The sequence below is a fragment of the Schistocerca americana genome, chromosome 11 (genome assembly GCF_021461395.2).
Source record: "Schistocerca americana isolate TAMUIC-IGC-003095 chromosome 11, iqSchAmer2.1, whole genome shotgun sequence".
Taxonomy (NCBI): Eukaryota; Metazoa; Arthropoda; class Insecta; order Orthoptera; family Acrididae; genus Schistocerca; species Schistocerca americana.
Genome location: NC_060129.1, coordinates 1780159 through 2068516, shown reverse-complemented (window position 1 = coordinate 2068516; position 288358 = coordinate 1780159).

Genomic DNA, 288358 nt, shown 5'->3' with positions numbered 1-288358 from the left:
ATCTGAAACTGGAGTCACAGGAAAGGTTCAAATTTTTGAAAGTGAGAGTGTCTGTCCTCTTGTACTTGAGTCGCCATTGTGCCTTTTGTATTAAATTCGGATCCAATTTCTGTGTTTCATCGTCAATAAGAAGGTCCAAGGGATACAGTAAACCTGAAGTGAAGCATCGAAATCTTAAACTGGACTCACAGGTGGGGTTCTAATCATAGAAAGTTAGAGTGTCATTACTCTTGTAGTTAAGTCGGCATTGTGCCTTTTGTATTAAATTCGGATGCAAACTCTGTGTTTCATCGTCAATAAGAAGGTGCAAGGTATACAGTAAACCTGGAGTGAAGCATCGTAATTTAAAACCGGACTCACAGGAGAGGTTCAAATCATAGAAAGTTAGAATGTTTGTCCTCTTTTACTTAAGTCGGTAATGTGCCTTTTGTATTAATTTCCGATGCAATTTCTATGTTTCATCGTCAATAAGAAGATGCAAGGTATACAGTAAACCTGGAGTGAAGCATCGGAATTTAAAACCGGACTCACAGGAGAGGTTCAAAACATAGAAAGAGAGAGTGTCAGTCCTCTTGTACTTAAGTCGTCATTGTGCTATTTGTATTAAATTCGGATGCAATTCCTGTGTTTCAATGTCAATAAGATGGTCCAAGGGATACCGTAAACCTGAAGTGAAACATCGGAATCTAAAACTGGACTCACAGGAGAGGTTCAAATCATAGAAAGAGAGAGTTTCAGTCCTCTTGTACTTAAGTCGCCATTGTGCCTATTGTATTAAATTCGGATGCAATTTCTGTGTTTCATCGTCATTAAGAAGGTCCAAGGGATACAGTAAACCTGAAGTGAAGCATTGGATTCTTAAACTGGACTCACAGGAGAGTTTCAAATCATAGAAAGTTAGTGTGTCAGTCCTCTTGTACTTAAGTCGCCATTGTACCTTTTGTATTAAATTCAGATGCAAACTCTGTGTTTCATCGTCAATAAGAAGGTCCAATGGATACAGTAAACCTAAAGTGCAGCATCGTAATCTAGAACTGGACTCACAGGAGAGGTTCAAATCATAGAAAGTTATCGTGTCAGTCCTCTTTTACTTAAGTCGGCATTGTGCCTTTTGTATTAAATTCGGATGCAAACTCTGTGTTTCATCGTCAATAAGAAGGTCCAAGGGATACAGTAAACCTGAAGTGAAGCATCGGAATCTAAAACTGGACTCACAGGAGAGGTTCAAATCATAGAAAGTTATAGTGTCAGTTCTGTTGTACATAAGTCGGCATTGTGATTTTTTAATTTAATTCCGATGCAATTTTTGTGTTTCATTGTCAATAAGTAGGTCTAATTGATACAGTACAAATGAAGTTAAGCATCGGAATCTAAAACTGGACTCACAGGAGAGGTTCAAATCATTGAAAGTTAGAGTGTCAGTCCTCTTGTACTTAAGTCGGCATTGTGCCTTTTGAATTAATTTCCGATGCAATTTCTGTGTTTCATCGTCAATAACAAGGTGCAAGGTATACAGTAAACCTGAAGTGAAGCTTCGGACTCTGAAACTAGACTCACAGGAGAGGTTCAAATCATTGAAAGTGAGAGTGTCAGTCCTCTTGTACTTAAGTCGCCATTGTGCCTTTTGTATTATATTCGGATCCAATTTCTGTATCTCATCGTCAATAAGAAGGTCAAAGGGATACAGTAATCCTGAAGTGAAGCATCGGAATCTAAAACTGGACTCACAGGAGGGGTTCAAATCATAGAAAGTTAGAGTGTCATTACTCCTGTACTTAAGTCGGCATTGTGCCTTTTGCATTAAATTCGGATGCAAACTCTGTGTTTCATCGTCAATAAGAACGTCCAAGGGATACAGTAAACCTGAAGTGGAGAATCGGAATCTAAAACTGGACTCACAGGAGAGGTTCAAATCATAGATAGTGAGAGCGTCAGTCCTCTTGTACTTAAGTCGGCATTGTGCCATTTGTATTAAATTCGGGTGCAATTTCTGTGTTTCATCGTCAATAAGAAGGTCCAAGGGATACAGTAAACCTGAAGTGAAGCATCGGATTCTTAAACTGGACTCACAGGAGAGGTTCAAATGATAGAGAATTAGTGTGTCAGTCCTCTTGTACTTAAGTCGGCATTGTACCTTTTGTATTAAATTCGAATGCAAACTCTGTGTTTCATCGTCAATAAGAAGGTCCCAGGGATACAGTAAACCTAAAATGAAGCATCGGATTCTTAAACTGGACTCACAGGAGAGGTTCAAATCATAGAAATTTTGTGTGTCAGTCCTCTTGTACTTAAGTCGGCATTGTACATTTTGTATTAAATTCGGATGCAAACTCTGTGTTTCATCGTCAATAAGAAGGTCCAAGGGATACAGTAAACCTAAAGTGCAGCATCGTAATCTAAAACTGGACTCACAGGAGAGGTTCAAATCATAGAAAGTTATAGTGTCAGTCCTCTTTTACTTAAGTCGGCATTGTGCCTTTTGCATTAAATTCGGATGCAAACTCTGTGTTTCATCGTCAATAAGAAGGTCCAAGGGATACAGTAAACCTGAAGTGGAGCATCGGAATCTGAAACTGGAGTCACAGGAAAGGTTCAAATTTTTGTAAGTGAGAGTGTCTGTCCTCTTGTACTTGAGTCGCCATTGTGCCTTTTGTATTAAATTCGGATCCAATTTCTGTATCTCATCGTCAATAAGAAGGTCAAAGGGATACAGTAATCCTGAAGTGAAGCATCGGAATCTAAAACTGGACTCACAGGAGGGGTTCAAATCATAGAAAGTTAGAGTGTCATTACTCTTGTACTTAAGTCGGCATTGTGCCTTTTGTATTAAATTCGGATGCAAACTCTGTGTTTCATCGTCAATAAGAAGGTCCAAGGGATACAGTAAACCTGAAGTGAAGCATCGAAATCTTAAACTGGACTCACAGGTGGGGTTCAAATCATAGAAAGTTAGAGTGTCATTACTCTTGTAGTTAAGTCGGCATTGTGCCTTTTGTATTCAATTCGGATGCAAACTCTGTGTTTCATCGTCAATAAGAAGGTGCAAGGTATACAGTAAACCTGGAGTGAAGCATCGTAATTTAAAACCGGACTCACAGGAGAGGTTCAAATCATAGAAAGTTAGAGTGTTTGTCCTCTTTTACTTAAGTCGGTAATGTGCCTTTTGTATTAATTTCCGATGCAATTTCTATGTTTCATCGTCAATAAGAAGATGCAAGGTATACAGTAAACCTGGAGTGAACCATCGGAATTTAAAACCGGACTCACAGGAGAGGTTCAAAACATAGAAAGAGAGAGTGTCAGTCCTCTTGTACTTAAGTCGTCATTGTGCTATTTGTATTAAATTCGGATGCAATTCCTGTGTTTCAATGTCAATAAGAAGGTCCAAGGGATACAGTAAACCTGAAGTGAAACATCGGAATCTAAAACTGGACTCACAGGAGAGGTTCCAATCATAGAAAGAGAGAGTTTCAGTCCTCTTGTACTTAAGTCGCCATTGTGCCTATTGTATTAAATTCGGATGCAATTTCTGTGTTTCATCGTCATTAAGAAGGTCCAAGGGATACAGTAAACCTGAAGTGAAGCATTGGATTCTTAAACTGGACTCACAGGAGAGTTTCAAATCATAGAAAGTTAGTGTGTCAGTCCTCTTGTACTTAAGTCGCCATTGTACCTTTTGTATTAAATTCAGATGCAAACTCTGTGTTTCATCGTCAATAAGAAGGTCCAATGGATACAGTAAACCTAAAGTGCAGCATCGTAATCTAGAACTGGACTCACAGGAGAGGTTCAAATCATAGAAAGTTATCGTGTCAGTCCTCTTTTACTTAAGTCGGCATTGTGCCTTTTGTATTAAATTCGGATGCAAACTCTGTGTTTCATCGTCAATAAGAAGGTCCAAGGGATACAGTAAACCTGAAGTGATGCATCGGAATCTAACACTGGACTCACAGAAGAGTTTCAAATCATAGAAAGTGAGAGTGTCAGTCCTCTTGTACTTAAGTCGCCATTGTGTTTTTTGTATTAAATTCGGATGCAATTTCTGTGTTACATCGTCAATAAGAAGGTCCTAGGGATACAGTAAACGTGTAGTGAAGCATCGGAATCTAAAACTGGACTCACAGGAGAGGTTCAAATCAGAGAAAGTTAGAGTGTCAGTCCTCTTGTACTTAAGTCGGCATTGTGCCTTTTGAATTAATTTCCGATGCAATTTCTGTGTTTCATCGTCAATAACAAAGTGCAAAGTATACAGTAAACCTGAAGTGAAGCTTCGGACTCTGAAACTAGACTCACAGGAGAGGTTCAAATCATTGAAAGTGAGAGTGTCAGTCCTCTTGTACTTAAGTCGCCATTGTGCCTTTTGTATTAAATTCGGATCCAATTTCTGTATCTCATCGTCAATAAGAAGGTCAAAGGGATACAGTAATCCTGAAGTGAAGCATCGGAATCTAAAACTGGACTCACAGGAGGGGTTCAAATCATAGAAAGTTAGAGTGTCATTACTCTTGTACTTAAGTCGGCATTGTGCCTTTTGGATTAAATTCGGATGCAAACTCTGTGTTTCATCGTCAATAAGAACGTCCAAGGGATACAGTAAACCTGAAGTGGAGCATCGGAATCTAAAACTGGACTCACAGGAGAGGTTCAAATCATAGATAGTGAGAGCGTCAGTCCTCTTGTACTTAAGTCGGCATTGTGCCATTTGTATTAAATTCGGGTGCAATTTCTGTGTTTCATCGTCAATAAGAAGGTCCAAGGGATACAGTAAACCTGAAGTGAAGCATCGGATTCTTAAACTGGACTCACAGGAGAGGTTCAAATCATAGAAAATTAGTGTGTCAGTCCTCTTGTACTGAAGTCGGCATTGTACCTTTTGTATTAAATTCGAATGCAAACTCTGTGTTTCATCGTCAATAAGAAGGTCCCAGGGATACAGTAAAATTAAAATGAAGCATCGGATTCTTAAACTGGACTCACAGGAGAGGTTCATATCATAGAAATTTAGTGTGTCAGTCCTCTTGTACTTAAGTCGGCATTGTACATTTTGTATTAAATTCGGATGCAAACTCTGTGTTTCATCGTCAATAAGAAGGTCCAAGGGATACAGTAAACGTAAAGTGCAGCATCGTAATCTAAAACTGGACTCACAGGAGAGGTTCAAATCATAGAAAGTTATAGTGTCAGTCCTCTTTTACTTAAGTCGGCATTGTGCCTTTTGTATTAAATTCGGATGCAAACTCTGTGTTTCATCGTCAATAAGAAGGTCCAAGGGATACAGTAAACCTGAAGTGAAGCATCGGAATCTAAAACTGGACTCACAGGAGAGGTTCAAATAATAGAAAGTTATAGTGTCAGTCCTCTTGTACTTAAGTCGGCATTGTGATTTTTGAATTTAATTCCGATGCAATTTCTGTGTTTCATTGTCAATAAGTAGGTCTAATTGATACAGTACAACTGAAGTTAAGCATCGGAATCTAAAACTGGACTCACAGGAGAGGTTCAAATCATAGAAAGTGTGAGTGTCAGTCCTCTTGTACTTAAGTCGGCATTGTGCCATTTGTATTAAATTTGGATACAATTTCTGTGTTTCATCGTCAATAAGAAGATCCAAGGTATACAGTAAACCTAAAGTGAAGCATCGGAATCTAAAACTGGACTCACAGGAGAGGTTCAAATCATGGAAAGTGAGGGTGTCAGTCCTCTTGTACTTAAGTCGGAATTGTGGCATTTGTATTAAATTCGGATGCAATTTCTGTGTTTCATCGTCAATAAGAAGGTCCAAGGGATACAGTAAACCTGAAGTGATGCATCGGAATCTAACACTGGACTCACAGAAGAGTTTCAAATCATAGAAAGTGAGAGTGTCAGTCCTCTTGTACTTAAGTCGCCATTGTGTTTTTTGTATTAAATTCGGATGCAATTTCTGTGTTACATCGTCAATAAGAAGGTCCTAGGGATACAGTAAACGTGTAGTGAAGCATCGGAATCTAAAACTGGACTCACAGGAGAGGTTCAAATCAGAGAAAGTTAGAGTGTCAGTCCTCTTGTACTTAAGTCGGCATTGAACCTTTTGTATTAAATTCGGATGCAAACACTGTGTTTCATCGTCAACAAGAAGGTCCAAGGGATACAGTAAACCTGAAGTGAAGCTTCGGAATCTAAAACTGGACTCACAGGAGAGGTTCTAATCATAGAAAGTGAGAGTGTCAGTCCTCTTGTAATTAAGTCGGCAATGTGCCTTTTGAATTTAATTCCGATGCAATTTCTGTGTTTCATCGTCAATAAGAAGGTCCAAGGGATACAGTAAACCTGAAGTGGAGCATCGGAATCTGAAACTGGACTCACAGGAAAGGTTCAAATCTTTGAAAGTGAGAGTGTCTGTCCTCTTGTACTTGAGTCGCCATTGTGCCTTTTGTATTAAATTCGGATCCAATTTCTGTGTTTCATCGTCAATAAGAAGGTCCAAGGGATACAGTAAACCTGAAGTGAAGCATCGAAATCTTAAACTGGGCTCACAGGTGGGGTTCAAATCATAGAAAGTTAGAGTGTCATTACCCTTGTACTTCAGTCGGCATTGTGCCTTTTGTATTAAATTCGGATGCAAACTCTGTGTTTCATCGTCAATAAGAAGGTGCAAGGTATACAGTAAACCTGGAGTGAAGCATCGTAATTTAAAACCGGACTCACAGGAGAGGTTCAAATCATAGAAAGTTAGAGTGTTTGTCCTCTTTTACTTAAGTCGGTAATGTGCCTTTTGTATTAATTTCCGATGCAATTTCTATGTTTCATCGTCAATAAGAAGATGCAAGGTATACAGTAAACCTGGAGTGAAGCATCGGAATTTAAAACCGGACTCACAGGAGAGGTTCAAAACATAGAAAGAGAGAGTGTCAGTCCTCTTGTACTTAAGTCGTCATTGTGCTATTTGTATTAAATTCGGATGCAATTCCTGTGTTTCAATGTCAATAAGAAGGTCCAAGGGATACAGTAAACCTGAAGTGAAACATCGGAATCTAAAACTGGACTCACAGGAGAGGTTCAAATCATAGAAAGAGAGAGTTTCAGTCCTCTTGTACTTAAGTCGCCATTGTGCCTATTGTATTAAATTCGGACGCAATTTCTGTGTTTCATCGTCATTAAGAAGGTCCAAGGGATACAGTAAACTTGAAGTGAAGCATTGGATTCTTAAACTGGACTCACAGGAGAGTTTCAAATCATAGAAAGTTAGTGTGTCAGTCCTCTTGTACTTAAGTCGCCATTGTACCTTTTGTATTAAATTCAGATGCAAACTCTGTGTTTCATCGTCAGTAAGAAGGTCCAATGGATACAGTAAACCTAAAGTGCAGCATCGTAATCTAGAACTGGACTCACAGGAGAGGTTCAAATGATAGAAAGTTATTGTGTCAGTCCTCTTTTACTTAAGTCGGCATTGTGCCTTTTGTATTTAATTCGGATGCAAACTCTGTGTTTCATCGTCAATAAGAAGCTCCAAGGGATACAGTAAACCTGAAGTGAAGCATCGGAATCTAAAACTGGACTCACAGGAGAGGTTCAAATCATAGAAAGTTATAGTGTCAGTCCTCTTGTACTTAAGTCGGCATTGTGATGTTTGAATTTAATTCCGATGCAATTTCTGTGTTTCATTGTCAATAAGTAGGTCTAATTGATACAGTATAAATGAAGTTAAGCATCGGAATCTAAAACTGGACTCACAGGAGAGGTTCAAATCATTGAAAGTTAGAGTGTCAGTCCTCTTGTACTTAAGTCGGCATTGTGCCTTTTGAATTAATTTCCGATGCAATTTCTGTGTTTCATCGTCAATAACAAGGTGCAAGGTATACAGTAAACCTGAAGTGAAGCTTCGGACTCTGAAACTAGACTCACAGGAGAGGTTCAAATCATTGAAAGTGAGAGTGTCAGTCCTCTTGTACTTAAGTCGCCATTATGCCTTTTGTATTAAATTCGGATCCAATTTCTGTATCTCATCGTCAATAAGAAGGTCCAAGGGATACAGTAATCCTGAAGTGAAGCATCGGAATCTAAAACTGGACTCACAGGAGGGGTTCAAATCATAGAAAGTTAGAGTGTCATTACTCTTGTACTTAAGTCGGCATTGTGCCTTTTGGATTAAATTCGGATGCAAACTCTGTGTTTCATCGTCAATAAGAACGTCCAAGGGATACAGTAAACCTGAAGTGGAGCATCGGAATCTAAAACTGGACTCACAGGAGAGGTTCAAATCATAGATAGTGAGAGCGTCAGTCCTCTTGTACTTAAGTCGGCATTGTGCCATTTGTATTAAATTCGGGTGCAATTTCTGTGTTTCATCGTCAATAAGAAGGTCCAAGGGATACAGTAAACCTGAAGTGAAGCATCGGATTCTTAAACTGGACTCACAGGAGAGGTTCAAATCATAGAAAATTAGTGTGTCAGTCCTCTTGTACTGAAGTCGGCATTGTACCTTTTGTATTAAATTCGAATGCAAACTCTGTGTTTCATCGTCAATAAGAAGGTCCCAGGGATACATTAAAATTAAAATGAAGCATCGGATTCTTAAACTGGACTCACAGGAGAGGTTCATATCATAGAAATTTAGTGTGTCAGTCCTCTTGTACTTAAGTCGGCATTGTACATTTTGTATTAAATTCGGATGCAAACTCTGTGTTTCATCGTCAATAAGAAGGTCCAAGGGATACAGTAAACGTAAAGTGCAGCATCGTAATCTAAAACTGGACTCACAGGAGAGGTTCAAATCATAGAAAGTTATAGTGTCAGTCCTCTTTTACTTAAGTCGGCATTGTGCCTTTTGTATTAAATTCGGATGCAAACTCTGTGTTTCATCGTCAATAAGAAGGTCCAAGGGATACAGTAAACCTGAAGTGAAGCATCGGAATCTAAAACTGGACTCACAGGAGAGGTTCAAATAATAGAAAGTTATAGTGTCAGTCCTCTTGTACTTAAGTCGGCATTGTGATTTTTGAATTTAATTCCGATGCAATTTCTGTGTTTCATTGTCAATAAGTAGGTCTAATTGATACAGTACAACTGAAGTTAAGCATCGGAATCTAAAACTGGACTCACAGGAGAGGTTCAAATCATAGAAAGTGTGAGTGTCAGTCCTCTTGTACTTAAGTCGGCATTGTGCCATTTGTATTAAATTTGGATACAATTTCTGTGTTTCATCGTCAATAAGAAGATCCAAGGTATACAGTAAACCTAAAGTGAAGCATCGGAATCTAAAACTGGACTCACAGGAGAGGTTCAAATCATGGAAAGTGAGGGTGTCAGTCCTCTTGTACTTAAGTCGGAATTGTGGCATTTGTATTAAATTCGGATGCAATTTCTGTGTTTCATCGTCAATAAGAAGGTCCAAGGGATACAGTAAACCTGAAGTGATGCATCGGAATCTAACACTGGACTCACAGAAGAGTTTCAAATCATAGAAAGTGAGAGTGTCAGTCCTCTTGTACTTAAGTCGCCATTGTGTTTTTTGTATTAAATTCGGATGCAATTTCTGTGTTACATCGTCAATAAGAAGGTCCTAGGGATACAGTAAACGTGTAGTGAAGCATCGGAATCTAAAACTGGACTCACAGGAGAGGTTCAAATCAGAGAAAGTTAGAGTGTCAGTCCTCTTGTACTTAAGTCGGCATTGAACCTTTTGTATTAAATTCGGATGCAAACACTGTGTTTCATCGTCAACAAGAAGGTCCAAGGGATATAGTAAACCTGAAGTGAAGCTTCGGAATCTAAAACTGGACTCACAGGAGAGGTTCTAATCATAGAAAGTGAGAGTGTCAGTCCTCTTGTAATTAAGTCGGCAATGTGCCTTTTGAATTTAATTCCGATGCAATTTCTGTGTTTCATCGTCAATAAGTAGGTCCAAGGGATACAGTAAACCTGAAGTGGAGCATCGGAATCTGAAACTGGACTCACAGGAAAGGTTCAAATCTTTGAAAGTGAGAGTGTCTGTCCTCTTGTACTTGAGTCGCCATTGTGCCTTTTGTATTAAATTCGGATCCAATTTCTGTGTTTCATCGTCAATAAGAAGGTCCAAGGGATACAGTAAACCTGAAGTGAAGCATCGAAATCTTAAACTGGGCTCACAGGTGGGGTTCAAATCATAGAAAGTTAGAGTGTCATTACTCTTGTACTTAAGTCGGCATTGTGCCTTTTGTATTAAATTCGGATGCAAACTCTGTGTTTCATCGTCAATAAGAAGGTGCAAGGTATACAGTAAACCTGGAGTGAAGCATCGTAATTTAAAACCGGACTCACAGGAGAGGTTCAAATCATAGAAAGTTAGAGTGTTTGTCCTCTTATACTTAAGTCGGTAATGTGCCTTTTGTATTAATTTCCGATGCAATTTCTATGTTTCATCGTCAATAAGAAGATGCAAGGTATACAGTAAACCTGGAGTGAAGCATCGGAATTTAAAACCGGACTCACAGGAGAGGTTCAAAACATAGAAAGAGAGAGTGTCAGTCCTCTTGTACTTAAGTCGTCATTGTGCTATTTGTATTAAATTCGGATGCAATTCCTGTGTTTCAATGTCAATAAGAAGGTCCAAGGGATACAGTAAACCTGAAGTGAAACATCGGAATCTAAAACTGGACTCACAGGAGAGGTTCAAATCATAGAAAGAGAGAGTTTCAGTCCTCTTGTACTTAAGTCGCCATTGTGCCTATTGTATTAAATTCGGACGCAATTTCTGTGTTTCATCGTCATTAAGAAGGTCCAAGGGATACAGTAAACTTGAAGTGAAGCATTGGATTCTTAAACTGGACTCACAGGAGAGTTTCAAATCATAGAAAGTTAGTGTGTCAGTCCTCTTGTACTTAAGTCGCCATTGTACCTTTTGTATTAAATTCAGATGCAAACTCTGTGTTTCATCGTCAGTAAGAAGGTCCAATGGATACAGTAAACCTAAAGTGCAGCATCGTAATCTAGAACTGGACTCACAGGAGAGGTTCAAATGATAGAAAGTTATCGTGTCAGTCCTCTTTTACTTAAGTCGGCATTGTGCCTTTTGTATTTAATTCGGATGCAAACTCTGTGTTTCATCGTCAATAAGAAGCTCCAAGGGATACAGTAAACCTGAAGTGAAGCATCGGAATCTAAAACTGGACTCACAGGAGAGGTTCAAATCATAGAAAGTTATAGTGTCAGTCCTCTTGTACTTAAGTCGGCATTGTGATGTTTGAATTTAATTCCGATGCAATTTCTGTGTTTCATTGTCAATAAGTAGGTCTAATTGATACAGTATAAATGAAGTTAAGCATCGGAATCTAAAACTGGACTCACAGGAGAGGTTCAAATCATTGAAAGTTAGAGTGTCAGTCCTCTTGTACTTAAGTCGGCATTGTGCCTTTTGAATTAATTTCCGATGCAATTTCTGTGTTTCATCGTCAATAACAAGGTGCAAGGTATACAGTAAACCTGAAGTGAAGCTTCGGACTCTGAAACTAGACTCACAGGAGAGGTTCAAATCATTGAAAGTGAGAGTGTCAGTCCTCTTGTACTTAAGTCGCCATTATGCCTTTTGTATTAAATTCGGATCCAATTTCTGTATCTCATCGTCAATAAGAAGGTCCAAGGGATACAGTAATCCTGAAGTGAAGCATCGGAATCTAAAACTGGACTCACAGGAGGGGTTCAAATCATAGAAAGTTAGAGTGTCATTACTCTTGTACTTAAGTCGGCATTGTGCCTTTTGGATTAAATTCGGATGCAAACTCTGTGTTTCATCGTCAATAAGAACGTAAAAGGGATACAGTAAACCTGAAGTGGAGCATCGGAATCTAAAACTGGACTCACAGGAGAGGTTCAAATCATAGATAGTGAGAGCGTCAGTCCTCTTGTACTTAAGTCGGCATTGTGCCATTTATATTAAATTCGGGTGCAATTTCTGTGTTTCATCGTCAATAAGAAGGTCCAAGGGATACAGTAAACCTGAAGTGAAGCATCGGATTCTTAAACTGGACTCACAGGAGTGGTTCAAATCATAGAAAATTAGTGTGTCAGTCCTCTTGTACTTAAGTCGGCATTGTACCTTTTGTATTAAATTCGAATGCAAACTCTGTGTTTCATCGTCAATAAGAAGGTCCAAGGGATACAGTAAACCTAAAATGAAGCATCGGATTCTTAAACTGGACTCACAGGAGAGGTTCAAATCATAGAAATTTAGTGTGTCAGTCCTCTTGTACTTAAGTCGGCATTGTACATTTTGTATTAAATTCGGATGCAAACTCTGTGTTTCATCGTCAATAAGAAGGTCCAAGGGATACAGTAAACCTAAAGTGCAGCATCGTAATCTAAAACTGGACTCACAGGAGAGGTTCAAATCATAGAAAGTTATAGTGTCAGTCCTCTTTTACTTAAGTCGGCATTGTGCCTTTTGTATTAAATTCGGATGCAAACTCTGTGTTTCATCGTCAATAAGAAGGTCCTAGGGATACAGTAAACCTGAAGTGAAGCATCGGAATCTAAAACTGGACTCACAGGAGAGGTTCAAATAATAGAAAGTTATAGTGTCAGTCCTCTTGTACTTAAGTCGGCATTATGATTTTTGAATTTAATTCCGATGCAATTTCTGTGTTTCATTGTCAATAAGTAGGTCTAATTGATACAGTACACCTGAGGTTAAGCATCGGAATCTAAAACTGGACTCACAGGAGAGGTTCAAATCATAGAAAGTGAGAGTGTCAGTCCCCTTTTACTTAAGTCGGCATTGTGAGTTTCGAATTTAATTCTGATGCAATTTCTGTGTTTCATCGTCAATAAGAAGGTCCAAGGGATACAGTAAACCTGAAGTGAAGCATCGGAATCTAAAACTGGACTCACAGGAGAGGTTCAAATCATAGAAAGTGCGAGTGTCAGTCCTCTTTTACTTAAGTTGGCATTGTGAGTTTCGAATTTAATTCCGATGCAATTTCTGTGTTTCATCGTCAATAACAAGGTGCAAGGTATACAGTAAACCTGAAGTGAAGCATCGGACTCTGAAACTGGACTCACAGGAGAGGTTCAAATCATTGAAAGTGAGAGTGTCAGTCCTCTTGTACTTAAGTCGCCATTGTGCCTTTTGTATTAAATTCGGATCCAATTTCTGTGTCTCATCGTCAATAAGAAGGTCCAAGGGATACAGTAATCCTGAAGTGAAGCATCGGAATCTAAAACTGGACTCACAGGAGGGGTTCAAATCATAGAAAGTTAGAGTGTCATTACTCTTGTACTTAAGTCGGCATTGTGCCTTTTGGATTAAATTCGGATGCAAACTCTGTGTTTCATCGTCAACAAGAACGTCCAAGGGATCCAGTAAACCTGAAGTGGAGCATCGGAATCTAAAACTGGACTCACAGGAGAGGTTCAAATCATAGATAGTGAGACCGTCAGTCCTCTTGTACTTAAGTCGGCATTGTGCCATTTGTATTAAATTCGGGTGCAATTTCTGTGTTTCGTCGTCAATAAGAAGGTCCAAGGGATACAGTAAACCTGAAGTGAAGCATCGGATTCTTAAACTGGACTCATAGGAGAGGTTCAAATCATAGAAAGTTAGTGTGTCAGTCCTCTTGTACTTAAGTCAGCATTGTACCTTTTGTATTAAATTCGGATGCAAACTCTGTGTTTCATCGTCAATAAGAAGGTCCGAGGGATACAGTAAACCTAAAATGAAGCATCGGATTCTTAAACTGGACTCACAGGAGAGGTTCAAATCATAGAAATTTAGTGTGTCAGTCCTCTTGTACTTAAGTCGGCATTGTAGCTTTTGTATTAAATTCGGATGCTAACTCTGTGTTTTATCGTCGATAAGAAGGTCCTAGGGATACAGTAAACCTGAAGTGAAGCATCGGAATCTAAAACTGGACTCACAGGAGAGGTTCAAATCATAGAAAGTGAGAGTGTCAGTCCTCTGGTACTTATGTCGGCATTGTGCCTTTTGAATTTAATTCCGATGCAATTTCTGTGTTTCATCGTCAATAAGAAGGTCCAAGGGATACAGTAAACCTGAGGTGAAGGATCGGAATCTAAAACTGGACTCACAGGAGAGGTTCTAATCATAGAAAGTGAAGGTATCAGTCCTCTTGTACTTAAGTCGGCATTGTGCCATTTGTATTAAATTCAGGTGCAATGTCAGCGTTTCATCGTCAATAAGAAGGTCCAAGGGATACAGTAAACCTGAAGTGGAGCATCCGAATCTAAAACTGGACTCACAGGAAATGTTCAAATGATAGAAACTGAGGGTGTCAGTCCTCTTGTACTTAAGTCGTCTTTGTGGCATTTGTATTACATTCGGATGCAAGTTCTGTGTTTCATCGTCAGTAAGACGGTCCAAGGGATACAGTAAATCTGAAGTGAAGCAACGGAATCTAATACTGGACTCACAGGAGAGGTTCAAATCAGAGAAAGTTAGAGTGTCACTCCTCTTGTACTTGAGTCGGTATTGTGCCTTTTGTAATAAATTCGGGTGGAATTTCTGTGCTTCATCGTCAATAAAAAAGTCCAAAGGATACAGTAACCTGAAGCGAGTATCGGAATCTAGAACTGCACTCACAGGAGAGGTTCAAATCATCGATAGTTGGAATGTCAGTCCTCCTGTACTTTAGTCGGCATTGTGCCGTTTGTATTAAATTCGGATGCAATTTCTGTGTTTCATCGTCAATAAGAAGGTGCAAGGTATACAGTAAACCTGAAGTGAAGCATCGGAATCTAAAACTGGACTCACAGGAGAGGTTCAAATCATAGAAAGTGAGAGTGTCGGTCTTCTTGTACTTAAGTCGGTATTGTACCTTTTGTATTAAATTCGGATCCGAACTCTGTGTTTCTTCGTCAGTAAGAAGGTCCAAGGGATACAGCAAACCGGAAGTGAAGCATCCGAATCTAAAACTGGACTCACAGAAGTGGTTCAAATCATAGAAAGTGAGAGTGTCAGTCCTGTTGTACTTAAGCCGGCATTGAGCATTTTGAATTTATTTCCGATGCAATTTCTGTGTTTCATCGTCAATAAGAAGGTCCAAGGGATACAGTAAACCTTAAGTGAAGCATCGGAACCTAAAACTGCACTCACTGGAGAGGTTTAAATCATAGAAAGTTAGAGTTTCAGTCCTCTTTTACTTAGGTCGGCATTGTGCATTTTGTATTAAATTCCGTTGCAATTTCTGTGTTTCATCGTCAATCAGAAGGTGCAAGGTATACAGTAAACCTGAAGTGAAACATCGGAATCTAAAACTGGACTCACAGGAGAGGTTCAAATCATAGAAAGTTAGAATGTCGGTCCTCTTGTACTTAAGTCGGCATTGTGCCTTTTGTATTAAATTCGGATCCAATTTCTGTGTTTCATCGTCAATAAGAAGGTCCAAGGGATACAGTAAACCTGAAGTGAAGCATCGGAATCTAAAACTGGACTCACAGGAGAGGTTCAAATCATAAAAAGTGAGAGTGTCAGTCCTCTTGTACTTAAGTCGCCATTGTGTTTTTTGTATTAAATTCGGATGCAATTTCTGTGTTACATCGTCAATAAGAAGGTCCTAGGGATACAGTAAACGTGTAGTGAAGCATCGGAATCTAAAACTGGACTCACAGGAGAGGTTCAAATCAGAGAAAGTTAGAGTGTCAGTCCTCTTGTACTTAAGTCGGCATTGAACCTTTTGTATTAAATTCGGATGCAAACACTGTGTTTCATCGTCAACAAGAAGGTCCAAAGGATACAGTAAACCTGAAGTGAAGCTTCGGAATCTAAAACTGGACTCACAGGAGAGGTTCTAATCATAGAAAGTGAGAGTGTCAGTCCTCTTGTAATTAAGTCGGCAATGTGCCTTTTGAATTTAATTCCGATGCAATTTCTGTGTTTCATCGTCAATAAGAAGGTCCAAGGGATACAGTAAACCTGAAGTGGAGCATCGGAATCTGAAACTGGACTCACAGGAAAGGTTCAAATCTTTGAAAGTGAGAGTGTCTGTCCTCTTGTACTTGAGTCGCCATTGTGCCTTTTGTATTAAATTCGGATCCAATTTCTGTGTTTCATCGTCAATAAGAAGGTCCAAGGGATACAGTAAACCTGAAGTGAAGCATCGAAATCTTAAACTGGGCTCACAGGTGGGGTTCAAATCATAGAAAGTTAGAGTGTCATTACTCTTGTACTTAAGTCGGCATTGTGCCTTTTGTATTAAATTCGGATGCAAACTCTGTGTTTCATCGTCAATAAGAAGGTGCAAGGTATACAGTAAACCTGGAGTGAAGCATCGTAATTTAAAACCGGACTCACAGGAGAGGTTCAAATCATAGAAAGTTAGAGTGTTTGTCCTCTTTTACTTAAGTCGGTAATGTGCCTTTTGTATTAATTTCCGATGCAATTTCTATGTTTCATCGTCAATAAGAAGATGCAAGGTATACAGTAAACCTGGAGTGAAGCATCGGAATTTAAAACCGGACTCACAGGAGAGGTTCAAAACATAGAAGGAGAGAGTGTCAGTCCTCTTGTACTTAAGTCGTCATTGTGCTATTTGTATTAAATTCGGATGCAATTCCTGTGTTTCAATGTCAATAAGAAGGTCCAAGGGATACAGTAAACCTGAAGTGAAACATCCGAATCTAAAACTGGACTCACAGGAGAGGTTCAAATCATAGAAAGAGAGAGTTTCAGTCCTCTTGTACTTAAGTCGCCATTGTGCCTATTGTATTAAATTCGGATGCAATTTCTGTGTTTCATCGTCATTAAGAAGGTCCAAGGGATACAGTAAACTTGAAGTGAAGCATTGGATTCTTAAACTGGACTCACAGGAGAGTTTCAAATCATAGAAAGTTAGTGTGTCAGTCCTCTTGTACTTAAGTCGCCATTGTACCTTTTGTATTAAATTCAGATGCAAACTCTGTGTTTCATCGTCAATAAGAAGGTCCAATGGATACAGTAAACCTAAAGTGCAGCATCGTAATCTAGAACTGGACTCACAGGAGAGGTTCAAATGATAGAAAGTTATCGTGTCAGTCCTCTTTTACTTAAGTCGGCATTGTGCCTTTTGTATTTAATTCGGATGCAAACTCTGTGTTTCATCGTCAATAAGAAGCTCCAAGGGATACAGTAAACCTGAAGTGAAGCATCGGAATCTAAAACTGGACTCACAGGAGAGGTTCAAATCATAGAAAGTTATAGTGTCAGTCCTCTTGTACTTAAGTCGGCATTGTGATTTTTGAATTTATATCCGATGCAATTTCTGTGTTTCATTGTCAATAAGTAGGTCTAATTGATACAGTATAAATGAAGTTAAGCATCGGAATCTAAAACTGGACTCACAGGAGAGGTTCAAATCATTGAAAGTTAGAGTGTCAGTCCTCTTGTACTTAAGTCGGCATTGTGCCTTTTGAATTAATTTCCGATGCAATTTCTGTGTTTCATCGTCAATAACAAGGTGCAAGGTATACAGTAAACCTGAAGTGAAGCTTCGGACTCTGAAACTAGACTCACAGGAGAGGTTCAAATCATTGAAAGTGAGAGTGTCAGTCCTCTTGTACTTAAGTCGCCATTGTGCCTTTTGTATTAAATTCGGATCCAATTTCTGTATCTCATCGTCAATAAGAAGGTCCAAGGGATACAGTAATCCTGAAGTGAAGCATCGGAATCTAAAACTGGACTCACAGGAGGGGTTCAAATCATAGAAAGTTAGAGTGTCATTACTCTTGTACTTAAGTCGGCATTGTGCCTTTTGGATTAAATTCGGATGCAAACTCTGTGTTTCATCGTTAATAAGAACGTAAAAGGGATACAGTAAACCTGAAGTGGAGCATCGGAATCTAAAACTGGACTCACAGGAGAGGTTCAAATCATAGATAGTGAGAGCGTCAGTCCTCTTGTACTTAAGTCGGCATTGTGCCATTTATATTAAATTCGGGTGCAATTTCTGTGTTTCATCGTCAATAAGAAGGTCCAAGGGATACAGTAAACCTGAAGTGAAGCATCGGATTCTTAAACTGGACTCACAGGAGTGGTTCAAATCATAGAAAATTAGTGTGTCAGTCCTCTTGTACTTAAGTCGGCATTGTACCTTTTGTATTAAATTCGAATGCAAACTCTGTGTTTCATCGTCAATAAGAAGGTCCAAGGGATACAGTAAACCTAAAATGAAGCATCGGATTCTTAAACTGGACTCACAGGAGAGGTTCAAATCATAGAAATTTAGTGTGTCAGTCCTCTTGTACTTAAGTCGGCATTGTACATTTTGTATTAAATTCGGATGCAAACTCTGTGTTTCATCGTCAATAAGAAGGTCCAAGGGATACAGTAAACCTAAAGTGCAGCATCGTAATCTAAAACTGGACTCACAGGAGAGGTTCAAATCATAGAAAGTTATAGTGTCAGTCCTCTTTTACTTAAGTCGGCATTGTGCCTTTTGTATTAAATTCGGATGCAAACTCTGTGTTTCATCGTCAATAAGAAGGTCCTAGGGATACAGTAAACCTGAAGTGAAGCATCGGAATCTAAAACTGGACTCACAGGAGAGGTTCAAATAATAGAAAGTGAGAGTGTCAGTCCCCTTTTACTTAAGTCGGCATTGTGAGTTTCGAATTTAATTCTGATGCAATTTCTGTGATTCATCGTCAATAAGAAGGTCCAAGGGATACAGTAAACCTGAAGTGAAGCATCGGAATCTAAAACTGGACTCACAGGAGAGGTTCAAATCATAGAAAGTGCGAGTGTCAGTCCTCTTTTACTTAAGTTGGCATTGTGAGTTTCGAATTTAATTCCGATGCAATTTCTGTGTTTCATCGTCAATAACAAGGTGCAAGGTATACAGTAAACCTGAAGTGAAGCATCGGACTCTGAAACTGGACTCACAGGAGAGGTTCAAATCATTGAAAGTGAGAGTGTCAGTCCTCTTGTACTTAAGTCGCCATTGTGCCTTTTGTATTAAATTCGGATCCAATTTCTGTGTCTCATCGTCAATAAGAAGGTCCAAGGGATACAGTAATCCTGAAGTGAAGCATCGGAATCTAAAACTGGACTCACAGGAGGGGTTCAAATCATAGAAAGTTAGAGTGTCATTACTCTTGTACTTAAGTCGGCATTGTGCCTTTTGGATTAAATTCGGATGCAAACTCTGTGTTTCATCGTCAACAAGAACGTCCAAGGGATCCAGTAAACCTGAAGTGGAGCATCGGAATCTAAAACTGGACTCACAGGAGAGGTTCAAATCATAGATAGTGAGACCGTCAGTCCTCTTGTACTTAAGTCGGCATTGTGCCATTTGTATTAAATTCGGGGGCAATTTCTGTGTTTCGTCGTCAATAAGAAGGTCCAAGGGATACAGTAAACCTGAAGTGAAGCATCGGATTCTTAAACTGGACTCATAGGAGAGGTTCAAATCATAGAAAGTTAGTGTGTCAGTCCTCTTGTACTTAAGTCAGCATTGTACCTTTTGTATTAAATTCGGATGCAAACTCTGTGTTTCATCGTCAATAAGAAGGTCCGAGGGATACAGTAAACCTAAAATGAAGCATCGGATTCTTAAACTGGACTCACAGGAGAGGTTCAAATCATAGAAATTTAGTGTGTCAGTCCTCTTGTACTTAAGTCGGCATTGTAGCTTTTGTATTAAATTCGGATGCTAACTCTGTGTTTCATCGTCGATAAGAAGGTCCTAGGGATACAGTAAACCTGAAGTGAAGCATCGGAATCTAAAACTGGACTCACAGGAGAGGTTCAAATCATAGAAAGTGAGAGTGTCAGTCCTCTGGTACTTATGTCGGCATTGTGCCTTTTGAATTTAATTCCGATGCAATTTCTGTGTTTCATCGTCAATAAGAAGGTCCAAAGGATACAGTAAACCTGAGGTGAAGGATCGGAATCTAAAACTGGACTCACAGGAGAGGTTCTAATCATAGAAAGTGAAGGTATCAGTCCTCTTGTACTTAAGTCGGCATTGTGCCATTTGTATTAAATTCAGGTGCAATGTCAGTGTTTCATCGTCAATAAGAAGGTCCAAGGGATACAGTAAACCTGAAGTGGAGCATCCGAATCTAAAACTGGACTCACAGGAAATGTTCAAATGATAGAAACTGAGGGTGTCAGTCCTCTTGTACTTAAGTCGTCTTTGTGGCATTTGTATTACATTCGGATGCAATTTCTGTGTTTCATCGTCAGTAAGACGGTCCAAGGGATACAGTAAATCTGAAGTGAAGCAACGGAATCTAATACTGGACTCACAGGAGAGGTTCAAATCAGAGAAAGTTAGAGTGTCACTCCTCTTGTACTTGAGTCGGTATTGTGCCTTTTGTAATAAATTCGGGTGGAATTTCTGTGCTTCATCGTCAATAAAAAAGTCCAAAGGATACAGTAACCTGAAGCGAGTATCGGAATCTAGAACTGCACTCACAGGAGAGGTTCAAATCATCGATAGTTGGAATGTCAGTCCTCCTGTACTTTAGTCGGCATTGTGCCGTTTGTATTAAATTCGGATGCAATTTCTGTGTTTCATCGTCAATAAGAAGGTGCAAGGTATACAGTAAACCTGAAGTAAAGCATCGGAATCTAAAACTGGACTCACAGGAGAGGTTCAAATCATAGAAAGTGAGAGTGTCGGTCTTCTTGTACTTAAGTCGGTATTGTACCTTTTGTATTAAATTCGGATCCGAACTCTGTGTTTCTTCGTCAGTAAGAAGGTCCAAGGGATACAGCAAACCGGAAGTGAAGCATCCGAATCTAAAACTGGACTCACAGAAGTGGTTCAAATCATAGAAAGTGAGAGTGTCAGTCCTGTTGTACTTAAGCCGGCATTGAGCATTTTGAATTTATTTCCGATGCAATTTCTGTGTTTCATCGACAATAAGAAGGTGCAAGGTATACAGTAAACCTGAAGTGAAGCATCGGAATCTAAAACTGGACTCACAGGAGAGGTTCAAAACATAGAAAGTGAGAGTGTCGGTCTTCTTGTACTTAAGTCGGTATTGTACCTTTTGTATTAAATTCGGATCCAAACTCTGTGTTTCTTCGTCAGTAAGAAGGTTCAAGGGATACAGTAAACATGAAGTGAAGCATCGGAATCTAAAACTGGACTCACTGGAGAGATTCATATCATAGAAAGTTAAAGTGTCACTCCTCTTGTACTTAAGTCGGTATTGTGCCTTTTGTATTAAATTCGGAAGCAATTTCTGTGTTTCATCGTCAATAAGAAGGTCCAAGGGATACAGTAAACCTTAAGTGAAGCATCGGAACCTAAAACTGCACTCACTGGAGAGGTTTAAATCATAGAAAGTTAGAGTTTCAGTCCTCTTTTACTTAGGTCGGCATTGTGCATTTTGTATTAAATTCCGTTGCAATTTCTGTGTTTCATCGTCAATCAGAAGGTGCAAGGTATACAGTAAACCTGAAGTGAAACATCGGAATCTAAAACTGGACTCACAGGAGAGGTTCAAATCATAAAAAGTGAGAGTGTCAGTTCTCTTGGACTTAAGTCGCCATTGTGAATTTTGTATTAAATTCCGTTGCAATTTCTGTGTTTCATCGTCAATCAGAAGGTGCAAGGTATACAGTAAACCTGAAGTGAAACATCGGAATCTAAAACTGGACTCACAGGAGAGGTTCAAAACATAGAAAGTGAGAGTGTCGGTCTTCTTGTACTTAAGTCGGTATTGTACCTTTTGTATTAAATTCGGATCCAAACTCTGTGTTTCTTCGTCAGTAAGAAGGTTCAAGGGATACAGTAAACATGAAGTGAAGCATCGGAATCTAAAACTGGACTCACTGGAGAGATTCAAATCATAGAAAGTTAGAATGTCGGTCCTCTTGTACTTAAGTCGGCATTGTGCCTTTTGTATTAAATTCGGATCCAATTTCTGTGTTTCATCGTCAATAAGAAGGTCCAAGGGATACAGTAAACCTGAAGTGAAGCATCGGAATCTAAAACTGGACTCACAGGAGAGGTTCAAATCATAAAAAGTGAGAGTGTCAGTTCTCTTGGACTTAAGTCGCCATTGTGAATTTTGTATTAATTTCGGAAACAATTTCTGTGTTTCATCGTCAATAAGATGGTCCAAGGGATACAGTAAACCTGAAGTGAAGCATCGGATTCTTAAACTGGACTCACAGGAGAGGTTCAAATCATAGAAAGTTAGTGTGTCAGTCTTCTTCTACTTAAGTCGGCATTGTACCTTTTGTATTAAATTTGGATGCAAAATCTGTGTTTCATCGTCAATAAGAAGGACCAAGGAATACAGTAAACCTAAAGTGCAGCATAGTAATCTAAAACTGGACTCACAGGAGAGGTTCAAATCATAGAAAGTTATAGTGTCAGTCCTCTTTTACTTAAGTCGGCATTGTGCCTTTTGTATTAAATTCGGATGCAAACTCTGTGTTTCATCGTCAATAAGAAGGTCCAAGGGATACAGTAAACCTGGAGTGAAGCATGGGAATCTAAAACTGGACTCACAGGACAGGTTCAAATCATAAAAAGTTATAGTGTCAGTCATCTTGTACTTAAGTCGGCACTGTGATTATTGACTTTAATTCCGATGCAATTTCTGTGCTTCATTGTCAATAAGTAGGTGTATGTGATACAGTAAACCTGAAGTTAAGCATCGGAATCTAAAACTGGCCTCACAGGAGAGGTTCAAATCATAGAAAGTGAGAGTGTGAGTCCTCTTTTACTTAAGTCGGCATTGTGTGTTTCGAATATAATTCCGATGCAATTTCTGTGTTTCATCGTCAATAAGAAGGTCCAAGGGATACAGTAAACCTGAAGTGAAGCATCGGAATCTGAAACTGGACTCACAGGAAAGGTTCAAATCATAGAAAGTGCGAGTGTCAGTCCTCTTTTACTTAAGTCGGCATTGTGAGTTTCGAATTTAATTCCGATGCAATTTCTGTGTTTCATCGTCAATAAGAAGGTCCAAGGGATACAGTAAACGTGAAGTAAAGCATCGGAATCTAAAACTGGACTCACAGGAGAGGTTCAAATCATAGAAAGTTATAGTGTCAGTCCTCTTGTACTTAAGTCGGCATTGTGCCTTTTGAATTTAATTCCGATGCAATTTCTGTGTTTCATCGTCAATAACAAGGTGCAAGGTATACAGTGAACCTGAAGTGAAGCATCGGAATCTAAAACTGGACTCACAGGAGGGGTTCAAATCATAGAAAGTTAGAGTGTCATTACTCTTGTACTTATGTCGGCATTGTAACTTTTGTATTAAATTCGGATGCAAACTCTGTGTTTCATCGTCAACAAGAATGTCCAAGGGATACAGTAAACCTGAAGTGAAGCATCCGAATCTAAAACTGGACTAACAGGAAATCTTCAAATCCTAGAAAGTGAGGGCGCCAGTCCTCTTGTACTTAAGTCGGCTTTGTGGCATTTGTATTAAATTCGGATGCAATTTCTGTGTTTCATCGTCAATAAGAATGTCCAAGGGATACAGTATATCTGAAGTGAAGCATCGGAATCTAAAACTGGACTCACAGGAGAGGTTCAAATCATAGAAAGTTAGAGTGTCACTCCTCTTGTACTTGAGTCGGTATTGTGCCTTTTGTATTAAATTCGGGTGCAATTTCTGTGTTTCATCGTCAATAAAAAGGTCCAAGGGATACAGTAACCTGAAGCGAGCATCGGAATCTAGAACTGTACTCAAAGGAGAGGTTCAAATCATAAATATTTAGAATGTCAGTCCTCCTATACTTTAGTCGGCATTGTGCCTTTTGTATTAAATTCGGATTCAATTTCTGTGTTTCATCGTCAATAAGAAGGTGCAAGTTATACAGTAAACCTGAAGTGAAGCATCGGAATCTAAAACTGGGCTGACAGGAGAGATTCGAATCATAGAGAGTGAGAGTGTCAGTCCTCTTGCAATTAAGTCGGCATTGTGGCATTTGTATTATATTCGGGTGCAATTTCTGTGTTTCATCGTCAATAAGAAGGTCCAAGGGATACAGTAAACCTGAAGTGAAGCATCGGAATCTAAAACTGGACTCACAGGATAGGTTCAAATCATAGAAAGTGAGAGTGTCGGTCCTCTTGTACTTAAGTCGGCATTGTACTTTTGTATTAAATTCGGTTGCAAACTCTGTGTTTCTTCGTCAGGAAGAAGGTACAAGGGATACAGCAAACCTGAAGTGAAGCATCCGAATCTAAAACTGGACTCACAGGAGTGGTTCAAATCATAGATAGTGACAGTGTCAGTCCTGTTGTACTTAAGCCAGCATTGAGCATTTTGAATTTATTTCCGATGCAATTTCTGTGTTTCATCGACAATAAGAAGGTGCAAGGTATACAGTAAACCTGAAGTGAAGCATAGGAATCTAAAACTGGACTCATAGGAGAGGTTCAAATAATAGAAAGTGAGAGTGTCACTCCTCTTCTACTTAGGTCGGCATTGTGCCTTTTGAATTACATTCTGATGCAATTTCTGTGTTTCATCGACAATAAGTAGTTCCAAGGGATACAGTAAACATGAAGTGAAGCATCGGAATCTAAAACTGGACTCACAGGAGAGATTCATGTCATAGAAAGTTAAAGTGTCACTCCCCTTGTACTTAAGTCGGTATTGTGCCTTTTGTATTAAATTCGGATCCAATTTCTGTGTTTCATCGTCAATAACAAGGTCCAAGGGTTACAGTAAACCTTAAGTGAAGCATCGGAATCTAAAACTGGACTCACTGGAGAGGTTTAAATCATAGAAAGTTAGAGTGTCAGTCCTCTTTTACTTAGGTCGGCATTGTGCACTTTGTATTAAATTCCGTTGCAATTTCTGTGTTTCATCGTCAATCAGAAGGTGCAAGGTATACAGTAAACCTGAAGTGAGGCATCGAAATATAAAACTGGACTCACAGGAGAGGTACAAATCATAGAAAGTTAGAATGTCAGTCCTCTTGTACTTAAGTCGGCATTGTGCCTTTTGTATTAAATTCGGATCCAATTTCTGTGTTTCATCGTCAATAAGAAGGTCCAAGGGATACAGTAAACCTGAAGTGAAGCATCGGAATCTAAAACTGGACTCACAGGAGGGGTTTAAATCATAGAAAGTTAGAGTGTCAGTCCTCTTGTACTTATTTCGGCATTGTGCCGTTTGTATTAAATTCGGATGCAAACTCTGTGTTTCATCGTCAATAAGAAGGTCCAAGGGATACAGTAAACCTGAAGTGAAGCATCGGAATCTAAAACTGGACTCACAGGAGAGGTTCAAATCATAGAAAGTGAGAGTGTCAGTCCTCATGTACTTAAGTCGGCATTGTAACTTTTGTATTAAATTCGGATGCAAACTCTGTGTTTCATCGTCAATAAGAAGGTCCAAGGGATACAGTAAACCTAAAGTGCAGCATCGCAATCTAAAACTGGACTCACAGGAGAGGTTTAAATCATAGAAAGTTATAGTGACAGTCCTCTTTTACTTAAGTCAGCATTGTGCCTTTTGTATTAAATTCGGATGCAAACTCTGTGTTTCATCGTCAATAAGAAGGTCCAAGGGATAGAGTAAACCTGAAGTGAAGCATCGGAATCTAAAACTGGACTCACAGGAGAGGTTCAAATCATAGAAAGTGAGAGTGTCAGTCCTCTTTTACTTAAGTCATCATTGTTAGTTTGGAATTTAATTCCGATGCAATTTCTGTGTTTCATCGTCAATAAGAAGGTCCAAGGGATACAGTAAACCTGAAGTGAAGCATCGGAATCTAAAACTGGACTCACAGGAGAGGTTCAAATCATAGAAAGTGCGAGTGTCAGTCCTATTTTACTTAAATCGGCATTGTGAGTTTCGAATTTAATTCCGATGCAATTTCTGTGTTTCATCGCCAATAAGAAGGTCCAAGGGATACAGTAAACCTGAAGTGAAGCATCGGAATCTAAAACTGGACTCACCGGAGAGGTTCAAATCATAGAAAGTGAGAGTAACAGTCCACTTGTACTTGAGTCGGCATTGTGCCTTTTGAATTTAATTCCGATGCAATTTCTGTGTTTCATCGTCAATAACAAGGTGCAAGGTATACAGTAAACCTGAAGTGAACCATCGAAATCTGAAACTGGACTCACAGGAGAGGTTCAAATCATTGATAGTGAGAGTGTCAGTCCTCTTGTACTTAAGTCGCCATTGTGCCTTTTGTATTAAATTCGGATCCAATTTCTGTGTCTCATCGTCAATAAGAGGGCCAAGGGATACAGTAAACCTGAAGTGAAGCATCGGAATCTAAAACTGGACTCACAGGAGAGGTTCAAATCATAGAGAGTGAGAGTGTCGGTCCTCTTGTACTTAAGAAGACATTGTGCCATTTGTATTGAATTCGGATGCAATTTCTGTGTTTCATCGTCAATAAGAAGGTCCAAGGGATACAGAAAACCTGAAGTGAAGCATCGGAATCGAAAACTGGACTCACAGGAGAGGTTCAAATCATAGAAAGTTAGAGTGTTTGTCCTCTTTTACTTAAGTTGGCATTGTGCCTTTTGTATTAAATTCCGATGCAAATTCTATGTTCATCATCAACAAGAAGGTGCAAGGTATACAGTAAACCTGGAGTGAAGCATCGGAATTTAAAACCGGACTATCAGGAGAGGTTCAAATCATAGAAAGAGAGAGTGTCAGTCCTCTTGTACTTAAGTCGGCATTGTGCCTTTTGTATTAAATTCGGACGCAATTTATGTGTTTTATCGTCAATAAGAAGGTCCATGGGAAACAGTAAACCTGAAGTGAAGCATCAGAATCTAAAACCGGACTCACAGGAGAGGTTCAAATCATAGAAAGTTAGTGTGTCAGTCCTCTTGTACTTAAGTCGGCATTGTACCTTTTGTATTAAATTTGGATGCAAACTCTGTGTTTCGTCGTCAATAAAATGGTCCAAGGGATACAGTAAACCTTAAGTGAAGCATCGGAATCTAAAACTGGACACACTGGAGAGGTTCAAATCATAGAAAGTTAGAGTGTCAGTCCTCTTTTACTTAGGTCGGCATTGTGCCTTTTGTATTAAATTTCGATGCAATTTCTGTGTTTCATCGTCAATCAGAAGGTGCAAGGTATACAGTAAACCTGAATTGAAGCATCAGAATCTAAAACTGGACTCACAGGAGAGGTTCAAATCATAGAAAGTTAGAGTGTTTGTCCTCTTTTACTTAAGTTGGCATTGTGCCATTTGTATTACATTCGGATGCAATATCTGTGTTTCATCGTCAATAAGAAAGTCCAAGGGATACAGTAAACCTGCGGTGAAGCATCGGAATCTAAAACTGGACTCACAGGAGAGGTTCAAATCATAGAAAGTTAGAATGTCAGTCCTCTTGTACTTAAGTCGGCATTGTGCCTTTTGTATTAAATTCGGATGCAATTTCTGTGTTTCATCGTCAATAAGAAGGTGCAAGGTATACAGTAAACCTGAAGTGAAGCATCAGAATCTTATACTGGACTCACAGGAGAGGTTCAAATTATAGAAAGTTAGAGTGTCAGTCCTCTTATACTTAAGTCGGCATTGTGCCATTTGTATTAAATTCGGATAAAATTTCTGTATTTCATCGTCAATAAGATGGTCAAAGGTATACAGTAAACCTGAAGTGAAGCATCGGAATCTAAGACTGGACTCACAGGAGAGATTCATATCATAGAAAGTTAAAGTGTCACTCCTCTTGCACTTAAGTCGGTATTGTGCCTTTTGTATTAAATTCGGATCCAATTTCTGTGTTTCATCGTCAATAAGAAGGTCCAAGGGTTACAGTAAAACTTAAGTGAAGCATCGGAATCTAAAACTGGACTCACTGGAGAGGTTTAAATCATAGAAAGTTAGAGTGTCAGTCCTCTTTTACTTAGGTCGGCATTGTGCATTTTGTATTAAATTCCGTTGCAATTTCTGTGTTTCATCGTCAATCAGAAGGTGCAAGGTATACAGTAAACCTGGAGTGAAGCATCGGAATCTAAAACTGGACTCACAGGAGAGGTACAAATCATAGAAAGTTAGAATGTCAGTCCTCTTGTACTTAAGTCGGCATTGTGCCTTTTGTATTAAATTCGGATCCAATTTCTGTGTTTCATCGTCAATAAGAAGGTCCAAGGGATACAGTAAACCTGACGTGAAGCATCGGAATCTAAAACTGGACTCACAGGAGGGGTTCAAATCATAGAAAGTTAGAGTGTCAGTCCTCTTGTACTTATTTCGGCATTGTGCCGTTTGTATTAAATTCGGATGCAAACTCTGTGTTTCATCGTCAATAAGAAGGTCCAAGGGATACTGTAAACCTGAAGTGAAGCATCGGATTCTAAAACTGGACTCACAGGAGAGGTTCAAATCATAGAAAGTGAGAGTGTCAGTCCTCATGTACTTAAGTCCGCATTGTAACTTTTGTATTAAATTTGGATGCAAACTCTGTGTTTCATCGTTAATAAGAAGGTCCAAGGGATACAGTAAACCTAAAGTGCAGCATCGTAATCTAAAACTGGACTCACAGGAGAGGTTTAAATCATAGAAAGTTATAGTGTCAGTCCTCTTTTCCTTAAGTCGGCATTGTGCCTTTTGTATTATATTCGGATGCAAACACTGTGTTTCATCGTCAATAAGAAGGTCCAAGGGATAGAGTAAACCTGAAGTGAAGCATTGGAATCTAAAACTGGACTCACAGGAGAGGTTCAAATCATAGAAAGTGAGAGTGTCAGTCCTCTTTTACTTAAGTCATCATTGTGAGTTTGGAATTTAATTCCGATGCAATTTCTGTGTTTCATCGTCAATAAGAAGGTCCAAGGGATACAGTAAACCTGAAGTGAAGCATCGGAATCTAAAACTGGACTCACAGGAGAGGTTCAAATCATAGAAAGTGCGAGTGTCAGTCCTATTTTACTTAAATCGGCATTGTGAGTTTCGAATTTAATTCCGATGCAATTTCTGTGTTTCATCGTCAATAAGAAGGTCCAAGGGATACAGTAAACCTGAAGTGAAGCATCGGAATCTAAAACTGGACTGACAGGAGAGGTTCAAATCATAGAAAGTGAGAGTGTCAGTCCACTTGTACTTGAGTCGGCATTGTGCCTTTTGTATTAAATTCGGATCCAATTTCTGTGTCTCATCGTCAATAAGAAGGTCTAAGGGATACAGTAAACCTGGAGTGAAGCATCGGAATCTAAAACTGGACTCACAGGAGAGGTTCAAATCATAGAAAGTGACAGTGTCAGCCCTCTTGTAGTTAAGTCGGCATTGTGCCTTTTGAATTTAATTCCGATGCTATTTCTGTGTTTCATCGTCAATAAGAAGTTGCAAGGTATACAGTAAACCTGAAGTGAAACATCGGAATCTGAAACTGGACTCACAGGAGAGGTTCAAATCATTGAAAGTGAGAGTGTCAGTCCTCTTGTACTTAAGTCGCCATTGTGCCTTTTGGATTAAATTCGGATCCAATTTCTGTGTTTCGTCGTCAATAACGAGGTTCAAGGGATACAGTAAACCTGAAGTGAAGCATCGGAATCTAAAACTGGACTCACAGGAGGGGCTCAAATCATAGAAAGTTAGAGTGTCAGTCCTCTTGTACTTAAGTCGGCATTGAGCCTTTTGTATTAAATTCGGATGCAAACTCTGTGTTTCATCGTCAATAAGAAGGTCCAAGGGATACAGTAAACCTGAAGTGAAGCATCGGAATCTATAACTGGACTCACAGGAGAGGTTCAAATCATAGAAAGTGAGAGTGTCAGTCCTCTTGTACTTAAGTCGGCATCGTGCCATTTGTATTATATTCGGGTGAAATTTCTGTGTTTCATCATCAATAAGAAGGTCCAAGGGATACAGTAAACCTGAAGTGAAGCATCGAAATCGAAAACTGGACTCACAGGAAGGTTCAAATCATAGAAAGTGACAGTGTCAGTCCTCTTGTAGTTAAGTCGGCATTGTGGCAATTGTATTAAATTCGGATGCAATTTCTGTGTTTCATCGTCAATAAGAAGTTCCAAGAGATATAGTAAACTTGAAGTGATGCATCGGAATCTAAAACTGGACTCACAGGAGAGGTTCAAATCATAGAGAGTGAAAGTGTTGGTCCTCTTGTACTTAAGTTGACATTGTGCCATTTGTATTAAAATCGGATACAATTTATGTGTTTCATCGTCAATAAGAATGTCCAAGGGACACAGTAAACCTGAAGAGAAGCATCGGAATCTAAAACTGGACTCACAGGAGAGGTTCAAATCATAGAAAGTGAGAGTGTCAGTCCTCTTTTACTTAAGTCGGCATTGGGCGTTTTGAATTAAATTCCGATGCAATTTCTGTGTTTCATCTTCAATAAGAAGGTCCAAGGGATACAGTAAACCTGAAGTGAAACATCGGAATCTAAAACTGGACTCTTAGGAGAGGTTCAAATCATAGAAAGTGAGAGTGTCAGTCCTCTTGTACTTTAGTCGGCATTGTGTCATTTGTATTAAATTCGGGTGCAATTTCTGTGTTTCATCGTCAATAAGAAGGTCCAAGGGATACAGTAAACCTGAAGTGAAGCATCGGAATCTAAAACTGGACTCACAGGAAAGGTTCAAATCATAGAAAGTGAGAGTGTCACTCCTCTTGCACTTGAGTCGGTATTGTGCTTTTGTATTAAATTGGGGAGCAATTTCTGTGTTTCATCGTCAATAAGAATGTCCAAGGGATACAGTAGACCTGAAGTGAAGCGTCGGAATCTAAAACTGGATTCACAGGAGAGGTTCAAATCATAGAAAGTGAGAGTGTCAGTCCCCTTTTACTTAAGTCAGCATTGTGCGTTTTGAATTTAATTCCGATGCAATTTCTGTGTTTCATCTTCAATAGGAAGGTCCAAGGGATACAATAAACCTGAAGTGATGCATCGGAATCTACAACTGGACTTAAAGGAGAGGTTCAAATCATAGAAACTTAGAGTGTCACTCCTCTTGTACTTGAGTCGGTATAGTGCTTTTGTATTAAATTGGGGAGCAATTTCTGTGTTTCATCGTCAATAAGAATGTCCAAGGGATACAGTAGACCTGAAGTGAAGCGTCGGAATCTAAAACTGGATTCACAGGAGAGGTTCAAATCTTAGAAAGTTAGAATGTCAGTCCTCTTGTACTTAAGTCGGCATTGTGCCTTTTGTATTAAATTCGGATGCAATTTCTGTGTCTCATCGTCAATAAGAAGGAGCAAGGTATACAGTAAACCTGAAGTGAAGCATCGGAATCTAAAACTGGACTCACAGGAGAGGTTCAAATCATAGAAAATGAGAGTGTCAGTCCTCTTGTATTTAAGTTGGCATTGTGGCATTTGTATTTAATTAGGATGGAATTTCTGTGTTTCTTCGTCAATAAGAAGGTCCATGGGATACAGTAAACCAGACGTGAAGCATCGGAAACTAAAACTGGACTCACAGGAGAGGTTAAATCATAGAAAGTTAGAATGTCAGTCCTCTTGTACTTAAGTCGGCATTGTGGCTTTTGTATTAAATTCGGATGCAATTTCTGTGTTTCATCGTCAATAAGAAGGTGTAAGGTATATTGTATACCTGAAGTGAAGCATCGGAATCTAAAACTGGACTCACAGGAGAGGTTCAAATCATAGAAAGTGAGAGTGTCAGTCCTCTTGTACGTAAGTCGACATTGTGCCATTTGTATTAAATTCGGATGCAATTTCTGTGTTTCATCGTCAATAAAAAGGTCCAAGGGATACAGTAAACCTGAAGTGAAGCATCGGGATCTAAAACTGGACTCATAGGAGAGGTTCACATCATAGAAACTGAGAGTGTCAGTAGTCTTGTACTTAAGTCGCCATTGTGCCTTTTGTATTAAATTCGGATGCGATTTCTGTGTTTCATCGTCAATAAGAAGGTTCAAGGGATACAGTAAACCTTAAGTGAAGCTTCGGAATCTCAAACTGGACTCACAGGAGAGGTTCAAATCATAGAAAGTGAGAGTGTCTGTCCTCTTCTACTTAGGTCGGCATTGTGCCTTTTGAATTAAATTCCGATGCAATTTCTGTGTTTCATCGTCAATAAGAAGGTCCAAAGGATATAGTAAACCTGAAGTGAAGCATCGGAACCTAAAACTGAACTCACAGGAGAGATTCAAATCATAGAAAGCTAGAGTGTCACTACTCTTGTACTTAAGTCCGTATTGTGCCTTTTGTATTAAATTCGGATGCAATTTCTGTGTTTCATCGTCAATAAGAAGGTCCAAGGGATACAGTAAACCTTAAGTAAAGCATCGGAATCTAAAACTGGACTCACAGGAGAGGTTCAAATCATAGAAAGTTAGAGTGTCAGTCCTCTTGTACTTAAGTCGGCATTGTGCCTTTTGTATTAATTTTGGATGCAAACTCTGTGTTTCATCGTCAATAAGAAGGTCCAAGGGATACAGTAAACCTGAAGTGAAGCACCGGAATCTAAAACTGGACTCACAGGAGAGGTTCAAATCATAGAAAGTTAGAGTGTCAATCCTCTTGTACTTAACTCTGCATTGTGATTTTTGAATTTAATTCCGATGCAATTTCTGTGTTTCATCGTCAATAAGAAGGTCCAAGGGATACAGTAAACCTGGAATGAAGCATTGGAATCTAAGACTGGACTCACAGGAGAGGTTCAAATCATAGAGAATGAGAGTGTCAGTCCTCTGATACTTAAGTCGGCATTGTGCGTTTTGAATTTAATTCTGATGCAAATTCTGTGTTTCATCGTCAATAAGAAGGTCCAAGGGATACAGTAAACCTTAAGTGAAGCATCGGAATCTAAAACTGGACTCGCAGGAGAGGTTCAAATAATAGAATGTTAGAGTGTCAGTCCTCTTTTACTTAAGTCGGCATTGTGATTTTTGTATTAAATTCGGATGCAATATCTGTGTTTCATCGTCAATAAGAAGGTCCAAGGGATACAGTAAACCTGAAGTGAAGCATCGGAAACTAAAACTGGACCCACAGGAGAGGTTCAAATCATAGAAAGTTTGAATGTCAGTCCTCTTGTACTTAAGTCGGCATTGTGCCTTTTGTATTAAATTCGGATGCAATTTCTGTGTTTCATCGTCAATAAGAAGGTCCAAGGTATACTGTAAACCTGAAGTGAAGCATCGGAATCTAAAACTGGACTCACAGGAGCGGTTCAAATCATAGAAAGTGAGAGTATCAGACCTCTTGTACGTAAGTCGACATTGTGCCATTTGTATTAAATTCGGATGCAATTTCTGTGTTTCATCGTCAATAAGAAGGTCCAAGGGATACAGTAAACCTGAAGTGAAGCATCGGAATCTAAAAGTGGACTCACAGGAGAGGTTCAAATTATAGAAAGTTAGAGTGTTAGTCCTCTTTTATTTAAGTCGGCACTGTGGCTTTTGCATTAAATTCCGATGCAAATTCTATGTTTCACCGTCAATAAGAAGGTGCAAGGTATACAGTAAACCTGAATTGAAGCATCGGAATTTAAAACCGGACTCACAGGAGAGGTCCAAATCATAGAAAGAGAGAGTGTCAGTCCTCTTGTACTTAAGTTGGCATTGTGCCATTTGTATTAAATTCGGATGCAATTCCTGTGCTTCATAGTCAATAAGAAGGTCCAAGGAATACAGTAAACCTGAAGTGAAGCATCGTGATCTATAACTGGACTCATAGGAGAGGTTCAAATCATAGAAAGTGAGAGTGGCAGTCCTCTTGTAGTTAAGTCGGTATTGTGCATTTTGAATTTAATTCCGATGCAATTTCTGTGTTTCATCGTCAATAACAAGGTGCAAGGTACGCAGTAAACCTGAAGTGAAGTATCGGAATCTGAAACTGGACTCACAGGAGAGTTTCACATCATAGAAAGTGAGAGTGTCAGTAGTCTTGTACTTAAGTCGCCATTGTGCCTTTTGTATTAAATTCGGATGCAATTTCTTTGTTTCATCGTCAATAAGAAGGTCCAAGGGATACAGTAAACCTGAAGTGAAGATTCGGAATCTCAAACTGGACTCACAGGAGAGGTTCAAATCATAGAATGTTAGAGTGTCAGTCCTTTTGTACTTAAGTCGGCATTGTGACTTTTGTATTAAATTCGGATGCAAACTCTGTGTTTCATCGTCAATTAGAAGGTCCAAGGGTTAAAGTAAACCTGAAGTGATGCATCGGAATCTGAAACTGGACTCACAGGAGAGGTTCAAATCATAGAAAGTTAGAGTGTCAGTCCTCTATTACTTAAGTCGGCATTGTGCCATTTGTATTAAATTCGGGTGCAATTTCTGTGTTTCATCGTCAATAAGAAGGTCCAAGGGATACAGTAAACCTGAAGTGAAGCATCGGAATCTAAGACTGGACTCACAGGAGAGGTTCAAATCATAGAAAGTGAGAGTGTCTGTCCTCTTCTACTTAGGTCGGCATTGTGCCTTTTGAATTTAATTCCGATGCAATTTCTGTGTTTCATCGTCAATAAGAAGGTCCAAAGGATATAGTAAACCTGAAGTGAAGCATCGGAATCTAAAACTGAACTCACAGGAGAGATTCAAATCATAGAAAGCTAGAGTGTCACTCCTCTTGTACTTAAGTCGGTATTGTGCCTTTTGTATTAAATTCGGATGCAATTTCTGTGTTTCATCGTCAGTAAGAAGGACCAAGGGATACAGTAAACCTTAAGTAATGCATCGGAATCTAAAACTGGACTCACAGGAGAGGTTCAAATCATAGAAAGTTAGAGTGTCAGTCCTCTTGTACTTAAGTCGGCATTGTGCCTTTTGTATTAATTTTGGATGCAAACTCTGTGTTTCATCGTCAATAAGAAGGTCCAAGGGATACAGTAAACCTGGAATGAAGCATTGGAATCTAAGACTGGACTCACAGGAGAGGTTCAAATCATAGAGAATGAGAGTGTCAGCCCTCTTTTACTTAAGTCGGCATTGTGCGTTTTGAATTTAATTCTGATGCAAATTCTGTGTTTCATCGTCAATAAGAAGGTCCAAGGGATACAGTAAACCTTAAGTGAAGCATCGGAATCTAAAACTGGACTCGCAGGAGAGGTTCAAATAATATAATGTTAGAGTGTCAGTCCTCTTTTACTTAAGTCGGCATTGTGATTTTTGTATTAAATTCGGATGCAATATCTGTGTTTCATCGTCAATAAGAAGGTCCAAGGGATACAGTAAACCAGAAGTGAAGCATCGGAAACTAAAACTGGACCCACAGGAGAGGTTCAAATCATAGAAAGTTAGAATGTCAGTCCTCTTGTACTTAAGTCGGCATTGTGCCTTTTGTATTAAATTCGGATGCAATTTCTGTGTTTCATCGTCAATAAGAAGGTCCAAGGTATACTGTAAACCTGAAGTGAAGCATCGGAATCTAAAACTGGACTCACAGGAGCGGTTCAAATCATAGAAAGTGAGAGTATCAGACCTCTTGTACGTAAGTCGACATTGTGCCATTTGTATTAAATTCGGATGCAATTTCTGTGTTTCATCGTCAATAAGAAGGTCCAAGGGATACAGTAAACCTGAAGTGAAGCATCGGAATCTAAAACTGGACTCACAGGAGAGATTCAAATCATAGAAAGTTAGAGTGTTAGTCCTCTTTTATTTAAGTCGGTATTGTGTCTTTTGCATTAAATTCCGATGCAATTTCTATGTTTCACCGTCAATAAGAAGGTGCAAGGTATACAGTAAACCTGAAGTGAAGCATCGGAATTTAAAACTGGACTCACAGGAGAGGTTCAAATCATAGAAAGAGAGAGTGTCAGTCCTCTTGTACTTAAGTTGGCATTGTGCCATTTGTATTAAGTTCGGATGCAATTCCTGTGCTTCATAGTCAATAAGAAGGTCCAAGGAATACAGTAAACCTGAAGTGAAACATCGGAATCTAAAACTGGACTCACAGGAGAGGTTCAAATCATAGAAAGTAAGAGTGTCAGTCCTCTTGTACTTAAGTCGGCATTGTACCTTTTGTATTAAATTTGGATGCAAACTCTGTGTTTCATCGTCAATAAAAAGGTCCAAGGGATACAGTAAACCTGAAGTGAAGCATCGGGATCTATAACTGGACTCATGGGAGAGGTTCAAATCATAGAAAGTGAGAGTGGCAGTCCTCTTGTAGGTAAGTCGGTATTGTGCATTTTGAATTTAATTCCGATGCAATTTCTGTGTTTCATCGTCAATAACAAGGTTCAAGGTACGCAGTAAACCTGAAGTGAAGTATCGGAATCTGAAACTGGACTCACAGGAGAGGTTCACATCATAGAAAGTGAGAGTGTCAGTAGTCTTGTACTTAAGTCGCCATTGTGCCTTTTGTATTAAATTCGGATGCAATTTCTGTGTTTCATCGTCAGTAAGAAGGTCCAAGGGATACAGTAAACCTGAAGTGAAGATTCGGAATCTCAAACTGGACTCACAGGAGAGGTTCAAATCATAGAATGTTAGAGTGTCAGTCCTTTTGTACTTAAGTCGGCATTGTGACTTTTGTATTAAATTCGGATGCAAACTCTGTGTTTCATCGTCAATTAGAAGGTCCAAGGGATACAGTAAACCTGAAGTGATGCATCGGAATCTGAAACTGGACTCACAGGAGAGGTTCAAATCATAGAAAGTTAGAGAGTCAGTCCTCTTGTACTTAAGTCGCCATTGTGCCTTTTGTATTAAATTCGGATGCAATTTCTGTGTTTCATCGTCAATAAGAAGGTTCAAGGGATACAGTAAACCTGAAGTGAAGCTTCGGAATCTCAAACTGGACTCACAGGAGAGGTTCAAATCATAGAAAGTGAGAGTGTCTGTCCTCTTCTACTTAGGTCGGCATTGTGCCTTTTGAATTTAATTCCGATGCAATTTCTGTGTTTCATCGTCAATAAGAAGGTCCAAAGGATATAGTAAACCTGAAGTGAAGCATCGGAACCTAAAACTGAACTCACAGGAGAGATTCAATTCATAGAAAGCTAGAGTGTCACTACTCTTGTACTTAAGTCCGTATTGTGCCTTTTGTATTAAATTCGGATACAATATCTGTGTTTCATCGTCAATAAGAAGGTCCACGGGATACAGTAAACCTGAAGTGAAGCATCGGAAACTAAAACTGGACTTACAGGACAGGTTCAAATCATAGAAAGTTAGAATGTCAGTCCTCTTGTACTTAAGTCGGCATTGTGCGTTTTCTATTAAATTCGGATGCAATTTCTGTGTTTCATCGTCAATAAGAAGGTGCAAGGTATACTGTAAACCTGAAGTGAAGCATCGGAATCTAAAACTGGACTCACAGGAGCGGTTCAAATCATAGAAAGTGAGAGTGTCAGTCCTCTTGTACTTAAGTCGACATTGTGCCATTTGTATTAAATTCGAATGCAATTTCTGTGTTTCATCGAAAATAAGAAGGTCCAAGGGATACAGTAAACCTGAAGTGAAGCATCGGAATCTAAAACTGGACTCACAGGAGAGGTTCAAATTATAGAAAGTTAGAGTGTTAGTCCTCTTTTATTTAAGTCGGCATTGTGGCTTTTGCATTAAATTCCGATGCAATTTCTATGTTTCACCGTCAATAAGAAGGTGCAAGGTATACAGTAAACCTGAAGTGAAGCATCGGAATTTAAAACCGGACTCACGGGAGAGGTTCAAATCATAGAAAGAGAGAGTGTCAGTCCTCTTGTACTTAAGTTGGCATTGTGCCATTTGTATTAAATTCGGATGCAATTCCTGTGCTTCATAGTCAATAAGAAGGTCCAAGGAATACAGTAAACCTGAAGTGAAGCATCGTGACCTATAACTGGACTCATAGGAGAGGTTCAAATCATAGAAAGTGAGAGTGGCAGTCCTCTTGTAGTTAAGTCGCTATTGTGCATTTTGAATTTAATTCCGATGCAATTTCTGTGTTTCATCGTCAATAACAAGGTGCAAGGTACGCAGTAAACCTGAAGTGAAGTATCGGAATCTGAAACTGGACTCACAGGAGAGTTTCACATCATATAAAGTGAGAGTGTCAGTAGCCTTGTACTTAAGTCGCCATTGTGCCTTTTGTATTAAATTCGGATGCAATTTCTGTGTTTCATCGTCAATAAGACGGTCCAAGGGATACAGTAAACCTGAAGTGAAGATTCGGAATCTCAAACTGGACTCACAGGAGAGGTTCAAATCATAGAAGGTTAGAGTGTCAGTCCTTTTGTACTTAAGTCGGCATTGTGACTTTTGTATTAAATTCGGATGCAAACTCTCTGTTTCATCGTCAATTAGAAGGTCCAAGGGATACAATAAACCTGAAGTGATGCATCGGAATCTGAAACTGGACTCACAGGAGAGGTTCAAATCATAGAAAGTTAGAGTGTCAGTCCTCCACTACTTAAGTCGGCATTGTGCCATTTGTATTAAATTCGGGTGCAATTTCTGTGTTTCATCGTCAATAAGAAGGTCCAAGGGATACAGTAAACCTGAAGTGAAGCATCGGAATCTGAGACTGGACTCACAGGAGAGGTTCAAATCATAGAAAGTGAGAGTGTCTGTCCTCTTCTACTTAGGTCGGCATTGTGCCTTTTGAATTTATTTCCGATGCAATTTCTGTGTTTCATCGTCAATAAGAAGGTCCAAAGGATATAGTAAACCTGAAGTGAAGCATCGGAATCTAAAACTGAACTCACAGGAGAGATTCAATTCATAGAAAGCTAGAGTGTCACTCCTCTTGTACTTAAGTCGGTATTGTGCCTTTTGTATTAAATTCGGATGCAATTTCTGTGTTTCATCGTCAATAAGAAGGACCAAGGGATACAGTAAACCTTAAGTAATGCATCGGAATCTAAAACTGGACTCACGGGAGTGGTTCAAATCATAGAAAGTTAGAGTGTCAGTCCTCTTGTACTTAAGTCGGCATTGTGAATTTTGTATTAATTTTGGATGCAAACTCTGTGTTTCATCGTCAATAAGAAGGTCCAAGGGATACAGTAAACCTGGAATGAAGCATTGGAATTTAAGACTGGACTCACAGGAGAGGTTCAAATCATAGAGAATGAGAGTGTCAGTCCTCTTTTACTTAAGACGGCATTGTGCGTTTTGAATTTAATTCCGATGCAAATTCTGTGTTTCATCGTCAATAAGAAGGTCCAAGGGATACAGTAAACCTTAAGTGAAGCATCGGAATCTAAAAGTGGACACGCAGGAGAGGTTCAAATAATAGAATGTTAGAGTGTCAGTCCTCTTTTACTTAAGTCGGCATTGTGCCTTTTGTATTAAATTCGGATGCAATATCTGTGTTTCATCGTCAATAAGAAGGTCCAAGGGATACAGTAAACCTGAAGTGAAGCATCGGAAACTAAAACTGGACTCACAGGAGAGGTTCAAATCATAGAAAGTTAGCATGTCAGTCCTCTTGTACTTAAGTCGGCATTGTGCCTTTTGTATTAAATTCGGATGCAATTTCTGTGTTTCATCGTCAATAAGAAGGTCCAAGGTATACTGTAAACCTGAAGTGAAGCATCGGAATCTAAAACTGGACTCACAGGAGCGGTTCAAATCATAGAAAGTGAGAGTATCAGACCTCTTGTACGTAAGTCGACATTGTGCCATTTGTATTAAATTCGGATGCAATTTCTGTGTTTCATCGTCAATAAGAAGGTCCAAGGGATACAGTAAACCTGAAGTGAAGCATCGGAATCTAAAACTGGACTCACAGGAGAGATTCAAATCATAGAAAGTTAGAGTGTTAGTCCTCTTTTATTTAAGTCGGCATTGTGGCTTTTGCATTAAAGTCCGATGCAATTTCTATGTTTCACCGTCAATAAGAAGGTGCAAGGTATACCGTAAACCTGAAGTGAAGCATCGGAATTTAAAACCGGACTCACAGGAGAGGTTCAAATCATAGAAAGAGAGAGTGTCAGTCCTTTTGTACTTAAGTCGGCATTGTGACTTTTGTATTAAATTCGGATGCAAACTCTGTGTTTCATCGTCAATTAGAAGGTCCAAGGGATACAGTAAACCTGAAGTGATGCATCGGAATCTGAAACTGGACTCACAGGAAAGGTTCAAATCATAGAAAGTTAGAGTGTCAGTCCTCTTGTACTTAAGTCGGCATTGTGCCATTTGTATTAAATTCGGGTGCAATTTCTGTGTTTCATCGTCAATAAGAAGGTCCAAGGGATACAGTAAACCTGAAGTGAAGCATCGGAATCTAAGACTGGACTCACAGGAGAGGTTCAAATCATATAAAGTGAGAGTGTCTGTCCTCTTCTACTTAGGTCGGCATTGTGCCTTTTGAATTTAATTCCGATGCAATTTCTGTGTTTCATCGTCAATAAGAAGGTCCAAAGGATATAGTAAACCTGAAGTGAAGCATCGGAATCTAAAACTGAACTCACAGGAGAGATTCAAATCATAGAAAGCTAGAGTGTCACTCCTCTTGTACTTAAGTCTGTATTGTGCCTTTTGTATTAAATTCGGGTGCAATTTCTGTGTTTCATCGTCAATAAGAAGGACCAAGGGATACAGTAAACCTTAAGTAAAGCATCGGAATCTAAAACTGGACTCACAGGAGAGGTTCAAATCATAGAAAGTAAGAGTGTCAGTCCTCTTGTACTTAAGTCGGCATTGTACCTTTTTTTGTATTAAATTTGGATGCAAACTCTGTGTTTCATCGTCAATAAAAAGGTCCAAGGGATACAGTAAACCTGAAGTGAAGCATCGGGATCTATAACTGGACTCATGGGAGAGGTTCAAATCATAGAAAGTGAGAGTGGCAGTCCTCTTGTAGTTAAGTCGGTATTGTGCATTTTGAATTTAATTCCGATGCAATTTCTGTGTTTCATCGTCAATAACAAGGTTCAAGGTACGCAGTAAACCTGAAGTGAAGTATCGGAATCTGAAACAGGACTCACAGGAGAGGTTCACATCACAGAAAGTGAGAGTGTCAGTAGTCTTGTACTTAAGTCGCCATTGTGCCTTTTGTATTAAATTCGGATGCAATTTCTGTGTTTCATCGTCAATAAGAAGGTCCAAGGGATACAGTAAACCTGAAGTGAAGATTCGGAATCTCAAACTGGACTTACAGGAGAGGTTCAAATCATAGAATGTTAGAGTGTCAGTCCTTTTGTACTTAAGTCGGCATTGTGACTTTTGTATTAAATTCGGATGCAAACTCTGTGTTTCATCGTCAATTAGAAGGTCCAAGGGATACAGTAAACCTGAAGTGATGCATCGGAATTTAAAACCGGACTCACGGGAGAGGTTCAAATCATAGAAAGAGAGAGTGTCAGTCCTCTTGTACTTAAGTTGGCATTGTGCCATTTGTATTAAATTCGGATGCAATTCCTGTGCTTCATAGTCAATAAGAAGGTCCAAGGAATACAGTAAACCTGAAGTGAAGCATCGTGATCTATAACTGGACTCATAGGAGAGGTTCAAATCATAGAAAGTGAGAGTGGCAGTCCTCTTGTAGTTAAGTCGGTATTGTGCTATTGAATTTAATTCCGATGCAATTTCTGTGTTTCATCGTCAATAACAAGGTGCAAGGTACGCAGTAAACCTGAAGTGAAGTATCGGAATCTGAAACTGGACTCACAGGAGAGTTTCACATCATATAAAGTGAGAGTGTCAGTAGTCTTGTACTTAAGTCGCCATTGTGCCTTTTGTATTAAATTCGGATGCAATTTCTGTGTTTCATCGTCAATAAGACGGTCCAAGGGATACAGTAAACCTGAAGTGAAGATTCGGAATCTCAAACTGGACTCACAGGAGAGGTTCAAATCATAGAAGGTTAGAGTGTCAGTCCTTTTGTACTTAAGTCGGCATTGTGACTTTTGTATTAAATTCGGATGCAAACTCTCTGTTTCATCGTCAATTAGAAGGTCCAAAGGATACAATAAACCTGAAGTGATGCATCGGAATCTGAAACTGGACTCACAGGAGAGGTTCAAATCATAGAAAGTTAGAGTGTCAGTCCTCCACTACTTAAGTCGGCATTGTGCCATTTGTATTAAATTCGGGTGCAATTTCTGTGTTTCATCGTCAATAAGAAGGTCCAAGGGATACAGTAAACCTGAAGTGAAGCGTCGGAATCTAAGACTGGACTCACAGGAGAGGTTCAAATCATAGAAAGTGAGAGTGTCAGTCCTCTTTTACTTAAGACGGCATTGTGCGTTTTGAATTTAATTCCGATGCAAATTCTGTGTTTCATCGTCAATAAGAAGGTCCAAGGGATACAGTAAACCTTAAGTGAAGCATCGGAATCTAAAAGTGGACACGCAGGAGAGGTTCAAATAATAGAATGTTAGAGTGTCAGTCCTCTTTTACTTAAGTCGGCATTGTGCCTTTTGTATTAAATTCGGATGCAATATCTGTGTTTCATCGTCAATAAGAAGGTCCAAGGGATACAGTAAACCTGAAGTGAAGCATCGGAAACTAAAACTGGACTCACAGGAGAGGTTCAAATCATAGAAAGTTAGAATGTCAGTCCTCTTGTACTTAAGTCGGCATTGTGCCTTTTGTATTAAATTCGGATGCAATTTCTGTGTTTCATCGTCAATAAGAAGGTCCAAGGTATACTGTAAACCTGAAGTGAAGCATCGGAATCTAAAACTGGACTCACAGGAGCGGTTCAAATCATAGAAAGTGAGAGTATCAGACCTCTTGTACGTAAGTCGACATTGTGCCATTTGTATTAAATTCGGATGCAATTTCTGTGTTTCATCGTCAATAAGAAGGTCCAAGGGATACAGTAAACCTGAAGTGAAGCATCGGAATCTAAAACTGGACTCACAGGAGAGATTCAAATCATAGAAAGTTAGAGTGTTAGTCCTCTTTTATTTAAGTCGGCATTGTGGCTTTTGCATTAAATTCCGATGCAATTTCTATGTTTCACCGTCAGTAAGAAGGTGCAAGGTATACCGTAAACCTGAAGTGAAGCATCGGAATTTAAAACCGGACTCACAGGAGAGCTTCAAATCATAGAAAGAGAGAGTGTCAGTCCTTTTGTACTTAAGTCGGCATTGTGACTTTTGTATTAAATTCGGATGCAAACTCTGTGTTTCATCGTCAATTAGAAGGTCCAAGGGATACAGTAAACCTGAAGTGATGCATCGGAATCTGAAACTGGACTCACAGGAAAGGTTCAAATCATAGAAAGTTAGAGTGTCAGTCCTCTTGTACTTAAGTCGGCATTGTGCCATTTGTATTAAATTCGGGTGCAATTTCTGTGTCTCATCGTCAATAAGAAGGTCCAAGGGATACAGTAAACCTGAAGTGAAGCATCGGAATCTAAGACTGGACTCACAGGAGAGGTTCAAATCATAGAAAGTGAGAGTGTCTGTCCTCTTCTACTTAGGTCGGCATTGTGCCTTTTGAATTTAATTCCGATGCAATTTCTGTGTTTCATCGTCAATAAGAAGGTCCAAAGGATATAGTAAACCTGAAGTGAAGCATCGGAATCTAAAACTGAACTCACAGGAGAGATTCAAATCATACAAAGCTAGAGTGTCACTCCTCTTGTACTTAAGTCGGTATTGTGCCTTTTGTATTAAATTCGGATGCAATTTCTGTGTTTCATCGTCAATAAGAAGGACCAAGGGATACAGTAAACCTTAAGTAAAGCATCGGAATCTAAACCTGGACTCACAGGAGAGGTTCAAATCATAGAAAGTAAGAGTGTCAGTCCTCTTGTACTTAAGTCGGCATTGTACCTTTTGTATTAAATTTGGATGCAAACTCTGTGTTTCATCGTCAATAAAAAGGTCCAAGGGATACAGTAAACCTGAAGTGAAGCATCGGGATCTATAACTGGACTCATGGGAGAGGTTCAAATCATAGAAAGTGAGAGTGGCAGTCCTCTTGTAGTTAAGTCGGTATTGTGCATTTTGAATTTAATTCCGATGCAATTTCTGTGTTTCATCGTCAAAAACAAGGTTCAAGGTACGCAGTAAACCTGAAGTGAAGTATCGGAATCTGAAACTGGACTCACAGGAGAGGTTCACATCACAGAAAGTGAGAGTGTCAGTAGTCTTGTACTTAAGTCGCCATTGTGCCTTTTGTATTAAATTCGGATGCAATTTCTGTGTTTCATCGTCAATAAGAAGGTCCAAGGGATACAGTAAACCTGAAGTGAAGATTCGGAATCTCAAACTGGACTCACAGGAGAGGTTCAAATCATAGAATGTTAGAGTGTCAGTCCTTTTGTACTTAAGTCGGCATTGTGACTTTTGTATTAAATTCGGATGCAAACTCTGTGTTTCATCGTCAATTAGAAGGTCCAAGGGATACAGTAAACCTGAAGTGATGCATCGGAATCTGAAACTGGACTCACAGGAGAGGTTCAAATCATAGAAAGTTAGAGTGTCAGTCCTCTTGTACTTAAGTCGGCATTGTGCCATTTGTATTAAATTCGGGTGCAATTTCTGTGTTTCATCGTCAATAAGAAGGTCCAAGGGATACAGTAAACCTGAAGTGAAGCATCGGAATCTAAGACTGGACTCACAGGAGAGGTTCAAATCATAGAAAGTGAGAGTGTCTGTCCTCTTCTACTTAGGTCGGCATTGTGCCTTTTGAATTTAATTCCGATGCAATTTCTGTGTTTCATCGTCAATAAGAAGGTCCAAAGGATATAGTAAACCTGAAGTGAAGCATCGGAATCTAAAACTGAACTCACAGGAGAGATTCAAATCATAGAAAGCTAGAGTGTCACTCCTCTTGTACTTAAGTCGGTATTGTGCCTTTTGTATTACATTCGGATGCAATTTCTGTGTTTCATCGTCAATAAGAAGGACCAAGGGATACAGTAAACCTTAAGTAAAGCATCGGAATCTAAAACTGGACTCACAGGAGAGGTTCAAATCATAGAAAGTTAGAGTGTCAGTCCTCATGTACTTAAGTCGGCATTGTGCCTTTTGTATTAATTTTGGATGCAAACTCTGTGATTCATCGTCAATAAGAAGGTCCAAGGGATGCAGTAAACCTGATATGAAGCATTGGAATCTAAGACTGGACTCACAGGAGAGGTTCAAATCATAGAGAATGAGAGTGTCAGTCCTCTTTTACTTAAGACGGCATTGTGCGTTTTGAATTTAATTCCGATCCAAATTCTGTGTTTCATCGTCAATAAGAAGGTCCAAGGGATACAGTAAACCTTAAGTGAAGCATCGGAATCTAAAAGTGGACACGCAGGAGAGGTTCAAATAATAGAATGTTAGAGTGTCAGTCCTCTTTTACTTAAGTCGGCATTGTGCCTTTTGTATTAAATTCGGATGTAATATCTGTGTTTCATCGTCAATAAGAAGGTCCAAGGGATACAGTAAACCTGAAGTGAAGCATCGGAAACTAAAACTGGACTCACAGGAGAGGTTCAAATCATAGAAAGTTAGAATGTCAGTCCTCTTGTACTTACGTCGGCATTGTGCCTTTTGTATTAAATTCGGATGCAATTTCTGTGTTTCATCGTCAATAAGAAGGTCCAAGGTATACTGTAAACCTGAAGTGAAGCATCGGAATCTAAAACTGGACTCACAGGAGCGGTTCAAATCATAGAAAGTGAGAGTATCAGACCTCTTGTACGTAAGTCGACATTGTGCCATTTGTATTAAATTCGGATGCAATTTCTGTGTTTCATCGTCAATAAGAAGGTCCAAGGGATACAGTAAACCTGAAGTGAAGCATCGGAATCTAAAACTGGACTCACAGGAGAGATTCAAATCATAGAAAGTTAGAGTGTTAGTCCTCTTTTATTTAAGTCGGCATTGTGGCTTTTGCATTAGATTCCGATGCAATTTCTATGTTTCACCGTCAGTAAGAAGGTGCAAGGTATACCGTAAACCTGAAGTGAAGCATCAGAATTTAAAACCGGACTCACAGGAGAGGTTCAAATCATAGAAAGAGAGAGTGTCAGTCCTTTTGTACTTAAGTCGGCATTGTGACTTTTGTATTAAATTCGGATGCAAACTCTGTGTTTCATCGTCAATTAGAAGGTCCAAGGGATACAGTAAACCTGAAGTGATGCATCGGAATCTGAAACTGGACTCACAGGAGAGGTTCAAATCATAGAAAGTTAGAGTGTCAGTCCTCTTGTACTTAAGTCGGCATTGTGCCATTTGTATTAAATTCGGGTGCAATTTCTGTGTTTCATCGTCAATAAGAAGGTCCAAGGGATACAGTAAACCTGAAGTGAAGCATCGGAATCTAAGACTGGACTCACAGGAGAGGTTCAAATCATAGAAAGTGAGAGTGTCTGTCCTCTTCTACTTAGGTCGGCATTGTGCCTTTTGAATTTAATTCCGATGCAATTTCTGTGTTTCATCGTCAATAAGAAGGTCCAAAGGATATAGTAAACCTGAAGTGGAGCATCGGAATCTAAAACTGAACTCACAGGAGAGATTCAAATCATAGAAAGCTAGAGTGTCACTCCTCTTGTACTTAAGTCGGTATTGTGCCTTTTGTATTAAATTCGGATGCAATTTCTGTGTTTCATCGTCAATAAGAAGGACCAAGGGATACAGTAAACCTTAAGTAAAGCATCGGAATCTAAAACTGGACTCACAGGAGAGGTTCAAATCATAGAAAGTTAGAGTGTCAGTCCTCATGTACTTAAGTCGGCATTGTGCCTTTTGTATTAATTTTGGATGCAAACTCTGTGATTCATCGTCAATAAGAAGGTCCAAGGGATGCAGTAAACCTGATATGAAGCATTGGAATCTAAGACTGGACTCACAGGAGAGGTTCAAATCATAGAGAATGAGAGTGTCAGTCCTCTTTTACTTAAGTCGGCATTGTGCGTTTTGAATTTAATTCCGATGCAAATTCTGTGTTTCATCGTCAATAAGAGGTTCCAAGGGATACAGTAAACCTTAAGTGAAGCATCGGAATCTAAAACTGGACTCGCAGGAGAGGTTCAAATCATAGAATGTTAGAGTGTCAGTCCTCTTTTACTTAAGTCGGCATTGTGCCTTTTGTATTAAATTCGGATGCAATATCTGTGTTTCATCGTCAATAAGAAGGCCCAAGGGATACAGTAAACCTGAAGTGAAGCATCGGAAACTAAAACTGGACTCACAGGAGAGGTTCAAATCATAGAAAGTTAGAATGTCAGTCCTCTTGTACTTAAGTCGGCATTGTGCCTTTTGTATTAAATTCGGATGCAATTTCTGTGTTTCGTCGTCAATAAGAAGGTGCAAGGTATACTGTAAACCTGAAGTGAAGCATCGGAATCTAAAACTGGACTCACAGGAGCGGCTCAAATCATAGAAAGTGAGAGTGTCAGTCCTCTTGTAATTAAGTCGGCATTATGCCATTTGTATTTAATTCCGATGCAATTCTGTGTTTCATCGTCAATAAGAAGGTCCAAAGGATATAGTAAACCTGAAGTGAAGCATCGGAATCTAAAACTGAACTCACAGGAGAGATTCAAATCATAGAAAGCTAGAGTGTCACTCCTCTTGTACTTAAGTCGGTATTGTGCCTTTTGTATTAAATTCGGATGCAATTTCTGTGTTTCATCGTCAATAAGAAGGTCCAAGGTATACTGTAAACCTGAAGTTAAGCATCGGAATCTAAAACTGGACTCACAGGAGCGGTTCAAATCATAGAAAGTGAGAGTATCAGACCTCTTGTACGTAAGTCGACATTGTGCCATTTGTATTAAATTCGGATGCAAATTCTGTGTTTCATCGTCAATAAGAAGGTCCAAGGGATACAGTAAACCTTAAGTGAAGCATCGGAATCTAAAAGTGGACACGCAGGAGAGGTTCAAATAATAGAATGTTAGTGTGTCAGTCCTCTTTTACTTAAGTCGGCATTGTGCCTTTTGTATTAAATTCGGATGCAATATCTGTGTTTCATCGTCAATAAGAAGGTCCAAGGGATACAGTAAACCTGAAGTGAAGCATCGGAAACTAAAACTGGACTCACAGGAGAGGTTCAAATCATAGAAAGTTAGAATGTCTGTCCTCTTGTACTTAAGTCGGCATTGTGCCTTTTGTTTTAAATTCGGATGCAATTTCTGTGTTTCATCGTCAATAAGAAGGTCCAAGGTATACTGTAAACCTGAAGTGAAGCATCGGAATCTAAAACTGGACTCACAGGAGCGGTTCAAATCATAGAAAGTGAGAGTATCAGACCTCTTGTACGTAAGTCGACATTGTGCCATTTTTATTAAATTCGGATGCAATTTCTGTGTTTCATCGTCAATAAGAAGGTCCAAGGGATACAGTAAACCTGAAGTGAATCATCGGAATCTAAAACTAGACTCACAGGAGAGATTCAAATCATAGAAAGTTAGAGTGTTAGTCCTCTTTTATTTAAGTCGGCATTGTGGCTTTTGCATTAAATTCCGATGCAATTTCTATGTTTCACCGTCAATAAGAAGGTGCAAGGTATACAGTAAACCTGAAGTGAAGCATCGGAATTTAAAACCGGACTCACAGGAGAGGTTCAAATCATAGAAAGAGAGAGTGTCAGTCCTCTTGTACTTAAGTTGGCATTGTGCCATTTGTATTAAATTCGGATGCAATTCCTGTGCTTCATAGTCAATAAGAAGGTCCAAGGAATACAGTACACCTGAAGTGAAACATCGGAATCTAAAACTGGACTCACAGGAGAGGTTCAAATCATAGAAAGTAAGAGTGTCAGTCCTCTTGTACTTAAGTCGGCAATGTACCTTTTGTATTAAATTTGGATGCAAACTCTGTGTTTCATCGTCAATAAAAAGGTCCAAGGGATACAGTAAACCTGAAGTGAAGCATCGGGATCTATAACTGGACTCATGGGAGAGGTTCAAATCATAGAAAGTGAGAGTGGCAGTCCTCTTGTAGTTAAGTCGGTATTGTGCATTTTGAATTTAATTCCGATGCAATTTCTGTGTTTCATCGTCAATAACAAGGTTCAAGGTACGCAGTAAACCTGAAGTGAAGTATCGGAATCTGAAACTGGACTCACAGGAGAGGTTCACATCATAGAAAGTGAGAGTGTCAGTAGTCTTGTACTTAAGTCGCCATTGTTCCTTTTGTATTAAATTCGGATGCAATTTCTGTGTTTCTTCGTCAATAAGAAGGTCCAAGGGATACAGTAAACCTGAAGTGAAGATTCGGAATCTCAAACTGGACTCACAGGAGAGTTTCAAATCATAGAATGTTAGAGTGTCAGTCCTTTTGTACTTAAGTCGGCATTGTGACTTTTGTATTAAATTCGGATGCAAACTCTGTGTTTCATCGTCAATTAGAAGGTCCAAGGGATACAGTAAACCTGAAGTGATGCATCGGAATCTGAAACTGGACTCACAGGAGAGGTTCAAATCATAGAAAGTTAGAGTGTCAGTCCTCTTGTACTTAAGTCGGCATTGTGCCATTTGTATTAAATTCGGGTGCAATTTCTGTGTTTCATCGTCAATAAGAAGGTCCAAGGGATACAGTAAACCTGAAGTGAAGCATCGGAATCTAAGACTGGACTCACAGGAGAGGTTCAAATCATAGAAAGTGAGAGTGTCTGTCCTCTTCTACTTAGGTCGGCATTGTGCCTTTTGAATTTAATTCCGATGCAATTTCTGTGTTTCATCGTCAATAAGAAGGTCCAAAGGATATAGTAAACCTGAAGTGAAGCATCGGAATCTAAAACTGAACTCACAGGAGAGATTCAAATCATAGAAAGCTAGAGTGTCACTCCTCTTGTACTTAAGTCGGTATTGTGCCTTTTGTATTAAATTCGGATGCAATTTCTGTGTTTCATCGTCAATAAGAAGGACCAAGGGATACAGTAAACCTTAAGTAAAGCATCGGAATCTAAAACTGGACTCACAGGAGAGGTTCAAATCATAGAAAGTTAGAATGTCAGTCCTCATGTACTTAAGTCGGCATTGTGCCTTTTGTATTAATTTTGGATGCAAACTCTGTGATTCATCGTCAATAAGAAGGTCCAAGGGATGCAGTAAACCTGGAATGAAGCATTGGAATCTAAGACTGGACTCACAGGAGAGGTTCAAATCATAGAGAATGAGAGTGTCAGTCCTCTTTTACTTAAGTCGGCATTGTGCGATTTGAATTTAATTCCGATGCAAATTCTGTGTTTCATCGTCAATAAGAAGGTCCAAGGAATACAGTAAACCTTAAGTGAAGCATCGGAATCTAAAACTGGACTCGCAGGAGAGGTTCAAATCATAGAATGTTAGAGTGTCAGTCCTCTTTTACTTAAGTCGGCATTGTGCCTTTTGTATTAAATTCGGATGCAATATCTGTGTTTCATCGTCAATAAGAAGGTCCAAGGGATACAGTAAACCTGAAGTGAAGCATCGGAAACTAAAACTGGACTCACAGGAGAGGTTCAAATCATACAAAGTTATAATGTCAGTCCTCTTGTACTTAAGTCGGCATTGTGCCTTTTGTATTAAATTCGGATGCAATTTCTGTGTTTCATCGTCAATAAGAAGGTGCAAGGTATACTGTAAACCTGAAGTGAAGCATCGGAATCTAAAACTGGACTCACAGGAGCGGTTCAAATCATAGAAAGTGAGAGTGTCAGTCCTCTTGTACTTAAGTCGACATTGTGCCATTTGTATTATATTCGGATGCAATTTCTGTGTTTCATCGTCAATAAGAAGGTCCAAGGGATACAGTAAACCTGAAGTGAAGCATCGGAATTTAAAACTGGACTCACAGGAGAGATTCAAATCATAGAAAGTTAGAGTGTTAGTCCACTTTTATTTAACTCGGCATTGTGGCTTTTGCATTAAATTCCGATGCAATTTCTATGTCTCATCGTCAATAAGAAGGTGCAAGGTATACAGTAAACCTGAAGTGAAGCATCGGAATTTAAAACCGGACTCACAGGAGAGGTTCAAATCATAGAAAGAGAGAGTGTCAGTCCTCTTGTACTTAAGTTGGCATTGTGCCATTTGTATTAAATTCGGATGCAATTCCTGTGCTTCATAGTCAATAAGAAGGTCCAAGGAATACAGTAAACCTGAAGTGAAACATCGGAATCTAAAACTGGACTCACAGGAGAGGTTCAAATCATAGAAAGTAAGAGTGTCAGTCCTCTTGTACTTAAGTCGGCATTGTACCTTTTGTATTAAATTTGGATGCAAACTCTGTGTTTCATCGTCAATAAAGAGGTCCAAGGGATACAGTAAACCTGAAGTGAAGCATCGGGATCTATAACTGGACTCATGGGAGAGGTTCAAATCATAGAAAGTGAGAGTGGCAGTCCTCTTGTAGTTAAGTCGGTATTGTGCATTTTGAATTTAATTCCGATGCAATTTCTGTGTTTCATCGTCAATAACAAGGTTCAAGGTACGCAGTAAACCTGAAGTGAAGTATCGGACTCTGAAACTGGACTCACAGGAGAGGTTCACATCATAGAAAGTGAGAGTGTCAGTAGTCTTGTACTTAAGTCGCCATTGTGCCTTTTGTATTAAATTCGGATGCAATTTCTGTGTTTCATCGTCAATAAGAAGGTCCAAGGGATACAGTAAACCTGAAGTGAAGATTCGGAATCTCAAACTGGACTCACAGGAGAGGTTCAAATCATAGAATGTTAGAGTGTCAGTCCTTTTGTACTTAAGTCGGCATTGTGCCATTGGTATTAAATTCGGGTGCAATTTCTGTGTTTCATCGTCAATAAGAAGGTCCAAGGGATACAGTAAACCTGAAGTGAAGCATCGGAAACTAAAACTGGACTCACAGGAGCGGTTCAAATCATAGAAAGTTAGAATGTCAGTCCTCTTGTACTTAAGTCGGCATTGTGCCTTTGTATTAAATTCGGATGCAATTTCTGTGTTTCATCGTCAATAAGAAGGTGCAAGGTATACTGTAAACCTGAAGTGAAGCATCGGAATCTAAAACTGGACTCACAGGAGCGGTTCAAATCATAGAAAGTGAGAGTGTCAGTCCTCTTGTACTTAAGTCGACATTGTGCCATTTGTATTAAATTCGGATGCAATTTCTGTGTTTCATCGTCAATAAGAAGGTCCAAGGGATACAGTAAACCTGAAGTGAAGCATCGGAATCTAAAACTGGACTAACCGGAGAGATTCAAATCATAGAAAGTTAGAGTGTTAGTCCACTTTTATTTAACTCGGCATTGTGGCTTTTGCATTAAATTCCGATGCAATTTCTATGTCTCATCGTCAATAAGAAGGTGCAAGGTATACAGTAAACCTGAAGAGAAGCATCGGAATTTAAAACCGGACTCACAGGAGAGGTTCCAATCATAGAAAGAGAGTGTGTCAGTCCTCTTGTACTTAAGTTGGCATTGTGCCATTTGTATTAAATTCGGATGCAATTCCTGTGTTTCATAGTCAATAAGAAGGTCCAAGGAATACAGTACACCTGAAGTGAAACATCGGAATCTAAAACTGGACACACAGGAGAGGGTCACATCATAGAAAGTGAGAGTGTCAGTAGTCTTGTACATAAGTCACCATTGTGCCTTTTGTATTAAATTCGGATGCAATTTCTGTGTTTCATCGTCAATAAGAAGGTACAAGGGATACTGTAAACCTGAAGTGAAGCTTCGGAATCTCAAACTGGACTCACAGGAGCGGTTCAATTCATAGAAAGTGAGAGTGTCAGTCCTCTTGTACTTAAGTCGACATTGTGCCATTTGTATTAAATTCGGATGCAATTTCTGTGTTTCATCGTCAATAAGAAGGTCCAAGGGATACAGTAAATCTGAAGTGAAGCATCGGAATCTAAAACTGGACTCACAGGAGAGATTCAAATCATAGAAAGTTAGAGTGTTAGTCCTCTTTTATTTAAGTCGGCATTGTGGCTTTTGCATTAAATTCCAATGCAATTTCTATGTCTCATCGTCAATAAGAAGGTGCAAGGTATACAGTAAACCTGAAGTGAAGCATCGGAATTTAAAACCGGACTCACAGGAGAGGTTCAAATCATAGAAAGAGAGAGTGTCAGTCCTCTTGTACTTAAGTTGACATTGTGCCATTTGTATTAAATTCGGATGCAACTCCTGTGTTTCATAGTCAATAAGAAGGTCCAAGGAATACAGTACACCTGAAGTGAAACATCGGAATCTAAAACTGGACTCACAGGAGAGGTTCAAATCATAGAAAGTGAGAGTGTCAGTCCTCTTGTACTTAAGTCGGCATTGTGCCATTTGTATTAAATTCGGGTGCAATTTCTGTGTTTCATCGCCAATAAGAAGGTCCAAGGGATACAGTAAACCTGAAGTGAAGCATCGGAATCTAAAACTGGACTCACAGGAGAGGTTCAAATCATAGAAAGTGAGAGTGTCAGTCCTCTTGTACTTAAGTCGACATTGTGCCATTTGTATTAAATTCGGATGCAATTTCTGTGTTTCATCGTCAATAAGAAAGTCCAAGGGATACAGTAAACCTGAAGTGAAGCATCGGAATCTAAAACTGGGCTCACAGGAGAGATTCAAATCATAGAAAGTTAGAGTGTTAGTCCTCACTTATTTAACTCGGCATTGTGGCTTTTGCATTAAATTCCGATCCAATTTCTATGTCTCATCGTCAATAAGAAGGTGCAAGGTATACAGTAAACCTGAAGTGAAGCATCGTAATTTAAAACCGGACTCACAGGAGAGGTTCAAATCTTAGAAAGAGAGCGTGTCAGTCCTCTTGTACTTAAGTTGACATTGTGCCATTTGTATTAAATTCGGATGCAATTCCTGTGTTTCATAGTCAATAAGAAGGTCCAAGGAATACAGTACACCTGAAGTGTAACATCGGAATCTAAAACTGGACACACAGGAGAGGGTCACATCATAGAAAGTGAGAGTGTCAGTAGTCTTGTACATAAGTCACCATTGTGCCTTTTGTATTAAATTCGGATGCAATTTCTGTGTTTCATCGTCAATAAGAAGGTCCAAGGGATACTGTAAACCTGAAGTGAAGCTTCGGAATCTCAAACTGGACTCACAGGAGCGGTTCAATTCATAGAAAGTGAGAGTGTCAGTCCTCTTGTACTTAAGTCGACATTGTGCCATTTGTATTAAATTCGGATGCAATTTCTGTGTTTCATCGTCAATAAGAAGGTCCAAGGGATACAGTAAACCTGAAATGAAGCATCGGAATCTAAAACTGGACTCACAGGAGAGATTCAAATCATAGAAAGTTAGAGTGTTAGTCCTCTTTCATTTAAGTCGGCATTGTGGCTTTTGCATTAAATTCCGATGCAATTTCTATGTCTCATCGTCAATAAGAAGGTGCAAGGTATACAGTAAACCTGAAGTGAAGCATCGGAATTTAAAACCGGACTCACAAGAGAGGTTCAAATCATAGAAAGAGAGAGTGTCAGTCCTCTTGTACTTAAGTTGACATTGTGCCATTTGTATTAAATTCGGATGCAACTCCTGTGTTTCATAGTCAATAAGAAGGTCCAAGGAATACAGTACACCTGAAGTGAAACATCGGAATCTAAAACTGGACTCACAGGAGAGGTTCAAATCATAGAAAGTGAGAGTGTCAGTCCTCTTGTACTTAAGTCGGCATTGTGCCATTTGTATTAAATTCGGGTGCAATCTCTGTGTTTCATCGCCAATAAGAGGGTCCAAGGGATACAGTAAACCTGAAGTGAAGCATCGGAATCTAAAACTGGACTCACAGGAGAGGTTCAAATCATAGAAAGTGAGAGTGTCAGTCCTCTTGTACTTAAGTCGACATTGTGCCATTTGTATTAAATTCGGATGCAATTTCTGTGTTTCATCGTCAATAAGAAAGTCCAAGGGATACAGTAAACCTGAAGTGAAGCATCGGAATCTAAATCTGGACTCACAGGAGAGATTCAAATCATAGAAAGTTAGAGTGTTAGTCCTCTTTTATTTAAGTCGGCATTGTGGCTTTTGCATTAAATTCCGATGCAATTTCTATGTCTCATCGTAAATAAGAAGGTGCAAGGTATACAGTAAACCTGAAGTGAAGCATCGGAATTTAAAACCGGACTCACAGGAGAGGTTCAAATCATAGAAAGAGAGTGTCACTCCTCTTGTACTTAAGTCGGTATTGTGCCTTTTGTATTAAATTCGGATGCAATTTCTGTGTTTCATCGTCAATAAGAAGGTCCAAGGGATACAGTAAAGCTTAAGTAAAGCATCGGAATCTAAAACTGGACTCACAGGAGAGGTTCAAATCATAGAAAGTTAGAGTGTCAGTCCTCTTTTACTTAAGTCGGCATTGTGCCGTTTGTATTAATTTCGGATGCAAAATCTGTGTTTCATCGCCAATAAGAAGGTCCAAGGGATACAGTAAACCTGAAGTGAAGCATCGGAATCTAATACTGGACTCACAGGAGAGGTTCAAATTATAGAAAGTTAGAGTGTCATTCCTCTTGTACTTAACACTGCATTGTGATTTTTGAATTTATTTCTGATGCAATTTCTGTGTTTCATCGTCAATAAGAAGGTCCAAGGGATACAGTAAACCTGGAATGAAGCATTGGAATCTAAGACTGGACTCACAGGAGAGGTTCAAATCATAGAACATGAGAGTGTCAGTCCTCTTTTACTTAAGTCGGCATTGTGCGTTTTGAATTTAATTCCGATGCAATTTCTATGTTTCATCGTCAATAAGAAAGTGCAAGGTACACAGTAAACCTGAAGTGAAGCATCGGAATTTAAAACTGGACTCACAGGAGAGGTTCAAATCATAGAAAGAGAGAGTGTCAGTCCTCTTGTACTTAAGTTGGCATTGTGCCATTTGTATTAAATTCGGATGCCATTCCTGTGTTTCATAGTCAATAAGAAGGTCAAAGGAATACAGTAAACCTGAAGAGAAACATCGGAATCTAAAACTGGACTCACAGGAGAGGTTCATATCATAGAAAGTTAGAGTGTCAGTCCTCTTGTACTTAAGTCGGCATTTTGCCTTTTGTATTAATTTCGGATGCAAAGTCTGTGTTTCATCGTCAATAAGAAGGTCCAAGGGATACAGTAAACCTGAAGTGAAGCATCGGAATCTAAAACTGGACTCACAGGAGAGGTTCAAATCATAGAAAGTTAGAATGTCAGTCCTCTTGTACTTAAGTTGACATTGTGCCATTTGTATTAAATTCCGATGCAATTTCTGTGTTTCATCGTCAATAAGAAGGTCCAAGCGATACAGTAAAGCTTAAGTAAAGCATCGGAATCTAAAACTGGACTCACAGGAGAGGTTCAAATCATAGAAAGTTAGAGTGTCAGTCCTCTTTTACTTAAGTCGGCATTGTGTCTTTTGTATTTAATTCGGATGCAATTTCTGTGTTTCATCGGCAATAAGAAGGTCCAAGCGATACAGTAAAGCTTAAGTAAAGCATCGGAATCTAAAACTGGACTCACAGGAGAGGTTCAAATCATAGAAAGTTAGAGTGTCAGTCCTCTTTTACTTAAGTCGGCATTGTGTCTTTTGTATTAGATTCGGACGCAATTTCTGTGTTTCATCGTCAATAAGAAGGTCCAAGGGATACAGTAAACCTTAAGTAAAGCATCGGAATCTAAAACTGGACTCACAGGAGAGGTTCAAATCATAGAAAGTTAGAGTGTCAGTCCTGTTGTAGTTAAGTCGGTATTGTGCATTTTGAATTTAATTCCGATGCAATTTCTGTGTTTCATCGTCAATAAGAAGGTCCAAAGGATATAGTGAACCTGAAGTGAAGCATCGGAATCTAAAACTGGACTCACAGGAGAGATTCAAATCATAGAAAGTTAGAGTGTTAGTCCTCTTTTATTTAAGTCGGCATTGTGGCTTTTGCATTAAATTCCGATGCAATTTCTATGTCTCATCGTCAATAAGAAGATGCAAGGTATACAGTAAACCTGAAGTGAAGCATCGGAATTTAAAACCGGACTCACAGGAGAGGTTCAAATCATAGAAAGAGAGAGTGTCAGTCCTCTTGTACTTAAGTTGACATTGTGCCATTTGTATTAAATTCCGATGCAATTTCTGTGTTTCATCGTCAATAAGAAGGTCCAAGGGATACAGTAAACCTGGAATGAAGCATTGGAATCTAAGACTGGACTCACAGGAGAGGTTCAAATCATAGAAAATGAGAGTGTCAGTCCTCTTTTACTTAAGTCGGCATTGTGCGTTTTGAATTTAATTCCGATGCAATTTCTATGTTTCATCGTCAATAAGAAAGTGCAAGGTATACAGTAAACCTGAAGTGAAGCATCGGAATTTAAAACCGGACTCACAGGAGAGATTCAAATCATAGAAAGAGAGAGTGTCAGTCCTCTTGTACTTAAGTTGGCATTGCGCCATTTGTATTAAATTCGGATGCAATTCCTGTGTTTCATAGTCAATAAGAAGGTCAAAGGAATACAGTAAACCTGAAGAGAAACATCGGAATCTAAAACTGGACTCACAGGAGAGGTTCATATCATAGAAAGTTAGAGTGTCAGTCCTCTTGTACTTCAGTCGGCATTTTGCCTTTTGTATTAATTTCGGATGCAAAGTCTGTGTTTCATCGTCAATAAGAAGGTCCAAGGGATACAGTAAACCTGAAGTGAAGCATCGGAATCTAAAACTGGACTCACAGGAGAGGTTCAAATCATAGAAAGTTAGAATGTCAGTCCTCTTGTACTTAAGTCGGCATTGTGCCTTTTGTATTTAATTCGGATGCAATTTCTGTGTTTCATCGTCAATAAGAAGGTCCAAGGGATACAGTAAACCTGAAGTGAAGCATCGGAATCTAAAACTGGACTCACAGGAGAGGTTCAAATCATAGAAAGTTAGAGTGTTAGTCCTCTTTTATTTAAGTCGGCATTGTGGATTTTGCATTAAATTCCGATGCAATTTCTATGTCTCATCGTCAATAAGAAGGTGCAAGGTATACAGTAAACCTGAAGTGAAGCATCGGAATTTAAAACCGGACACACAGGAGAGGTTCAAATCATAGAAAGTGAGAGTGTCTGTCCTCTTCTACTTAGGTCTGCATTGTGCCTTTTGAATTTAATTCCGATGCAATTTCTGTGTTTCATCGTCAATAAGAAGGCCCAAAGGATATAGTTAACCTGAAGTGAAGTATCGGAATCTGAAACTGGACTCACAGGAGAGGTTGAAATCATAGAAAGTGAGAGTGTCTGTCCTCTTCTACTTAGGTCGGCATTGTGCCTTTTGAATTTAATTCAGATGCAATTTCTGTGTTTCATCGTCAATAAGAAGGTCCAAAGGATATAGTAAACCTGAAGTGAAGCATCGGAATTTAAAACCGGACTCACAGGAGAGGTTCAAATCATAGAAAGAGAGAGTGTCACTCCTCTTGTACTTAAGTCGGTATTGTGCCTTTTGTATTAAATTCGGATGCAATTTCTGTGTTTCATCGTCAATAAGAAGGTCCAAGCGATACAGTAAAGCTTAAGTAAAGCATCGGAATCTAAAACTGGACTCACAGGAGAGGTTCAAATCATAGAAAGTTAGAGTGTCAGTCCTCTTTTACTTAAGTCGGCATTGTGTCTTTTGTATTAGATTCGGATGCAATTTCTGTGTTTCATCGTCAATAAGAAGGTCCAAGGGATACAGTAAACCTTAAGTAAAGCATCGGAATCTAAAACTGGACTCACAGGAGAGGTTCAAATCATAGAAAGTTAGAGTGTCAGTCCTGTTGTAGTTAAGTCGGTATTGTGCATTTTGAATTTAATTCCGATGCAATTTCTGTGTTTCATCGTCAATAAGAAGGTCCAAAGGATATAGCGAACCTGAAGTGAAGCATCGGAATCTAAAACTGGACTCACAGGAGAGATTCAAATCATAGAAAGTTAGAGTGTTAGTCCTCTTTTATTTAAGTCGGCATTGTGGCTTTTGCATTAAATTCCGATGCAATTTCTATGTCTCATCGTCAATAAGAATGTGCAAGGTATACAGTAAACCTGAAGTGAAGCATCGGAATTTAAAACCGGACTCACAGGAGAGGTTCAAATCATAGAAAGAGAGAGTGTCAGTCCTCTTGTACTTAAGTTGACATTGTGCCATTTGTATTAAATTCGGATGCAACTCCTGTGTTTCATAGTCAATAAGAAGGTCCAAGGAATACAGTACACCTGAAGTGAAACATCGGAATCTAAAACTGGACTCACAGGAGAGGTTCAAATCATAGAAAGTGAGAGTGTCAGTCCTCTTGTACTTAAGTCGGCATTGTGCCATTTGTATTAAATTTGGGTGCAATTTCTGTGTTTCATCGCCAATAAGAAGGTCCAAGGGATACAGTAAACCTGAAGTGAAGCATCGGAATCTAAAACTGGACTCACAGGAGAGGTTCAAATCATAGAAAGTGAGAGTCTCAGTCCTCTTGTACTTAAGTTGACATTGTGCCATTTGTATTAAATTCGGATGCAATTTCTGTGTTTCATCGTCAATAAGAAGGTGCAAGGTATACAGTAAACCTGAAGTGAAGCATCGGAATTTAAAACCGGACTCACAGGAGAGGTTCAAATCATAGAAAGAGAGTGTCACTCCTCTTGTACTTAAGTCGGTATTGTGCCTTTTGTATTAAATTCGGATGCAATTTCTGTGTTTCAACGTCAATAAGAAGGTCCAAGGGATACAGTAAAGCTTAAGTAAAGCATCGGAATCTAAAACTGGACTCACAGGAGAGGTTCAAATCATAGAAAGTTAGAGTGTCAGTCCTCTTTTACTTAAGTCGGCATTGTGCCGTTTGTATTAATTTCGGATGCAAAATCTGTGTTTCATCGTCAATAAGAAGGTCCAAGGGATACAGTAAACCTGAAGTGAAGCATCGGAATCTAATACTGGACTCACAGGAGAGGTTAAATTATAGAAAGTTAGAGTGTCATTCCTCTTGTACTTAACACTGCATTGTGATTTTTGAATTTAATTCCGATGCAATTTCTGTGTTTCATCGTCAATAAGAAGGTACCAGGGATACAGTAAACCTGGAATGAAGCATTGGAATCTAAGACTGGACTCACAGGAGAGGTTCAAATCATAGAAAATGAGAGTGTCAGTCCTCTTTTACTTAAGTCGGCATTGTGCGTTTTGAATTTAATTCCGATGCAATTTCTATGTCTCATCGTCAATAAGAAAGTGCAAGGTATACAGTAAACCTGAAGTGAAGCATCGGAATTTAAAACCGGACTCACAGGAGAGGTTCAAATCATAGAAAGAGAGAGTGTCAGTCCTCTTGTACTTAAGTTGGCATTGTGCCATTTGTATTAAATTCGGATGCAATTCCTGTGTTTCATAGTCAATAAGAAGGTCAAAGGAATACAGTAAACCTGAAGAGAAACATCGGAATCTAAAACTGGACTCACAGGAGAGGTACATATCATAGAAAGTTAGAGTGTCAGTCCTCTTGTACTTAAGTCGGCATTTTGCCTTTTGTATTAATTTCGGATGCAAAGTCTGTGTTTCATCGTCAATAAGAAGGTCCAAGGGATACAGTAAACCTGAAGTGAAGCATCGGAATCTAAAACTGGACTCACAGGAGAGGTTCAAATCATAGAAAGTTAGAATGTCAGTCCTCTTGTACTTAAGTCGGCATTGTGTCTTTTGTATTAGATTCGGATGCAATTTCTGTGTTTCATCGTCAATAAGAAGGTCCAAGGGATACAGTAAACCTTAAGTAAAGCATCGGAATCTAAAACTGGACTCACAGGAGAGGTTCAAATCATAGAAAGTTAGAGTGTCAGTCCTGTTGTAGTTAAGTCGGTATTGTGCATTTTGAATTTAATTCCGATGCAATTTCTGTGTTTCATCGTCTATAAGAAGGTCCAAAGGATATAGTGAACCTGAAGTGAAGCATCGGAATCTAAAACTGGACTCACAGGAGAGATTCAAATCATAGAAAGTTAGAGTGTTAGTCCTCTTTTATTTAAGTCGGCATTGTGGCTTTTGCATTAAATTCCGATGCAATTTCTATGTCTCATCGTCAATAAGAAGGTGCAAGGTATACAGTAAACCTGAAGTGAAGCATCGGAATTTAAAACCGGACTCACAGGAGAGGTTCAAATCATAGAAAGAGAGAGTGTCAGTCCTCTTGTACTTAAGTTGACATTGTGCCATTTGTATTAAATTCCGATGCAACTCCTGTATTTCATAGTCAATAAGAAGGTCCAAGGAATACAGTACACCTGAAGTGAAACATCGGAATCTAAAACTGGACTCACAGGAGAGGTTCAAATCATAGAAAGTGAGAGTGTCAGTCCTCTTGTACTTAAGTCGGCATTGTGCTATTTGTATTAAATTCGGGTGCAATTTCTGTGTTTCATCGCCAATAAGAAGGTCCAAGGGATACAGTAAACCTGAAGTGAAGCATCGGAATCTAAAACTGGACTCACAGGAGAGGTTCAAATCATAGAAAGTGAGAGTGTCAGTCCTCTTGTACTTAAGTTGACATTGTGCCATTTGTATTAAATTCGGATGCAGTTTCTGTGTTTCATCGTCAATAAGAAGGTGCAAGGTATACAGTAAATCTGAAGTGAAGCATCGGAATTTAAAACCGGACTCACAGGAGAGGTTCAAATCATAGAAAGAGAGTGTCACTCCTCTTGTACTTAAGTCGGTATTGTGCCTTTTGTATTAAATTCGGATGCAATTTCTGTGTTTCATCGTCAATAAGAAGGTCCAAGGGATACAGTAAAGCTTAAGTAAAGCATCGGAATCTAAAACTGGACTCACAGGAGAGGTTCAAATCATAGAATGTTAGAGTGTCAGTCCTCTTTTACTTAAGTCGGCATTGTGCCGTTTGTATTAATTTCAGATGCAAAACCTGTGTTTCATCGTCAATAAGAAGGTCCAAGGGATACAGTAAACCTGAAGTGAAGCATCGGAATCTAATACTGGACTCACAGGAGAGGTTCAAATTATAGAAAGTTAGAGTGTCATTCCTCTTGTACTTAACACTGCATTGTGATTTTTGAATTTAATTCCGATGCAATTTCTGTGTTTCATCGTCAATAAGAAGGTCAAAGGGATACAGTAAACCTGGAATGAAGCATTGGTATCTAAGACTGGACTCACAGGAGAGGTTCAAATCATAGAAAATGAGAGTGTCAGTCCTCTTTTACTTAAGTCGGCATTGTGCGTTTTGAATTTAATTCCGATGCAATTTCTATGTTTCATCGTCAATAAGAAAGTGCAAGGTATACAGTAAACCTGAAGTGAAGCATCGGAATTTAAAACCGGACTCACAGGAGAGGTTCAAATCATAGAAAGAGAGAGTGTCAGTCCTCTTGTACTTAAGTTGGCATTGTGCCATTTGTATTAAATTCGGATGCAATTCCTGTGTTTCATAGTCAATAAGAAGGTCAAAGGAATACAGTAAACCTGAAGAGAAACATCGGAATCTAAAACTGGACTCACAGGAGAGGTACATATCATAGAAAGTTAGAGTGTCAGTCCTCTTGTACTTAAGTCGGCATTTTGCCTTTTGTATTAATTTCGGATGCAAAGTCTGTGTTTCATCGTCAATAAGAAGGTCCAAGGGATACAGTAAACCTGAAGTGAAGCATCGGAATCTAAAACTGGACTCACAGGAGAGGTTCAAATCATAGAGAGTTAGAATGTCAGTCCTCTTGTACTTAAGTTGGCATAGTGCCTTTTGTATTAAATTCGGATGCAATTTCTGTGTTTCATCGTCAATAAGAAGGTCCAAGGGATACAGTAAACCTGAAGTGAAGCATCGGAATCTAAAACTGGACTCACAGGAGAGGTTCTAATCATAGAAAGTTAGAGTGTTAGTCCTCTTTTATTTAAGTCGGCATTGTGGATTTTGCATTAAATTCCGATGCAATTTCTATGTCTCATCGTCAACAAGAAGGTGCAAGGTATACAGTAAACCTGAAGTGAAGCATCGGAATTTAAAACCGGACACACAGGAGAGGTTCAAATCATAGAAAGTGAGAGTGTCTGTCCTCTTCTACTTAGGTCTGCTTTGTGCATTTTGAATTTAATTCCGATGCAATTTCTGTGTTTCATCGTCAATAAGAAGGCCCAAAGGATATAGTAAACCTGAAGTGAAGTATCGGAATCTGAAACTGGACTCACAGGAGAGGTTGAAATCATAGAAAGTGAGAGTGTCTGTCCTCTTCTACATAGGTCGGCATTGTGCCTTTTGAATTTAATTCCGATGCAATTTCTGTGTTTCATCGTCAATAAGAAGGTCCAAAGGATATAGTAGACCTGAAGTGAAGCATCGGAATTTAAAACCGGACTCACAGGATAGGTTCAAATCATAGAAAGAGAGAGTGTCACTCCTCTTGTACTTAAGTCGGTATTGTGCCTTTTGTATTAAATTCGGATGCAATTTCTGTGTTTCATCGTCAATAAGAAGGTCCAAGGGATACAGTAAAGCTCAAGTAAAGCATCGGAATCTAAAACTGGACTCACAGGAGAGGTTCAAATCATAGAAAGTTAGAGTGTCAGTCCTCTTTTACTTATGTCGGCATTGTGTCTTTTGTATTAGATTCGAATGCAATTTCTGTGTTTCATCGTCAATAAGAAGGTTCAAGGGATACAGTAAACCTTAAGTAAAGCATCGGAATCTAAAACTGGACTCACAGGAGAGGTTCAAATCATAGAAAGTTAGAGTGTCAGCCCTGTTGTACTTAAGTCGGTATTGTGCAATTTGAATTTAATTCCGATGCAATTTCTGTGTTTCATCGTCAATAAGAAGGTCCAAAGGATATAGTGAACCTGAAGTGAAGCATCGGAATCTAAAACTGGACTCACAGGAGAGGTTCAAATCATAGAAAATTAGAGTGTCATTCCTCTTGTACTTAACTCTGCATAGTGATTTTTGAATATAATTCCGATGCAATTTCTGTGTTTCATCGTCAATAAGAAGGTCCAAGGGATACAGTAAACCTGAAGTGAAGCATCGGGATCTATTACTGGACTCATAGGAGAGGTTCAAATCATAGAAAGTGAGAGTGGCAGTCCTGTTGTAGTTAAGTCGGTATTGTGCATTTTGAATTTAATTCCGATGCAATTTCTGTGTTTCATCGTCAATAACAAGGTGCAAGGTACTCAATAAACCTGAAGTGAAGTATCGGAATCTGAAACTGGACTCACAGGAGAGGTTCACATCATAGAAAGTGAGAGTGTCAGTAGTCTTGTACTTAAGTCGCCATTGTGCCTTTTGTATTAAATTCGGATGCAATTTCTGTGTTTCATCGTCAATAAGAAGGTCCAAGGGATACAGTAAACCTGAAGTGAAGCTTCGGAATCTCAAACTGGACTCACAGGAGAGGTTCAAATCATAGAAAGTTGGAGAGTCAGTCCTTTTGTACTTAAGTCGGCATTGTGACTTTTGTATTCAATTCGGATGCCAACTCTGTGTTTCATCGTCAATTAGAAGGTCCTAGGGATACAGTAAACCTGAACTGATGCATCGGAATCTGAAACTGGACTCACAGGAGAGGTTCAAATCATAGAAAGTGAGAGTGTCTGTCCTCTTGTACTTACGTCGGCATTGTGCCTTTTCTATTAAATTTGGATGCAATTTCTGTGTTTCTTCGTCAATAAGAAGGTACAAGGTATACTGTAAACCTGAAGTGAAGCATCGGAATCTAAAACTGGACTCACAGGAGAGGTTCAAATCATAGAAAGAGAGAGTGTCAGTCCTCTTGTACTTATAATGGCATTGTGCCATTTGTATTAAATTCGGATGCAATTCCTGTGTATCATAGTCAATAAGAAGGTCCAAGGAATACAGTAAACCTGAAGTGAAACATCGGAATCTAAAACTGGACTCACAGGAGAGGTTCACATCATAGAAAGTGAGAGTGTCATTAGTCTTGTACTTATGTCGCCATTGTGCCTTTTGTATTAAATACGGATGCAATTTCTGTGTTTCATCGTCAATAAGAAGGTCCAAGGGATACAGTAAACCTGAAGTGAAGCTTCGGAATCTCAAACTGGACTCACAGGAGAGGTTCAAATCATAGAAAGTTAGAATGTCAGTCCTCTTGTACTTAAGTCGGCATTGTGTCTTTTGTATTAGATTCGGATGCAATTTCTGTGTTTCATCGTCAATAAGAAGGTCCAAGGGATACAGTAAACCTTAAGTAAAGCATCGGAATCTAAAAGTGGACTCACAGGAGAGGTTCAAATCATAGAAAGTTAGAGTGTCAGTCCTGTTGTAGTTAAGTCGGTATTGTGCATTTTGAATTTAATTCCGATGCAATTTCTGTGTTTCATCGTCAATAAGAAGGTCCAAAGGATATAGTGAACCTGAAGTGAAGCATCGGAATCTAAAACTGGACTCACAGGAGAGATTCAAATCATAGAAAGTTAGAGTGTTAGTCCTCTTTTATTTAAGTCGGCATTGTGGCTTTTGCATTAAATTCCGATGCAATTTCTATGTCTCATCGTCAATAAGAAGGTGCAAGGTATACAGTAAACCTGAAGTGAAGCATCGGAATTTAAAACCGGACTCACAGGAGAGGTTCAAATCATAGAAAGAGAGAGTGTCAGTCCTCTTGTACTTAAGTTGACATTGTGCCATTTGTATTAAATTCCGATGCAACTCCTGTATTTCATAGTCAATAAGAAGGTCCAAGGAATACAGTACACCTGAAGTGAAACATCGGAATCTAAAACTGGACTCACAGGAGAGGTTCAAATCATAGAAAGTGAGAGTGTCAGTCCTCTTGTACTTAAGTCGGCATTGTGCTATTTGTATTAAATTCGGGTGCAATTTCTGTGTTTCATCGCCAATAAGAAGGTCCAAGGGATACAGTAAACCTGAAGTGAAGCATCGGAATCTAAAACTGGACTCACAGGAGAGGTTCAAATCATAGAAAGTGAGAGTGTCAGTCCTCTTGTACTTAAGTTGACATTGTGCCATTTGTATTAAATTCGGATGCAGTTTCTGTGTTTCATCGTCAATAAGAAGGTTCAAGGTATACAGTAAATCTGAAGTGAAGCATCGGAATTTAAAACCGGACTCACAGGAGAGGTTCAAATCATAGAAAGAGAGTGTCACTCCTCTTGTACTTAAGTCGGTATTGTGCCTTTTGTATTAAATTCGGATGCAATTTCTGTGTTTCATCGTCAATAAGAAGGTCCAAGGGATACAGTAAAGCTTAAGTAAAGCATCGGAATCTAAAACTGGACTCACAGGAGAGGTTCAAATCATAGAATGTTAGAGTGTCAGTCCTCTTTTACTTAAGTCGGCATTGTGCCGTTTGTATTAATTTCAGATGCAAAACCTGTGTTTCATCGTCAATAAGAAGGTCCAAGGGATACAGTAAACCTGAAGTGAAGCATCGGAATCTAATACTGGACTCACAGGAGAGGTTCAAATTATAGAAAGTTAGAGTGTCATTCCTCTTGTACTTAACACTGCATTGTGATTTTTGAATTTAATTCCGATGCAATTTCTGTGTTTCATCGTCAATAAGAAGGTCAAAGGGATACAGTAAACCTGGAATGAAGCATTGGTATCTAAGACTGGACTCACAGGAGAGGTTCAAATCATAGAAAATGAGAGTGTCAGTCCTCTTTTACTTAAGTCGGCATTGTGCGTTTTGAATTTAATTCCGATGCAATTTCTATGTTTCATCGTCAATAAGAAAGTGCAAGGTATACAGTAAACCTGAAGTGAAGCATCGGAATTTAAAACCGGACTCACAGGAGAGGTTCAAATCATAGAAAGAGAGAGTGTCAGTCCTCTTGTACTTAAGTTGGCATTGTGCCATTTGTATTAAATTCGGATGCAATTCCTGTGTTTCATAGTCAATAAGAAGGTCAAAGGAATACAGTAAACCTGAAGAGAAACATCGGAATCTAAATCTGGACTCACAGGAGAGGTACATATCATAGAAAGTTAGAGTGTCAGTCCTCTTGTACTTAAGTCGGCATTTTGCCTTTTGTATTAATTTCGGATGCAAAGTCTGTGTTTCATCGTCAATAAGAAGGTCCAAGGGATACAGTAAACCTGAAGTGAAGCATCGGAATCTAAAACTGGACTCACAGGAGAGGTTCAAATCATAGAGAGTTAGAATGTCAGTCCTCTTGTACTTAAGTTGGCATAGTGCCTTTTGTATTAAATTCGGATGCAATTTCTGTGTTTCATCGTCAATAAGAAGGTCCAAGGGATACAGTAAACCTGAAGTGAAGCATCGGAATCTAAAACTGGACTCACAGGAGAGGTTCTAATCATAGAAAGTTAGAGTGTTAGTCCTCTTTTATTTAAGTCGGCATTGTGGATTTTGCATTAAATTCCGATGCAATTTCTATGTCTCATCGTCAACAAGAAGGTGCAAGGTATACAGTAAACCTGAAGTGAAGCATCGGAATTTAAAACCGGACTCACAGGAGAGGTTCAAATCATAGAAAGTGAGAGTGTCTGTCCTCTTCTACTTAGGTCTGCTTTGTGCATTTTGAATTTAATTCCGATGCAATTTCTGTGTTTCATCGTCAATAAGAAGGCCCAAAGGATATAGTAAACCTGAAGTGAAGTATCGGAATCTGAAACTGGACTCACAGGAGAGGTTGAAATCATAGAAAGTGAGAGTGTCTGTCCTCTTCTACATAGGTCGGCATTGTGCCTTTTGAATTTAATTCCGATGCAATTTCTGTGTTTCATCGTCAATAAGAAGGTCCAAAGGATATAGTAGACCTGAAGTGAAGCATCGGAATTTAAAACCGGACTCACAGGATAGGTTCAAATCATAGAAAGAGAGAGTGTCACTCCTCTTGTACTTAAGTCGGTATTGTGCCTTTTGTATTAAATTCGGATGCAATTTCTGTGTTTCATCGTCAATAAGAAGGTCCAAGGGATACAGTAAAGCTCAAGTAAAGCATCGGAATCTAAAACTGGACTCACAGGAGAGGTTCAAATCATAGAAAGTTAGAGTGTCAGTCCTCTTTTACTTATGTCGGCATTGTGTCTTTTGTATTAGATTCGAATGCAATTTCTGTGTTTCATCGTCAATAAGAAGGTTCAAGGGATACAGTAAACCTTAAGTAAAGCATCGGAATCTAAAACTGGACTCACAGGAGAGGTTCAAATCATAGAAAGTTAGAGTGTCAGCCCTGTTGTACTTAAGTCGGTATTGTGCAATTTGAATTTAATTCCGATGCAATTTCTGTGTTTCATCGTCAATAAGAAGGTCCAAAGGATATAGTGAACCTGAAGTGAAGCATCGGAATCTAAAACTGGACTCACAGGAGAGGTTCAAATCATAGAAAATTAGAGTGTCATTCCTCTTGTACTTAACTCTGCATAGTGATTTTTGAATATAATTCCGATGCAATTTCTGTGTTTCATCGTCAATAAGAAGGTCCAAGGGATACAGTAAACCTGAAGTGAAGCATCGGGATCTATTACTGGACTCATAGGAGAGGTTCAAATCATAGAAAGTGAGAGTGGCAGTCCTGTTGTAGTTAAGTCGGTATTGTGCATTTTGAATTTAATTCCGATGCAATTTCTGTGTTTCATCGTCAATAACAAGGTGCAAGGTACTCAATAAACCTGAAGTGAAGTATCGGAATCTGAAACTGGACTCACAGGAGAGGTTCACATCATAGAAAGTGAGAGTGTCAGTAGTCTTGTACTTAAGTCGCCATTGTGCCTTTTGTATTAAATTCGGATGCAATTTCTGTGTTTCATCGTCAATAAGAAGGTCCAAGGGATACAGTAAACCTGAAGTGAAGCTTCGGAATCTCAAACTGGACTCACAGGAGAGGTTCAAATCATAGAAAGTTAGAGAGTCAGTCCTTTTGTACTTAAGTCGGCATTGTGACTTTTGTATTCAATTCGGATGCCAACTCTGTGTTTCATCGTCAATTAGAAGGTCCTAGGGATACAGTAAACCTGAACTGATGCATCGGAATCTGAAACTGGACTCACAGGAGAGGTTCAAATCATAGAAAGTGAGAGTGTCTGTCCTCTTGTACTTACGTCGGCATTGTGCCTTTTCTATTAAATTTGGATGCAATTTCTGTGTTTCTTCGTCAATAAGAAGGTACAAGGTATACTGTAAACCTGAAGTGAAGCATCGGAATCTAAAACTGGACTCACAGGAGAGGTTCAAATCATAGAAAGAGAGAGTGTCAGTCCTCTTGTACTTATAATGGCATTGTGCCATTTGTATTAAATTCGGATGCAATTCCTGTGTATCATAGTCAATAAGAAGGTCCAAGGAATACAGTAAACCTGAAGTGAAACATCGGAATCTAAAACTGGACTCACAGGAGAGGTTCACATCATAGAAAGTGAGAGTGTCATTAGTCTTGTACTTATGTCGCCATTGTGCCTTTTGTATTAAATACGGATGCAATTTCTGTGTTTCATCGTCAATAAGAAGGTCCAAGGGATACAGTAAACCTGAAGTGAAGCTTCGGAATCTCAAACTGGACTCACAGGAGAGGTTCAAATCATAGAAAGTTAGAGTGTCAGTCCTTTTGTACTTAAGTCGGCATTGTGACTTTTGTATTAATTTCGGATACAAACTCTGTGTTTCATCGTCAATTACAAGGTCCAAGGGATACAGTAAACCTGAAGTGATGCATTGGAATCTGAAACTGGACTCACAGGAGAGGTTCAAATCATAGAAAGTGAGAGTGTCAGTCCTCTTGTACTTAAGTCGGCATTGTGCCATTTTTATTAAATTCGGGTGCAATTTCTGTGTTTCATCGTCAATATGAAGGTCCAAGGGATACAGTAAACCTGAAGTGAAGCATCGGAACCTAAAACTGGACTCACAGGAGAGGTTCAAATCATAGAAGGTGAGAGTGTCTGTCCTCTTCTACTTAGGTCGGCATTGTGCCTTTTGAATTTAATTCCGATGCAATTTCTGTGTTTCATCGTCAATAAGAAGGTCCAAAAGATATAGTAAACCTGAAGTGAAGCATCGGAATCTAAAACTGAAGTCACAGGAGAGATTCAAATCATTGTAAGCTAGAGTCTCACTCCTCATGTACTTAAGTCGGTATTGTGCCTTTTGTATTAAATTCGGATGCAATTTCTGTGTTTCATCGTCAATAAGAAGGTCCAAGGGATACAGTAAAGCTTAAGTAAAGCATCGGAATCTAAAACTGGACTCACATGAGAGGTTCAAATCATAGAAAGTTAGAGTGTCAGTCCTCTTTTACTTAAGTCGGCATTGTGCCTTTTGTATTAATTTCGGATGCAAAATCTGTGTTTCATCGTCAATAAGAAGGTCCAAGGGATACAGTAAACCTGAAGTGAAGCATCGGAATCTAAAACTGGACTCACAGGAGAGGTTCAAATCGTAGAAAGTTAGAGTGTCATTCCTCTTGTACTTAACTCTGCATTGTGATTTTTGAATTTAATTCCGATGCAATATCTGTGTTTCATCGTCAATAAGAAGGTCCAAGGGATACAGTAAACCTGGAATGAAGCATTGGAATCTAAGACTGGACTCACAGGAGAGGTTCAAATCATAGAAAATGAGAGTGTCAGTCCTCTTTTACTTAAGTCGGCATTCTGCGTTTTGAATTTAATTCCGATGCAATTTCTATGTTTCATCGTCAATAAGAAGGTGCAAGGTATACAGTAAACCTGAAGTGAGGCATCGGAATTTAAAACCGGACTCACAGGAGTGGTTCAAATCATAGAAAGAGAGAGTGTCAGTCCTCTTGTACTTAAGTTGGCATTGTGCCATTTGCATTGAATTCGGATGCAATTCCTGTGTTTCATAGTCAATAAGAAGGTCCAAGGAATACAGTAAACATGAAGTGAAACATCGGAATCTAAAACTGGACTCACAGGAGAGGTTCAAATCATAGAAAGTGAGAGTGTCAGTCCTCTTGTACTTAAGTCGACATTGTGCCATTTGTTTTAAATTTGGATGCAATTTCTGTGTTTCATCGTCAATAAGAAGGTCCAAGGGATACAGTAAACCTGAAGTGAAGCATCCGAATCTAAAACTGTACTCACAGGAGAGGTCCAAATCATAGAAAGTTAGAGTGTTAGTCCTCTTTTATTTAAGTCGGCATTGTGGCTTTTGTATTAAATTCCGATGCAATTTCTATGTTTCATCGTCAATAAGAAGGTGCAAGGTATACAGTAAACCTGAAGTGAAGCATCGGAATTTAAAACCGGACTCACAGGAGATGTTCAAATCATAGAAAGAGAGAGTGTCAGTCCTCTTGTACTTAAGTTGGCATTGTGCCATTTGTATTAAATTCGGATGCAATTCCTGTGTTTCATAGTCAATAAGAAGGACCAAGGAATACAGTAAACCTGAAGTGAAACATCGGAATCTAAAACTGGACTCACAGGAGAGGTTCAAATCATAGAAAGTTAGAGTGTTAGTCCTCTTGTACTTAAGTCGGCATTGTGCCTTTTGTATTAATTTCGGAATCAAACTCTGTGTTTCATCGTCAATAAGAAGGTCCAAGGGATACACTAAACCTGAAGTGAAGCATCGGAGTCTAAAACTCGACTCACAGGAGAGTTTCAAATCATAGAAAGTTAGAAGGTTAGACCTCTTTTATTTAAGTCGCCATTGTGGCTTTTGCATTAAATTCCGATGCAATTTCTATGTTTCATCGTCAATAAGAAGGTGCAAGGTATACAGTAAACCTGAAGTGAAGCATCCGAATTTAAAACCGGACTCACAGGAGAGGTTCAAATCATAGAAAGTTAGAATGTCAGTCCTCTTGCACTTAAGTCGGCATTGTTGCATTTGTATTAAATTCGGATGAAATTTCTGTGTTTCATCGTCAATAAGAAGGTCCAAGGGATACAGTTAAACTGAAGTAAAGCATCGGAATCTAAAACTGGACTCACAGAAGAGGTTCAGATCATGGAAAGTGAGAGTGTCAGTCCTCTTGTACTTAAGTCGCCATTGTGATTTTTGTATTAAATTCGGATGCAATTCCTGTGTTTCATAGTCAATAAGAAGGTCCAAGGGATACAGTAAACCTGAGGTGATGCATCGGAATCTGAAACTGGACTCACAGCAGAGGTTCAAATCATAGAAAGTTAGAATGTCAGTCCTCTTGCACTTAAGTCGGCATTGTTGCATTTGTATTAAATTCGGATGAAATTTCTGTGTTTCATCGTCAATAAGAAGGTCCAAGGGATACAGTTAAACTGAAGTAAAGCATCGGAATCTAAAACTGGACTCACAGAAGAGGTTCAGATCATGGAAAGTGAGAGTGTCAGTCCTCTTGTACTTAGGTCGCCATTGTGATTTTTGTATTAAATTCGGATGCAATTTCTGTGTTTCATCGTCAATAAGCAGATCCAAGGGATACAGTAAACCTGAAGTGAAGTTTCGGAATCTAAAACTGGACTCACAGGAGAGGTTCAAATCATAGAAAGTGAGAGTGTCAGTCCTCTTCTACTTAAGTCGGCATTGTGCCTTTTGAATTTAATTCCGATGCAATTTCTGTGTTTCATCGTCATTAAGAAGGTCCAAGGGATACAGTAACCCTGAAGTGAAGCATCGGAGTCTAAAACTAGACTCACAGGAGAGATTCAAATCATTGAAAGTTAGAGTGTCACTCCTCTTGTACTTGAGTCGGTATTGTGCCTTTTGTATTAAATTCGGATGCAATTCCTGTGTTTCATAGTCAATAAGAAGGTCCAAGGAATACAGTAAACCTGAAGTGAAACATCGGAATCTGAAACTGGACTCACAGGAGAGGTTCAAATCATAGAAAGTTAGAGTGTCAGTCCTCTTGTACCTAAGTCGGCATTTTGCCTTTTGTATTAATTTCGGATGCAAAGTCTGTGTTACATCGTCAATAAGAAGGTCCAAGGGATACAGTAAACCTAAAGTGAAGCATCGGAATCTGAAACTGGACTAGCAGGAGAGGTTCAAATCATAGAAAGTTAGAGTGTCATTCCTCTTGTACTAAACTCTGCATAGTGATTTTTGAATTTAATTCCGAAGCAATTTCTGTGTTTCATCGTCAATAAGAAGGTCCAAGGGATACAGTAAAACTGGAATGAAGCATTGGAATCAAAGACTGGACTCACAGGAGTGGTTGAAATCATAGAAAATGAGAGTGTCAGTCCTCTTTTACTTAAGTCGGCATTGTGCGTTTTGAATTTAATTGCGATGCAATTTCTATGTTTCATCGTCAATAAGAAGGTGCAAGGTATACAGTAAACCTAAAGTGAAGCATCGGAATTTAAAACCGGACTCACAGGAGAGGTTCAAATCATAGAAAGAGAGAGTGTCAGTCCTCTTGTACTTAAGTTGGCATTTTGCCATTTCTATTAAATTCGGATGCAATTCCTGTGTTTCATAGTCAATAAGAAGGTCCAAGGAATACAGTAAACCTGAAGTGAAACATCGGAATCTAAAACTGGACTCACAGGAGGGGTTCAAATCATAGAAAGTGAGATTGTCAGTCCTCTTGTACTTAAGTCGACATTGTGCCATTTGTTTTAAATTCGGATGCAATTTCTGTGTTTCATCGTCAATAAGAAGGTCCAAGGGATACAGTAAACCTGAAGTGAAGCATCCGAATCTAAAACTGTACTCACAGGAGAGGTTCAAATCATAGAAAGTTTGAGTGTTAGTCCTCTTTTATTTAAGTCGGCATTGTGGCTTTTGCATTAAATTCCGACGCAATTTCTATGTTTCATCGTCAATAAGAAGGTGCAACGTATACAGTAAACCTGAAGTGAAGCATCGGAATTTAAAACCGGACTCACAGGAGAGTTTCAAATCATAGAAAGAGAGAGTGTCAGTCCTCTTGTACTTAAGTTGGCATTGTGCCATTTGTATTAAATTCGGATGCAATTCCTGTGTTTCATAGTCAATAAGAAGGACCAAGGAATACAGTAAACCTGAAGTGAAACATCGGAATCTAAAACTGGACTCACAGGAGAGGTTCAAATCATAGAAAGTTAGAGTGTCAGTCCTCTTGTACTTAAGTCGGCATTTTGCCTTTTGTATTAATTTCGGATGCAAAGTCTGTGTTTCATCGTCAATAAGAAGGTCCAAGGGATACAGTAAACCTGAAGTGAAGCATCGGAATCTGAAACTGGACTAGCAGGAGAGGTTCAAATCATAGAAAGTTAGAGTGTCATTCCTCTTGTACTAAACTCTGCATAGTGATTTTTGAATTTAATTCCGGTGCAATTTCTGTGTTTCATCGTCAATAAGAAGGTCCAAGGGATACAGTAAACCTGGAATGAACCATTGGAATCTAAGACTGGACTCACAGGAGAGGTTCAAATCATAGAAAATGAGAGTGTCAGTCCTCTTTTACTTAAGTCGGCATTGTGCGTTTTGAATTTAATTCCGATGCAATTTCTATGTTTCATCGTCAATAAGAAGGTGCAAGGTATACAGTAAACCTGATGTGAAGCATCGGAATTTAAAACCGGACTCACAGGAGAGGTTCAAATCATAGAAAGAGAGAGTGTCAGTCCTCTTGTACTTAAGTCGGCATTGTGCCTTTTGTATTAATTTCGGAATCAAACTCTGTGTTTCATCGTCAATAAGAAGGTCCAAGGGATACACTAAACCTGAAGTGAAGCATCGGAAACTAAAACTGGACTCACAGGAGAGTTTCAAATCATAGAAAGTTAGAAGGTTAGTCCTCTTTTATTTAAGTCGCCATTGTGGCTTTTGCATTAAATTCCGATGCAATTTCTATGTTTCATCGTCAATAAGAGATGCAAGGTATACAGTAAACCTGAAGTGAAGCATCAGAATTTAAAACCAGACTCACAGGAGAGGTTCAAATCATAGAAAGAGAGATGGTCAGTCCTCTTGTACTTAAGTTGGCATTGTGCCATTTGTATTAAATTCGGATGGAATTCCTGTGTTTCATAGTCAATAAGAAGGTCCAAGGAATACAGTAAACCTGAAGTGAAACATCGGAATCTAAAACTGGACTCACAGGAGAGGTTCAAATCATATAAAGTAAGAGTGTCAGTTCTCTTGTACTTAAGTCGGCATTGCACCTTTTGTATTAAATTTGGATGCAAACTCTGTGTTTCATCGTCAATTAGATGGTCCAAGGGATACAGTAAACCTGAAGTGATGCATCGGAATCTGAAACTGGACTCACAGGAGAGGTTGAAATCATAGAAAGTGAGAGTGTCTGTCCTCTTCTACTTAGGTCGGCATTGTGTCTTTTGAATTTAATTCCGATGCAATTTCTGTGTTTCATCGTCAATAAGAAGGTCCAAAGGATATAGTAAACATGAAGTGAAGCATCAGAATTTAAAACCGGACTCACAGGAGAGGTTCAAATCATAGAAAGAGAGAGTGTCACTCCTCTTGTACTTAAGTCGGTATTGTGCCTTTTGTATTAAATTCGGATGCAATTTCTGTGTTTCATCGTCAATAAGAAGGTCCAAGGGATACAGTAAAGCTTAAGTAAAGCATCGGAATCTAAAACTGGACTCACAGAGGAGGTTCAAATCATAGAAAGTTAGAGTGTCAGTCCTCTTTTACTTAAGTCGGCATTGTGTCTTTTGTATTAGATTCGGATGCAATTTCTGTGTTTCATCGTCAATAAGAAGGTCCAAGGGATACAGTAAACCTTAAGTAAAGCATCGGAATCTAAAACTGGACTCACAGGAGAGCTTCAAATCATAGAAAGTTAGAGTGTCAGTCCTGTTATAGTTAAGTCGGTATTGTGCATTTTGAATTTAATTCCGATGCAATTTCTGTGTTTCATCGTCAATAAGAAGGTCCAAAGGATATAGTGAACCTGAAGTGAAGCATCGGAATCTACAACTGGACTCACAGGAGAGGTTCAAATCATAGAAAATTAGAGTGTCATTCCTATTGTACTTAACTCTGCATAGTGATTTTTGAATTTAATTCCGATGTAATTTCTGTGTTTCATCGTCAATAAGAAGGTGCTAGGTATACAGTAAACCTGAAGTGAAGCATCGGGATCTATAACTGGACTCATATTAGAGGTTCAAATCATAGAAAGTGAGAGTGGCAGTCCTGTTGTAGTTAAGTCGGTATTGTGCATTTTGAATTTAATTCCGATGCAATTTCCGTGTTTCATCGTCAATAACAAGGTGCAAGGTACTCAGTAAACCTGAAGTGAAGTATCGGAATCTGAAACTGGACTCACAGGAGAGGTTCACATCATAGAAAGTGAGAGTGTCAGTAGTCTTGTACTTAAGTCGCCATTGTGCCTTTTGTATTAATTTCGGATGCAATTTCTGTGTTTCATCGTCAATAAGAAGGTCCAAGGGATACAGTAAACCTGAAGTGAAGCTTCGGAATCTCAAACTGGACTCACAGGAGAGGTTCAAATCATAGAAAGTTAGAGAGTCAGTCCTTTTGTACTTAAGTCGGCATTGTGACTTTTGTATTCAATTCGGATGCAAACTCTGTGTTTCATCGTCAATTAGAAGGTCCTAGGGATACAGTAAACCTGAAGTGATGCATCGGAATCTGAAACTGGACTCACAGGAGAGGTTCAAATCATAGAAAGTGAGAGTGTCTGTCCTCTTGTACTTAAGTCGGCATTGTGCCTTTTCTATTAAATTCGGATGCAATTTCTGTGTTTCTTCGTCAATAAGAAGGTGCAAGGTATACTGTAAACCTGAAGTGAAGCATCGGAATCTAAAACTGGACTCACAGGAGCGGTTCAAATCATAGAAAGTGAGAGTGTCAGCCTTCTTGTACTTAAGTCGACATTGTGCCATGTTTCATCGTCAATAAGAAGGTCCAAGGGATACAGTAAACCTAAAGTGAAGCATCGGAATCTAAAACTGGACTCACAGGAGACGTTCAAATCATAGAAAGTTAGAGTGTTAGTCCTCTTTTATTTAAGTCGGCATTGTGGTTTTGCATTAAATTCCGATGCAATTTCTATGTCTCATCGTCAATAAGAAGGTGCAAGGTATACAGTAAACCTGAAGTGAAGCATCGGAATTTAAAACCGGACTCACAGGAGAGGTTCAAATCATAGAAAGAGAGAGTGTCAGTCCTCTTGTACTTAAGTTGGCATTGTGCCATTTGTATTAAATTCGGATGCAATTCCTGTGTATCATAGTCAATAAGAAGGTCCAAGGAATACAGTACACCTGAAGTGAAACATCGGAATCTAAAACTGGACTCACAGGAGAGGTTCACATCATAGAAAGTGAGAGTGTCATTAGTCTTGTACTTATGTCGCCATTGTGCCTTTTGTATTAAATTCGGATGCAATTTCTGTGTTTAATCGTCAATAAGAAGGTCCAAGGGATACAGTAAACCTGAAGTGAAGCTTCGGAATCTCAAACTGGACTCACAGGAGAGGTTCAAATCATAGAAAGTTAGAGTGCCAGTCCTCTTGTACTTAAGTCGGCATTGTGACTTTTGTATTAAATTCGGATGCAAACTCTGTGTTTCATCGTCAATTAGAAGGTCCAAGGGATACAGTAAACCTGAAGTGATGCATTTGAATCTGAAACTGGACTCACAGGAGAGGTTCAAATCATAGAAAGTGAGAGTGTCAGTCCTCTTGTACTTAAGTCGGCATGGTGCCATTTGTATTAAATTCGGGTGCAATTTCTGTGTTTCATCGTCAATAAGAAGGTCCAAGGGATACAGTAAACCTGAAGTGAAGCATCGGAATCTAAAACTGGACTCACAGGGGAGGTTCAAATCATAGAAGGTGAGAGTGTCTGTCCTCTTCTACTTAGGTCGGCATTGTGCCTTTTGAATTTAATTCCGATGCAATTTCTGTGTTTCATCGTCAATAAGAAGGTCCAAAAGATATAGTAAACCTGAAGTGAAGCACCGGAATCTAAAACTGAAGTCACAGGAGAGATTCAAATCATAGAAACCTAGAGTCTCACTCCTCTTGTACTTAAGTCGGTATTGTGCCTTTTGTATTAAATTCGGATGCAATTTCTGTGTTTCATCGTCAATAAGAAGGTCCAAGGGATACAGTAAAGCTTAAGTAAAGCATCGGAATCTAAAACTGGACTCACAGGAGAGGTTCAAATCATAGAAAGTTAGAGTGTCAGTCCTCTATTACTTAAGCCGGCATTGTGCCTTTTGTATTAATTTCGGATGCAAAATCTGTGTTTCATCGTCAATAAGAAGGTCCAAGGGATACAGCAAACCTGAAGTGAAGCATCGGAATCTAAAACTGGACTCACAGGAGAGGTTCAAATCGTAGAAAGTTAGAGTGTCATTCCTCTTGTACTTAACTCTGCATTGTGATTTTTGAATTTAATTCCGATGCAATTTCTGTGTTTCATCGTCAATAAGAAGGTCCAAGGGATACAGTAAACCTGAAGTGAAACATCGGAATCTAAAACTGGACTCACAGGAGAGGTTGAAATCATAGAAAGTGAGAGTGTCTGTCCTCTTCTACTTAGGTCGGCATTGTGTCTTTTGAATTTAATTCCGATGCAATTTCTGTGTTTCATCGTCAATAAGAAGGTCCAAAGGATATAGTAAACATGAAGTGAAGCATCAGAATTTAAAACCGGACTCACAGGAGAGGTTCAAATCATAGAAAGAGAGAGTGTCACTCCTCTTGTACTTAAGTCGGTATTGTGCCTTTTGTATTAAATTCGGATGCAATTTCTGTGTTTCATCGTCAATAAGAAGGTCCAAGGGATACAGTAAAGCTTAAGTAAAGCATCGGAATCTAAAACTGGACTCACAGAGGAGGTTCAAATCATAGAAAGTTAGAGTGTCAGTCCTCTTTTACTTAAGTCGGCATTGTGTCTTTTGTATTAGATTCGGATGCAATTTCTGTGTTTCATCGTCAATAAGAAGGTCCAAGGGATACAGTAAACCTTAAGTAAAGCATCGGAATCTAAAACTGGACTCACAGGAGAGCTTCAAATCATAGAAAGTTAGAGTGTCAGTCCTGTTATAGTTAAGTCGGTATTGTGCATTTTGAATTTAATTCCGATGCAATTTCTGTGTTTCATCGTCAATAAGAAGGTCCAAAGGATATAGTGAACCTGAAGTGAAGCATCGGAATCTACAACTGGACTCACAGGAGAGGTTCAAATCATAGAAAATTAGAGTGTCATTCCTATTGTACTTAACTCTGCATAGTGATTTTTGAATTTAATTCCGATGTAATTTCTGTGTTTCATCGTCAATAAGAAGGTGCTAGGTATACAGTAAACCTGAAGTGAAGCATCGGGATCTATAACTGGACTCATAGGAGAGGTTCAAATCATAGAAAGTGAGAGTGGCAGTCCTGTTGTAGTTAAGTCGGTATTGTGCATTTTGAATTTAATTCCGATGCAATTTCCGTGTTTCATCGTCAATAACAAGGTGCAAGGTACTCAGTAAACCTGAAGTGAAGTATCGGAATCTGAAACTGGACTCACAGGAGAGGTTCACATCATAGAAAGTGAGAGTGTCAGTAGTCTTGTACTTAAGTCGCCATTGTGCCTTTTGTATTAATTTCGGATGCAATTTCTGTGTTTCATCGTCAATAAGAAGGTCCAAGGGATACAGTAAACCTGAAGTGAAGCTTCGGAATCTCAAACTGGACTCACAGGAGAGGTTCAAATCATAGAAAGTTAGAGAGTCAGTCCTTTTGTACTTAAGTCGGCATTGTGACTTTTGTATTCAATTCGGATGCAAACTCTGTGTTTCATCGTCAATTAGAAGGTCCTAGGGATACAGTAAACCTGAAGTGATGCATCGGAATCTGAAACTGGACTCACAGGAGAGGTTCAAATCATAGAAAGTGAGAGTGTCTGTCCTCTTGTACTTAAGTCGGCATTGTGCCTTTTCTATTAAATTCGGATGCAATTTCTGTGTTTCTTCGTCAATAAGAAGGTGCAAGGTATACTGTAAACCTGAAGTGAAGCATCGGAATCTAAAACTGGACTCACAGGAGCGGTTCAAATCATAGAAAGTGAGAGTGTCAGCCTTCTTGTACTTAAGTCGACATTGTGCCATGTTTCATCGTCAATAAGAAGGTCCAAGGGATACAGTAAACCTAAAGTGAAGCATCGGAATCTAAAACTGGACTCACAGGAGACGTTCAAATCATAGAAAGTTAGAGTGTTAGTCCTCTTTTATTTAAGTCGGCATTGTGGTTTTGCATTAAATTCCGATGCAATTTCTATGTCTCATCGTCAATAAGAAGGTGCAAGGTATACAGTAAACCTGAAGTGAAGCATCGGAATTTAAAACCGGACTCACAGGAGAGGTTCAAATCATAGAAAGAGAGAGTGTCAGTCCTCTTGTACTTAAGTTGGCATTGTGCCATTTGTATTAAATTCGGATGCAATTCCTGTGTATCATAGTCAATAAGAAGGTCCAAGGAATACAGTACACCTGAAGTGAAACATCGGAATCTAAAACTGGACTCACAGGAGAGGTTCACATCATAGAAAGTGAGAGTGTCATTAGTCTTGTACTTATGTCGCCATTGTGCCTTTTGTATTAAATTCGGATGCAATTTCTGTGTTTAATCGTCAATAAGAAGGTCCAAGGGATACAGTAAACCTGAAGTGAAGCTTCGGAATCTCAAACTGGACTCACAGGAGAGGTTCAAATCATAGAAAGTTAGAGTGCCAGTCCTCTTGTACTTAAGTCGGCATTGTGACTTTTGTATTAAATTCGGATGCAAACTCTGTGTTTCATCGTCAATTAGAAGGTCCAAGGGATACAGTAAACCTGAAGTGATGCATTTGAATCTGAAACTGGACTCACAGGAGAGGTTCAAATCATAGAAAGTGAGAGTGTCAGTCCTCTTGTACTTAAGTCGGCATGGTGCCATTTGCATTAAATTCGGGTGCAATTTCTGTGTTTCATCGTCAATAAGAAGGTCCAAGGGATACAGTAAACCTGAAGTGAAGCATCGGAATCTAAAACTGGACTCACAGGGGAGGTTCAAATCATAGAAGGTGAGAGTGTCTGTCCTCTTCTACTTAGGTCGGCATTGTGCCTTTTGAATTTAATTCCGATGCAATTTCTGTGTTTCATCGTCAATAAGAAGGTCTAAAAGATATAGTAAACCTGAAGTGAAGCATCGGAATCTAAAACTGAAGTCACAGGAGAGATTCAAATCATAGAAACCTAGAGTCTCACTCCTCTTGTACTTAAGTCGGTATTGTGCCTTTTGTATTAAATTCGGATGCAATTTCTGTGTTTCATCGTCAATAAGAAGGTCCAAGGGATACAGTAAAGCTTAAGTAAAGCATCGGAATCTAAAACTGGACTCACAGGAGAGGTTCAAATCATAGAAAGTTAGAGTGTCAGTCCTCTATTACTTAAGCCGGCATTGTGCCTTTTGTATTAATTTCGGATGCAAAATCTGTGTTTCATCGTCAATAAGAAGGTCCAAGGGATACAGCAAACCTGAAGTGAAGCATCGGAATCTAAAACTGGACTCACAGGAGAGGTTCAAATCGTAGAAAGTTAGAGTGTCATTCCTCTTGTACTTAACTCTGCATTGTGATTTTTGAATTTAATTCCGATGCAATTTCTGTGTTTCATCGTCAATAAGAAGGTCCAAGGGATACAGTAAACCTGAAGTGAAACATCGGAATCTAAAACTGGACTCACAGGAGAGGTTGAAATCATAGAAAGTGAGAGTGTCTGTCCTCTTCTACTTAGGTCGGCATTGTGTCTTTTGAATTTAATTCCGATGCAATTTCTGTGTTTCATCGTCAATAAGAAGGTCCAAAGGATATAGTAAACATGAAGTGAAGCATCAGAATTTAAAACCGGACTCACAGGAGAGGTTCAAATCATAGAAAGAGAGAGTGTCACTCCTCTTGTACTTAAGTCGGTATTGTGCCTTTTGTATTAAATTCGGATGCAATTTCTGTGTTTCATCGTCAATAAGAAGGTCCAAGGGATACAGTAAAGCTTAAGTAAAGCATCGGAATCTAAAACTGGACTCACAGAGGAGGTTCAAATCATAGAAAGTTAGAGTGTCAGTCCTCTTTTACTTAAGTCGGCATTGTGTCTTTTGTATTAGATTCGGATGCAATTTCTGTGTTTCATCGTCAATAAGAAGGTCCAAGGGATACAGTAAACCTTAAGTAAAGCATCGGAATCTAAAACTGGACTCACAGGAGAGCTTCAAATCATAGAAAGTTAGAGTGTCAGTCCTGTTATAGTTAAGTCGGTATTGTGCATTTTGAATTTAATTCCGATGCAATTTCTGTGTTTCATCGTCAATAAGAAGGTCCAAAGGATATAGTGAACCTGAAGTGAAGCATCGGAATCTACAACTGGACTCACAGGAGAGGTTCAAATCATAGAAAATTAGAGTGTCATTCCTATTGTACTTAACTCTGCATAGTGATTTTTGAATTTAATTCCGATGTAATTTCTGTGTTTCATCGTCAATAAGAAGGTGCTAGGTATACAGTAAACCTGAAGTGAAGCATCGGGATCTATAACTGGACTCATAGGAGAGGTTCAAATCATAGAAAGTGAGAGTGGCAGTCCTGTTGTAGTTAAGTCGGTATTGTGCATTTTGAATTTAATTCCGATGCAATTTCCGTGTTTCATCGTCAATAACAAGGTGCAAGGTACTCAGTAAACCTGAAGTGAAGTATCGGAATCTGAAACTGGACTCACAGGAGAGGTTCACATCATAGAAAGTGAGAGTGTCAGTAGTCTTGTACTTAAGTCGCCATTGTGCCTTTTGTATTAATTTCGGATGCAATTTCTGTGTTTCATCGTCAATAAGAAGGTCCAAGGGATACAGTAAACCTCAAGTGAAGCTTCGGAATCTCAAACTGGACTCACAGGAGAGGTTCAAATCATAGAAAGTTAGAGAGTCAGTCCTTTTGTACTTAAGTCGGCATTGTGACTGTTGTATTCAATTCGGATGCAAACTCTGTGTTTCATCGTCAATTAGAAGGTCCTAGGGATACAGTAAACCTGAAGTGATGCATCGGAATCTGAAACTGGACTCACAGGAGAGGTTCAAATCATAGAAAGTGAGAGTGTCTGTCCTCTTGTACTTAAGTCGGCATTGTGCCTATTCTATTAAATTCGGATGCAATTTCTGTGTTTCTTCGTCAATAAGAAGGTGCATGGTATACTGTAAACCTGAAGTGAAGCATCGGAATCTAAAACTGGACTCACAGGAGCGGTTCAAATCATAGAAAGTGAGAGTGTCAGCCTTCTTGTACTTAAGTCGACATTGTGCCATGTTTCATCGTCAATAAGAAGGTCCAAGGGATACAGTAAACCTAAAGTGAAGCATCGGAATCTAAAACTGGACTCACAGGAGACGTTCAAATCATAGAAAGTTAGAGTGTTAGTCCTCTTTTATTTAAGTCGGCATTGTGGTTTTGCATTAAATTCCGATGCAATTTCTATGTCTCATCGTCAATAAGAAGGTGCAAGGTATACAGTAAACCTGAAGTGAAGCGTCGGAATTTAAAACCGGACTCACAGGAGAGGTTCAAATCATAGAAAGAGAGAGTGTCAGTCCTCTTGTACTTAAGTTGGCATTGTGCCATTTGTATTAAATTCGGATGCAATTCCTGTGTATCATAGTCAATAAGAAGGTCCAAGGAATACAGTACACCTGAAGTGAAACATCGGAATCTAAAACTGGACTCACAGGAGAGGTTCACATCATAGAAAGTGAGAGTGTCATTAGTCTTGTACTTATGTCGCCATTGTGCCTTTTGTATTAAATTCGGATGCAATTTCTGTGTTTAATCGTCAATAAGAAGGTCCAAGGGATACAGTAAACCTGAAGTGAAGCTTCGGAATCTCAAACTGGACTCACAGGAGAGGTTCAAATCATAGAAAGTTAGAGTGCCAGTCCTCTTGTACTTAAGTCGGCATTGTGACTTTTGTATTAAATTCGGATGCAAACTCTGTGTTTCATCGTCAATTAGAAGGTCCAAGGGATACAGTAAACCTGAAGTGATGCATTTGAATCTGAAACTGGACTCACAGGAGAGGTTCAAATCATAGAAAGTGAGAGTGTCAGTCCTCTTGTACTTAAGTCGGCATGGTGCCATTTGTATTAAATTCGGGTGCAATTTCTGTGTTTCATCGTCAATAAGAAGGTCCAAGGGATACAGTAAACCTGAAGTGAAGCATCGGAATCTAAAACTGGACTCACAGGGGAGGTTCAAATCATAGAAGGTGAGAGTGTCTGTCCTCTTCTACTTAGGTCGGCATTGTGCCTTTTGAATTTAATTCCGATGCAATTTCTGTGTTTCATCGTCAATAAGAAGGTCCAAAAGATATAGTAAACCTGAAGTGAAGCATCGGAATCTAAAACTGAAGTCACAGGAGAGATTCAAATCATAGAAACCTAGAGTCTCACTCCTCTTGTACTTAAGTCGGTATTGTGCCTTTTGTATTAAATTCGGATGCAATTTCTGTGTTTCATCGTCAATAAGAAGGTCCAAGGGATACAGTAAACCTGGAATGAACCATTGGAATCTAAGACCGGACTCACAGGAGAGGTTCAAATCATAGAAAATGAGAGTGTCAGTCCTCTTTTACTTAAGTCGGCATTGTGCGTTTTGAATTTAATTCCGATGCAATATCTATGTTTCATCGTCAATAAGAAGGTGCAAGGTATACAGTAAACCTGAAGTGAAGCATCGGAATTTAAAACCGGACTCACAGGAGAGGTTCAAATCATAGAAAGAGAGAGAGTCAGTCCTCTTGTACTTAAGTTGGCATTGTGCCATTTGTATTAAATTCGGATGCAATTCCTGTGTTTCATAGTCAATAAGAAGGTCCAAGGAATACAGTAAACCTGAAGTGAAACATCGGAATCTAAAACTGGACTCACAGGAGAGGTTCAAATCATAGAAAGTTAGAGAGTCAGTCCTCTTGTACTTAAGTCGGCATTGTGCCTTTTGTATTAATTTCGGAATCAAACTCTGTGTTTCATCGTCAATAAGAAGGTCCAAGGGATACACTAAACCTGAAGTGAGGCATCGGAATCTAAAACTCGACTCACAGGAGAGTTTCAAATCATAGAAAGTTAGAAGGTTAGACCTCTTTTATTTAAGTCGCCATTGTGGCTTTTGCATTAAATTCCGATGCAATTTCTACGTTTCATCGTCAATAAGAAGGTGCAAGGTATACAGTAAACCTGAAGTGAAGCATCGGAATTTAAAACCGGACTCACAGGAGAGGTTCAAATCATAGAAAGAGAGAGGGTCAGTCCTCTTGTACTTAAGTTGGCATTGTGCCATTTGTATTAAATTCGGATGCAATTCCTGTGTTTCATAGTCAATAAGAAGGTCCAAGGAATACAGTAAACCTGAAGTGAAACATCGGAATCTAAAACTGGACTCACAGGAGAGGTTCAAATCATATAAAGTAAGAGTGTCAGTTCTCTTGTACTTAAGTCGGCATTGTACCTTTTGTATTAAATTTGGATGCAAACTCTGTGTTTCATCGTCAATTAGAAGGTCCAAGGGATACAGTAAACCTGAAGTGATGCATCGGAATCTGAAACTGGACTCACAGGAGAGGTTCAAATCATAGAAAGTTAGAATGTCAGTCCTCTTGTACTTAAGTCAGCATTGTTGCATTTGTATTAAATTCGGATGAAATTTCTGTGTTTCATCGTCAGTAAGAAGGTCCAAGGGATACAGTTAAACTGAAGTAAAGCATCGGAATCTAAAACAGGACTCACAGAAGAGGTTCAGATCATAGAAAGTGAGAGTGTCAGTCCTCTTGTACTTAAGTCGCCATTGTGATTTTTGTATTAAATTCCGATGCAATTTCTATGTCTCATCGTCAATAAGAAGGTGCAAGGTATACAGTAAACCTGAAGTGAAGCATCGGAATTTAAAACCGGACTCACAGGAGAGGTTCAAATCATAGAAAGAGAGAGTGTCAGTCCTCTTGTACTTAAGTTGGCATAGTGCCATTTGTATTAAATTCGGATGCAATTCCTGTGTATCATAGTCAATAAGAAGGTCCAAGGAATACAGTACACCTGAAGTGAAACATCGGAATCTAAAACTGGAGTCACAGGAGAGGTTCACATCATAGAAAGTGAGAGTGTCATTAGTCTTGTACTTATGTCGCCATTGTGCCTTTTGTATTAAATTCGGATGCAATTTCTGTGTTTCATCGTCAATAAGAAGGTCCAAGGGATACAGTAAACCTGAAGTGAAGCTTCGGAATCTCTAACTGGACTCACAGGAGAGGTTCAAATCATAGAAAGTTAGAGTGTCAGTCCTTTTGTACTTAAGTCGGCATTGTGACTTTTGTATTAAATTCGGATGCAAACTCTGTGTTTCATCGTCAATTAGAAGGTCCAAGGGATACAGTAAACCTGAAGTGATGCATTTGAATCTGAAACTGGACTCACAGGAGAGGTTCAAATCATAGAAAGTGAGAGTGTCAGTCCTCTTGTACTTAAGTCGGCATGGTGCCATTTGTATTAAATTCGGGTGCAATTTCTGTGTTTCATCGTCAATAAGAAGGTCCAAGGGATACAGTAAACCTGAAGTGAAGCATCGGAATCTAAAACTGGACTCACAGGGGAGGTTCAAATCATAGAAGGTGAGAGTGTCTGTCCTCTTCTACTTAGGTCGGCATTGTGCCTTTTGAATTTAATTCCGATGCAATTTCTGTGTTTCATCGTCAATAAGAAGGTCCAAAAGATATAGTAAACCTGAAGTGAAGCATCGGAATCTAAAACTGAAGTCACAGGAGAGATTCAAATCATAGAAAGCTAGAGTCTCACTCCTCTTGTACTTAAGTCGGTATTGTGCCTTTTGTATTAAATTCGGATGCAATTTCTGTGTTTCATCGTCAATAAGAAGGTCCAAGGGATACAGTAAAGCTTAAGTAAAGCATCGGAATCTAAAACTGGACTCACAGGAGAGGTTCAAATCATAGAAAGTTAGAGTGTCAGTCCTCTATTACTTAAGCCGGCATTGTGCCTTTTGTATTAATTTCGGATGCAAAATCTGTGTTTCATCGTCAATAAGAAGGTCCAAGGGATACAGTAAACCTGAAGTGAAGCATCGGAATCTAAAACTGGACTCACAGGAGAGGTTCAAATCGTAGAAAGTTAGAGTGTCATTCCTCTTGTACTTAACTCTGCATAGTGATTTTTGAATTTAATTCCGATGCAATTTCTCTGTTTCATCGTCAATAAGAAGGTCCAAGGGATACAGTAAACCTGGAATGAACCATTGGAATCTAAGACTGGCCTCACAGGAGAGGTTCAAATCATAGAAAATGAGAGTGTCAGTCCTCTTTTACTTAAGTCGGCATTGTGCGTTTTGAATTTAATTCCGATGCAATTTCTATGTTTCATCGTCAATAAGAAGGTGCAAGGTATACAGTAAACCTGAAGTGAAGCATCGGAATTTAAAACCGGACTCACAGGAGAGGTTCAAATCATAGAAAGAGAGAGTGTCAGTCCTCTTGTACTTAAGTTGGCATTGTGCCATTTGTATTAAATTCGGATGCAATTCCTGTGTTTCATAGTCAATAAGAAGGTCGAAGGAATACAGTAAACCTGAAGTGAAACATCGGAATCTAAAACTGGACTCACAGGAGAGGTTCAAGTCATAGAAAGTTAGAATGTCAGTCCTCTTGTACTTAAGTCGGCATTGTGCCTTTTGTATTAAATTCGGATGCAATATCTGTGTTTCATCGTCAATAAGATGGTGCAAGGTATACTGTAAACCTGAAGTGAAGCATCGGAATCTAAAACTGGACTCACAGGAGAGGTTCAAATCATAGAAAGTGAGAGTGTCAGTCCTCTTGTACTTAAGTCGACATTGTGCCATTTGTTTTAAATTCGGATGCAATTTCTGTGTTTCATCGTCATTAAGAAGGTCCAAGGGATACAGTAAACCTGAAGTGAAGCATCCGAACCTAAAACTGTACTCACAGGAGAGGTTCAAATCATAGAAAGTTAGAGTGTTAGTCCTCTTTTATTTAAGTCGGCATTGTGGCTTTTGCATTAAATTCCGATGCAAATTCTCTGTTTCATCGTCAATAAGAAGGTGCAAGGTATACAGTAAACCAGAAGTGAAGCATCGGAATTTAAAACGGACTCACAGGAGAGGTTCAAATCATAGAAAGAGAGATGGTCAGTCCTCTTGTACTTAAGTTGGCATTGTGCCATTTGTATTAAATTCGGATGCAATTCCTGTGTTTCATAGTCAATAAGAAGGTCCAAGGAATACAGTAAACCTGAAGTTAAACATCGGAATCTAAACTGGACTCACAGGAGAGGTTCAAATCATATAAAGTAAGAGTGTCAGTTCTCTTGTACTTAAGTCGGCATTGTACCTTTTGTATTAAATTTGGATGCCAACTCTGTGTTTCACCGTCAATTAGAAGGTCCAAGGGATACAGTAAACCTGAAGTGAAGTTTCGGAATCCAAAACTGGACTCACAGGAGAGGTTCAAATCATAGAATGTGAGATTGTCAGTCGTCTTCTACTTAAGTCGGCATTGTGCCTTTTGAATTTAATTCCGATGCAATTTCTGTGTTTCATCGTCATTAAGAAGGTCCAAGGGATACAGTAACCCTGAAGTGAAGCATCGGAGTCTAAAACTAGACTCACAGGAGAGATTCAAATCATTGAAAGTTAGAGTGTCACTCCTCTTGTACTTGAGTCGGTATTGTGCCTTTTGTATTAAATTCGGATGCAATTCCTGTGTTTCATAGTCAATAAGAAGGTCCAGGGAATACAGTAAACCTGAAGTGAAACATCGGAATCTAAGACTGGACTCACAGGAGTGGTTCAAATCATAGAAAATGAGAGTGTCAGTCCTCTTTTACTTAAGTCGGCATTGTGCGTTTTGAATTTAATTCCGATGCAATGTCTATGTTTCATCGTCAATAAGAAGGTGCAAGGTATACAGTAAACCTGAAGTGAAGCATCGGAATTTAAAACCGGACTCACAGGAGAGGTTCAAATCATAGAAAGAGAGAGTGTCAGTCCTCTTGTACTTAAGTTGGCATTGTGCCATTTGTATTAAATTCGGATGCAATTTCTGTGTTTCATAGTCAATAAGAAGTTCCAAGGAATACAGTAAACCTGAAGTGAAACATCGGAATCCAAAACTGGACTCACAGGAGAGGTTCAAATCATAGAAAGTTAGAATGTCAGTCCTCTTGTACTTAAGTCGGCATTGTGCCTTTTGTATTAAATTCGGATGCAATTTCTGTGTTTCATCGTCAATAAGAAGGTGCACGGTATACTGTAAACCTGAAGTGAAGCATCGGAATCTAAAACTGGACTCACAGGAGAGGTTCAAATCATAGAAAGTGAGATTGTCAGTCCTCTTGTACTTAAGTCGACATTGTGCCATTTGTTTTAAATTCGGATGCAATTTCTGTGTTTCATCGTCAATAAGAAGGTCCAAGGGATACAGTAAACCTGAAGTGAAGCATCCGAATCTAAAACTGTACTCACAGGAGAGGTTCAAATCATAGAAAGTTAGAGTGTTAGTCCTCTTTTATTTAAGTCGACATTGTGGCTTTTGCATTAAATTCCGATGCAATTTCTATGTTTCATCGTCAATAAGAAGGTGCAAGGTATACAGTAAACCTGAAGTGAAGCATCGGAATTTAAAACCGGACTCACAGGAGAAATTCAAATCATAGAAAGAGAGAGTGTCAGTCCTCTTGTACTTAAGTTGGCATTGTGCCATTTGTATTAAATTCGGATGCAATTCCTGTGTTTCATAGGCAATAAGAAGGACCAAGGAATACAGTAAACCTGAAGTGAAACATCGGAATCTAAAACTGGACACACAGGAGAGGTTCAAATCATAGAAAGTTAGAGTGTCAGTCCTCTTGTACTTAAGTCGGCATTGTGCCTTTTGTATTAATTTCGGAATCAAACTCTGTGTTTCATCGTTAATAAGAAGGTCCAAGGGATACACTAAACCTGAAGTGAAGCATCGGAATCTAAAACTGGACTCACAGGAGAGTTTCAAATCATAGAAAGTTAGAAGGTTAGTCCTCTTTTATTTAAGTCGCCATTGTGGCTTTTGCATTAAATTCCGATGCAATTTCTATGTTTCATCGTCAATAAGAAGGTGCAAGGTATACAGTAAACCTGAAGTGTAGCATCGGAATTTAAAACCGGACTCACAGGAGAGGTTCAAATCATAGAAAGAGAGAGGGTCTGTCCCCTTGTACTTATTTGGCATTATGCCATTTGTATTAAATTCGGATGCAATTCCTGTGTTTCATAGTCAATAAGAAGGTCCAAGGAATCTAGTAAACCTGAAGTGAAACATCGGAATCTAAAACTGGACTCACAGGAGAGGTTCAAATCATATAAAGTAAGAGTGTCAGTTCTCTTATACTTAAGTCGGCATTGTACCTTTTGTATTAAATTTGGATGCAAACTCTGTGTTTCATCGTCAATTAGAAGGTCCAAGGGATACAGTAAACCTGAAGTGATGCATCGGAATCTGAAACTGGACTCACAGGAGAGGTTCAAATCATAGAAAGTTAGAATGTCAGTCCTCTTGTACTTAAGTCGGCATTGTTGCATTTGTATTAAATTCGGATGAAATTTCTGTGTTTCATCGTCAATAAGAAGGTCCAAGGGATACAGTTAAACTGAAGTAAAGCATCGGAATCTAAAACTGGACTCACAGAAGAGGTTCAGATCATAGAAAGTGAGAGTGTCAGTCCTCTTGTACTTAAGTCGCCATTGTGATTTTTGTATTAAATTCGGATGCAATTTCTGTGTTTCATCGTCAATAAGAAGATCCAAGGGATACAGTAAACCTGAAGTGAAGTTTCGGAATCTAAAACTGGACTCACAGGAGAGGTTCAAATCATAGAATGTGAGAGTGTCAGTCCTCTTATACTTAAGTCGGCATTGTGCCTTTTGAATTTAATTCCGATGCAATTTCTGTGTTTCATCGTCATTAAGAAGGTCCAAGGGATACAGTAACCCTGAAGTGAAGCATCGGAGTCTAAAACTAGACTCACAGGAGAGATTCAAATCATTGAAAGTTAGAGTGTCACTCCTCTTGTACTTGAGTCGGTATTGTGCCTTTTGTATTAAATTCGGATGCAATTTATGTGTTTCATCGTCAATAAGAAAGTCCAAGGGGTACAGTAAACCTTAAGTGAAGCATCGGAATCTAAAACTGCACTCGCAGGAGAGGTTCTAATCATAGAATGCTAGAGTGTCAGTCCTCTTTTACTTAAGTCGGCATTGGGCCTTTTGTATTAAATTCTGATGCAATTTCTGTGTTTCATCGTCAATGAGAAGGTCCAAGGGATACAGTAAACCTGAAGTGAAGCATCCGAATCTAAAACTGTACTCACAGGAGAGGTTCAAATCATAGAAAGTTAGAGTGTTAGTCCTCTTTTATTTAAGTCGGCATTGTGGCGTTTGCATTAAATTCCGATGCAATTTCTATGTTTCATCGTCAATAAGAAGGTGCAACGTATACAGTAAACCTGAAGTGAAGCATCGGAATTTAAAACCGGACTCACAGGAGAGGTTCAAATCATAGAAAGAGAGAGTGTCAGTCCTCTTGTACTTAAGTTGGCATTGTGCTATTTGTATTAAATTCGGATGCAATTCCTGTGTTTCATAGTCAATAACAAGGTCCAAGGAATACAGTAAACCTGAAGTGAAACATCGGAATCTAAAACTGGACTCACAAGAGAGGTTCAAATCATAGAAAGTTAGAGTGTCAGTCCTCTTGTACTTAAGTCGGCATTGTGCCTTTTGTATTAATTTCGGAATCAAACTCTGTGTTTCATCGTCAATAAGAAGGTCCAAGGGATACACTAAACCTGGAGTGAAGCATCTGAATCTAAAACTGGACTCACAGGAGAGGTTCAAATCATAGAACGTTAGAAGGTTAGTCCTCTTGTACTTAAGTTGGCATTGTGCCATTTGTATTAAATTCGGATGCAATTCCTGTGTTTCATAGTCAATAAGAAGGTCCAAGGAATACAGTAAACCTGAAGTGAAACATCGGAATCTAAAACTGGACTCACAGGAGAGGTTCAAATCATATAAAGTAAGAGTGTCAGTCCTCTTGTACTTAAGTCGGCATTGTACCTTTTGTATTAAATTTGGATGCAAACTCTGTGCTTCATCGTCAATTAGAAGGTCCAAGGGATACAGTAAACCTGAAGTGATGCATCGGAATCTGAAACTGGACTCACAGGAGAGTTTCAATTCATAGAAAGTTAGAATGTCAGTCCTCTTGTACTTAAGTCGGCATTGTTGCATTTGTATTAAATTCGGATGAAATTTCTTTGTTTCATCGTCAATAAGAAGGTCCAAGGGATACAGTAAAACTGAAGTGATGCATCGGAATCTAAAACTGGACTCACAGAAGAGCTTCAGATCATAGAAAGTGAGAGTGTCAGTCCTCTTGTACTTAAGTCGCCATTGTGATTTTTGTATTAAATTCGGATGCAATTTCTGTGTTTCATCGTCAATAAGAAGATCCAAGGGATACAGTATACCTGAGGTGAAGCATCGGAATCAAAAACTGGACTCACAGGAGAGGTTCAAATCATAGAAAGTGGAAGTGTCAGTCCTCTTCTACTTAAGTCGGCATTGTGTCTTTTGAATTTAATTCCGATGCAATTTCTGTGTTTCATCGTCATTAAGAAGGTCCAAGGGATACAGTAACCTTGAAGTGAAGCATCGGAGTCTAAAACTAGACTCACAGGAGAGATTCAAATCATTGAAAGTTAGAGTGTCACTCCTCTTGTACTTGAGTCGGTATTGTGCCTTTTGTATTAAATTCGAATGCAATTTATGTGTTTCATTGTCAATAAGAAGGTCCAAGGGGTACAGTAAACCTTAAGTGAAGCATCGGAATCTAAAACTGCACTCGCAGGAGAGGTTCTAATCATAGAATGTTAGAGTGTCAGTCCTCTTTTACTTAAGTCGGCATTGTGCCTTTTGTATTAAACTCTGATGCAATTTCTGTGTTTCATCGTCAATGAGAAGGTCCAAGGGATACAGTAAACCTGAAGTGAAGCATCCGACTCTAAAACTGTACTCACAGGAGAGGTTCAAATCATAGAAAGTTAGAGTGTTAGTCCTCTTTTATTTAAGTCGGCATTGTGGCGTTTGCATTAAATTCCGATGCAATTTCTATGTTTCATCGTCAATAAGAAGGTGCAACGGATACAGTAAACCTGAAGTGAAGCATCGGAATTTAAAACCGGACTCACAGGAGAGGTTCAAATCATAGAAAGTTAGAATGTCAGTCCTCTTGTACTTAAGTCGGCATTGTTGCATTTGTATTAAATTCGGATGAAATTTCTGTGTTTCATCGTCAATAAGAAGGTCCAAGGGATACAGTTAAACTGAAGTAAAGCATCGGAATCTAAAACTGGACTCTCAGAAGAGGTTCAGATCATAGAAAGTGAGAGTGTCAGTCCTCTTGTACTTAAGTCGCCATTGTGATTTTTGTATTAAATTCGGACGCAATTTCTGTGTTTCATCGTCAATAAGAAGGTCCAAGGGATACAGTAAACCTGAAGTGAAGCATCGGAATCTAAAACTGGACTCACAGGAGATGTTCAAATCATAGAAAGTGAGAGTGTCAGTCCTCTTCTACTTATCGGCATTGTGCCTTTTGAATTTAATTCCGTTGCAATTTCTGTTTCATCGTCAATAATAAGGTCCAAGGTATACAGTAAACCTGAAGTGAAGCATCGGAATTTAAAACCGGACTCACAGGAGAGGTCCAAATCATAGAAAGAGAGAGTGTCAGTCCTCTTGTACTTAAGTTGGCATTGTGCCATTTGTATTAAATTCGGATGCAATTCCTGTGTTTCATAGTCAATAAGAAGGTCCAAGGAATACAGTAAAACTGAAGTGAAACATCGGAATCAAAAACTGGACTCACAGGAGAGGTTCAAATCATAGGATGTAAGAGTGTCAGTCCTCTTGTACTTAAGTCGGCATTGTACCTTTTGTAATAAATTTGGATGGAAACTCTGTGTTTCATCGTCAATAAGGAGGTGCAAGGGAAACAGTAAACCTGAAGTGAAGCATCGGGATCTAAAACTGGACTCATAGGAGAGGTTCAAATCATAGAAAGTGAGAGTGGCAGTCCTCTTGTAGTTAAGTCGGTATTGTGCATTTTGAATTTAATTCCGATGCAATTTCTGTGTTTCATCGTCAATAAGAAGGTCCAAGGGATTCAGTAAACCTGGAATGAAGCATTGGAATCTAAGTTTGGACTCACAGGAGAGGTTCAAATCATAGAAAATGAGAGTGTCAGTCCTCTTTTACTTAAGTCGGCATTGTGCGTTTAGAATTTAATTCCGATGCAAATTCTGTGTTTCATCGTCAATAAGAAGGTCAAAGGGATACAGGAAACCTGAAGTGAAGCATCGGAATCAAAAACTGGACTCACAGGAAAGGTTCAAATCATAGAAAGTGAGAGTGTCAGTCCTCTTGTACTTAAGTCGGCATTGTGGCAATTGTATTGAATTCGGATGCAATTTCTGTGTTTCATCGTCAATAAGAATGTCCAAGGGATACAATAAACCTGAAGTGAAGCATCGGAATCTAAAACTGGACTCACAGGAGAGGTTCAAATCACAGAAAGTTAGAGTGTCAGTCCTCTTTTACTTAAGTCGGCATTGTGCCTTTTGTATTAAATTCCGATGCAATTTCTATGTTTCATCGTCAATAAAAAGGTGCAAGGTATACAGAAAACCTGAAGTGAAGCATCGGAATCTAAAACTGGACTCACAGGAGAGGTTCAAATCATAGAAAGCGAGAGTGTCAGTCCTCTTCTACTTATCGGCATTGTGCCTTTTGAATTTAATTCCGATGCAATTTCTGTTTCATCGCCAATAAGAAGGTCCAAGGGAAACAGTAAACCTGAAGTGAAGCATCGGATTCTAAGACTGGACTCACAGGAGAGATTCAAATCATTGAAAGATAGAGTGTCACTCCTCTTGTACTTGAGTCGGTATTGTGCCTTTTGTATTAAATTCGGATGCAATTTCTGTGTTTCATCATCAATAAGAAGGTCCAAGGGATACAGTAAACCCTAGGTAAAGCATCGGAATCTAAAACTGGACTCACAGGAGATGTTCAAATCATAGAAAGTTAGAGTGTCATTCCTCTTGTACTTAACTCTGCATTGTGCGTTTTGAATTTAATTCCGATGCAAATTCTGTGTTTCATCGTCAATAAGAAGTTCCAAGGGAAACAGTAAACCTGAAGTGAAGCATCAGAATCAAAAACTGGACCCACAGGAGAGATTCAAATCATAGAACGTCAGAGTGTCAGTCATCTTTTACTTAAGTCGGCATTGTGCCTTTTGTATTAAATTCCGATGCAATTTCTGTGTTTCATCGTCAATAAGGAGGTCCGAGGGATACAGTAAACCTAAAGTGAAGCATCAGAATCTGAAACTGGACTCACAGGAGAGGTTCAAATCATAGAAAGGGAGAGTGTCAGTCCTCTTGTACTTATGTCGGCATTGTGGCATTTGTACCAAATTCGTATGCATTTTCTGTGTTTCATCGTCAATAAGAAGGTCCGCGGGATACACTAAACTTGAAGTGAAGCATCGGAATCTAAAACTGGACTCACAGGAGAGGTTCAAATCATAGAAAGTGAGAGTGTCAGTTCTCTTCTACTTAGGTCGGCATTGTGCCTTTTGAATTTAATTCCGATGCAATTTCTGTGTTTCATCATCAATAGGAAGGTCCAAAGGATACAGTTAAATTGAAGTGAAGCATCGGAATCAAAAACTGGACTCACAGGAGAGATTCAAATCATAGAAATATAGAGTGTCTCTCCTCTTGTACCTAATTCGGTATTGTGCCTTTTGTATTAAATTCGGATGCAATTTCTGTGTTTCATCGTCAATAAGAAGGTTCAAGGGGTACAGTAAACCTGAAGTGAAGCATCGGAATCATAAACTTGACTCACTGGAAAGGTTCGAATCGTTGAAAGTGAGAGTGTCAGTCCTCTTGTACTTAAGTCGGCATTGTGGCATTTGTATTAAATTTGGAGGCAATTTCTGTGTTTCATCGTCAATAAGAAGGTCCAAGGGATACAATAAACCTAAAGTGAAGCATCGGAATCTAAAACTGGACTCACAGGACAGGTTGAAATCATAGAAAGTTAGAGTGTCACTCCCCTTGTACTTGAGTCGGTATTGTGCCTTTTGTATTAAATTCGGGTGCAATTTCTGTGTGTCATCGTCAATAAGAAGGTCTAAGGGATACAGTAAACCTGAAGTGGTGCCTCGGAATCTAAAACTGGACTCACAGGAGAGGTTCAAATCATAGGAAGTTAGAGTGTCAGTCCTCTTTTACTTAAGTCGGCATTGTGCCTTTTCAATTCAATTCCGATGCTATTTCTGTATTTCATTGTCAATAAGAAGGTCCAAGGGATACAGTAAACCTGAAGTGAAGCATTGAAATCTAAAACTGGACTCAGAGGAGAGGTTCTAATCATAGAAAGTTAGAATGTCATTCCTCTTGTACTTAAGTCGGCATTGTGCCATTTGTATTACATTCGGATGCAATTTCTGTGTTTCATCGTCAAACGAAGGTGCAAGGTATACAGTAAACCTGAAGTGAAGCATCGGAATCTAAAACTGGACTCGCAGGAGAGGTTCAAATCATAAAATGTGAGAGTGTCAGTCCTCTTGTACTGATGTCGCCATTGTGCCTTTTGTATTAAATTCGGATGCTATTTCTGTGTTTCATCGTCAATAAGAAGGTCCAAGGGATACAGTAAACCTGAAGTGAAGCATCGGAATCCAAACTGGACTCACAGGACAGGTTCAAATCATAGAAAATTAGAGTGTCAGTCCTCTTGTATTTAAGTCGGCATTGTGCCTTTTGTATTAAATTCGGATGCAAACTCTGTGTTTCATCGTCAATAAGAAGGTGCAAGGTATACAGTAAACCTGAAGTGAAGCATCGGAATCTAAAACTGGACTCACAGGAGAGGTTCAAATCATAGAAAGTGAGAGTGTCAGTCCTCTTGTACTGATGTCGCCATTGTGCCTTTTGTATTAAATTCGGATGCTATTTCTGTGTTTCATCGTCAATAAGAAGGTCCGAGGGATACACTAAACTTGAAGTGAAGCATCGGAATCTAAAACTGGACTCACAGGAGAGCTTCAAATCATAGAAAGTGAGAGTGTCAGTTCTCTTCTACTTAGGTCGGCATTGTGCCTTTTGAATTTAATTCCGATGCAATTTCTGTGTTTCATCATCAATAGGAAGGTCCAAAGGATACAGTTAAATTGAAGTGAAGCATCGGAATCAAAAACTGGACTCACAGGAGAGATTCAAATCATAGAAAGATAGAGTGTCTCTCCTCTTGTACCTAATTCGGTATTGTGCCTTTTGTATTAAATTCGGATGCAATTTCTGTGTTTCATCGTCAATAAGAAGGTCCAAGGGATACAGTAAACCTTAAGTAAACCATCGCAATCTAAAACTGGACTCACAGGAGAGGTTCAAATCATAGAAAGTGAGAGTGTCCGTCCTCTTGTACTTAAGTCGGCATTGTGCCATATGTATTAAATTCGGGTGCAATTTCTGGGTTTCATCGTCAATAAGAAGGTCCAAGGGGTACAGTAAACCTTAAGTGAAGCATCGGAATCATAAACTTGACTCACTGGAAAGGTTCGAATCGTTGAAAGTGAGAGTGTCAGTCCTCTTGTACTTAAGTCGGCATTGTGGCATTTGTATTAAATTTGGAGGCAATTTCTGTGTTTCATCGTCAATAAGAAGGTCCAAGGGATACAACAAACCTAAAGTGAAGCATCGGAATCTAAAACTGGACTCACAGGACAGGTTGAAATCATAGAAAGTTAGAGTGTCACTCCCCTTGTACTTGAGTCGGTATTGTGCCTTTTTTATTAAATTCGGGTGCAATTTCTGTGTGTCATCGTCAATAAGAAGGTCTAAGGGATACAGTAAACCTGAAGTGGTGCCTCGGAATCTAAAACTGGACTCACAGGAGAGGTTCAAATCATAGGAAGTTAGAGTGTCAGTCCTCTTTTACTTAAGTCGGCATTGTGCCTTGTCAATTCAAGTCCGATGCTATTTCTGTATTTCATTGTCAATAAGAAGGTCCAAGGGATACAGTAAACCTGAAGTGAAGCATTGGAATCTAAAACTGGACTCACAGGAGAGGTTCTAATCATAGAAAGTTAGAATGTCATTCCTCTTGTACTTAAGTCGGCATTGTGCCATTTGTATTACATTCGGATGCAATTTCTGTGTTTCATCGTCAAACGAAGGTGCAAGGTATACAGTAAACCTGTAGTGAAGCATCGGAATCTAAAACTGGACTCGCAGGAGAGGTTCAAATCATAAAAAGTGAGAGTGGCAGTCCTCTTGTACTGATGTCGCCATTGTGCCTTTTGTATTAAATTCGGATGCTATTTCTGTGTTTCATCGTCAATAAGAAGGTCCAAGGGATACAGTAAACCTGAAGTGAAGCATCGGAATCCAAAACTGGACTCACAGGACAGGTTCAAATCATAGAAAATTAGAGTGTCAGTCCTCTTGTATTTAAGTCGGCATTGTGCCTTTTGTATTAAATTCGGATGCAAACTCTGTGTTTCATCGTCAATAAGAAGGTGCAAGGTATACAGTAAACCTGAAGTGAAGCATCGGAATCTAAAACTGGACTCACAGGAGAGGTTCAAATCATAGAAAGTTAGAGTGTCAGTCATCTTTTACTTAAGTCGGCATTGTGCCTTTTGAATTTAATTCCGATGCTATTTCTGTGTTTCATTGTCAATAAGAAGGTCCAAGCAATACAGTAAACCTGATGTGAAGCATCGGAATCTAAAACAGGACTCACAGGAGAGGTTCTCATCATAGAAAGTTAGAATGTCAGTCCTCTTGTACTTAAGTCGGCATTGTGCCTTTTGTATTAAATTCGGATGCAAATTCTGTCTTTCATCGTCAATAAGAAGTTGCAAGGTATATAGTAAACCTGAAGTGAAGCATCGGAATCTAAAACTGGACTCACAGGAAAGGTTCAAATCATAGAAAGGGAGAGTGTCAGTCCTCTTGTACTTATGTCGGCATTGTGGCATTTGTATCAAATTCGGATGCATTTTCTGTGTTTCATCGTCAATAAGAAGGTCCAAGGGATACATCAAACCTGAAGTGAAGCATCGGAATCTAAAACTGGACTCCCTGGAGAGGTTCAAATCATAGAAAGTGAGAGTGTCAGTTCTCTTCTACTTAGGTCGGCATTGTGACATTTGAATTTAATTCCGATGCAATTTCTGTGTTTCATCGTCAATAAGAAGTTCCAAAGGATACAGTAAAACTGAAGTGAAGCATCGGAATCTAAAACTGGACTCACAGGAGAGATTCAAATCATAGAAAGGTAGAGTGTCTCTATTCTTGTACCTAATTCGGTATTGTGCCTTTTGTATTAAATTCGGATGCAATTTCTGTGTTTCATCGTCAATATGAAGGACCAAGGGATACAGTAAACCTGAAGTGAAGCATCGGAATCTAAAATTGGACTCACAGAAGAAGTTCAAATCATAGAAAGTTAGAGTGTCAGTCCTCTTGTAGTTAAGTCGGCATTGTGATTTTTGAATTTAATTCCGTTGCAATTTCTGTGTTTCATCGTCAATAAGAAGTTCCAAAGGATACAGTAAACCTGAAGTGAAGCATCGGAATCCAAAACTGGACTCACAGGACAGGTTCAAATCATAGAAAATTAGAGTGTCAGTCCTCTTGTATTTAAGTCGGCATTGTGCCTTTTGTATTAAATTCGGATGCAAACTCTGTGTTTCATCGTCAATAAGAAGGTGCAAGGTATACAGTAAACCTGAAGTGAAGCATCGGAATCTAAAACTGGACTCACAGGAGAGGTTCAAATCATAGAAAGTGAGAGTGTCAGTCCTCTTGTACTTAAGTCGACATTGTGCCATTTGTATTAAATTCGGATGCAATTTCTGTGTTTCATCGTCAATAAGAAAGTCCAAGGGGTACAGTAAACCTTAAGTGAAGCATCGGAATCTAAAACTGGACTCACAGGAGAGGTTCAAATCATAGAAAGTGAGAGTGTCAGTCCTCTTTTACTTAAGTCGGCATTGTGCATTTTGAATTTAATTCCGTTGCTATTTCTGTGTTTCATTGTCAATAAGAAGGTCCAACGGATACAGTAAACCTGAAGTGAAGCATCGGAAACTAAAACAGGACTCACAGGAGAGGTTCTAATCATAGAAAGTTAGAATGTCAGTCCTCTTGTACTTAAGTCGGCATTGTGCCTTTTGTATTAAATTCGGATGCAATTTCTGTGTTTCATCGTCAATAAGAAGGTGCAAGGTATACAGTAAACCAGAAGTGAAGCATCGGAATCTATAACTGGTCTCACAGGAAAGGTTAAAATCATAGAAATGGAGAGTGTCAGTCCTCTTGTACTTATGTCGGCATTGTGGCATTTGTACCAAATTCGGATGCATTTTCTGTGTTTCATCGTCAATAAGAAGGTCCGAGGGATACACTAAACTTGAAGTGAAGCATCGGAATCTAAAACTGGACTCACAGGAGAGGTTCAAATCATAGAAAGTGAGAGTGTCAATTCTCTTCTACTTAGGTCGGCATTGTGCCTTTTGAATTTAATTCCGATGCAATTTCTGTGTTTCATCATCAATAGGAAGGTCCAAAGGATACAGTTAAATTGAAGTGAAGCATCGGAATCAAAAACTGGACTCACAGGAGAGATTCAAATCATAGAAAGATAGAGTGTCTCTCCTCTTGTACCTAATTCGGTATTGTGCCTTTTGTATTAAATTCGGATGCAATTTCTGTGTTTCATCGTCAATAAGAAGGTCCAAGGGATACAGTAAACCTTAAGTAAATCATCGCAATCTAAAACTGGACTCACAGGAGAGGTTCAAATCATAGAAAGTGAGAGTGTCAGTCCTCTTGTACTTAAGTCGGCATTGTGCCATATGTATTAAATTCGGGTGCAATTTCTGGGTTTCATCGTCAATAAGAAGGTCCAAGGGGTACAGTAAACCTGAAGTGAAGCATCGGAATCATAAACTTGACTCACTGGAAAGGTTCGAATCGTTGAAAGTGAGAGTGTCAGTCCTCTTGTACTTAAGTCGGCATTGTGGCATTTGTATTAAATTTGGAGGCAATTTCTGTGTTTCATCGTCAATAAGAAGGTCCAAGGGATACAACAAACCTAAAGTGAAGCATCGGAATCTAAAACTGGACTCACAGGACAGGTTGAAATCATAGAAAGTTAGAGTGTCACTCCCCTTGTACTTGAGTCGGTATTGTGCCTTTTGTATTAAATTCGGGTGCAATTTCTGCGTGTCATCGTCAATAAGAAGGTCTAAGGGATACAGTAAACCTGAAGTGGTGCCTCGGAATCTAAAACTGGACTCACAGGGGAGGTTCAAATCATAGGAAGTTAGAGTGTCAGTCCTCTTTTACTTAAGTCGGCATTGTGCCTTGTCAATTCAATTCCGATGCTATTTCTGTATTTCATTGTCAATAAGAAGGTCCAAGGGATACAGTAAACCTGAAGTGAAGCATTGGAATCTGAAACTGGACTCACAGGAGAGGTTCTAATCATAGAAAGTTAGAATGTCATTCCTCTTGTACTTAAGTCGGCATTGTGCCATTTGTATTACATTCGGATGCAATTTCTGTGTTTCATCGTCAAACGAAGGTGCAAGGTATACAGTAAACCTGAAGTGAAGCATCGGAATCTAAAACTGGACTCGCAGGAGAGGTTCAAATCATAAAAAGTGAGAGTGGCAGTCCTCTTGTACTGATGTCGCCATTGTGCCTTTTGTATTAAATTCGGATGCTATTTCTGTGTTTCATCGTCAATAAGAAGGTCCAAGGGATACAGTAAACCTGAAGTGAAGCATCGGAATCCAAAACTGGACTCACAGGGCAGGTTCAAATCATAGAAAATTAGAGTGTCAGTCCTCTTGTATTTAAGTCGGCATTGTGCCTTTTGTATTAAATTCGGATGCAAACTCTGTGTTTCATCGTCAATAAGAAGGTGCAAGGTATACAGTAAACCTGAAGTGAAGCATCGGAATCTAAAACTGGACTCACAGGAGAGGTTCAAATCATAGAAAGTTAGAGTGTCAGTCATCTTTTACTTAAGTCGGCATTGTGCCTTTTGAATTTAATTCCGATGCTATTTCTGTGTTTCATTGTCAATAAGAAGGTCCAAGCAATACAGTAAACCTGATGTGAAGCATCGGAATCTAAAACAGGACTCACAGGAGAGGTTCTCATCATAGAAAGTTAGAATGTCAGTCCTCTTGTACTTAAGTCGGCATTGTGCCTTTTGTATTAAATTCGGATGCAAATTCTGTCTTTCATCGTCAATAAGAAGTTGCAAGGTATATAGTAAACCTGAAGTGAAGCATCGGAATCTAAAACTGGACTCACAGGAAAGGTTCAAATCATAGAAAGGGAGAGTGTCAGTCCTCTTGTACTTATGTCGGCATTGTGGCATTTGTATCAAATTCGGATGCATTTTCTGTGTTTCATCGTCAATAAGAAGGTCCAAGGGATACATCAAACCTGAAGTGAAGCATCGGAATCTAAAACTGGACTCCCTGGAGAGGTTCAAATCATAGAAAGTGAGAGTGTCAGTTCTCTTCTACTTAGGTCGGCATTGTGCCATTTGAATTTAATTCCGATGCAATTTCTGTGTTTCATCGTCAATAAGAAGTTCCAAAGGAGACAGTAAAACTGAAGTGAAGCATCGGAATCTAAAACTGGACTCACAGGAGAGATTCAAATCATAGAAAGGTAGAGTGTCTCTATTCTTGTACCTAATTCGGTATTGTGCCTTTTGTATTAAATTCGGATGCAATTTCTGTGTTTCATCGTCAATATGAAGGACCAAGGGATACAGTAAACCTGAAGTGAAGCATCGGAATCTAAAACTGGACTCACAGAAGAAGTTCAAATCATAGAAAGTTAGAGTGTCAGTCCTCTTGTAGTTAAGTCGGCATTGTGATTTTTGAATTTAATTCCGTTGCAATTTCTGTGTTTCATCGTCAATAAGAAAGTCCAAGGGATACAGTAAACCTGGAGTGAAGCATCGGAATCTAACACTGGACTCACAGGAGAGGTTCAAATCATAGAAAGTGAGAGCGTCAGTCCTCTTTTACTTAAGTCGGCATTGTGCGTTTTGAATTTAATTCCGATGCAATTTCTGTGTTTCATCGTCAATAAGAAGGTCTAAGGGATACAGTAATCCTGAAGTGAAGCATCGGAATATAAAACTGGACTCACAGGAGAGGTTCAAATCATAGAATGTGAGAGTGTCAGTCCTCTTCTACTTAAGTCGGCATTGTGCCATTTGTATTAAATTCGGGTGCAATTTCTGGGTTTCATCGTCAATAAGAAGGTCCAAGGGGTACAGTAAACCTGAAGTGAAGCATCGGAATCAAAAACTTGACTCACTGGAAAGGTTCAAATCATAGAAAGTGAGAGTGTCAGTCCTCTTGTACTTAAGTCCGCATTGTGGCATTTGTATTAAATTTGAATGCAATTTCTGTGTTTCATCGTCAATAAGAAGGTCCAAGGGATACAGTAACCCTGAAGTGAAGCATCGGAATCCAAAACCGGACTCACAGGAGAGGTTCAAATCATAGAAAGTTAGAGTGTCAGTCCTCTTGTATTTAAGTCGGCATTGTGCCTTTTGTATTAAATTCGGATGCAAACTCTGTGTTTCATCGTCAATAAGAAGGTGCAAGGTATACAGTAAACCTGAAGTGAATCATCGGAATCAAAAACTGGACTCGCAGGAGAGGTTCAAATCATAAAAAGTAAGAGTGTCAGTCCTCTTCTACTTAAGTCGCCATTGTGCCTTTTGTATTAAATTCGGATGCTATTTCTGTGTTTCATCGTCAATAAGAAGGTCCAAGGGATACAGTAAACCTGAAGTGAAGCATCGGAATACAAAACTGGACTCACAGGAGAGGTTCAAATCATAGAAAGTTAGAGTGTCAGTCCTCTTGTATTTAAGTCTGCATTGTGCCTTTTGTATTAAAATCGGATGCAAACTCTGTGTTTCATCGTCAATAAGAAGGTCCAAGGGATACAGTAAACCTGAAGTGAGGCATCGGAATCTAAAACTGGACTCACATAAGAAGTTCAAATCATAGAAAGTTAGAGTGTCAGTCCTCTTGTAGTTCAGTCGGCATTGCGATTTTTGAATTTAATTCCGTTGCAATTTCTGTGTTTCATCGTCAATACGAAGGTCCAAAGGATACAGTTAAATTGAAGTGAAGCATCGGAATCATAAACTGGACTCACAGGAGAGATTCAAATCATAGAAAGATAGAGTGTCTCTCCTCTTGTACCTAATTCGGTATTGTGCCTTTTGTATTAAATTCGGATGCAATTTCTGTGTTTCATCGTCAATAAGAAAGTCCAAGGGATACAGTAATCCTGAAGTGAAGCATCGGAATCTAAACCTGGACTCAGAGGAGAGGTTCAAATCATAGAATGTGAGAGTGTCAGTCCTCTTGTACTTAAGTCGGCATTGTGACATTTGTATTAAATTCGGGTGCAATTTCTGGGTTTCATCGTCAATAAGAAGGTCCAAGGGATACAGTAAACCTAAAGTGAAGCATCGGAATCTAAAACTGGACTCACAGGAGGGGTTGAGATCATAGAAAGTTAGAGTGTCACTCCTCTTGTACTTGAGTCGGTATTGTGCCTTTTGTATTAAATTCGGGTGCAATTTCTGTGTGTCATCGTCAATAAGAAGGTCCAAGGGATACAGTAAACCTGAAGTGAAGCATCGGACTCTAAAACTGGGCTCACAGGAGTGGTTCTAATCATAGAAAGTTAGAATGTCAGTCCTCTTGTACTTAAGGCGGCATTGTGCCTTTTGTATTAACTTCGGATACAATTTCTGTGTTTCATCGTCAATAAGAAGGTGCAAGGTAAACAGTAAACCTGAAGTGAAGCATCGGAATCTAAAACTGGACTCACAGGAAAGGTTCAAATCATAGAAAGGGAGAGTGTCAGTCCTCTTTACTTATGTCGGCATTGTGGCATTTGTATCAAATTCGGATGCATTTACTGTGTTTCATCGTCAATAAGAAGGTCCAAGGGATACACTAAACTTGAAGTGAAGCATCGGAATCCAAAACTGGACTCACAGGAGAGGTTCAAATCATAGAAAGTGAGAGTGTCAGTTCTCTTCTACTTAGGTCGGCATTGTGCCTTTTGAATTTAATTCCGATGCAATTTCTGTGTTTCATCATCAATAGGAAGGTCCAAAGGATACAGTTAAATTGAAGTGAAGCATCGGAATCAAAAACTGGACTCACAGGAGAGATTCAAATCATAGAAAGATAGAGTGTCTCTCCTCTTGTACCTAATTCGGTATTGTGCCTTTTGTATTAAATTCGGATGCAATTTCTGTGTTTCATCGTCAATAAGAAGGTCCAAGGGATACAGTAAACCTTAAGTAAATCATCGCAATCTAAAACTGGACTCACAGGAGAGGTTCAAATCATAGAAAGTGAGAGTGTCAGTCCTCTTGTACTTAAGTCGGCATTGTGCCATATGTATTAAATTCGGGTGCAATTTCTGGGTTTCATCGTCAATAAGAAGGTCCAAGGGGTACAGTAAACCTGAAGTGAAGCATCGGAATCATAAACTTGACTCACTGGAAAGGTTCGAATCGTTGAAAGTGAGAGTGTCAGTCCTCTTGTACTTAAGTCGGCATTGTGGCATTTGTATTAAATTTGGAGGCAATTTCTGTGTTTCATCGTCAATAAGAAGGTCCAAGGGATACAACAAACCTAAAGTGAAGCATCGGAATCTAAAACTGGACTCACAGGACAGGTTGAAATCATAGAAAGTTAGAGTGTCACTCCCCTTGTACTTGAGTCGGTATTGTGCCTTTTGTATTAAATTCGGGTGCAATTTCTGTGTGTCATCGTCAATAAGAAGGTCTAAGGGATACAGTAAACCTGAAGTGGTGCCTCGGAATCTAAAACTGGACTCACAGGAGAGGTTCAAATCATAGGAAGTTAGAGTGTCAGTCCACTTTTACTTAAGTCGGCATTGTGCCTTGTCAATTCAATTCCGATGCTATTTCTGTATTTCATTGTCAATAAGAAGGTCCAAGGGATACAGTAAACCTGAAGTGAAGCATTGGAATCTAAAACTGGACTCACAGGAGAGGTTCTAATCATAGAAAGTTAGAATGTCATTCCTCTTGTACTTAAGTCGGCATTGTGCCATTTGTATTACATTCGGATGCAATTTCTGTGTTTCATCGTCAAACGAAGGTGCAAGGTATACAGTAAACCTGAAGTGAAGCATCGGAATCTAAAACTGGACTCGCAGGAGAGGTTCAAATCATAAAAAGTGAGAGTGGCAGTCCTCTTGTACTGATGTCGCCATTGTGCCTTTTGTATTAAATTCGGATGCTATTTCTGTGTTTCATCGTCAATAAGAAGGTCCAAGGGATACAGTAAACCTGAAGTGAAGCATCGGAATCCAAAACTGGACTCACAGGACAGGTTCAAATCATAGAAAATTAGAGTGTCAGTCCTCTTGTATTTAAGTCGGCATTGTGCCTTTTTTATTAAATTCGGATGCAAACTCTGTGTTTCATCGTCAATAAGAAGGTGCAAGGTATACAGTAAACCTGAAGTGAAGCATCGGAATCTAAAACTGGACTCACAGGAGAGGTTCAAATCATAGAAAGTTAGAGTGTCAGTCATCTTTTACTTAAGTCGGCATTGTGCCTTTTGAATTTAATTCCGATGCTATTTCTGTGTTTCATTGTCAATAAGAAGGTCCAAGCAATACAGTAAACCTGATGTGAAGCATCGGAATCTAAAACAGGACTCACAGGAGAGGTTCTCATCATAGAAAGTTAGAATGTCAGTCCTCTTGTACTTAAGTCGGCATTGTGCCTTTTGTATTAAATTCGGATGCAAATTCTGTCTTTCATCGTCAATAAGAAGTTGCAAGGTATATAGTAAACCTGAAGTGAAGCATCGGAATCTAAAACTGGACACACAGGAAAAGTTCAAATCATAGAGAGGGAGAGTGTCAGTCCTCTTGTACTTATGTCGGCATTGTGGCATTTGTATCAAATTCGGATGCATTTTCTGTGTTTCATCGTCAATAAGAAGGTCCAAGGGATACATCATACGTGAAGTGAAGCATCGGAATCTAAAACTGGACTCCCTGGAGAGGTTCAAATCATAGAAAGTGAGAGTGTCAGTTCTCTTCTACTTAGGTCGGCATTGTGCCATTTGAATTTAATTCCGATGCAATTTCTGTGTTTCATCGTCAATAAGAAGTTCCAAAGGATACAGTAAAACTGAAGTGAAGCATCGGAATCTAAAACTGGACTCACAGGAGAGATTCAAATTATAGAAAGGTAGAGTGTCTCTATTCTTGTACCTAATTCGGTATTGTGCCTTTTGTATTAAATTCGGATGCAATTTCTGTGTTTCATCGTCAATATGAAGGACCAAGGGATACAGTAAACCTGAAGTGAAGCATCGGAATCTAAAACTGGACTCACAGAAGAAGTTCAAATCATAGAAAGTTAGAGTGTCAGTCCTCTTGTAGTTAAGTCGGCATTGTGATTTTTGAATTTAATTCCGTTGCAATTTCTGTGTTTCATCGTCAATAAGAAAGTCCAAGGGATACAGTAAACCTGGAGTGAAGCATCGGAATCTAACACTTGACTCACAGGAGAGGTTCAAATCATAGAAAGTGAGAGCGTCAGTCCTCTTTTACTTAAGTCGGCATTGTGCGTTTTGAATTTAATTCCGATGTAATTTCTGTGTTTCATCGTCAATAAGAAGGTCTAAGGGATACAGTAATCCTGAAGTGAAGCATCGGAATATAAAACAGGACTCACAGGAGAGGTTCAAATCATAGAATGTGAGAGTGTCAGTCCTCTTCTACTTAAGTCGGCATTGTGCCATTTGTATTAAATTCGGGTGCAATTTCTGGGTTTCATCGTCAATAAGAAGGTCCAAGGGGTACAGTAAACCTGAAGTGAAGCATCGGTATCTAAAACTGGACTCACTGGAAAGGTTCAAATCATAGAAAGTGAGAGTGTCAGTCCTCTTGTACTTAAGTCCGCATTGTGGCATTTGTATTAAATTTGAATGCAATTTCTGTTTTCATCGTCAATAAGAAGGTCCAAGGGATACAGTAATACTGAAGTGAAGCATCGGAATCCAAAACCGGACTCACAGGAGAGGTTCAAATCATAGAAAGTTAGAGTGTCAGTCCTCTTGTATTTAAGTCGGCATTGTGCCTTTTGTATTAAATTCGGATGCAAACTCTGTGTTTCATCGTCAATAAGAAGGTGCAAGGTATACAGTAAACCTGAAGTGAATCATCGGAATCAAAAACTGGACTCGCAGGAGAGGTTCAAATCATAAAAAGTAAGAGTGTCAGTCCTCTTCTACTTAAGTCGCCATTGTGCCTTTTGTATTAAATTCGGATGCTATTTCTGTGTTTCATCGTCAATAAGAAGGTCCAAGGGATACAGTAAACCTGAAGTGAAGCATCGGAATCCAAAACTGGACTCACAGGAGAGGTTCAAATCATAGAAAGTTAGAGTGTCAGTCCTCTTGTATTTAAGTCTGCATTGTGCCTTTTGTATTAAAATCGGATGCAAACTCTGTGTTTCATCGTCAATAAGAAGGTCCAAGGGATACAGTAAACCTGAAGTGAGGCATCGGATTCTAAAACTGGACTCACATAAGAAGTTCAAATCATAGAAAGTTAGAGTGTCAGTCCTCTTGTAGTTCAGTCGGCATTGCGATTTTTGAATTTAATTCCGTTGCAATTTCTGTGTTTCATCGTCAATAAGAAGGTACAAGGGATACAGTAAACCTGGAGTGAAGCATCGGAATCTAAGACTGGACTCACAGGAGAGGTTCAAATCATAGAAAGTGAGAGAGTCAGTCCTCTTTTACTTAAGTCGGCATTGTGCGTTTTGAATTTAATTCCGATGCAATTTCTGTGTTTCATCGTCAATAAGAAAGTCCAAGGGATACAGTAATCCTGAAGTGAAGCATCGGAATCTAAACCTGGACTCACAGGAGAGGTTCAAATCATAGAATGTGAGAGTGTCAGTCCTCTTGTACTTAAGTCGGCATTGTGCCATTTGTATTAAATTCGGGTGCAATTTCTGGGTTTCATCGTCAATAAGAAGGTCCAAGGGATACATCAAACCTAAAGTGAAGCATCGGAATCTAAAACTGGACTCACAGGAGAGGTTCAAATCATAGAAAGTGAGAGTGTCACTCCTCTTGTACTTGAGTCGGTATTGTGCCTTTTGTATTAAATTCGGGTGCAATTTCTGTGTGTCATCGTCAATAAGAAGGTCCAAGGGATACAGTAAACCTGAAGTGAAGCATCGGAATCTAAAACTGGACTCACAGGAAAGGTTCAAATCATAGAAAGGGAGAGTGTCAGTCCTCTTTACTTATGTCGGCATTGTGACATTTGTATCAAATTCGGATGCATTTACTGTGTTTCATCGTCAATAAGAAGGTCCAAGGGATACATTAAACCTGAAGTGAAGCATCGGAATCTAAAACTGGACTCACAGGAGAGGTTCAAATCATAGACAGTGAGAGTGTCAGTTCTCGTCTACTTAGGTCGGCATTGTGCATTTTGAATTTAATTCCGTTGCAATTTCTGTGTTTCATCGTCAATAAGAAGGTACAAGGGATACAGTAGACCTGGAGTGAAGTATCGGAATCAAAGACTGGACTCACAGGAGAGGTACAAATCATAGAAAGTGAGAGTGTCAGTCCTCTTTTACTTAAGTCGGCATTGTGCGTTTTGAATTTAATTCCGATGCAATTTCTGTGTTTCATCGTCAGTAAGAAAGGCCAAGGGATACAGTAATCCTGAAGTGAAGCATCGGAATCTAAAACTGGACTCACAGGAGAGGTTCAAATCATAGAATGTGAGAGTGTCAGTCCTCTTGTACTTAAGTCGGCATTGTGCCATTTGTATTAAATTCGGGTGCAATTTCTGGGTTTCCTCGTCAATAAGAAGGTCCAAGGGATACATTAAACCTGAAGTGAAGCATCGGAATCTAAAACTGGACTCACAGGAGAGGTTCAAATCATAGAAAGTGAGAGTGTCAGCTCTCGTCTACTTAGGTCGGCATTGTGCCTTTTGAATTTAATTCCGATGCAATTTCTCTGTTTCATCGTCAATAAGAAGGTCCAAAGGATACACTAAAACTGAAGTGAAGCATCGGAACCTAAAACTGTACTCACAGGAGAGATTCAAATCATAGAAAGTTAGAGTTCTCTCCTCTTGTACCTAATTCGGTATTGTGCCTTTTGTATTAAATTTGGATGCAATTTCTGTGTTTTATCGTCAATAAGAAGGTCCAAGGGATACAGTAAACCTTAAGTAAATCATCGGAATCTAAAACTGGACTCACAGGAGAGGTTCAAATCATAGAAAGTTAGAGTGTCAGTCCTCTTGTACTTAAGTCGGCATTGTGCCTTTTGTATTAATTTCGGATGCAAACTCTGTGTTTCATCGTCAATAAGAAGGTACAAGGGATACAGAAAACCTGAAGTGAAGCATCGGAATCTAAAACTGGACTCACAGAAGAAGTTCAAATCATAGAAAGTTAGAGTGTCAGTCCTCTTGTAGTTAAGTCGGCATTGTGATTTTTGAATTTAATTCCGATGCAATTTCTGTGTTTCATCGTCAATAAGAAGGTCCAAGGGATACAGTAAACCTGGAGTGAAGCATCGGAATCTAAGAGTGGACTCACAGGAGAGGTTCAAATCATAGAAAGTGAGAGTGTCAGTCCTCTTTTACTTAAGTCGGCATTGTGCGTTTTGAATTTAATTCCGATGCAATTTCTGTGTTTCATCGTCAATAAGATGGTCCAAGGGATACAGTATACCTGAAGTGAAGCATCGGCATATAAAACTGCACTCACAGAAGAGGTTCAAATCATAGAAAGTGAGAGTGTCAGTCCTCTTATACTTAAGTCGGCATTGTGCCATTTATATTAAATTCGGGTGCAATTTCTGGGTTTCATCGTCAATAAGAAGGTCAAAGGGGTACAGTAAACCTGAAGTGAAGCATCGGAATCAAAAACTTGACTCACAGGAAAGGTTCAAATCATAGAAAGTGAGAGTGTCAGTCCTCTTGTACTTAAGTCGCCATTGTGGCATTTGTATTAAATTTGGATGCAATTTCTGTGTTTCATCGTCAATAAGAAGGTCCAAGGGATACAGTAAACCTGAAGTGAAGCATTGGAATCTAAAACTGGACTCACAGGAGAGGTTCTAATCATAAAAAGTTAGAATGTCATTCCTCTTGTACTTAAGTCGGTATTGTGCCTTTTGTATTACATTCGGATGCAATTTCTGTGTTTCATCGTCAATACGAAGGTGCAAGGTATACAGTAAACCTGAAGTGAAGCATCGGAATCTAAAACTGGACTCGCAGGAGAGGTTCAAATCATAAAAAGTGAGAGTGTTAGTCCTCTTGTACTTAAGGCGACATTATGCCATTTGTATTAAATTCGGATGCAATTTCTGTGATTCATCGTCAATAAGAAGGTCCAAGGGATACAGTAAACCTGAAGTGAAGCATCGGAATCTAAAACTGGACTCACAGGAGCGGTTCAAATCATAGAAAGTTAGAGTGTCAGTCCTCTTTTACTTAAGTCGGCATTGTGCCTTTTGAATTTAATTCCGATGCTATTTCTGTGTTTCATTGTCAATAAGAAAGTCCAAGGAATACAGTAAACCTGAAGTGAAGCATCGGAATCTAAAACAGGACTCACAGGAGAGGTTCTAATCATAGAAAGTTAGAAAGTCAGTCCTCTTGTACTTAAGTCGGCATTGTGCCTTTTGTATTAAATTCGGATGCAATTGCTGTGTTTCATCGTCAATAAGAAGGTCCAAGGAATACATCAAACCTGAAGTGAAGCATCGGAATCTAAAACTGGACTCACTGGAGAGGTTCAAATCATAGAAAGTGAGAGTGTCAGTTCTCTTCTACTTAGGTCGGCATTGTGCCATTTGAATTTAATTCCGATGCAATTTCTGTGTTTCATCGTCAATAAGAAGGTCCAAAGGATACACTAAAACTGAAGTGAAGCATCGGAATCTAAAACTGTACTCACAGGAGAGATTCAAATCATAGAAAGTTAGAGTTCTCTCCTCTTGTACCTAATTCGGTATTGTGCCTTTTGTATTAAATTTGGATGCAATTTCTGTGTTTTATCGTCAATAAGAAGGTCCAAGGGATACAGTAAACCTTAAGTAAATAATCGGAATCTAAAACTGGACTCACAGGAGAGGTTCAAATCATAGATAGTTAGAGTGTCAGTCCTCTTGTACTTAAGTCGGCATTGTGCCTTTTGTATTAATTTCGGATGCAAACTCTGTGTTTCATCGTCAATAAGAAGGTACAAGGGATACAGAAAACCTGAAGTGAAGCATCGGAATCTAAAACTGGACTCACAGAAGAAGTTCAAATCATAGAAAGTTAGAGTGTCAGTCCTCTTGTAGTTAAGTCGGCATTGTGATTTTTGAATTTAATTCCGATGTAATTTCTGTGTTTCATCGTCAATAAGAAGGTCCAAGGGATACAGTAAACCTGGAGTGAAGCATCGGAATCTAAGACTGGACTCACAGGAGACGTTCAAACCATAGAAAGTGAGAGTGTCAGTCCTCTTTTACTTAAGTCGGCATTGTGCGTTTTGAATTTAATTCCGATGCAATTTCTGTGTTTCATCGTCAATAAGATGGTCCAAGGGATACAGTACACCTAAAGTGAAGCATCGGCATATAAAACTGCACTCACAGAAGAGGTTCAAATCATAAAAAGTGAGAGTGTCAGTCCTCTTGTACTTAAGTCGCCATTGTGGCATTTGTATTACATTTGGATGCAATTTCTGTGTTTCATCGTCAATAAGAAGGTCCAAGGGATACAGTAAACCTGAAGTGAAGCATTGGAATCTAAAACTGGACTCACAGGAGAGGTTATAATCATAAAAAGTTAGAATGTCATTCCTCTTGTACTTAAGTCGGTATTGTGCCTTTTGTATTACATTCGGATGCAATTTCTGTGTTTCATCGTCAATACGAAGGTGCAAGGTATACAGTAAACCTGAAGTGAAGCATCGGAATCTAAAACTGGACTCGCAGGAGAGGTTCAAATCATAAAAAGTGAGAGTGTCAGTCCTCTTGTACTTAAGTCGACACTATGCCATTTGTCTTAAATTCGGATGCAATTTCTGTGTTTCATCGTCAATAAGAAGGTACAAGGGATACAGAAAACCTGAAGTGAAGCATCGGAATCTAAAACTGGACTCACAGAAGAAGTTCAAATCATAGAAAGTTAGAGTGTCAGTCCTCTTGTAGTTAAGTCGGCATTGTGATTTTTGAATTTAATTCCGATGCAATTTCTGTGTTTCATCGTCAATAAGAAGGTCCAAGGGATACAGTAAACCTGGAGTGAAGCATCGGAATCTAAGAGTGGACTCACAGGAGAGGTTCAAATCATAGAAAGTGAGAGTGTCAGTCCTCTTTTACTTAAGTCGGCATTGTGCGTTTTGAATTTAATTCCGATGCAATTTCTGTGTTTCATCGTCAATAAGATGGTCCAAGGGATACAGTATACCTGAAGTGAAGCATCGGCATATAAAACTGCACTCACAGAAGAGGTTCAAATCATAGAAAGTGAGAGTGTCAGTCCTCTTATACTTAAGTCGGCATTGTGCCATTTATATTAAATTCGGGTGCAATTTCTGGGTTTCATCGTCAATAAGAAGGTCAAAGGGGTACAGTAAACCTGAAGTGAAGCATCGGAATCAAAAACTTGACTCACAGGAAAGGTTCAAATCATAGAAAGTGAGAGTGTCAGTCCTCTTGTACTTAAGTCGCCATTGTGGCATTTGTATTAAATTTGGATGCAATTTCTGTGTTTCATCGTCAATAAGAAGGTCCAAGGGATACAGTAAACCTGAAGTGAAGCATTGGAATCTAAAACTGGACTCACAGGAGAGGTTCTAATCATAAAAAGTTAGAATGTCATTCCTCTTGTACTTAAGTCGGTATTGTGCCTTTTGTATTACATTCGGATGCAATTTCTGTGTTTCATCGTCAATACGAAGGTGCAAGGTATACAGTAAACCTGAAGTGAAGCATCGGAATCTAAAACTGGACTCGCAGGAGAGGTTCAAATCATAAAAAGTGAGAGTGTTAGTCCTCTTGTACTTAAGGCGACATTATGCCATTTGTATTAAATTCGGATGCAATTTCTGTGATTCATCGTCAATAAGAAGGTCCAAGGGATACAGTAAACCTGAAGTGAAGCATCGGAATCTAAAACTGGATTCACAGGAGCGGTTCAAATCATAGAAAGTTAGAGTGTCAGTCCTCTTTTACTTAAGTCGGCATTGTGCCTTTTGAATTTAATTCCGATGCTATTTCTGTGTTTCATTGTCAATAAGAAAGTCCAAGGAATACAGTAAACCTGAAGTGAAGCATCGGAATCTAAAACAGGACTCACAGGAGAGGTTCTAATCATAGAAAGTTAGAAAGTCAGTCCTCTTGTACTTAAGTCGGCATTGTGCCTTTTGTATTAAATTCGGATGCAATTGCTGTGTTTCATCGTCAATAAGAAGGTCCAAGGAATACATCAAACCTGAAGTGAAGCATCGGAATCTAAAACTGGACTCACTGGAGAGGTTCAAATCATAGAAAGTGAGAGTGTCAGTTCTCTTCTACTTAGGTCGGCATTGTGCCATTTGAATTTAATTCCGATGCAATTTCTGTGTTTCATCGTCAATAAGAAGGTCCAAAGGATACACTAAAACTGAAGTGAAGCATCGGAATCTAAAACTGTACTCACAGGAGAGATTCAAATCATAGAAAGTTAGAGTTCTCTCCTCTTGTACCTAATTCGGTATTGTGCCTTTTGTATTAAATTTGGATGCAATTTCTGTGTTTTATCGTCAATAAGAAGGTCCAAGGGATACAGTAAACCTTAAGTAAATAATCGGAATCTAAAACTGGACTCACAGGAGAGGTTCAAATCATAGATAGTTAGAGTGTCAGTCCTCTTGTACTTAAGTCGGCATTGTGCCTTTTGTATTAATTTCGGATGCAAACTCTGTGTTTCATCGTCAATAAGAAGGTACAAGGGATACAGAAAACCTGAAGTGAAGCATCGGAATCTAAAACTGGACTCACAGAAGAAGTTCAAATCATAGAAAGTTAGAGTGTCAGTCCTCTTGTAGTTAAGTCGGCATTGTGATTTTTGAATTTAATTCCGATGTAATTTCTGTGTTTCATCGTCAATAAGAAGGTCCAAGGGATACAGTAAACCTGGAGTGAAGCATCGGAATCTAAGACTGGACTCACAGGAGACGTTCAAACCATAGAAAGTGAGAGTGTCAGTCCTCTTTTACTTAAGTCGGCATTGTGCGTTTTGAATTTAATTCCGATGCAATTTCTGTGTTTCATCGTCAATAAGATGGTCCAAGGGATACAGTACACCTGAAGTGAAGCATCGGCATATAAAACTGCACTCACAGAAGAGGTTCAAATCATAAAAAGTGAGAGTGTCAGTCCTCTTGTACTTAAGTCGCCATTGTGGCATTTGTATTACATTTGGATGCAATTTCTGTGTTTCATCGTCAATAAGAAGGTCCAAGGGATACAGTAAACCTGAAGTGAAGCATTGGAATCTAAAACTGGACTCACAGGAGAGGTTATAATCATAAAAAGTTAGAATGTCATTCCTCTTGTACTTAAGTCGGTATTGTGCCTTTTGTATTACATTCGGATGCAATTTCTGTGTTTCATCGTCAATACGAAGGTGCAAGGTATACAGTAAACCTGAAGTGAAGCATCGGAATCTAAAACTGGACTCGCAGGAGAGGTTCAAATCATAAAAAGTGAGAGTGTCAGTCCTCTTGTACTTAAGTCGACACTATGCCATTTGTCTTAAATTCGGATGCAATTTCTGTGATTCATCGTCAATAAGAAGGTCCAAGGGATACAGTAAACCTGAAGTGAAGCATCGGAATCTAAAACTGGACTCACAGGAGAGGTTCAAATCATAGAAAGTTAGAGTGTCAATCCTCTTTTACTTAAGTCGGCATTGTGCCTTTTGAATTTAATTCCGATGCTATTTCTGTGTTTCATTGTCAATAAGAAGGTCCAAGGAATACAGTAAACCTGAAGTGAAGCATCGGAATCTAAAACAGGACTCACAGGAGAGGTTCTAATCATAGAAAGTTAGAAAGTCAGTCCTCTTGTACTTAAGTCGGCATTGTGCCTTTTGTATTAAATTCGGATGCAATTTCTGTGTTTCATCGTCAATAAGAAGGTCCAAGGAATACATCAAACCTGAAGTGAAGCATCGGAATCTAAAACTGGACTCACTGGAGAGGTTCAAATCATAGAAAGTGAGAGTGTCAGTTCTCTTCTACTTAGGTCGGCATTGTGCCATTTGAATTTAATTCCGATGCAATTTCAGTGTTTCATCGTCAATAAGAAGTTCCAAAGGATACAGTAAAACTGAAGTGAAGAATCGGAATCTAAAACTGGGCTCACAGGAGAGATTCAAATCATAGAAAGTTAGAGTGTCTCTATTCTTGTACCTTATTCGGTATTGTGCCTTTTGTATTAAATTCGGATGCAATTACTGTGTTTCATCGTCAATGAGAAGGTCCAAGGGATACAGTAAACCTGAAGTGAAGCATCGGAATCTAAAACTGGACTCACAGGAGAGGTTCAAATCATAGAAAGTTAGAGTGTCAGTCCGCTTTTACTTAAGTCGGCATTGTGCCTTTTGAATTTAATTCCGATGCTAATTCTGTGTTTCATTGTCAATAAGAAGGTCCAAGGAATACAGTAAACCTGAAGTGAAGCATCGGAAACTAAAACAGGACTCACAGGAGAGGTTCTAATCATAGAAAGTTAGAATGTCAGTCCTCTTGTGCTTAAGTCGGCATTGTGCCTTTTGTATTAAATTCGGATGCAATTTCTGTGTTTCATCGTCAATAAGAAGGTGCAAGGTATATAGTAAACCTGAAGTGAAGCATCGGAATCTAAAACTGGACTCACAGGTAGGTTCAAATCATAGAAAGGGAGAGTGTCAGTCCTCTTGTACTTATGTCGGCATTGTGGCATTTGTATCAAATTCGGATGCATTTTCTGTGTTTCATCGTCAATAAGAAGGTCCAAGGAATACATCAAACCTGAAGTGAAGCATCGGAATCAAAAACTGGACTCACTGGAGAGGTTCAAATCATAGAAAGTGAGAGTGTCAGTTCTCTTCTACTTAGGTCGGCATTGTGCCATTTGAATTTAATTCCGATGCAATTTCTGTGTTTCATCGTCAATAAGAAGTTCCAAGGGATACAGTAAACCTGAAGTAAATCATCGGAATCTAAAACAGGACTCACAGGATAGGTTCTAATCATAGAAAGTTAGAATGTCATTCCTCTTGTAGTTAAGTCGGCATTCTGATTTTTGAATTTAATTCCTTTGCAATTTCTGTGTTTCATCGTCAATAAGAAGGTCCAAGGGATACAGTAAACCAGGAGTGAAGCATCGGAATCTAAGACTGGACTCACAGGAGAGGTTCAAATCATAGAAAGTGAGAGTGTCAGTCCTCTTTTACTTAAGTCGGCATTGTGCGTTTTGAATTTAATTCCGATGCAATTTCTGTGTTTCATCGTCAATAAAAAGGTCCAAGGGATACAGTAATCCTGAAGTGAAGCATCGGAATCTAAAACTGGACTCACAGGAGAGGTTCAAATCATAGAATGTGAGAGTGTCAGTCCTCTTCTACTTAAGTTGGCATTGTGCCATTTGTATTAAATTCGGAGGAATTTCTGGGTTTCATCGTCAATAAGAAGGTCCAAGGGGTACAGTAAACCTGAGGTGAAGCATCGGAATAAAAAACTTGACTCACTGGAAAGGTTCAAATCATAGAAAGTGAGAGTGTCAGTCCTCTTGTACTTAAGTCGCCATTGTGCCTTTTGTATTAAATTCGGATCCTATTTCTGTGTTTCATCGTCAATAAGAAGGTCCAAGGGATACAGTAAACCTGAAGTGAAGCATCGGAATCCAAAACTGGACTCACAAGAGAGGTTCAAATCATAGAAAGTTAGAGTGTCAGTCCTCTTGTATTTAAGTCGGCATTGTGCCTTTTGTATTAAATTCGGATGCAAACTCTGTGTTCCATCGTCAATAAGGAGGTGCAAGGTATACAGTAAACCTGAAGTGAATCATCGGAATCAAAAACTGGACTCACAGGAGAGGTTCAAATCATAGAAAGTGAGAGTGTCAGTCCTCTTGTACTTAAGTCGACATTGTGCCATTTGTATTAAATTCGGATGCAATTTCTGTGTTTCATCGTCAATAAGGAGGTCCAAAGGTTACAGTAAACCTGAAGTGAAGCATCGGAATCTAAAACTGGACTCACAGGAGAGGGTCAAATCATAGAAAGTTAGAGTGTCAGTCCTCTTTTACTTAAGTCGGCATTGTGCCTTTTGAATTTAATTCCGTTGCTATTTCTGTGTTTCATTGTCAATAAGATGGTCCAAGGAATACAGTAAACCTGAAGTGAAGCATCGGAATCTAAAACAGGACTCACAGGAGAGGTTCTAATCATAGAAAGTTAGAATGTCAGTCCTCTTGTACTTAAGTCGGCATTGTGCCTTTTGTATTAAATTCGGATGCAATATCTGTGTTTCATCGTCAATAAGAAAGTGCAAGGTATACAGTAAACCTGAAGTGAAGCATCGGAATCTAAAACTGGACTCACAGGAAAGGTTCAAATCATAGAAAGGGAGAGTGTCAGTCCTCTTGTACTTATGTCGGCATTGTGGCATTTGTATCAAATTTGGATGCATTTTCTGTGTTTCATCGTCAATAAGAAGGTCCAGGGGATACATCAAACCTGAAGTGAAGCATCGGAATCTAAAACTGGACTCACAGGAGAGGTTCAAATCATAGAAAGTGAGAGTGTCAGTTCTCTTCTACTTAGGTCGGCATTGTGCCATTTGAATTTAATTCCGATGCAATTTCTGTGTTTCATCGTCAATAAGAAGGTCCAAAGGATACAGTAAAACTGAAGTGAAGCATGGGAATCTAAAACTGGACTCACAGGAGAGATTCAAATCATAGAAAGTTAGAGTGTCTCTCCTCATGTACCTAATTCGGTATTGTGCCTTTTGTATTAAATTCGGATGCAATTTCTGTGTTTCATCGTCAATAAGAAAGTCCAAGGGATACAGTAAACCTTAAGTAAATCATCGGAATCTAAAACTGGACTCACAGGAGAGGTTCAAATCATAGAAAGTTAGAGTGTCAGTCCTCTTGTACTTAAGTCGGCATTGTGCCTTTTGTATTAATTTCGGATGCAAACTCTGTGTTTCATCGTCAATAAGAAGGTCCAAGGGATACAGTAAACCTGAAGTGAGGCATCGGAATCTAAAACTGGACTCACAGAAGAAGTTCAAATCATTGAAAGTTAGAGTGTCAGTCCTCTTGTAGTTAAGTCGGCATTGTGATATTTTAATTTAATTCCGTTGCAATTTCTGTGTTTCATCGTCAATAAGAAGGTACAAGGGATACAGTAAACCTGGAGTGAAGCATCGGAATCTAAGACTGGACTCACAGGAGAGGTTCAAATCATAGAAAGTGAGAGTCTCAGTCCTCTTTTACTTAAGTCGGCATTGTGCGTTTTGAATTTAATTCCGATGCAATTTCTGTGTTTCATCGTCAATAAGAACGTCCAAGGGATACAGTAATCCTGAAGTGAAGCATCGGAATCTAAATCTGGACTCACAGGAGAGGCTCAAATCATAGAATGTGAGAGTGTTAGTCCTCTTGTACTTAAGTCGATATTGTGCCATTTGTATTAAATTCAGGTGCAATTTCTGGGTTTCATCGTCAATAAGAAGGTCCAAGGGATCCAATAAACCTAAAGTGAAGCATCGGAATCTAAAACTGGACTCACAGGAGAGGTTGAGATCATAGAAAGTAAGAGTGTCACTCCTGTTGTACTTGAGTCGGTATTGTGCCTTTTGTATTAAATTCGGGTGCAATTTCTGTGTGTTATCGTCAATAAGAAGGTCCAAGGGATACAGTAAACCTGAAGTGAAGCATCGGACTCTAAAACTGGACTCACAGGAGAGGTTCAAATCATAGAAAGTTAGAATTTCAGCCCTCTTGTACTTAAGTCGCCATTGTGCCTTTTGTATTAAATTCGGATGCAAACTCTGTGTTTCATCGTCAATCAGAAGGTCCAAGGGATACAGTAAACCTGAAGTGAAGCATGGAAATCCAAAACTGGACTCACAGGAGAGGTTCAAATCATAGAAAGTTAGAGTTCTCTCCTCTGGTACCTAATTCGGTATTGTGCCTTTTGTATTAAATTTGGATGCAATTTCTGTGTTTTATCGTCAATAAGAAGGTCCAAGGGATACAGTAAACCTTAAGTAAATAATCGGAATCTAAAACTGGACTCACAGGAGAGGTTCAAATCATAGAAAGTTAGAGTGTCAGTCCTCTTGTACTTAAGTCGGCATTGTGCCTTTTGTATTAATTTTGGATGCAAACTCTGTGTTTCATCGTCAATAAGAAGGTACAAGGGATACAGAAAACCTGAAGTGAAGCATCAGAATCTAAAACTGGACTCACAGAAGAAGTTCAAATCATAGAAAGTTAGAGTGTCAGTCCTCTTGTAGTTAAGTCGGCATTGTGATTTTTGAATTTAATTCCGATGTAATTTCTGTGTTTCATCGTCAATAAGAAGGTCCAAGGGATACAGTAAACCTGGAGTGAAGCTTCGGAATCTAAGACTGGACTCACCGGAGACGTTCAAACCATAGAAAGTGAGAGTGTCAGTCCTCTTTTACTTTAGTCGGCATTGTGCGTTTTGAATTTAATTCCGATGCAATTTCTGTGTTTCATCGTCAATAAGATGGTCCAAGGGATACAGTACACCTGAAGTGAAGCATCGGCATATAAAACTGCACTCACAGAAGAGGTTCAAATCATAGAAAGTGAGAGTGTCAGTCCTCTTGTACTTAAGTCGGCATTGTGCCATTTGTATTAAATTCAGGTGCAATTTCTGGGTTTCATCGTCAATAAGAAGGTCCAAGGGATCCAATAAACCTAAAGTGAAGCATCGGAATCTAAAACTGGACTCACAGGAGAGGTTGAGATCATAGAAAGTAAGAGTGTCACTCCTCTTGTACTTGAGTCGGTATTGTGCCTTTTGTATTAAATTCGGGTGCAATTTCTGTGTGTCATCGTCAATAAGAAGGTCCCAGGGATACAGTAAACCTGAAGTGAAGCATCGGACTCTAAAACTGGACTCACAGGATCGGTTCAAATCATAGAAAGTTAGAATTTCAGCCCTCTTGTACTTAAGTCGCCATTGTGCCTTTTGTATTAAATTCGGATGCAATTTCTGTGTTTCATCGTGAATCAGAAGGTCCAAGGGATACAGTAAACCTAAAGTGAAGCATTTAAATCCAAAACTGGACTCACAGGAGAGGTTCAAATCATAGAAAGTGAGAGTGTCAGTCCTCTCGTACTGAAGTCACCATTGTGCTTTTTGAATTAAATTCGGATGCAAACTCTGTGTTTCATCGTCAATCAGAAGGTCCAAGGGATACAGTAAACCTGAAGTGAAGCATGGAAATCCAAAACTGGACTCACAGGAGAGGTTCAAATCATAGAAAGTTAGAGTGTCAGTCCTCTTGTATTTAAAACGGCATTGTGCCTTTTGTATTACATTCGGATGCAAACTCTGTGTTTCATCGTCAATAAGAAGGTCCAAGGAATACATCAAACCTGAAGTGAAGCATCGGAATCTAAAACTGGACTCACTGGAGAGGTTCAAATCATAGAAAGTGAGAGTGTCAGTTCTCTTCTACTTAGGTCGGCATTGTGCCATTTGAATTTAATTCCGATGCAATTTCAGTGTTTCATCGTCTATAAGAAGTTCCAAAGGATACAGTAAAACTGAAGTGAAGAATCGGAATCTAAAACTGGGCTCACAGGAGAGATTCAAATCATAGAAAGTTAGAGTGTCTCTATTCTTGTACCTAATTCGGTATTGTGCCTTTTGTATTAAATTCGGATGCAATTACTGTGTTTCATCGTCAATGAGAAGGTCCAAGGGATACAGTAAACCTGAAGTGAAGCATCGGAATCTAAAACTGGACTCACAGGAGAGGTTCAAATCATAGAAAGTTAGAGTGTCAGTCCGCTTTTACTTAAGTCGGCATTGTGCCTTTTGAATTTAATTCCGATGCTAATTCTGTGTTTCATTGTCAATAAGAAGGTCCAAGGAATACAGTAAACCTGAAGTGAAGCATCGGAAACTAAAACAGGACTCACAGGAGAGGTTCTAATCATAGAAAGTTAGAATGTCAGTCCTCTTGTGCTTAAGTCGGCATTGTGCCTTTTGTATTAAATTCGGATGCAATTTCTGTGTTTCATCGTCAATAAGAAGGTGCAAGGTATATAGTAAACCTGAAGTGAAGCATCGGAATCTAAAACTGGACTCACAGGAAAGGTTCAAATCATAGAAAGGGAGAGTGTCAGTCCTCCTGTACTTATGTCGGCATTGTGGCATTTGTATCAAATTCGGATGCATTTTCTGTGTTTCATCGTCAATAAGAAGGTCCAAGGAATACATCAAACCTGAAGTGAAGCATCGGAATCTAAAACTGGACTCACTGGAGAGGTTCAAATCATAGAAAGTGAGAGTGTCAGTTCTCTTCTACTTAGGTCGGCATTGTGCCATTTGAATTTAATTCCGATGCAATTTCTGTGTTTCATCGTCAATAAGAAGTTCCAAAGGATACAGTAAAACTGAAGTGAAGCATCGGAATCTAAAACTGGACTCACAGGAGAGATTCAAATCATAGAAAGGTAGAGTGTCTCTATTCTTGCACCTAATTCGGTATTGTGCATTTTGTATTAAATTCGGATGCAATTTCTGTGTTTCATCGTCAATAAGAAGGTCCAAGGGATACAGTAAACCTGAAGTAAATCATCGGAATCTAAAACAGGACTCACAGGATAGGTTCTAATCATAGAAAGTTAGAATGTCATTCCTCTTGTAGTTAAGTCGGCATTCTGATTTTTGAATTTAATTCCGGTGCAATTTCTGTGTTTCATCGTCAATAAGAAGGTCCAAGGGATACAGTAAACCAGGAGTGAAGCATCGGAATCTAAGACTGGACTCACAGGAGAGGTTCAAATCGTAGGAAGGGAGAGTGTCAGTCCTCTTTTACTTAAGTCGGCATTGTGCGTTTTGAATTTAATTCCGATGCAATTTCTGTGTTTCATCGTCAATAAGAAGGTCCAAGGGATACAGTAATCCTGAAGTGAAGCATCGAATCTAAAACTGGACTCACAGGAGAGGTTCAAATCATAGAATGTGAGAGTGTCAGTCCTCTTCTACTTAAGTTGGCATTGTGCCATTTGTATTAAATTCGGGTGCAATTTCTGGGTTTCATCGTCAATAAGAAGGTCCAAGGGGTACAGTAAACCTGAGGTGAAGCATCGGAATAAAAAACTTGACTCACTGGAAAGGTTCAAATCATAGAAAGTGAGAGTGTCAGTCCTCTTGTACTTAAGTCGCCATTGTGCCTTTTGTATTAAATTCGGATGCTATTTCTGTGTTTCATCGTCAATAAGAAGGTCCAAGGGATACAGTAAACCTGAAGTGAAGCATCGGAATCCAAAACTGGACTCACAAGAGAGGTTCAAATCATAGAAAGTTAGAGTGTCAGTCCTCTTGTATTTAAGTCGGCATTGTGCCTTTTGTATTAAATTCCGATGCAAACTCTGTGTTCCATCGTCAATAAGGAGGTGCAAGGTATACAGTAAACCTGAAGTGAATCATCGGAATCAAAAACTGGACTCACAGGAGAGGTTCAAATCATAGAAAGTGAGAGTGTCAGTCCTCTTGTACTTAAGTCGACATTGTGCCATTTGTATTAAATTCGGATGCAATTTCTGTGTTTCATCGTCAATAAGAAGGTCCAAAGGCTACAGTAAACCTGAAGTGAAGCATCGGAATCTAAAACTGGACTCACAGGAGAGGGTCAAATCATAGAAAGTTAGAGTGTCAGTCCTCTTTCACTTAAGTCGGCATTGTGCCTTTTGAATTTAATTCCGTTGCTATTTCTGTGTTTCATTGTCAATAAGATGGTCCAAGGAATACAGTAAACCTGAAGTGAAGCATCGGAATCTAAAACAGGACTCACAGGAGAGGTTCTAATCATAGAAAGTTAGAATGTCAGTCCTCTTGTACTTAAGTCGGCATTGTGCCTTTTGTATTAAATTCGGATGCAATATCTGTGTTTCATCGTCAATAAGAAAGTGCAAGGTATACAGTAAACCTGAAGTGAAGCATCGGAATCTAAAACTGGACTCACAGGAAAGGTTCAAATCATAGAAAGGGAGAGTGTCAGTCCTCTTGTACTTATGTCGGCATTGTGGCATTTGTATCAAATTTGGATGCATTTTCTGTGTTTCATCGTCAATAAGAAGGTCCAAGGGATACATCAAACCTGAAGTGAAGCATCGGAATCTAAAACTGGACTCACAGGAGAGGTTCAAATCATAGAAAGTGAGAGTGTCAGTTCTCTTCTACTTAGGTCGGCATTGTGCCATTTGAATTTAATTCCGATGCAATTTCTGTGTTTCATCGTCAATAAGAAGGTCCAAAGGATACAGTAAAACTGAAGTGAAGCATGGGAATCTAAAACTGGACTCACAGGAGAGATTCAAATCATAGAAAGTTAGAGTGTCTCTCCTCATGTACCTAATTCGGTATTGTGCCTTTTGTATTAAATTCGGATGCAATTTCTGTGTTTCATCGTCAATAAGAAGGTCCAAGGGATACAGTAAACCTTAAGTAAATCATCGGAATCTAAAACTGGACTCACAGGAGAGGTTCAAATCATAGAAAGTTAGAGTGTCAGTCCTCTTGTACTTAAGTCGGCATTGTGCCTTATGTATTAATTTCGGATGCAAACTCTGTGTTTCATCGTCAATAAGAAGGTCCAAGGGATACAGTAAACCTGAAGTGAGGCATCGGAATCTAAAACTGGACTCACAGAAGAAGTTCAAATCATTGAAAGTTAGAGTGTCAGTCCTCTTGTAGTTAAGTCGGCATTGTGATTTTTTAATTTAATTCCGTTGCAATTTCTGTGTTTCATCGTAAATAAGAAGGTACAAGCGATACAGTAAACCTGGAGTGAAGCATCGGAATCTAAGACTGGACTCACAGGAGAGGTTCAAATCATAGAAAGTGAGAGTGTCAGTCCTCTTTTACTTAAGTCGGCATTGTGCGTTTTGAATTTAATTCCGATGCAATTTCTGTGTTTCATCGTCAATAAGAAAGTCCAAGGGATACAGTAATCCTGAAGTGAAGCATCGGAATCTAAATCTGGACTCACAGGAGAGGTTCAAATCATAGAATGTGAGAGTGTCAGTCCTCTTGTACTTAAGTCGGCATTGTGCCATTTGTATTAAATTCAGGTGCAATTTCTGGGTTTCATCGTCAATAAGAAGGTCCAAGGGATCCAATAAACCTAAAGTGAAGCATCGGAATCTAAAACTGGACTCACAGGAGAGGTTGAGATCATAGAAAGTAAGAGTGTCACTCCTCTTGTACTTGAGTCGGTATTGTGCCTTTTGTATTAAATTCGGGTGCAATTTCTGTGTGTCATCGTCAATAAGAAGGTCCAAGGGATACAGTAAACCTGAAGTGAAGCATCGGACTCTAAAACTGGACTCACAGGAGAGGTTCAAATCATAGAAAGTTAGAATTTCAGCCCTCTTGTACTTAAGTCGCCATTGTGCCTTTTGTATTAAATTCGGATGAAATTTCTGTGTTTCATCGTCAATCAGAAGGTCCAAGGGATACAGTAAACCTAAAGTGAAGCATTTAAATCCAAAACTGGACTCACAGGAGAGGTTCAAATCATAGAAAGTGAGAGTGTCAGTCCTCTCGTACTGAAGTCACCATTGTGCCTTTTGTATTAATTTCGGATGCAAACTCTGTGTTTCATCGTCAATCAGAAGGTCCAAGGGATACAGTAAACCTGAAGTGAAGCATGGAAATCCAAAACTGGACTCACAGGAGAGGTTCAAATCATAGAAAGTTAGAGTTCTCTCCTCTTGTACCTAATTCGGTATTGTGCCTTTTGTATTAAATTTGGATGCAATTTCTGTGTTTTATCGTCAATAAGAAGGTCCAAGGGATACAGTAAACCTTAAGTAAATAATCGGAATCTAAAACTGGACTCACAGGAGAGGTTCAAATCATAGAAAGTTAGAGTGTCAGTCCTCTTGTACTTAAGTCGGCATTGTGCCTTTTGTATTAATTTCGGATGCAAACTCTGTGTTTCATCGTCAATAAGAAGGTACAAGGGATACAGAAAACCTGAAGTGAAGCATCGGAATCTAAAACTGGACTCACAGAAGAAGTTCAAATCATAGAAAGTTAGAGTGTCAGTCCTCTTGTAGTTAAGTCGGCATTGTGATTTTTGAATTTAATTCCGATGTAATTTCTGTGTTTCATCGTCAATAAGAAGGTCCAAGGGATACAGTAAACCTGGAGTGAAGCATCGGAATCTAAGACTGGACTCACAGGAGACGTTCAAACCATAGAAAGTGAGAGTGTCAGTCCTCTTTTACTTAAGTCGGCATTGTGCGTTTTGAATTTAATTCCGATGCAATTTCTGTGTTTCATCGTCAATAAGATGGTCCAAGGGATACAGTACACCTGAAGTGAAGCATCGGCATATAAAACTGCACTAACAGAAGAGGTTCAAATCATAGAAAGTGAGAGTGTCAGTCCTCTTGTACTTAAGTCGGCATTGTGCCATTTGTATTAAATTCAGGTGCAATTTCTGGGTTTCATCGTCAATAAGAAGGTCCCAGGGATACAGTAAACCTGAAGTGAAGCATCGGACTCTAAAACTGGACTCACAGGAGAGGTTCAAATCATAGAAAGTTAGAATTTCAGCCCTCTTGTACTTAAGTCGCCATTGTGCCTTTTGTATTAAATTCGGATGCTATTTCTGTGTTTCATCGTCAATCAGAAGGTCCAAGGGATACAGTAAACCTAAAGTGAAGCATTTAAATCCAAAACTGGACTCACAGGAGGGGTTCAAATCATAGAAAGTGAGAGTGTCAGTCCTCTCGTACTGAAGTCACCATTGTGCTATTTGTATTAAATTCGGATGCAAACTCTGTGTTTCATCGTCAATCAGAAGGTCCAAGGGATACAGTAAACCTGAAGTGAAGCATGGAAATCCAAAACTGGACTCACAGGAGAGGTTCAAATCATAGAAAGTTAGAGTGTCAGTCCTCTTGTATTTAAGTCGGCATTGTGCCTTTTGTATTAAATTCGGATGCAAACTCTGTGTTTCATCGTCAATAAGAAGGCGCAAGGTATACAGTAAACCTGAAGTGAAGCATCGGACTCTAAAACTGGACTCACAGGAGAGGTTCAAATCATAGAAAGTTAGAATGTCAGCCCTCTTGTACTTAAGTCGCCATTGTGCCTTTTGTATTAAATTCGGATGCAATTTCTGTGTTTCATCGTCAATCAGAAGGTCCAAGGGATACAGTAAACCTGAAGTGAAGCATGGAAATCCAAAACTGGACTCACAGGAGAGGTTCAAATCATAGAAAGTTAGAATGTCAGCCCTCTTGTACTTAAGTCGCCATTGTGCCTTTTGTATTAAATTCGGATGCAATTTCTGTGTTTCATCGTCAATCAGAAGGTCCAAGGGATACAGTAAACCTGAAGTGAAGCATGGAAATCCAAAACTAGACTCACAGGAGAGGTTCAAATCATAGAAAGTTAGAGTGTCAGTCCTCTTGTATTTAAGTCGGCATTGTGCCTTTTGTATTAAATTCGGATGCAAACTCTGTGTTTCATCGTCAATAAGAAGGTGCAAGGTATACAGTAAACCTGAAGTGAAGCATCGGAATCTAAAACTGGACTCACTGGAGAGGTTCAAATCATAGAAAGTGAGAGTGTCAGTGCTCTTGTACTTAAGTCGCCATTGTGCCTTTTGTATTAAATTCGGATGAAATTTCTGTGTTTCATCGTCAATCAGAAGGTCCAAGGGATACAGTAAACCTGAAGTGAAGCATCGAAATCCAAAACTGGACTCACAGGAGACGTTCAAATCATAGAAAGTTAGAGTGTCAGTCCTCTTGTATTTAAGTCGGCATTGTGCCTTTTGTATTAAATTCGGATGCAAACTCTGTGTTTCATCGTCAATAAGAAGGTGCAAGGTATACAGTAAACCTGAAGTGAAGCATCGGAATCTAAAACAGGACTCACAGGAGAGGTTCTAATCATAGAAAGTTAGAATGTCAGTCCTCTTGTACTTAAGTCGGCATTGTGCCTTTTGTATTAAATTCGGATGCAATATCTGTGTTTCATCGTCAATAAGAAGGTGCAAGGTATACAGTAAACCTGAAGTGAAGCATCGGAATCTAAAACTGGACTCACAGGAAAGGTTCAAATCATAGAAAGGGAGAGTGTCAGTCCTCTTGTACTTATGTCGGCATTGTGGCATTTGTATCAAATTTGGATGCATTTCCTGTGTTTCAACGTCAATAAGAAGGTCCAAGGGATACATCAAACCTGAAGTGAAGCATCGGAATCTAAAACTGGACTCACAGGAGAGGTTCAAATCATAGAAAGTGAGAGTGTCAGTTCTCTTCTACTTAGGTCGGCATTGTGCCATTTGAATTTAATTCCGATGCAATTTCTGTGTTTCATCGTCAATAAGAAGGTCCAAGGGATACAGTAAACCTGAAGTGAGGCATCGGAATCTAAAACTGGACTCACAGCAGAAGTTCAAATCATTGAAAGTTAGAGTGTCAGTCCTCTTGTAGTTAAGTCGGCATTGTGATTTTTTAATTTAATTCCGTTGCAATTTCTGTGTTTCATCGTCAATAAGAAGGTACAAGGGATACAGTAAACCTGGAGTGAAGCATCGGAATCTAAGACTGGACTCACAGGAGAGGTTCAAATCATAGAAAGTGTGAGTGTCAGTCCTCTTTTACTTAAGTCGGCATTGTGCGTTTTGAATTTAATTCCGATGCAATTTCTGTGTTTCATCGTAAATAAGAAAGTCCAAGGGATACAGTAATCCTGAAGTGAAGCATCGGAATCTAAATCTGGACTCACAGGAGTGGTTCAAATCATAGAATGTGAGAGTGTCAGTCCTCTTGTACTTAAGTCGGCATTGTGCCATTTGTATTAAATTCAGGTGCAATTTCTGGGTTTCATCGTCGATAAGAAGGTCCAAGGGATCCAATAAACCTAAAGTGAAGCATCGGAATCTAAAACTGGACTCACAGGAGAGGTTGAGATCATAGAAAGTAAGAGTGTCACTCCTCTTGTACTTGAGTCGGTATTGTGCCTTTTGTATTAAATTCGGGTGCAATTTCTGTGTGTCATCGTCAATAAGAAGGTCCAAGGGATACAGTAAACCTGAAGTGAAGCATCGGACTCTAAAACTGGACTCACAGGAGAGGTTCAAATCATAGAAAGTTAGAATTTCAGCCCTCTTGTACTTAAGTCGCCATTGTGCCTTTTGTATTAAATTCGGATGCAATTTCTGTGTTTCATCGTCGATCAGAAGGTCCAAGGGATACAGTAAACCTAAAGTGAAGCATTTAAATCCAAAACTGGACTCACAGGAGAGGTTCAAATCATAGAAATAGAGAGTGTCAGTCCTCTCGTACTGAAGTCACCATTGTGCCTTTTGTATTAAATTCGGATGCTAACTCTGTGTTTCATCGTCAATCAGAAGGTCCAAGGGATACAGTAAACCTGAAGTGAAGCATCGGAATCCAAAACTGGACTCACAGGAGAGGTTCAAATCATAGAAAGTTAGAGTGTCAGTCCTCTTGTATTTAAGTCGGCATTGTGCCTTTTGTATTAAATTCGGATGCAAACTCTGTGTTTCATCGTCAATAAGAAGGCGCAAGGTATACAGTAAACCTGAAGTGAAGCATCGGACTCTAAAACTGGACTCACAGGAGAGGTTCAAATCATAGAAAGTTAGAATGTCAGCCCTCTTGTACCTAAGTCGCCATTGTGCCTTTTGTATTAAATTCGGATGCAATTTCTGTGTTTCATCGTCAATCAGAAGGTCCAAGGGATACAGTAAACCTGAAGTGAAGCATGGAAATCCAAAACTGGACTCACAGGAGAGGTTCAAATCATAGAAAGCTAGAATGTCAGCCCTCTTGTACTTAAGTCGCCATTGTGCCTTTTGTATTAAATTCGGATGCAATTTCTGTGTTTCTTCGTCAATCAGAAGGTCCAAGGGATACAGTAAACCTGAAGTGAAGCATGGAAATCCAAAACTGGACTCACAGGAGAGGTTCAAATCATAGAAAGTTAGAGTGTCAGTCCTCTTGTATTTAAGTCGGCATTGTGCCTTTTGTATTAAATTCGGATGCAAACTCTGTGTTTCATCGTCAATAAGAGGGTGCAAGGTATACAGTAAACCTGAAGTGAAGCATCGGAATCTAAAACTGCACTCACTGGAGAGGTTCAAATCATAGAAAGTGAGAGTGTCAGTGCTCTTGTACTTAAGTCGCCATTGTGCCTTTTGTATTAAATTCGGATGCAATTTCTGTGTTTCATCGTCAATCAGAAGGTCCAAGGGATACAGTAAACCTGAAGTGAAGCATCGAAATCCAAAACTGGAATCACAGGAGACGTTCAAATCATAGAAAGTTAGAGTGTCAGTCCTCTTGTATTTAAGTCAGCATTGTGCCTTTTGTATTAAATTCGGATGCAAACTCTGTGTTTCATCGTCAATAAGAAGGTGCAAGGTATACAGTAAACCTGAAGTGAAGCATCGGAATCTAAAACTGGACTCACAGGATAGGTTCAAATCATAGAAAGTGAGAGTGTCAGTCCTCTTGTACTTAAGTCGACATTGTGCCATTTGTATTAAATTCGGATGCAATTTCTGTGTTTCATCGTCAATAAGAAGGTCCAAGGGATACAGTAAACCTGAAGTGAAGCGTCGGAATCTAAAACTGGACTCACAGGATAGGTTCAAATCATAGAAAGTTAGAGTGTCAGTCCTCTTTTACTTAAGTCGGCATTGTGCCTTTTGAATTTAATTCCGATTCTATTTCTGTGTTTCATTGTCAATAAGAAGGCCAAGGGATACAGTAAACCTGAAGTGAAGCGTCGGAATCTAAAACAGGACTCACAGGAGTGGTTCTAATCATAGAAAGTTAGAATGTCAGTCCTCTTGTACTTAAGGCGGCATTGTGCCTTTTGTATTAACTTCGGATACAATTTCTGTGTTTCATCGTCAATAAGAAGGTGCAAGGTATACAGTAAACCTGAAGTGAAGCATCGGAATCTAAAACTGGACTCACAGGAAAGGTTCAAGTCATAGAAAGGGAGAGTGTCAGTCCTCTTGTACTTATGTCGGCATTGTGGCATTTGTATCAAATTCGGATGCATTTTCTGTGTTTCATCGTCAATAAGAAGGTCCAAGGTATACATTAAACCTGAAGTGAAGCATCGGAATCTAAAACTGGACTCACAGGAGAGGTTCAAATCATAGAAAGTGAGAGTGTCAGTCCTCTTGTACTTAAGTCGGCATTGTGCCATTTATATTACATTCGGGTGCCATTTCTGGGTTTCATCGTCAATAAGAAGGTCCAAGGGATACAATAAACCTGAAGTGAAGCATCGGAATCTTAAACGGGACTCACAGGAGAGGATCAAATCATAGAAAGTTAGAGTTACCTGAGTCGGTATTGTGCCTTTTGTATTGAATTCGGGTGCAATTTCTGTGTGTCGTCGTCAATAAGAAGGTCCAAGGGATACAGTAAACCTGAAGTGAAGCATCGGACTCTAAAACTGGACTCACAGGAGAGGTTCAAATCATAGAAACTGAGAGTGTCAGTCCTCTTGTACTTAAGTTGACATTGTGCCATTTGTATTAAATTTGGATGCAATTTCTGTGTTTCATCGTCAATAAGAAGGTCCAAGGGATACAGTAAACCTGAGGTGAAGCAACGGAATCTAAAAACTGGACTCACAGGAGAGGTTCAAATCATAGAAAGTTAGAGTGTCAGTCCTCTTTTACTTAAGTCGGCATTGTGCCTTTTGAATTTAATTCGGATGCTATTTCTGTGTTTCATTGTCAATAGGAAGGTCCAAGGGATACAGTAAACCTGAAGTTAAGCATCGGAATCTAAAACAGGACTCACAGGTAAGGATCTAATCATAGAAAGTTAGAATGTCAGTCCTCTTGTACTTCAGTCGGCATTGTGCCTTTTCTATTAAATTCGGATGCAATTTCTGTGTTTCATCGTAAATAAGAAGGAGCAAGGTATACAGTAAACCTAAAGTGAAGCATCGGAATCTAAAACTGGACTCACAGGAAAGGTTCAAATCATAGAAAGGGAGTGTGTCAGTCCTCTTGTACTTATGTCGGCATTGTGGCATTTGTATCAAATTTGGATGCATTTTCTGTGTTTCATCGTCAATAAGAAGGTCCAAGGTATACATTAAACCTGAAGTGAAGCATCGGAATCTAAAACTGGACTCACTGGAGAGGTTCAAATCATAGAAAGTGAGAGTGTCAGTTCTCTTCTACTTAGGTCGGCATAGTGCTTTTGAATTTAATTACGATGCAATTTCTGTGTTTCATCGTCAATAAGAAGGTCCAAGGGATACAGTAAACCTTAAGTAAATCACGGAATCTAAAACTGTACTCACAGGAGAGGTTCAAATCATAGAAAATTAGAGTGTCAGTCCTCTTGTACTTAAGTCGGCATTGGCATTTTGTATTATTTTCGGATGCAAACTCTGTGTTTCATCGTCAATAAGAACGTCCAAGGGATACAGTAAACCTGAAGTGAAGCATCGGAATCTAAAACTGGACTCACAGAAGAAGTTCAAATCATAGAAAGTTAGAACGTCAGTCCTCTTGTAGTTAAGTCGGCATTGTAATTTTTGAATTTAATTCCGATGCAATTTCTGTGTTTCATCGTCAATAAGAAGGTCCAAGGGATACAGTAAACCTGGAGTGAAGCATCGGAATCTAAGACTGGACTCACAGGAGAGGTTCAAATCATAGAAAGTGAGAGTGTCAGTCCCCTTTTACTTAAGTCGGCATTGTGCGTTTTGAATTTAATTCCGATGCAATTTCTGTGTTTCATCGTCAATAAGAAGGTGCAAGGTATACAGCAAACCTAAAGAGAAGCATCGGAATCTAAAACTGGACTCACTGGAGAGGTTCAAATCATAGAAAGTGAGAGTGTCAGTCCTCTTGTACTTAAGTCGGCATTGTGGCATTTGTATTAAATTCGGATGCAATTTCTGTGTTTCATCGTCAATAAGAAGGTCCAAGGGATACAGTAAACCCGAAGTGAAGCATCGGAATCCAAAACTGGACTCACTGGAGAGGTTCAAATCATAGAAAGTTAGAGTGTCAGTCCTCTTGTATTTAAGTCGGCATTGTGCCTTTTGTATTAAATTCGGATGCCAACTCTGTTTCATCGTCAATAAGAAAGTGCAAGGTATACAGTAAGCCTGAAGTGAAGCATCGGAATCTAAAACTGGACTCACAGGAGAGGTTCAAATCATAGAAAGTGAGAGTGTCAGTCCTCTTGTACTTAAAACGACATTGTGCCATTTGTATTAAATTCGGATGCAATATCTGTGTTTCATCGTCAATAAGAAGGTCCAAGGGATACAGTAAACCTGATGTGAAGCATCGGATTCTAAAAACTGGACTCACAGGAGAGGTTCAAATCATAGAAAGTGAGAGTGTCAGTTCTCTTCTACTTAGGTCGGCATTGTGCGTTTTGGATTTAATTCCGATGCAATTTCTGTGTTTCATCGTCAATAAGAAGGTCCAAACGATACAGTAAAACTGAAGTGAAGCATCGGAATCTAAAACTGGACTCACATGAGAGATTCAAATCATAGAAAGTTAGAGTGTCTCTCCTCTTGTACCTATTCGGTATTGTGCCTTTTGTATTAAATTCGGATGCAATTTCTGTGTTTCATCGTCAATAAGAAGGTCCAAGGGATACAGTAAACCTTAAGTAAATCACGGAATCTAAAACTGTACTCACAGGAGAGGTTCAAATCATAGAAAATTAGAGTGTCAGTCCTCTTGTACTTAAGTCGGCATTGGCATTTTGTATTATTTTCGGATGCAAACTCTGTGTTTCATCGTCAATAAGAACGTCCAAGGGATACAGTAAACCTGAAGTGAAGCATCGGAATCTAAAACTGGACTCACAGAAGAAGTTCAAATCATAGAAAGTTAGAACGTCAGTCCTCTTGTAGTTAAGTCGGCATTGTAATTTTTGAATTTAATTCCGATGCAATTTCTGTGTTTCATCGTCAATAAGAAGGTCCAAGGGATACAGTAAACCTGGAGTGAAGCATCGGAATCTAAGACTGGACTCACAGGAGAGGTTCAAATCATAGAAAGTGAGAGTGTCAGTCCCCTTTTACTTAAGTCGGCATTGTGCGTTTTGAATTTAATTCCGATGCAATTTCTGTGTTTCATCGTCAATAAGAAGGTGCAAGGTATACAGCAAACCTAAAGAGAAGCATCGGAATCTAAAACTGGACTCACTGGAGAGGTTCAAATCATAGAAAGTGAGAGTGTCAGTCCTCTTGTACTTAAGTCGGCATTGTGGCATTTGTATTAAATTCGGATGCAATTTCTGTGTTTCATCGTCAATAAGAAGGTCCAAGGGATACAGTAAACCCGAAGTGAAGCATCGGAATCCAAAACTGGACTCACTGGAGAGGTTCAAATCATAGAAAGTTAGAGTGTCAGTCCTCTTGTATTTAAGTCGGCATTGTGCCTTTTGTATTAAATTCGGATGCCAACTCTGTTTCATCGTCAATAAGAAAGTGCAAGGTATACAGTAAACCTGAAGTGAAGCATCGGAATCTAAAACTGGACTCACAGGAGAGGTTCAAATCATATAAAGTGAGAGTGTCAGTCCTCTTGTACTTAAAACGACATTGTGCCATTTGTATTAAATTCGGATGCAATATCTGTGTTTCATCGTCAATAAGAAGGTCCAAGGGATACAGTAAACCTGATGTGAAGCATCGGATTCTAAAAACTGGACTCACAGGAGAGGTTCAAATCATAGAAAGTGAGAGTGTCAGTTCTCTTCTACTTAGGTCGGCATTGTGCCTTTTGGATTTAATTCCGATGCAATTTCTGTGTTTCATCGTCAATAAGAAGGTCCAAACGATACAGTAAAACTGAAGTGAAGCATCGGAATCTAAAACTGGACTCACATGAGAGATTCAAATCATAGAAAGTTAGAGTGTCTCTCCTCTTGTACCTATTCGGTATTGTGCCTTTTGTATTAAATTCGGATGCAATTTCTGTGTTTCATCGTCAATAAGAAGGTCCAAGGGATACAGTAAACCTGAAGTGAAGCATCGGAATCAAAAACTGGACGCACAGGTGAGGTTCAAATCATAGAGAGTGAGACTGTCAGTCCTCTTGTACTTTAGTCGCCATTGTGATTTTTGTATTATATTTGGATCAAATTTCTGTGTTTCATGGTCAATAAGAAAGTCCAAGGGATACAGTAAACCTGAAGTGAAGCATCGGAATCAAAAAATGGACTCACAGGAGAGATTCAAATCATAGAAAGTTAGAGTGTCAGTCTTCTTGTACATAAGTCGGCATTGTGCCATTTATATTAAATTCGGGTGCCATTTCTGGGTTTCATCGTCAATAAGAAGGTCCAAGGGATACAATAAACCTGAAGTGAAGCATCGGAATCTTAAACGGGACTCACAGGAGAGGATCAAATCATAGAAAGTTAGAGTTACCTGAGTCGGTATTGTGCCTTTTGTATTGAATTCGGGTGCAATTTCTGTGTGTCGTCGTCAATAAGAAGGTCCAAGGGATACAGTAAACCTGAAGTGAAGCATCGGACTCTAAAACTGGACTCACAGGAGAGGTTCAAATCATAGAAACTGAGAGTGTCAGTCCTCTTGTACTTAAGTTGACATTGTGCCATTTGTATTAAATTTGGATGCAATTTCTGTGTTTCATCGTCAATAAGAAGGTCCAAGGGATACAGTAAACCTGAGGTGAAGCAACGGAATCTAAAAACTGGACTCACAGGAGAGGTTCAAATCATAGAAAGTTAGAGTGTCAGTCCTCTTTTACTTAAGTCGGCATTGTGCCTTTTGAATTTAATTCGGATGCTATTTCTGTGTTTCATTGTCAATAGGAAGGTCCAAGGGATACAGTAAACCTGAAGTTAAGCATCGGAATCTAAAACAGGACTCACAGGTAAGGATCTAATCATAGAAAGTTAGAATGTCAGTCCTCTTGTACTTCAGTCGGCATTGTGCCTTTTCTATTAAATTCGGATGCAATTTCTGTGTTTCATCGTAAATAAGAAGGAGCAAGGTATACAGTAAACCTAAAGTGAAGCATCGGAATCTAAAACTGGACTCACAGGAAAGGTTCAAATCATAGAAAGGGAGTGTGTCAGTCCTCTTGTACTTATGTCGGCATTGTGGCATTTGTATCAAATTTGGATGCATTTTCTGTGTTTCATCGTCAATAAGAAGGTCCAAGGTATACATTAAACCTGAAGTGAAGCATCGGAATCTAAAACTGGACTCACTGGAGAGGTTCAAATCATAGAAAGTGAGAGTGTCAGTTCTCTTCTACTTAGGTCGGCATTGTGCTTTTGAATTTAATTACGATGCAATTTCTGTGTTTCATCGTCAATAAGAAGGTCCAAGGGATACAGTAAACCTTAAGTAAATCACGGAATCTAAAACTGTACTCACAGGAGAGGTTCAAATCATAGAAAATTAGAGTGTCAGTCCTCTTGTACTTAAGTCGGCATTGGCATTTTGTATTATTTTCGGATGCAAACTCTGTGTTTCATCGTCAATAAGAACGTCCAAGGGATACAGTAAACCTGAAGTGAAGCATCGGAATCTAAAACTGGACTCACAGAAGAAGTTCAAATCATAGAAAGTTAGAACGTCAGTCCTCTTGTAGTTAAGTCGGCATTGTAATTTTTGAATTTAATTCCGATGCAATTTCTGTGTTTCATCGTCAATAAGAAGGTCCAAGGGATACAGTAAACCTGGAGTGAAGCATCGGAATCTAAGACTGGACTCACAGGAGAGGTTCAAATCATAGAAAGTGAGAGTGTCAGTCCCCTTTTACTTAAGTCGGCATTGTGCGTTTTGAATTTAATTCCGATGCAATTTCTGTGTTTCATCGTCAATAAGAAGGTGCAAGGTATACAGCAAACCTAAAGAGAAGCATCGGAATCTAAAACTGGACTCACTGGAGAGGTTCAAATCATAGAAAGTGAGAGTGTCAGTCCTCTTGTACTTAAGTCGGCATTGTGGCATTTGTATTAAATTCGGATGCAATTTCTGTGTTTCATCGTCAATAAGAAGGTCCAAGGGATACAGTAAACCCGAAGTGAAGCATCGGAATCCAAAACTGGACTCACTGGAGAGGTTCAAATCATAGAAAGTTAGAGTGTCAGTCCTCTTGTATTTAAGTCGGCATTGTGCCTTTTGTATTAAATTCGGATGCCAACTCTGTTTCATCGTCAATAAGAAAGTGCAAGGTATACAGTAAACCTGAAGTGAAGCATCGGAATCTAAAACTGGACTCACAGGAGAGGTTCAAATCATAGAAAGTGAGAGTGTCAGTCCTCTTGTACTTAAAACGACATTGTGCCATTTGTATTAAATTCGGATGCAATATCTGTGTTTCATCGTCAATAAGAAGGTCCAAGGGATACAGTAAACCTGATGTGAAGCATCGGATTCTAAAAACTGGACTCACAGGAGAGGTTCAAATCATAGAAAGTGAGAGTGTCAGTTCTCTTCTACTTAGGTCGGCATTGTGCCTTTTGGATTTAATTCCGATGCAATTTCTGTGTTTCATCGTCAATAAGAAGGTCCAAACGATACAGTAAAACTGAAGTGAAGCATCGGAATCTAAAACTGGACTCACATGAGAGATTCAAATCATAGAAAGTTAGAGTGTCTCTCCTCTTGTACCTATTCGGTATTGTGCCTTTTGTATTAAATTCGGATGCAATTTCTGTGTTTCATCGTCAATAAGAAGGTCCAAGGGATACAGTAAACCTGAAGTGAAGCATCGGAATCAAAAACTGGACGCACAGGTGAGGTTCAAATCATAGAGAGTGAGACTGTCAGTCCTCTTGTACTTTAGTCGCCATTGTGATTTTTGTATTATATTTGGATCAAATTTCTGTGTTTCATGGTCAATAAGAAAGTCCAAGGGATACAGTAAACCTGAAGTGAAGCATCGGAATCAAAAAATGGACTCACAGGAGAGATTCAAATCATAGAAAGTTAGAGTGTCAGTCTTCTTGTACTTAAGTCGGCATTGTGCCATTTATATTAAATTCGGGTGCCATTTCTGGGTTTCATCGTCAATAAGAAGGTCCAAGGGATACAATAAACCTTAAGTAAATCACGGAATCTAAAACTGTACTCACAGGAGAGGTTCAAATCATAGAAAATTAGAGTGTCAGTCCTCTTGTACTTAAGTCGGCATTGGCATTTTGTATTATTTTCGGATGCAAACTCTGTGTTTCATCGTCAATAAGAACGTCCAAGGGATACAGTAAACCTGAAGTGAAGCATCGGAATCTAAAACTGGACTCACAGAAGAAGTTCAAATCATAGAAAGTTAGAACGTCAGTCCTCTTGTAGTTAAGTCGGCATTGTAATTTTTGAATTTAATTCCGATGCAATTTCTGTGTTTCATCGTCAATAAGAAGGTCCAAGGGATACAGTAAACCTGGAGTGAAGCATCGGAATCTAAGACTGGACTCACAGGAGAGGTTCAAATCATAGAAAGTGAGAGTGTCAGTCCCCTTTTACTTAAGTCGGCATTGTGCGTTTTGAATTTAATTCCGATGCAATTTCTGTGTTTCATCGTCAATAAGAAGGTGCAAGGTATACAGCAAACCTAAAGAGAAGCATCGGAATCTAAAACTGGACTCACTGGAGAGGTTCAAATCATAGAAAGTGAGAGTGTCAGTCCTCTTGTACTTAAGTCGGCATTGTGGCATTTGTATTAAATTCGGATGCAATTTCTGTGTTTCATCGTCAATAAGAAGGTCCAAGGCATACAGTAAACCCGAAGTGAAGCATCGGAATCCAAAACTGGACTCACTGGAGAGGTTCAAATCATAGAAAGTTAGAGTGTCAGTCCTCTTGTATTTAAGTCGGCATTGTGCCTTTTGTATTAAATTCGGATGCCAACTCTGTTTCATCGTCAATAAGAAAGTGCAAGGTATACAGTAAACCTGAAGTGAAGCATCGGAATCTAAAACTGGACTCACAGGAGAGGTTCAAATCATAGAAAGTGAGAGTGTCAGTCCTCTTGTACTTAAAACGACATTGTGCCATTTGTATTAAATTCGGATGCAATATCTGTGTTTCATCGTCAATAAGAAGGTCCAAGGGATACAGTAAACCTGATGTGAAGCATCGGATTCTAAAAACTGGACTCACAGGAGAGGTTCAAATCATAGAAAGTGAGAGTGTCAGTTCTCTTCTACTTAGGTCGGCATTGTGCCTTTTGGATTTAATTCCGATGCAATTTCTGTGTTTCATCGTCAATAAGAAGGTCCAAACGATACAGTAAAACTGAAGTGAAGCATCGGAATCTAAAACTGGACTCACATGAGAGATTCAAATCATAGAAAGTTAGAGTGTCTCTCCTCTTGTACCTATTCGGTATTGTGCCATTTGTATTAAATTCGGATGCAATTTCTGTGTTTCATCGTCAATTAGAAGGTCCAAGGGATACAGTAAACCTGAAGTGAAGCATCGAAATCCAAAACTGGACTCACAGGAGACGTTCAAATCATAGAAAGTTAGAGTGTCAGTCCTCTTGTATTTAAGTCGGCATTGTGCCTTTTGTATTAAATTCGGATACAAACTCTGTGTTTCATCGTCAATAAGAAGGTGCAAGGTATACAGTAAACCTGAAGTGAAGCATCGGAATCTAAAACTGGACTCACAGGAGAGGTTCAAATCATAGAAAGTGAGAGTGTCAGTCCTCTTGTACTTAAGTCGACATTGTGCCATTTGTATTAAATTCGGATGCAATTTCTGTGTTTCATCGTCAATAAGAAGGTCCAAGGGATACAGTAAACCTGAAGTGAAGCGTCGGAATCTAAAACTGGACTCACAGGATAGGTTCAAATCACAGAAAGTTAGAGTGTCAGTCCTCTTTTACTTAAGTCGGCATTGTGCCTTTTGAATTTAATTCCGATTCTATTTCTGTGTTTCATTGTCAATAAGAAGGCCAAGGGATACAGTAAACCTGAAGTGAAGCGTCGGAATCTAAAACAGGACTCACAGGAGTGGTTCTAATCATAGAAATTAAGAATGTCAGTCCTCTTGTACTTAAGGCGGCATTGTGCCTTTTGTATCAACTTCGGATACAATTTCTGTGTTTCATCGTCAATAAGTAGGTGCAAGGTATACAGTAAACCTGAAGTGAAGCATCGGAATCTAAAACTGGACTCACAGGAAAGGTTCAAGTCATAGAAAGGGAGAGTGTCAGTCCTCTTGTACTTATGTCGGCATTGTGGCATTTGTATCAAATTCGGATGCATTTTCTGTGTTTCATCGTCAATAAGAAGGTCCAAGGTATACATTAAACCTGAAGTGAAGCATCGGAATCTAAAACTGGACTCACAGGAGAGGTTCAAATCATAGAAAGTGAGAGTGTCAGTCCTCTTGTACTTAAGTCGGCATTGTGCCATTTATATTAAATTCGGGTGCCATTTCTGGGTTTCATCGTCAATAAGAAGGTCCAAGGGATACAATAAACCTGAAGTGAAGCATCGGAATCTTAAACGGGACTCACAGGAGAGGATCAAATCATAGAAAGTTAGAGTTACCTGAGTCGGTATTGTGCCTTTTGTATTGAATTCGGGTGCAATTTCTGTGTGTCGTCGTCAATAAGAAGGTCCAAGGGATACAGTAAACCTGAAGTGAAGCATCGGACTCTAAAACTGGACTCACAGGAGAGGTTCAAATCATAGAAACTGAGAGTGTCAGTCCTCTTGTACTTAAGTCGACATTGTGGCATTTGTATTAAATTTGGATGCAATTTCTGTGTTTCATCGTCAATAAGAAGGTCCAAGGGATACAGTAAACCTGAGGGAAGCAACGGAATCTAAAAACTGGACTCACAGGAGAGGTTCAAATCATAGAAAGTTAGAGTGTCAGTCCTCTTTTACTTAAGTCGGCATTGTGCCTTTTGAATTTAATTCGGATGCTATTTCTGTGTTTCATTGTCAATAGGAAGGTCCAAGGGATACAGTAAACCTGAAGTGAAGCATCGGAATCTAAAACAGGACTCACAGGTAAGGATCTAATCATAGAAAGTTAGAATGTCAGTCCTCTTGTACTTCAGTCGGCATTGTGCCTTTTCTATTAAATTCGGATGCAATTTCTGTGTTTCATCGTAAATAAGAAGGAGCAAGGTATACAGTAAACCTGAAGTGAAGCATCGGAATCTAAAACTGGACTCACAGGAAAGGTTCAAATCATAGAAAGGGAGTGTGTCAGTCCTCTTGTACTTATGTCGGCATTGTGGCATTTGTATCAAATTTGGATGCATTTTCTGTGTTTCATCGTCAATAAGAAGGTCCAAGGGATACATTAAACCTGAAGTGAAGCATCGGAATCTAAAACTGGACTCACTGGAGAGGTTCAAATCATGGAAAGTGAGAGTGTCAGTTCTCTTCTACTTAGGTCGGCATTGTGCTTTTGAATTTAATTACGATGCAATTTCTGTGTTTCATCGTCAATAAGAAGGTCCAAATGATACAGTAAAACTGAAGTGAAGCATCGGAATCTAAGACTGGACTCACAGGAGAGGTTCAAATCATAGGAAGTGAGAGTGTCAGTCCCCTTTTACTTAAGTCGGCATTGGCATTTTGTATTATTTTCGGATGCAAACTCTGTGTTTCATCGTCAATAAGAACGTCCAAGGGATACAGTAAACCTGAAGTGAAGCATCGGAATCTAAAACTGGACTCACAGAAGAAGTTCAAATCATAGAAAGTTAGAACGTCAGTCCTCTTGTAGTTAAGTCGGCATTGTAATTTTTGAATTTCATTCCGATGCAATTTCTGTGTTTCATCGTCAACAAGAAGGTCCAAGGGATACAGTAAACCTGGAGTGAAGCATCGGAATCTAAGACTGGACTCACAGGAGAGGTTCAAATCATAGAAAGTGAGAGTGTCAGTCCCCTTTTACTTAAGTCGGCATTGTGCGTTTTGAATTTAATTCCGATGCAATTTCTGTGTTTCATCGTCAATAAGAAGTTCCAAGGGTTACAGTAAACCTGAAGTGAAGCATCGGAATCTAAAACTGGACTCACAGGAGAGGTACCAATCATAGAAAGTGAGAGTGTCAGTCCTCTTGTACTTAAGTCGGCATTGTGCCTATTGTATTGAATTCGGGTGCAATTTCTGTGTTTCATCGTCAATAAGAAGGTGCAAGGTATACAGTAAACCTAAAGAGAAGCATCGGAATCTAAAACTGGACTCACTGGAGAGGTTCAAATCATAGAAAGTGAGAGTGTCAGTCCTCTTGTACTTAAGTCGGCATTGTGGCATTTGTATTAAATTCGGATGCAATTTCTGTGTTTCATCGTCAATAAGAAGGTCCAAGGGATACAGTAAACCCGAAGTGAAGCATCGGAATCCAAAACTGGACTCACTGGAGAGGTTCAAATCATAGAAAGTTAGAGTGTCAGTCCTCTTGTATTTAAGTCGGCATTGTGCCTTTTGTATTAAATTCGGATGCAAACTCTGTTTCATCGTCAATAAGAAAGTGCAAGGTATACAGTAAACCTGAAGTGAAGCATCGGAATCTAAAACTGGACTCACAGGAGAGGTTCAAATCACAGAAAGTGAGAGTGTCAGTCCTCTTGTACTTAAAACGACATTGTGCCATTTGTATTAAATTCGGATGCAATATCTGTGTTTCATCGTCAATAAGAAGGTCCAAGGGATACAGTAAACCTGATGTGAAGCATCGGAATCTAAAAACTGGACTCACAGGAGAGGTTCAAATCATAGAAAGTGAGAGTGTCAGTTCTCTTCTACTTAGGTCGGCATTGTGCCTTTTGGATTTAATTCCGATGCAATTTCTGTGTTTCATCGTCAATAAGAAGGTCCAAACGATACAGTAAAACTGAAGTGAAGCATCGGAATCTAAAACTGGACTCACATGAGAGATTCAAATCATAGAGAGTTAGAGTGTCTCTCCTCTTGTACCTATTCGGTATTGTGCCTTTTGTATTAAATTCGGATGCAATTTCTGTGTTTCATCGTCAATAAGAAGGTCCAAGGGGTACAGTTAACCTGGAGTGAAGCATTGGAATCTAAAACTGGACTCACAGGAGAGGTTTAAATCATAGAAAGTTAGAGTGTCACTCCTCTTGTACTTGAGTCGGTATTGTGCATTTTGTATTAAATTCGGGTGCAATTTCTGTGTGTCATCGTCAATAAGAAGGTCCAAGGGATACAGTAAACCTGAAGTGAAGCATCGAACTCTAAAACTGGATTCACAGGAGAGGTTCAAATCATAGAAAGTTATAATGTCAGTCCTCTTGTACTTAAGTCGGCATTGTGCCATTTGTATTGAATTCGGATGCAATTTCTGTGTTTCATCGTCAATAAGAAGGTGCAAGGTATACAGTAAACCTGAAGAGAAGCATCGGAATCTAAAACTGGACTCACTGGAGAGGTTCAAATCATAGAAAGTGAGAGTGTCAGTCCTCTTGTACTTAAGTCGGCATTGTGGCATTTGTATTAAATTCGGATGCAATTTCTGTGTTTCATCGTCAATAAGAAGGTCCAAGGGATACAGTAAACCTGAAGTGAAGCATCGGAATCAAAAACTGGACGCACAGGTGAGGTTCAAATCATAGAGAGTGAGAGTGTCAGTCCTCTTGTACTTTAGTCGCCATTGTGATTTTTGTATTATATTTGGATCAAATTTCTGTGTTTCATGGTCAATAAGAAAGTCCAAGGGATACAGTAAACCTGAAGTGAAGCATCGGAATCAAAAAATGGACTCACAGGAGAGATTCAAATCATAGAAAGTTAGAGTGTCAGTCTTCTTGTACTTAAGTCGGCATTGTGCCATTTGTATTAAATTCGGGTGCAATTTCTGGGTTTCATCGTCAATGGGAAGGTCCAAGGGGTACAGTAAACCTGAAGTGAAGCATCGGAATCTAAAACTGGACTCACAGGAGAGGTTCAAATAATAGAAAGTGAGAGTGTCAGTCCTCTTGTACTTAAGTCGGCATTGTGGCATTTGTATTAAATTTGGATGCAATTTCTGTGTTTCATCGTCAATAAGAAGGTCCAAGGGATACAATAAACCTGAAGTGAAGCATCGTAATCTAAAACTGGACCCACAGGAGAGGTTCAAATCATAGAAAGTTAGAGTGTCACTCCTGTTGTACTTGAGTCTGTATTGTGTTTTTGTATTAAATTCGGGAGCAATTTCTGTGTGTCATCGTCAATAAGAAGGTCCAAGGGATACAGTAAACCTGAAGTGAAGCATCGGACTTTAAAACTGGACCCACAGGAGAGGTTCAAATCATAGAAAGTTAGAATGTCAGTCCTCTTGTACTTAAGTCGGCATTGTGCCTTTTGTATTAAATTCGGATGCAATTTCTGTGTTTCATCGTCAATAAGAAGGTGCAAGGTATCCAGTAAACCTTAAGAGAAGCATCGGAATCTAAAACTGGACTCACTGGAGAGGTTCAAATCAAAGAAATTGAGAGTGTCGGTCCTCTTGTACTTTAGTCGCCATTGTGATTTTTGTATTATATTCGGATCCAATTTCTGTGTTTCATCGTCAGTAAGAAGGTCCAAGGGATACAGTAAACCTGAAGTGAAGCATCGGAATCAAAAACTGGACTCTCAGGAGAGATTCAAATCATAGAAAGATAGAGTGTCAGTCCTCTTGTACTTAAGTCGGCATTGTGCCTTTTGTATTAATTTCGGATGCAAACTCTGTGTTTCATCGTCAATAAGAAGGTGCAAGGTATACAGTAAACCTGAAGTGAAGCATCGGACTCTAAAACTGGACTCACAGGAGAGGTTCAAATCATAGAAAGTTAGAATGTCAGCCCTCTTGTACTTAAGTCGCCATTGTGCCTTTTGTATTAAATTCGGATGCAATTTCTGTGTTTCATCGTCAATCAGAAGGTCCAAGGGATACAGTAAACCTGAAGTGAAGCATGGAAATCCAAAACTGGACTCACAGGAGAGGTTCAAATCATAGAAAGTTAGAATGTCAGCCCTCTTGTACTTAAATCGCCATTGTGCCTTTTGTATTAAATTCGGATGCAATTTCTGTGTTTCATCGTCAATCAGAAGGTCCAAGGGATACAGTAAACCTGAAGTGAAGCATGGAAATCCAAAACTGGACTCACAGGAGAGGTTCAAATCATAGAAAGTTAGAGTGTCAGTCCTCTTGTATTTAAGTCGGCATTGTGCCTTTTGTATTAAATTCGGATCCAAACTCTGTGTTTCATCGTCAATAAGAAGGTGCAAGGTATACAGTAAACCTGAAGTGAAGCATCGGAATCTAAAACTGGACTCACTGGAGAGGTTCAAATCATAGAAAGTGAGAGTGTCAGTCCACTTTTACTTAAGTCGCCATTGTGCCTTTTGTATTAAATTCGGATGCAATTTCTGTGTTTCATCGTCAATCAGAAGGTCCAAGGGATACAGTAAACCTGAAGTGAAGCATCGAAATCCAAAACTGGACTCACAGGAGACGTTCAAATCATAGAAAGTTAGAGTGTCAGTCCTCTTGTGTTTAAGTCGGCATTGTGCCTTTTGTATTAAATTCGGATGCAAACTCTGTGTTTCATCGTCAATAAGAAGGTGCAAGGTATACAGTAAGCCTTAAGTGAAGCATCGGAATCTAAAACTGGACTCACAGGAGAGATTCAAATCATAGAAAGTGAGAGTGTCAGTCCTCTTGTACTTAAGTCGACATTGTGCCATTTGTATTAAATTCGGATGCAATTTCTGTGTTTCATCGTCAATAAGAAGGTCCAAGGGATACGGTAAACCTGAAGTGAAGCGTCGGAATCTAAAACTGGACTCACAGGATAGGTTCAAATCATAGAAAGTTAGAGAGTCAGTCCTCTTTTACTTAAGTCGGCATTGTGCCTTTTGAATTTAATTCCGATTCTATTTCTGTGTTTCATTGTCAATAAGAAGGCCAAGGGATACAGTAAACCTGAAGTGAAGCGTCGGAATCTAAAACAGGACTCACAGGAGTGGTTCTAATCATAGAAAGTTAGAATGTTAGTCCTCTTGTACTTAAGGCGGCATTGTGCCTTTTGTATTAACTTCGGATACAATTTCTGTGTTTCATCGTCAATAAGAAGGTGCAAGGTTTACAGTAAACCTGAAGTGAAGCATCGGAATCTAAAACTGGACTCACAGGAAAGGTTCAAGTCATAGAAAGGGAGAGTGTCAGTCCTCTTGTACTTATGTCGGCATTGTGCCATTTGTATCAAATTCGGATGCATTTTCTGTGTTTCATCGTCAATAAGAAGGTCCAAGGTATACATTAAACCTGAAGTGAAGCATCGGAATCTAAAACTGGACTCACAGGAGAGGTTCAAATCATAGAAAGTGAGAGTGTCAGTCCTCTTGTACTTAAGTCGGCATTGTGCCATTTATATTAAATTCGGGTGCAATTTCTGGGTTTCATCGTCAATAAGAAGGTCCAAGGGATACAATAAACCTGAAGTGAAGCATCGGAATCTTAAACGGGACTCACAGGAGAGGATCAAATCATAGAAAGTTAGAGTTACCTGAGTCGGTATTGTGCCTTTTGTATTGAATTCGGGTGCAATTTCTGTGTGTCGTCGTCAATAAGAAGGTCCAAGGGATACAGTAAACCTGAAGTGAAGCATCGGACTCTAAAACTGGACTCACAGGAGAGGTTCAAATCATAGAAACTGAGAGTGTCAGTCCTCTTGTACTTAAGTCGACATGTGCCATTTGTATTAAATTTGGATGCAATTTCTGTGTTTCATCGTCAATAAGAAGGTCCAAGGGATACAGTAAACCTGAAGTGAAGCAACGGAATCTAAAAACTGGACTCACAGGAGAGGTTCAAATCATAGAAAGTTAGAGTGTCAGTCCTCTTTTACTTAAGTCGGCATTGTGCCTCTTGAATTTAATTCGGATGCTATTTCTGTGTTTCATTGTCAATAGGAAGGTCCAAGGGATACAGTAAACCTGAAGTGAAGCATCGGAATCTAAAACAGGACTCACAGGTAAGGATCTAATCATAGAAAGTTAGAATGTCAGTCCTCTTGTACTTAAGTCGGCATTGTGCCTTTTCTATTAAATTCGGATGCAATTTCTGTGTTTCATCGTAAATAAGAAGGAGCAAGGTATACAGTAAACCTGAAGTGAAGCATCGGAATCTAAAACTGGACTCACAGGAAAGGTTCAAATCATAGAAAGGGAGTGTGTCAGTCCTCTTGTACTTATGTCGGCATTGTGGCATTTGTATCAAATTTGGACGCATTTTCTGTGTTTCATCGTCAATAAGAAGGTCCAAGGGATACATTAAACCTGAAGTGAAGCATCGGAATCTAAAACTGGACTCACTGGAGAGGTTCAAATCATAGAAAGTGAGAGTGTCAGTTCTCTTCTACTTAGGTCGGCATTGTGCTTTTGAATTTAATTACGATGCAATTTCTGTGTTTCATCGTCAATAAGAAGGTCCAAAGGATACAGTAAAACTGAAGTGAAGCATCGGAATCTAAAACTGGACTCACAGGAGAGATTCAAATCATAGAAAGTTGGAGTGTCTCTCCTCTTGTACCTAATTCGGTATTGTGCCTTTTGTATTAAATTCGGATGCAATTTCAGTGTTTCATCGTCAATAAGAAGGTCCAAGGGATACAGTGAACCTTAAGTAAATCATCGGAATCTAAAACTGTACTCACAGGACAGGTTCAAATCATAGAAAATTAGAGTGTCAGTCCTCTTGTACTTAAGTCGTCATTGGCATTTTGTATTATTTTCGGATGCAAACTCTGTGTTTCATCGTCAATAAGAACGTCCAAGGGATACAGTAAACCTGAAGTGAAGCATCGGAATCTAAAACTGGACTCACAGAAGAAGTTCAAATCATAGAAAGTTAGAACGTCAGTCCTCTTGTAGTTAAGTCGGCATTGTAATTTTTGAATTTAATTCCGATGCAATTTCTGTGTTTCATCGTCAACAAGAAGGTCCAAGGGATACAGTAAACCTGGAGTGAAGCATCGGAATCTAAGACTGGACTCACAGGAGAGGTTCAAATCATAGAAAGTGAGAGTGTCAGTCCCCTTTTACTTAAGTCGGCATTGTGCGTTTTGAATTTAATTCCGATGCAATTTCTGTGTTTCATCGTCAATAAGAAGTTCCAAGGGTTACAGTAAACCTGAAGTGAAGCATCGGAATCTAAAACTGGACTCACAGGAGAGGTACCAATCATAGAAAGTGAGAGTGTCAGTCCTCTTGTACTTAAGTCGGCATTGTGCCTATTGTATTGAATTCGGGTGCAATTTCTGTGTTTCATCGTCAATAAGAAGGTGCAAGGTATACAGTAAACCTAAAGAGAAGCATCGGAATCTAAAACTGGACTCACTGGAGAGGTTCAAATCATAGAAAGTGAGAGTGTCAGTCCTCTTGTACTTAAGTCGGCATTGTGGCATTTGTATTAAATTCGGATGCAATTTCTGTGTTTCATCGTCAATAAGAAGGTCCAAGGGATACAGTAAACCCGAAGTGAAGCATCGGAATCCAAAACTGGACTCACTGGAGAGGTTCAAATCATAGAAAGTTAGAGTGTCAGTCCTCTTGTATTTAAGTCGGCATTGTGCCTTTTGTATTAAATTCGGATGCAAACTCTGTTTCATCGTCAATAAGAAAGTGCAAGGTATACAGTAAACCTGAAGTGAAGCATCGGAATCTAAAACTGGACTCACAGGAGAGGTTAAAATCACAGAAAGTGAGAGTGTCAGTCCTCTTGTACTTAAAACGACATTGTGCCATTTGTATTAAATTCGGATGCAATATCTGTGTTTCATCGTCAATAAGAAGGTCCAAGGGATACAGTAAACCTGATGTGAAGCATCGGAATCTAAAAACTGGACTCACAGGAGAGGTCCAAATCATAGAAAGTGAGAGTGTCAGTTCTCTTCTACTTAGGTCGGCATTGTGCCTTTTGGATATAATTCCGATGCAATTTCTGTGTTTCATCGTCAATAAGAAGGTCCAAACGATACAGTAAAACTGAAGTGAAGCATCGGAATCTAAAACTGGACTCACATGAGAGATTCAAATCATAGAGAGTTAGAGTGTCTCTCCTCTTGTACCTATTCGGTATTGTGCCTTTTGTATTAAATTCGGATGCAATTTCTGTGTTTCATCGTCAATAAGAAGGTCCAAGGGGTACAGTTAACCTGGAGTGAAGCATTGGAATCTAAAACTGGACTCACAGGAGAGGTTTAAATCATAGAAAGTTAGAGTGTCACTCCTCTTGTACTTGAGTCGGTATTGTGCATTTTGTATTAAATTCGGGTGCAATTTCTGTGTGTCATCGTCAATAAGAAGGTCCAAGGGATACAGTAAACCTGAAGTGAAGCATCGGAATCAAAAACTGGACGCACAGGTGAGGTTCAAATCATAGAGAGTGAGAGTGTCAGTCCTCTTGTACTTTAGTCGCCATTGTGATTTTTGTATTATATTTGGATCAAATTTCTGTGTTTCATGGTCAATAAGAAAGTCCAAGGGATACAGTAAACCTGAAGTGAAGCATCGGAATCAAAAAATGGACTCACAGGAGAGATTCAAATCATAGAAAGTTAGAGTGTCAGTCTTCTTGTACTTAAGTCGGCATTGTGCCATTTGTATTAAATTCGGGTGCAATTTCTGGGTTTCATCGTCAATGGGAAGGTCCAAGGGGTACAGTAAACCTGAAGTGAAGCATCGGAATCTAAAACTGGACTCACAGGAGAGGTTCAAATAATAGAAAGTGAGAGTGTCAGTCCTCTTGTACTTAAGTCGGCATTGTGGCATTTGTATTAAATTTGGATGCAATTTCTGTGTTTCATCGTCAATAAGAAGGTCCAAGGGATACAATAAACCTGAAGTGAAGCATCGGAATCTACAACTGGACTCACAGGAGAGGTTCAAATCATAGAAAGTTAGAGTGTCACTCCTGTTGTACTTGAGTCTGTATTGTGTTTTTGTATTAAATTCGGGAGCAATTTCTGTGTGTCATCGTCAATAAGAAGGTCCAAGGGATACAGTAAACCTGAAGTGAAGCATCGGACTTTAAAACTGGACCCACAGGAGAGGTTCAAATCATAGAAAGTTAGAATGTCAGTCCTCTTGTACTTAAGTCGGCATTGTGCCTTTTGTATTAAATTCGGATGCAATTTCTGTGTTTCATCGTCAATAAGAAGGTGCAAGGTATCCAGTAAACCTGAAGAGAAGCATCGGAATCTAAAACTGGACTCACTGGAGAGGTTCAAATCAAAGAAATTGAGAGTGTCGGTCCTCTTGTACTTTAGTCGCCATTGTGATTTTTGTATTATATTCGGATCCAATTTCTGTGTTTCATCGTCAATAAGAAGGTCCAAGGGATACAGTAAACCTGAAGTGAAGCATCGGAATCAAAAACTGGACTCTCAGGAGAGATTCAAATCATAGAAAGATAGAGTGTCAGTCCTCTTGTACTTAAGTCGGCATTGTGCCATTTGTATTAAATTCGGGTGCAATTTCTGGGTTTCATCGTCAATAAGAAGTCCAAGGGGTGCAGTAAACCTGAAGTGAAGCATCGGAATCAAAAACTTGACTCACAGGAAAGGTTCAAATCATAGAAAGTGAGAGTGTCAGTCCTCTTGTACTTAAGTCGGCATTGTGGCATTTGTATTAAATTTGGATGCACTTTCTGTGTTTCATCGTCAATAAGAAGGTCCAAGGGATACAATAAACCTGAAGTGAAACATCGGAATCTAAAACTGGACTCACAGGAGAGGTTGAAATCATAGAAAGTTAAAGTGTCACTCCTCTTGTACTTGAGTCAGTATTGAGCCTTTTGTATTAAATTCGGGTGCAATTTCTGTGTGTCATCGTCAATAAGAAGGTCCAAGGGATACAGTATATCTGAAGTGAAGCATCGGACTCTAAAACTGGACTCGCAGGAGAGGTTCAAATCATAGATAGTTAGAATGTCAGTCTACTTGTACTTAAGCCGGCATTGTGCCTTTTGTACTGAATTCGGATGCAATTTCTGTGTTTCATCGTCAATAAGAAGGTGCAAGGTATACAGTGAACCTGAAGAGAAGCATCGGAATCTAAAACTGTACTCACTGGAGAGGTTCAAATCATAGAAAGTGAGAGTGTCATTCATCTTGTACTTAAGTCGGCATTGTGGCATTTGTATTAAATTCTAATGCAATTTCTGTGTTTCATCGTAAATAAGAACGTTAAAGGTATACAGTAAACCTGAAGTGAAGCATCGGAATCCAAAACTGGACTCACAGGAGAGGTTCAAATCATAGAAAGTTAGAGTGTCAGTCCTCTTGTATTTAAGTCGGCATTGTGCCTTTTGTATTATATTCGGATGCAAACTCTGTGTTTCATCGTCAATAAGAAAGTGCAAGGTATACAGTAAACCTGAAGTGAAGCATCGGAATCTAAAACTGGACTCACAGGAGAGGTTGAAATCATAGAAAGTGAGAGTGTCAGTCCTCTTGTACTTAAGTCGACATTGTGCCATTTGTATTAAATTCGGATGCAATTTCTGTGTTTCATCGTCAATGAGAAGGTCCAGGGGATACAGTAAACCTGAAGTGAAGCATCGGAATCTAAAACTGGACTCACAGGACAGGTTCAAATCATAGAAAATTAGAGTGTCAGTCCTCTTGTACTTAAGTCGTCATTGGCATTTTGTATTATTTTCGGATGCAAACTCTGTGTTTCATCGTCAATAAGAACGTCCAAGGGATACAGTAAACCTGAAGTGAAGCATCGGAATCTAAAACTGGACTCACAGAAGAAGTTCAAATCATAGAAAGTTAGAACGTCAGTCCTCTTGTAGTTAAGTCGGCATTGTAATTTTTGAATTCAATTCCGATGCAATTTCTGTGTTTCATCGTCAACAAGAAGGTCCAAGGGATACAGTAAACCTGGAGTGAAGCATCGGAATCTAAGACTGGACTCACAGGAGAGGTTCAAATCATAGAAACTGAGAGTGTCAGTCCCCTTTTACTTAAGTCGGCATTGTGCGTTTTGAATTTAATTCCGATGCAATTTCTGTGTTTCATCGTCAATAAGAAGTTCCAAGGGTTACAGTAAACCTGAAGTGAAGCATCGGAATCTAAAACTGGACTCACAGGAGAGGTACCAATCATAGAAAGTGAGAGTGTCAGTCCTCTTGTACTTAAGTCGGCATTGTGCCTATTGTATTGAATTCGGGTGCAATTTCTGTGTTTCATCGTCAATAAGAAGGTGCAAGGTATACAGTAAACCTAAAGAGAAGCATCGGAATCTAAAACTGGACTCACTGGAGAGGTTCAAATCATAGAAAGTGAGAGTGTCAGTCCTCTTGTACTTAAGTCGGCATTGTGGCATTTGTATTAAATTCGGATGCAATTTCTGTGTTTCATCGTCAATAAGAAGGTCCAAGGGATACAGTAAACCCGAAGTGAAGCATCGGAATCCAAAACTGGACTCACTGGAGAGGTTCAAATCATAGAAAGTTAGAGTGTCAGTCCTCTTGTATTTAAGTCGGCATTGTGCCTTTTGTATTAAATTCGGATGCAAACTCTGTTTCATCGTCAATAAGAAAGTGCAAGGTATACAGTAAACCTGAAGTGAAGCATCGGAATCTAAAACTGGACTCACAGGAGAGGTTCAAATCACAGAAAGTGAGAGTGTCAGTCCTCTTGTACTTAAAACGACATTGTGCCATTTGTATTAAATTCGGATGCAATATCTGTGTTTCATCGTCAATAAGAAGGTCCAAACGATACAGTAAAACTGAAGTGAAGCATCGGAATCTAAAACTGGACTCACATGAGAGATTCAAATCATAGAGAGTTAGAGTGTCTCTCCTCTTGTACCTATTCGGTATTGTGCCTTTTGTATTAAATTCGGATGCAATTTCTGTGTTTCATCGTCAATAAGAAGGTCCAAGGGGTACAGTTAACCTGGAGTGAAGCATTGGAATCTAAAACTGGACTCACAGGAGTGGTTTAAATCATAGAAAGTTAGAGTGTCACTCCTCTTGTACTTGAGTCGGTATTGTGCATTTTGTATTAAATTCGGGTGCAATTTCTGTGTGTCATCGTCAATAAGAAGGTCCAAGGGATACAGTAAACCTGAAGTGAAGCATCGGAATCAAAAACTGGACGCACAGGTGAGGTTCAAATCATAGAGAGTGAGAGTGTCAGTCCTCTTGTACTTTAGTCCCCATTGTGATTTTTGTATTATATTTGGATCAAATTTCTGTGTTTCATGGTCAATAAGAAAGTCCAAGGGATACAGTAAACCTGAAGTGAAGCATCGGAATCAAAAAATGGACTCACAGGAGAGATTCAAATCATAGAAAGTTAGAGTGTCAGTCTTCTTGTACTTAAGTCGGCATTGTGCCATTTGTATTAAATTCGGGTGCAATTTCTGGGTTTCATCGTCAATGGGAAGGTCCAAGGGGTACAGTAAACCTGAAGTGAAGCATCGGAATCTAAAACTGGACTCACAGGAGAGGTTCAAATAATAGAAAGTGAGAGTGTCAGTCCTCTTGTACTTAAGTCGGCATTGTGGCATTTGTATTAAATTTGGATGCAATTTCTGTGTTTCATCGTCAATAAGAAGGTCCAAGGGATACAATAAACCTGAAGTGAAGCATCGGAATCTAAAACTGGACTCACAGGAGAGGTTCAAATCATAGAAAGTTAGAGTGTCACTCCTGTTGTACTTGAGTCTGTATTGTGTTTTTGTATTAAATTCGGGGGCAATTTCTGTGTGTCATCGTCAATAAGAAGGTCCAAGGGATACAGTAAACCTGAAGTGAAGCATCGGACTTTAAAACTGGACCCACAGGAGAGGTTCAAATCATAGAAAGTTAGAATGTCAGTCCTCTTGTACTTAAGTCGGCATTGTGCCTTTTGTATTAAATTCGGATGCAATTTCTGTGTTTCATCGTCAATAAGAAGGTGCAAGGTATCCAGTAAACCTGAAGAGAAGCATCGGAATCTAAAACTGGACTCACTGGAGAGGTTCAAATCAAAGAAATTGAGAGTGTCGGTCCTCTTGTACTTTAGTCGCCATTGTGATTTTTGTATTATATTCGGATCCAATTTCTGTGTTTCATCGTCAATAAGAAGGTCCAAGGGATACAGTAAACCTGAAGTGAAGCATCGGAATCAAAAACTGGACTCTCAGGAGAGATTCAAATCATAGAAAGATAGAGTGTCAGTCCTCTTGTACTTAAGTCGGCATTGTGCCATTTGTATTAAATTCGGGTGCAATTTCTGGGTTTCATCGTCAATAAGAAGTCCAAGGGGTGCAGTAAACCTGAAGTGAAGCATCGGAATCAAAAACTTGACTCACAGGAAAGGTTCAAATCATAGAAAGTGAGAGTGTCAGTCCTCTTGTACTTAAGTCGGCATTGTGGCATTTGTATTAAATTTGGATGCACTTTCTGTGTTTCATCGTCAATAAGAAGGTCCAAGGGATACAATAAACCTGAAGTGAAACATCGGAATCTAAAACTGGACTCACAGGAGAGGTTCAAATCATAGAAAGTTAAAGTGTCACTCCTCTTGTACTTGAGTCAGTATTGAGCCTTTTGTATTAAATTCGGGTGCAATTTCTGTGTGTCATCGTCAATAAGAAGGTCCAAGGGATACAGTATATCTGAAGTGAAGCATCGGACTCTAAAACTGGACTCGCAGGAGAGGTTCAAATCATAGATAGTTAGAATGTCAGTCTACTTGTACTTAAGCCGGCATTGTGCCTTTTGTACTGAATTCGGATGCAATTTCTGTGTTTCATCGTCAATAAGAAGGTGCAAGGTATACAGTGAACCTGAAGAGAAGCATCGGAATCTAAAACTGTACTCACTGGAGAGGTTCAAATCATAGAAAGTGAGAGTGTCATTCATCTTGTACTTAAGTCGGCATTGTGGCATTTGTATTAAATTCTAATGCAATTTCTGTGTTTCATCGTAAATAAGAACGTTAAAGGTATACAGTAAACCTGAAGTGAAGCATCGGAATCCAAAACTGGACTCACAGGAGAGGTTCAAATCATAGAAAGTTAGAGTGTCAGTCCTCTTGTATTTAAGTCGGCATTGTGCCTTTTGTATTATATTCGGATGCAAACTCTGTGTTTCATCGTCAATAAGAAAGTGCAAGGTATACAGTAAACCTGAAGTGAAGCATCGGAATCTAAAACTGGACTCACAGGAGAGGTTGAAATCATAGAAAGTGAGAGTGTCAGTCCTCTTGTACTTAAGTCGACATTGTGCCATTTGTATTAAATTCGGATGCAATTTCTGTGTTTCATCGTCAATGAGAAGGTCCAGGGGATACAGTAAACCTGAAGTGAAGCATCGGAATCTAAAACTGGACTCACAGGAGAGGTTCAAATCATAGAAAGTTAGAGTGTCAGTCCTCTTTTACTTACGTCGGCATTGTGCCTTTTGAATTTAATTCCGATGCTATTTCTGTGTTTCATTGTCAATAAGAAGGTCCAAGGGTTACAGTAAACCTGAAGTGAAGCATCGGAATCTAAAACAGAACTCACAGGAGAGGTTCTAATCGTAGAAAGTTAGAATGTCAGTCCTCTTGTACTTAAGTCGGCATTGTGCATTTTGTATTAAATTCGGATGCAATTTCTGTGTTTCATCGTCAATAAGAAGGTGCAAGGTGTACAGTAAACCCTTAAGTGAAGCATAGGAATCTAAAACTGGAATCACAGGAAAGGTTCAAATCATAGAAAGGGAGAGTTTCAGTCCTCTTGTACTTATGTCGGCATTGTGGCATTTGTATCAAATTCGGATGCATTTTCTGTGTTTCATCGTCAATAAGAAGGTCCAAGGGATACAGCAAACCTGAAGTGAAGCATCGGAATCTAAAACTGGACTCACAGGAGAGGTCCAAATCATAGAAAGTGAGAGTGTCAGTTCTCCTCTACTTAGGTCGGCATTGTGCCTTTTGGATCTTAACCGGATGCAATTTCTGTGTTTCATCGTCAATAAGAAGGTCCCAACGATACAGTAAAACTGAAGTGAAGCATCGGAATCTAAAACTGGACTCACTGGAGAGGTTCAAATCATAGAAAGTGAGAGTGTCAGTCCTCTTGTACTTAAGGCGGCATTGTGGCATTTGTATTAAATTCGGATGCAATTTCTGTGTTTCATCGTCAATAAGAAGGTCCAAGGGATACAGTAAACCTGAAGTGAAGCATCGGAATCAAAAACTGGACGCACAGGTGAGGTTCAAATCATAGAGAGTGAGAGTGTCAGTCCTCTTGTACTTTAGTCGCCATTGTGATTTTTGTATTATATTTGGATCAAATTTCTGTGTTTCATCGTCAATAAGAAGGTCCAAGGGATACAGTAAACCATAAGTGAAGCATTGGAATCTAAAACTGGACTCACAGGAGAGGTTCTAAACATAGAGAGTTAGAATGTCATTCCTCTTGTACTTAAGACGGCATTGTGCCTTTTGTATTACATTCGGATGCAATTTCTGTGTTTCATAGTCAATAAGAAGGTGCAAGGTATACAGTAAACCTGAAGTGAAGCTTCGGAATCTAAAACTGGACTCGCATTAGAGGTTCAAATCATAAATAGTAAGAGTGTCATTCCTCTTGTACTTAAGTCGCCATTGTGCCTTTTGTATTAAATTCGGATGCTATTTCTGTGTTTCATCGTCAATAAGAAGGTCCAAGGGATACAGTAAACCTGAAGTGAAGCATCGGATTCCAAAACTGGACTCACAAGAGAGGTTCAAATCATAGAAAGTTAGAGTGTCAGTCCTCTTGTATTTAAGTCGGCATTGTGCCTTTTGTATTAAATTCGGATGCAAACTCTGTGTTCCATCGTCAATAAGAAGGTGCAAGGTATACAGTAAACCTGAAGTGTATCATCGGAATCAAAAACTGGACTCACAGGAGAGGTTCAAATCATAGAAAGTGAGAGTGTCAGTCCTCTTGTACTTAAGTCGACATTGTGCCATTTGTATTAAATTCGGATGCAATTTCTGTGTTTCATCGTCAATAAGAAGGTCCAAAGGTTACAGTAAACCTGAAGTGAAGCATCGGAATCTAAAACTGGACTCACAGGAGAGGGTCAAATCATACAAAGTTAGAGTGTCAGTCCTCTTTTACTTAAGTCGGCATTGTGCCTTTTGAATTTAATTCCGTTGCTATTTCTGTGTTTCATTGTCAATAAGATGGTCCAAGGAATACAGTAAACCTGAAGTGAAGCATCGGAATCTAAAACAGGACTCACAGGAGAGGTTCTAATCATAGAAAGTTAGGATGTCAGTCCTCTTGTACTTAAGTCGGCATTTGGCCTTTTGTATTAAATTCGGATGCAATATCTGTGTTTCATCGTCAATAAGAAGGTGCAAGGTATACAGTAAACCTGAAGTGAAGCATCGGAATCTAAAACTGGACTCACAGGAAAGGTTCAAATCATAGAAAGGGAGAGTGTCAGTCCTCTTGTACTTATGTCGGCATTGTGGCATTTGTATCAAATTTGGATGCATTTTCTGTGTTTCATCGTCAATAAGAAGGTCCAAGGGATACATCAAACCTGAAGTGAAGCATCGGAATCTAAAACTGGACTCACAGGAGAGGTTCAAATCATAGAAAGTGAGAGTGTCAGTTCTCTTCTACTTAGGTCGGCATTGTGCCATTTGAATTTAATTCCGATGCAATTTCTGTGTTTCATCGTCAATAAGAAGGTCCAAGGGATACAGTAAACCTGAAGTGAGGCATCGGAATCTAAAACTGGACTCACAGAAGAAGTTCAAATCATTGAAAGTTAGAGTGTCAGTCCTCTTGTAGTTAAGTCGGCATTGTGATTTTTTAATTTAATTCCGTTGCAATTTCTGTGTTTCATCGTCAATAAGAAGGTACAAGGGATACAGTAAACCTGGAGTGAAGCATCGGAATCTAAGACTGGACTCACAGGAGAGGTTCAAATCATAGAAAGTGAGAATGTCAGTCCTCTTTTACTTAAGTCGGCATTGTGCGTTTTGAATTTAATTCCGATGCAATTTCTGTGTTTCATCGTCAATAAGAAAGTCCAAGGGATACAGTAATCCTGAAGTGAAGCATCGGAATCTAAATCTGGACTCACAGGAGAGGTTCAAATCATAGAATGTGAGAGTGTCAGTCCTCTTGTACTTAAGTCGGCATTGTGCCATTTGTATTAAATTCAGGTGCAATTTCTGGGTTTCATCGTCAATAAGAAGGTCCAAGGGATCCAATAAACCTAAAGTGAAGCATCGGAATCTAAAACTGGACTCACAGGAGAGGTTGAGATCTTAGAAAGTAATAGTGTCACTCCTCTTGTACTTGAGTCGGTATTGTGCCTTTTGTATTAAATTCGGGTGCAATTTCTGTGTGTCATCGTCAATAAGAAGGACCAAGGGATACAGTAAACCTGAAGTGAAGCATCGGACTCTAAAACTGGACTCACAGGAGAGGTTCAAATCATAGAAAGTGAGAGTGTCAGTCCTCTTGTACTTAAGTCGACATTGTGCCATTTGTATTAAATTCGGATGCAATTTCTGTGTTTCATCGTCAATAAGAAGGTCCAAAGGTTACAGTAAACCTGAAGTGAAGCATCGGAATCTAAAACTGGACTCACAGGAGAGGGTCAAATCATACAAAGTTAGAGTGTCAGTCCTCTTTTACTTAAGTCGGCATTGTGCCTTTTGAATTTAATTCCGTTGCTATTTCTGTGTTTCATTGTCAATAAGATGGTCCAAGGAATACAGTAAACCTGAAGTGAAGCATCGGAATCTAAAACAGGACTCACAGGAGAGGTTCTAATCATAGAAAGTTAGGATGTCAGTCCTCTTGTACTTAAGTCGGCATTGTGCCATTTGTATTAAATTCGGATGCAATATCTGTGTTTCATCGTCAATAAGAAGGTGCAAGGTATACAGTAAACTTGAAGTGAAGCATCGGAATCTAAAACTGGACTCACAGGAAAGGTTCAAATCATAGAAAGGGAGAGTGTCAGTCCTCTTGTACTTATGTCGGCATTGTGGCATTTGTATCAAATTTGGATGCATTTTCTGTGTTTCATCGTCAATAAGAAGGTCCAAGGGATACATCAAACCTGAAGTGAAGCATCGGAATCTAAAACTGGACTCACAGGAGAGGTTCAAATCATAGAAAGTGAGAGTGTCAGTTCTCTTCTACTTAGGTCGGCATTGTGCCATTTGAATTTAATTCCGATGCAATTTCTGTGTTTCACCGTCAATAAGAAGGTCCAAGGGATACAGTAAACCTGAAGTGAGGCATCGGAATCTAAAACTGGACTCACAGAAGAAGTTCAAATCATTGAAAGTTAGAGTGTCAGTCCTCTTGTAGTTAAGTCGGCATTGTGATTTTTTAATTTAATTCCGTTGCAATTTCTGTGTTTCATCGTCAATAAGAAGGTACAAGGGATACAGTAAACCTGGAGTGAAGCATCGGAATCTAAGACTGGACTCACAGGAGAGGTTCAAATCATAGAAAGTGAGAATGTCAGTCCTCTTTTACTTAAGTCGGCATTGTGCGTTTTGAATTTAATTCCGATGCAATTTCTGTGTTTCATCGTCAATAAGAAAGTATAAGGGATACAGTAATCCTGAAGTGAAGCATCGGAATCTAAATCTGGACTCACAGGAGAGGTTCAAATCATAGAATGTGAGAGTGTCAGTCCTCTTGTACTTAAGTCGGCATTGTGAAATTTGTATTAAATTCAGGTGCAATTTCTGGGTTTCATCGTCAATAAGAAGGTCCAAGGGATCCAATAAACCTAAAGTGAAGCATCGGAATCTAAAACTGGACTCACAGGAGAGGTTGAGATCATAGAAAGTAATAGTGTCACTCCTCTTGTACTTGAGTCGGTATTGTGCCTTTTGTATTAAATTCGGGTGCAATTTCTGTGTGTCATCGTCAATAAGAAGGACCAAGGGATACAGTAAACCTGAAGTGAAGCATCGGACTCTAAAACTGGACTCACAGGAGAGGTTCAAATCATAGAAAGTTAGAATTTCAGCCCTCTTGTACTTAAGTCGCCATTGTGCCTTTTGTATTAAATTCGGATGCAATTTCTGTGTTACATCGTCAATCAGAAGGTCCAAGGGATACAGTAAACCTAAAGTGAAGCATTTAAATCCAAAACTGGACTCACAGGAGAGGTTCAAATCATAGACAGTGAGAGTGTCAGTCCTCTCGTACTGAAGTCACCATTGTGCCTTTTGTATTAAATTCGGATGCAAACTCTGTGTTTCATCGTCAATCAGAAGGTCCAAGGGATACAGTAAACCTGAAGTGAAGCATGGAAATCCAAAACTGGACTCAGAGGAGAGGTTCAAATCATAGAAAGTTAGAGTGTCAGTCCTCTTGTATTTAAGTCGGCATTGTGCCTTTTGTATTAAATTCGGATGCAAACTCTGTGTTTCATCGTCAATAAGAAGGCGCAAGGTATACAGTAAACCTGAAGTGAAGCATCGGACTCTAAAACTGGACTCACAGGAGAGGTTCAAATCATAGAAAGTTAGAATGTCAGCCCTCTTGTACTTAAGTCGCCATTGTGCCTTTTGTATTAAATTCGGATGCAATTTCTGTGTTTCATCGTCAATCAGAAGGTCCAAGGGATACAGTAAACCTGAAGTGAAGCATGGAAATCCAAAAGTGGACTCACAGGAGAGGTTCAAATCATAGAAAGTTAGAATGTCAGCCCTCTTGTACTTAAGTCGCCATTGTGCCTTTTGTATTAAATTCGGATGCAATTTCTGTGTTTCATCGTCAATCAGAAGGTCCAAGGGATAGAGTAAACCTGAAGTGAAGCATGGAAATCCAAAACTGGACTCACAGGAGAGGTTCAAATCATAGAAAGTTAGTGTGTCAGTCCTCTTGTATTTAAGTCGGCATTGTGCCTTTTGTATTAAATTCGGATGCAAACTCTGTGTTTCATCGTCAATAAGAAGGTGCAAGGTATACAGTTAACCTGAAGTGAAGCATCGGAATCTAAAACTGGACTCACTGGAGAGGTTCAAATCATAGAAAGTGAGAGTGTCAGTGCTCTTGTACTTAAGTCGCCATTGTGCCTTTTGTATTAAATTCGGATGCAATTTCTGTGTTTCATCGTCAATCAGAAGGTCCAAGTGATACAGTAAACCTGAAGTGGAGCATCGAAATCCAAAACTGGACTCACAGGAGACGTTCAAATCATAGAAAGTTAGAGTGTCAGTCCTCTTGTATTTAAGTCGGCATTGTGCCTTTTGTATTAAATTCGGATGCAAACTCTGTGTTTCATCGTCAATAAGAAGGTGCAAGGTATACAGTAAACCTGAAGTGAAGCATCGGAATCTAAAACTGGACTCACAGGAGAGGTTCAAATCATAGAAAGTGAGAGTGTCAGTCCTCTTGTACTTAAGTCGACATTGTGCCATTTGTATTAAATTCGGATGCAATTTCTGAGTTTCATCGTCAATAAGAAGGTCCAAGGGATACAGTAAATCTGAAGTGAAGCGTCGGAATCTAAAACTGGACTCACAGGATAGGTTCAAATCATAGAAAGTTAGAGTGTCAGTCCTCTTTTACTTAAGTCGGCATTGTGCCTTTTGAATTTAATTCCGATTCTATTTCTGTGTTTCATTCTCAATAAGAAGGCCAAGGGATACAGTAAACCTGAAGTGAAGCATCGGAATCTAAAACAGGACTCACAGGAGTGGTTCTAATCATAGAAAGTTAGAATGTCAGTACTCTTGTACTTAAGGCGGCATTGTGCCTTTTGTATTAACTTCGGATACAATTTCTGTGTTTCATCGTCAATAAGAAGGTGCAAGGTATACAGTAAACCTGAAGTGAAGCATCGGAATCTAAAACTGGACTCACAGGAGAGGTTCAAATCATAGAAAGTGAGAGTGTCAGTCCTCTTGTACTTAAGTCGACATTGTGCCATTTGTATTAAATTCGGATGCAATTTCTGTGTTTCATCGTCAATAAGAAGGTCCAAGTGATACAGTAAACTTGAAGTGAAGCGTCGGAATCTAAAACTGGACTCACAGGAGAGGTTCAAATCATAGAAAGTTAGAGTGTCAGTCCTCTTGTACTTAAGTCGGCATTGTGCCTTTTGTATTAATTTCGGATGCAAACTCTGTGTTTCATCGTCAATAAGAAGGTGCAAGGTATACAGTAAACCTGAAGTGAAGCATCGGACTCTAAAACTGGACTCACAGGAGAGGTTCAAATCATAGAAAGTTAGAATGTCAGCCCTCTTGTACTTAAGTCGCCATTGTGCCTTTTGTATTAAATTCGGATGCAATTTCTGTGTTTCATCGTCAATCAGAAGGTCCAAGGGATACAGTAAACCTGAAGTGAAGCATGGCAATCCAAAACTGGACACACAGGAGAGGTTCAAATCATAGAAAGTTAGAATGTCAGCCCTCTTGTACTTATGTCGCCATTGTGCCTTTTGTATTAAATTCGGATGCAATTTCTGTGTTTCATCGTCAATCAGAAGGTCCAAGGGATACAGTAAACCTGAAGTGAAGCATGGCAATCCAAAACTGGACTCACAGGAGAGGTTCAAATCATAGAAAGTTAGAGTGTCAGTCCTCTTGTGTTTAAGTCGGCATTGTGCCTTTTGTATAAAATTCGGATGCAAACTCTGTGTTTCATCGTCAATAAGAAGGTGCAAGGTATGCAGTAAACCTGAAGTGAAGCATCGGAATCTAAAACTGGACTCACTGGAGAGGTTCAAATCATAGAAAGTGAGAGTGTCAGTGCACTTGTACTTAAGTCGCCATTGTGCCTTTTGTATTAAATTCGGATGCAATTTCTGTGTTTCATCGTCAATCAGAAGGTCCAAGTGATACAGTAAACCTGAAGTGGAGCATCGAAATCCAAAACTGGACTCACAGGAGACGTTCAAATCATAGAAAGTTAGAGTGTCAGTCCTCTTGTATTTAAGTCGGCATTGTGCCTTTTGTATTAAATTCGGATGCAAACTCTGTGTTTCATCGTCAATAAGAAGGTGCAAAGTATACAGTAAACCTGAAGTGAAGCATCGGAATCTAAAACTGGACTCACAGGAGAGGTTCAAATCATAGAAAGTGAGAGTGTCAGTCCTCTTGTACTTAAGTCGACATTGTGCCATTTGTATTAAATTCGGATGCAATTTCTGTGTTTCATCGTCAATAAGAAGGTCCAAGGGATACAGTAAACCTGAAGTGAAGCGTCGGAATCTAAAACTGGACTCACAGGATAGGTTCAAATCATAGAAAGTTAGAGTGTCAGTCCTCTTTTACTTAAGTCGGCATTGTGCCTTTTGAATTTAATTCCGATTCTATTTCTGTGTTTCATTGTCAATAAGAAGGCCAAGGGATACAGTAAACCCGAAGTGAAGCATCGGAATCTAAAACAGGACTCACAGGAGTGGTTCTAATCATAGAAAGTTAGAATGTCAGTACTCTTGTACTTAAGGCGGCATTGTGCCTTTTGTATTAACTTCGGATACAATTTCTGTGTTTCATCGTCAATAAGAAGGTGCAAGGTATACAGTAAACCTGAAGTGAAGCATCGGAATCTAAAACTGGACTCACAGGAGAGGTTCAAATCATAGAAAGTGAGAGTGTCAGTCCTCTTGTACTTAAGTCGACATTGTGCCATTTGTATTAAATTCGGATGCAATTTCTGTGTTTCATCGTCAATAAGAAGGTCCAAGTGATACAGTAAACCTGAAGTGAAGCGTCGGAATCTAAAACTGGACTCACAGGAGAGGTTCAAATCATAGAAAGTTAGAGTGTCAGTCCTCTTGTACTTAAGTCGGCATTGTGCCTTTTGTATTAATTTCGGATGCAAACTCTGTGTTTCATCGTCAATAAGAAGGTGCAAGGTATACAGTAAACCTGAAGTGAAGCATCGGACTCTAAAACTTGACTCACAGGAGAGGTTCAAATCATAGAAAGTTAGAATGTCAGCCCTCTTGTACTTAAGTCGCCATTGTGCCTTTTGTATTAAATTCGGATGCAATTTCTGTGTTTCATCGTCAATCAGAAGGTCCAAGGGATACAGTAAACCTGAAGTGAAGCATGGAAATCCAAAACTGGACTCACAGGAGAGGTTCAAATCATAGAAAGTTAGAATGTCAGCCCTCTTGTACTTATGTCGCCATTGTGCCTTTTGTATTAAATTCGGATGCAATTTCTGTGTTTCATCGTCAATCAGAAGGTCCAAGGGATACAGTAAACCTGAAGTGAAGCATGGAAATCCAAAACTGGACTCACAGGAGAGGTTCAAATCATAGAAAGTTAGAGTGTCAGTCCTCTTGTATTTAAGTCGGCATTGTGCATTTTGTATTAAATTCGGATACGAACTCTGTGTTTCATCGTCAATAAGAAGGTGCAAGGTATACAGTAAACCTGAAGTGAAGCATCGGAATCTAAAACTGGACTCACTGGAGAGGTTCAAATCATAGAAAGTGAGAGTGTCAGTGCTCTTGTACTTAAGTCGCCATTGTGCCTTTTGTATTAAATTCGGATGCAATTTCTGTGTTTCATCGTCAATCAGAAGGTCCAAGTGATACAGTAAACCTGAAGTGGAGCATCGAAATCCAAAACTGGACTCACAGGAGACGTTCAAATCATAGAAAGTTAGAGTGTCAGTCCTCGTGTATTTAAGTCGGCATTGTGCCTTTTGTATTAAATTCGGATGCAAACTCTGTGTTTCATCGTCAATAAGAAGGTGCGAGGTATACAGTAAACCTGAAGTGAAGCATCGGAATCTAAAACTGGACTCACAGGAGAGGTTGAAATCATAGAAAGTGAGAGTGTCAGTCCTGTTGTACTTAAGTCGACATTGTGCCATTTGTATTAAATTCGGATGCAATTTCTGTGTTTCATCGTCAATAGGAAGGTCCAAGGGATACGGTAAACCTGAAGTGAAGCGTCGGAATCTAAAACTGGACTCACAGGATAGGTTCAAATCATAGAAAGTTAGAGTGTCAGTCCTCTTTTACTTAAGTCGGCATTGTGCCTTTTGAATTTAATTCCGATTCTATTTCTGTGTTTCATTGTCAATAAGAAGGCCAAGGGATACAGTAAACCTGAAGTGAAGCGTCGGAATCTAAAACAGGACTCACAGGAGTGGTTCTAATCATAGAAAGTTAGAATGTCAGTCCTCTTGTACTTAAGGCGGCATTGTGCCTTTTGTATTAACTTCGGATACAATTTCTGTGTTTCATCGTCAATAAGAAGGTGCAAGGTATACAGTAAACCTGAAGTGAAGCATCGAAATCTAAAACTGGACCCACAGGAAAGGTTCAAGTCATAGAAAGGGAGAGTGTCAGTCCTCTTGTACTTATGTCGGCATTGTGGCATTTGTATCAAATTCGGATGCATTTTCTGTGTTTCATCGTCAATAAGAAGGTCCAAGGTATACATTAAACCTGAAGTGAAGCATCGGAATCTAAAACTGGACTCACAGGAGAGGTTCAAATCATAGAAAGTGAGAGTGTCAGTCCTCTTGTACTTAAGTCGGCATTGTGCCATTTATATTAAATTCGGGTGCAATTTCTGGGTTTCATCGTCAATAAGAAGGTCCAAGGGATACAATAAACCTGAAGTGAAGCATCGGAATCTTAAACGGGACTCACAGGAGAGGATCAAATCATAGAAAGTTAGAGTTACCTGAGTCGGTATTGTGCCTTTTGTATTGAATTCGGGTGCAATTTCTGTGTGTCGTCGTCAATAAGAAGGTCCAAGGGATACAGTAAACCTGTAGTGAAGCATCGGACTCTAAAACTGGACTCACAGGAGAGGTTCAAATCATAGAAACTGAGAGTGTCAGTCCTCTTGTACTTAAGTCGACATTGTGCCATTTGTATTAAATTTGGATGCAATTTCTGTGTTTCATCGTCAATAAGAAGGTCCAAGGGATACAGTAAACCTGAAGTGAAGGAACGGAATCTAAAAACTGGACTCACAGGAGAGGTTCAAATCATAGAAAGTTAGAGTGCCAGTCCTCTTTTACTTAAGTCGGCATTGTGCCTTTTGAATTTAATTCGGATGCTATTTCTGTGTTTCATTGTCAATAGGAAGGTCCAAGGGATACAGTAAACCTGAAGTGAAGCATCGGAACTAAAACAGGACTCACAGGTAAGGATCTAATCATAGAAAGTTAGAATGTCAGTCCTCTTGTACTTAAGTCGGCATTGTGCCTTTTCTATTAAATTCGGATGCAATTTCTGTGTTTCATCGTAAATAAGAAGGAGCAAGGTATACAGTAAACCTGAAGTGAACCCCGGAATCTAAAACTGGACTCACAGGAATGGTTCAAATCATAGAAAGGGAGTGTGTCAGTCCTCTTGTACTTATGTCGGCATTGTGGCATTTGTATCAAATTTGGATGCATTTTCTGTGTTTCATCGTCAATAAGAAGGTCCAAGGGATACATTAAACCTGAAGTGAAGCATCGGAATCTAAAACTGGACTCACTGGAGAGGTTCAATTCATAGAAAGTGAGAGTGTCAGTTCTCTTCTACTTAGGTCGGCATTGTGCTTTTGAATTTAATTACGATGCAATTTCTGTGTTTCATCGTCAATAAGAAGGTCCAAAGGATACAGTAAAACTGAAGCGAAGCATCGGAATCTAAAACTGGACTCACAGGAGAGATTCAAATCATAGAAAGTTGGAGTGTCTCTCCTCTTGTACCTAATTCGGTATTGTGCCTTTGGTAATTAATTCAGATGCAATTTCAGTGTTTCATCGTCAATAAGAAGGTCCAAGGGATACAGTAAACCTTAAGTAAATCATCGGAATCTAAAACTGTACTCACAGGAGAGGTTCAAATCATAGAAAATTAGAGTGTCAGTCCTCTTGTACTTAAGTCGGCATTGGCATTTTGTATTATTTTCGGATGCAAACACTGTGTTTCATCGTCAATAAGAACGTCCAAGGGATACAGTAAACCTGAAGTGAAGCATCGGAATCTAAAACTGGACTCACAGAAGAAGTTCAAATCATAGAAAGTTAGAACGTCAGTCCTCTTGTAGTTAAGTCGGCATTGTAATTTTTGAATTTAATTCCGATGCAATTTCTGTGTTTCATCGTCAATAAGAAGGTCCAAGGGATACAGTAAACCTGGAGTGAAGCATCGGAATCTAAGACTGGACTCACAGGAAAGGTTCAAATCATAGAAAGTGAGAGTGTCAGTCCCCTTTTACTTAAGTCGGCATTGTGCGTTTTGAATTTAATTCCGATGCAATTTCTGTGTTTCATCGTCAATAAGAAGTTCCAAGGGTTACAGTAAACCTGAAGTGAAGCATCGGAATCTAAAACTGGACTCACAGGAGAGGTACCAATCATAGAAAGTGAGAGTGTCAGTCCTCTTGTACTTAAGTGGGCATTGTGCCTATTGTATTGAATTCGGGTGCAATTTCTGTGTTTCATCGTCAATAAGAAGGTGCAAGGTATACAGTAAACCTAAAGAGAAGCATGGGAATCTAAAACTGGACTCACTGGAGAGGTTCAAATCATAGAAAGTGAGAGTGTCAGTCCTCTTGTACTTAAGTCGGCATTGTGGCATTTGTATTAAATTCGGATGCAATTTCTGTGTTTCATCGTCAATAAGAAGGTCCACGGGATACAGTAAACCCGAAGTGAAGCATCGGAAACCAAAACTGGACTCACTGGAGAGGTTCAAATCATAGAAAGTTAGAGTGTCAGTCCTCTTGTATTTAAGTCGGCATTGTGCCTTTTGTATTAAATTCGGATGCAAACTCTGTTTCATCGTCAATAAGAAAGTGCAAGGTATACAGTAAACCTGAAGTGAAGCATCGGAATCTAAAACTGGACTCACAGGAGAGGTTCACATCATAGAAAGTGAGAGTGTCAGTCCTCTTGTACTTAAAACGACATTGTGCCATTTGTATTAAATTCGGATGCAATATCTGTGTTTCATCGTCAATAAGAAGGTCCAAGGGATACAGTAAACCTGATGTGAAGCATCGGAATCTAAAAACTGGACTCACAGGAGAGGTTCAAATCATAGAAAGTGAGAGTGTCAGTTCTCTTCTACTTAGGTCGGCATTGTGCCTTTTGGATTTAATTCCGATGCAATTTCTGTGTTTCTTCGTCAATAAGAAGGTCCAAACGATACAGTAAAACTGAAGTGAAGCATCGGAATCTAAAACTGGACTCACATGAGAGATTCAAATCATAGAAAGTTAGAGTGTCTCTCCTCTTGTACCTATTCGGTATTGTGCCTTTTGTATTAAATTCGGATGCAATTTCTGTGTTTCATCGTCAATAAGAAGGTCCAAGGGGTACAGTTAACCTGGAGTGAAGCATTGGAATCTAAAACTGGACTCACAGGAGAGGTTTAAATCATAGAAAGTTAGAGTGTCACTCCTCTTGTACTTGAGTCGGTATTGTGCCTTTTGTATTAAATTCGGGTTCAATTTCTGTGTGTCATCGTCAATAAGAAAGTCCAAGGGATACAGTAAACCTGAAGTGAAGCATCGGAATCAAAAACTTGACTCACAGGATAGGTTCAAATCATAGAAAGTGAGAGTGTCAGTCCTCTTGTACTTAAGTCGGCATTGTGGCATTTGTATTAAATTTGGATGCACTTTCTGTGTTTCATCGTCAATAAGAAGGTCCAAGGGATACAATAAACCTGAAGTGAAGCATCGGAATCTAAAACTGGACTCACAGGAGAGGTTCAAATCATAGAAAGTTAAAGTGTCACTCCTCTTGTACTTGAGTCAGTATTGAGCCTTTTGTATTAAATTCGGGTGCAATTTCTGTGTGTCATCGTCAATAAGAAGGTCCAAGGGATACAGTATATCTGAAGTGAAGCATCGGACTCTAAAACTGGACTCGCAGGAGAGGTTCAAATCATAGATAGTTAGAATGTCAGTCTACTTGTACTTAAGCCGGCATTGTGCCTTTTGTATTGAATTCGGATGCAATTTCTGTGTTTCATCGTCAATAAGAAGGTGCAAGGTATACAGTGAACCTGAAGAGAAGCATCGGAATCTAAAACTGTACTCACTGGAGAGGTTCAAATCATAGAAAGTGAGAGTGTCATTCATCTTGTTTTTAAGTCGGCATTGTGCCTTTTGTATTATATTCGGATGCAAACTCTGTGTTTCATCGTCAATAAGAAAGTGCAAGGTATACAGTAAACCTGAAGTGAAGCATCGGAATCTAAAACTGGACTCACAGGAGAGGTTGAAATCATAGAAAGTGAGAGTGTCAGTCCTCTTGTACTTAAGTCGACATTGTGCCATTTGTATCAAATTCGGATGCATTTTCTGTGTTTCATCGTCAATAAGAAGGTCCAAGGGATACAGTAAACCCTTAAGTGAAGCATAGGAATCTAAAACTGGAATCACAGGAAAGGTTCAAATCATAGAAAGGGAGAGTTTCAGTCCTCTTGTACTTATGTCGGCATTGTGGCATTTGTATCAAATTCGGATGCATTTTCTGTGTTTCATCGTCAATAAGAAGGTCCAAGGGATACAGTAAACCTGAAGTGAAGCATCGGAATCTAAAACTGGACTCACAGGAGAGGTCCAAATCATAGAAAGTGAGAGTGTCAGTTCTCCTCTACTTAGGTCGGCATTGTGCCTTTTGGATCTTAACCGGATGCAATTTCTGTGTTTCATCGTCAATAAGAAGGTCCCAACGATACAGTAAAACTGAAGTGAAGCATCGGAATCTAAAACTGGACTCACATGAGAGATTCAAATCATAGAAAGTTAGAGTGTCTCTCCTCTTGTATCTATTCGGTATTGTGCCTTTTGTATTAAATTCGGATGCAATTTCTGTGTTTCATCGTCAATAAGAAGGTCCAAGGGGTACAGTTAACCTGGAGTGAAGCATTGGAATCTAAAACTGGACTCACAGGAGAGGTTTAAATCATAGAAAGTTAGAGTGTCACTCCTCTTGTACTTGAGTCGGTATTGTGCATTTTGTATTAAATTCGGGTGCAATTTCTGTGTGTCATCGTCAATAAGAAGGTCCTAGGGATACAGTAAACCTGAAGTGAAGCATCGAACTCTAAAACTGGATTCACAGGAGAGGTTCAAATCATAGAAAGTTAGAATGTCAGTCCTCTTGTACTTAAGTCGGCATTGTGCCTTTTGTATTGAATTCGGATGCAATTTCTGTGTTTCATCGTCAATAAGAAGGTGCAAGGTATACAGTAAACCTGAAGTGAAGCATCGGAATCTAAAACTGGACTCACTGGAGAGGTTCAAATCATAGAAAGTGAGAGTGTCAGTCCTCTTGTACTTAAGTCGGCATTGTGGCATTTGTATTAAATTCGGATGCAATTTCTGTGTTTCATCGTCAATAAGAAGGTCCAAGGGATACAGTAAACCTGAAGTGAAGCATCGGAATCAAAAACTGGACGCACAGGTGAGGTTCAAATCATAGAGAGTGAGAGTGTCAGTCCTCTTGTACTTTAGTCGCCATTGTGATTTTTGTATTATATTTGGATCAAATTTCTGTGTTTCATCGTCAATAAGAAGGTCCAAGGGATACAGTAAACCTGAAGTGAAGCATCGGAATCAAAAAATGGACTCACAGGAGAGATTCAAATCATAGAAAGTTAGAGTGTCAGTCCTCTTGTACTTAAGTCGGCATTGTGCCATTTGTATTAAATTCGGGTGCAATTTCTGGGTTTCATCGTCAATGGGAAGGTCCAAGGGGTACAGTAAACCTGAAGTGAAGCATCGGAATCTAAAACTGGACTCACAGGAGAGGTTCAAATAATAGAAAGTGAGAGTGTCAGTCCTCTTGTACTTAAGTCGGCATTGTGGCATTTGTATTAAATTTGGATGCAATTTCCGTGTTTCATCGTCAATAAGAAGGTCCAAGGGATACAATAAACCTGAAGTGAAGCATCGGAATCTAAAACTGGACACACAGGAGAGGTTCAAATCATAGAAAGTTAGAGTGTCACTCCTGTTGTACTTGAGTCGGTATTGTGCTTTTTGTATTAAATTCGGGAGCAATTTCTGTGTGTCATCGTCAATAAGAAGATCCAAGGGATACAGTAAACCTGAAGTGAAGCATCGGACTCTAAAACTGGACCCACAGGAGAGGTTCAAATCAAAGAAAGTTAGAATGTCAGTCTACTTGTACTTAAGCCGGCATTGTGCCTTTTGTATTGAATTCGGATGCAATTTCTGTGTTTCATCGTCAATAAGAAGGTGCAAGGTATACAGTGAACCTGAAGAGAAGCATCGGAATCTAAAACTGTACTCACTGGAGAGGTTCAAATCATTGAAAGTGAGAGTGTCATTCATCTTGTACTTCAGTCGGCATTGTGGCATTTGTATTAAATTCGGATGCTATTTCTGTGTTTCATCGTCAATAAGAACGTTAAAGGTATACAGTAAACCTGAAGTGAAGCATCGGAATCCAAAACTGGACTCACAGGAGAGGTTCAAATCATAGAAAGTTAGAGTGTCAGTCCTCTTGTATTTAAGTCGGCATTGTGCCTTTTGTATTATATTCGGATGCAAACTCTGTGTTTCATCGTCAATAAGAAAGTGCAAGGTATACAGTAAACCTGAAGTGAAGCATCGGAATCTAAAACTGGACTCACAGGAGAGGTTGAAATCATAGAAAGTGAGAGTGTCAGTCCTCTTGTACTTAAGTCGACATTGTGCCATTTGTATTAAATTCGGATGCAATTTCTGTGTTTCATCGTCAATGAGAAGGTCCAGGGGATACAGTAAACCTGAAGTGAAGCATCGGAATCTAAAACTGGACTCACAGGAGAGGTTCAAATCATAGAAAGTTAGAGTGTCAGTCCTCTTTTACTTACGTCGGCATTGTGCCTTTTGAATTTAATTCCGATGCTATTTCTGTGTTTCATTGTCAATAAGAAGGTCCAAGGGTTACAGTAAACCTGAAGTGAAGCATCGGAATCTAAAACAGGACTCACAGGAGAGGTTCTAATCGTAGAAAGTTAGAATGTCAGTCCTCTTGTACTTAAGTCGGCATTGTGCCTTTTGTATTAAATTCGGATGCAATTTCTGTGTTTCATCGTCAATAAGAAGGTGCAAGGTATACAGTAAACCCTTAAGTGAAGCATAGGAATCTAAAACTGGAATCACAGGAAAGGTTCAAATCATAGAAAGGGAGAGTTTCAGTCCTCTTGTACTTATGTCGGCATTGTGGCATTTGTATCAAATTCGGATGCATTTTCTGTGTTTCATCGTCAATAAGAAGGTCCAAGGGATACAGTAAACCTGAAGTGAAGCATCGGAATCTAAAACTGGACTCACAGGAGAGGTTCAAATCATAGAAAGTGAGAGTGTCAGTTCTCCTCTACTTAGGTCGGCATTGTGCCTTTTGGATTTTAACCGGATGCAATTTCTGTGTTTCATCGTCAATAAGAAGGTCCCAACGATACAGTAAAACTGAAGTGAAGCATCGGAATCTAAAACTGGACTCACAGGAGAGATTCAAATCATAGAAAGTTAGAGTGTCTCTCCTCTTGTACCTAATTCGGTATTGTGCCTTTTGTATTAAATTCAGATGCAATTTCTGTGTTTCATCGTCAATAAGAAGGTCCAAGGGATACAGTAAACCTTAAGTAAATCATCGGAATCTAAAACTGGACTCACAGGAGAGGTTCAAATCATAGAAGGTGAGAGTGTCAGTCCTCTTGTACTTAAGTCGACATTGTGCCGTTTGTATTAAATTCGGATGTAATTTCTTTGTTTCATCGTCAATAAGAAGATCCAAGGGATACAGTAAACCTGAAGTGAGGCAACGGAATCTAAAACTGGACTCACAGGAGAGGTTCAAATCATAGAATGTTAGAGTGTCAGTCCTCTTTTACTTAAATCGGCATTGTGCCTTTTGAATTTAATTCCGATGCTATTTCTGTGTTTCATTGTCAATAAGAACGTCCAAGGGATACAGTAAACCTGAAGTGAAGCATCGGAATCTAAAACAGCACTCACAGGAGAGGTTCTAATCATAGAAAGTTAGAATGTCAGTCCTCTTGTACTTATGGCGGCATTGTGCCTTTTTTATTAACTTCGGATGCAATTTCTGGTTTCATCGTCAATAAGAAGGTGCAAGGTATACAGTAAACCTGAAGTGAAGCATCGGAATCTAAAACTGGACTCACAGGAAAGGTTCAAATCATAGAAATGGAGAGTGTCAGTCCTCTTGTACTTATGTCGGCATTGTGGCATTTGTATCAAATTCAAATGCATTTTCTGTGTTTCATCATCAATAAGAAGGTCCAAGGGCTACATTAAACCTGAAGTGAAGCATCGGAATCTAAAACTGGACTCACAGGTGAGGTTCAAATCATAGAAAGTTAAAGTGTCAGTTCTCTTCTACTTAGGTCGGCATTGTGCCTTTTGAATTTAATTCCGATGCAATTTCTGTGTTTCATCGTCAATAAGAAGGTCCAAAGGATACAGTAAAACTGAAGTGAAGCATCGGAATCTAAAACTGTACTCACAGGAGAGATTCAAATCATAGAAAGTTAGGGTGTCTCTCCTCTTGTACCTAATTCGGTATTGTGCCTTTTGTATTAAATTCGGATGTAATTTCTGTGTTTTATCGTCAATAAGAAGGTCCAAGGGATACAGTAAACCTTAAGTAAATCATCAGAATCTAAAACTGGACTCACAGGAGAGGTTCAAATCATAGAAAGTGAGAGTGTCATTCATCTTGTTTTTAAGTCGGCATTGTGCCTTTTGTATTATATTCGGATGCAAACTCTGTGTTTCATCGTCAATAAGAAAGTGCAAGGTATACAGTAAACCTGAAGTGAAGCATCGGAATCTAAAACTGGACTCACAGGAGAGGTTGAAATCATAGAAAGTGAGAGTGTCAGTCCTCTTGTACTTAAGTCGACATTGTGCCATTTGTATCAAATTCGGATGCATTTTCTGTGTTTCATCGTCAATAAGAAGGTCCAAGGGATACAGTAAACCCTTAAGTGAAGCATAGGAATCTAAAACTGGAATCACAGGAAAGGTTCAAATCATAGAAAGGGAGAGTTTCAGTCCTCTTGTACTTATGTCGGCATTGTGGCATTTGTATCAAATTCGGATGCATTTTCTGTGTTTCATCGTCAATAAGAAGGTCCAAGGGATACAGTAAACCTGAAGTGAAGCATCGGAATCTAAAACTGGACTCACAGGAGAGGTCCAAATCATAGAAAGTGAGAGTGTCAGTTCTCCTCTACTTAGGTCGGCATTGTGCCTTTTGGATCTTAACCGGATGCAATTTCTGTGTTTCATCGTCAATAAGAAGGTCCCAACGATACAGTAAAACTGAAGTGAAGCATCGGAATCTAAAACTGGACTCACATGAGAGATTCAAATCATAGAAAGTTAGAGTGTCTCTCCTCTTGTATCTATTCGGTATTGTGCCTTTTGTATTAAATTCGGATGCAATTTCTGTGTTTCATCGTCAATAAGAAGGTCCAAGGGGTACAGTTAACCTGGAGTGAAGCATTGGAATCTAAAACTGGACTCACAGGAGAGGTTTAAATCATAGAAAGTTAGAGTGTCACTCCTCTTGTACTTGAGTCGGTATTGTGCATTTTGTATTAAATTCGGGTGCAATTTCTGTGTGTCATCGTCAATAAGAAGGTCCTAGGGATACAGTAAACCTGAAGTGAAGCATCGAACTCTAAAACTGGATTCACAGGAGAGGTTCAAATCATAGAAAGTTAGAATGTCAGTCCTCTTGTACTTAAGTCGGCATTGTGCCTTTTGTATTGAATTCGGATGCAATTTCTGTGTTTCATCGTCAATAAGAAGGTGCAAGGTATACAGTAAACCTGAAGTGAAGCATCGGAATCTAAAACTGGACTCACTGGAGAGGTTCAAATCATAGAAAGTGAGAGTGTCAGTCCTCTTGTACTTAAGTCGGCATTGTGGCATTTGTATTAAATTCGGATGCAATTTCTGTGTTTCATCGTCAATAAGAAGGTCCAAGGGATACAGTAAACCTGAAGTGAAGCATCGGAATCAAAAACTGGACGCACAGGTGAGGTTCAAATCATAGAGAGTGAGAGTGTCAGTCCTCTTGTACTTTAGTCGCCATTGTGATTTTTGTATTATATTTGGATCAAATTTCTGTGTTTCATCGTCAATAAGAAGGTCCAAGGGATACAGTAAACCTGAAGTGAAGCATCGGAATCAAAAAATGGACTCACAGGAGAGATTCAAATCATAGAAAGTTAGAGTGTCAGTCCTCTTGTACTTAAGTCGGCATTGTGCCATTTGTATTAAATTCGGGTGCAATTTCTGGGTTTCATCGTCAATGGGAAGGTCCAAGGGGTACAGTAAACCTGAAGTGAAGCATCGGAATCTAAAACTGGACTCACAGGAGAGGTTCAAATAATAGAAAGTGAGAGTGTCAGTCCTCTTGTACTTAAGTCGGCATTGTGGCATTTGTATTAAATTTGGATGCAATTTCCGTGTTTCATCGTCAATAAGAAGGTCCAAGGGATACAATAAACCTGAAGTGAAGCATCGGAATCTAAAACTGGACACACAGGAGAGGTTCAAATCATAGAAAGTTAGAGTGTCACTCCTGTTGTACTTGAGTCGGTATTGTGCTTTTTGTATTAAATTCGGGAGCAATTTCTGTGTGTCATCGTCAATAAGAAGATCCAAGGGATACAGTAAACCTGAAGTGAAGCATCGGACTCTAAAACTGGACCCACAGGAGAGGTTCAAATCAAAGAAAGTTAGAATGTCAGTCTACTTGTACTTAAGCCGGCATTGTGCCTTTTGTATTGAATTCGGATGCAATTTCTGTGTTTCATCGTCAATAAGAAGGTGCAAGGTATACAGTGAACCTGAAGAGAAGCATCGGAATCTAAAACTGTACTCACTGGAGAGGTTCAAATCATTGAAAGTGAGAGTGTCATTCATCTTGTACTTCAGTCGGCATTGTGGCATTTGTATTAAATTCGGATGCTATTTCTGTGTTTCATCGTCAATAAGAACGTTAAAGGTATACAGTAAACCTGAAGTGAAGCATCGGAATCCAAAACTGGACTCACAGGAGAGGTTCAAATCATAGAAAGTTAGAGTGTCAGTCCTCTTGTATTTAAGTCGGCATTGTGCCTTTTGTATTATATTCGGATGCAAACTCTGTGTTTCATCGTCAATAAGAAAGTGCAAGGTATACAGTAAACCTGAAGTGAAGCATCGGAATCTAAAACTGGACTCACAGGAGAGGTTGAAATCATAGAAAGTGAGAGTGTCAGTCCTCTTGTACTTAAGTCGACATTGTGCCATTTGTATTAAATTCGGATGCAATTTCTGTGTTTCATCGTCAATGAGAAGGTCCAGGGGATACAGTAAACCTGAAGTGAAGCATCGGAATCTAAAACTGGACTCACAGGAGAGGTTCAAATCATAGAAAGTTAGAGTGTCAGTCCTCTTTTACTTACGTCGGCATTGTGCCTTTTGAATTTAATTCCGATGCTATTTCTGTGTTTCATTGTCAATAAGAAGGTCCAAGGGTTACAGTAAACCTGAAGTGAAGCATCGGAATCTAAAACAGGACTCACAGGAGAGGTTCTAATCGTAGAAAGTTAGAATGTCAGTCCTCTTGTACTTAAGTCGGCATTGTGCCTTTTGTATTAAATTCGGATGCAATTTCTGTGTTTCATCGTCAATAAGAAGGTGCAAGGTATACAGTAAACCCTTAAGTGAAGCATAGGAATCTAAAACTGGAATCACAGGAAAGGTTCAAATCATAGAAAGGGAGAGTTTCAGTCCTCTTGTACTTATGTCGGCATTGTGGCATTTGTATCAAATTCGGATGCATTTTCTGTGTTTCATCGTCAATAAGAAGGTCCAAGGGATACAGTAAACCTGAAGTGAAGCATCGGAATCTAAAACTGGACTCACAGGAGAGGTTCAAATCATAGAAAGTGAGAGTGTCAGTTCTCCTCTACTTAGGTCGGCATTGTGCCTTTTGGATTTTAACCGGATGCAATTTCTGTGTTTCATCGTCAATAAGAAGGTCCCAACGATACAGTAAAACTGAAGTGAAGCATCGGAATCTAAAACTGGACTCACAGGAGAGATTCAAATCATAGAAAGTTAGAGTGTCTCTCCTCTTGTACCTAATTCGGTATTGTGCCTTTTGTATTAAATTCAGATGCAATTTCTGTGTTTCATCGTCAATAAGAAGGTCCAAGGGATACAGTAAACCTTAAGTAAATCATCGGAATCTAAAACTGGACTCACAGGAGAGGTTCAAATCATAGAAGGTGAGAGTGTCAGTCCTCTTGTACTTAAGTCGACATTGTGCCGTTTGTATTAAATTCGGATGTAATTTCTTTGTTTCATCGTCAATAAGAAGATCCAAGGGATACAGTAAACCTGAAGTGAGGCAACGGAATCTAAAACTGGACTCACAGGAGAGGTTCAAATCATAGAATGTTAGAGTGTCAGTCCTCTTTTACTTAAATCGGCATTGTGCCTTTTGAATTTAATTCCGATGCTATTTCTGTGTTTCATTGTCAATAAGAACGTCCAAGGGATACAGTAAACCTGAAGTGAAGCATCGGAATCTAAAACAGCACTCACAGGAGAGGTTCTAATCATAGAAAGTTAGAATGTCAGTCCTCTTGTACTTATGGCGGCATTGTGCCTTTTTTATTAACTTCGGATGCAATTTCTGGTTTCATCGTCAATAAGAAGGTGCAAGGTATACAGTAAACCTGAAGTGAAGCATCGGAATCTAAAACTGGACTCACAGGAAAGGTTCAAATCATAGAAATGGAGAGTGTCAGTCCTCTTGTACTTATGTCGGCATTGTGGCATTTGTATCAAATTCAAATGCATTTTCTGTGTTTCATCATCAATAAGAAGGTCCAAGGGCTACATTAAACCTGAAGTGAAGCATCGGAATCTAAAACTGGACTCACAGGTGAGGTTCAAATCATAGAAAGTTAAAGTGTCAGTTCTCTTCTACTTAGGTCGGCATTGTGCCTTTTGAATTTAATTCCGATGCAATTTCTGTGTTTCATCGTCAATAAGAAGGTCCAAAGGATACAGTAAAACTGAAGTGAAGCATCGGAATCTAAAACTGTACTCACAGGAGAGATTCAAATCATAGAAAGTTAGGGTGTCTCTCCTCTTGTACCTAATTCGGTATTGTGCCTTTTGTATTAAATTCGGATGTAATTTCTGTGTTTTATCGTCAATAAGAAGGTCCAAGGGATACAGTAAACCTTAAGTAAATCATCAGAATCTAAAACTGGACTCACAGGAGAGGTTCAAATCATAGAAAGTTAGAGTGTCAGTCCTCTTGTACTTAACTCGGCATTGTGCCTTTTGTATTAATTTGGGATGCAAACTCTGTGTTTCATCGTCAATAAGAAGGTCCAAGGGATACAGAAAACCTGAAGTGAAGCATCGGAATCTAAAACTGGACTCACAGAAGAAGTTCAAATCATAGAAAGTTAGTGTGTCAGTCCTCTTGTTGTTAAGTCGGCATTGTGATTTTTGAATTTAATTCGGATGCAATTTCTGTGTTTCATCGTCAATAAGAAGGTCCAAGGGATTCAGTAAACCTGGAGTGAAGCATCGGAATCTAAGTCTGGACTCACAGGAGAGGCTCAAATCATAGAAAGTGAGAGTGTCAGTCCTCTTTTACCTAAGTCGGCATTGTGCGTTTTGAATTTAATTCCGATGCAATTTCTGTGTTTCATCGTCAATAAGAGGGTCCAAGGGATACAGTAAACCTGAAGTGAAGCATCGGCATATAAAACTGGACTCGCAGAAGAGGTTCAAATCATAGAAAGTGAGAGTGTCAGTCCTCTTGTACTTAAGTCGGCATTGTGCCATTTATATTAAATTCGGGTGCAATTTCTGGGTTTCATCGTCATTAAGAAGGTCCAAGGGGTACAGTAAACGTGAAGTGAAGCATCGGAATCAAAAACTTGACTCACAGGAAAGGTTCAAATCATAGAAAGTGAGAGTGTCAGTCCTCTTGTACTTAAGTCGGCATTGTGGCATTTGTATTAAATTTGGATGCAATTTCTGTGTTTTATCGTCAATAAGAAGGTCCAAGGGATACAATAAACCTGAAGTTAAGCATCGGAATCTAAAACGAGACTCACAGGAGAGGATCAAATCATAGAAAGTTAGAGTGTAACTCCTCTTGTACCTGAGTCGGTATTGCGCCTCTTGTATTAAATTCGGGTGCAATTTCTGTGAGTCATCGTCAATAAGAAGGTCCAAGGGATACAGTAAACCTGAAGTGAAGCATCGGACTCTAAAACTGGACTCACAGGAGAGGTTCAAATCACAGAAAGTTAGATTGTCAGTACTCTTGTACTTAGGTCGGCATTGTGCCTTTTGTATTGAATTCGGGTGCAATTTCTGTGTTTCATCGTCAATAAGAAGGTGCAAGGTATACAGTAAACCTGAAGAGAAGCATCGGAATCTAAAACTGGACTCACTGGAGAGCTTCAAATCATAGAAAGTGCGAGTGTCAGTCCCCTTGTACTTAAGTCGGCATTGTGGCATTTGTATTAAATTCAGATGCAATTTCTGTGTTTCATCGTCAATAAGAAGGTCCAAGGGATACAGTAAACCTGAAGTGAAGCATCGCAATCCAAATCTGGACTCACATTAGAGGTTCAAATCATAGAAAGTTAGAGTGTCATTCCTCTTGTATTTAAGTCGGCATTGTTCCGTTTGTATTAAATTCGGGTAAAATTTCTGGGTTTCATCGTCAATAAGAAGTCCAAGGGGTACAGTAAACCTGAAGTGAAGCATCGGAATCAAAAACTTGACTCACAGGAAAGGTTCAAATCATAGAAAGTGAGGTTGTCAGTCCTCTTGTACTTAAGTCGGCATTGTGGCATTTGTATTAAATGTGGATGCACTTTCTGTGTTTCGTCGTCAATAAGAAGGTCCAAGGGATACAATAAACCTGAAGTGAAGCATCGGAATCTAAAACTGGACTCACAGGAGAGGTTCAAATCATAGAAAGTTAGAGTGTCACTCCTCTTGTACTTAAGTCGGCATTGTGCCATTTGTATTAAATTCGGGTGCAATTTCTGGGTTTCATCGTCAATAAGAAGTCCAAGGGGTGCAGTAAACCTGAAGTGAAGCATCGGAATCTAAAAACTGGACTCACACGAGAGGTTTAAATCATAGAAAGTGAGAGTGTCAGTCCTCTTGTACTTAAGTCGGCATTGTGCCATATGTATTAAATTCGGGTGCAATTTCTGGGTTTCATCGTCAATAAGAAGGTCCAAGGGGTACAGTAAACCTGAAGTGAAGCATCGGAATCAAAAACTTGACTCACAGGAAAGGTTCAAATCATAGAAAGTGAGAGTGTCAGTCCTCTTGTACTTAAGTCGGCATTGTGGCATTTGTATTAAATTTGGATGCACTTTCTGTGTTTCATCGTCAATAAGAAGGTCCAAGGGATACAATAAACCTGAAGTGAAGCATCGGAATCTAAAACTGGACTCACAGGAGAGGTTCAAATCAAAGAAAGTTAGAGTGTCACTCCTCTTGTACTTGAGTCAGTATTGTGCCTTTTGTATTAAATTCGGGTGCAATTTCTGTGTGTCATCGTCAATAAGAAGGTCCAAGGGATACAGTAAACCTGAAGTGAAGCATCGGACTCTAAAACTGGACTCGCAGGAGAGGTTCAAATCATAGAGAGTTAGAATGTCAGTCCTCTTGTACTTAAGCCGGCATTGTGCCTTTTGTATTGAATTCGGATGCAATTTCTGTGTTTCATCGTCAATAAGAAGGTGCAAGGTATACAGTGAACCTGAAGAGAAGCATCGGAATCTAAAACTGGACTCACTGGAGAGGTTCAAATCATAGAAAGTGAGAGTGTCATTCATCTTGTACTTAAGTCGGCATTGTGGCATTTGTATTAAATTCGGATGCAATTTCTGTGTTTCATCGTCAATAAGGACGTCCAAGGGATACAGCAAACCTGAAGTGAAGCATCGGAATCAAAAACTGGACTCACAGGAGAGGTTCAAATCATAGAAAGTTAGAGTGTCAGTCCTCTTGTATTTAAGTCGGCATTGTGCCTTTTGTATTAAATTCGGATCCAAACTCTGTGTTTCATCGTCAATAAGACAGTGCAAGGTATACAGTAAACCTGAAGTGAAGCATCGGAATCTAATACTGGTTCACAGGAGAGGTTCAAATCATAGAAAGTGAGAGTGTCAGTCCTCTTGTACTTAAGTCGACATTGTGCCATTTGTATTAAATTCGGATGCAATTTCTGTGTTTCATCGTCAATGAGAAGGTTCAGGGGATACAGTAAACCTGAAGTGAAGCATCGGAATCTAAAACTGGACTCACAGGTGAGGTTCAAATCATAGAAAGTTAGAGTGTCAGTCCTCTTTTACTTAAGTCGGCATTGTGCCTTTTGAAATTTATTCCGATGCTATTTCTGTGTTTCATTGTCAATAAGAAGGTCCACGGGTTACAGTAAAACTGAAGTGAAGCATCGGAATCTAAAACAGGACTCACAGGAGAGGTTCTAATCGTAGAAAGTTAGAATGTCAGTCCTCTTGTACTTAAGTCGACATTGTGCCTTTTGTATTAAATTCGGATGCAATTTCTGTGTTTCATCGTCAATAAGAAGCTGCAAGGTATACAGTAAACCCTTAAGTGAAGTATCGGAATCTAAAACTGGACTCACAGGAAAGGTTTAAATCATAGAAAGGGAGAGTTTCAGTCCTCTTGTACTTATGTCGGTATTGTGGCATTTGCATCAAATTCGGATGCATTTTCTGTGTTTCATCGTCAATAAGAAGGTCCAAGGGATACAGTAAACCTGAAGTGAAGCATCGGAATCTAAAACTGGACTCACAGGAGAGGTTCAAATCATAGAAAGTGAGAGTGTCAGTTCTCCTCTACTTAGGTCGGCATTGTGCCTTTTGGATTTTATTCGGATGCAATATCTGTGTTTCATCGTCAATAAGAAAGTCCAAACGATACAGTAAAACTGAAGTGAAGCATCGGAATCTAAAACTGGACTCACAGGAGAGATTCAAATCATAGAAAATTAGAGTGTCTCTCCTCTTGTACCTAATTCGGTATTGTGCCTTTTGTATTAAATTCGGATGCAATTTCTGTGTTTCATTGTCAATAAGAAGGTCCAAGGGATACAGTAAACCTTAAGTAAATCATCGGAATCTAAAACTGGACTCACAGGAGAGGTTCAAATCATAGAAAGTGAGAGTGTCAGTCCTCTTGTACTTAAGTCGACATTGTGCCATTTGTATTAAATTCGTATGCAATTTCTGTGTTTCATCGTCAATAAGAAGATCCAAGGGATACAGTAAACCTGAAGTGAAGCATCGAAATCTAAAACTGGACTCACAGGAGAGGTTCAAATCATAGAAAGTTAGAGTGTCAGTCCTCTTTTACTTAAGTCGGCATTGTGCCTTTTCAATTTAATTCCGATTCTATTTCTGTGTTTCATTGTCAATAAGAACGTCCAAGGGATACAGTAAACCTGAAGTGAAGCATCGGAATCTAAAACAGGACTCACAGGAGAGGTTCTAATCATAGAAAGTTAGAATGTCAGTCCTCTTGTACTTATGGCGGCATTGTGCCTTTTGTATTAACTTCGGATGCAATTTCTGTGTTTCATCGTCAATAAGAAGGTGCAAGGAATACAGTAAACCTGAAGTGAAGCATCGGAATCTAAAACTGGACTCACAGGAAAGGTTCAAATCATAGAAATGGAGAGTGTCATTCCTCTTCTACTTATGTCGGCATTGTGGCATTTGTATCAAATTCGGATGCATTTTCTGTGTTTCATCATCAATAAGAAGGTCCAAGGATACATTAAACCTGAAGTGAAGCATCGGAATCTAAAACTGGACTCACAGGTGGGGTTCAAATCATAGAAAGTGAGAGTGTCAGTTCTCTTCTACTTAGGTCGGCATTGTGCCTTTTGAATTTAATTCCGATGCAATTTCTGTGTTTCATCGTCAATAAGAAGGTCCAAAGGATTCAGTAAAACTGAAGTGAAGCATCGGAATCTAAAACTGTACTCACAGGAGAGATTCAAATCATAGAAAGTTAGAGTGTCTCTCCTCTTGTACCTAATTCGGTATTGTGCCTTTTTATTAAATTCGGATGTAATTTCTGTGTTTTATCGTCGATAAGAAGGTCCAAGGGATACAGTAAACCTTAAATAAATCATCGGAATCTAAAACTGGACTCACAGGAGAGGTTCAAATCATAGAACGTTAGAGTGTCAGTCCTCTTTTACTTAAGTCGGCATTGTGCCTTTTGTATTAATTTCGGATGCAAACTCGGTGTTTCATCGTCAATAAGAAGGTCCAAGGGATACAGTAAACCTGGAGTGAAGCATCGGAATCTAAGACTGGACTCACAGGAGAGGTTCTAATCATAGAAAGTGAGAGTGTCAGTCCTCTTTTACTTAAGTCGGCATTGTGCGTTTTGAATTTAATTCCGATGCAATCTCTGTGTTTCATCGTCAATAAGAAGGTCCAAGGGATACAGTAAACCTGAAGTGAAGCATCGGCATATTAAACTGGACTCACAGAAGAGGTTCAAATCATAGAAAGTGAGAGTGTCAGTCCTCTTGTACTTAAGTCGGCATTGTGCCATTTATATTAAATTCGGGTGCAATTTCTGGGTTTCATCGTCAATAAGAAGGTCCAAGGGGTACAGTAAACGTGAAGTGAAGCATCGGAATCAAAAACTTGCCTCACAGGAAAGGTTCAAATCATAGAGAGTGAGAGTGTCAGTCCTCTTGTACTTAAGTCTGCATTGTGGCATTTGTATTAAATTTGGATGCAATTTCTGTGTTTCATCGTCAATAAGAAGGTACAAGGGATACAATAAACCTGAAGTGAAGCATCGGAATCTAAAACGGGACTCACAGGAGAAGATCAAATCATAGAAAGTTAGAGTGTAACCCCTCTTGTACCTGAGTCGGTATTGTGACTTTTGTATTAAATTCGGGTGCAATTTCTGTGTGTCATCGTCAATAGGAAGGTCCAAGTGATACAGTAAACCTGAAGTGAAGCATTGGACTCTAAAACTGGACTCACAGGAGAGGTTCAAATCATAGAAAGTTAGATTCTCAGTCCTCTTGTACTTAGGTCGGCATTGTGCCTTTTGTATTGAATTTGGGTGCAATTTCTGTGTTTCATCGTCAATAAGAAGGTGCAAGGTATACAGCAAACCTGAAGAGAAGCATCGGAATCTATAACTGGTCTCACTGGAGAGCTCCAAATCATAGAAAGTGAGAGTGTCAGTCCTCTTCTACTTAAGTCGGCATTGTGGCATTTGTATTAAATTCAGATGCAATTTCTGTGTTTCATCGACAATAAGAAGGTCCAAGGGATACAGTAAACCTGAAGTGAAGCATCGGAATCCAAATCTGGACTCACATTAGAGGTTCAAATCATAGAAAGTTAGAGTGTCATTCCTCTTGTATTTAAGTCGGCATTGTTCCGTTTGTATTAAATTCGGATGCAAACTCTGTGTTTCATCGTCAATAAGAAAGTGCAAGGAATACAGTAAACCTGAAGTGAAGCATCGGAATCTAAAACTGGACTCACAGGAGAGGTTCAAATCATAGAAAGTGAGAGTGTCAGTTCTCTTGTACTTATGTCGACATTGTGCCATTTGTATTAAATTCGGATGCAATTTCTGTGTTTCATCGTCAATAACAAGGTCCAAGGGATACAGTAAACCTGAAGTGAAGCATCGGAATCTAAAAACTGGACTCACAGGAGAGGTTCAAATCATAGAAAGTTAAAATGTCAGTCCTCTTTTACATAAGTCGGCATTGTGCCTTTTGAATTTAATTCCGATGCTATTTCCGTGTTTCATTGTCAATAAGACGGTCCAAGGGATACAGTAAACCTGAAGTGAAGCATCGGAATCTAAAACAGGACTCACAGGAGAGGTTCTAATCATAGAAAGTTAGAATGACAGTCCTCTTGTACTTAAGTCGGCATTGTGCCTTTTGTATTAAATTCGGATGCAATTTCTGTGTTTCATCGTCAATAAGAAGGTCCAAGGGATACAGTAAACCTGAAGTGAAGCATCGGAATCAAAAAATGGACTCACAGGAGAGATTCAAATCATAGAAAGTTAGAGTGTCAGTCCTCTTGTACTTAAGTCGGCATTATGCCATTTGTATCAAATTCGGGTGCAATTTCTGGGTTACATCGTCAATGGGAAGGTCCAAGGGGTACAGTAAACCTGAAGTGAAACATCGGAATCTAAAACTGGACTCACAGGAGAGGTTCAAATCATAGAAAGTGAGAGTGTCAGTCCTCTTGTACTTAAGTCGGCATTGTGCCATTTGTATTACATTTGGATGCAATTTCTGTGTTTCATCGTCAATAAGAAGGTCCAAGGGATACAATAAACCTGAAGTGAAGAATCGGAATCTAAAACTGGACTCACAGGAGAAGTTCAAATCATAGAAAGTTAGAGTGTCACTCCCGTTGTACTTGAGTCGGTATTGTGCCTTTTGTATTACATTCGGGAGCAATTTCTGTGTGTCATCGTCAATAAGAAGGTCCAAGGGATACAGTAAACCTGAAGTGAAGCGTCGGACTCTAAAACTGGACCCACAGGAGAGGTTCAAATCATAGAAAGTTAGAATGTCGGTCCTCTTGTACTTAAGACGGCATTGTGCCTTTTGTATTGAATTCGGATGCAATTTCTGTGTTTCATCGTCAATAAGAAGGTGCAACGTATCCAGTAAACCTGGAAAGAAGCATCGGAATCTAAAACTGGACTCACTGGAGAGGTTCAAATCATAGAAATTGAGAGTGTCAGTCCTCTTGTACTTAAGTCGCCATTGTGTTTTTGTATTAAATTCGGATGCAATTTCTGTGTTTCATCGTCAATAAGAAGGTCCAAGGGATACAGTAAACCTGAAGTGAAGCATCGCAATCAAAAACTGGACTCACCGGATAGGTTCAAATCAAAGAGAGTGAGAGTGTCAGTCCTCTTGTACTTTAGTCGCCATTGTGATTTTGGTATTATATTCGGATCCAATTTCTGTGTTTCATCGTCAATAAGAAGGTCCAAGGGATACGGTAAACCTGAAGTGAAGCATCGGAATCTAAAACTGGACTCACAGGAGAGATTCAAATCATAGAAAGTTGAAGTGTCAGCCCTTTTGTACTTAAGTCGGCATTGTGCCATTTGTATTAAATTCGGGTGCAATTTCTGTGTTTCATCGTCAATAAGAAGGTCCAAACGATATAGTAAAACTGAAGTGAAGCATCGGAATCTAAAACTGGACTCACAGGAGGGATTCAAATCATAGAAAGTTAGAGTGTCTCTCCTCTTGTACCTAATTCGGTATTGTGCCTTTTGTATTAAATTCGGATGCAATTTCTGTGTTTCATCGTTAATAAGAAGGTGCAAGGTATACAGTAAACCTGAAGTGAAGCATCGGAATCTAAAACTGGACTCACAGGAAAGGTTCAAATCATAGAAATCGAGAATGTCAGTCCTCTTGTACTTATGTCGGCATTGTGGCATTTGTATCAAATTCGGATGCATTTTTTGTGTTTCATCATCAATAAGAAGGTCCAAGGGATACAGTAAACCTGGAGTGAAGCATCGGAATCTAAGACTGGACTCACAGGAGAGGTTCAAATCATAGAACGTTAGAGTGTCAGTCCTCTTTTACTTAAGACGGCATTGTGCGTTTTGAATTTAATTCCGATGCAATTTCTGTGTTTCATCGTCAATAAGAAGGTCCAAGTGATACAGTAAACCTGAAGTGAAGCATCGTCATATTAAACTGGACTCACAGAAGAGGTTCAAATCATAGAACGTTAGACTGTCAGTCCTCTTTTACTTAAGTCGGCATTGTGCCTTTTGTATTAATTTCGGACGCAAACTCTGTGTTTCATCGTCAATAAGAAGGTCCAAGGGATACAGAAAACCTGAAGTGAAGCATCGGAATCTAAAACTGGACTCACAGAAGAAGTTCAAATCATAGAAAGTTAGAGTGTCAGTCCTCTTGTTGTTAAGTCGGCATTGTGATTTTTGAATTTAATTCCGATGCAATTTCTGTGTTTCATCGTCAATAAGAAGGTCCAAGGGATACAGTAAACCTGGAGTGAAGCATCGGAATCTAAGACTGGACTCACAGGAGAGGTTTAAATCATAGAAAGTGAGAGTGTCAGTCCTCTTTTACTTAAGTCGGCATTGTGCGTTTTGAATTTGATTCCGATGCAATTTCTGTGTTTCATCGTCAATAAGAAGGTCCAAGTGATACAGTAAACCTGAAGTGAAGCATCGGCATATTAAACTGGACTCACAGAAGAGGTTCAAATCATAGAAAGTGAGAGTGTCAGTCCTCTTGTACTTAAGTCGGCATTGTGCCATTTATATTAAATTCGGGTGCAATTTCTGGGTTTCATCGTCAATAAGAAGGTCCAAGGGGTACAGTAAACGTGAAGTGAAGCATCGGAATCAAAAACTTGACTCACAGGAAAGGTTCAAATCATAGTTAGTGAGAGTGTTAGTCCTTTTGTACTTAAGTCGGCATTGTGGCATTTGTATTAAATTTGGATGCAATTTCTGTGTTTCATCGTCAATAAGAAGGTCCAAGGGATACAATAAACCTGAAGTGAAGCATCGGAATCTAAGACGGGACTCACAGGAGAGGATCAAACCATAGAAAGTTAGTGTGTAACCCCTCTTGTACCTGAGTCGGTATTGTGCCTTTTGTATTAAATTCGGGTGCAATTTCTGTGTGTCATCGTCAATAGGAAGGTCCAAGTGATACAGTAAACCTGAAGTGAAGCATCGGACTCTAAAACTGGACTCACAGGAGAGGTTCAAATCATAGAAAGTTAGATTGTCAGTCCTCTTGTACTTAGGTCGGCATTGTGCCTTTTGTATTGAATTCGGGTGCAATTTCTGTGTTTCATCGTCAATAAGAAGGTGCAAGGTATACAGTAAACCTGAAGAGAAGCATCGGAACCTATAACTGGTCCCACTGGAGAGCTTCAAATCATAGAAAGTGAGAGTGTCAGTCCTCTTGTACTTAAGTCGGCATTGTGGCATTTGTATTAAATTCAGATGCAATTTCTGTGTTTCATCGTCAATAAGAATGTCCAAGGGATACAGTAAACCTGAAGTGAAGCATCGGAATCTAAAACAGGACTCACAGGAGAGGTTCTAATCATAGAAAGTTAGAATGACAGTCCTCTTGTACTTAAGTCGGCATTGTGCCTTTTGTATTAAATTCGGATGCAATTTCTGTGTTTCATCGCCAATACGAAGGTGCAAGGTATACAGTAAACCTGAAGTGAAGCATCGGAATCTAAAACTGGACTCACAGGAAAGGTTCAAATCATAGAAAGGGAGTGTGTGAGTCCCCTTGTACTTATGTCGGCATTGTGGCATTTGTATCAAATTCGGATGCATTTTCTGTGTTACATCGTCAATAAGAAGGTCCAAGGGATACAGTAAAACTGAAGTGAAACATCGGAATCTAAAACTGGACTCACAGCAGAGATTCAAATCATAGAAAGTTAGAGTGTCTCTCCACTTGTACATAATTCGGTATTGTGCCTTTTGTATTAAATTCGGATGCAATTTCTGTGTTTCATCGTCAATAAGAAGGTCCAAGGGATACAGTAAACCTGAAGTGAAGCATCGGAATCCAAATCTGGACTCACATTAGAGGTTCAAATCATAGAAAGTTAGAGTGCCATTCCTCTTGTATTTAAGTCGGCATTGTTCCGTTTGTATTAAATTCGGATGCAATTTCTGTGTTTCATCGTCAATAAGAAGGTCCAAGGGATACAGTAAACCTGAAGTGAAGCATCGGAATCTAAAACTGGACTCACAGGAGAGGTTCAAATCATAGAAAGTGAGAGTGTCAGTCCTCTTGTACTTATGTCGACATTGTGCCATTTGTCTTAAATTCGGATGCAATTTCTGTGTTTCATCGTCAATAAGAAGGTCCAAGGGATACAGTAAACCTGAAGTGAAGCATCGGAATCTAAAAACTGGACTCACAGGAGAGGTTCAAATCATAGAAAGTTAGAGTGTCAGTCCTCTTTGACTTAAGTCGGCATTGTGCCTTTTGAATTTAATTCCGATGCTATATCTGTGTTTCATTGTCAATAAGAAGGTCCAAGGGATACAGTAAACCTGAACTGAAGCATCGGAATCTAAAACAGGACTCACAGGAGAGGTTCTAATCATAGAAAGTTAGAATGACAGTCCTCTTGTACTTAAGTCGGCATTGTGCCTTTTGTATTAAATTCGGATGCAATTTCTGTGTCTCATCGTCAATACGAAGGTGCAAGGTATACAGTAAACCTGAAGTGAAGCATCGGAATCTAAAACCGGACTCACAGGAAAGGTTCAAATCATAGAAAGGGAGTGTGTCAGTCCGCTTGTACTTATGTCGGCATTGCGGCATTTGTATCAAATTCGGATGCATTTTCTGTGTTTCATCGTCAATAAGAAGGTCCAAGGGATACAGTAAAACTAAAGTGAAACATCGGAATCAAAAACTGGACTCACAGGAGAGATTCAAATCATAGAAAGTTAGAGTGTCTCTCCTCTTGTACCTAATTCGGTATTGTGCCTTTTGTATTAAATTCGGATGCAATTTCTGTGTTTCATCGTCAATAAGAAGGTCCAAGGGATACAGTAAACCTGAAGTGAAGTATCGGAATCAAAAAATGGACTCACAGGAGAGATTCAAATCATAGAAAGTTAGAGTGTCAGTCCTCTTGTACTTAAGTCGGCATTGTGCCATTTGTATTAAATTCGGGTGCAATTTCTGGGTTTCATCGTCAATGGGAAGGTCCAAGGGGTACAGTAAACCTGAAGTGAAGCATCGGAATCTAAAAATGGACTCACAGGAGAGGTTCAAATCATAGAAAGTGAGAGTGTCAGTCCTCTTGTACTTAAGTCGGCATTGTGGCATTTGTATTAAATTTGGATGCAATTTCTGTGTTTCATCGTCAATAAGAAGGTCCAAGGGATACAATAAACCTGAAGTGAAGCATCGGAATCTAAAACTGGACTCACAGGAGAGGTTCAAATCATAGAAAGTTAGAGTGTCACTCCTGTTGTACTTGAGTCGGTATTGTGCCTTTTGTATTACATTCGGGAGCAATTTCTGTGTGTCATCGTCAATAAGAAGGTCCAAGGGATACAGTAAACCTGAAGTGAAGCATCGGACTCTAAAACTGGACCCACAGGAGAGGTTCAAATCATAGAAAGTTAGAATGTCAGTCCTCTTGTACTTAAGTCGGCATTGTGCCTTTTGTATTGAATTCGGATGCAATTTCTGTGTTTCATCGTCAATAAGAAAGTGCAAGGTATCCAGTAAAACTGGAAAGAAGCATCGGAATCTAAAACTGGACTCACTGCAGACGTTCAAATCATAGAAATTGAGAGTGTCAGTCCTCTTGTACTTAAGTCGCCATTGTGCTTTTGTATTAAATTCGGATGCAATTTCTGTGTTTCATCGTCAATAAGAAGGTCCAAGGGATACAGTAAACCTGAAGTGAAGCATCGGAATCAAAAACTGGACTCACCGGAGAGGTTCAAATCAAAGAGAGTGAGAGTGACAGTCCTCTTGTACTTTAGTCGCCATTGTGATTTTTGTATTACATTCGGATCCAATTTCTGTGTTTCATCGTCAATAAGAAGGTCCAAGGGATACAGTAAACCTGAAGTGAAGCATCGGAATCTAAAACTGGACTCACAGGAGAGATTCAAATCATAGAAAGTTGAAGTGTCAGTCCTCTTGTACTTAAGTCGGCATTGTGCCATTTGTATTAAATTCGGGTGCAATTTCTGTGTTTCATCGTCAATAAGAAGGTCCAAACGATACAGTAAAACTGAAGTGAAGCATCGGAATCTAAAACTGGACTCAGAGGAGAGATTCAAATCATAGAAAGTTAGAGTGTCTCTCCTCTTGTACCTAATTCGGTATTGTGCCTTTTGTATTATATTCGGATGCAATTTCTGTGTTTCATCGTCAATAAGAAGGTGCAAGGTATACAGTAAACCTGAAGTGAAGCATCGGAATCTAAAACTGGACTCACAGGAAAGGTTCAAATCATAGAAATCGAGAATTTCAGTCCTCTTGTACTTATGTCGGCATTGTGGCATTTGTATCAAATTCGGATGCATTTTCTGTGTTTCATCATCAATAAGAAGGTCCAAGGGATACATTAAACCTGAAGTGAAGCATCGGAATCTAAAACTGGACTCACAGGTGAGGTTCAAATCATAGAAAGTGAGAGTGTCAGTTCTCTTCTACTTAGGTCGGCATTGTGCCTTTTGAATTTAATTCCGATGTAATTTCTGTGTTTCATCGTCAATAAGAAGGTCCAAAGGATACAGTAAAACTGAAGTGAAGCATCGGAATCTAAAACTGTACTCACAGGAGAGATTCAAATCATAGAAAGTTAGAGTGTCTCTCCTCTTGTACCTAATTCGGTATTGTGCCTTTTGTATTAAATTCGGATGTAATTTCTGTGTTTTATCGTCAATAAGAAGGTCGAAGGGACAGTAAACCTTAAGTAAATCATCGTAATCTAAAACTGGACTCACAGGAGAGGTTCAAATCATTGAAAGTTAGAGTGTCAGTCCTCTTGTACTTAAGTCGGCATTGTGCCTTTTGTATTAATTTCGGATGCAAACTCTGTGTTTCATCGTCAATAAGAAGGTCCAAGGGATACAGAAAACCTGAAGTGAAGCATCGGAATCTAAAACTGGACTCACAGAGGAAGTTCAAATCATAGAAAGTTAGAGTGTCAGTCCTCTTGTTGTTAAGTCGGCATTGTGATTTTTGAATTAAATTCCGATGCAATTTCTGTGTTTCATCGTCAATAAGAAAGTCCAAGGGATACAGTAAACCTGGAGTGAAGCATCGGAATCTAAGACTGGACTCACAGGAGAGGTTCAAATCATAGAAAGTGAGAGTGTCAGTCCTCTTTTACTTAAGTCGGCATTGTGCGTTTTGAATTTAATTCCGATGCAATTTCTGTGTTTCATCGTCAATAAGAAGGTCCAAGGGATACAGTAAACCTGAAGTGAAGCATCGGCATATAAAACTGGACTCACAGAAGAGGTTCAAATCATAGAAAGTGAGAGTGTCAGTCCTCTTGTACTTAAGTCGGCATTGTGCCAATTATATTAAATTCGGGTGCAATTTCTGGGTTTCATCGTCAATAAGAAGGTCCAAGGGGTACAGTAAACGTGAAGTGAAGCATCGGAATCAAAAACTTGACTCACAGGAAATGTTCAAATCATAGAATGTAATAGTGTCAGTACTCTTGTACTTAAGTCGGCATTGTGGCATTTGTATTAAATTTGGATGCAATTTCTGTGTTTCATCGTCAATAAGAAGGTCCAAGGGATACAATAAACCTGAAGTGAAGCATCGGAATCTAAAACGGGACTCACAGGAGAGGATCAAATCATAGAAAGTTAGAGTGTAACTCCTCTTGAACCTAAGTCGGTATTGTGCCTTTTGTATTAAATTCGGGTGCAATTTCTGTGTGTCATCGTCAATAAGAAGGTCCAAGGGATACAGTAAACCTGAAGTGAAGTATCGGACTCTAAAACTGGACTCACAGGAGAGGTTCAAATCATAGAAAGTTAGATTGTCAGGCCTCTTGTACTTAGGTCGGCATTGTGCCTTTTGTATTGAATTCGGGTGCAATTTCTGTGTTTCATCGTCAATAAGAAGGTGCAAGGTATACAGTAAACCTGAAGAGAAGCATCGGAATCTAAAACTGGACTCACTGGAGAGCTCCAAATCATAGAATGTGAGAGTGTCAGTCCTCTTGTACTTAAGTCGGCATTGTGGCATTTGTATTAAATTCAGATGCAATTTCTGTGTTTCATCGTCAATAAGAAGGTCCAAGGGATACAGTAAACCTGAAGTGAAGCATCGGAATCCAAATCTGGACTCACATTAGAGGTTCAAATCATAGAAAGTTAGAGTGTCATTCCTCTTGTATTTAAGTCGGCATTGTTCCGTTTGTATTACATTCAGATGCAAACTCTGTGTTTCATCGTCAATAAGAAAGTGGAAGGTATACAGTAAACCTGAAGTGAAGCATCAGAATCTAAAACTGGACTCACAGGAGAGGTTCAAATCATAGAAAGTGAGAATGTCAGTCCTCATTTGCTTAAGTCGGCATTGTGCGTTTTGAATTTAATTCGGATGCAATTTCTGTGTTTCATCGTCAATAAGAAGGTCCAAGGGATACAGTAAACCTGAAGTGAAGCATCGGCATATAAAACTGGACTCACAGAAGAGGTTCAAATCATAGAAAGTGAGAGTGTCAGTCCTCTTGTACTTAAGTCGGCATTGTGCCATTTATATTAAATTCGGGTGCAATTTCTAGGTTTCATCGTCAATAAGAAGGTCCAAGGGGTACAGTAAACGTGAACTGAAGCATCGGAATCAAAAACTTGACTCACAGGAAAGGTTCAAATCATAGAAAGTGAGAGTGTCAGTCCTCTTGTACTTAAGTCGGCATTGTGGCATTTGTATTAAATTTGGATGCAATTTCAGTGTTTCATCGTCAATAAGAAGGTCCAAGGGATACAATAGACCTGAAGTGAAGCATCGGAATCTAAAACGGGACTCACAGGAGAGGATCAAATCATAGAAAGTTAGAGTGTAACCCCTCTTGTACCTGAGTCGGTATTGTGCCTTTTGTATTAAATTCGGGTGCAATTTCTGTGTGTCATCGTCAATAAGAAGGCCCAAGTGATACAGTAAACCTGAAGTGAAGCATCGGACTCTACAACTGGACACACAGGAGAGGTTCAAATCATAAAAAGTTAGAGTGTCATTCCTCTCGAATATAAGTCGGCATTGTTCCGTTTGTATGAAATTCGGACGCAAACTCTGTGTTTCATCGTCAATAAGAAAGTGCAAGGTATACAGTAAACCAGAAAAGAAGCATCGGAATCTAAAACTGGACTCAACGGAGAGGTTCAAATCATAGAAAGTGAGAGTGTCAGTCCTCTTGTACTTAAGTCGACATTGTGCCATTTGTATTAAATTCGGATGCAATTTCTGTGTTTCATCGTCAATAAGAAGGTCCAAGGGATACAGTAAACCTGAAGTGAAGCATCGGAATCTAAAAACTGGACTCACAGGAGAGGTTCAAGTCATAGAAAGTTAGAGTGTCAGTCCTCTTTTACTTAAGTCGGCATTGTGACTTTTGAATTTAATTCCGATGCTATTTCTGTGTTTCATTGTCAATAAGAAGGTCCAAGGGATACAGTAAACCTGAAGTGAAGCATCGGAATCTAAAACAGGACTCACTGGAGAGGTTCTAATCATAGAAAGTTAGAATGACAGTCCTCTTGTACTTAAGTCGGCATTGTGCCTTTTGTATTAAATTCGGATGCAATTTCTGTGTTTCATCGTCAATACGAAGGTGCAAGGTATACAGTAAACCTGAAGTGAAGCATCGAACTCTAAAACTGGACCCACAGGAGAGGTTCAAATCATAGAAAGTTAGAATGTCAGTCCTCTTGTACTTAAGTCGGCATTGTGCCTTTTGTATTGAATTCGGATGCAATTTCTGTGTTTCATCATCAATAAGAAGGTGCAAGGTATCCAGTAAACCTGGAAAGAAGCATCGGAATCTAAAACTGGACTCACTGGAGAGGTTCAAATCATAGAAATTGAGAGTGTCAGTCCTCTTGTACTTAAGTCGGCATTGTGGCATTTGTATTAAATTAGGATGCAATTTCTGTGTTTCATCGTCAATAAGAAGGTCCAAGGGGTACAGTAAACCTGAAGTGAAGCATCGGAATCAAAAACTGGACTCACCGGAGAGGTTCAAATCAAAGAGAGTGAGAGTGTCAGTCCTCTTGTACTTTAGTCGCCATTGTGATTTTTGTATTATATTCGGATCCAATTTCTGTGTTTCATCGTCAATAAGAAGGTCCAAGGGATACAGTAAACCTGAAGTGAAGCATCGGAATCTAAAACTGGACTCACAGGAGAGATTCAAATCATAGAAAGTTGAAGTGTCAGTCCTCTTGTACTTAAGTCGGCATTGTGCCATTTGTATTAAATTCGGGTGCAATTTCTGGGTTTCATCGTCAATAATAAGGTCCAAGGGGTACAGTAAACCTGAAGTGAAGCATCGGAATCAAAATCTTGACACACAGGAAAGGTTCAAATCATAGAAAGTGAGAGTGTCAGTCCTCTTGTACTTAAGTCGGCATTGTGGCATTTGTATTAAATTTGGATGCACTTTCTGTGTTTCATCGTCAATAAGAAGGTCCAAGGGATACAATAAACCTGAAGTGAAGTATCGGAATCTAAATCTGGACTCACAGGAGAGGTTCAAATCATAGAAAGTTAGAGTGTCACTCCTCTTGTACTTGAGTTAGTATTGTGCCTTTTGTATTAAATTCGGGTGCAATTTCTGTGTGTCATCGTCAATAAGAAGGACCAAGGGATACAGTAAACCTAAAGTGAATCATCGGTCTCTAAAACTGGACTCGCAGGAGAGGTTCAAATCATAGAAAGTTAGAATGTCAGTCCTCTTGTACTTAAGCCGGCATTGTGCCTTTTGTATTGAATTCGGATGCAATTTCTGTGTTTCATCGTCAATAAGAAGGTCCCAACGATACAGTAAAACTGAAGTGAAGCATCGGAATCTAAAACTGGACTCACAGGAGAGATTCAAATCATAGAAAGTTAGAGTGTCTCTCCTCTTGTACCTAATTCGGTATTGTGCCTTTTGTATTAATTTCGGATGCAATTTCTGTGTTTCATCGTCAATAAGAAGGTCCAAGGGATACAGTAAACCTTAAGTAAATCATCGGAATCTAAAACTGGACTCACAGGAGACGTTCAAATCATAGAAAGTGAGAGTGTCAGTCCTCTTGTACTTAAGTCGACATTGTGCCATTTGTATTAAATTCGGATGCAATTTCTGGGTTTCATCGTCAATAATAAGGTCCAAGGGGTACAGTAAACCTGAAGTGAAGCATCGGAATCAAAATCTTGACACACAGGAAAGGTTCAAATCATAGAAAGTGAGAGTGTCAGTCCTCTTGTACTTAAGTCGGCATTGTGGCATTTGTATTAAATTTGGATGCACTTTCTGTGTTTCATCGTCAATAAGAAGGTCCAAGGGATACAATAAACCTGAAGTGAAGTATCGGAATCTAAATCTGGACTCACAGGAGAGGTTCAAATCATAGAAAGTTAGAGTGTCACTCCTCTTGTATTTGAGTCAGTATTGTGCCTTTTGTATTAAATTCGGGTGCAATTTCTGTGTGTCATCGTCAATAAGAAGGTCCAAGGGATACAGTAAACCTAAAGTGAATCATCGGACTCTAAAACTGGACTCGCAGGAGAGGTTCAAATCATAGAAAGTTAGAACGTCAGTCCTCTTGTACTTAAGCCGGCATTGTGCCTTTTGTATTGAATTCGGATGCAATTTCTGTGTTTCATCGTCAATAAGAAGGTCCCAACGATACAGTAAAACTGAAGTGAAGCATCGGAATCTAAAACTGGACTCACAGGAGAGATTCAAATCATAGAAAGTTAGAGTGTCTCTCCTCTTGTACCTAATTCGGTATTGTGCCTTTTGTATTAATTTCGGATGCAATTTCTGTGTTTCGTCGTCAATAAGAAGGTCCAAGGGATACAGTAAACCTTAAGTAAATCATCGGAATCTAAAACTGGACTCACAGGAGACGTTCAAATCATAGAAAGTGAGAGTGTCAGTCCTCTTGTACTTAAGTCGACATTGTGCCATTTGTATTAAATTCGGATGCAATTTCTGTGTTTCATCGTCAATAGGAAGATCCAAGCGATACAGTAAACCTAAAGTGAAACATCGGAATCTAATACTGGACTCACAGGAGAGGTTCAAATCATAGAAAGTTAGAGTGTCAGTCCTCTTTTACTTAAGTCGGCATTGTGCCTTTTGAATTTAATTCCGATGCTATTTCTGTGTTTCATTGTCAATAAGAACGTCCAAGGGATACAGTAAACCTGAAGTGAAGCATCGGAATCTAAAACAGGACTCACAGGAGAGGTTCTAATCATAAAAAGTTAGAATGTCAGTCCTCTTGTACTTATGGCGGCATTGTGCCTTTTCTATTAACTTCGGATGCAGTTTCTGTGTTTCATCGTCAATAAGAAGGTGCAAGGTATACAGTAAACCTGAAGTGAAGCATCGGAATCTAAAACTGGACTCACAGGAAAGGTTCAAATCATAGAAATCGAGAATGTCAGTCCTCTTGTACTTATGTCGGCATTGTGGCATTTGTATCAAATTCGGATGCATTTTCTGTGTTTCATCATCAATAAGAAGGTCCAAGGGATACATTAAACCTGAAGTGAAGCATCGGAATCTAAAACTGGACTCACAGGTGAGGTTCAAATCATAGAAAGTCAGAGTGTCAGTTCTCTTCTACTTAGGTCGGCATTGTGCCTTTTGAATTTAATTCCGATGCAATTTCTGTGTTTCATCGTCAATAAGAAGGTCCAAAGGATACAGTAAAACTGAAGTGAAGCATCGGAATCTAAAACTGTACTCACAGGAGAGATTCAAATCATAGAAAGTTAGAGTGTCTCTCCCTCTTGTACCTAATTCGGTATTGTGCCTTTTGTATTATATTCGGATGTAATTTCTGTGTTTTATCGTCAATAAGAAGGTCCAAGGGATACAGTAAACGTTAAGTAAATCATCGGAATCTAAAACTGGACTCACAGGAGAGGTTCAAATCATAGAAAGTTACAGTGTCAGTCCTCTTGTACTAAAGTCGGCATTGTGCCGTTTGTATTAATTTCGGATGCAAACTCTGTGTTTCATCGTCAATAAGAAGGTCCAAGGGATACAGAAAACCTGAAGTGAAGCATCGGAATCTAAAACTGGACTCACAGAAGAAGTTCAAATCATATAAAGTTAGAGTGTCAGTCCTCTTGTTGTTAAGTCGGCATTGTGATTTTTGAATTTAATTCCGATGCAATTTCTGTGTTTCATCGTCAATAAGAAGGTCCAAGGGATACAGTAAACCTGGAGTGAAGCATCGGCATATAAAACTGGACTCACAGAAGAGGTTCATATCATAGAAAGTGAGAGTGTCAGTCCTCTTGTACTTAAGTCAGCATTGTGCCATTTATATTAAATTCGGGTGCAATTTCTGTGTTTCATCGTCAATAAGAAGGTCCAAGGGATACAATAAACCTGAAGTGAAGCATCGGAATCAAAAACTGGACTCACAGGAGAGGTTCAAATCATAGAAATTTAGAGTGTCACTCCTCTTGTACTTGAGTCAGTATTGTGCCTTTTGTATTAAATTCGGGTGTAATTTCTGTGTGTCATCGTCAATAAGAAGGTCCAAGGGATACAGTAAACCTGAAGTGAAGCATCGGACTCTAAAACTGGACTCGCAGGAGAGGTTCAAATCATAGAAAGTTAGAATGTCAGTCCTCTTGTACTTAAGCCGGCATTGTGCCTTTTGTATTGAATTCGGATGCAATTTCTGTGTTTCATCGTCAATAAGAAGGTCCAAACCATACAGTAAAACTGAAGTGAAGCATCGGAATCTAAAACTGGACTCACAGGAGAGATTCAAATCATAGAAAGTTAGAATGTCTCTCCTCTTGTACCTAATTCGGTATTGTGCCTTTTGTATTAAATTCGGATGCAATTTCTGTGTTTCATCGTCAATAAGAAGGTCCAAGGGATACAGTAAACCTTAAGTAAATCATCGGAATCTAAAACTGGACTCACAGGAGAGGTTCAAATCATAGAAAGTGAGAGTGTCAGTCCTCTTGTACTTAAGTCGACATTGTGCCATTTGTATTAAATTCGGATGCAATTTCTGTGTTTCATCGTCAATAAGAAGATCCAAGGGATACAGTAAACCTGAAGTGAAGCATCGGAATCTAAAACTGGACTCACAGGAGAGGTTCAAATCATAGAAAGTTAGAGTGTCAGTCCTCTTTTACTTAAGTCGGCATTGTGCCTTTTGAATTTAATTCCGATGCTATTTCTGTGTTTCATTGTCAATAAGAACATCCAAGGGATACATTAAACCTGAAGTGAAGCATCGGAATCTAAAACAGGACTCACAGGAGAGGTTCTAATCATAAAAAGTTAGAATGTCAGTCCTCTTATACATATGGCGGCATTGTGCCTTTTGTATTAACTTCGGATGCAATTTCTGTGTTTCATCGTCAATAAGAAGGTGCAAGGTATACAGTAAACCTGAAGTGAAGCATCGGAATCTAAAACTGGACTCACAGGAAAGGTTCAAACTATAGAAATCGAGAATGTCAGTCCTCTTGTACATATGTCGGCATTGTGGCATTTGTATCAAATTCGGATGCATTTTCTGTGTTTCATCATCAATAAGAAGGTCCAAGGGATACATTAAACCTGAAGTGAAGCATCAGAATCTAAAACTGGACTCACAGGTGAGGTTCAAATCATAGAAAGTGAGAGTGTCAGTTCTCTTCTACTTAGGTCGGCATTGTGCCTTTTGAATTTAATTCCGATGCAATTTCTGTGTTTCATCGTCAATAAGAAGGTCCAAAGGATACAGTAAAACTGAAGTGAAGCATCGGAATCTAAAACTGTACTCACAGGAGAGATTCAAATCATAGAAAGTTAGAGTGTCTCTCCTCTTGTACCTAATTCGGTATTGTGCCTTTTGTATTAAATTCGGATGTAATTTCTGTGTTTTATCGTCAATAAGAGGGTCCAAGGGATACAGCAAACGTTAAGTAAATCATCGGAATCTAAAACTGGACTCACAGGAGAGGTTCAAATCATAGAAAGTTAGAGTGTCAGTCCTCTTGTACTTAAGTCGGAATTGTGCCTTTTGTATTAATTTCGGATGCAAACTCTGTGTTTCATCGTCAATAAGAAGGTCCAAGGGATACAGAAAACCTGAAGTAAAGCATCGGAATCTAAAACTGGACTCACAGAAGAAGTTCAAATCATAGAAAGTTAGAGTGTCAGTCCTCTTGTTGTTAAGTCGGCATTGTGATTTTTGAATTTAATTCCGATGCAATTTCTGTGTTTCATCGTCAATAAGAAGGTCCAAGGGATACAGTAAACCTGGAGTGAAGCATCGGAATCAAAAACTTGACTCACAGGAAATGTTCAAATCATAGAAAGTGAGAGTGTCAGTCCTCTTGTACTTAAGTCGGCATTGTGGCATTTGTATTAAATTTGGATGCAATTTCTGTCTTTCATCGTCAATAAGAAGGTCCAAGGGATACAATAAACCTGAAGTGAAGCATCGGAATCTAAAACGGGACTCACTGGAGAAGATCAAATCATAGAAAGTTAGAGTGTAACTCATCTTGAACCTGAGTCGGTATTGTGCCTTTTGTATTAAATTCGGGTGCAATTTCTGTGTGTCGTCGTCAATAAGAAGGTCCAAGGGATACAGTAAACCTGAAGTGAAGCATCGGACTCTAAAACTGGACTCACAGGAGAGGTTCAAATCAACGAAAGTTAGACTGTCAGGCCTCTTGTACTTAGGTCGGCATTGTGCCTTTTGTATTGAATTCGGGTGCAATTTCTGTGTTTCATCGTCAATAAGAAGGTGCAAGGTATACAGTAAACCTGAAGAGAAGCATCGGAATCTAAAACTGGACTCACTGGAGAGCTTCAAATCATAGAAATCGAGAATGTCAGTCCTCTTGTACTTATGTCGGCATTGTGGCATTTGTATCAAATTCGGATGCATTTTCTGTGTTTCATCATCAATAAGAAGGTCCAAGGGATACATTAAACCTGAAGTGAAGCATCGGAATCTAAAACTGGACTCACAGGTGAGGTTCAAATCATAGAAAGTCAGAGTGTCAGTTCTCTTCTACTTAGGTCGGCATTGTGCCTTTTGAATTTAATTCCGATGCAATTTCTGTGTTTCATCGTCAATAAGGAGGTCCAAAGGATACAGTAAAACTGAAGTGAAGCATCGGAATGTAAAACTGTACTCACAGGAGAGATTCAAATCATAGAAAGTTAGAGTGTCTCTCCCTCTTGTACCTAATTCGGTATTGTGCCTTTTGTATTATATTCGGATGTAATTTCTGTGTTTTATCGTCAATAAGAAGGTCCAAGGGATACAGTAAACGTTAAGTAAATCATCGGAATCTAAAACTGGACTCACAGGAGAGGTTCAAATCATAGAAAGTTACAGTGTCAGTCCTCTTGTACTTAAGTCGGCATTGTGCCTTTTGTATTAATTTCGGATGCAAACTCTGTGTTTCATCGTCAATAAGAAGGTCCAAGGGATACAGAAAACCTGAAGTGAAGCATCGGAATCTAAAACTGGACTCACAGAAGAAGTTCAAATCATAGAAAGTTAGAGTGTAAGTCCTCTTGTTGTTAAGTCGGCATTGTGATTTTTGAATTTAATTCCGATGCAATTTCTGTGTTTCATCGTCAATAAGAAGGTCCAAGGGATACAGTAAACCTGGAGTGAAGCATCGGAATGTAAGACTGGACTCACAGGAGAGGTTCAAATCATAGAAAGTGAGAGTGTCAGTCCTCTTTTACTTAAGTCGGCATTGTGCGTTTTGAATTTAATTCCGATGCAATTTCTGTGTTTCTTCGTCAATAAGAAGGTCCAAGGGATACAGTAAACCTGATGTGAAGCATCGGCATATAAAACTGGACTCACAGAAGAGGTTCAAATCATAGAAAGTGAGAGTGTCACTCCTCTTGTACTTAAGTCAGCATTGTGCCTTTTGTATTAACTTCTGATGCAATTTCTGTGTTTCATCGTCAATAAGAAGGTGCAAGGTATACAGTAAACCTGAAGTGAAGCATCGGAATCTAAAACTGCACTCACAGGAAAGGTTCAAATTATAGAAATCGAGAATGTCAGTCCTCTTGTACATATGTCGGCATTGTGGCATTTGTATCAAATTCGGATGCATTTTCTGTGTTTCATCATCAATAAGAAGGTCCAAGGGATACATTAAACCTGAAGTGAAGCATCAGAATCTAAAACTGGACTCACAGGTGAGGTTCAAATCATAGAAAGTGAGAGTGTCAGTTCTCTTCTACTTAGGTCGGCATTGTGCCTTTTGAATTTAATTCCGATGCAATTTCTGTGTTTCATCGTCAATAAGAAGGTCCAAAGGATACAGTAAAACTGAAGTGAAGCATCGGAATCTAAAACTGTACTCACAGGAGAGATTCAAATCATAGAAAGTTAGAGTGTCTCTCCTCTTGTACCTAATTCGGTATTGTGCCTTTTGTATTAAATTCGGATGTAATTTCTGTGTTTTATCGTCAATAGGAAGGTCCAAGGGATACAGCAAACGTTAAGTAAATCATCGGAATCTAAAACTGGACTCACAGGAGAGGTTCAAATCATAGAAAGTTAGAGTGTCAGTCCTCTTGTACTTAAGTCGGAATTGTGCCTTTTGTATTAATTTCGGATGTAAACTCTGTGTTTCATCGTCAATAAGAAGGTCCAAGGGATACAGAAAACCTGAAGTAAAGCATCGGAATCTAAAACTGGACTCACAGAAGAAGTTCAAATCATAGAAAGTTAGAGTGTCAGTCCTCTTGTTGTTAAGTCGGCATTGTGATTTTTGAATTTAATTCCGATGCAATTTCTGTGTTTCATCGTCAATAAGAAGGTCCAAGGGATACAGTAAACCTGGAGTGAAGCATCGGAATCAAAAACTTGACTCACAGGAAATGTTCAAATCATAGAAAGTGAGAGTGTCAGTCCTCTTGTACTTAAGTCGGCATTGTGGCATTTGTATTAAATTTGGATGCAATTTCTGTGTTTCATCGTCAATAAGAAGGTCCAAGGGATACAATAAACCTGAAGTGAAGCATCGGAATCTAAAACGGGACTCACAGGAGAAGATCAAATCATAGAAAGTTAGAGTGTAACTCATCTTGAACCTGAGTCGGTATTGTGCCTTTTGTATTAAATTCGGGTGCAATTTCTGTGTGTCGTCGTCAATAAGAAGGTCCAAGGGATACAGTAAACCTGAAGTGAAGCATCGGACTCTAAAACTGGACTCACAGGAGAGGTTCAAATCATAGAAAGTTAGACTGTCAGGCCTCTTGTACTTAGGTCGGCATTGTGCCTTTTGTATTGAATTCGGGTGCAATTTCTGTGTTTCATCGTCAATAAGAAGGTGCAAGGTATACAGTAAACCTGAAGAGAAGCATCGGAATCTAAAACTGGACTCACTGGAGAGCTTCAAATCATAGAAATCGAGAATGTCAGTCCTCTTGTACTTATGTCGGCATTGTGGCATTTGTATCAAATTCGGATGCATTTTCTGTGTTTCATCATCAATAAGAAGGTCCAAGGGACACATTAAACCTGAAGTGAAGCATCGGAATCTAAAACTGGACTCACAGGTGAGGTTCAAATCATAGAAAGTCAGAGTGTCAGTTCTCTTCTACTTAGGTCGGCATTGTGCCTTTTGAATTTAATTCCGATGCAATTTCTGTGTTTCATCGTCAATAAGAAGGTCCAAAGGATACAGTAAAACTGAAGTGAAGCATCGGAATCTAAAACTGTACTCACAGGAGAGATTCAAATCATAGAAAGTTAGAGTGTCTCTCCCTCTTGTACCTAATTCGGTATTGTGCCTTTTGTATTATATTCGGATGTAATTTCTGTGTTTTATCGTCAATAAGAAGGTCCAAGGGATACAGTAAACGTTAAGTAAATCATCGGAATCTAAAACTGGACTCACAGGAGAGGTTCAAATCATAGAAAGTTACAGTGTCAGTCCTCTTGTACTTAAGTCGGCATTGTGCCTTTTGTATTAATTTCGGATGCAAACTCTGTGTTTCATCGTCAATAAGAAGGTCCAAGGGATACAGAAAACCTGAAGTGAAGCATCGGAATCTAAAACTGGACTCACAGAAGAAGTTCAAATCATAGAAAGTTTGAGTGTCAGTCCTCTTGTTGTTAAGTCGGCATTGTGATTTTTGAATTTAATTCCGATGCAATTTCTGTGTTTCATCGTCAATAAGAAGGTCCAAGGGATACAGTAAACCTGGAGTGAAGCATCGGAATCTAAGACTGGACTCACAGGAGAGGTTCAAATCATAGAAAGTGAGAGTGTCAGTCCTCTTTTACTTAAGTCGGCATTGTGCGTTTTGAATTTAATTCCGATGCAATTTCTGTGTTTCATCGTCAATAAGAAGGTCCAAGGGATACAGTAAACCTGATGTGAAGCATCGGCATATAAAACTGGACTCACAGAAGAGGTTCAAATCATAGAAAGTGAGAGTGTCAGTCCTCTTGTACTTAAGTCAGCATTGTGCCATTTATATTAAATTCGGGTGCAATTTCTGTGTTTCATCGTCAATAAGAAGGTCCAAGGGATACAATAAACCTGAAGTGAAGCATCGGAATCAAAAACTGGACTCACAGGAGAGGTTCAAATCATAGAAATTTAGAGTGTCACTCCTCTTGTACTTGAGTCAGTATTGTGCCTTTTGTATTAAATTCGGGTGTAATTTCTGTGTGTCATCGTCAATAAGAAGGTCCAAGGGATACAGTAAACCTGAAGTGAAGCATCGGACTCTAAAACTGGACTCGCAGGAGAGGTTCAAATCATAGAAAGTTAGAATGTCAGTCCTCTTGTACTTAAGCCGGCATTGTGCCTTTTGTATTGACTTCGGATGCAATTTCTGTGTTTCATCGTCAATAAGAAGGTCCAAACCATACAGTAAAACTGAAGTGAAGCATCGGAATCTAAAACTGGACTCACAGGAGAGATTCAAATCATAGAAAGTTAGAGTGTCTCTCCTCTTGTACCTAATTCGGTATTGTGCCTTTTGTATTAAATTCGGATGCAATTTCTGTGTTTCATCGTCAATAAGAAGGTCCAAGGGATACAGTAAACCTTAAGTAAATCATCGGAATCTAAAACTGGGCTCACAGGAGAGGTTCAAATCATAGAAAGTGAGAGTGTCAGTCCTCTTGTACTTAAGTCGACATTGTGCCATTTGTATTAAATTCGGATGCAATTTCTGTGTTTCATCGTCAATAAGAAGATCCAATAGATACAGTAAACCTGAAGTGAAGCATCGGAATCTAAAACTGGACTCACAGGAGAGGTTCAAATCATAGAAAGTTAGAGTGTCAGTCCTCTTTTACTTAAGTCGGCATTGTGCCTTTTGAATTTAATTCCGATGCTATTTCTGTGTTTCATTGTCAATAAGAACATCCAAGGGATACATTAAACCTGAAGTGAAGCATCGGAATCTAAAACAGGACTCACAGGAGAGGTTCTAATCATAAAAAGTTAGAATGTCAGTCCTCTTATACTTATGGCGGCATTGTGCCTTTTGTATTAACTTCGGATGCAATTTCTGTGTTTCATCGTCAATAAGAAGGTGCAAGGTATACAGTAAACATGAAGTGAAGCATCGGAATCTAAAACTGGACTCACAGGAAAGGTTCAAATTATAGAAATCGAGAATGTCAGTCCTCTTGTACATATGTCGGCATTGTGGCATTTGTATCAAATTCGGATGCATTTTCTGTGTTTCATCATCAATAAGAAGGTCCAAGGGATACATTAAACCTGAAGTGAAGCATCGGAATCTAAAACTGGACTCACAGGTGAGGTTCAAATCATAGAAAGTGAGAGTGTCAGTTCTCTTCTACTTAGGTCGGCATTGTGCCTTTTGAATTTAATTCCGATGCAATTTCTGTGTTTCATCGTCAATAAGAAGGTCCAAAGGATACAGTAAAACTGAAGTGAAGCATCGGAATCTAAAACTGTACTCACAGGAGAGATTCAAATCATAGAAAGTTAGAGTGTCTCTCCTCTTGTACCTAATTCGGTATTGTGCCTTTTGTATTAAATTCGGATGTAATTTCTGTGTTTTATCGTCAATAAGAAGGTCCAAGGGATACAGCAAACGTTAAGTAAATCATCGGAATCTAAAACTGGACTCACAGGAGAGGTTCAAATCATAGAAAGTTAGAGTGTCAGTCCCCTTGTACTTAAGTCGGAATTGTGCCTTTTGTATTAATTTCGGATGCAAACTCTGTGTTTCATCGTCAATAAGAAGGTCCAAGGGATACAGAAAACCTGAAGTAAAGCATCGGAATCTAAAACTGGACTCACAGAAGAAGTTCAAATCATAGAAAGTTAGAGTGTCAGTCCTCTTGTTGTTAAGTCGGCATTGTGATTATTGAATTTAATTCCGATGCAATTTCTGTGTTTCATCGTCAATAAGAAGGTCCAAGGGATACAGTAAACCTGGAGTGAAGCATCGGAATCAAAAACTTGACTCACAGGAAATGTTCAAATCATAGAAAGTGAGAGTGTCAGTCCTCTTGTACTTAAGTCGGCATTGTGGCATTTGTATTAAATTTGGATGCAATTTCTGTGTTTCATCGTCAATAAGAAGGTCCAAGGGATACAATAAACCTGAAGTGAAGCATCGGAATCTAAAACGGGACTCACAGGAGAAGATCAAATCATAGAAAGTTAGAGTGTAACTCATCTAGAACCTGAGTCGGTATTGTGCCTTTTGTATTAAATTCGGGTGCAATTTCTGTGTGTCGTCGTCAATAAGAAGGTCCAAGGGATACAGTAAACCTGAAGTGAAGCATCGGACTCTAAAACTGGACTCACAGGAGAGGTTCAAATCATAGAAAGTTAGACTGTCAGGCCTCTTGTACTTAGGTCGGCATTGTGCCTTTTGTATTGAATTCGGGTGCAATTTCTGTGTTTCATCGTCAATAAGAGATTGCAAGGTATAAAGTAAACCTGAAGAGAAGCATCGGAATCTAAAACTGGACTCACTGGAGAGCTTCAAATCATAGAATGTGAGAGTGTCAGTCCTCTTGTACTTAAGTCGGCATTGTGGCATTTGTATTAAATTCAGATGCAATTTCTGTGTTTCATCGTCAATATGAAGGTCCAAGGGATACAGTAAACCTGAAGTGAAGCATCGGAATCCAAATCTGGACTCACATTAGAGGTTCAAATCATAGAAAGTTAGAGTGTCATTCCTCTTGTATTTAAGTCTGCATTGTTCCGTTTGTATTAAATTCGGATGCAAACTCTGTGTTTCATCGTCAATAAGAAAGTGCAAGGTATACAGTAAACCTGAAGTGAAGCATCAGAATCTAAAACTGGACTCACAGGAGAGGTTCAAATCATAGAAAGTGAGAATGTCAGTCCTCATTTGCTTAAGTCGGCATTGCGCGTTTTGAATTTAATTCGGATGCAATTTCTGTGTTTCATCGTCAATAAGAAGGTCCAAGGGATACAGAAAAACCTGAAGTGAAGCATCGGAATCTAAAAACTGGACTCACAGGAGAGGTTCAGATCATAGACAGTTAGAGTGTCAGTCCTCTTTTACTTAAGTCGGCATTGTGCCTTTTGAATTTAATTCCGATGCTATTTCTGTGTTTCATTGTCAATACGAAGGTCCAAGGGATACAGTAAACCTGAAGTGAAGCATCGGAATCTAAAACAGGACTCACAGGAGAGGTTCTAATCATAGAAAGTTAGAATGACAGTCCTCTTGTACTTAAGTCGGAATTGTGCCTTTTGTATTAAATTCGGATGCAATTTCTGTGTTTCATCGTCAATAAGAAGGTGCAAGGTATACAGTAAACCTGAAGTGAAGCATCGGAATCTAAAACTGGACTCACAGGAAAGGTTCAAATCTTAGAAAGGGAGTGTGTCAGTCCTCTTGTACTTATGTCGGCATTGTGGCATTTGTATCAAATTCGGATGCATTTTCTGTGTTTCATCGTCAATAAGAAGGTCCAAGGGATATAGTAAAACTGAAGTGAAACATCGGAATCTAAAACTGGGCTCACAGGAGAGGTTCAAATCATAGAAAGTTAGAGTGTCACTCCTCTTGTAATTGAGTCAGTATTGTGCCTTTTGTATTAAATTAGGGTGCAATTTCTGTGTGTCATCGTCAATAAGAAGGTCCAAGGGATACAGTAAACCTGAAGTTAAGCATCGGAATCTAAAACTGGACTCACAGGAGAGGTTCAAATCATAGAAAGTTAGAGTGTCAGTCCTCTTTTACTTAAGTCGGCATTGTGCCTTTTGAATTTAATTCCGATGCTATTTCTGTGTTTCATTGTCAATAAGAAGGTCCAAGGGATACAGTAAACCTGAAGTGAAGCATCGGACTCTAAAACTGGACTCGCAGGAGAGGTTCAAATCATAGAAAGTTAGAATGTCAGTCCTCTTGTACTTAAGCCGGCATTGTGCCTTTTGTATTGAATTCGGATGCAATTTCTGTGTTTCATCGTCAATAAGAAGGTCCAAACGATACAGTAAAACTGAAGTGAAGCATCGGAATCTAAAACTGGACTCACAGGAGAGATTCAAATCATAGAAAGTTAGAGAGTCTCTCCTCTTGTACCTAATTCGGTATTGTGCCTTTTGTATTAAATTCGGATGCAATTTCTGTGTTTCATCATCAATAAGAAGGTCCAAGGGATACAGTAAACCTTAAGTAAATCATCGGAATCTAAAACTGGACTCACAGGAGAGGTTCAAATCATAGAAAGTGAGAGTGTCAGTCCTCTTGTACTTAAGTCGACATTGTGCCATTTGTATTAAATTCGGATGCAATTTCTGTGTTTCATCGTCAATAAGAAGATCCAAGGGATACAGTAAACCTGAAGTGAAGCATCGGTATCTAAAACTGGACTCACAGGAGAGGTTCAAATCATAGAAAGTTAGAGTGTCAGTCCTCTTTTACTTAAGTCGGCATTGTGCCTTTTGAATTTAATTCCGATATTATTTCTGTGTTTCATTGTCAATAAGAAGGTCCAAGGGATACAGTAAACCTGAAGTGAAGCATCGGAATCTAAAACAGGTCTCGCAGGAGAGGTTCTAATCATAGAAAGTTAGAATGTCAGTCCTCTTGTGCTTATGGCGGCATTGTGCCTTTTGTATTAACTTCGGATGCAATTTCTGTGTTTCATCGTCAATAAGAAGGTGCAAGGTATACAGTAAACCTGAAGTGAAGCATCGGAATCTAAAACTGGACTCACAGGAAAGGTTCAAATCATAGAAATGGAGAATGTCAGTCCTCTTGTGCTTAAGCCGGCATTGTGCCTTTTGTATTGAATTCGGATGCAATTTCTGTGTTTCATCGTCAATAAGAAGGTCCAAACGATACAGTAAAACTGAAGTGAAGCATCGGAATCTAAAACTGGACGCACAGGAGAGGTTCAAATCATAGAAAGTTAGAGTGTCAGTCCTCTTGTACTTAAGTCGGCATTGTGCCTTTTGAATTTAATTCCGATGCTATTTCTGTGTTTCATTGTCAATAAGAGCATCCAAGGGATACAGTAAACCTCAAGTGAAGCATCGGAATCTCAAACAGGACTCACAGGAGAGGTTTTAATCATAAAAAGTTAGAATGTCAGTCCTCTTGTACTTATGGCGGCATTGTGCCTTTTGTATTAACTTCGGATGCAATTTCTGTGTTTCATCGTCAATAAGAAGGTGCAAGGTATACAGTAAACCTGAAGTGAAGCATCGGAATCTAAAACTGGACTCACAGGAAAGGTTCAAATCATAGAAATCGAGAATGTCAGTCCTCTTGTACTTATGTCGGCATTGTGGCATTTGTATCAAATTCGGATGCATTTTGTGTGTTTCATCATCAATAAGAAGGTCCAAGGGATACATTAAACCTGAAGTGAAGCATCGGAATCTAAAACTGGACTCACAGGTGAGGTTCAAATCATAGAAAGTGAGAGTGTCAGTTCTGTTCTACTTAGGTCGGCATTGTGCCTTTTGAATTTAATTCCGATGCAATTTCTGTGTTTCATCGTCAATAAGAAGGTCCAAAGGATACAGTAAAACTGAAGTGAAGCATGGGAATCTAAAACTGTACTCACAGGAGAGATTCAAATCATAGAAAGTTAGAGTGTCTCTCCTCTTGTACCTAATTCGGTATTGTGCCTTTTGTATTAAATTCGGATGTAATTTCTGTGTTTTATCGTCAATAAGAAGGTCCAAGGGATACAGTAAACGTTAAGTAAATCATCGGAATCTAAAACTGCACTCACAGGAGAGGTTCAAATCATAGAAAGTTAGAGTGTCAGTCCTCTTGTACTTAAGTCGGCGTTGTGCCTTTTGTATTAATTTCGGATGCAAACTCTGTGTTTCATCGTCAATAAGAAGGTCCAAGGGATACAGAAAACCTGCAGTGAAGCATCGGAATCAAAAACTTGACTCACAGGAAATGTTCAAATCATAGAAAGTGAGAGTGTCAGTCCTCTTGTACTTAAGTCGGCATTGTGGCATTTGTATTAAATTTGGATGCAATTTCTGTGTTTCATCGTCAATAAGAAGGTCCAAGGGATACAATAAACCTGAAGTGAAGCATCGGAATCTAAAACGGGACTCACAGGAGAGGATCAAATCATAGAAAGTTAGAGTGTAACTCATCTTGAACCTGAGTCGGTATTGTGCCTTTTGTATTAAATTCGGGTGCAATTTCTGTGTGTCGTCGTCAATAAGAAGGTCCAAGGGACACAGTAAACCTGAAGTGAAGCATCGGACTCTAAAACTGGACTCACAGGAGAGGTTCAAATCATAGAAAGTTAGACTGTCAGGCCTCTTGTACTTAGGTCGGCATTGTGCCTTTTGTATTGAATTCGGGTGCAATTTCTGTGTTTCATCGTCAATAAGAAGGTGCAAGGTATACAGTAAACCTGAAGAGAAGCATGGGAATCTAAAACTGGACTCACTGGAGAGCTTCAAATCATAGAATGTGAGAGTGTCAGTCCTCTTGTACTTAAGTCGGCATTGTGGCATTTGTATTAAATTCAGATGCAACTTCTGTGTTTCATCGTCAATAAGAATGTCCAAGGGATACAGTAAACCTGAAGTGAAGCATCGGAATCCATATCTGGACTCACATTAGTGGTTCAAATCATAGAAAGTTAGAGTGTCATTCCTCTTGTATTTAAGTCGGCATTGTTCCGTTTGTATTAAATTCGGATGCAAACTCTGTGTTTCATCGTCAATATGAAAGTGCAAGGTATACGGTAAACCTGAAGTGAAGCATCAGAATCTAAAACTGGACTCACAGGAGAGGTTCAAATCATAGAAAGTGAGAATGTCAGTCCTCATTTGCTTAAGTCGGCATTGTGCGTTTTGAATTTAATTCGGATGCAATTTCTGTGTTTCATCGTCAATAAGAAGGTCCAAGGGATACAGTAAACCTGAAGTGAAGCATCGGAATCTAAAAACTGGACTCACAGGAGAGGTTCAAATCATAGACAGTTAGAGTGTCAGTCCTCTTTTACTTAAGTCGGCATTGTGCCTTTTGAATTTAATTCCGATGCTATTACTGTGTTTCATTGTCAATAAGAAGGTCCAAGGGATACAGTAAACCTGAAGTGAAGCATCGGAATCTAAAACAGGACTCACAGGAGAGGTTCTAATCATAGAAAGTTAGAATGACAGTCCTCTTGTACTTAAGTCGGCATTGTGCCTTTTGTATTAAATTCGGATGCAATTTCTGTGTTTCATCGTCAATAAGAAGGTGCAAGGTATACAGTAAACCTGAAGTGAAGCATCGGAATCTAAAACTGGACTCACAGGAAAGGTTCAAATCACAGAAAGGGAGTGTGTCAGTCCTCTTGTACTTATGTCGGCATTGTGGCATTTGTATCAAATTCGGATGCATTTTCTGTGTTTCATCGTCAATAAGAAGGTCCAAGGGATACAGTAAAACTGAAGTGAAACATCGGAATCCAAAACTGGGCTCACAGGAGAGGTTCAAATCATAGAAAGTTAGAGTGTCACTCCTCTTGTAATTGAGTCAGTATTGTGCCTTTTGTATTAAATTAGGGTGCAATTTCTGTGTGTCATCGTCAATAAGAAGGTCCAAGGGATACAGTAAACCTGAAGTGAAGCATCGGAATCTAAAACTGGACTCACAGGAGAGGTTCAAATCATAGAAAGTTAGAGTGTCAGTCCTCTTTTACTTAAGTCGGCATTGTGCCTTTTGAATTTAATTCCGATGCTATTTCTGTGTTTCATTGTCAATAAGAACGTCCAAGGGATACAGTAAACCTGAAGTGAAGCATCGGACTCTAAAACTGGACTCGCAGGAGAGGTTCAAATCATAGAAAGTTAGAATGTCAGTCCTCTTGTACTTAAGCCGGCATTGTGCCTTTTGTATTGAATTCGGATGCAATTTCTGTGTTTCATCGTCAATAAGAAGGTCCAAACGATACAGTAAAACTGAAGTGAAGCATCGGAATCTAAAACTGGACTCACAGGAGAGATTCAAATCATAGAAAGTTAGAGTGTCTCTCCTCTTGTACCTAATTTGGTATTGTGCCTTTTGTATTAAATTCGGATGCAATTTCTGTGTTTCATCGTCAATAAGAAGGTCCAAGGGATACAGTAAACCTTAAGTAAATCATCGGAATCTAAAACTGGACTCACAGGAGAGGTTCAAATCATAGAAAGTGAGAGTGTCAGTCCTCTTGTACTTAAGTCGACATTGTGCCATTTGTATTAAATTCGGATGCAATTTCTGTGTTTCATCGTCAATAAGAAGATCCAAGGGATACAGTAAACCTGAAGTGAAGCATCGGTATCTAAAACTGGACTCACAGGAGAGGTTCAAATCATAGAAAGTAAGAGTGTCAGTCCTCTTTTACTTAAGTCGGCATTGTGCCTTTTGAATTTAATTCCGATATTATTTCTGTGTTTCATTGTCAATAAGAAGGTCCCAGGGATACAGTAAACCTGAAGTGAAGCATCGGAATCTAAAACAGGACTCGCAGGAGAGGTTCTAATCATAGAAAGTTAGAATGTCAGTCCTCTTGTGCTTATGGCGGCATTGTGCCTTTTGTATTAACTTCGGATGCAATTTCTGTGTTTCATCGTCAATAAGAAGGTGCAAGGTATACAGTAAACCTGAAGTGAAGCATCGGAATCTAAAACTGGAATCACAGGAAAGGTTCAAATCATAGAAATGGAGAGTGTCAGTCCTCTTGTGCTTAAGCCGGCATTGTGCCTTTTGTATTGAATTCGGATGCAATTTCTGTGTTTCATCGTCAATAAGAAGGTCCAAACGATACAGTAAAACTGAAGTGAAGCATCGGAATCTAAAACTGGACTCACAGGAGAGGCTCAAATCATAGAAAGTTATAGTGTCAGTCCTCTTGTACTTAAGTCGGCATTGTGCCTTTTGATTTAATTCCAATGCTATTTCTGTGTTTCATTGTCAATAAGAACATCCAAGGGATACAGTAAACCTGAAGTGAAGCATCGGAATCTAAAACAGGACTCACAGGAGAGGTTCTAATCATAAAAAGTTAGAATGTCAGTCCTCTCGTACTTATGGCGGCATTGTGCCTTTTGTATTAACTTCGGATGCAATTTCTGTGTTTCATCGTCAATAAGAAGGTGCAAGGTATACAGTAAACCTGAAGTGAAGCATCGGAATCTAAAACTGGACTCACAGGAAAGGTTCAAATCATAGAAATCGAGAATGTCAGTCCTCTTGTACTTATGTCGGCATTGTGGCATTTGTATCAAATTCGGATGCATTTTCTGTGTTTCATCATCAATAAGAAGGTCCAAGGGATACATTAAACCTGAAGTGAAGCATCGGAATCTAAAACTGGACTCACAGGTGAGGTTCAAATCATAGAAAGTGAGAGTGTCAGTTCTCTTCTACTTATGTCGGCATTGTGCCTTTTGAATTTAATTCCGATGCAATTTCTGTGTTTCATCGTCAATAAGAAGAACCAAAGGATACAGTAAAACTGAAGTGAAGCATCGGAATCTAAAACTGTACTCACAGGAGAGATTCAAATCATAGAAAGTTAGCGTGTCTCTCCTCTTGTACCTAATTCGGTATTGTGCCTTTTGTATTAAATTCGGATGTAATTTCTGTGTTTTATCGTCAATAAGAAGGTCCAAGGTATACAGTAAACGTTAAGTAAATCATCGGAATCTAAAACTGGACTCACAGGAGAGGTTCAAATCATAGAAAGTTAGAGTGTCAGTCCTCTTGTACTTAAGTCGGCATTGTGCCTTGTGTATTAATTTCGGATGCAAACTCTGTGTTTCATCGTCAATAAGAAGGTCCAAGGGATACAGAAAACCTGTAGTGAAGCATCGGAATCTAAAACTGGACTCACAGAAGAAGTTCAAATCATAGAAAGTTAGAGTGTCAGTCCTCTTGTTGGTAAGTCGGCATTGTGATTTTTGAATTTAATTCCGATGCAATTTCTGTGTTTCATCGTCAATAAGAAGGTCCAAGGGATACAGTAAACCTGGAGTGAAGCATCGGAATCAAAAACTTGACTCACAGGAAATGTTCAAATCATAGAAAGTGAGAGTGTCACTCCTCTTGTACTTAAGTCGGCATTGTGGCATTTGTATTAAATTTGGATGCAATTTCTGTGTTTCATCGTCAATAAGAAGGTCCAAGGGATACAATAAATCTGAAGTGAAGCATCGGAATCTAAAACGGGACTCACAGGAGAGGATCAAATCATAGAAAGTTAGAGTGTAACTCATGTTGAACCCGAGGCGGTATTGTGCCTCTTGTATTAAATTCGGGTGCAATTTCTGTGTGTCTTCGTCAATAAGAATGTCCAAGGGATACAGTAAACCTGAAGTGAAGCATCGGACTCTAAAACTGGACTCACAGGAGAGGTTCAAATCATAGCAAGTTAGACTGTCAGGCCTCTTGTACTTAGGTCGGCATTGTGCCTTTTGTAATGAATTCGGGTGCAATTTCTGTGTTTCATCGTCAATAAGAAGGTGCAAGGTATACAGTAAACCTGAAGAGAAGCATCGGAATCTAAAACTGGACTCACTGGAGAGCTTCAAATCATAGAATGTGAGAGTGTCAGTCCTCTTGTACTTAAGTCGGCATTGTGGCATTTGTATTAAATTCAGATGCAATTTCTGTGTTTCATCGTCAATAAGAAGGTCCAAGGGATACAGTAAACCTGAAGTGAAGCATCGGAATCCAAATCTGGACTCACATTAGAGGTTCAAATCATAGAAAATTAGAGTGTCATTCCCCTTGTATTTAAGTCGGCATTGTTCCGTTTGTATTAAATTCGGATGCAAACTCTGTGTTTCATCGTCAATAAGAAAGTGCAAGGTATACAGTAAACCTGAAGTGAAGCATCAGAATCTAAAACTGGACTCACAGGAGAGGTTCAAATCATAGAAAGTGAGAATGTCAGTCCTCATTTGCTTAAGTCGGCATTGTGCCTTTTGAATTTAATTCCGATGCAATTTCTGTGTTTCATCGTCAATAAGAAGGTCCAAAGGATACAGTAAAACTGAAGTGAAGCATCGGAATCTAAAACTGTACTCACAGGAGAGATTCAAATCATAGAAAGTTAGCGTGTCTCTCCTCTTGTACCTAATTCGGTATTGTGCCTTTTGTATTAAATTCGGATGTAATTTCTGTGTTTTATCGTCAATAAGAAGGTCCAAGGTATACAGTAAACGTTAAGTAAATCATCGGAATCTAAAACTGGACTCACAGGAGAGGTTCAAATCATAGAAAGTTAGAGTGTCAGTCCTCTTGTACTTAAGTCGGCATTGTGCCTTGTGTATTAATTTCGGATGCAAACTCTGTGTTTCATCGTCAATAAGAAGGTCCAAGGGATACAGAAAACCTGTAGTGAAGCATCGGAATCTAAAACTGGACTCACTGAAGAAGTTCAAATCATAGAAAGTTAGAGTGTCAGTCCTCTTGTTGGTAAGTCGGCATTGTGATTTTTGAATTTAATTCCGATGCAATTTCTGTGTTTCATCGTCAATAAGAAGGTCCAAGGGATACAGTAAACCTGGAGTGAAGCATCGGAATCAAAAACTTGACTCACAGGAAATGTTCAAATCATAGAAAGTGAGAGTGTCACTCCTCTTGTACTTAAGTCGGCATTGTGGCATTTGGATTAAATTTGGATGCAATTTCTGCGTTTCATCGTCAATAAGAAGGTCCAAGGGATACAATAAATCTGAAGTGAAGCATCGGAATCTAAAACGGGACTCACAGGAGAGGATCAAATCATAGAAAGTTAGAGTGTAACTCATGTTGAACCCGAGGCGGTATTGTGCCTCTTGTATTAAATTCGGGTGCAATTTCTGCGTGTCTTCGTCAATAAGAATGTCCAAGGGATACAGTAAACCTGAAGTGAAGCATCGGACTCTAAAACTGGACTCACAGGAGAGGTTCAAATCATAGAAAGTTAGACTGTCAGGCCTCTTGTACTTAGGTCGGCATTGTGCCTTTTGTAATGAATTCGGGTGCAATTTCTGTGTTTCATCGTCAATAAGAAGGTGCAAGGTATACAGTAAACCTGAAGAGAAGCATCGGAATCTAAAACTGGACTCACTGGAGAGCTTCAAATCATAGAATGTGAGAGTGTCAGTCCTCTTGTACTTAAGTCGGCATTGTGGCATTTGTATTAAATTCAGATGCAATTTCTGTGTTTCATCGTCAATAAGAAGGTCCAAGGGATACAGTAAACCTGAAGTGAAGCATCGGAATCCAAATCTGGACTCACATTAGAGGTTCAAATCATAGAAAATTAGAATGTCATTCCCCTTGTATTTAAGTCGGCATTGTTCCGTTTGTATTAAATTCGGATGCAAACTCTGTGTTTCATCGTCAATAAGAAAGTGCAAGGTATACAGTAAACCTGAAGTGAAGCATCAGAATCTAAAACTGGACTCACAGGAGAGGTTCAAATCATAGAAAGTGAGAATGTCAGTCCTTATTTGCTTAAGTCGGCACTGCGCGTTTTGAATTTAATTCGGATGCAATTTCTGTGTTTCATCGTCAATAAGAAGGTCCAAGGGATACAGTAAACCTGAAGTGAAGCATCGGAATCTAAAAACTGGACTCACAGGAGAGATTCAAATCATAGACAGTTAGAGTGTCAGTCCTCTTTTACTTAAGTCGGCATTGTGCCTTTTGAATTTAATTCCGATGCTATTTCTGCGTTTCATTGTCAATAAGAAGGTCCAAGGGATACAGTAAACCTGAAGTGAAGCATCGGAATCTAAAACAGGACTCACAGGAGAGGTTCTAATCATAGAAAGTTAGAATGACAGTCCTCTTGTACTTAAGTCGGCATTGTGCCTTTTGTATTAAATTCGGATGCAATTTCTGTGTTTCATCGTCAATAAGAAGGTGCAAGGTATACAGTAAACCTGAAGTGAAGCATCGGAATCTAAAACTGGACTCACAGGAAAGGTTCAAATCATAGAAAAGGAGTGTGTCAGTCCTCTTGTACTTATGTCGGCATTGTGGCATTTGTATCAAATTCGGATGCATTTTCTGTGTTTCATCGGCAATAAGAAGGTCCAAGGGATACAGTAAAACTGAAGTGAAACGTCGGAATCTAAAACTGGGCTCACAGGAGAGGTTCAAATCATAGAAAGTTAGAGTGTCACTCCTCTTGTAATTGAGTCAGTATTGTGCCTTTTGTATTAAATTAGGGTGCAATTTCTGCGTGTCATCGTCAATAAGAAAGTCCAAGGGATACAGTAAACCTGAAGTGAAGCATCGGAATCTAAAACTGGACTCACAGGAGAGGTTCAAATCGTAGAAAGTTAGAGTGTCAGTCCTCTTTTACTTAAGTCGGCATTGTGCCTTTTGAATATAATTCCGATGCTATTTCTGTGTTTCATTGTCAATAAGAACGTCCAAGGGATACAGTAAACCTGAAGTGAAGCATCGGACTCTAAAACTGCACTCGCAGGAGTGGTTCAAATCATAGAAAGTTAGAATGTCAGTCCTCTTGTACTTTACCGGCATTGTGCCTTTTGTATTGAATTCGGATGCAATTTCTGTGTTTCAACGTCATTGAGAAGGTCCAAGGGATACAGTAAACCTTAAGTAAATCTTCGGAATCTAAAACTGGACTCACAGGGGAGGTTCAAATCATAGAAAGTGAGAGTGTCAGTCCTCTTGTACTTAAGTCGACATTGTGCCATTTGTATTAAATTCGGATGCAATTTCTGTGTTTCATCGTCAATAAGAAGATCCAAGGGATACAGTAAACCTGAAGTGAAGCATCGGTATCTAAAACTGGACTCACAGGAGAGGTTCAAATCATAGAAAGTTAGAGTGTCAGTCCTCTTTTACTTAAGTCGGCATTGTGCCTTTTGAATTTAATTCCGATATTATTTCTGTGTTTCATTGTCAATAAGAAGGTGCAAGGTATACAGTAAACATGAAGTGAAGCATCGGAATCTAAAACTGGACTCGCAGGAGAGGTTCTAATCATAGAAAGTTAGAATGTCAGTCCTCTTGTGCTTATGGCGCCATTGTGCCTTTTGTATTAACTTCGGATGCAATTTCTGTGTTTCATCGTCAATAAGAAGGTTCAAGGTATACAGTAAACCTGAAGTGAAGCATCGGAATCTAAAACTGGACTCACAGGAAAGGTTCAAATCATAGAAAAGGAGTGTGTCAGTCCTCTTGTACTTATGTCGGCATTGTGGCATTTGTATCAAATTCGGATGCATTTTCTGTGTTTCATCGGCAATATGAAGGTCCAAGGGATACAGTAAAACTGAAGTGAAGCATCGGAATCTAAAACTGGACTCACAGGAGAGATTCAAATCATAGAAAGTTAGAGTGTCTCTCCTCTTGTACCTAATTAGGTATTGTGCCATTTGTATTAAATTCGGATGCATTTTCTGTGTTTCATCGGCAATATGAAGGTCCAAGGGATACAGTAAACCTTAAGTAAATCATCGGACTCTAAAACTGGACTCACAGGAGAGGTTCAAATCATAGAAAGTTAGAGTGTCAGTCCTCTTGTACTTAAGTCGGCATTGTGGCTTTTGTATTAATTTCGGATGCAAACTCTGTGTTTCATCGTCAATAAGAAGGTCCAAGGGATACAGAAAACCTGAAGTGAAGCATCGGAATCTAAAGCTGGACTCACAGAAGAAGTTCAAATCATAGAAAGTTAGAGTGTCAGTCCTCTTGTTGTTAAGTCGGCATTGTGCGTTTTGAATTTAATTCCGATGCAATTTCTGTGTTTCATCGTCAATAAGAAGGTCCAAGGGATACAGCAAACTTGAAGTGAAGCATCGGCATATAAAACTGGACTCACAGGGGAGGTTCAAATCATAGAAAGTGAGAGTGTCAGTCCTCTTGTACTTAAGTCGACATTGTGCCATTTGTATTAAATTCGGATGCAATTTCTGTGTTTCATCGTCAATAAGAAGATCCAAGGGATACAGTAAACCTGAAGTGAAGCATCGGTATCTAAATCTGGACTCACAGGAGAGGTTCAAATCATAGAAAGTTAGAGTGTCAGTCCTCTTTTGCTTAAGTCGGCATTGTGCCTTTTGAATTTAATTCCGATATTATTTCTGTGTTTCATTGTCAATAAGAAGGTCCAAGGGATACAGTAAACCTGAAGTGAAGCATCGGAATCTAAAACAGGACTCGCAGGAGAGGTTCTAATCATAGAAAGTTAGAATGTCAGTCCTCTTGTGCTTATGGCGGCATTGTGCCTTTTGTATTAACTTCGGATGCAATTTCTGTGTTTCATCGTCAATAAGATGGTGCAAGGTATACAGTAAACCTGAAGTGAAGCATCGGATTCTAAAACTGGACTCACAGGAAAGGTTCAAATCATAGAAATGGAGAGTGTCAGTCCTCTTGTGCTTAAGCCGGCATTGTGCCTTTTGTATTGAATTCGGATGCAATTTCTGTGTTTCATCGTCAATAAGAAGGTCCAAACGATACAGTAAAATTGAAGTGAAGCATCGGAATCTAAAACTGGACTCACAGGAGAGATTCAAATCATAGAAAGTTAGAGTGTCTCTCCTCTTGTACCTTATTCGGTATTGTGCCATTTGTATTAAATTCGGATGTAATTTCTGTGTTTTATCGTCACTAAGAAGGTCCAAGGGATACAGTAAACCTTAAGTAAATCATCGGAATCTAAAACTGGACTCACAGGAGAGGTTCAAATCATAGAAAGTTAGACTGTCAGGCCTCTTGTACTTAGGTCGGCATTGTGCCTTTTGTATTGAATTCGGGTGCAATTTCTGTGTTTCATCGTCAATAAGAAGGTGCAAGGTATACAGTAAACCTGAAGAGAAGCATCGGAATCTAAAACTGGACTCACTGGAGAGCTTCAAATCATAGAATGTGAGAGTGTCAGTCCGCTTGTACTTAAGTCGACATTGTGCCATTTGTATTAAATTCGGATGCAATTTCTGTGTTTCATCGTCAATAAGAAGATCCAAGGGATACAGTAAACCTGAAGTGAAGCATCGGTATCTAAAACTGGACTCACAGGAGAGGTTCAAATCATAGAAAGTTAGAGTGTCAGTCCTCTTTTACTTAAGTCGGCATTGTGCCATTTGAATTTAATTCCGATATTATTTCTGTGTTTCATTGTCAATAAGAAGGTCCCAGGGATACAGTAAACCTGAAGTGAAGCATCGGAATCTAAAACAGGACTCGCAGGAGAGGTTCTAATCATAGAAAGTTAGAATGTCAGTCCTCTTGTGCTTATGGCGGCATTGTGCCTTTTGTATTAACTTCGGATGCAATTTCTGTGTTTCATCGTCAATAAGAAGGTGCAAGGTATACAGTAAACCTGAAGTGAAGCATCGGAATCTAAAACTGGACTCACAGGAAAGGTTCAAATCATAGAAATGGAGAGTGTCAGTCCTCTTGTGCTTAAGCCGGCATTGTGCCTTTTGTATTGAATTCGGATGCAATTTCTGTGTTTCATCGTCAATAAGAAGGTCCAAACGATACAGTAAAACTGAAGTGAAGCATCGGAATCTAAAACTGGACTCACAGGAGAGGTTCAAATCATAGAAAGTTAGAGTGTCAGTCCTCTTGTACTTAAGTCGGCATTGTGCCTTTTGATTTAATTCCAATGCTATTTCTGTGTTTCATTGTCAATAAGAACATCCAAGGGATACAGTAAACCTGAAGTGAAGCATCGGAATCTAAAACAGGACTCACAGGAGAGGTTCTAATCATAAAAAGTTAGAATGTCAGTCCTCTTGTACTTATGGCGGCATTGTGCCTTTTGTATTAACTTCGGATGCAATTTCTGTGTTTCATCGTCAATAAGAAGGTGCAAGGTATACAGTAAACCTGAAGTGAAGCTTCGGAATCTAAAACTGGACTCACAGGAAAGGTTCAAATCATAGAAATCGAGAATGTCAGTCCTCTTGTACTTATGTCGGCATTGTGGCATTTGTATCAAATTCGGATGCATTTTCTGTGTTTCATCATCAATAAGAAGGTCCAAGGGATACATTAAACCTGAAGTGAAGCATCGGAATCTAAAACTGGACTCACAGGTGAGGTTCAAATCATAGAAAGTGAGAGTGTCAGTTCTCTTCTACTTAGGTCGGCATTGTGCCTTTTGAATTTAATTCCGATGCAATTTCTGTGTTTCATCGTCAATAAGAAGGTCCAAAGGATACAGTAAAACTGAAGTGAAGCATCGGAATCTAAAACTGTACTCACAGGAGAGATTCCAATCATAGAAAGTTAGAGTGTCTCTCCTCTTGTACCTAATTCGATATTGTGCCTTTTGTATTAAATTCGGATGTAATTTCTGTGTTTTATCGTCAATAAGAAGGTCCAAGGTATACAGTAAACGTTAAGTAAATCATCGGAATCTAAAACTGGACTCACAGGAGAGGTTCAAATCATAGAAAGTTAGAGTGTCAGTCCTCTTGTACTTGAGTCGGCATTGTGCCTTGTGTATTAATTTCGGATGCAAACTCTGTGTTTCATCGTCAATAAGAAGGTCCAAGGGATACAGAAAACCTGTAGTGAAGCATCGGAATCTAAAACTGGACTCACAGAAGAAGTTCAAATCATAGAAAGTTAGAGTGTCAGTCCTCTTGTTGTTAAGTCGGCATTGTGATTTTTGAATTTAATTCCGATGCAATTTCTGTGTTTCATCGTCAATAAGAAGGTCCAAGGGATACAGTAAACCTGGAGTGAAGCATCGGAATCAAAAACTTGACTCACAGGAAATGTTCAAATCATAGAAAGTGAGAGTGTCACTCCTCTTGTACTTAAGTCGGCATTGTGGCATTTGTATTAAATTTGGATGCAATTTCTGTGTTTCATCGTCAATAAGAAGGTCCAAGGGATACAATAAACCTGAAGTGAAGCATCGGAATCTAAAACGGGACTCACAGGAGAGGATCAAATCATAGAAAGTTAGAGTGTAACTCATGTTGAACCTGAGTCGGTATTGTGCCTTTTGTATTAAATTCGGGTGCAATTTCTTTGTGTCGTCGTCAATAAGAAGGTCCAAGGGATACAGTAAACCTGAAGTGAAGCATCGGACTCTAAAACTAGACTCACAGGAGAGGTTCAAATCATAGAAAGTTAGACTGTCAGGCCTCTTGTACTTAGGTCGGCATTGTGCCTTTTGTATTGAATTCTGGTGCAATTTCTGTGTTTCATCGTCAATAAGAAGGTGCAAGGTATACAGTAAACCTAAAGAGAAGCATCGGAATCTAAAACTGGACTCACTGGAGAGCTTCAAATCATAGAATGTGAGAGTGTCAGTCCTATTGTACTTAAGTCGGCATTGTGGCATTTGTATTAAATTCAGATGCAATTTCTGTGTTTCATCGTCAATAAGAAGGTCCAAGGGATACAGTAAACCTGAAGTGAAGCATCGGAATCCAAATCTGGACTCACATTAGAGGTTCAAATCATAGAAAGTTAGAGTGTCATTCCTCTTGTATTTAAGTCGGCATTGTTCCGTTTGTATTAAATTCGGATGCAAACTCTGTGTTTCATCGTCAATAAGAAAGTGCAAGGTATACAGTAAACCTGAAGTGAAGCATCAGAATCTAAAACTGGACTCACAGGAGAGGTTCAAATCATAGAAAGTGAGAATGTCAGTCCTCATTTGCTTAAGTCGGCACTGCGCGTTTTGAATTTAATTCGGATGCAATTTCTGTGTTTCATCGTCAATAAGAAGGTCCAAGGGATACAGTAAACCTGAAGTGAAGCATCGGAATCTAAAAACTGGACTCACAGGAGAGGTTCTAATCATAGAAAGTTAGAATGACAGTGCTCTTGTACTGAAGTCGGCATTGTGCCTTTTGTATTAAATTCGGATGCAATTTCTGTGTTTCATCGTCAATAAAAAGGTGCAAGGTATACAGTAAACCTGAAGTGAAGCATCGGAATCTAAAACTGGACTCACAGGAAAGGTTCAAATCATAGAAAAGGAGTGTGTCAGTCCTCTTGTACTTATGTCGGCATTGTGGCATTTGTATCAAATTCGGATGCATTTTCTGTGTTTCATCGTCAATAAGAAGGTCCAAGGGATACAGTAAAACTGAAGTGAAACGTCGGAATCTAAAACTGGCTCACAGGAGAGGTTCAAATCATAGAAAGTTAGAGTGTCACTCCTCTTGTAATTGAGTCAGTATTGTGCCTTTTGTATTAAATTAGGGTGCAATTTCTGTGTGTCATCGTCAATAAGAAGGTCCAAGGGATACAGCAAACCTGAAGTGAAGCATCGGAATCTAAAACTGGACTCACAGGAGAGGTTCAAATCATAGAAAGTTAGAGTGTCAGTCCTCTTTTACTTAAGTCGGCATTGTGCCTTTTGAATTTAATTCCGATGCTATTTCTATGTTTCATTGTCAATAAGAACGTCCAAGGGATACAGTAAACCTGAAGTGAAGCATCGGACTCTAAAACTGGACTCGCAGGAGAGGTTCAAATCATAGAAAGTTAGAATGTCAGTCCTCTTGTACTTTAGCCAGCATTGTGCCTTTTGTATTGAATTCGGATGCAATTTCTGTGTTTCAACGTCAATAAGAAGGTCCAAGGGATACAGTAAACCTTAAGTAAATCTTCGGAATCTAAAACTGGACTCACAGGGGAGGTTCAAATCATAGAAAGTGAGAGTGTCAGTCCTCTTGTACTTAAGTCGACATTGTGCCATTTGTATTAAATTCGGATGCAATTTCTGTGTTTCATCGTCAATAAGAAGATCCAAGGGATACAGTAAACCTGAAGTGAAGCATCGGTATCTAAAACTGGACTCACAGGAGAGGTTCAAATCATTGAAAGTTAGAGTGTCAGTCCTCTTTTACTTAAGTCGGCATTGTGCCTTTTGAATTTAATTCCGATATTATTTCTGTGTTTCATTGTCAATAAGAAGGTCCAAGGGATACAGTCAACATGAAGTGAAGCATCGGAATCTAAAACAGGACTCGCAGGAGAGGTTCTAATCATAGAAAGTTAGAATGTCAGTCCTCTTGTGCTTATGGCGGCATTGTGCCTTTTGTATTAACTTCAGATGCAATTTCTGTGTTTCATCGTCAATAAGAAGGTGCAAGGTATACAGTAAACCTGAAGTGAAGCATCGGAATCTAAAACTGGACTCACAGGAAAGGTTCAAATCGTAGAAAAGGAGTGTGTCAGTCCTCTTGTACTTATGTCGGCATTGTGGCATTTGTATCAAATTCGGATGCATTTTCTGTGTTTCATCGGCAATAAGAAGGTCCAAGGGATACAGTAAAACTGAAGTGAAGCATCGGAATCTAAAACTGGACTCACAGGAGAGATTCAAATCATAGAAAGTTAGAGTGTCTCTCCTCTTGTACCTAATTCGGTATTGTGCCATTTGTATTAAATTCGGATGTAATTTCTGTGTTTTATCGTCACTAAGAAGGTCCAAGGGATACAGTAAACCTTAAGTAAATCATCGGAATCTAAAACTGGACTCACAGGAGAGGTTCAAATCATAGAAAGTTAGAGTGTCAGTCCTCTTGTACTTAAGTCGGCATTGTGGCTTTTGTATTAATTTCGGATGCAAACTCTGTGTTTCATCATCAATAAGAAGGTCCAAGGGATACAGAAAACCTGAAGTGAAGCATCGGAATCTAAAACTGGACTCACAGAAGAAGTTCAAATCGTAGAAAGTTAGAGTGTCAGTCCTCTTGTTGTTAAGTCGGCATTGTGCGTTTTGAATTTAATTCCGATGCAATTTCTGTGTTTCATCGTTAATAAGAAGGTCCAAGGGATACAGCAAACTTGAAGTGAACCATCGGCATATAAAACTGGACTCACAGGGGAGGTTCAAATCATAGAAAGTGAGTGTGTCAGTCCTCTTGTACTTAAGTCGACATTGTGCCATTTGTATTAAATTCGGATGCAATTTCTGTGTTTCATCGTCAATAAGAAGATCCAAGGGATACAGTAAACCTGAAGTGAAGCATCGGTATCTAAAACTGGACTCACAGGAGAGGTTCAAATCATAGAAAGTTAGAGTGTCAGTCCTCTTTTACTTAAGTCGGCATTGTGCCTTTTGAATTTAATTCCGATATTATTTCTGTGTTTCATTGTCAATAAGAAGGTCCAAGGGATACAGTAAACCTGAAGTGAAGCATCGGAATCTAAAACAGGACTCGCAGGACAGGTTCTAATCATAGAAAGTTAGAATGTCAGTCCTCTTGTGCTTATGGCGGCATTGTGCCTTTTGTATTAACTTCGGATGCAATTTCTGTGTTTCATCGTCAATAAGAAGGTGCAAGGTATACAGTAAACCTGAAGTGAAGCATCGGATTCTAAAACTGGACTCACAGGAAAGGTTCAAATCATAGAAATGGAGAGTGTCAGTCCTCTTGTGCTTAAGCCGGCATTGTGCCTTTTGTATTGAATTCGGATGCAATTTCTGTGTTTCATCGTCAATAAGAAGGTCCAAACGATACAGTAAAACTGAAGTGAAGCATCGGAATCTAAAACTGGACTCACAGGAGAGATTCAAATCATAGAAAGTTAGAATGTCTCTCCTCTTGTACCTAATTCGGTATTGTGCCTTTTGTATTAAATTCGGATGTAATTTCTGTGTTTTATCGTCACTAAGAAGGTCCAAGGGATACAGTAAACCTTAAGTAAATCATCGGAATCTAAAACTGGACTCACAGGAGAGGTTCAAATCATAGAAAGTTAGAGTGTCAGTCCTCTTGTACTTAAGTCGGCATTGTGGCTTTTGTATTTAATTCCGATGCAATTTCTGTGTTTCATCGTCAATAAGAAGGTCCAAGGGATACAGTAAACTTGAAGTGAAGCATCGGCATATAAAACTTGACTCACAGAAGAGGTTCAAATCATAGAAAGTGAGAGTGTCAGTCCTCTTGTACTTAAGTCGGCATTGTGCCATTTATATTAAATTCAGGTGCAATTTCTGGGTTTCATCGTCAATAAGAAGGTCCAAGGGGTACAGTAAACGTGAAGTGAAGCATCGGAATCAAAAACTTGACTCACAGGAAAGGTTCAAATCATAGAAAGTGAGAGTGTCAGTCCTCTTGTACTTAAGTCGGCATTGTGGCATTTGTATTAAATTTGGATGCAATTTCTGTGTTTCATCGTCAATAAGAAGGTCCAAGGGATACAGTAAACCTGAAGTGAAGCATCGGAATCTAAAACTGGACTCACAGGAGAGGTTCAAATCATAGAAAGTTGGAGTGTCAGTCCTCTTTTACTTAAGTCGGCATTGTGCCTTTTGAATTTAATTCCGATGCTATTTCTGTGTTTCATTGTCAATAAGAACGTCCAAGGGATACAGTAAACCTGAAGTGAAGCATCGGACTCTAAAACTGGACTCGCAGGAGAGGTTCAAATCATAGAAAGTTAGAATGTCAGTCCTCTTGTACTTTAGCCGGCATTGTGGCTTTTGTATTGAATTCGGATGCAATTTCTGTGTTTCAACGTCAATAAGAAGGTCCAAGTGATACAGTAAACCTTAAGTAAATCATCGGAATCTAAAACTGGACTCACAGGGGAGGTTCAAATCATAGAAAGTGAGAGTGTCAGTCCTCTTGTACTTAAGTCGACATTGTGCCATTTGTATTAAATTCGGATGCAATTTCTGTGTTTCATCGTCAATAAGAAGATCCAAGGGATACAGTAAACCTGAAGTGAAGCATCGGTATCTAAAACTGGACTCACAGGAGAGGTTCAAATCATAGAAAGTTAGAGTGTCAGTCCTCTTTTACTTAAGTCGGCATTGTGCCTTTTGAATTTAATTCCGATATTATTTCTGTGTTTCATTGTCAATAAGAAGGTCCAAGGGATACAGTAAACCTGAAGTGAAGCATCGGAATCTAAAACAGGACTCGCAGGAGAGGTTCTAATCATAGAAAGTTAGAATGTCAGTCCTCTTGTGCTTATGGCGGCATTGTGCCTTTTGTATTAACTTCGGATGCAATTTCTGTGTTTCATCGTCAATAAGAAGGTGCAAGGTATACAGTAAACCTGAAGTGAAGCATCGGAATCTAAAACTGGACTCACAGGAAAGGTTCAAATCATAGAAATGGAGAGTGTCAGTCCTCTTGTGCTTAAAGCGGCATTGTGCCTTTTGTATTGAATTCGGATGCAATTTCTGTGTTTCATCGTCAATAAGAAGGTCCAAACGATACAGTAAAACTGAAGTGAAGCATCGGAATCTAAAACTGGACTCACAGGAGAGGTTCAAATCATAGAAAGTTAGAGTGTCAGTCCTCTTGTACTTAAGTCGGCATTGTGCCTTTTGATTTAATTCCAATGCTATTTCTGTGTTTCATTGTCAATAAGAACATCCAAGAGATACAGTAAACCTGAAGTGAAGCATCGGAATCTAAAACAGGACTCACAGGAGAGGTTCAAATCATAGAAAGTTGGAGTGTCAGTCCTCTTTTACTTAAGTCGGCATTGTGCCTTTTGAATTTAATTCCGATGCTATTTCTGTGTTTCATTGTCAATAAGAACGTCCAAGGGATACAGTAAACCTGAAGTGAAGCATCGGACTCTAAAACTGGACTCGCAGGAGAGGTTCAAATCATAGAAAGTTAGAATGTCAGTCCTCTTGTACTTTAGCCGGCATTGTGGCTTTTGTATTGAATTCGGATGCAATTTCTGTGTTTCAACGTCAATAAGAAGGTCCAAGTGATACAGTAAACCTTAAGTAAATCATCGGAATCTAAAACTGGACTCACAGGGGAGGTTCAAATCATAGAAAGTGAGAGTGTCAGTCCTCTTGTACTTAAGTCGACATTGTGCCATTTGTATTAAATTCGGATGCAATTTCTGTGTTTCATCGTCAATAAGAAGATCCAAGGGATACAGTAAACCTGAAGTGAAGCATCGGTATCTAAAACTGGACTCACAGGAGAGGTTCAAATCATAGAAAGTTAGAGTGTCAGTCCTCTTTTACTTAAGTCGGCATTGTGCCTTTTGAATTTAATTCCGATATTATTTCTGTGTTTCATTGTCAATAAGAAGGTCCAAGGGATACAGTAAACCTGAAGTGAAGCATCGGAATCTAAAACAGGACTCGCAGGAGAGGTTCTAATCATAGAAAGTTAGAATGTCAGTCCTCTTGTGCTTATGGCGGCATTGTGCCTTTTGTATTAACTTCGGATGCAATTTCTGTGTTTCATCGTCAATAAGAAGGTGCAAGGTATACAGTAAACCTGAAGTGAAGCATCGGAATCTAAAACTGGACTCACAGGAAAGGTTCAAATCATAGAGATCGAGAATGACAGTCCTCTTGTACTTATGTCGGCATTGTGGCATTTGTATCAAATTCGGATGCATTTTCTGTGTTTCATCATCAATAAGAAGGTCCAAGGGATACATTAAACCTGAAGTGAAGCATCGGAATCTAAAACTGGATTCACAGGTGAGGTTCAAATCATAGAAAGTGAGAGTGTCAGTTCTCTTCTACTTAGGTCGGCATTGTGCCTTTTGAATTTAATTCCGATGCAATTTCTGTGTTTCATCGTCAATAAGAAGGTCCAAAGGATACAGTAAAACTGAAGTGAAGCATCGGAATCTAAAACTGTACTCACAGGAGAGATTCCAATCATAGAAAGTTAGAGTGTCTCTCCTCTTGTACCTAATTCGATATTGTGCCTTTTGTATTAAATTCGGATGTAATTTCTGTGTTTTATCGTCAATAAGAAGGTCCAAGGTATACAGTAAACGTTAAGTAAATCATCGGAATCTAAAACTGGACTCGCAGGAGAGGTTCAAATCATAGAAAGTTAGAGTGTCAGTCCTCTTGTACTTAAGTCGGCATTGTGCCTTGTGTATTAATTTCGGATGCAAACTCTGTGTTTCATCGTCAATAAGAAGGTCCAAGGGATACAGAAAACCTGTAGTGAAGCATCGGAATCTAAAACTGTACTCACAGAAGAAGTTCAAATCATAGAAAGTTAGAGTGTCAGTCCTCTTGTTGTTAAGTCGGCATTGTGATTTTTGAATTTAATTCCGATGCAATTTCTGTGTTTCATCGTCAATAAGAAGGTCCAAGGGATACAGTAAACCTGGAGTGAAGCATCGGAATCAAAAACTTGACTCACAGGAAATGTTCAAATCATAGAAAGTGAGAGTGTCACTCCTCTTGTATTTAAGTCGGCATTGTGGCATTTGTATTAAATTTGGATGCAATTTCTGTGTTTCATCGTCAATAAGAAGGTCCAAGGGATACAATAAACCTGAAGTGAAGCATCGGAATCTAAAACGGGACTCACAGGAGAGGATCAAATCATAGAAAGTTAGAGTGTAACTCATGTTGAACCTGAGTCGGTATTGTGCCTTTTGTATTAAATTCGGGTGCAATTTCTTTGTGTCGTCGTCAATAAGAAGGTCCAAGGGATACAGTAAAACTGAAGTGAAGCATCGGAATCTAAAACTGTACTCACAGGAGAGATTCCAATCATAGAAAGTTAGAGTGTCTCTCCTCTTGTACCTAATTCGATATTGTGCCTTTTGTATTAAATTCGGATGTAATTTCTGTGTTTTATCGTCAATAAGAAGGTCCAAGGTATACAGTAAACGTTAAGTAAATCATCGGAATCTAAAACTGGACTCGCAGGAGAGGTTCAAATCATAGAAAGTTAGAGTGTCAGTCCTCTTGTACTTAAGTCGGCATTGTGCCTTGTGTATTAATTTCGGATGCAAACTCTGTGTTTCATCGTCAATAAGAAGGTCCAAGGGATACAGAAAACCTGTAGTGAAGCATCGGAATCTAAAACTGTACTCACAGAAGAAGTTCAAATCATAGAAAGTTAGAGTGTCAGTCCTCTTGTTGTTAAGTCGGCATTGTGATTTTTGAATTTAATTCCGATGCAATTTCTGTGTTTCATCGTCAATAAGAAGGTCCAAGGGATACAGTAAACCTGGAGTGAAGCATCGGAATCAAAAACTTGACTCACAGGAAATGTTCAAATCATAGAAAGTGAGAGTGTCACTCCTCTTGTATTTAAGTCGGCATTGTGGCATTTGTATTAAATTTGGATGCAATTTCTGTGTTTCATCGTCAATAAGAAGGTCCAAGGGATACAATAAACCTGAAGTGAAGCATCGGAATCTAAAACGGGACTCACAGGAGAGGATCAAATCATAGAAAGTTAGAGTGTAACTCATGTTGAACCTGAGTCGGTATTGTGCCTTTTGTATTAAATTCGGGTGCAATTTCTTTGTGTCGTCGTCAATAAGAAGGTCCAAGGGATACAGTAAACCTGAAGTGAAGCATCGGAATCTAAAAACTGGACTCACAGGAGAGGTTCTAATCATAGAAAGTTAGAATGACAGTCCTCTTGTACTTAAGTCGGCATAGTGCCTTTTGTATTAAATTCGGATGCAATTTCTGTGTTTCATCGTCAATAAGAAGGTGCAAGGTATACAGTAAACCTGAAGTGAAGCATCGGAATCTAAAACTGGACTCACAGGAAAGGTTCAAATCATAGAAAAGGAGTGTGTCAGTCCTCTTGTACTTATGTCGGCATTGTGGCATTTGTATCAAATTCGGATGCATTTTCTGTGTTTCATCGGCAATAAGAAGGTCCAAGGGATACAGTAAAACTGAAGTGAAACGTCGGAATCTAAAACTGGCTCACAGGAGAGGTTCAAATCATAGAAAGTTAGAGTGTCACTCCTCTTGTAATTGAGTCAGTATTGTGCCTTTTGTATTAAATTAGGGTGCAATTTCTATGTGTCATCGTCAATAAGAAGGTCCAAGGGATACAGTAAACCTGAAGTGAAGCATCGGAATCTAAAACTGGACTCACAGGAGAGGTTCAAATCATAGAAAGTTAGAGTGTCAGTCCTCTTGTACTTAAGTCGGCATTGTGCCTTTTGAATTTAATTCCGATGCTATTTCTATGTTTCATTGTCAATAAGAACGTCCAAGGGATACAGTAAACCTGAAGTGAAGCATCGGACTCTAAAACTGGACTCGCAGGAGAGGTTCAAATCATAGAAAGTTAGAATGTCAGTCCTCTTGTACTTTAGCCAGCATTGTGCCTTTTGTATTGAATTCGGATGCAATTTCTGTGTTTCAACGTCAATAAGAAGGTCCAAGGGATACAGTAAACCTTAAGTAAATCTTCGGAATCTAAAACTGGACTCACAGGGGAGGTTCAAATCATAGAAAGTGAGAGTGTCAGTCCTCTTGTACTTAAGTCGACATTGTGCCATTTGTATTAAATTCGGATGCAATTTCTGTGTTTCATCGTCAATAAGAAGATCCAAGGGATACAGTAAACCTGAAGTGAAGCATCGGTATCTAAAACTGGACTCACAGGAGAGGTTCAAATCATTGAAAGTTAGAGTGTCAGTCCTCTTTTACTTAAGTCGGCATTGTACCTTTTGAATTTAATTCCGATATTATTTCTGTGTTTCATTGTCAATAAGAAGGTCCAAGGGATACAGTAAACCTGAAGTGAAGCATCGGAATCTAAAACAGGACTCGCAGGAGAGGTTCTAATCATAGAAAGTTAGAATGTCAGTCCTCTTGTGCTTATGGCGGCATTGTGCCTTTTGTATTAACTTCAGATGCAATTTCTGTGTTTCATCGTCAATAAGAAGGTGCAAGGTATACAGTAAACCTGAAGTGAAACATCGGAATCTAAAACTGGACTCACAGGAAAGGTTCAAATCATAGAAAAGGAGTGTGTCAGTCCTCTTGTACTTATGTCGGCATTGTGGCATTTGTATCAAATTCGGATGCATTTTCTGTGTTTCATCGGCAATAAGAAGGTCCAAGGGATACAGTAAAACTGAAGTGAAGCATCGGAATCTAAAACTGGACTCACAGGAGAGATTCAAATCATAGAAAGTTAGAGTGTCTCTCCTCTTGTACCTAATTCGGTTTTGTGCCATTTGTATTAAATTCGGATGTAATTTCTGTGTTTTATCGTCACTAAGAAGGTCCAAGGGATACAGTAAACCTTAAGTAAATCATCGGAATCTAAAACTGGACTCACAGGAGAGGTTCAAATCATAGAAAGTTAGAGTGTCAGTCCTCTTGTACTTAAGTCGGCATTGTGGCTTTTGTATTAATTTCGGATGCAAACTCTGTGTTTCATCGTCAATAAGAAGGTCCAAGGGATACAGAAAACCTGAAGTGAAGCATCGGAATCTAAAACTGGACTCACAGAAGAAGTTCAAATCATAGAAAGTTAGAGTGTCAGTCCTCTTGTTGTTAAGTCGGCATTGTGCGTTTTGAATTTAATTCCGATGCAATTTCTGTGTTTCATCGTCAATAAGAAGGTCCAAGGGATACAGCAAACTTGAAGTGAAGCATCGGCATATAAAACTGGACTCACAGGGGAGGTTCAAATCATAGAAAGTGAGTGTGTCAGTCCTCTTGTACTTAAGTCGACATTGTGCCATTTGTATTAAATTCGGATGCAATTTCTGTGTTTCATCGTCAATAAGAAGATCCAAGGGATACAGTAAACCTGAAGTGAAGCATCGGTATCTAAAACTGGACTCACAGGAGAGGTTCAAATCATAGAAAGTTAGAGTGTCAGTCCTCTTTTACTTAAGTCGGCATTGTGCCTTTTGAATTTAATTCCGATATTATTTCTGTGTTTCATTGTCAATAAGAAGGTCCAAGGGATACAGTAAACCTGAAGTGAAGCATCGGAATCTAAAACAGGACTCGCAGGAGAGGTTCTAATCATAGAAAGTTAGAATGTCAGTCCTCTTGTGCTTATGGCGGCATTGTGCCTTTTGTATTAACTTCGGATGCAATTTCTGTGTTTCATCGTCAATAAGAAGGTGCAAGGTATACAGTAAACCTGAAGTGAAGCATCGGATTCTAAAACTGGACTCACAGGAAAGGTTCAAATCATAGAAATGGAGAGTGTCAGTCCTCTTGTGCTTAAGCCGGCATTGTGCCTTTTGTATTGAATTCGGATGCAATTTCTGTGTTTCATCGCCAATAAGAAGGTCCAAACGATACAGTAAAACTGAAGTGAAGCATCGGAATCTAAAACTGGACTCACAGGAGAGATTCAAATCATAGAAAGTTAGAGTGTCTCTCCTCTTGTACCTAATTCGGTATTGTGCCATTTGTATTAAATTCGGATGTAATTTCTGTGTTTTATCGTCACTAAGAAGGTCCAAGGGATACAGTAAACCTTAAGTAAATCATCGGAATCTAAAACTGGACTCACAGGAGAGGTTCAAATCATAGAAAGTTAGAGTGTCAGTCCTCTTGTACTTAAGTCGGCATTGTGGCTTTTGTATTAATTTCGGATGCAAACTCTGTGTTTCATCGTCAATAAGAAGGTCCAAGGGATACAGAAAACCTGAAGTGAAGCATCGGAATCTAAAACTGGACTCACAGAAGAAGTTCAAATCATAGAAAGTTAGAGTGTCAGTCCTCTTGTTGTTAAGTCGGCATTGTGCGTTTTGAATTTAATTCCGATGCAATTTCTTTGTTTCATCGTCAATAAGAAGGTCCAAGGGATACAGCAAACTTGAAGTGAAGCATCGGCATATGAAACTTGACTGACAGAAGAGGTTCAAATCATAGAAAGTGAGAGTGTCAGTCCTCTTGTACTTAAGTCGGCATTGTGCCATTTATATTAAATTCAGGTGCAATTTCTGGGTTTCATCGTCAATAAGAAGGTCCAAGGGGTACAGTAAACGTGAAGTGAAGCATCGGAATCAAAAACTTGACTCACAGGAAAGGTTCAAATCATAGAAAGTGAGTGTGTCAGTCCTCTTGTACTTAAGTCGGCATTGTGGCATTTGTATTAAATTTGGATGCAATTTCTGTGTTTCATCGTCAATAAGAAGATCCAAGGGATACAGTAAACCTGAAGTGAAGCATCGGTATCTAAAACTGGACCCACAGGAGAGGTTCAAATCATAGAAAGTTAGAGTGTCAGTCCTCTTTTACTTAAGTCGGCATTGTGCCTTTTGAATTTAATTCCGATATTATTTCTGTGTTTCATTGTCAATAAGAAGGTCCAAGGGATACAGTAAACCTGAAGTGAAGCATCGGAATCTAAAACAGGACTCGCAGGAGAGGTTCTAATCATAGAAAGTTAGAATGTCAGTCCTCTTGTGCTTATGGCGGCATTGTGCCTTTTGTATTAACTTCGGATGCAATTTCTGTGTTTCATCGTCAATAAGAAGGTGCAAGGTATACAGTAAACCTGAAGTGAAGCATCGGAATCTAAAACTGGACTCACAGGAAAGGTTCAAAACATAGAAATGGAGAGTGTCAGTCCTCTTGTGCTTAAGCCGGCATTGTGCCTTTTGTATTGAATTCGGATGCAATATCTGTGTTTCATCGTAAATAAGAAGGTCCAAACGATACAGTAAAACTGAAGTGAAGCATCGGAATCTAAAACTGGTCTCACAGGAGAGATTCAAATCATAGAAAGTTAGAGTGTCTTTCCTCTTGTACCTAATTCGGTATTGTGCCATTTGTATTAAATTCGGATGTAATTTCTGTGTTTTATCGTCACTAAGAAGGTCCAAGGGATACAGTAAACCTTAAGTAAATCATCGGAATCTAAAACTGGACTCACAGGAGAGGTTCAAATCATAGAAAGTTAGAGTGTCAGTCCTCTTGTACTTAAGTCGGCATTGTGGCTTTTGTATTAATTTCGGATGCAAACTCTGTGTTTCATCGTCAATAAGAAGGTCCAAGGGATACAGAAAACCTGAAGTGAAGCATCGGAATCTAAAACTGGACTCACAGAAGAAGTTCAAATCATAGAAAGTTAGAGTGTCAGTCCTCTTGTTGTTAAGTCGGCATTGTGCGTTTTGAATTTAATTCCGATGCAATTTCTGTGCTTCATCGTAATAAGAAGGTCCAAGGGATACAGCAAACTTGAAGTGAAGCATCGGCATATAAAACTGGACTCACAGAAGAGGTTCAAATCATAGAAAGTGAGAGTGTCATTCCTCTTGTATTTAAGTCGGCATTGTGCCATTTGTATTAAATTTGGGTGCAATTTCTATGTTTCATCGCCAATAAGAAGGTCCAAGGGATACAGTAAACCTGAAGTGAAGCATCAGAATCTAAAACTGGACTCACAGGAGAGGTTCAAATCATAGAAATTGAGAATGTCAGTCCTCATTTGCTTAAGTCGGCACTGCGCGTTTTGAATTTAATTCGGATGCAATTTCTGTGTTTCATCGTCAATAAGAAGGTCCAAGGGATACAGTAAACCTGAAGTGAAGCATCGGAATCTAAAAACTGGACTCACAGGAGAGGTTCAAATCATAGACAGTTAGAGTGTCAGTCCTCTTTTACTTAAGTCGGCATTGTGCCTTTTGAATTTAATTCCGATGCTATTTCTGTGTTTCATTGTCGATAAGAAGGTCCAAGGGATACAGTAAACCTGAAGTGAAGCATCGGAATCTAAAACAGGACTCACAGGAGAGGTTCTAATCATAGAAAGTTAGAATGACAGTCCTCTTGTACTTAAGTCGGCATTGTGCCTTTTGTATTAAATTCGGATGCAATTTCTGTGTTTCATCGTCAATAAGAAGGTGCAAGGTATACAGTAAACCTGAAGTGAAGCATCGGAATCTAAAACTGGACTCACAGGAAAGGTTCAAATCATAAAAAAGGAGTGTGTCAGTCCTCTTGTACTTATGTCGGCATTGTGGCATTTGTATCAAATTCGGATGCATTTTCTGTGTTTCATCGTCAATAAGAAGGTCCAAACGATACAGTAAAACTGAAGTGAAGCATCGGAATCTAAAACTGGACTCACAGGAGAGATTCAAATCATAGAAAGTTAGAGTGTCTCTCCTCTTGTACCTAATTCGTTATTGTGCCATTTGTATTAAATTCGGATGTAATTTCTGTGTTTTATCGTCACTAAGAAGGTCCAAGGGATACAGTAAACCTTAAGTAAATCATCGGAATCTAAAACTGGACTCACAGGAGAGGTTCAAATCATAGAAAGTTAGAGTGTCAGTCCTCTTGTACTTAAGTCGGCATTGTGGCTTTTGTATTAATTTCGGATGCAAACTCTGTGTTTCATCGTCAATAAGAAGGTCCAAGGGATACAGAAAACCTGAAGTGAAGCATCGGAATCTAAAACTGGACTCACAGAAGAAGTTCAAATCATAGAAAGTTAGAGTGTCAGTCCTCTTGTTGTTAAGTCGGCATTGTGCGTTTTGAATTTAATTCCGATGCAATTTCTGTGTTTCATCGTCAATAAGAAGGTCCAAGGGATACAGCAAACTTGAAGTGAAGCATCGGCATGTAAAACTGGACTCACAGAAGAGGTTCAAATCATAGAAAGGGAGAGTGTCATTCCTCTTGTATTTAAGTCGGCATTGTCCCGTTTGTATTAAATTCGGATGCAAACTCTGTGTTTCATCGTCAATAAGAAAGTGCAAGGTATACAGTAAACCTGAAGTGAAGCATCAGAATGTAAAACTGGACTCACAGGAGAGGTTCAAATCATAGAAATTGAGAATGTCAGTCCTCATTTGCTTAAGTCGGCACTGCGCGTTTTGAATTTAATTCGGATGCAATTTCTGTGTTTCATCGTCAATAAGAAGGTCCAAGGGATACAGTAAACCTGAAGTGAAGCATCGGAATCTAAAAACTGGACTCACAGGAGAGGTTCAAATCATAGACAGTTAGAGTGTCAGTCCTCTTTTACTTAAGTCGGCATTGTGCCTTTTGAATTTAATTCCGATGCTATTTCTGTGTTTCATTGTCAATAAGAAGGTCCAAGGGATACAGTAAACCTGAAGTGAAGCATCGGAATCTAAAACAGGACTCACAGGAGAGGTTCTAATCATAGAAAGTTAGAATGACAGTCCTCTTGTACTTAAGTCGGCATTGTGCCTTTTGTATTAAATTCGGATGCAATTTCTGTGTTTCATCGTCAATAAGAAGGTGCAAGGTATACAGTAAACCTGAAGTGAAGCATCGGAATCTAAAACTGGACTCACAGGAAAGGTTCAAATCATAGAAAAGGAGTGTGTCAGTCCTCTTGTACTTATGTCGGCATTGTGGCATTTGTATCAAATTCGGATGCATTTTCTGTGTTTCATCGTCAATAAGAAGGTCCAAGGGATACAGTAAAACTGAAGTGAAACGTCGGAATCTAAAACTGGGCTCACAGGAGAGGTTCAAATCATAGAAAGTTAGAGTGTCACTCCTCTTGTAATTGAGTCAGTATTGTGCCTTTTGCGTTAAATTAGGGTGCAATTTCTGTGTGTCATCGTCAATAAGAAGGTCCAAGGGATACAGTAAACCTGAAGTGAAGCATCGGAATCTAAAACTGGACTCACAGGAGAGGTTCAAATCATAGAAAGTTAGAGTGTCAGTCCTCTTTTACATAAGTCGGCATTGTGCTTTTTGAATTTAATTCCCATGCTATTTCTGTGTTTCATTGTCAATAAGAACGTCCAAGGGATACAGTAAACCTGAAGTGAAGCATCGGACTCTAAAACTGGACTCGCAGGAGAGGTTCAATTCATAGAAAGTTAGAATGTCAGTCCTCTTGTACTTTAGCCGGCATTGTGCCTTTTGTATTGAATTCGGATGCAATTTCTGTGTTTCAACGTCAATAAGAAGGTCCAAGGGATACAGTAAACCTTAAGTAAATCATCGGAATCTAAAACTGGACTCACAGGGGAGGTTGAAATCATAGAAAGTGAGAGTGTCAGTCCTCTTGTACTTAAGTCGACATTGTGCCATTTGTATTAAATTCGGATGCAATTTCTGTGTTTCATCGTCAATAAGAAGATCCAAGGGATACAGTAAACCTGAAGTGAAGCATCGGTATCTAAAACTGGACTCACAGGAGAGGTTCAAATCATAGAAAGTTAGAGTGTCAGTCCTCTTTTACTTAAGTCGGCATTGTGCCTTTTGAATTTAATTCCGATATTATTTCTGTGTTTCATTGTCAATAAGAAGGTCCAAGGGATACACTAAACCTGAAGTGAAGCATCGGAATCTAAAACAGGACTCGCAGGAGAGGTTCTAATCATAGGAAGTTAGAATGTCAGTCCTCTTGTGCTTATGGCGGCATTGTGCCTTTTGTATTAACTTCGGATGCAATTTCTGTGTTTCATCGTCAATACGAAGGTGCAAGGTATACAGTAAACCTGAAGTGAAGCATCGGAATCTAAAACTGGACTCACAGGAAAGGTTCAAATCATAGAAATGGAGAGTGTCAGTCATCTTGTGCTTAAGCCGGCATTGTGCCTTTTGTATTGATTTCGGATGCAATTTCTGTGTTTCATCGTCAATAAGAAGGTCCAAACGATACAGTAAAACTGAAGTGAAGCATCGGAATCTAAAACTGGACTCACAGGAGAGATTCAAGTCATAGAAACTTAGAGTGTCTCTCCTCTTGTACCTAATTCGGTATTGTGCCATTTGTATTAAATTCGGATGTAACTTCTGTGTTTTATCGTCACTAAGAAGGTCCAAGGGATACAGTAAACCTTAAGTAAATCATCGGAATCTGAAACTGGACTCACAGGAGAGGTTCAAATCATAGAATGTTAGAGTGTCAGTCCTCTTTTACTTAAGTCGGCATTGTGGCTTTTGTATTAATTTCGGATGCAAACTCTGTGTTTCATCGTCAATAAGAAGGTCCAAGGGATACAGAAAACCTGAAGTGAAGCATCGGAATCTAAAACTGGACTCACAGAAGAAGTTCAAATCATAGAAAGTTAGAGTGTCAGTCCTCTTGTTGTTAAGTCGGCATTGTGCGTTTTGAATTTAATTCCGATGCAATTTCTGTGTTTCATCGTCAATAAGAAGGTCCAAGGGATACAGTAAACTTGAAGTGAAGCATCGGCATATAAAACTGGACTCACAGAAGAGGTTCAAATCATAGAAAGTGAGAGTGTCAGTCCTCTTGTACTTAAGTCGGCATTGTGCCATTTATATTAAATTCAGGTGCAATTTCTCGGTTTCATCGTCAATAAAAAGGTCCAAGGGGTACAGTAAACGTGAAGTGAAGCATCGGAATCAAAAACTTGACTCACAGGAAAGGTTCAAATCATAGAAAGTGAGAGTGTCAGTCCTCTTGTACTTAAGTCGACATTGTGCCATTTGTATTAAATTCGGATGCAATTTCTGTGTTTCATCGTCAATAAGAAGATCCAAGGGATACAGTAAACCTGAAGTGAAGCATCGGTATCTAAAACTGGACTCACAGGAGAGGTTCAAATCATAGAAAGTTAGAGTGTCAGTCCTCTTTTACTTAAGTCGGCATTGTGCCTTTTGAATTTAATTCCGATATTATTTCTGTGTTTCATTGTCAATAAGAAGGTCCAAGGGATACAGTAAACCTGAAGTGAAGCATCGGACTCTAAATCTGGACTCACAGGAGAGGTTCAAATCATAGAAAGTTAGATTGTCAGGCCTCTTGTACTTAGGTCGGCATTGTGCCTTTTGTATTGAATTCGGGTGCAATTTCTGTGTTTCATCGTCAATAAGAAGGTGCAAGGTATACAGTAAACCTGAAGAGAAGCATCGGAACCTAAAACTGGACTCACTGGAGAGCTTCAAATCATAGAAAGTGAGAGTGTCATTCCTCTTGTATTTAAGTCGGCATTGTTCCGTTTGTATTAAATTCGGATGCAAACTCTGTGTTTCATCGTCAATAAGAAAGTGCAAGGTATACAGTAAACCTGAGGTGAAGCATCGGAATCTAAAACTGGACTCACAGGAGAGGTTCAAATCATAGAAATTGAGAGTGTCAGTCCTCTTGTACTTAAGTTGGCATTGTACCATTTGTATGAAATTCGGATGCAATTTCTGTGTTTCATCGTCAATAAGAAGGTCCAAGGGATACAGTAAACCTGAAGTGAAGCATCGGAATCTAAAAACTGGACTCACAGGAGAAGTTCAAATCATAGACAGTTAGAGTGTCAGTCCTCTTTTACTTAAGTCGGCATTGTGCCTTTCGAATTTAATTCCGATGCTATTTCTGTGTTTCATTGTCAATAAGAAGGTCCAAGGGATACAGTAAACCTGAAGTGAAGCATCGGAATCTAAAACAGGACTCACAGGAGAGGTTCTAATCATAGAAAGTTAGAATGACAGTCCTCTTGTACTTAAGTCGGCATTGTGCCTTTTGTATTAAATTCGGATGCAATTTCTGTGTTTCATCGTCAATAAGAAGGTGCAAGGTATACAGTGAAACTGAAGTGAAGCATCGGAATCTAAAACTGGACTCACAGGAAAGGTTCAAATCATAGAAAAGGAGTGAGTCAGTCCTCTTGTACTTATGTCGGCATTGTGGCATTTGTATCAAATTCGGATGCATTTTCTGTGTTTCATCGTCAATAAGAAGGTGCAAGGAATACAGTAAACCTCTTAAGTGAAGCATCGGAATCTAAAACTGGACTCACAGGAGAGGATCAAATCATAGAAAGTTAGAGTGTAACTCCTCTTGTACCTGAGTCGGTATTGTGCCTTTTGTATTAAATTCGGGTGCAATTTCTGTGTGTCATCGTCAATAAGAAGGTCCAAGGGATACAGTAAACCTGAAGTGAAGCATCGGACTCTAAATTTGGACTCACAGGAGAGGTTCAAATCATAGAAAGTTAGATTGTGAGGCCTCTTGTACTTAGGTATGCATTGTGCCTTTTGTATTGAATTCGGGTGCAATTTCTGTGTTTCATCGTCAATAAGAAGGTGCAAGGTATACAGTAAACCTGAAGAGAAGCATCGGAATCTAAAACTGGACTCACTGGAGAGCTTCAAATCATAGAAAGTGAGAGTGTCAGTCCTCTTGTACTTAAGTCGGCATTGTGGCATTTGTATTAAATTCAGATGCAATTTCTGTGTTTCATCGTCAATAAGAAGGTCCAAGGGATACAGTAAACCTGAAGTGAAGCATCGGAATCCAAATCTGGACTCACATTAGAGGTTGAAATCATAGAAAGTTAGAGTGTCATTCCTCTTGTATTTAAGTCGGCATTGTTCCGTTTGTATTAAATTTGGATGCAAACTCTGTGTTTCATCGTCAATAAGAAAGTGCAAGGTATACAGTAAACCTGAGGTGAAGCATCGGAATCTAAAACTGGACTCACAGGAGAGGTTCAAATCATAGAAATTGAGAGTGTCAGTCCTCTTGTACTTATGTTGGCATTGTACCATTTGTATTAAATTCGGATGCAATTTCTGTGTTTCATCGTCAATAAGAAGGTCCAAGGGATACAGTAAACCTGAAGTGAAGCATCGGAATCTAAAAACTGGACTCACAGGAGAAGTTCAATTCATAGACAGTTAGAGTGTCAGTCCTCTTTTACTTAAGTCGGCATTGTGCCTTTTGAATTTAATTCCGATGCTATTTCTGTGTTTCATTGTCAATAAGAAGGTCCAAGGGATACAGTAAACCTGAAGTGAAGCATCGGAATCTAAAACAGGACTCACAGGAGAGGTTCTAATCATAGAAAGTTAGAGTGTCAGTCCTCTTTTACTTAAGTCGGCACTGTGCCTTTTGAATTTAATTCCGATGCTATTTCTGTGTTTCATTGTCAATAAGAAGGTCCAAGGGATACAGTAAAACTGAAGTGAAACATCGGAATCTAAAACTGGACTCACAGGAGAGATTCAAATCATAGAAAGTCAGAGTGTCTCTCCTCTTGTACCTAATTCGGTATTGTGCCTTTTGTATTAAATTCGGATGCAATTTCTGTGTTTCTTCGTCAATAAGAAGGTCCAAGGGATACAGTAAACCTGAAGTGAAGCATCGGAATCTAAAACAGGACTCACAGGAGAGGTTCTAATCATAGAAAGTTAGAATGTCAGTCCTCTTGTACTTAAGTCGGCATTGTGCCTATTGTATTAAATTCGGATGCAATTTCTGTGTTTCATCGTCAATAAGAAGGTGCAAGGAATACAGTAAACCTCTTAAGTGAAGCATCGGAATCTAAAACTGGACTCATAGGAAAGGTTCAAATCATAAAAAGGGAGAGTGTCAGTCCTCTTGTACTTATGTCGGCATTGTGGCATTTGTATCAAATTCGGATGCATTTTCTGTGTTTCACTCCTACAAGAAGGTCCAAGGGATACAGTAAACCTGAAGTGAAACATCGGAATCTAAAACATGACTCACAGGAGAGGTTCAAATCATAGAAAGTGAGAGTGTCAGTTCTCTTCTACTTAGGTCGGCATTGTGCCTTTTGGATTTATTTCCGATGCAATTTCTGTGTTTCATCGTCAATAAGAAGGTCCAAACGATACAGTAAAACTGAAGTGAAGCATCGGAATCTAAAACTGGACTCACAGGAGTGATTCAAATCATAGAAAGTTAGAGTGTCTCTGCTCTTGTTCCTAATTCGTTATTGTGACTTTTGTATTAAATTCGGATGCAATTTCTGTGTTTCATCGTCAATAAGAAGGTCCAAGGGATACAGTAAATCTGGAGTGAAGCATCGGAATCTAAAACTGGACTCACAGGAGAGGTTCAAATCAGAGAAAGTTAGAGTGTCACTCCTCTTGTACTTGAGTGGGTATTGTGCCTTTTGTATTAAATTCGGCTGCAATTTCTGTGTGTCATCGTCAATAAGAAGGTTCAAGGGATACAGTAAACCTGAAGTGAAGCATCGGACTCTAAAACTGGAATCACAGGAGAGGTTCAAATCATAGAAAGTTAGAATGACAGTCCTCTTGTACTTAAGTCGGCATTGTGCCTTTTGTATTGAATTTGGATGCCGTTTCTGTGTTTCATCGTCAATAAGAAGGTGCAAGGTATACAGTAAACGTGAAGAGAAGCATCGGAATCTAAAACTGGACTCACTGGAGAGGTTCAAATCATAAAAAGTGAGAGTGTCTCTCCTCTTGTACCTAATTCGGTATTGTGCCTTTTGTATTAAATTCGGATGCAATTTCTGTGTTTCATCGTCAATAAGAAGGTCCAAGGGATACAGTAAACCTTAAGTAAATCATCGGAATCTAAAACTGGACTCACAGGAGACGTTCAAATCATAGAAAGTGAGAGTGTCAGTCCTCTTGCACTTAAGTCGATATTGTGCCATTTGTATTAAATTCGGATGCAATTTCTGTGTTTCATCGTCAATAAGAAGGTCCAAGGGATACAGTAAACCTGAAGTGAAGCATCGGAATCTAAAACTGGACTCACAGGAGAGGTTCAAATTATAGAAAGTTAGAGTGTCTGTCCTCTTTTACTTAAGTGGGCATTGTGCGTTTTGAATTTAATTCCGATGCTATTTCTGTGTTTCATTGTCAATAAGAAGGTCCAAGCGATACAGTAAACCTGTAGTGAAGCATCGGAATCTAAAACAGTACACACAGGAGAGGTTCTAATCATAGAAAGTTAGAATGTCAGTCCTCTTGTACTTAAGTCGGCATTGTGCCTTTTGTATTAAATTCGGATGCAATTTCTGTGTTTCATCGTCAATAAGAAGGTGCAAGGTATACAGTAAACCCTCAAGTGAAGCATCGGAAACTAAAACTGGGCTCACAGGAAAGGTTCAAATCATAGAAAGGGAGAGTTTCAGTCCTCTTGTACTTATGTCGGCATTGTGGCATTTGTATCAAATTCGGATGCATTTTCTGTGTTTCATCGTCAATAATAAGGTCCAAGGGATACAGTAAACCTGAAGTGAAGCATCGGAATCAAAAACTGGACTCACAGGAGAGGTTCAAATCATAGAAAGTGAGAGTGTCAGTCCTCTTTTACTTATGTCGGCATTGTGATTTTTGAATTTAATTCCGATGCAATTTCTATGTTTCATCGTCAATAAGAAGGTCCAAGGGATACAGTTAACCTGGAGTGAAGCATCGGAATCTAAAACTGGACTCACAGGAGAGGTTCAAATCATAGAAAGTGAGAGTGTAAGTCCTCTTTTACTTAAGTCGGCATTGTGCGATTTGAATTAAATTCGGGTGCAATTTCTGTGTGTCATCGTCAATAAGAAGGTCCAAGGGATACAGTAAACCTGAAGTGAAGCATCGGAATCTAAAACTGGACTCACAGGAGAGGTTCAAATCATAGAAAGTGAGAGTGTCAGTCCTCTTTTACTTATGTCGGCATTTTGAGTTTTGAATTTGATTCCGATGCAATTTCTGTGTTTCATCGTTAATAAATAATTCCAAGGGATACAGTAAACCAGAAGTGAAGCGTCGGAATCTGAAACTGGACTCACAGGAGATGTTCAAATCATAGAAAGTGAGAGTGTCAGTCCTCTTGTACTTAAGTCACCATTGTGATTTTTGCATTAAATTCGGATGCACTTTCTGTGTTTCATCGTCAATAAGAAGGTCCAAGGGATACAGTAAACCTGAAGTGAAACACCGGAATCTAAAACTGGACTCAGAGGAGAGGTTCAAATCATAGAAAGTGAGGGTGTCAGTCCTCTTGTACTTAAGACGGCATTGTGCCTTTTGAATTTAGTCCCGATGCAATTTCTGTGTTTCATCGTCAATAACAAGGTGCAAGGTATACAGTAAACCTGAAGTGAAGCATCGGAATCTAAATCTGACCTCACAGGAGAGGTTCGAATCATAGAGAGTGAGAGTGTAGGTCCTCTTGTACTTAAGTCGGCATTGTGCCATTTGTATTAAATTCGGATGCAATTTCTGTGTTTCATCGTCAATAAGAAGGTCCAAGGGATACAGTAAACCTGAAGTGAAGCAGCGGAATCTAAAACTGGACTCACAGGAGAGGTTCAAATCATAGAAAGTGAAAGTGTCAGTCCTCTTGTACTTAAGCCGCCATAGTGCCTTTTGTATTAAATTCGGATGCAATTTCTGTGTTTCATCGTCAATAAGAAGGTCCAAACGATACAGTAAAACTGAAGTGAAGCATCGGAATCTAAAACTGGACTCACAGGAGTGATTCAAATCATAGAAAGTTAGAGTGTCTCTCCTCTTGTTCCTAATTCGGTATTGTGCCTTTTGTATTAAATTCGGATGCAATTTCTGTGTTTCATCGTCAATAAGAAGGTCCAAGGGATACAGTAAATCTGGAGTGAAGCATCGGAATCTAAAACTGGACTCACAGGAGAGGTTCAAATCAGAGAAAGTTAGAGTGTCACTCCTCTTGTACTTGAGTGGGTATTGTGCCTTTTGTATTAAATTCGGCTGCAATTTCTGTGTGTCATCGTCAATAAGAAGGTTCAAGGGATACAGTAAACCTGAAGTGAAGCATCGGACTCTAAAACTGGACTCACAGGAGAGGTTCAAATCATAGAAAGTTAGAATGACAGTCCTCTTGTACTTAAGTCGGCATTGTGCCTTTTGTATTGAATTCGGATGCAATTTCTGTGTTTCATCGTCAATAAGAAGGTGCAAGGTATACAGTAAACCTGAAGAGAAGCATCGGAATCTAAAACTGGACTCACTGGAGAGGTTCAAATCATAGAAAGTGAGAGTGTCAGTCCTCTTGTACTTAAGTCGGCATTGTGGCATTTGTATTAAATTCGGATGCAATATCTGTGTTTCATCGTCAATAAGAAGGTCCAAGGGATACAGTAAACCTGAAGTGAAGCATCGGAATCAAAAACTGGACTCACAGGATAGGTTCAAATCATAGAGAGTGAGAGTGTCAGTCCTCTTGTACTTTAGTCGCCATTGTGATTTTTGTATTATATTCGGATCCAATTTCTGTGTTTCATCGTCAATAAGAAGGTCCAAGGGATTCAGTAAACCTGAAGTGAAGGGTCGGAATCTAAAACTGGACTCACAGGAGAGGTTCAAATCATAGAAAGTTAGAGTGTGAGTCCTCTTTTACTTAAGTCGGCATTGTGCGTTTTGAATTTAATTCCGATGCTATTTCTGTGTTTCATTGTCAATAAGAAGGTCCAAGGGTTACAGTAAACCTGAAGTGAAGCATCGGAATCTAAAACAGGACTCACAGAAGAGGTTCTAATCATAGAAAGTTAGAATGTCAGTCCTCTTGTACTTAAGTCGGCATTGTGCCTTTTGTATTAAATTCGGATGCAATTTCTGTGTTTCATCGTCAATAAGTTCGTGCAAGGTATACAGTAAACCCTTAAGTGAAGCATCGGAATCTAAAACTGGACTCACAGGAAAGGTTCAAATCATAGAAAGGGAGAGTTTCAGTCCTCTTGTACTTATGTCGGCATTGTGGCATTTGTATCGAATTCGGATGCATTTTCTGTGTTTCATCGTCAATAAGAAGGTCCGAGGGATACAGTAAACCTGAAGTGAAGCATCGGAATCTAAAACTGGACTCACAGGAGAGGTTCAAATCATAGAAAGTCAGAGTGTCAGTTCTCTTCTACTTAGGTCGTCATTGTGCCTTTTGGATTTAATTCGGATGCAATTTCTGTGTTTCATCGTCAATAAGAAGGTCCAAACGATACAGTAAAACTGAAGTGAAGCATCGGAATCTAAAACTGGTCTCACAGGAGGGATTCAAATCATAAAAAGTTAGAGTGTCTCTCCTCTTGTACCTAATTCGGTATTGTGCCTTTTGTATTAAATTCGGATGCAATTTCTGTGTTTCATCGTCAATAAGAAGGTCCAAGGGATACAGTAAATCATCGGAATCTAAAACTGGACTCACAGGAGACGTTCAAATCATAGAAAGTGAGAGTGTCAGTCCTCTTGCACTTAAGTCGATATTGTGCCATTTGTATTAAATTCGGATGCAATTTCTGTGTTTCATCGTAAATAAGAAAGTCCAAGGGATACAGTAAACCTGAAGTGAAGCATCGGAATCTAAAACTGGACTCACAGGAGAGGTTCAAATCATAGAAAGTTAGAGTGTCAGTCCTCTTTTACTTATGTGGGCATTGTGCGTTTTGAATATAATTCCGATGCTATTTCTGTGTTTCATTGTCAATAAGAAGGTCCAAGGGATACAGTAAACCTGTAGTGAAGCATCGGAATCTAAAACAGTACTCACAGGAGAGGTTCTAATCACAGAAAGTTAGAATGTCAGTCCTCTTGTCCATAAGTCGGCATTGTGACTTTTGTATTAAATTCGGATGCAATTTCTGTGTTTCATCGTCAATAAGAAGGTGCAAGGTATACAGTAAACCCTTAAGTGAAGCATCGGAAACTAAAACTGGGCTCACAGGAAAGGTTCAAATCATAGAAAGGGAGAGTTTCAGTCCTCTTGTACTTATGTCGGCATTGTGGCATTTGTATCAAATTCGGATGCATTTTCTGTGTTTCATCGTCAATAATAAGGTCCAAGGGATACAGTAAACCTGAAGTGAAGCATCGGAATCTAAAACTGGACTCACAGGAGAGGTTCAAATCATAGAAAGTGAGAGTGTCAGTCCTCTTTTACTTATGTCGGCATTGTGATTTTTGCATTAAATTCGGATGCACTTTCTGTGTTTCATCGTCAATAAGAAGGTCCAAGGGATACAGTAAACCTGAAGTGAAGCATCGGAATCTAAAACTGGACTCAGAGGAGAGGTTCAAATCATAGAAAGTGAGGGTGTCAGTCCTCTTGTACTTAAGACGGCATTGTGCCTTTTGAATTTAGTCCTGATGCAATTTCTGTGTTTCATCGTCAATAACAAGGTGCAAGGTATACAGTAAACCTGAAGTGAAGCATCGGAATCTAAATCTGACCTCACAGGAGAGGTTCGAATCATAGAGAGTGAGAGTGTAGGTCCTCTTGTACTTAAGTCGGCATTGTGCCATTTGTATTAAATTCGGATGCAATTTCTGTGTTTCATCGTCAATAAGAAGGTCCAAGGGATACAGTAAACCTGAAGTGAAGCAGCGGAATCTAAAACTGGACTCACAGGAGAGGTTCAAATCATAGAAAGTGAAAGTGTCAGTCCTCTTGTACTTAAGCCGCCATTGTGCCTTTTGTATTAAATTCGGATGCAATTTCTGTGTTTCATCGTCAATAAGAAGGTCCAAGGGATACAGTAAACCTGAATCGAAGCATCGGAATCTAAAACTGGACTCACAGGAGACGTTCAAATCATAGAAAGTTAGAGTGTCAGTCCTCTTGTACTTAAGTCGGCATTGTGCCCTTTGTATTAAATTCGAATGCAAACTCTGTGTTTCATCGTCAATAAGAAGGTCCTAGGGATACAGTAAACCTTAAGTGAAGCATCAGAATCTAAAACAGGTCTCTTAGGAGAGGTTCAAATCATAGAAAGTTAGAATGTCAGTCCTCTTGTACTTAAGTCGGCATTGTGCCTTTTGAATTTATTTCCGATGCTTTTTCTGTGTTTCATTGTCAATAAGAAGGTCCAAGGGATACAGTAAACCTGAAGTGAAGCATCGAAATTTAAAACTGGACTCACAGGAGAGGTTCAAATCATAGAAAGGTAGAATGTCAGTCCTCTTGTACTTAAGTCGGCATTGTGACTTTTGTATTAAATTCGGATTCTATTTCTGTGTTTCATCGTCAATAAGAAGGTGCAAAGTATACAGCCAACCTGAAGTGAAGCATCGGAATCCAAAACTGGACTCACAGGTGAGGTTCAAATCATAGAAAGTTAGAGTGTCAGTCCTCTTGTACTTAAGTCGGTATTGTGCCTTTTGTATTAAATTCGGATGCAATTTCTGTCTTTCATCGTGAATAAGAAGGTCCAAGGGGTACAGTAAACCTGAAGTGAAGCATCGGAATCTGAAACTGGACTCACAGGAGAGGTTCAAATCATAGAAAGTGAGTGTGTCAGTCCTCTTTTGCTTAAGTCGGCATTGTGCGTTTTGAATTTAATTCTGATGCAATTTCTGTGTTTTATCGTCAATAAGAAGGTCCAAGGGATACAGTAAACCTGAAGTGAAGCATCGGAATCTAAAACTAGACTCACAGGAGATGTTCAAATTATAGAAAGTGAGAGTGTCAGTCCTCTTGTACTTTAGTCGCCATTGTGATTTTTGTATTAAATTCGGATGCAATTTCTGTGATTCATCGTTAATAAGAAGGTCCAAGGGATACAGTAAACCTGAAGTGAAGCATCGGAATCTAAGACTGGAATCACAGGAGAGGTTCAAATCATAGAAAGTTAGAGTGTCAGTCCTCTTGTACTTAAGTCGGTATTGTGCCTTTTGTATTAAATTCGGATGCAATTTCTGTCTTTCATCGTGAATAAGAAGGTCCAAGGGGTACAGTAAACCTGAAGTGAAGCATCGGAATCTGAAACTGGACTCACAGGAGAGGTTCAAATCATAGAAAGTGAGTGTGTCAGTCCTCTTTTGCTTAAGTCGGCATTGTGCGTTTTGAATTTAATTCTGATGCAATTTCTGTGTTTTATCGTCAATAAGAAGGTCCAAGGGATACAGTAAACCTGAAGTGAAGCATCGGAATCTAAAACTAGACTCACAGGAGATGTTCAAATCATAGAAAGTGAGAGTGTCAGTCCTCTTGTACTTTAGTCGCCATTGTGATTTTTGTATTAAATTCGGATGCAATTTCTGTGATTCATCGTTAATAAGAAGGTCCAAGGGATACAGTAAACCTGAAGTGAAGCATCGGAATCTAAAACTGGACTCACAGGAGAGGTTCAACTCATAGAAAGTTAGAGTGTCAGTCCTCTTGTACTTAAGTCGGCATTGTACCTTTTGTATTAAATTTGGATGCAAACTCTGTGTTTCTTCGTCAATTAGAAGGTCCAAGGGATACAGTAAACCTGAAGTGAAGCATCGGAATCTAAGACTGGAATCACAGGAGAGGTTCAAATCATAGAAAGTGAGAGTGTCAGTCCTCTTGTACTTAACACGGCATTGTGCCTTTTGAATTTAATTCCGATGCATTTTCTGTGTTTCATCGTCAATAAGAAGGTGCAAGGTATACAGTAAACCTGAAGTGAAGCATCGGAATCTAGATGTGACGTCACTGGAGAGGTTCGAATCATAGAAAGTGAGAGTGTCAGTCCTCTTGTACGTATGTCGGCATTGTGCCATTTGAATTAAATTCGGATGCAATTTCTGTGTTTCGTCGTCAATAAGAAGGTCCAAGGGATACAGTAAACCTGAAGTGAAGCATCGGAATCTAAAACTGGACTCACAGGAGAGGTTCAAATCATAGAAAGTGAGAGTGTCAGTTCTCTTCTACTTAGGTCGGTATTGTGCCTTTTGGATTTAATTCGGATGCAATTTCTGTGTTTCATCGTCAATAAGAAGGTCCAAACGATACAGTAAAACTGAAGTGAAGCATCGGAATCTAAAACTGGACTCACAGGAGAGATTCAAATCATAGAAAGTTAGAGTGTCTCTCCTCTTGTACCTAATTCGGTATTGTGCCTTTTTGTATTAAATTCGGATGCAATTTCTGTGTTTCATCGTCAATAAGAAGGTCCAAGGGATACAGTAAACCTTAAGTAAATCATCGGAATCTAAAACTGGACTCACAGGAGAGGTTCAAATCATAGAAAGTGAGAGTGTCAGTCCTCTTGTACTTAAGTCGGCATTGTGCCTTTTGAATTTAATTCTGATGCAATTTCTGTGTTTCATCGTCAATAAGAAGTTGCAAGGTATACAGTAAACCTGAAGTGAAGCTTCGGAATCTAAAACTGGACACACAGGAGAGGTTCAAATCATAGAAAGTGAGAGTGTTAGTCCTCTTCTACTTAGTTCGGCACTGTGCCTTTTGAATATAATTCCGATGCAATTTCTGTGTTTCATCGTCAATAAGAACGTCCAAGGGATATAGTAATCCTGAAGTGAAGCATCGGAATCTAAAACTGGACTCACAGGAGAGGTTCGAATCATAGAAAGTGAGAGTGTCAGTCCTCTTGTACTTAAGTCGGCATTGCGCCATTTGCATTAAATTCTAATGCAATTTCTGTGTTTCATCGTCAATAAGAAGGTCCAAGGGTTACAGTAAATCAGAGGTGAGGCATCGGAATCTAAACTGGACTCAGAGGAGAGGTTCAAATCATATAAAGCGAGAGTGTCAGTCCTCTTCTACTTAATTCACCATTGTGAATTTTGTATTAATTTCGGATGCAATTTCTGTATTTCATCGTCAATAAGAAGGTCCAAGGGATACAGTAAACCTGAAGTGAAGCATCGGAATCTAAAACTGGACTCACAGGAGAGGTTCAAATCATAGAAAGTGAGAGTGTCGGTCCTCTTGTACTTAAGTCCGCCATTGTGCCTTTTGTATTAATTCGGATGCAATTTCTGTGTGTCATCGTCAATATGAAGGTCCAAGGGATACTGTAAACTTGAAGTAAAGCATCGGAATCTAAAACTGGACTCACAGGAGAGGTTCAAATCATAGAAAGTTAGAGTGTCAGTCGTCTTGTACTTAAGACGGCATCGTGCCTTTTGTATTAAATTCGGATGCAAACTCTGTGTTTCATAGTCAATAAGAAGGTCCAAGGGATACAGTAAACCTGAAGTGAAGCATCGGAATCTAAAACTGGACTCACAGGAGAGGGTCAAATCATAGAAAGTTAGAGTGTCAGTCCTATGTACTTAAGTCGGCCATTGTACTTTTTGAATTAATTCCGATGCTATTTCTGTGTTTCATTGGCAATTTGAAGGTCCAAGGGATACAGTAAACCTGAAGTGAAGCATCGGAATCTAAATCTGACCTCACAGGAGAGGTTCAAATCATAGAAAGTGAGAGTGTCAGTCCTCTCTTTACTTAAGTCGGCATTGTGCGTTATAAATTTAATTCCGATGCAATATCTCTGTTTCATCGTAATAAGAAGGTCGAAGGGATACAGTTAATCTGAAGTGAAGCATCGGAATGTAAAACTGGACTCACAGGAGAGGTTCAAATCATAGTAAGTGAGAGTGTCAGTCCTCTTGTACTTAAGTCGGCGTTGTGCCTTTTGAATTAATTTCCGATGCAATTTCTGTGTTTCATCGTCAATAAGAAGCTGCAAGGTATACAGTAAACCCTGAAGTGAAGCTTCTGAATCTAAAACTGGACACACAGGAGAGGTTCAAATCATAGAAAGTGAGAGTGTTAGTCCTCTTCTACTTAGGTCGGCACTGTGCCTTTTGAATTTAATTCCGATGCAATTTCTGTGTTTCATCGTCAATAAGAACGTCCAAGGGGTACAGTAATCTGAAGTGAAGCTTCTGAATCTAAAACTGGACACACAGGAGAGGTTCAAATCATAGAAAGTGAGAGTGTTAGTCCTCTTCTACTTAGGTCGGCACTGTGCCTTTTGAATTTAATTCCGATGCCAATTTCTGTGATTCGTCGTCAATAAGAAGGTCCAAGGGATACAGTAAACTGAAGTGAAGCATCGGATCTAAAAGTGGACTCACAGGGGAGGTTCAAATCATAGAAAGTGAGAGTGTCAGTCCTCTTGTACTTAAGTCGGCATTGTGCCTTTTGAATTTAATTCTGATGCAATTTCTGTGTTTCATCGTCAATAAGAAGTTGCAAGGTATACAGTAAACCTGAAGTGAAGCTTCGGAATCTAAAACTGGACACACAGGAGAGGTTCAAATCATAGAAAGTGAGAGTGTTAGTCCTCTTCTACTTAGTTTGGCACTGTGCCTTTTGAATATAATTCGATGCAATTTCTGTGTTTCATCGTCAATAAGAACGTAAAAGGGATATAGTAATCCTGAAGTGAAGCATCGGAATCTAAAACTGGACTCACAGGAGAGGTTCGAATCATAGAAAGTGAGAGTGTCAGTCCTCTTGTACTTAAGTCCGGCATTGCCGCATTTGCATAAATTCTAATGCAATTTCTGTGTTTCATCGTCAATAAGAAGGTCCAAGAGTTACAGTAAATCTGAGGTGAGGCATCGGAATCTAAAACTGGACTCAGAGGAGAGGTTCAAATCATATAAAGTGAGAGTGTCAGTCCTCTTCTACTTAATTCACCATTGTGAATTTTGTATTAATTTCGGATGCAATTTCTGTATTTCATCGTCAATAAGAAGGTCCAAGGGATACAGTAAACCTGAAGTGAAGCATCGGAATCTAAAACTGGACTCACAGGAGAGGTTCAAATCATAGAAAGTGAGAGTGTCGGTCCTCTTGTACTTAAGTCGCCATTGTGCCTTTTGTATTAAATTCGGATGCAATTTCTGTGTGTCATCGTCAATATGAAGGTCCAAGGGATACTGTAAACTTGAAGTAAAGCATCGGAATCTAAAACTGGACTCACAGGAGAGGTTCAAATCATAGAAAGTTAGAGTGTCAGTCGTCTTGTACTTAAGACGGCATCGTGCCTTTTGTATTAAATTCGGATGCAAACTCTGTGTTTCATAGTCAATAAGAAGGTCCAAGGGATACAGTAAACCTGAAGTGAAGCATCGGAATCTAAAACTGGACTCACAGGAGAGGGTCAAATCATAGAAAGTTAGAGTGTCAGTCCTAATGTACTTAAGTCGGCATTGTACTTTTTGAATTTAATTCCGATGCTATTTCTGTGTTTCATTGGCAATTTGAAGGTCCAAGGGATACAGTAAACCTGAAGTGAAGCATCGGAATCTAAATCTGACCTCACAGGAGAGGTTCAAATCATAGAAAGTGAGAGTGTCAGTCCTCTTTTACTTAAGTCGGCATTGTGCGTTTTAAATTTAATTCCGATGCAATATCTCTGTTTCATCGTCAATAAGAAGGTCGAAGGGATACAGTTAATCTGAAGTGAAGCATCGGAATGTAAAACTGGACTCACAGGAGAGGCTCAAATCATAGAAAGTGAGAGTGTCAGTCCTCTTTTACTTAAGTCGGCATTGTGCGTTTTAAATTTAATTCCGATGCTATATCTGTGTTTCATCGTCAATAAGAAGGTCCAAGGGATACAGTAAACCTGAAGTGAAGCATCGGAATGTAAAACTGGACTCACAGGAGAGGTTCAAATCATAGTAAGTGAGAGTGTCAGTCCTCTTGTACTTAAGTCGGCGTTGTGCCTTTTGAATTTAATTCCGATGCAATTTCTGTGTTTCATCGTCAATAAGAAGCTGCAAGGTATACAGTAAACCTGAAGTGAAGCTTCTGAATCTAAAACTGGACACACAGGAGAGGTTCAAATCATAGAAAGTGAGAGTGTTAGTCCTCTTCAACTTAGGTCGGCACTGTGCCTTTTGAATTTAATTCCGATGCAATTTCTGTGTTTCATCGTCAATAAGAACGTCCAAGGGGTACAGTAATCCTGAAGTGAAGCATCGGAATCTAAAACTGCACTCACAGGAGAGGTTCGAATCATAGAAAGTGAGAGTGTCAGTCCTCTTGTACTTAAGTCGGCATTGCGCCATTTGTATTAAATTCGGATGCAATTTCTGTGTTTCATCGTCAATAAGAAGGTCCAAGGGATACAGTAAATCTGAGGTGAAGCATCGGAATCTAAAACTGGACTCAGAGGAGAGGTTCAAATCATATAAAGTGAGAGTGTCAGTCCTCTTGTACTTAAGTCACCATTGTGACTTTTGTATTAATTTCGGATGCAATTTCTGTGTTTCATCGTCAATAAGAAGGTCGAAGGGATACAGTAAACCTGAAGTGAAGCATCGGAATCTAAAACTGGCCTCACAGGAGAGGTTCAGATCATAGAAAGTGAGAGTGTCGGTCCTTTTGTACTTAAGTCGCCATAGTGCCTTTTGTATTAAATTCGGATGCAATTTCTGTGTGTCATCGTCAATATGAAGGTCCAAGGGATACTGTAAACCTGAAGTAAAGCATCGGAATCTAAAACTGGACTCACAGGAGAGGTTCAAATCATAGAGAGTTAGAGTGTCAGTCCTCTTGTACTTAAGTCGGCATTGTGCCTTTTGTATTAAATTCGGATGCAAACTCTGTGTTTCATCATCAATAAGAAGGTCCAAGGGATACAGTAAACCTGAAGTGAAGCATCGGAATCTAAAACTGGACTCACAGGAGAGGTTCAAATCATAGAAAGTTAGAGTGTCAGTCCTCTTGTACTTAAGTCGGCATTGTGCCTTTTGAATTTAATTCCGATGCTATTTCTGTGTTTCATTGTCAATAAGAAGGTCCTAGGGATACAGTAAAACTGAAGTGAAGCATCGGAATCTAAATCAGACCTCACAGGAGAGGTTCAAATCATAGAAAGTGAGAGTGTTAGTCCTCTTTTACTTAAGTCGGCATTGTGCGTTTTAAATTTAATTCTGATGCAATATCTGTGTTTCCTCGTCAATAAGAAGGTCCAAGGGATACAGTGACCTGAAGTGAAGCATCGAAATCTAAAACTGGACTCACAGGAGAGATTCAAATCATAGATAGTGAGAGTGTCAGTCCTCTTGTACTTAAGTCGGCATTGTGCGTTTTAAATTTAATTCCGATGCATTATCTGTGTTTCGTCGTCAATAAGAAGGTCCAAGGGATACAGTTAACCTGAAGTGAAGCATCGGAATCTAGAACTGGACTCACAGGAGATGTTCAAAAATAGAAAGTGAGAGTGTCAGTCCTCCTGTACTTAAGCCGCCATTGTGATTTTTGTATTAAATTCGGATGCAATTTCTGTGTTTCATCGTCAATAAGAAGGTCCAAGGGATACAGTAAACCTGAAGTGAAGCATCGGAATCTAAAACTGGACTCACAGGAGAGGTGCAAATCATAAAAAGTTAGAGTGTCAGTCCTCTTGTACTTAAGTCGGCATTGTACCTTTTGTATTAAATTCGGATGCAAACTCTGTGTTTCATCGTCAATTAGAAGGTCCAAGGGATACAGTAAACCTGAAGTGCAGCATCGGAATCTAAAACTGGACTCACAAGAGAGGTTCGAATCATAGAAAGTGAGAGTGTCAGTCCTCTTGTACTTCAGTCGGCATTGCGCCATTTGTATTAAATTCGGATGCAATTTCTGTGTTTCATCGTCAATAAGAAGGTAAAAGGAATACAGTAGACCTTAGGTGAAGCATCGGAATCTAAAACTGGACTCAGAGTAGAGGTTCAAATCATATAAAGTGAGAGTGTCAGTCCTCTTATACTTAAGTCACCATTGTGACTTTTGTATTAATTTAGGATGCAATTTCTGTGTTTCATCGTCAATAAGAAGGTCCAAGGGATACAGTAAACCTGAAGTGAAGCATCGGAATCTAAAACTGGACTCACAGGAGAGGTTCAAATCATAGAAAGTGAGAGTGTCAGTCCGCTTGTAGTTAAAGCGCCATTGTGCCTTTTGTAATAAATTCGGATGCAATTTCTGTGTGTTATCGTCAATAAGAAGGTCCAAGGGATACAGTAAACCTGAAGTAAAGCATCGGAATCTAAATCTGGACTCACAGGAAAGGTTCAAATCATAGAAAGTGAGAGTATCAGTCCTCTTTTACTTAAGTCGGCATTGTGCGTTTTAAATTTAATTCCGATGCAATATCTTATTTCATCGTCAATAAGAATGTCCAAGGGATACAGTGAACCTGAAGTGAAGCATCGGAATCTAAAACTGGACTCACAGGAGAGATTCAAATCATAGATAGTGAGAGTGTCAGTCCTCTTTTACTTAAGTCGGCATTGTGCGTTTAAAATTTAATTCCGATGCATTATCTGTGTTTCATCGTCAATAAGAAGGTCCAAGGGATACTGTTAACCTGAAGTGAAGCATCGGAATCTAGAACTGGTCTCACAGGAGATGTTCAAATCATAGAAAGTGAGAGTGTCAGTCCTCTTGTACTTAAGCCGCCGTTGTGATTTTTGTATTAATTTCGGATGCAATTTCTGTGTTTCATCGTCAATAAGAAGGTCCAAGGGATACAGTAAACCTGAAGTGAAGCATCGGAATCTAAAACTGGACGCACAGGAGAGGTGCAAATCATAGAAAGTGAGAGTGTCAGTCCTCTTGTACTTAAGTCGGCATTGCGCCATTTGTATTAAATTCAGATGCAATTTCTGTGTTTCATCGTCAATATGAAGGTCCAAGGGATACAGTAAACCTGAGGTGAAGCATCGGAATCTAAAACTGGACTCAGAGGAGAGGTTCAAATCGTATTAAGTGACAGTGTCAGACCTCTTCTACTTAAGTCACCATTGTGACTTTTGTATTAATTTCGGATGTAATTTCAGTGTTTCATAGTCAATAAGAAGGTCCAAGGGATACAGTAATCCTGAAGTGAAGCATCGGAATCTAAAACTGGACTCACAGGAGAGGTTCAAATCATAGAAAGTGAGAGTGTCAGTCCGCTTGTACTTAAGTCGCCATTGTTCCTTTTGTATTAAATTCGGATGCAATTTCTGTGTGTCATCGTCAATAAGAAGGTCCAAGGGATACAGTAAACCTGAAGTAAAGCATCGGAATCTGAAACTGGACTCACAGGAGAGGTTCAAATCATAGAGAATTAGAGTGTCAGTCCTCTTGTACTTAAGTCGGCATTGTGCCTTTTGTATTAAATTCGGATGCAAACTCTGTGTTTCATCGTCAATAAGAAGGTCCAAGGGATACAGTAAAAATGAAATGAAGCATCAGAATCTAAAACTGGACTCACAGGAGAGATTCAAATCATAGAAAGTTAGAGTGTCAGTCCTCTTTTACTTAAGTCGGCATTGTGCGTTTTAAATTTAATTCCGATGCATTATCTGTGTTTCATCGTCAATAAGAAGGTCCAAGGGATACAGTTAACCTGAAGTGAAGCATCGGAATCTAGAACTGGACTCACAGGAGATGTTCAAATCATAGAAAGTGAGAGTGTCAGTCCTCTTGTACTTAAGCCGCCATTGTGATTTTTGTATTAAATTCGGATGCAATTTCTGTGTTTCATCGTCAATAAGAAGGTCCAAGGGATACAGTAAACCTGAAGTGAAGCATCGGAATCCAAAACTGGACTCACAGGAGAGGTGCAAATCATTGAAAGTTAGAGTGTCAGTCCTCTTGTACTTAAGTCGCATTGTACCTTTTGTATTAAATTCGGATGCAAACTCTGTGTTTCATCGTCAATTAGAAGGTCCAAGGGATACAGTAAACCTGAAGTGCAGCATCGGAATCTAAAACTGGACTCACAAGAGAGGTTCGAATCATAGAAAGTGAGAGTGTCAGTCCCCTTGTACTTCAGTCGGCATTGCGCCATTTGTATTAAATTCGGATGCAATTTCTGTGTTTCATCGTCAATAAGAAGGTCCAAGGGATACAGTAAACCTGAGGTGAAGCATCGGAATCTAAAACTGGACTCAGAGGAGAGGTTCAAATCATAGAAAGTGAGAGTGTCAGTCCTCTTGTACGTAAGTCACCATTGTGACCTTTGTATTAATTTAGCATGCAATTTCTGTGTTTCATCGTCAATAAGAACGTCCAAGGGATACAGTAAACCTGAAGTGAAGCATCGGAATCTAAAACTGGACTCACAGGAGAGGTTCAAATCATAGAAAGTGAGAGTGTCAGTCCTCTTGTACTTAAATCGCCATTGTGATTTTTGTAATAAATTCGGATGCAATTTCTGTGTGTCATCGTCAATAAGAATGTCCAAGGGATTCAGTAAACCTGAAGTAAAGCATCGGAATCTAAAACTGGACTCACAGGAGAGGTTCAAATCATAGAAAGTGAGAGTGTCAATCCTCTTGTACTTAAGCCGCCATTGTGATTTTTGTATTAAATTCGGATGCAATTTCTGTGTTTCATCGTCAATAAGAAGGTCCAAGGGATACAGTAAACCTGAAGTGAAGCATCGGAATCTAAAACTGGACCCACAGGAGAGGTGCAAATCATAGAAAGTTAGAGTGTCAGTCCTCTTGTACTTAAGTCGGCATTGTACCTTTTGTATTAAATTCGGATGAAAAAACTCTGTGTTTCATCGTCAATTAGAAGGTCCAAGGGATACAGTAAACCTGAAGTGAAGCATCGGAATATAAAACTGGACTCACAGGAGAGGTTCGAATCATAGAAAGTGAGAGTGTCAGTCCTCTTGTACTTAAGTCGGCATTGCGCCATTTGTATTAAATTCGGATGCAATTTCTGTGTTTCATCGTCAATAAGAAGGTCCAAGGGATACAGTAAACCTGAGGTGAAGCATCGGAATCTAAAACTGGACTCAGAGGAGACGTTCAAATCGTATAAAGTGAGAGTTTCAGACCTCTTGTACTTAAGTCACCATTGTGACTTTTGAATTAATTTCAGATGCAAGTTCAGTGTTTCATAGTCAATAAGAAGGTCCAAGGGATACAGTAATCCTGAAGTGAAGCATCGGAATCTAAAACTGGACTCACAGGAGAGGTTAAAATCATAGAAAGTGAGAGTGTCAGTCCTCTTGTACTTAAGTCGCCATTGTGCCTTTTGTATTAAATTCGGATGCAATTTCTGTGTGTCATCGTCAATAAGAAGGTCCAAGGGATACAGTAAACCTGAAGTAAAGCATCGGAATCTAAACTGGAGTCACAGGAGAGGTTCAAATCATAGAAACTTAGAGTGTCAGCCCTCTTGTACTTAAGTCGGCATTGTGCCTTTTGTACTAAATTCGGATGCAAACTCTGTGTTTCATCGTCAATAAGAAGGTCTAAGGGAATCAGTAAACCTGAAGAGAAGCATCGGAATCTAAAACTGGACTCACAGGATAGGTTCAAATCATAGAAAGTTAGAGTGTCAGTCCTCTTGTACTTAAGTCGACATTGTGCCTTTTAAATTTAATTCCGATGCAAATTATGTGTTTCATCGTCAATAAGAAGGTGCAAGGTATACAGTAAACCTGAAGTGAAGCATCGGAATCTAAAACTGGACTCTCAGAAGAGGTTCAAATCATAGAAAGTGAGAGTGTTAGTCGTCTTCTACTTAGTTCGGCACTGTGCCTTTTGAATTTAATTCCGATGCAATTTCTGTGTTTCATCGTCAATAAGAACGTCCAAGGGATACAGTAAAACTGAAGTGAAGCATCGGAATCTAAAACTGGACTCACAGGAGAGATTCAAATCATAGAAAGTTAGAGTGTCACTCCTCTTGTACTTAAGTCGGTAATGTGCCTTTTGTATTAAATTCGGATGCAATTTCTGTGTTTCATCTTCAATAAGAAGGTCCAAGGGATACAGTCAACCTTAAGTGAAATATCGGAATCCAAAACTGGACTCGCAGGAGACGTTCAAATCATAGAATGTTAGAGTGTCAGTCCTCTTTTACTTAAAACGGCATTGTGCCATTTGAATTAAATTCGGATGCGATTTCTGTGTTTTATCGTCAACAAGAAGGTCCAAGGGATACAGTAAACGTGAAGTGAAGCATCGGAATCTAAATCAGACCTCACAGGAGAGGTTCGAATCATAGAAAGTGAGAGTGTCAGTCCTCTTGTTCTTAAGTCGGCATTGTTCCATTTGTATTAAATTCGGATGCAATTTCTGTGTTTCATCGTCAATAAGAAGGTCCAAGAGATACAGTTAACCTGAGGTGAAGCATCGGAATCTAAAACTGGACTCACAGGAGAAGTTCAAATCATAGAAAGTGAGAGTGTAAGTCCTCTTGTACTTAAGTCATCATTGTGACTTTTGTATTAATTTCGGATGCAATTTCTGTGTTTCATCGTCAATAAGAAGGTCCAAGGGATACAGTAAACCTGAAGTGAAGCATCGGAATCTAAAACTGGACTCACAGGAGAGGTTCAAATCATAAAAAGTTAGAGTGTCAGTCCTCTTGTACTTAAGTCGGCATTGTGCCTTTTGAATTTAATTCCGATGCTATGTCTGTGTTTCATTGTCAATAAGAAGGTCCAAGGGATACAGTAAACCTGAAATAATTCATCGGAATATAAAACTGGACTCACCGGAGAGATTCGAATCATAGATAGTGAGAGTTTCAGTCCCCATTTACTTAAGTCGGCATTGTGCGTTTTAAATTTAATTCCGAAGCATTATCTGTGGATCATCGTCATTAAGAAGGTCCAAGGGATACAGTAAACCTGAAGTGAAGCATCGGAATCTAGAACTGGACTCACAGGAGATGTTCAAATCATAGAAAGTGAGAGTGTCTGTCCTCTAGTACATAAGCCGCCATTGTGATTTTTGTATTAAATTCAGATGCAATTTTTGTGTTTCATCGTCATAAGAAGGTCCAAATGATACAGTAAACCTGAAGTGAAGCATCGGAATCTAAAACTTGACTCACAGGAGAGTTGCAAATGATAGAAAGTTAGAGTGTCAGTCCTCTTGTACTTAAGTCGGCATTGTACATTTTGTTTTAAATTCGGATGCAAACTCTGTGTTTCATCGTCAATTAGAAGGTCCAAGGGATACAGTAAACCTGAAGTGAAGCAACGGAACGTAAAACTGGACTCACAGGAGAGGCTCAAATCATAGAAAGTGAGAGTGACAGTCCTCTTGTACTTAAGTCGGCATTGTGCCTTTAGAATTTAATTCCGATGCAATTTCTGTGTTTCATCGTCAATAAGAAGCTGCAAGGTATACAGTAAACCTGAAGTGAAGCATCGGAATCTAAAACTGGACTCACAGGAGAGGTTCAAATCATAGAAAGTGAGAGTATTAGTCCTCTTCTACTTAGGTCGGCACTGTGCCTTTTGAATTTAATTCCGATGCAATTTCTGTGTTTCATCGTCAATAAGAATGTCCAAGGGAAACAGTAAACCTGAAGTGAAGCATCGGAATCTAGAACTGGACTCACAGGAGACGTTCAAATCATAGAAAGTGAGAGTGTCATTCCTCTTGTACTTAAGCCGCCATTGTGATTTTTGTATTAAATTCGGATTCAATTTCTGTGTTTCATCGTCAATAAGAAGGTCCAAAGGATACAGTAAACCTGAAGTGAAGCATCGGAATTTAAAACCGGTCTCACAGGAGAGGTTCAAATCATAGAAAGTGCGAGAGTCAATCCTCTTGTACTTAAGTCGGCATTGTGCCATTTGTATTAAATTCGGATGCGATTTCCGTGTTTTATCGTCAATAAGAAGGTCCAAGGGATACAGTAAACCTGAAGTGAAGCATCGGAATCTAAATCTGACCTCACAGGAGAGGTTCAAATCATAGAAAGTGAGAGTGTCAGCCCTCTTGTACTTAAGTCGGCATTGTGCCTTTTGTATTAAATTCGGATGCAAACTCTGTGTTTCATCGTCAATAAGAAGGTCCAAGGGAAACAGTAAACCTGAAGTGAAGCATTGGAATCGAAAACTGGACTCACAGGAGAGGTTCAAATCATCGAAAGTTAGAGTGTCACTCCTCTTGTACTTAAGTCGGCATTGTGCCTTTTGTATTAAATTCGGATGCAAACTCTGTGTTTCATCGTCAATAAGAAGGTCCAAGGGAAACAGTAAACCTGAAGTGAAGCATTGGAATCGAAAACTGGACTCACAGGAGAGGTTCAAATCATAGAAAGTTAGAGTGTCAGTCCTCTTGTACTTAAGTCGGCATTGTGCCTTTTGATTTTAATTCCGATGCAATTTCTATGTTTCATCGTCAATAAGAAGGTCCGAGGGATACAGTAAACTTGGAGTGAAGCATCGGAATCTAAAACTGGACTCACAGGAGAGGTTCAAATCATAGAAAGTGAGAGTGTCAGTCTTCTTGTACTTAAGTCGGCATTGCGCCATTTGTATAAAATTCGGATGCAATTTCTGTGTTTCATCGTCAATAAGAAGGTCCAAGGGATACAGTAAACCTGAAGTGATGCATCGGAATCTAAAACTGGACTCACAGGAGAGGTGCAAATCATAGAAAGTTAGAGTGTCAGTCCTCTTGTACTTAAGTCGGCATTGTACCTTTTGTATTAAATTCGGAAGCAAACTCTGTGTTTCATCGTCAATTAGAAGGTCCAAGGGATACAGTAAACCTGAAGTGCAGCATCGGAATCTAAAACTGGACTCACAAGAGAGGTTCGAATCATAGAAAATGAGAGTGTCAGTCCCCTTGTACTTCAGTCGGCATTGCGCCATTTGTATTAAATTCGGATGCAATTTCTGTGTTTCATCGTCAATAAGAAGGTCCAAGGGATACAGTAAACCTGAGGTGAAGCATCGGAATCTAAAACTGGACTCAGAGGAGAGGTTCAAATCATATAAAGTGAGAGTGTCAGTCCTCTTGTACTTAAGTCACCATTGTGACTTTTGTATTAATTTAGGATGCAATTTCTGTGTTTCATCGTCAATAAGAAGGTCCAAGGGATACAGTAAACCTGAAGTGAAGCATCGGAATCTAAAACTGGACTCACAGGAGAGGTTCAAATCATAGAAAGTGAGAGTGTCAGTCCTCTTGTACTTAAATCGCCATTGTGCCTTTTGTAATAAATTCGTATGCAATTTCTGTGTGTCATCGTCAATAAGAAGGTCCAAGGGATACAGTAAACCTGAAGTAAAGCATCGAAATCTAAAACTGGACTCACAGGAGAGGTTCAAATCATAGAAAGTGAGAGTATCAGTCCTCTTTTACTTAAGTCGGCATTGTGCGTTTTAAATTTAATTCCGATGCAATATCTTATTTCATCGTCAATAAGAAAGTCCAAGGGATACAGTGAACCTGAAGCGAAGCATCGGAATCTAAAACTGGACACACAGGAGAGATTCAAATCATAGATAGTTAGAGTGTCAGTCCTCTTTTACTAAAGTCGGCATTGTGCGTTTTAAATATAATTCCGATGCATTATCTGTGTTTCATCGTCAATATGAAGGTCCAAGGAATACATTTAACCTGAAGTGAAGCATCGGAATCTAGAACTGGACTCACAGGAGATGTTCAAATCATAGAAAGTGAAAGTGTCAGTCCTCTTGTACTTAAGCCGCCGTTGTGATTTTTGTATTAAATTCGGATGCAATTTCTGTGTTTCATCGTCAATAAGAAGGTCCAAGGGATACAGTATACCTGAAGTGAAGCATCGGAATCTAAAACTGGACGCACAGGAGAGGTTCAAATCATAGCAAGTTAGAGTGTCAGTCCTCTTGTTCTTATGTCACCATTGTGCCTTTTGTATTAAATTCGGGTGCAAACTCTGTGTTTCATCGTCAATTAGAAGGCCCAAGGGATACAGTAAACCTGAAGTGCAGCATCGGAATCTAAAACTGGACTCACAGGAGAGGTTCAAATCATAGAAAGTTAGAGTGTCAGTCCTCTTGTACTTAAGTCGGCATTGTGCCTTTTGAATTTAATTCCGATGCTATTTCTGTGTTTCATTGTCAATAAGAAGGTCCTAGGGATACAGTAAACCTGAAGTGAAACATCGGAATCTAAATCTGACCTCACAGGAGAGGTTCAAATCATAGAAAGTGGGAGTGTCAGTCCTCTTTTACTTAAGTCGGCATTGTGCGTTTTAAATTTGATTCCGATGCAATATCTGTGTTTCCTCGTCAATAAGAAGGTCCAATGGATACAGTGAACCTGAAGTGAAGCATCGAAATCTAAAACTGGACTCACAGGAGAGATTCAAATCATAGATAGTGAGAGTGTCAGTCCTCTTTTAATTAAGTCGGCATTGTGCGTTTTAAATTTAATTCCGATGCATTATCTGTGTTTCATCGTCAATAAGAAGGTCCAAGGGATACAGTTAACCTGAAGTGAAGCATCGGAATCAAGAACTGGACTCACAGGAGATGTTCAAATCATAGAAAGTGAGAGTGTCAGTCCTCTTCTACTTAAGCCGCCATTGTGATTTTTGTATTAAATTCGGATGCAATTTCTGTGTTTCATCGTCAATAAGAAGGTCCAAGGGATACAGTAAACCTGAAGTGAAGCATCGGAATCTAAAACTGGACCCACAGAAGAGGTTCAAATCATAGAAAGTGAGAGTGTTAGTCGTCTTCTACTTAGGTCGGCACTGTGCCTTTTGAATTTAATTCCGATGCAATTTCTGTGTTTCATCGTCAATAAGAAGGTCCAAGGGATACAGTAAACCTGAAGTGAAGCATCGGAATCTAGAACTGGACTCACAGGAGAGGTTCAATTCATAGAAAGTGAAAGTGTCAGTCCTCTTGTACTTAAGTCGCCATTGTGCCTTTTGTATTAAATTCGGAGGCAATTTCTGTGTTTCATCGTCAATAAGAAGGTACAAGGGAAACAGTGAACCTGAAGTGAAACATCGGAACCAAAACTGGACTCACATGAGAGGTTCAACTCATAGAAAGTTAGAGTGTCAGTCCTCTTGTACTTAAGTCGGCATTGTGCCTTTTGTATTAAATTCGGATGCAAACTCTGTGTTTCATCGTCAATAAGAAGGTCCAAGGGAAACAGTAAACCTGAAGTGAAGCATCGGAATCGAAAACTGGACTCACAGGAAAGGTTCAAATCATAGAAAGTTAGAGTGTCAGTCCTCTTTTACTTATGTCGGCATTGTGCGTTTTGAATTTGATTCCGATGCAATTTCTGTGTTTCATCGTCAATAAGAAATTCCAAGGGATACAGTAAACCAGAAGTGAAGCGTCGGAATCTAAAACTGGACTCACAGGAGATGTTCAAATCATAGAAAGTGAGAGCGTCAGTCCTCTTGTACTTAAGTCGCCATTGTGTTTTATGTATTAAATTCGGATGCAATTTCTGTGTTTCATCGTCAATAATAAGGTCCAAGGGATACAGTAAACCTGAAGTGAAGCATCAGAATCTAGAACTGGACTCACAGGAGAGGTTCAAATCATAGAAAGTTAGAGTGTCAGTCCTCTTGTACTTAAGTCGGCATTGTACCTTTTGTATTAAATTCGGATGCAAACTCTGTGTTCCATCGTCAATTAGAAGGTCCGAGGGATACAGTAAACCTGAAGTGAAGCATCGGAATCTAAAACAGGACTCACAGGAGAGGTTCAAATCATAGAAAGTTAGAGTGTCAGTCCTCTTGTACTTAAGTCGGCCTTGTGCATTTTGAATTTAATTCCGATGCTATTTCTGTGTTTCATTGTCAATAAGAAGGTCCTAGGGATACAGTAAACCTGAAGTGAAACATCGGAATCTAAATCTGACCTCACAGGAACGGTTCAAATCATAGAAAGTGGGAGTGTCAGTCCTCTTTTACTTATGTCGGCATTGTGCGTTTTGAATTTGATTCCGATGCAATTTCTGTGTTTCATCGTCAATAAGAAATTCCAAGGGATACAGTAAACCAGAAGTGAAGCGTCGGAATCTAAAACTGGACTCACAGGAGATGTTCAAATCATAGAAAGTGAGAGCGTCAGTCCTCTTGTACTTAAGTCGCCATTGTGTTTTATGTATTAAATTCGGATGCAATTTCTGTGTTTCATCGTCAATAATAAGGTCCAAGGGATACAGTAAACCTGAAGTGAAGCATCAGAATCTAGAACTGGACTCACAGGAGAGGTTCAAATCATAGAAAGTTAGAGTGTCAGTCCTCTTGTACTTAAGTCGGCATTGTACCTTTTGTATTAAATTCGGATGCAAACTCTGTGTTCCATCGTCAATTAGAAGGTCCGAGGGATACAGTAAACCTGAAGTGAAGCATCGGAATCTAAAACAGGACTCACAGGAGAGGTTCAAATCATAGAAAGTTAGAGTGTCAGTCCTCTTGTACTTAAGTCGGCCTTGTGCCTTTTGAATTTAATTCCGATGCTATTTCTGTGTTTCATTGTCAATAAGAAGGTCCTAGGGATACAGTAAACCTGAAGTGAAACATCGGAATCTAAATCTGACCTCACAGGAGAGGTTCAAATCATAGAAAGTGGGAGTGTCAGTCCTCTTTTACTTAAGTCGGCATTGTGCGTTTTAAATTTGATTCCGATGCAATATCTGTGTTTCCTCGTCAATAAGAAGGTCCAATGGATACAGTGAACCTGAAGTGAAGCATCGAAATCTAAAACTGGACTCACAGGAGAGATTCAAATCATAGATAGTGAGAGTGTCAGTCCTCTTTTACTTAAGTCGGCATTGTGCGTTTTAAATTTAATTCCGATGCATTATCTGTGTTTCATCGTCAATAAGAAGGTCCAAGGGATACAGTTAACCTGAAGTGAAGCATCGGAATCAAGAACTGGACTCACAGGAGATGTTCAAATCATAGAAAGTGAGAGTGTCAGTCCTCTTCTACTTAAGCCGCCATTGTGATTTTTGTATTAAATTCGGATGCAATTTCTGTGTTTGATCGTCAATAAGAAGGTCCAAGGGATACAGTAAACCTGAAGTGAAGCATCGGAATCTAAAACTGGACTCACAGGAGAGGTGCAAATCGTAGAAAGTTAGAGTGTCAGTCCTCCTGTACTTAAGTCGGCATTGTACCTTTTGTATTAAATTCGGATGCAAACTCTGTGTTTCATCGTCAATTAGAAGGCCCAAGGGATACAGTAAACCTGAAGTGCAGCATCGGAATCTAAAACTGGACTCACAAGAGAGGTTCGAATCATAGAAAGTGAGAATGTCAGTCCTCTTGTACTTCAGTCGGCATTGCGCCATTTGTATTAAATTCGGATGCAATTTCTGTGTTTCATCGTCAATAAGAAGGTCCAAGGGATACAGTAAACCTGAGGTGAAGCATCGGAATCTAAAACTGGACTCAGAGGAGAGGTTCAAATCATATAAAGTGAGAGTGTCAGTCCTCTTGTACTTAAGTCACCATTGTGACTTTTGTATTAATTTAGGATGCAATTTCTGTGTTTCATCGTCAATAAGAAGGTCCAAGGGATACAGTAAAACTGAAGTGAAGCATCGGAATCTAAAACTGGACTCACAGGAGAGGTTCAAATCATAGAAAGTGAGAGTGTCAGTCCTCTTGTACTTAAATCGCCATTGTGCCTTTTGTAATAAATTCGGATGCAATTTCTGTGTGTCATCGTCATTAAGAAGGTCCAAGTGATACAGTAAACCTGATGTAAAGCATCGGAATCTAAAACTGGACTCACAGGAGAGGTTCAAATCATAGAAAGTGAGAGTGTCAGTCCTCTTGTACTTAAGTCGACATTGTGCCTTTTGAATTTAATTCCGATGCAAATTATGTGTTTCATCGTCAATAAGAAGCTGCAAGGTATACAGTAAACCTGAAGTGAAGCATCGGAATCTAAAACTGGACCCACAGAAGAGGTTCAAATCATAGAAAGTGAGAGTGTTAGTCGTCTTCTACTTAGGTCGGCACTGTGCCTTTTGAATTTAATTCCGATGCAATTTCTGTGTTTCATCGTCAATAAGAAGGTCCAAGGGATACAGTAAACCTGAAGTGAAGCATCGGAATCTAGAACTGGACTCACAGGAGAGGTTCAATTCATAGAAAGTGAAAGTGTCAGTCCTCTTGTACTTAAGTCGCCATTGTGCCTTTTGTATTAAATTCGGAGGCAATTTCTGTGTTTCATCGTCAATAAGAAGGTACAAGGGAAACAGTGAACCTGAAGTGAAACATCGGAACCAAAACTGGACTCACAGGAGAGGTTCAAATCATAGAAAGTTAGAGTGTCAGTCCTCTTGTACTTAAGTCGGCAATGTGCCTTTTGTATTAAATTCGGATGCAAACTCTGTGTTTCATCGTCAATAAGAAGGTCCAAGGGAAACAGTAAACCTGAAGTGAAGCATCGGAATCGAAAACTGGACTCACAGGAAAGGTTCAAATCATAGAAAGTTAGAGTGTCAGTCCTCTTTTACTTATGTCGGCATTGTGCGTTTTGAATTTGATTCCGATGCAATTTCTGTGTTTCATCGTCAATAAGAAATTCCAAGGGATACAGTAAACCAGAAGTGAAGCGTCGGAATCTAAAACTGGACTCACAGGAGATGTTCAAATCATAGAAAGTGAGAGCGTCAGTCCTCTTGTACTTAAGTCGCCATTGTGTTTTATGTATTAAATTCGGATGCAATTTCTGTGTTTCATCGTCAATAATAAGGTCCAAGGGATACAGTAAACCTGAAGTGAAGCATCAGAATCTAGAACTGGACTCACAGGAGAGGTTCAAATCATAGAAAGTTAGAGTGTCAGTCCTCTTGTACTTAAGTCGGCATTGTACCTTTTGTATTAAATTCGGATGCAAACTCTGTGTTCCATCGTCAATTAGAAGGTCCGAGGGATACAGTAAACCTGAAGTGAAGCATCGGAATCTAAAACAGGACTCACTGGAGAGGTTCAAATCATAGAAAGTGAGGGCGTTAGTCCTCTTGTACTTAAGACGGCATTGTGCCTTTTGAATTTAATTCCGATGCAATATCTGTGTTTCATCGTCAATAACAAGGTGCAAGGTATACAGTAAACCTGAAGTGAAGCATCGGGATCTAAATCTGACCTCACATGAGAGGTTCCAATCATAGAGAGTGAGAGTGTCTGTCCTGTTGTACTTAAGTCGGCATTGTGCCATTTGTATTAAATTCGGATGCAATTTCTGTGTTTCATCGTCAATAAGATGGTCCAAGGAATACAGAAAACCTGAAGTGAAGCATCGGAATCTAAAACTGGACTCACAGGAGAGGTTCAAATCATAGAATGTGAAAGTGTCAGTCCTCTTGTACTTAAGCCGCCATTGTGCCTTTTGTATTAAGTTCGGATGGAATTTCTGTGTTTCATCGTCAATAAGAAGGTCCAAGGGATACAGTAAACCTGAAGTGAAGCATCAGAATGTAAAACTGGTCTCTTAGGAGAGGTTCAAAGCATAGATAGTAAGAATGTCAGTCCTCTTGTTCTTAAGTCGGCATTGTGCCTTTTGAATTTAATTTCGATGCTTTTTCTGTGTTTCATTGTCAATAAGAAGGTCCAAGGTATACAGCAAACCTGAAGTGAAGCAGTGGAATCTAAAACTGGACTCACTGGAGAGGTTCAAATCATAGAAAGTTAGAGTGTCAGTCCTCTTTTACTTAAGTCGAAATTGTGCCATTTGTATTAAATTCAGATGCAATTTCTGTGTTTCATCGTCAATAAGAAGGTCCAAGGGATACAGTAAAACTTAAGTGTAGCATCGGAATCTAAAACTGGACTCACAGGAGAGGTTCAAATCATAGAAATTCAGAGTGTCAGTCCTCTTGTACTTAAGTCGGTATTGTGCCTTTTGTATTAAATTCGGATGCAAACTCTGTGTTTCATCGTCAATAGGAAGGTCCAAGGGATACAGTAAACCAGAAGTGAAGCATCGGAATCTAAAACTGGACTCACAGGAGAGGTTCAAATCATAGATAGTGAGAGTGTCAGTCCTCTTTTACTTAAGTCGAAATTGTGCGTTTTACATTTAATTCCGATGCATTATCTGTGTTTCATCGTCAATAAGAAGGTCCAAGGGATACAGTTAACCTGAAGTGAAGCATCGGAATCTAGAACTGGATCCACAGGAGATGTTCAAATCATAGAAAGTGAGAGTGTCAGTCCTCTTTTACTTAAGCCGCCATTGTGATTTTTGTATTAAATTCGGATGCAATTTCTGTGTTTCATCGTCAATAAGAAGGTCCAAGGGATACAGTAAACCTGAAGTGAAGCATCGGAATCTAAAACTGGACTCACAGGAGAGGTGCAAATCATAGAAAGTTAGAGTGTCAGTCCTCCTGTACTTAAGTCGGCATTGTACCTTTTGTATTAAATTCGGATGCAAACTCTGTGTTTCATCGTCAATTAGAAAGCCCAAGGGATACAGTAAACCTGAAGTGCAGCATCGGAATCTAAAACTGGACTCACAAGAGAGGTTCGAATCATAGAAAGTGAGAGTGTCAGTCCTCTTGTACTTCAGTCGGCATTGCGCCATTTGTATTAAATTCGGATGCAATTTCTGTGTTTCATCGTCAATAAGAAGGTCCAAGGGATACAGTAAACCTGAGGTGAAGCATCGGAATCTAAAACTGGACTCAGAGGAGAGGTTCAAATCATATAAAGTGAGAGTGTCAGTCCTCTTGTACTTAAGTCACCATTGTGACTTTTGTATTACTTTAGGATGCAATTTCTGTGTTTCATCGTCAATAAGAAGGTCCAAGGGATACAGTAAACCTGAAGTGAAGCATCGGAATCTAAAACTGGACTCACAGGAGAGGTTCAAATCATAGATAGTGAGAGTGTCAGTCCTCTTTTACTTAAGTCGAAATTGTGCGTTTTACATTTAATTCCGATGCATTATCTGTGTTTCATCGTCAATAAGAAGGTCCAAGGGATACAGTTAACCTGAAGTGAAGCATCGGAATCTAGAACTGGATCCACAGGAGATGTTCAAATCATAGAAAGTGAGAGTGTCAGTCCTCTTTTACTTAAGCCGCCATTGTGATTTTTGTATTAAATTCGGATGCAATTTCTGTGTTTCATCGTCAATAAGAAGGTCCAAGGGATACAGTAAACCTGAAGTGAAGCATCGGAATCTAAAACTGGACTCACAGGAGAGGTGCAAATCATAGAAAGTTAGAGTGTCAGTCCTCCTGTACTTAAGTCGGCATTGTACCTTTTGTATGAAATTCGGATGCAAACTCTGTGTTTCATCGTCAATTAGAAAGCCCAAGGGATACAGTAAACCTGAAGTGTAGCATCGGAATCTAAAACTGGACTCACAAGAGAGGTTCGAATCATAGAAAGTGAGAGTGTCAGTCCTCTTGTACTTCAGTCGGCATTGCGCCATTTGTATTAAATTCGGATGCAATTTCTGTGTTTTATCGTCAATAAGAAGGTCCAAGGGATACAGTAAACCTGAGGTGAAGCATCGGAATCTAAAACTGGACTCACAGGAGAGGTTCAGATCATAGAAAGTGAGAGTGTCAGTCCTCTTGTACTTAAGTCGACATTGTGCCTTTTGAATTTAATTCCGATGCAAATTATGTGTTTCATCGTCAATAAGAAGGTGCAAGGTATACAGTAAACCTGAAGTGAAGCATCGGAATCTAAAACTGGACCCACAGAAGAGGTTCAAATCATAGAAAGTGAGAGTGTTAGTCGTCTTCTACTTAGGTCGGCACTGTGCCTTTTGAATTTAATTCCTATGCAATTTCTGTGTTTCATCGTCAATAAGAAGGTCCAAGGGATACAGTAAACCTGAAGTGAAGCATCGGAATCTAGAACTGGACTCACAGGAGAGGTTCAATTCATAGAAAGTGAAAGTGTCAGTCCTCTTGTACTTAAGTCGCCATTGTGCCTTTTGTATTAAATTCGGAGGCAATTTCTGTGTTTCATCGTCAATAAGAAGGTACAAGGGATACAGTAAACCTGAAGTGAAACATCGGAATCCAAAACTGGACTCACAGGAGAGGTTCAAATCATAGAAAGTTAGAGTGTCAGTCCTCTTGTACTTAAGTCGGCATTGTGCCTTTTGTATTAAATTCGGATGCAAACTCTGTGTTTCATCGTCAATAAGAAGGTCCAAGGGAAACAGTAAACCAGAAGTGAAGCATCGGAATCGAAAACTGGACTCACAGGAAAGGTTCAAATCTTAGAAAGTTAGAGTGTCAGTCCTCTTGTACTTAAGTCGGCATTGTGCCTTTTGATTTTAATTCCGATGCAATTTCTATGTTTCATCGTCAATAAGAGGGTCCAAGGGATACAGTAAACTTGAAGTGAAGCATCGGAATCTAAAACTGGACTCACAGGAGAGGTTCAAATCATAGAAAGTGAGAGTGTCAGTCCTCTTTTACTTATGTCGGCATTGTGCGTTTTGAATTTGATTCCGATGCAATTTCTGTGTTTCATCGTCAATAAGAAATTCCAAGGGATACAGTAAACCAGAAGTGAAGCGTCGGAATCTAAAACTGGACTCACAGGAGATGTTCAAATCATAGAAAGTGAGAGCGGCAGTCCTCTTGTACTTAAGTCGCCATTGTGTTTTTTGTATTAAATTCGGATGCAATTTCTGTGTTTCATCGTCAATAAGAAGGTCCAAGTGATACAGTAAACCTGAAGTGAAGCATCGGAATCTAAAACTGGACTCACAGGAGAGGTTCAAATCATAGAAAGTGAAAGTGTCAGTCCTCTTGTACTTAAATCGCCATTGTGCCTTTTGTAATAAATTCGGATGCCATTTCTGTGTGTCATCGTCAATAAGAAGGTCCAAGGGATACAGTAAACCTGAAGTAAAGCATCGGAATCTAAAACTGGACTCACAGGAGAGGTTCAAATCATAGAAAGTAACAGTGTCAGTCCTCTTGTACTTAAGTCGACATTGTGCCTTTTGAATTTAATTCCGATGCAAATAATGAGTTTCATCGTCAATAAGAAGGTGCAAGGTATACAGTAAACCTGAAGTGAAGCATCGGAATCTAAAACTGGACCCACAGAAGAGGTTCAAATCATAGAAAGTGAGAGTGTTAGTCGTCTTCTACTTAGGTCGGCACTGTGCCTTTTGAATTTAATTCCGATGCAATTTCTGTGTTTCATCGTCAATGAGAAGGTCCAAGGGATACAGTAAACCTGAAGTGAAGCATCGGAATCTAGAACTGGACTCACAGGAGAAGTTCAATTCATAGAAAGTGAAAGTGTCAGTCCTCTTTTACTTAAGTCGCCATTGTGACTTTTGTATTAAGTTCGGAGGCAATTTCTGTGTTTCATCGTCAATAAGAAGGTACAAGGGATACAGTAAACCTGAAGTGAAACATCGGAATCAAAAACTGGACTCACAGGAGAGGTTCAAATCATAGAAAGTTAGAGTGTCAGTCCTCTTGTACTTAAGTCGGCATTGTGCCTTTTTTATTAAATTCGGAGGCAAACTCTGTGTTTCATCGTCAATAAGAAGGTCCAAGGGAAACAGTAAACCTGAAGTGAAGCATCGGAATCGAAAACTGGACTCACAGGAAAGGTTCAAATCATAGAAAGTTAGAGTGTCAATCCTCTTGTACTTAAGTCGGCATTGTGCCTTTTGATTTTAATTCCGATGCAATTTCTATGTTACATCGTCAATAAGAAAGTCCAAGGGATACAGTAAACTTGAAGTGAAGCATCGGAATCTAAAACTGGACTCACAGGAGAGGTTCAAATCATAGAAAGTGAGAGTGTCAGTCCTCTTTTACTTATGTCGGCATTGTGCGTTTTGAATTTGATTCCGATGCAATTTCTGTGTTTCATCGTCAATAAGAAATTCCAAGGGATACAGTAAACCAGAAGTGAAGCGTCGGAATCTAAAACTGGACTCACAGGAGATGTTCAAATCATAGGAAGTGAGTGCGTCAGTCCTCTTGTACTTAAGTCGCCATTGTGTTTTTTGTATTAAATTCGGATGCAATTTCTGTGTTTCATCGTCAATAAGAAGGTCCAAGGGATACAGTAAACCTGCAGTGAAGCATCAGAATCTAGAACTGGACTCACAGGAGAGGTTCAAATCATAGAAACTTAGAGTGTCAGTCCTCTTGTACTTAAGTCGGCAATGTACCTTTTGTATTAAATTCGGATGCAAACTCTGTGTTCCATCGTCAATTAGAAGGTCCGAGGGATACAGTAAACCTGAAGTGAAGCATCGGAATCTAAAACTGGACTCACAGGAGAGGTTCAAATCATAGAATGTGAAAGTGTCAGTCCTCTTGACCTTAAGCCGCCATTGTGCCTTTTGTATTAAGTTCGGATGCAATTTCTGTGTATCATCGTCAATAAGAAGGTCCAAGGGATACAGTAAACCTGAAGTGAAGCATCAGAATCTAAAACTGGGCTCTTAGGAGAGGTTCTAAGCATAGAAAGTTAGAATGTCAGTCCTCTTGTACTTAAGTCGGCATTGTGCCTTTTGAATTTAATTTCGATGCTTTTTCTGTGTTTCATTGTCAATAAGAAGGTCCAAGGTATACAGCAAACCTGAAGTGAAGCAGTGGAATCTAAAACTGGACTCACTGGAGAGGTTCAAATCATAGAAAGTTAGAGTGTCAGTCCTCTTTTACTTAAGTCGAAATTGTGCCATTTGTATTAAATTCAGATGCAATTTCTGTGTTTCATCGTCAATAAGAAGGTCCAAGGGATACAGTAAAACTTAAGTGAAGCATCGGAATCTAAAACTGGCTTCACAGGAGAGGTTCAAATCATGGAAAGCGAGAGTGTCAGTCCTCTTGTACTTAAGTCGCCATTGTGCCTTTTGTACTAAATTCGGATGCAATTTCTGTGTTTCATCGTCAATAAGAAGTTCCTAGGGATACAGTAAACCTGAAGTGAAGCATCGGAATCCAAAACTGGACTCACAGGTGAGGTTCAAATCATAGAAATTCAGAGTGTCAGTCCTCTTGTACTTAAGTCGGTATTGTGCCTTTTGTATTAAATTCGGATGCAAACTCTGTGATTCATCGTCAATAGGAAGGTCCAAGGGATACAGTAAACCAGAAGTGAAGCATCGGAATCTAAAACTGGAATCACAGGAGAGGTTCAAATCATAGAAAGTTAGAGTGTCAGTCCTCTTGTACTTAAGTCGGCATTGTGCCTTTTGAATTTAGTTCCGATGCAATTTCTGTGTTTCATTGTCAGTAAGAAGGTCCAAGGGATACAGTAAACCTGAAGTGAAGCATCGGAAACTAAAACTGGACCCACAGGAGAGGTTCAAATCATAGAAAGTGAGAGTGTCAGTCCTCTTGTACATAAGTCGCCATTGTGCCTTTTGTATTAAATTCGGATGCAATTTCTGTGTTTCATCGTCAATTAGAAGGTCCAAGGGATACAGTAAACCTGAAGTGAAGCATCGGAATCCAAAACTGGACTCACAGGAGAGGTTCAAATCATAGAAAGTTAGAGTGTCAGTCCTCTTGTACTTAAGTCGGTATTGTGCCTTTTGTATTAAATTCGGATGCAAACTCTGTGTTTCATCGTCTCTAAGAATGTCCAAGGGATACAGTAAAATGAAGTGAAGCATTGGAATCTAAAACTGGACTCACAGGAGAGGTTCAAATCATAGAAAGTTAGAGCGTCAGTGCTCTTGTATTTAAGTCGGCATTATGCCTTTTGAATTTAATTCCGATGCAATTTCTGTGTTTCATCGTCAATAAGAAGGTCCAAGGGATACAGTAAACCTGAAGTGAAGCATCGGAATCTAAAACAGGACTCACTGGAGAGGTTCAAATCATAGAAAGTGAGGGTGTCAGTCCTCTTGTACTTAAGACGGCATTGTGCCTTTTGAATTTAATTCCGATGCAATATCTGTGTTTCATCGTCAATAACAAGGTGCAAGGTATACAGTAAACCTGAAGTGAAGCATCGGAATCTAAATCTGACCTCACATGAGAGGTTCGAATCATAGAGAGTGAGAGTGTCAGTCCTGTTGTACTTAAGACGCCATTGTGCCTTTTGTATTAAGTTCGGATGCAATTTCTGTGTTTCATCGTCAATAAGAAGGTCCAAGGGATACAGTAAACCTGAAGTGAAGCATCAGAATCTAAAACTGGTCTCTTAGGAGAGGTTCAAAGCATAGAAAGTTAGAATGTCAGTCCTCTTGTACTTAAGTCGGCATTGTGCCTTTTAAATTTAATTTCGATGCTTTTTCTGTGTTTCATTGTCAATAAGAAGGTGAAAGGGATACAGTAAACCTGAATTGAAGCATCGGAATCTAAAACTGGACTCACAGGAGAGGTTCAAATCATAGAAAGTTAGAATGTCTGTCCTCTTGTACTTAAGTCGGCATTATGCCTTTCGAATTTAATTCCGATGCAAATTCTGTGTTTCATCGTCAATAAGAAGGTCCAAGGGATACAGTAAACCTGAAGTGAAGCATCGGAATCTAAAACTGGCTTCACAGGAGAGGTTCAAATCATGGAAAGCGAGAGTGTCAGTCCTCTTGTACTTAAGTCGCCATTGTGCCTTTTGTACTAATTTCGGATGCAATTTCTGTGTTTCATCGTCAATAAGAAGGTCCTAGGTATACAGTAAACCTGAAGTGAATCATCGGAATCCAAAACTGGACTCACAGGTGAGGTTCAAATCATAGAAATTCAGAGTGTCAGTCTTCTTGTACTTAAGTCGGTATTGTGCCTTTTGTATTAAATTCGGATGCAACCTCTGTGATTCATCGTCAATAGGAAGGTCCAAGGGATACAGTAAACCAGAAGTGAAGCATCGGAATCTAAAACTGGACTCACAGGAGAGGTTCAAATCATAGAAAGTTAGAGTGTCAGTCCTCTTGTACTTAAGTCGGCATTGTGCCTTTTGAATTTAATTCCGATGCAATTTCTGTGTTTCATTGTCAGTAAGAAGGTCCAAGGGATACAGTAAACCTGAAGTGCAGCATCGGAAACTAAAACTGGACTCACAGGAGAAGTTCAAATCATAGAAAATGAGAGTGTCAGTCCTCTTGTACATAAGTCGCCATTGTGCCTTTTGTATTAAATTCGGATGCAATTTCTGTGTTTCATCGTCAATTAGAAGGTCCAAGGGATACAGTAAACCTGAAGTGAAGCATCGGAATCCAAAACTGGACTCACAGGAGAGGTTCAAATCATAGAAAGTTAGAGTGTCAGTCCTCTTGTACTTAAGTCGGTATTGTGCCTTTTGTATTAAATTCGGATGCAAACTCTGTGTTTCATCGTCACTAAGAAGGTCCAAGGGATACAGTAAAATGAAGTGAAGCATTGGAATCTAAAACTGGACTCACAGGAGAGGTTCAAATCATAGAAAGTTAGAGCGTCAGTGCTCTTGTACTTAAGTCGGCATTATGCCTTTTGAATTTAATTCCGATGCAATTTCTGTGTTTCATCGTCAATAAGAAGGTCCAAGGGATACAGTAAACTTGAAGTGAAGCATCGGAATCTAAAACTGGACTCACAGGAGAGGTTCAAATCATAGAAAGTGAGAGTGTCAGTCCTCTTTTACTTATGTCGGCATTGTGCGTTTTGAATTTGATTCCGATGCAATTTCTGTGTTTCATCGTCAATAAGAAATTGCAAGGGATACAGTAAACCAGAAGTGAAGCGTCGGAATCTAAAACTGGACTCACAGGAGTTGTTCAAATCATAGAAAGTGAGAGCGTCAGTCCTCTTGTACTTAAGTCGCCATTGTGTTTTTTGTATTAAATTCGGATGCAATTTCTGTGTTTCATCGTCAATAAGAAGGTCCAAGGGATACAGTAAACCTGAAGTGAAGCATCAGAATCAAGAACTGGACTCACAGGAGAGGTTCAAATCATAGAAAGTTAGAGTGTCAGTCCTCTTGTACTTAAGTCGGCATTGTACCTTTTGTATTAAATTCGGATGCAAACTCTGTGTTCCATCGTCAATTAGAAGGTCCGAGGGATACAGTAAACCTGAAGTGAAGCATCGGAATCTAAAACTGGACTCACAGGAGAGGTTCAAATCATAGAATGTGAAAGTGTCAGTCCTCTTGTACTTAAGCCGCCATTGTGCCTTTTGTATTAATTTCGGATGCAATTTCTGTGTTTCATCGTCAATAAGAAGGTCCAAGGGATACAGTAAACCTGAAGTGAAGCATCAGAATCTAAAACTGGTCTCTTAGGAGAGGTTCAAAGCATAGAAAGTTAGAATGTCAGTCCTCTTGTACTTAAGTCGGCATTGTGCCTTTTGAATTTAATTTCGATGCTTTTTCTGTGTTTCATTGTCAATAAGAAGGTCCAAGGTATACAGCAAACCTGAAGTGAAGCAGTGGAATCTAAAACTGGACTCACAGGAGATGTTCAAATCATAGAAAGTTAGAGTGTCTGTCCTCTTTTACTTAAGTCGAAATTGTGCCATTTGTATTAAATTCAGATGCAATTTCTGTGTTTCATCGTCAATAAGAAGGTCCAAGGGATACAGTAAAACTTAAGTGAAGCGTCGGAATCTAAAACTGGCTTCACAGGAGAGGTTCAAATCATGGAAAGCGAGAGTGTCAGTCCTCTTGTACTTAAGTCGCCATTGTGCCTTTTGTACTAAATTCGGATGCAATTTCTGTGTTTCATCGTCAATAAGAAGGTCCTAGGGATACAGTAAACCTGAAGTGAAGCATCGGAATCCAAAACTGGACTCACAGGTGTGGTTCAAATCATAGGAATTCAGAGTGTCAGTCCTCTTGTACTTAAGTCGGTATTGTGCCTTTTGTATTAAATTCGGATGCAAACTCTGTGATTCATCGTCAATAGGAAGGTCCAAGGGATACAGTAAACCAGAAGTGAAGCATCGGAATCTAAAACTGGACTCACAGGAGAGGTTCAAATCATAGAAAGTTAGAGTGTCAGTCCTCTTGTACTTAAGTCGGCATTGTGCCTTTTGAATTTAATTCCGATGCAATTTCTGTGTTTCATTGTCAGTAAGAAGGTATAAGGGATACAGTAAACCTGAAGTGAAGCATCGGAAACTAAAACTGGACTCACAGGAGAGGTTCAAATCATAGAAAGTGAGAGTGTCAGTCCTCTTGTACATAAGTCGCCATTGTGCCTTTTGTATTAAATTCGGATGCAATTTCTGTGTTTCATCGTCAATTAGAAGGGCCAAGGGATACAGTAAACCTGAAGTGAAGCATCGGAATCCAAAACTGGACTCACAGGAGAGGTTCAAATCATAGAAAGTTAGAGTGTCAGTCCTCTTGTACTTAAGTCGGTATTGTGCCTTTTGTATTAAATTCGGATGCAAACTCTGTGTTTCATCGTCACTAAGAAGGTCCAAGGGATACAGTAAAATGAAGTGAAGCATTGGAATCTAAAACTGGACTCACAGGAGAGGTTCAAATCATAGAAAGTTAGAGCGTCAGTGCTCTTGTACTTAAGTCGGCATTATGCCTTTTGAATTTAATTCCGATGCAATTTCTGTGTTTCATTGTCAGTAAGAAGGTCCAAGGGATACAGTAAACCTGAAGTGAAGCATCGGAAACTAAAACTGGACTCACAGGAGAGGTTCAAATCATAGAAAGTGAGAGTGTCAGTCTTCTTGTACATAAGTCGCCATTGTGCATTTTGTATTAAATTCGGATGCAATTTCTGTGTTTCATCGTCAATTAGAAGGTCCAAGGGATACAGTAAACCTGAAGTGAAGCATCGGAATCCAAAACTGGACTCACAAGAGAGGTTCAAACCATAGAAAGTTAGAGTGTCAGTCCTCTTGTACTTAAGTCGGTATTGTGCCTTTTGTATTAAATTCGGATGCAAACTCTGTGTTTCATCGTCACTAAGAAGGTCCAAGGGATACAGTAAAATGAAGTGAAGCATTGGAATCTAAAACTGGACTCACAGGAGAGGTTCAAATCATAGAAAGTTAGAGCGTCAGTGCTCTTGTACTTAAGTCGGCATTATGCCTTTTGAATTTAATTCCGATGCAATTTCTGTGTTTCATCGTCAATAAGAAGGTCAAAGGGATACAGTAAACCTGAAGTGAAGCATCGGAATCTAAAACAGGGCTCACTGGAGCGGTTGAAATCATAGAAAGTGAGGGTGTCAGTCCGCTTGTACTTAAGACGGCATTGTGCCTTTTGAATTTAATTCCGATGCAATACCTGTGTTTCATCGTCAATAACAAGGTGCAAGGTATACAATAAACCTGAAGTGAAGCATCGGAATCTAAATCTGACCTCACATGAGAGGTTCGAATCATAGAGAGTGAGAGTGTCAGTCCAGTTGTACTTAAGTCGCCATTGTGCCTTTTGTATTAAGTTCGGATGCAATTTCTGTGTTTCATCGTCAATACGAAGGTCCAAGGGATACAGTAAACCTGAAGTGAAGCATCAGAATCTAAAACTGGTCTCTTAGGAGAGGTTCAAAGCATAGAAAGTTAGAATGTCAGTCCTCTTGTACTTAAGTCGGCATTGTGCCTTTTGAATTTAATTTCGATGCTTTTTCTGTGTTTCATTGTCAATAAGAAAGTGAAAGGGATACAGTAAACCTGAAGTGAAGCATCGGAATCTAAAACTGGACTCACAGGAGAGGTTCAAATCATAGAAAGATGGAATGTCTGTCATCTTGTACTTAAGTCGGCATTATGCATTTTGAATTTAATTCCGATGCAAATTCTGTGTTTCATCGTCAATAAGAAGGTCCAAGGGATACAGTAAACCTGAAGTGAAGCATCGGAATCTAAAACTGGACTCACAGGAGAGGTTCAAATCATAGAAAGTTAGAGTGTCAGTCCTATTTTGCTTAAGTCGGCATTGTGCGTTTTAATTTAATTTGGATGCAATTTCTGTGTTTCATCGTCAATAAGAAGGTCCAAGGGGTACAGTAAACCTGAAGTGAAGCATCGGAATCCAAAACTAGACTCACAGGAGTGGTTCAAATCATAGAAAGTTAGAGTGTCAGTCCTCTTGTACTTAAGTCGGCATTGTGCCTTTTGAATTTAATTCCGATGCAATTTCTGTGTTTCATCGTCAATAAGAAACTGCAAGGTATACAGTCAACCTGAAGTGAAGCATCGGAATCTAAAACTGGACTCACAGGAGAGGTTCAAATCATAGAAAGTGAGAGTATTAGTCCCCTTCTACTTAGGTCGGCACTGTGCCTTTTGAATTTAATTCCGATGCAATTTCTGTGTTTCATCGTCAATAAGAACGTCCAAGGGAAACAGTAAACCTGAAGTGAAGCATCGGAATCTAGAACTGGACTCACAGGAGATGTTCAAATTATAGAAAGTGAGAGTGTCAGTCCTCTTGTACTTAAGCCACCATTGTGATTTTTGTATTAAATTCGGTTTCAATTTCTGTGTTTCATCGTCAATAAGAAGGTCCAAGGGATACAGTAAACCTGAAGTGAAGCATCGGAATTTAAAACCGGTCTCACAGGAGAGGTTCAAATCATAGAAAGTGCGAGTGTCAGTCCTCTTGTACTTAGGTCGGCATTGTGCCATTTGTATTAAATTCGGATGCGATTTCCGTGTTTTATCGTCAATAAGAAGGTCCAAGGGATACAGTAAACCTGAGGTGAAGCATCGGAATCCAAAACTGGACTCACAGGAGAGGTTCAAATCATAGAAAGTTAGAGTGTCAGTCCTCTTGTACTTAAGTCGGCATTGTGCCTTTTGTATTAAATTCGGATGCAAACTCTGTGTTTCATCGGCAATAAGAAGGTCCAAGGGAAACAGAAAACCTGAAGTGAAGCATCGGAATCTAAAACTGGACTCACAGGAGAGGTTCAAATCATAGAATGTTAGAGTATCAGTCCTCTTGTACTTAAGTCGGCATTGAGCCTTTTGAAATTATTTCCGATGCTTTTTCCATGTTTCATTGTCAATAAGAAGGTCCAAGGGATACAGTAAACCTGTAGTGAAGCATCGGAATCTAAAACTGGACTCACAGGAGAGATTCAAATCATAGAAAGTTAGAATGTCAGTCCTCTTGTACTTCAGTCGGCATTGTGCATTTTGTATTAAATTGGGATGCAATATCTGTGTTTCATCGTCATTAAGAAGGTGCAAGGTATACAGCAAACCTGAAGTGAAGCATCGGAATCTAAAACTGGACTCACAGGAGAGGTTCAAATCATAGAATGTCAGAGTATCAGTCCTCTTTTACTTAAGTCGACATTGTGCCATTTGTATTAAATTCAGATGCAATTTCTGTGTTTCATCGTCAATAAGAAGCTGCAAGGTATACAGTAAACCTGGAGTGAAGCATCGGAATCTAAAACAGGACTCACAGGAGAGGTTCAAATCATAGAAAGTGAGAGTATTAGCCCTCTGCTACTTAGGTTGGCACTGTGCCTTTTGAATTTAATTCCGATGCAATTTCTGTGCTCCATCGTCAATAAGAACGTCCAAGGGAAACAGTAAACCTGAAGTGAAGCATCGGAATCTAGAACTGGACTCACAGGAGATGTTCTAATCATAGAAAGTGAGAGTGTCAACCTCTTGTACTTAAGCCGCCATTGTGATTTTTGTATTAAATTCGGATTCAATTTCTGTGTTTCATCGTCAATAAGAAGGTCCATGGGATACAGTAAACCTGAAGTGAAGCATCGGAGTTTAAAACCGGTCTCACAGGAGAGGTTCAAATCATAGAAAATGCGAGTGTCAGTCCTCTTGTACTTAAGTCGGCATTGTGCCATTTGTATTAAATTCGGATGAGATTTCCGTGTTTTATCGTCAATAAGAAGGTCCAAGGGATACAGTAAAAATGAAGTGAAGCATCGGAATCTAAATGTGACCTCTCAGGAGAGGTTCGAATCATAGAAAGAGAGAGTGTCAGCCCTCTTCTACTTAAGTCGGCATTGTGCCATTTGTATTAAACTCGGATGCAATTTCTGTGTTTCATCGTCAATAAGAATGTCCAAGGGATACAGTAAACCTGAGGTGAAGCATCGGAATCTAAAACTGGACTCACAGGAGAGGTTCAATTCAATGAATGTGAAAGTTTCAGTCCTCTTGTATTTAAGTCGCCATTGTGCCTTTTGTATTAAATTCGGATGCAATTTCTGTGTTTCATCGTCAATAAGAAGGTCCACGGGATACAGTAAACCTGAAGTGAAGCATCGGAATCCAAAACTGGACTCACAGGAGAGGTTCAAATCATAGAAAGTTTGAGTGTCAGTCCTCTTGTACTTAAGTCGGCATTGTGCCTTTTGTATTAAATTCGGATGCAAACTCTGTGTTTCATCGTCAATACGAAGGTCCAAGGGAAACAGTAAACCTGAAGTGAAGCATCGGAATCGAAAACTGGACTCACAGGAGAGGTTCAAATCATAGAAAGTTAGAGTGTCAGTCCTCTTGTACTTAAGTCGGCATTGTGCCTTTTGAATTTAATTCCGATGCAATTTCTGTGTTTCATCGTCAATAAGAAGGTCCAAGGGATACAGTAAACCTGAAGTGAAGCATCGGACTCTAAAACTGGACTCACAGGAGAGGTTCAAATCATAGAAAGTGAGAGTGTCAGTCCCCTTTTACTTATGTCGGCATTGTGCGTTTTAAATTTAATTCCGATGCAATATCTTATGATCCGTTTTGAATTTGATTCCGATGCTATTTCTGTGTTTCATCGTCAATAAGAAATATCAAGGGATACAGTAAACCAGAAGTGAAGCGTCGGAATCTAAAACTGGACTCACAGGAGAGGTTCAAATCATAGAATGTTAGAGTATCAGTCCTCTTTTACTTAAGTCGACATTGTGTTTTTTGTATTAAATTCGGATGCAATTTCTGTGTTTCATCGTCAATAACAAGGTGCAAGGTATACAGTATACCTGAAGTGAAGCATCGGAATCTAAATCTGACCTCACAGGAGAGGTTTGAATCATAGAGAGTGAGAGTGTCAATCCTCTTGTACTTAAGTCGGCATTGTGCCATTTGTATTAAATTCGGATGCAATTTCTGTGTTTCATCGTCAATAAGAAGGTCCAAGGTATACAGCAAACCTGAAGTGAAGCATCGGAATCTAAAACTGGACTCACAGGAGAGGTTCAAATCATAGAATGTTAGAGTATCAGTCCTCTTTTACTTAAGTCGACATTGTGCCATTTGTATTAAATTCAGATGCAATTTCTGTGTTTCATCGTCAATAAGAATGTCCAAGGGATACAGTAAAAGTGAGGTGAAGCATCGGAATCTAAAACAGGACTCACAGGAGAGGTTCAAATCATAGAAAGTGAGAGTATTAGTCCTCTTCTACTTAGGTCGGCACTGTGCCTTTTGAATTTAATTCCGATGCAATTTCTGTGCTCCATCGTCAATAAGAACGTCCAAGGGAAACAGTAAACCCGAAGTGAAGCATCGGAATCTAGAACTGGACTCACAGGAGATGTTCAAATCATAGAAAGTGAGAGTGTCAGTCCTCTTGTACTTAAGTCGCCATTGTGCCTTTTGTACTAAATGCGGATGCAATTTCTGTGTTTCATCGTCAATAAGAGGGTCCTAGGGATACAGTAAACCTGATGTGAAGCATCGGAATCCAAAACTGGACTCACAGGAGAGGTTCAAATCATAGAAAGTTAGAGTGTCAGTCCTCTTGTACTTAAGTCGGCATTGTGCCTTTTGTATTAAATTCGGATGCAAACTCTGTGTTTCATCGGCAATAAGAAGGTCCAAGGGAAACAGAAAACCTGAAGTGAAGCATCGGAATCTAAAACTGGACTCACAGGAGAGGTTCAAATCATAGAATGTTAGAGTATCAGTCCTCTTGTACTTAAGTCGGCATTGAGCCTTTTGAAATTATTTCCGATGCTTTTTCCATGTTTCATTGTCAATAAGAAGGTCCAAGGGATACAGTAAACCTGTAGTGAAGCATCGGAATCAAAAACTGGACTCACAGGAGAGATTCAAATCATAGAAAGTTAGAATGTCAGTCCTCTTGTACTTCAGTCGGCATTGTGCATTTTGTATTAAATTGGGATGCAATATCTGTGTTTCATCGTCATTAAGAAGGTGCAAGGTATACAGCAAACCTGAAGTGAAGCATCGGAATCTAAAACTGGACTCACAGGAGAGGTTCAAATCATAGAATGTTAGAGTATCAGTCCTCTTTTACTTAAGTCGACATTGTGCCATTTGTATTAAATTCAGATGCAATTTCTGTGTTTCATCGTCAATAAGAAGCTGCAAGGTATACAGTAAACCTGGAGTGAAGCATCGGAATCTAAAACAGGACTCACAGGAGAGGTTCAAATCATAGAAAGTGAGAGTATTAGCCCTCTGCTACTTAGGTCGGCACTGTGCCTTTTGAATTTAATTCCGATGCAATTTCTGTGCTCCATCGTCAATAAGAACGTCCAAGGGAAACAGTAAACCTGAAGTGAAGCATCGGAATCTAGAACTGGACTCACAGGAGATGTTCTAATCATAGAAAGTGAGAGTGTCAACCTCTTGTACTTAAGCCGCCATTGTGATTTTTGTATTAAATTCGGATTCAATTTCTGTGTTTCATCGTCAATAAGAAGGTCCATGGGATACAGTAAACCTGAAGTGAAGCATCGGAGTTTAAAACCGGTCTCACAGGAGAGGTTCAAATCATAGAAAATGCGAGTGTCAGTCCTCTTGTACTTAAGTCGGCATTGTGCCATTTGTATTAAATTCGGATGAGATTTCCGCGTTTTATCGTCAATAAGAAGGTCCAAGGGATACAGTAAAAATGAAGTGAAGCATCGGAATCTAAATGTGACCTCTCAGGAGAGGTTCGAATCATAGAAAGAGAGAGTGTCAGCCCTCTTCTACTTAAGTCGGCATTGTGCCATTTGTATTAAACTCGGATGCAATTTCTGTGTTTCATCGTCAATAAGAATGTCCAAGGGATACAGTAAACCTGAGGTGAAGCATCGGAATCTAAAACTGGACTCACAGGAGAGGTTCAATTCAATGAATGTGAAAGTTTCAGTCCTCTTGTATTTAAGTCGCCATTGTGCCTTTTGTATTAAATTCGGATGCAATTTCTGTGTTTCATCGTCAATAAGAAGGTCCACGGGATACAGTAAACCTGAAGTGAAGCATCGGAATCCAAAACTGGACTCACAGGAGAGGTTCAAATCATAGAAAGTTTGAGTGTCAGTCCTCTTGTACTTAAGTCGGCATTGTGCCTTTTGTATTAAATTCGGATGCAAACTCTGTGTTTCATCGTCAATACGAAGGTCCAAGGGAAACAGTAAACCTGAAGTGAAGCATCGGAATCCAAAACTGGACTCACAGGAGAGGTTCAAATCATAGAAAGTTAGAGTGTCAGTCCTCTTGTACTTAAGTCGGCATTGTGCCTTTTGAATTTAATTCCGATGCAATTTCTGTGTTTCATCGTCAATAAGAAGGTCCAAGGGATACAGTAAACCTGAAGTGAAGCATCGGACTCTAAAACTGGACTCACAGGAGAGGTTCAAATCATAGAAAGTGAGAGTGTCAGTCCCCTTTTACTTATGTCGGCATTGTGCGTTTTAAATTTAATTCCGATGCAATATCTTATGATCCGTTTTGAATTTGATTCCGATGCTATTTCTGTGTTTCATCGTCAAAAAGAAATATCAAGGGATACAGTAAACCAGAAGTGAAGCGTCGGAATCTAAAACTGGACTCACAGGAGAGGTTCAAATCATAGAATGTTAGAGTATCAGTCCTCTTTTACTTAAGTCGACATTGTGTTTTTTGTATTAAATTCGGATGCAATTTCTTTGTTTCATCGTCAATAACAAGGTGCAAGGTATACAGTATACCTGAAGTGAAGCATCGGAATCTAAATCTGACCTCACAGGAGAGGTTTGAATCATAGAGAGTGAGAGTGTCAATCCTCTTGTACTTAAGTCGGCATTGTGCCATTTGTATTAAATTCGGATGCAATTTCTGTGTTTCATCGTCAATAAGAGGGTCCTAGGGATACAGTAAACCTGATGTGAAGCATCGGAATCCAAAACTGGACTCACAGGTGATGTTCAAATCATAGAAAGTCAGAGTGTCAGTCCTCTTGTACTTAAGCCGCCATTGTGATTTTTGTATTAATTTCGGATTCAATTTCTGTGTTTCATCGTCAATAAGAAGGTCCAAGGGATACAGTAAACCTGAAGTGAAGCATCGGAGTTTAAAACCGGTCTCACAGGATAGGTTCAAATCATAGAAAGTGAGAGTGTCAGTCCTCTTGTACTTAAGCCGCCATTGTGATTTTTGTATTAATTTCGGATTCAATTTCTGTGTTTCATCGTCAATAAGAAGGTCCAAGGGGTACAGTAAACCAGAAGTGAAGCATCGGAGTCTAAAACTGGACTCACAGGAGAGGTTCAAATCATAGAAAGTGAGAGTGTCAGTCCTCTTGTACTTAAGTCGGCATTGTGCCATTTGTATTAAATTCGGATGAGATTTCCGTGTTTTATCGTCAATAAGACGGTCCAAGGGATACAGTAAACCTGAAGTGAAGCATCGGAATCTAAATGTGACCTCACAGGAGAGGTTGGAATCATAGGAAGAGAGAGTGTCAGCCCTCTTGTACTTAAGTCGGCATTGTGCCATTTGTATTAAATACGGATGCAATTTCTGTGTTTCATCGTCAATAAGAATGTCCAAGGGATACAGTAAACCTGAGGTGAAGCATCGGAATCTAAAACTGGACTCACAGGAGAGGTTCAATTCATAGAAAGTGAAAGTGTCAGTCCTCTTGTACTTAAGTCGCCATTGTGCCTTTTGTATTAAATTCGGATGGAATTTCTGTGTTTTATCGTCAATAAGAAGGTCCAAGGGATACAGTAAACCTGAAGTGAAGCATCGGAATCCAAAACTGGACTCACAGGAGAGGTTCAAATCATAGAAAGTTAGAGTGTCAGTCCTCTTGTACTTAAGTCGGCATTGTGCCTTCTGTATTAAATTCGGATGCAAACTCTGTGTTTTATCGTCAATACGAAGGTAAAAGGGAAACAGTAAACCTGAAGTGAAGCATCGGAATCGAAAATTGGACTCACAGGAGAGGTTCAAATCATAGAAAGTTAGAGTGTCAGTCCTCTTGTACTTAAGTCGGCATTGTGCCTTTTGAATTTAATTCCGATGCAATTTCTGTGTTTCATCGTCAATAAGAAGGTCCAAGGGATACAGTAAACCTGAAGTGAAGCATCGGAGTCTAAAACTGGACTCACAGGAGAGGTTCAAATCATAGAAAGTGAGAGTGTCAGTCCTCTTTTACTTATGTC